The sequence below is a fragment of the Bombina bombina genome, chromosome 6, assembly GCF_027579735.1.
Source record: "Bombina bombina isolate aBomBom1 chromosome 6, aBomBom1.pri, whole genome shotgun sequence".
Taxonomy (NCBI): domain Eukaryota; kingdom Metazoa; phylum Chordata; class Amphibia; order Anura; family Bombinatoridae; genus Bombina; species Bombina bombina.
In genome coordinates, this window is record NC_069504.1 from 618,577,739 (window position 1) to 618,866,096 (window position 288,358).

A 288,358-nucleotide genomic window follows, 5' to 3' on the forward strand; every position below is an offset into this window, starting at 1 on the left:
CACTAAAGCACCTATCACTGCATCCACCTATGGCCTCGCTTCCATTGAGTTGTTAAAAATGGAGCCGTAAGCTACCGAAGCGGACGACAGCTAAAGGTAATTTACGGCTCCATTTTAGTACCAGGTTTCCATTGAAAAGATTAGCGTGTTGCGCGCAGTCGCTCTTTTCGGCCGTACGTAAGTTTGCGTTGCCAACCGATGTCGTATTTGTCGAAAAGCGCGCCATAACAAGTGCATTGCCATGGTAACCCGACCTCTGTCTATAAGAATACCGGTTTGCGCCTGCGCTCTTTACCTGTGATCGCCTCTAGAGAGAAAGACACGGGAGCTAGTTGCGTTGGTAGGAGTTTTGGGTTTTTGAGAGTTGTTTGAGAGTTAGTGGAGAGTTTGATATTTGATTTTCATATATTCTTATTGTAGGCCTCATATAATATTAGGAACACACACACACATCCATACATTAGTTAATTAACACACATTAGTTTATACACACAAATACACACACACACACATACACACTTTTATTTGATACAAACACATTCACATATTTTTTTTCATTAACCCCCATATCCCCATCTTCCTTTATTACTCCTTTCATTAATCCCCTTATTCCACTTCCCATCCCCCCTTTGACTACCTTTCCCTTCCTCACTATATAACTTTTTTTTTTATATATACATTTTTCCCATCCTATTTATTTTTTACATCCCATATTTTTTGTTTCATTTGACTATATAGCTCACCCCTTTCTTCATTTGCATCCCTTATTATTTGTCTATAATTTTGTTCTAATCCTCCTTAGTTTTTCCTTTTTCATTTACATCCCTTTGTTTATTTTCACCCCCACATTTTATTTTTATTTTGAGGGATATAGAATAGAGATAGTTAGGGTCTAGATAGGTTAGTTAGTTAGTTTTGGGGCTATTTAATATAGGGTTTAGTTAGGTGACTTAGTGTAGTTAGGTAAGCTAGGGACTTTAGTGTTAGGTTAGAGTTAGGGAGGAAGGAGAAAGGGAGGGATAGGCCTAGTGGAGTTGGGAAGGGGGTGGCTAGGGGGAGGGCAGTGGTGAGGGTGGATAGAGGGAGGGGGAGGGGGGAAGTAGGGAGTAGTATGGGCAGGAATAGGGGCCGAGGTTTGGGTGGAGGATTTGTCCTTCCTCAAACCCTGGCAGAGGAGGGAAGGAGAGAGGGTGGAAGAGGAATGGAGGTGGGAGGAGTGAGGAGGAGTCAGCCTCAGCTAGGCACAAAAAGAAAAGGGAAAGTGGGGCAGACTGTGGCAACTGGGGGTGGGGCTGGTGGTAGCCTGTCAAAGCCTGCAGGGACAGAGGAGGTAGAGAGGGCTGGTCCCCAGTCACAGGAGGGAGAGTCTGTGTCTGCTGGCCCTTCAGGTGTGAAGGGCAGGCTTAGAGAGGAGAGGTACTCTGAGGAGGAGAAGGAGGCTCTTGTTGAGGCATACTTGGAGAGGGCAGCTCAGCTGGAGAACCCTAACCTGAGGCCGGCTGTCCGGAATAAGCTGTGGGAGGAGATTCGAGTGGCAGTCAGCTGCTTAGGACGTAATCGTTCTATTGCCAGCATTAAACACCGCTATCATGACTGCAGGAGGGAAACCAAAGCTAAGCTGGCACAGCAGGCCAAATATGCACGTGGGACAGGTGGTGGTCCTAGCAAGAGGATACACCTAAGGTCATGGGAGGAGATGATGGCCAATGTCATCTCAGATGAATCTGTTTACGGATGTAAGGGGACAATGGACACATCAGTGCCAGCTGAAGAGGTCCATGAAGGTGAATATTAAATATCATATGTAATAAATGTTTTATTTCTAACAAATATATGTTAACATCAGAAATATATATCGGCTTTGTTTTTTAAAATATAAATGTAATCATACACATGTGTAATACAGAATATAGAATGTTCATATATTATATATGTTTAGTAATCAATTGTGTTCAAGCATCAGTGGAAAACATACCTAGGTAGGATTAGTACAAGTAATGTTTTACATGGTTCAAAGTCTAATTTGCACAGTAACTTAAAGTGATAGTAAACCCAATTTTTTTATTTCATGATTCAGATAGAGCAGCAATTTTAAGCAACTCTCTAATGTACTACTATTATAAATATTTCTTTGTTCTCTTGGTATCTTTTTCTGAAAAAGTAGGAATGTAAGCTATGGAGACTTTGCATTTTTTGTTCAGAACCCTGGCTAGCGCTCGTGATTGGTGGCTACATTTAGCCACCCAATAAGCAACAGCAACCCAGGTTCTGAAACAAATATTGTCTGGCTCTTAAGCTTTACATTCTTGCTTCTCAAATAAAGATACCAAGAGAAGGAAGAAAATATGATAATAGGAGTAAAATATTAAATGTTGACTAAATTTGCATGCTCTGTCTGAATCATGAAAGTTTAATTTGTACTTCATTGCCCCTTTAATGGCATCTTAACATAGTTGTAGTGGATATATTCATCCTGATTTCTGGAGTGGCTATCTGCTCAAACAAGCAAGGGTATAGATTTAAATTCTTTCTATCTATATCATATATATGGACTATGTGTAATACAAAGAGTCGCTTAGAGGCACAATCTTTAAATATACACCTCTGGTTAAATATGTTTAAGTTCATACAGAAATTATATATATATATATATATATATATATATATATATATATATAAAACTATATCTATAAAATTGATTTTCAAATGTTAGATGTTTCATCAGATTAATTTATAATTACAATTTATTTTTCAGAATTGGAACATGAGTATGAGTCCTCAACAAGACCGGAGGCCAGTGATGTTCCGGAATTCAGTGAGGAGGAGGAGGGGGATGTTATTGAAGCTGGATACTCCTACCTCAGCATACTTGAAGGAGATGAGCAACAGCCACTGGCCTATGAGGTTGAAAATGTTCCTGGCCCATCCCCATATTCATCTGGGAGGACATATCATCAGATGCAGCCTCCACCACCACAGCATTATCAGATGCATCCTCCACCACAGCATTATCAGATGCATCCTCCAACGCAGCATTATCAGATGCATCCTCCAACGCAGCATTATCAGATGCATCCTCCAACGCAGCATTATCAGATGCATCCTCCAACGCAGCATTATCAGATGCATCCTCCAACGCAGCATTATCAGATGCATCCTCCACCACCACAGCATCGGCAGATGCCTCCTTCATCACCACAGCATCAGCAGATGCATCCTCCACCACCACAGCATCAGCAGATGCCTCCTTCATCACCACAGCATCAGCAGATGCATCCTCCATCACCACAGCATCAGCAGATGCATCCTCCGTCACCACAGCATCAGCAGATGCATCCTCCATCACCACAGCATCAGCAGATGCATCCTCCACCGCAGCATATGTACTATATGCCACCTCAACAACACATTCAGCACCCTCCCATGGCACAACAAATGCCGCCACCACTACCACCACCACAACAATCACCACCACCCCCCACCAATGTCTGTCCTCAATTGGATATTGAGCCACCCACACAGTCCCCAAGACTGAGTGACGACAACCTCACACAGAGCCAGGAATATGTGCCGGAGACACCTATACAGCCACAAGTGCCCCCCATGGAATCCAATATCCCAGCGCAGTCCCAGCAGGATGCTCTACTGAGGCTCATTCACAGGGAGCTTAGACTTACTAGGCTCCAGCAGCAGCAGGATTTCAGGAGGCTACAGAGCCAGATGGACATACATAATGCTGCACTCGTCCGCCTGGCAGAGGCAGTGGAGAGGGTTGCAGATAGGCCGCAAACTCCCTCCTCACTCGCATCCTCCGTTATCTCCCTGCAGGACCCTGAATCACATCTTTTAGCCTCCCAGCCAGCTGGTGTGCGTCGCCCAAGATGCCACACTTCCATCCCAAGTACCTCTCCTCCAAAGGCCAAATCCCGCCGCAAGCATTAAGAAGTATTTTTCTTTTTAAATTCTTTCAAGATATATAATATCTAATTTTTTTATGAAGCACTTTCTTAAGTGTGATTTCCATCTCATAAATATGCATATATTTTTCTAATCAAAATTAGAAAATATATTTCAAAATTGTTTTAATAGCTGTTTATTTTCAAAAACATTAACAGCTTTATTCATTTTTATTTCACATGATGTCAATTAATATGCAGGTGTAAATTGTTGATAAATGTATGTGTCCTTTTATTGAGGATATTATGCCGTTTAAGAATACTTGGGGATACGTGTCTGAAATTTATACAGTATATGCTATCTAACATTGGTCAACGTGACATGTGTAAATGTTATGATTTATATTCCACAAGCATATGTTGTTTGCTCCTTCAGATGAAGCTAATAAGGCTTATACAGTTATAGAAGAGTTGAAAAGTAAATATTCCTTCCTGTTGATATGGCCAAATACCTTGCATTCATTATAGTCCTATGTGGAATGTAATATCTGAAATATATACCTATCATGACTAACGCACTCCTTTTTGTCAAGATTATTATTCAATATTTAGAATAATTAGATAAATGTATCTTTATGATATTTAAGCACTGGTGTATACACAACATATATGTGATTGCCATGATATAGAGGTGATTAATACATTTTAATTGACATCATATGAACAGACACAGACTCTCCCTGGGACCAATGCACAATGCACTTTTAAATTGTTTCAATAACTCCATGTTAAAGACAATACTTCATATCTCTTGAAGTATGTCATATTAAGCACTTATGTATTTTGGTTAATAGTCTAAATATTGCAAATGTATTATCTGCTTTAGCAGACATGACATTACATATATTTTATAAATATTAGTACTATGACACATTATAACTTTAATGTGTCATCGTTTTGTATTGAATAAATATGATTTTCACATTGAAAATTACATTTGAATGAGGGTAAATCTGTAATAATAAAACTCATCTTCATGATAAAAAGATTTTTTCCTTTGACTTATTTTTCTATATTATTTTCTATGAGGTAACCATGCCATTCAAGTGTGCAATCTCAGGGGATTGTATGTATTGATAATGTATCTTTATTTTAAGGATTATATTATATCTGGATTTGTCTCTTTGAAATGAGCATCTGATATATTTCTTAAAGGGATAGCCTATTAAAAATAAAACTCAGGAATTAGAGCATGCAGTATTTATATACTTAAATATGTAATCCTATAATCTATTTAACTTAATTATCATCTGTAATTTAATAAAACAGGAATGTTATCTTAGGAATCTACCCATTTTGAATCTGCACATGGGGAGCGCTTGATGATTGTTGTCTAAATGTAGGCAACAATCAGCAAGTGCACCACAGGTGATGAGCATTAAATGGAATGGCTCCTAAACTTAAATACATGATTGAAATAAGAAACATAAAAGGATTAAATTGATTATGAGTACATATGTAAGTTGATTGGAATTGAATGATTTATCTGGTTCATTAATGTTTTATTGTGAACACACTCTTCCTTTTTTTTTTAAAGTGACATAAATTCCATTATTTTGCTAAAACATATATATTTAAAAGCAAATCTAATATATTTATATTCTTTATATTTCTTAATATTCTTAGTATCCTTTGATTATAGTTTTATTTAGGTAAGATCAGGAGCAGCATAGAACCTATGTTGGAGCTGTTTATTGTTGCCAACATACAGTATATATCCTGTCTGTCATTGGTTCACCCATGTACTCAATTTTATTAACCAGGAGTGCATAGCTGCTCTTTAAATAATTATACCAAGAGAACAAAGTCATATTTGGAATATAATTAAAATGATATTTTAGATAATTATGTTATACATAAATCATAAGATGAATGCATTGATTAGTACATAGCTGGAAATAAAGAAACATTCACCATGACTATATTTGAGTAAAGTATACATTTATTTAGGGAAAATGTGGTAAATATAGGGATGAGGAGAGAGGGAGGGGAGTGGTATTCCATTTCTGAGAATCTTCAATCTGTAAAACATTAAAAGAAACAAATGTGTATTATTAAAAAACATAATCATAAATAACTAAAAGGTCTCATTACAATACTATAAAAATACCTGAAAAGAATTCTTGAATAGTTGCAGATCTCTCCAAATGGGCATTGAGGGGTTGGGGATGATTAATTACATCAGGCTCAAAGATTTCACCTGGGGGCTGTGGTGTTGGAAGTAAGTCGTTCAACATCCCATGCTCCTGTGCCATGTTGTGTAGACAGCAACATGCCACTATGATTTTAATAGCTTTTTCCGGACTGAATTGGAGATCCCCCCCTGATCTGTCCAGGCAGCGAAAGCGCATTTTTAGAACACCAAACAGTCGTTCTATTATAGCACGTGTTCGGATATGTGCTTCATTATATCTGTATTAAAAGAACAAGAAATATGATTATAATATATAATGTGAAGACAAATCAAATACTAATGAGCTAACTACATTCCTGGTTTGATCTTATAAATCTTTAAACCATTTTATATATATATAAATATATTTATATTGAAGCAGAGAGATTTATAAATGCTTCACTGATAATAGATGATTTGTATTTTGACTGTCCCTTTAAAGGCACTCAGTACAACATTGTTATGTCTGTGATAGTGATATATACACACACACACAAGATAATCAAGCAACAAATGTATGTGCACAAACACAGATATATAGCTTAATAAAGGGGCAGGAGCCCCGAAACGTTGCTCAATAAAGGTGCTGTTGCTCCACATAGAGTGCTACCTGTGTGTTCTATTTCATTACATTTACTGGGACTTTGGAAAAGGAGGTCCTCCAGGTTTGCACCTACATTCACCCAAGAGTGATTTAAAGGGACATTCCTATGAAGTGTGTACTGGTCCTACTTTTCTACAGATTATAGTGAGCATTTTGCAAGGCACAATCAATATTTCTGACACACATGAGCAGAAAATAAATATATATTTTACCTTAATTCAGCAGGCCCAACAACCTGGTTCTCTTTCAATGGTGTCCAAATCCATTTTTTAAGAGGATATGCAGAATCTGCTAAAATATGAATGCATAGATATACAGTATATATATATATAGATATAGATATAGATAGATAGATAAACACACATCTTTCCATAAAGCAATGTATGACATAAAATAATGTTATGCATATGTCTTACTATGACATAGTTAATATATATCTTTTAAATGATTAACAATTTATTTATTTAATCAATTTCACCCCCTTAGACACATACATAAAGGATTATAAAGCAATGAAACAATAAAATGTCAAAATATTGAACACATGAAGGCATCATAATATATACATAAACACTTACCGAGGAGATGTCCTTCAGGCATTTGATTTGTCTCAAACAATCTCCACACACCAGAATTCCTGAGGATGTAGGCATCATGGCTACTTCCTGGGAACCCTGCCACAACATTTAATATGCGCATGTTTGCATCACATATAATCTGCACATTTAAGGAGTGGAAGTGTTTCCTATTTCTAAATATTATCTCCCTGCGCACAGGGGGTCTTAGGGCAATATGAGTGCAGTCAATGGCCCCAAGGACATTGGGTATGCCACCTAAAAGAAAAAAGTCCCTCTTAACATCACGCCAACCTCTGGGTGATGTGGGGAAAAAAATAAATTTTCTGCAATTATCATAAAGTCCATCAATAACTTTTGAAAGATGCTTAGAAAGAGTGGACTTATGCACCCCAGTTACAATGCCCCCTGTCACCTGAAAGGATCCAGAAGCCAAAAAATGAAGTGCCCCTAGTAGTTTGGTCATTCCAGGGACAGCCCTGCTTGAATAGCCCTGGCTTTCCAGCCTATCTTGCAACAGGGCATATAACTGATATATTTTCTCCCTGTTGAGCCTGAAACTTTCAAACACCTGCTGCTCATTCAGGGTTTCTATTTCCAGCCTCACTCTGGGGATGTCAGGCCTACGCTGTCTAACTTCAGCATTGTCAGCTTCTCTCTCACCCTGCATTTTGAAATATCTGTTCTGAGGTTAGGCTAGGTGTGGTCTTTTTTTTATAGCTGTGTGTTGCTTGTTAACATATGTGAAACTGGTGATTGCAATGAATAACATGGGGGGGAGGGCTTATCTTCATCTCATCTAATCCTTAATTTAATGAACAGTTTGAAAGTATATACTTACTCATGACTTTTATTTTTGATATGAACTATAATTTCAACATATATGTAGTTACATATCGGAAATTCAAAGACACTGAATGTAATTATTATATTTTTCAATTTAAATATATCAGCCTTTATCATAACAGTTAAAAGTAATTATTAAAATTATATGATTTATGTAGGTCAAATATATATATACAATTATCATACATATATACATGTAGGAGAAGATTATTATTAGATAAAATTATATTTCTATATGTAATTTTTTTTTGATTTTCAATTTCAATGAGAAACAGGCCTCAAAAAGCTCTTTTTTCCTCCTTTACACCTAGTTGAGCTGGGGGTAATATGTCTCAATGTATCGACAGCCTCCGACAGTGTATTAACGGTTAGCGCTTTCAATGGAAACCTGGTATAATTTATCGATTAACGGCTTATATTACTTTCTATGGGACGCGAAAATCTTTTCGGCAGCCGAAGTCCGGAAGCCGATATTAAGGTATAACGCGCCATTGGAAACAGTCGTTAAACGCTATTGCTTTCGACAGCATATTTAACGGTTTGCGAGTGCTCGCAAACTGAATTACGACTCAATGGAAGCGAGGCCTATGTGAGGTGTGGACTTTTTAGTGAAGCATTTTTTTTTCATTAAATCATTCAAGTGACATCACAGTCCCAGAGGCTCACAGTAGCAACAGAGCATATTTAAAATATTTTTTTTTGTTTTCCATTTATGCTTCTTGTTTCGATATCTCAGATCACTCACCTTTCCTTCCTTTCTACATAAAATGGCACTTCATGGAGATGGGGGGTGCTGCAATCAGGGATCTACTGTCTTTCAGTGCCGACAAAACTACTCTCACACTGTCCACTTATGGAGGGAAACTTCTTTATTGTTTTAGACTATCTGCAGGTTCACATTACTATGATTTTATGGACTTACCTTATAAACAGATTTGTTTATGCATTGCCTGAAAGCCAAAATGCATTGTTGATATAAATTTAGATTGCAATGAGACAAGTCTTTCTCACAAATATCAGTTTGTTGCATGAAACTTAAATGTTATTTATTGCTTTTTGTTATGCTATACTTTTTAAAGAGGATTTTAGAGGTTGTTTTGGTATATTCTGGTATATTTTTTGTTTTTTGAACTGTCCATTTGTTACTGCCCAGTTTTTGCTGTTTGTTCCCTCCCTTTCACAACATATTAAAGGGCCATAATACCCAAATGTTTAAACACTTGAAAGTGATGCAGCATAGCTGTAAAAAGCTGATTAGAAAATATCACCTGAACATCTCTATGTAAAAAAGAAAGATATTTTACCTCAAAAGTTCCTCAGTAGCCACCTCCCATTGTAAAGGATTTCTAAGCAGCATTTTAGTTTGTCCTGGGACATCTGAAGGGACTAGCATCGTGCACTCTCATATTATTTCACCAATCAGGTAAAGGAAGCTTACTATGAAATCTCATGAGAGTTAAGTCAAATCTCATGAGATCACAGGAAGAGTTCATGGCCTCAGCACTGCTGATGCTGATTGGCTGCTGTTCATTTCTTCATTTTTTTTTAATTTTTTTACCTGCAGCTGGGAGCAGCTGAGTATAACTTTTTACACAGAACTTACTCTGCTGAGCTGAGGAAGTTGTGAGGTAAAATATCTTCCTTTTTTACATAGAGATGCTCAGGTGATATTTTCCTGTCAGCTTTTTACAGTTATACTGCATCAGTTTCAAGTGATTTAGCATATCAGTATTATGTCCCTTTAAGTCTGTTCTCTTCATGATAAAATGCAGTCACACTTTTGAACATCTTCCTACCACAAGTCATAACAGCCCGGAGTACAGCATTAGAGTTTACATAACAGTCAGGAGTACGGCATTAGAGTTTATTAATTCACCTAAACATACATTTAATTACATTTACATAAAATGTTATATGTATAAATATATAATACATTGACAATCTTAAAAAGCTAGCAGGCAAATGTGAAAACCTGTGTATTTCCCCATATTACATACCAAAATAATAATGATCCTTACAATAACAATATGTTGTCTGTAAAGCAATTCATGATTTATTTTCTGTGCTACATAGGCTTCTACCTTATCACATGTAATAGGGTGTAGATTTGGCTCATAGAATGATTAGTTTTAGCCTTTTATTCTTACACACTTTCTAGTTAGAAGAATAAGGGTTAGATTATTAGTGTAGCATAAAAATATTAGCGCTATTTTTTTCGCTAACAATGCTCAAGTTAAATTAAAAATGTTCTTATCCATGCACTGAAAGTAAATTGATTTTGCTGGAGCAAAAACCTCAGGTGCACTAACATCTAGAGGTTTGATAGAGCAGCCATGCTCTGTTTTTGTTTTGTAATAAAAATGACATTTGCTTTTGAGTGAAAAACAAATGTTATTTCAAGTATTTCTATTCTAAAAACAAAAATGGTGTTATCATTGTTTTAAAGTGATATGCTATGTGACAAGGTGTCGAACTGGGAAGGGCTCATATATGTGCATATATGTGTGTATGTATATAGGGTGCGCACACATACAAATATACCTATATATATATATATATATATATATATATATATATATATATATATATATATATATAGTGAATATTGGATTAGCCGTGTTACTCCAGTAGATAAGATGCTCAAATAACAAAGTATTGCAGTATGCAGTGATACCTTTTTATTGGACTAACATAATATTTCAAAGACAAGCTTTCAAAAGTTTTCCTCCCTTCCTCAGGTCTGAAGCAATACTGATCAATCTGATATAGATACACATCACATACAACAAATGGAAGGGAGGGAGGGGATGAGAGGGGTATCATAAAAAGCAGAGGTTTCCATTTGTTGTATGTGATTTGTATCTATATCAGATTGATCAGTATTGCTTCAGACCTGAGGAAGGGAGGAAAACTCTCGAAAGCTTGTTTTTGAAATATCACGTTAGTCCAATAAAAAAGGTATCACTGCATACTGCAATACTTTGTTATTTGAGCATCTTATATGGACTGGAAAGAGCTCAAATATATATGTCCATATATGTGTGTATGTATATAAGTGCGCACACATACAAATATATATATATATATATATATAGTTTTAAAGAGATATGGTATGTGACAAGATGAAAGAGCTCAAAGCTGTGTATATATGGTATATGTGTGTATTTTTATATTTGTGTATGTATATAGGTGTGCGCACATACAAATATACATACATACATAAATAGTAATGGTTAGAGAGAGTCTCAGCACCCCCCCCCCGTTATTTTATTTTTAAAATATATATAATAAACAATAACAATGTCATTAAAAAGCCTCATGTATTCTAGAAAGTGTATATTTTCGATATATATGTATGTAGGTATGAGCTTTGTTTCGATTAACGAGGGCCTAAGTTCTAATCAGAGATTGCCACAACAAAACTTCAGACTCATGACAACTATTTTTTGTCTTTTTTACCAATGGCATTCAATTTTTTTTTAAACGTGTTTGTTCAAATCAGTTATGTATAAAGCAAGTAAATATCTTTACTACACTTATTCTGAATAAACATGAAAAACCTAAAAGTAATGGGAGCACATAAGGTTTTTCTCACACACCAGTAATGATAATGAAGACATAAGCAGTCAAGGGCAAAAGAAAATATAATGCATAAATTAATTATTAGTCTTGACTGTGAAGTGAATTTCATATTCTTTGAGATCTTTAACAAGCTAGATACAGGATATGTGAGCCATTAACCCTTTCATAACATTTCTGTTAATTTTTTATTAACATTTTATAATGTCAAGACGCTTAATTGAAATCATGTGTGATATCGGCAGACAAAATAAAAGTCTAAGAATGCTATATAAAAATAAAATTTTAAAAGGTAAAAGGTTTTTAAATATAAATTTGAAACACTTATGTAAAACTCATGCAAATGCTGTCTCATGGGTTTGAACTTCACTGCTGAGGATCCTCAATTCAAAGTAACTGATAAGTTTACAAAGACCAAAACCTTTTGAAAACGTTTCTGAAAATAGGTAATCACGCTATAAAAATCCATTTAGAAAAACAATTTAAATAAAAATCAAACACATCAAATAGCAAGATAATAGCTGTAACCAAAAGGTTAAAAAACAACAACATTGGGACACTGACACAGCTGCATCCAGACAATTAAAATTAATTGCACGTATATCTTTTTTGTTTATACATAGACACCAACATGTTGATTTTTCAAAATCTAATTGCAACATTATACTCACTAAATCCTATCTATTCCCAAAACATATCTTTCCTAAAGACTTTGGAAGTCATTATGACATTCCACATGTTTTCAAGCTCATTGTTTTCCAGAAGGCAAAATGCCATGTTTTCATCATTAAACTTATACACGGGGGAAATTGTACACTGATCAGACAGGTGTCCCAGGGAAATATTTCTCCAGAGCAGCAGTGAAGTCAGATAGATTTAGGGGAAATTGGCAAGAGTTCCCAATTCCTCTCAGCATATACAGCTGTAGGAGTTCTGTTTTCAGGTACATCAGATTTTTCTCTGTTGAAGCACAAAGAACACAGTTGTAATTATCAGACAATGAAGCTCTTGTTTTGAAGTAAAACCTGAAGGTTCAGAGAACAATTTCTGGCTTCCAAGAAACATTATGTTTTGCTTCCAGATCCTTTCTGTATGCGGTTATATGGGGGAAAAAATAACTGCAAGAGCAAAACAATATGACATGACGTTCTATAGTACAAAGTAGTAAGAGTTCCAGTACATCTCAATCACAGCAAGTCATGTATTACGTATATTTAGATTTCATACAGTGAGATATGGATTCAGTTGTTTAAGAGAATGTTATTTAAATGGATTTTTTTATATTTTACCATTTTGTGTCTGTGTTAAAAAACATGTATAATTATTCACACTTTTAGTGGCAATACTCATTGCAGTTGAAATTCACTATATTATCAAAAAAACCTCAGCCAGTTGTTAATTTTAGCCTCACCACACCCCAATATCATATTTAGGCTAAAATATTTTTTTCAGCAATGGTAATTAAAATCTACTGTTCTATTCCCTATTTTATTACAACTAATTTAGGGTTAGAATACAAGTGGAGCACTATTTTAAAGTGCACTCATAAAGGGACAAATTTGCCCGTTTATGGGGGCAAGTTAAAGAAACATTGCTTAGCGCAATAAACCAGAGGTCAAGCCTCTGGTTAATTAAAACAATTTGCCCTAATTGCCCGCAAAATAAAATGGACAGTGGTTTTATATAAATTTAAATGATGGGCATCTTTATTTTTTTTAATAAAAACTGCATAAAGCAGTTGCAAGAGGTTAAAGTGAGGGGATGTGGGGTGTTAGAAAAGTGCCTTTACATTGCGGTCTATAGTGACTGTGTTTTAACCGTAAATATATATGTATGTGCTTATATACATATATATTTATGTGTTAATATATGTATATACACATATAAACACATACATATATATGTATATATTCATATACATATATATTTTTAATTGGCTGCGTGACTTTCCCCCTTCACTGCGCTAGGGACAGCATGAGAACAAGGCTCCCATTGGAGCCTATGAGGCAACATGAAGTTGAGGTCGCGTTCGCATTGCGCTTAACTTGTAATACCAGCACATATTTGTGTGCTCTGGTATTACTAAGTGGAGTGCAAATATCACTCTCGCAAAAGTGCAATTTTGCCCTCCACTCGTAATCTAGGCCTTAATGGGTAATTAGTATTTACATGCTGGATAATGCATATTTTCAAACAGGATAATTCAGGCAGACCAGTCCATGTTTCCAGAGTCTCAACTGCAACCCTTAACCCACCTGCAATATGTATAAGTTGTGGACTGCACTATAAATTAAATATACATTACCTACATGCTAATACCCCAAGTAAAGGATAGCTTCTTACAACAAAAAAGTAAGAGTACAATTCCCATTATCAATATTTTAGGGAAGAGATTTTGCTTAAATCAGCAACTTAATTAAAGCACTATTTTCTTCAAATGCCTATAACAAGTGTCTGTGATTTAACATTACTTTTGAAATTCAATATCTCAGAAGTAAAAGGCAATTACTGAAGCCACTGAAAGCATGAAACAAAAAAAGCTGCAGTTCTTTAAACGTACGGTAATGTTTGTTTATGAGACTATTTTGGCAATGCCTTTAAAATTAGCAGGTGACTGAGGGTAATGGCTTCTATTATTATTTTCCCCAGAAAGTATGTTCTTAAGTTTCCAAAATATAAGCATTTCTGGGAAAATTACCACTTTTGCAATTAAGAATTTCTCAGTACTTTGTGTTATTATTCCAAAACATCAAGATACTGTAGATGTTAGTTGTATTTGTTTTGCGTGTGTGCAGTAGACACTATGAACTAGATTCTATGCTTGCTTCTATTGATAGCATGAGAACTGTAGCCACCAATCAGCAAGCTCTACCCAGGGTGCTGAACCAAAAATATGCCAGCTCCTATGGTTACATTACTGCTTTTCAAAAAAAGATACCAAGTGAATGAAGAAAAGTTTATAGTAGGAGTAAATTAGAAAGTTGCTTAAAATTGCATGCTCTATGTGAATCATGAAAGAAAAAAAATTGGGTTTTATATCCCTTTAATTTCAATAGCCAATGGCCCACCATCACGCTCAACTTGCAACAAAGTTCTGCAACTATAACATTGTAGCAGCTATTACTTTCTATGGGAGAATCAATTTAAACCATCTTACATTAAGCAAACTAAAATGCTACCACAAATTATTGCTTTCAGCTGTCATGCAACAGCTTTTAGACAACCCAAAACTCTGCACGTGGGAGGATAAAAATTAACCTTAACTACCACCCACCAGCTGCGCTAAACCTGAAGTGAGTTCTTAATGTGGTAATGCCTCAAACATACCATTTATAATCCAGGTATATAATAAACAATAACAATGGCATTTACATAATTTATAATTTGCACAATATAAAATGTAAAGAGTAGACTTAAATAATGGTATCTTTTCAATATGGGTGTGTGTGTGTTTTGTTTTCGATTAACAAGGGCGTAAATTCTAGTCAGAAATTTCCATAACAAAACTTCAAACTTGTGTCAACAATTTTTTTACTCTTTTATTTTTTATTACAAGTATATATATATATATATATATATATATATATATATACATACAGTATATAGGCATTAGTGGTTATTGTCACATGACCATGCCCAGTGCATCGGAACTAACTTACTCTACACGTCACATACTTTTGGCTGTCTTTATGGAAAACAGGATACTTATGCACCGTAAAAGCTGTCATATTGCAAGGCACTGAGTACAGATCAAACTGAACCTGGATATCCGGCAGATAAGTTTTGAGCTCTCACTTATGTGGGGATGTATATGGATTCTATATGTAAAATATGTATCACTGAACTGTGAACTGTTTAATGTCTCTCGTATAACGCACTGTAGATGGTTGCAGAAGCATTAACTTTTATTATAGCAACTAGCGGCTCAACTGCTTGCTCCACTCCTATGCATGTTACGTTTTCTAACTTATACTTATGTGCCTACTCTGCCTTACTTCTGCTTATGATAATAGTATATTGCAGTCCACTTAGATCTAGAGGCGTAACTAGAAACCACAGGGCCCAGGTTCAGGAATCTAAGAAGGGACCCCCACCCAAAAAAAAAGTCAATTTGATACGTCTTTTTTTTTTTTTTTTTTTTTTTTACATTTAACACAGAAAAAAAATTTGAATCAGATTACATGTCTGCAAAAGGAGGTACCCTGTGCCCACAGTCTGTGAGATGGTATGACCCCCTATTACTGAATATAGTGACACTGTTTAACCCACCAGTACTGTATATAGTGAGTCAGTGACACAGTCTGTAATCTGCCGGTGAGATGGCTGGCCTGACCCTACCTGCCCCAGTACTTTATAAAGTGACCACAGTAGTCTGTGACATAGTCCAGCCCTCCCGTACTGTATATAGTGGTACTGTATAGTGACACTGTTTACCCCCTCCCCCCATGCTGTAGTAACAAGGTCTGTAATTTGCTGGTTCCCCAAACATACACACACACACACATACATGCATAAATACACACACAGTCACATACATACATGCACACATACATGCATAAATACACACACAGTCACATACATACATACATACATACATACATAAATACACACACAGTCACATACATACATACACACATAGATGCATAAATACACACACAGTCACATACATACATACACACATACATGCATAAATACACACACAGTCACATACATACATACACACATACATGCATAAATACACACACAGTCACATACATACATACATACATACACACATACATGCATAAATACACACACAGTCACATACATATACTGCTGCCCTAACACTGCGCTAACAAAAACAAAACCGCTGGGACTCTAAATCAATCTAAATCTATAAGAGTCCTCAGCACCGCTGACGTAACTCAATGATCTATATAAGTATCCTATAATAACACTGTCAGGTCGAGCTGTTGGCTAAGCACACCATGAGTATTACAACTGTAAACCCATATACTTTGTGCGATTGTCAGCAATAATAAAAATAATAATGTTATAAATACATAAATCAACAACTAAAATTATAATTAATTAAGTAATACACTTAAAGTCCAAAAAATGATACTTCTAATCTTAATGATCTCACCTCAATGTCCCTAGGAGTATGATAAAAAACTGTATATTTGATTCAATCAAGAATTCCTTGTATATGAAATCCTCCTGTCTCCGTGATTGAGAGCGGTGCAGCTTCACTGATCACAGGACGCTGAAGAGCGCCCAGCCGTATGGATACTGAAAGCACAAGAAAAGAACAGAGCACAACCGCGACTCAAGGTAAAAGTTTTTAATCACTTCTTTTGCGCTATACAAACAGTTGCACTTACAAGATAATAAAAAATTCAAGCCTTTGTTTTATATTAATTGGACCGCAATCCGACAGGCAGCACTCCCGGCTGGATTCCGTAGTTGCGTCTATACAAAGTCCAAAGGCACAGGTACTAGTGACCCCAAATTGCAACCGTACTTGCAACCACAACGGAAAAAGTGTCTGTACTGATGTCCCTCTTTGGTCGGTCTACGCGTTTCGTCCGTTTCATCAGGACTTTTTCGTTTACTGCGTTTTACTACGATTTTAAGTTTAATGTCCGTTTAATCTTGTTATCTACATTTTTAATAAGGCTGAATCCTAAACAGGAGCCCTATTTCTGAATTTACACTTATTCATTTTGTAATGGACATAATAAATCCAGAGGTTTGTCCCTATTAAACACATTCGCCTAGATTAGAGTTTTGCGGCCAAAGAGGTGCGTTAGCTACGCATGCTTTTTTCTGGCCGCACCTTTTAAATACTGCTGGTATTTAGAGTTCACAGAATGGCTGGGTTTTCAGTGCGTTAGGCTCCAAATAGGGAGCGTAGAGCATAATTTAACGCCACTGCAACTCTCGATACCAGCGGTGCTTACGGACGCGGCCAGCTTCAAAAACGTGCTCGTGCACAATTCCCCCATAGGAAACAATGGGGCTGTTTGAGCTGAAAAAAAACCTAACACCTGCAAAAAAGCCGCGTTCAGCTCCTAACGCAGCCCCATTGTTTTCTATGGGGAAACACTTCCTACATCTGCACCTAACACCCTAACATGTACCCTGAGTCTACACACCCCTAGCCTTACACTTATTAACCTCTAATCTGCCGCCCCCGCTATCGCTGACACCTGCATATTTTTTTTAACCCCTAATCTGCCGCTCCGTAAACCGCCGCTACTTACATTATCCCTATGTACCCCTAATCTGCTGCCCCTAACACCGCCGACCCCTATATTATATTAATTAACCCCTAATCTGCCCCCCACAACGTCACCTCCACCTGCCTACACTTATTAACCCCTAATCTGCCGACCGGACCGCGCCGCTTTTATAATAAAGTTATTAACCCCTAATCCGCCTCACTCCTGCCTCAATAACCCTAAAATAAATAGTATTAACCCCTAATCTGCCCTCCCAAACATCGCCGACACCTAACTTCAAACATTAACCCCTAATCTGCCGACTGGAGCTCACCGCTATTCTAATAAATGTATTAACCCCTAAAGCTAATTCTAACCCTAACCCTAACACCCCCCTAAGTTAAATATAATTTTTATCTAACGAAATAAATTAACTATTATTAAATAACTTTTTCCTATTTAAAGCTAAATACTTACCTGTAAAATAAACCCTAATATAGCTACAATATAAATTATAATTATATTGTAGCTATTTTAGGATTAATATTTATTTTACAGGCAACTTTGTAATTATATTAACCAGGTACAATAGCTATTAAATAGTTAATAACTATTTAATAGTTACCTAGTTAAAATAATTGCAAAATTTCCTGTAAAATAAATCCTAACGTAAGTTACAATTAAACCTAACACTACACTAGCAATAAATTATTTAAATACAATACCTACAAATAACTACAATTAAATAAACTAACTAAAGTACAAAAAATAAAAAAGAACTAAGTTACAAAAAATAAAAAAATATTTACAAACATTTACAAATATTACAACAATTTTAAACTAATTACACCTACTCTAAGCCCCCTAATAAAATAACAAAGCCCCCCAAAATAAAAAAATGCCCTACACTATTCTAAATTAAAAAAGTTCAAAGCTCTTTTACCTTACCAGCCCTGAACAGGGCCCTTTGCGGGGCATGCCCCAAAGAATTCAGCTCTTTTGCCTGTAAAAAAAACACATACAATACCCCCCCCCAACATTACAACCCACCACCCACATACCCCTAATCTAACCCAAACCCCCCTTAAATAAACCTAACACTAAGCCCCTGAAGATCTTCCTACCTTATCTTCACCATACCAGGTTCACCGATCCGTCCTCGGAAGTCTTGATCCAAGCCTCGGAAGTGTTGATCCAAGCCCAAGCGGGGGGCTGAAGAGTGACGTCCATCCTCGGGCTGAAGTTTGGATACAAGCGGCGGCTGAAGAACTCCATCATCGGGCTGAAGTCGGAAGTCCATCATCGGGATGAAGTCTTCTATCAAGCTGCATCTTCAATCTTCTTTCTTCTGGAGCGTAGCGGAGCCATCTTCTTTCCAACCAATGCGGATCCAACCTCTTCAACCGACGCCTACTCGCCGAATGACGGTTCCTTTAAATGACGTCATCCAAGATGGCGTCCCTCGAATTCCGATTGGCTGATAGGATTCTATCAGCCAATCGGAATTAAGGTAGGAAAATTCTGATTGGCTGATGGAATCAGCCAATCAGAATCAAGTTCAATCCGATTGGCTGATCCAATCAGCCAATCAGATTGAGCTTGCATTCTATTGGCTGATCGGAACAGATAAGGGGTTAATTATTGTAGGTAGCTGGCGGCGACGTTGTGGGAGGCAGGTTAGGGGTTAATAAATATAATATAGGGGTCGGCGGTGTTAGGGGCAGCAGATTAGGGGTACATAAGTATAACGTAGGTGGCGGTCGGCAGATTAGGGGTTAAAAAAATGTAATCGAGTGGCGGCGATATGGGGGGACCTCGGTTTAGGGGTACATAGGTAGTTTATGGGTGTTAGTGTACTTTAGAGCACAGTAGTTAAGAGCTTTATGAACCGGCGTTAGCCCAGAAAGCTCTTAACTACTGACTTTTTTCTGCAGCTGGAGTTTTGTCGTTAGATTTCTAACACTCACTTCAGCCACAACTCTAAATACCGGCGTTAGAAAGATCCCATTGAAAAGATAGGATACGCAAATGATGTAAGGGGATCTGCGGTATGGAAAAGTCGCGGCTGGAAAGTAAGCGTTAGACCCTTTAATGACTGACTCTAAATACCAGCGGTAGCCCACAACCAGCGTTAGGAGCCTCTAACGCTGGTTTTGACGGCTGCCGCCCAACTTGTTTTTTTTGCAATAGTTATGTAGCACTGAGACACAGTAGCCCGTCTCTTTAGTTGAAATAATTTTTATTTTCTCCACTTCATTTCCACATTTCTTGGAACAATCATAATCATTTCACCATTAAAACATATCAGGTAAGATAACATAACATTCACTTAACAAGATTATTCCCGACTTTAGGGTTTTCTCTTTATTGAAAGTTCGTATACTTCATTCTTTATTTACTCTCATGAAGAGTTTGGCAAATGGGCCTATCTTTCTTCTTTTTTCCAAGATGAGATTTTCAAATCAGAGGTCATCGTATTGAACTGTGGAGTTATTTTCGGTGGTAAGTCCTCCCCCCTTTATTTCACCTTTGTAGACTCATATAGAATAGCTTTCCTAATGAGGGATCGGGTAATATGGGGGGTCTTTTCCTTTACATTTTCAACATAAACTATCAACAACTTTTAATACAAACATTTTAAACCAGCAAATTAAAAATATAAAAGTATTTTTTCATAGAGTTATGTTCAGGCACTACACACTTCATCCTTACAATATCTAAAGACTATTTGCTCATCTGGGGAAGCCTCCACCCGATTCCCCTTCATCGTCCACCATACGTGTCATTTTTTATTATTTTCCATTATCCAATAGAACCAGACTTTTTGAAACCAAGGCTCCATATCTAACACCCTTGCTGCTGACTCGTACAATGAGAATGTCATCTGGATTCTGGATAGCACCTCCGCCCATGATGGTATTTCCGTCTTCCAGTATTTTGCTATGGTTATTCTCGTTGTTGTACATAAGATCCTGATAAATATGTTTATGTGTGTATTAAATCTAGCTATGTTCTCATGTAGTAATGCTTGGGCTGGGGTGAGAGATATCTGTTCATTTAATACCTTACTCAGTAACTTGGACAACCTCAGCCATATGTCGTTTACCTTAGTGCATTCCCACCACATGTGGATATAGGAGCCTACCAAATGACATCCTCTGTAGCAATGATTACCGCTCCCCCTAACCATATGAGCGGTTTTCATTGGCGTCAAGTACCATCTGAAGGATGTCTTCAGAATATTCTCCCTAAGGTCCGCACCAATAAGTCCCTTACTAGCTTGAGAGAACAGTTCGACCCAATCGTCTTTTTCAATTTCTTTGCCTAAATCTCTTTCCCATTGTATCATTACTGAAGATTTGGTCTGGCTCTTGGCCTGTTGTATAGAGATGTATAATTTAGAAATTGCTTTTTTGGGTCTGTTAGGAGAAGTACATAAAAGCTCCAGGGTGGACTGTCGTCTTTGTGTCGTGTCTGTCTCTAAATACTTCTGTATGGCTGACATCGTCTGGAGGTACAGAAACCACTGCAAGTGGATGGGTTCCACTTTTTCTTTAAGTTGGGTATATGTCAATAACTTGCCCTGGGACTGCATGTCTGCCACCCTGTATAGGCCCTTGTTTTCCCATTTCTTAATTCTATATTTGGAGTCTTCATTTACTATATATTTCAATGGCATCGCCTGTGTGTGTGTAGGAACTATCCCTCCCACCCTGTTAGCAGCTATCCACTGTTTTCTAGTAAGTAGCGTGATTTTATTTTGGTAGAGGGCATCTAAGTCTTTCAGATTCTTGTTCCAGAGAATACCATCCGGCGTCTCTTGCCTCAGCATTTCTGCCTCCAAGGCAGGCCAAAGTATATCAGTCTGTCGTCTTCCCAGTATTGAGGTCTGAGCTAACCGGGCCGCTGTATAATAGTCATGCAAGTCAGGGACGCCCACTCCTCCCAGCTGTCTATGTCTTTGTAAGATATGTCGGGATATCCTCGATTTCTTATTATCTCTCAAAAACCTATTTATATCTCTCTGAAGGTCGTCTATGTCTGGAGTATTAATTTTGATAGGGAGCACTCGAAACAAATATAGAATTCTGGGTAAGATTGTCATCTTCACCGCAGACATTCTACCATACCAGGAAAAGCCCATCTTTCTCCATTTCCCTAACTCAGATCGGATTGTCTTAAACAAGGGAGTGTAGTTTGCCGTATATAGCTTCGAGGAGTGTGTAGTTAACTTGATTCCCAGGTACTTCAACCCCTCTGGCACCCATTGAAAATCAAAATTAGCTTCAATCAGTTTAATCGTGTGTTTTGGGATAGATAGAGATAATGCTTCACATTTATCAGCATTGATTTTATAGCCCGATATTTGTGAAAACAGATCTAAAGCTTGGTATAGGGAGGGTAGGGATACTAACGGTTTTGTAATCGTAAGCAGCACATCTTCCGCAAACAAAGCTATTTTATGATTTATCTTCCCTATCTCCACTCCTGATATGTCAGGACAATTCCGTATATATGCTGCCAGCGGCTCGATGCATAATGCAAAAATTAAAGGTGAAAGCGGGCATCCCTGCCGTGTACCGTTAAGTATACGTATTTCTCTAGACTGGTGTCCTATTGCCCTGACTTGTGCTGTAGGTGTTGAGTATAATCCCTTAATAGCTTGCAAAAATCTCCCCTTAAATCCCATTTCTGTGAGAATCGCTAACATATATTTCCAATCCACCCTATCGAATGCCTTCTCCGCGTCCAGTGAAAGGACTAGAGAAGGCACTCCTTTGTCTCGTAGGTAATCGATTACCGAGACCATTTTGCGAATATTGTCTGGGGCTTCCCTATCTTTAATGAATCCGACCTGATCTGCATGTATGATAGAGGGTAAGATATGTTTTAATCTATTGGCCATAATTTTTGTTATAATTTTGAGGTCCTGATTGATAAGAGAGATCGGCCTATAGCTAGAACATACCTTGGGGTCTTTCCCTTGTTTTGGTATGACCACTATCCTAGCCCTCAGAAGATCCTTAGGTATTGTCCCTCCCTCCATAATATGATTTGCCAGCACCACCAAATGGGGCACCAATAGTTCTTTGAACGCTTTATAATATTCCCCTGGGAACCCATCAGGTCCTGGGGCTTTACCTGGCTTAAGTTCTTTGATGGCTGTCAACACCTCCATATGTGTTATTTTGGTATTTAGGGCCTCCCTATCTCCCTCAGTTAACTGTGGTAGACTAGCTTTTAATAAGAAGGAGTCTAATATCTTTTGTGTTGAGGGGCTGTGTTGTGCCTTTGTACCGTCATACAGTTCACTATAAAACTGAGCAAATGTATCAACAATCTCCTGAGGGTGAGAGGTCATCTGTCTATTGGACTTTTGTATCTGTGCTATAGCAAGGGCTTGATAGTTGTCCCTAATTTTCTTCGCAAGGTATCTATCAGGTTTGTTGGAAAAGATAAAGTAGTTTGTTTTGAGCTTGTGTGCCGCTCTTAGAGAGTGTTCATTTAGGAGCGAGTGCAGACCCTGCCTTTTATTAGTGAGCAACCTCAAAGTAGTTTTTGATTGATTTTGTCTATGTAGTGCTTCTAAAGATTTAATTTCTGTCTCGATCTGTTTTATGTCGGAGTCCCTTTGTTTTTTATATTGGGTTTTATCCTTAATAAGGATCCCTCTCAAAACTGTCTTATGCGCTGCCCATGGCATGACTGGATTCGCTGTGGAGTCTATGTTAAGCTGCCAGTACTCTTTTAAGTGCCTAAGTATATTATTCTTCACTAAGGGGTTCTTCGTACAGTTAGGATCATATGTCCAGGTCTTTATTCTCTTGGGGTCTGAAAGGTTACCTAGGCTCATTTGTGTGATGGAGTGGTCAGACCATACGCACGGATGTATATCTATTGATTGAATTGTTGGCTGTAGGATCTGGCTAGTGAACACATAATCTATTTTACTATAGCTATCATGGGCTGCCGAGTAAAAGGTCGCGTCTCCCGACCCCCCATTTAGCACCCTCCAGGTGTCATGTAGAGAGTGTTGGTCTAGAAGGTCCAGAATGTTCTTAGCAATTGTCTTTTGACGTTGCTTTTTCTTTGATGACAGGGTGAGATTCTGTTTTGTTAATGTTTGAAGATCAATATTAAAATCGCCTGCCAACAGTATTCGCATCCTGGACCAGCTAGTTAGTAAGCCCGTCTCTTTAAAAGGCACCTAGCATTTAATTAAAAAAACTGGTTACAAGAAAATGTTGTTTGGTGTTCTATCTAATCCTTGAAAATCTGCATACTGAAAACTCATTTTTTATTATCTTATTACACTTTAATGATCGTCATGAGATTTATTGACTGAAGAAAATCAAATTACAGTTAGGAATATTTAATCTGCAGTAGATAAAGACAGATATGATGTGAAATTGTAGGTGTCTCAAAAAAAAATCTATTGATGGGGCAAAAAATAAAATGCCCTGAACAAAATTATTAGTGGTGATATACACTGCAGGAGTAAATGAGCTGCACATTGTTTTAAAAATGGTGGCTTATTGGCATCAAAAAGTGATTTGAGTGATTGCTTATGTCTGGGTATAAAAAGCAACATTCTAAGAGAGAAATATTTACCTTTTCTTCTGGATGCCCATGGGTTGATAAAAATTCTCATGCAAAATATAGCTGTGAGATCAAATCCATAGCAGTCTGATAAAAGAGGATGCAGAAGGGGAAGTTTCACATCTACTTGTTTGAGTCTTTTAATTTAGCACACTATAAATAAAATAATTGTATGCATTAGCATGAGCTTGTAGTCATCAATGCCTTTAAAAAATTATATACTGGATTATATAGTAAAATGTATGTTGCTTGATATGTTTTTTTTTTAAAAGGGTCACTTGTTTCCCACTTTACAGCACAGATTCAGTAGCCCACAGAGACTATGCCATGTCTGCTAAACTGTGAGCCAAAACGTGCGGGGTACATTGACATTTTCTGTTTTCCCATCATTTTAACACTTTGGAGTAGACTCAGCTAACATTATTATTAGGGACAGCACCCTATTTCACTCAGTTAAAAAGTTGAGAGTTTATAAGAAACAACTTGACATAAAGAAGAGATCTGGTCATTGCTTGCATTCTACAGATGTGTGATTGTTTTTCAGCAGAAAGTCATAGGGGCCTATTTATTATGGTGCGAGCGGACATGATACGATATAACGGATCATGTCTACTGCACATCGATAAATGCCTACAGCATACGCTATCGGCATTTAGCATTGCACCAGCAGTTCTTGTGAATGCCGCCCCTGCAGATTCGCTAGCAGGGGGGGGGGGGTGTCAATCAACCCGATCATATTTTATCGGGTGGATTTTTGTCCGCCGCCTCAGAGCAGGCGGGCAGGTTATAGAGCAGCGGTCTGAAGGCTCGCAGAAAACACGGGGCATCAAGCACCATAAGGAGCTTGATAAATATGCCCCATTGCTAGTAACATACTAATATGCAGACAGCATTCCAGACTATACATCTCATTTGCACTGCAATCAATATCATTCTAAAGTGTTAAACTTAAAACCACAGCTACTGCAGCTGAAATGTGGGCATACTGTCCCCTAAGATTATGTTTTGTTCTGCCAGACAGCCTTGATGTATCTCTGTTTTCTTTGCTAACCTATAACTAAAGCAGTATTTCCCATATGGCTGTTGCAAGATCTACCTCAGGTGCTCACCATGTGCTATGTTGCTTCACTGTCAATTAAATTATTGGTTGCACCAGTTACTTGAAAAATTAAAAATGTGCATATGTTTTTGTGTGCTAACTTCTGTCTTGCAGTTCACATTCTGAACACAGTAATTTTTTTTATTTTGCCTGTAGCTTTAATTTTAAATTTACATGAATCCTGCATTTTTATACTTTACTATAATACCTAACAGAAAACAAATTCTCTCTTTTTTTATTTTTATAGAAATGTTATATAAACTGCATCAACATTAAGTAAGAATTCAAAGATGTTTGGATTGAACCATACCAAAGCAACAGTACTCCTTCTCAGGTGTGTTCCTGTTTTTACAAACATTCCTTCTAGAAGAGAAATAACACATTTGTAAACTAGACAGAGGTCATAGACTGAGTGATTAATGTTGTCAAGCTGCTGTCCAAATTAGCTATACCCCAGAGGCAACTGCAGTGAACAGGCCAAATGTGTTTAACATATTAGCACACATCTAGCAAATTTAGCAGAGAAAGAGGGTGGACTACAAAAAAGGACAATTTTTAATGTCAATGCAGTAGCCCTGCAATGCAGCTTTTTAATTCATACGGATCTAAGTCTCTGCAGTGACTATTCATTTATTATGTTCTGTTTGTTTCTTGCTTCAACTACTGTCCTGTACAGCTGAAAAATATACAGTTTACATCTCAGGGCTCAAAAACAGATAGAACACCAGCATGAGTTACAAATAACTAGGGATTTCTGCTACATCTCATAAAATCTTTAATATTATTGTTTATACACATTTAATACTTTTTAATTTAATACTGTAAATTAATTTTTAGAGAAATTCAGATTCAGAAACAAAAAATAAATTGAACTAAAATGTAATATTCAATGTAAAAAAAAATAATCACTTAAACACTAGAAAATTATTTGGGGTCTCGTAACATAAGATAAATAATTATTGTTCTTATTTAATAAAGTTTGATATAAAAGCTTTTTTTTTAGAGCTTTAAAACTTAAATTACAGCAGAAATTATTTTTAAATTAGATGCTTATCAAGCTCCAATTATTGACAATTCCAAATGACAAAAAAAGACCAAAACACAAAAGTAACATATAACTATAAAGTATGTTTCCCATTGATTTATATTGGAAACCTTATACAAATTCTTGAGGCCTTTTCACAAAAAACCCTTCCTTACAACAACTTCATTGAATGGGCAGCATAAAGTAATTGCAGAGAGAGCATATAGAAATTATATTATATCATATAGGTACCAGTGTTTTAGTATATCAGGAAAGTTCACTGATCCCCCACTAATAAACCAACCAAACACAATCTTCCTAACTATTAACTGTATACACACTGGCATCTATTAGCTACATATCACTCAATCCCCCAAACACTGTTACTGTTACTATCCAGCAAAGTCCTACTGCTTTTTTACTTCAACCCCTATAGTAGTAACTCATAGCAACACCCATTAGGCCCCAACCTAACCCTCCCTACCCACTGTACAATCCACAACAACCTCCTACCCAACCATAATTATTATTGCATGCCTGAAATTCCCCAAATAAACCACTTTCCCGTGGAATCCCTACCTACCTTTCTTCATTTCTCTTTAGTAAATTATTAATGTCACATGTCAATATTTATTATTGGGAAATAATTCACAGTACCATTCTTCTTTCAAATCATCAAAACCTATTTTTATGCAACACAGCTCAGTACATAGTTAGCAATGTTTCGTCATAGTCATAGTAAGCCTGAAACATTGCCTACTATGTACTGAGCTGTGTTGCTTTAAAATAAAGGTTTTGAGAATTTAAAGAAGAACTATAAACTATTAAATGTTATACATTGGTATGGTAGAAAATACTTTACCATTTAAAGTCATCAAAGCCAGATTAACCAAAAGGAAAATTAGACATCTACCTAAAGGCCTATTAACATAAGGGACCCATTGAAAAGAAAATAAATTATCAATAAAATAATCTGATTAGTAACTTATTGATTAAACATTGGTCTGAGTTTAGAGCAGTTTGATCCATTTGTTCCACTGGTACAGTTTCTAAAATGTAAGATTTTTTGGGGTTAACTTATAATTGTTCAAGGTTAGGGGCTTCTACAGACATGTATTAGACACACACACATTTAGGAATTAGTTTCTTAGACTACTTTGTTTGCTATGTAGTAACATATATTTTTAAATGTGACAATTTAAATATATTGTTGAACAAATATTTTTTTGAAATACAAGTAATCTGTTTCTTTAAATTTATGAAATCCTTAAGTGTATCAACATTCTAATGTTAATAGGCTTACTGACCAAACTTTTCTATAAATAATGAGATTACACAACCTTTTATCGACTCATAAACATAACTTTATTGGATATTTAAAGATGAGCAATCAAGAGGAGTCTCCTGTAATAAACACATTCTGAGAGGGATTTTGGTTTAGAATAAGGAGCCAACACCTTTCTATATAGGTACTACTGAATGCTTAAACCACTTATGCTCTTATCCTGCAACAAAAGTAATAATCAGATGCACCCATTCTGCCACCAAAAAATAGACTCAAAACTTTTACCATCTGAGAAACAGCTGCCACATTCCCAGCTAACAATCAAACCCAGAAAAATAGAGAAAAAAATTCTTTATTATACAGAACAGATCAACATCATTGTTTCAAAATGCACTCCAACTGCATTCAACAGGTGTGATAGATCAGCCCATATAATGTTATGGACAATAATAAGGCCTATTCTCCTGACTTTCTTGCAGACTTTCTTTTCATCCAGTAAAAAGCTTTATGTGTGAACACACTACCTGCTACATGGAATGATATAGAACCAGACTATCGACAAATAACACATTGGCATCCCCTAACATCATTACCCCTGCAATGAAATACAATTAAATCAGATTAACCCCAGCACTTTCTAAATTTGTAAACTACTCCTGGGATATTTATCCACAGCATGTCTAGCATGTGTTGCTTAGCCATGGTACAGTCGGCAAAAAACTGTAAAGCTCTTTGATACATGGTCACCATTCAATAAATTAATATGAAATTATCCATATTCATCTCACTTTAGAGGGCTCCACTTCAAAATACAGAAGAAATAGAAAATAAATCATTGTAAAATGAATTTGGGATTTATTCAACTCTCAGTTATCCAGTGAACTTATTTTTTATATACTGATTATCTAAACCACACTATTGACTAGCCCTTGGTCCTTCTGATTTTTATAACAATAGCAGACTTACTTGGATTTTTGCAGTTTGGTTTTGTACAAGAAAAACACCATTACTCACAACGTCTGACAGCTTCTGTGAACTCCCAACAACCTCGTCTCCCACTCAAACATACACAATGCTTTTATCTGGCACCACTGTTGGGGTCTATTTCATATTTAAGAGGACCTGCTCACCCTCTTGCAAGCTTCTTCATCATGATAGCAGCACAAGAAATGTCCACAGTTTGTGCTACTGAAGCCATAGTTAATGGGAGTAGATAAATATAGAAGAAATGTAATCTGCCTTCTCCACTCTGGAAGCACCACATAAAGAAGAAGCCATTAGGCTAGTAGGTGTGGTTGCCTTTGCAGTGTGTCCAGCATTCTTCAGCACAGATGCTTGCTATAATGCTGAAATAATAGAGCTCACGGCCTGCTATTGAAAACATAAATACAAGGTCTATAGTGACTTTGCAAGGACAGGAGAGCAGCTAATTAGAAGCAGCATGAGTGAGAGATATAGCTATAGGGGCCAGAACAGAAAGGCAACACAAATAATGGGAAAAGTAAAAGCAGTAGCGAAGCTAACAGCAGAAACAGAGAAGGTTAATGAAACAGTGGGAAAGGAAACAACAGATTCCTCCATCTAGGTATGTATGTCCTTATTCTTGCTTCCCTGTTAATTCTTTCTTCTTGTCTTTACAGGGCTGTTTAACTCTGCACTGAAGAGTCCAGAAGGTACTGTACACAGATAAGTCAAGTATTATTGCTCACTTCGACAAAGAGCTGTTTTTCACTAATAAAATTACAACAAGATTTTTTGGAGTGCTGGGAACTTCCTTCTATTCCAGCTTATTGCTCACTTTGAGCTCACTTCCACTGAGCCGTAATTCGGTTTGCGTGCGCTCGCAAACCGATAAATATGTTGTTGGAAGCAATATTGTTTATCGACTCCTTCCAATGGCGCGTTATACCTCAATTTCGGCAGCCAGACTCTGGCTGCCAAAAAAACTTCACGTCCCATAGAAAGTAATAGAACACCTAATCAATAAATTATACCAGGTTTCCAATTAAAGCGCTAGCCGTTAATACACTGTCGGAGGCTGTCGATACATTGAGAAATATTACACCCAGCTCAACTAGGTGTAAAGGAGGAAAAAGGAGTTTTTTGAGGCCTGTTTCTCATTGAAATTGCAAATCCTAAAAATTTATGAGTGTTTCAATGTTGAAATAAGATTATATATGCTACATTTATTGGTCCTATATATAGGAATATTTGCACCTATGTCTTAATTGAAATATCAATATGTATGTACATAGAAAAATAGATGCAAGCATATATCACCTATTCCAAATGCAACCTTTGCCCAGGGATGCTATAAATATTCTCAATACATATATAAATATAATTATATTTAATAATAATCTTTGCCTACATGTATATATGTATGATAATGGTATAAACATCTTTCACCTATATAAACCATATAATTATATTAGATTTGTTTGTAAATATATATGTTCTAGCAAAATAATGGAATCAAATATTTGTGTTATGTCACTTTAAATTAATGGGAAAGTCTATTCACAATTAAACATTCAGGAATCAGATAAAACATTTAATTCCAATCAACTTACATATGTACTCATAATCAATGTGTTGCACTTGCTGATTGTTGGCTACATTTAGACAACAATCATCAAGCGCTCCCCATGTGCAGAATAAAAGAAATTAAATAGATAATAGTACATATTTAAGCATATAAATACTGCATGCTCTGATTCATGAATATAATTTTGAATATACCTTTAAGAAATATGTAAAATCCTCATTTTAAAGAGACAAATACAGAAATAATATAATCCTTAAAATAAACATACATTATCAATACATACAATCCCCTGAAATTGCAAACTTGAATGGCATGATTACCTGATAGAAAATAATATAGAAAAATAAGTCAAAGGAAATAATCATGAAGGTGAGTTTTATTATTACAGATTTACCCTCATCCATATGTAATTTTCAATGTAAAAACCATTGAATATATTTATTCACTACAAAAACTATGACACATTAAAAATATAATGTGGCATAGTACTAATATTTATAAAATATATGTAATATCATGTCTGCTAAAGCAGAGAATACATTTGCAATATTTAGAATATTAACCAACATTGCTAAATATTTCATACTTCAAGAGATTTGAAGTATTGTTTTAAACATGGAGTTATTAAAACAATTTAAAAGTGCATTGTGCATTGGTCCCAGGGAGAGTCTGTGTCTGTTCATATGATGTCAATTAACCCTTTGAGTGCTAATGACGGCTCTGAGCCGTCACAGAGTTTCCCACTCTGGTGCTAATGACGGCTCAGAGCCGTCACTAGCACTCTCCCACCTTGAGGGAGATCTGGGGGCTCCCACCCTCTCCTACCCCAGCGATTGTGCCTGTAGAGGGACAGGCATCGCCGGGACTTCATGTTTTGCGTGGTGACGTCACGCGCAATAACGTGATGACGTCACCGCGCAACTTTATTTATACTTAACAATGTTAAGTATAGGAGCAGGGGACATGCTGCTTAGAAGCCTGTATCTCAGGCATCTAAGCAGCTACAGACCCCCAAGACCCACTATTGGAAAGGTAATCGCCTAACCTTTCCAACAGTGTAAGTCTTGGGAGTCTGAAAAAAAAAAAGTAAAAAAAAAAATTGTTCAAAAAATAAAAAAATATTAAAGTATCTTAGCACCCAGGTGGGAAAGGGCTTAGCACTCAAAGGGTTAAAATGTATTAATCACCTCTATAGCATGGGAATCCCATATATGTTGTTCATATATCACTGCTTAAATATCAGTGATGCATTTCTCTAATTAGTCTAAATATTTAATAATATTCTTGACAAAAAGGAGTGCATTAGTCATGATAGGTATAGGTTTCAAATATTACATTCCACACATGACTATAAGCATTAATGCAAGGTATTTGGCCATATCAACAGGAAGGAGTATTTGCTTTTCAAGTATACAAAAGGTGGATAGCGCTAACAAAATCCCATAAGATGTTAAATCTTATACTATTATTTAATACTGTTATTTGATCAAATCACATGTGGATCAAATAAACATAGAAAACATAAAATGGACACCGGTGTCTTTAGAACAATATAAAATGCAATAAAATAAAATATCTTAAATCAGTTATTTGATATATATGAGAGAGCATAAATGGCAATCGATAAGATTAAATAATGTCTAATACCCAAAAAAGATTTCTAATGGATAGTATACAATTTATACTAACAAACAATTATTTTCTATTTAATGGCCAATTCTTCTTACAGATAAAAGGAACTGCAATGGGCATAAGATTCACACTCAGTTATGCTAATTTATTTATGGGCTACTTCGAAGAAAAATTTCTGGGAAAATCACCATGGGGTGCGAATCTCGTGCTCTACAAAGGATTTATAGATGATGTATTCATAGTTTGGAAAGGAGACTTTGAATTACTTGACATGTTGGCAATTTTTAAGAATAAAAAGAAATTGTTCAAATATAGAAGAATATAACAGTCTGAAATACTATCAACCAAATTTAATGAGAGAGGATATAATGAAACAGCAATAGACAAATCAAAATTACTACTAAGAAAACTATATAGAAAAGAACTACTAACCCAAAATAGAACACGTAAATAAATACAGAGATAATTAAATAAAAATCCCTTTTATCACAAACAGTTAACATCAATATATTACACAAATTATTTCTAAACATTGGCATCTAATAAAACAAGACCATATCTTAGGAAAAAGAGTTAGTAAGAAACCAGAAATAATTTATAGAAAGGCAAAAATGTTAAAAAAAAACATTTTATTTTAGTGCCCAGTGAATTTAAAGATAAGACAAAAAGGGAAACACAAAACCATGATCTTAGTGGCAATACAATCATGGGCTTCTATTCATGCATTATTTGCAAGGCCTGAAAATGTAGTTAAAAAAAAAAAGAAAAAAAAATAACGTCCACCAACACAGGCATATTCCTAAATATTAAGAATATCATAAGGTGCTCTGACAAAAATGTTATCTAACTAATACAATGTAAATGCAATTTACAGTACTTTGGACAAACAAGTAGGTTATTAAGAACAAGAATCAGAGAACATCTATTGTGTATTGAACACAGGGTAGATAACACCACCTCTAAAATATTGGGGAGTTAAGAAAATTCAAAATAACCTAAGAGGAGGCAATATAGAAAAGAACCTAAGATCTGAAGCAGAATTAATTAATTCCTTCAAAACATTACATCCATATGGTTTCAATTCATAATTAGATCTGAATCATATCTTATAAAGTATATAAATTACATACAGGTATCTCTATACATGGTAGATGCTTTTTATTATATCACCAGTGTAAGAGATTCTTTATATACTTTTTGTTTTTTAGATTTACTTTAATTTTAATACTTTTCATATATATATATTCTTATAAAAGAAAAATTTAGGATTATTTTATCTTCACGTATCAAAAAGTTGCACGAATATTTTTTCTTATGTTTCTAATTAATAAACTCCCTTTGAGTAGATTCACTTGTAAATCTGTACATCACACATATTTGCATAAATCTTTCTAAGAAAGAACTATATACAGTATATTAGTTAGGTCACACAGACACATCGCCATATATTTACTAACACAACCAACACATGATTTTTTACACTTGCAGAAAATTAAAAGAATGATAGTCAAACTAATCTGCACCAGCCAGCACTTTATCTATGCACTTATATATTTTTTTAATAATCATTTTATACTATTATGAAATTATTATAATAAAGTGTAAAAAATACAATTTGCAAATAATGCTTTCTGCAAAAATATTTTAGAACTCAATATTACTTTTTGGAGTTGTTCACCATTTCCAATTTCTAACAAAATGTTTCTACTTTTTAAATAGAAATATTTAAGATTATGTGTATAAACTGTTCTTTATACAAATTAACACATAATTTCAAGGCTGATTATAGTTCAACAAAAGGAATGATCACTAATAGAACAAAAGAAGAAGAAATTGTTTATGTTGATATAAGCCAAATTTGTATAACAACCAAAAAAGATCACCAAAGGGTTAATTCAAAAGAGCTTAAAAGGAAGAATTTTAATGAGTGTCAGGCATCTTGAGAAAGGCAACCTAGCCGAAACGCGTAGATCACCTGATTGAACTAAACAAGGAGTGAATGTGTGCACACACTATCTCATCTTCAAACTGAACAGACCAGCTGAGGAAGCTACACGGCTACTGAGGATTACGGCAGGCACACCCCCTACCTACCAGTGTAAATCTCAGAAACATTTGACTCACACATGAGCAGTAACGAATACATCACATGTATTACATCACATTACGGAATATCACCTAAATACAAACAATTACGGACAGATAGACAATAAGGGAGCTATAAGCCCCTACTTTATCCAGCAAGTTGGGCCGACACTGTGAGTATCAGATCGGTAAAACTGTTGGGGAGCTGGATACCATTATTTACAGCCCCGTGGAAAACATATAATTGATTTGAAAAAAGACGTACTGGCTTAAAAAAACATTGTAACATTTCCTTTCACAAAAAACTAATACCAGCATAATAACTGTATAACCTACTACTGCTACAAACCACAGGTTATTAGCAACAATTGTCTATAGTAAACGTTTTGATACAATTATTCATATCAGCCTTTGATACTAACAGATTAAGTGCATATATATGCATATAAGGCTCAACAACTTATCGATTGCCATTTATGCTCTCTCATATATATCAAATAACTGATTTAAGATATTTTATTTTATTGCATTTTATATTGTTCTAAAGACACCGGTTTCCATTTTATGTTTTCTATGTTTATTTGATCCACATGTGATTTGATCAAATAACAGTATTAAATAACAGTATAAGATTAAACATCTTATGTGATTTTGTTAGCGCTATCCACCATTTGTATGCTTTATCTTATGTCACTATTTTGCGGAGTATAGTGTTTTATATTTTTGGATTAGCAGCTTTATCTCTATTTGGTATTTATTAGACTTCATGTTTTTTTATTATTGTATTTACTTTTCAACTCTTCTACAACTGGATAACCCTTATTAGCTTAATCTGAAGGCGCAAACAACATATGCTCGTGGAAAATTAATCATAACATTTACACATGCCACGTTGACTAATGTTAGATAGATAGCATATACTGTATTGATTTCAGACACGTATCCTCAAGTATTCTTAAATGGCATAATATTCTCGATAGAAGTACACATAAATTTATTAACAATATACACCTGCATATTAATTGACATCATGTGAAATAAAAATGAATAAAGCTGTTAATGTTTAGCAAATAAACAGCTAGTAAAACAATATTGAACTATATTTTCTAATTTGGATTAGAAAAGTATATGCATATTTATGAGATGGAAATCACACTTAAAAAAGTGCTTCATACAATAAATTAGATATTATATATCTGGAATTTTTTTAAAAAGAAAATTATTGCTTAATGCCAGCAGTAGGATTTGGCCTTTGGAGGAGAGGTACTTGGGGTGGATGTGTGGCATCTTGTGCGACGCACACCAGCTGACTGGGAGTCTCTCCACTGCCTCTGCCAGGCAGACGAGTGAGGCATTATGGATGTCCATCTGGCTCTGTTGTCTCCTGAAGTCATGCTGCTGCTGGAGCCTGGTCAGTATAAGTTCCCTGTGAATGAGCCTCTGTAGAGCATCCTGCTGGGACTGTGCGGGAATATTTTATTCCATAGGGGGGGCTTGTGGCTCCATAGGTGTCTCTGGCGCATATTCCTGGCTCTTTGTGGGGTTGTCGTCACTCAGTCTTGGGGACTGTGAGGGTTGCTTAATATGCAATTGATGACAGACATTGGTGGGTGGTCGTGGTGATTGTGGTAGTGGTGGTGGCAGCATTTGTTGTGCCATGGGAGGGTGCTGGATCTGATGTTGAGGTGGCATATAGTACAGATGCTGCGGGGAGGCTGCATCTGGTACTGTGGTGGTGGAGGCTGTATTTGATACTATGGTGGTTGAGGATGCATCTGATGCTGTGGTGGTTGATGATGCATCTGATGCTGGGATGGTTGAGGATGCATCTGATGCTGTGGTGGTTAAGGATGCATCTGATGCTGTAGTGGTGGAGGATGCATCTAATGATATGTCCTCACAGATGAATATGGGGATGTGGCAGGAACATTTTCAACCTCATAGGCCAGTGGCTGTTGCTCATCCCCTTCCAGCATGCTGAGATAAGAGTACCCAGATTCAATCACATCCCCTCCTCCTCACTGAATTCTGGAATATCACTGTCCTCCAGTCTTGTTGAGGACTCTGAAACATATTACATTTGAAAATCAAATATATATATATATATATATATATATATATATATTGCATATATAGTTTAATATATATATATATATATATATTTATTTAAATAGATATAGATATATAGATATAGTTATATATATATAATCTGAATAGGAATAAGCACTCACTGGATTTCAAAACAACAAATATTTATTCGGCAGTGACGTTTCGGGGCATTCACCCCTTCCTCAGACAACCCAAAATGTGAAACAAGCAGTGTTAAATAATGACTCAAACCCCTCCCCCATCAAATTTCAGCCAATCAAAATACATCCAAAGCAATCAATAGGGGATGTATGTTAAACAAAAACAATTACATTTCTGTATAATGTCAACAAAGTGTATACTCTTAAAAAGCATATGTGTAGTATATCAATATATAGTGTAATGTAATAGTGTGTCAGTGACAGTGAAATGGGTGGCTATGGAATATGCCAACAGATAATAAATAATAAATCTGCCTTCTTATAATACACACTGTAATCAAAACATGAGGTGTTCACTGGACTTATTGTTACAATGAGAAGTGGCTTATTTGTACCGCATATAAAGTACTCAGAGACATTTAATCACTTAACTGCAAAGCGACTTACTGTTCATAAAAAGCATCTAATTTAGACAATCCTCAAAGGGTATGGATACTCCGCCATTAGCTATCACGCTAACCACCGCATGGTCTGAGGGGGCGTGTCAGCATCCGGGTTAGCATCTTGAACCGCTCCCGGAGATCAATGCCCTAAGCGTTGTTATGCGTTGCCATAGCAACCTACTGCGGCGTCACCAAACACACCAGAACGAGGCCATCAAGTCTCTGTTATATATATATATATATATATATATACAGGGAGTGCAGAATTATTAGGCAAATGAGTATTTTGACCACATCATCCTCTTTATGCATGTTGTCTTACTCCAAGCTGTATATGCTCGAAAGCCTACTACCAATTAAGCATATTAGGTGATGTGCATCTCTGTAATGAGAAGGGGTGTGGTCTAATGACATCAACACCCTATATCAGGTGTGCATAATTATTAGGCAACTTCCTTTCCTTTGGCAAAATGGGTCAAAAGAAGGACTTGACAGGCTCAGAAAAGTCAAAAATAGTGAGATATCTTGCAGAGGGATGCAGCACTCTTAAAATTGCAAAGCTTCTGAAGCGTGATCATCGAACAATCAAGCGTTTCATTCAAAATAGTCAACAGGGTCGCAGAAAGCGTGTGGAAAAACCAAGGCGCAAAATAACTGCCCATGAACTGAGAAAAGTCAAGCGTGCAGCTGCCAAGATGCCACTTGCCACCAGTTTGGCCATATTTCAGAGCCACAACATCACTGGAGTGCCCAAAAGCACAAGGTGTGCAATACTCAGAGACATGGCCAAGGTAAGAAAGCTGAAAGACGACCACCACTGAACAAGATACACAAGCTGAAACGTCAAGACTGGGCCAAGAAATATCTCAAGACTGATTTTTCTAAGGTTTTATGGACTGATGAAATGAGAGTGAGTCTTGATGGGCCAGATGGATGGGCCCGTGGCTGGATTGGTAAAGGGCAGAGAGCTCCAGTCCGACTCAGACGCCAGCAAGGTGGAGGTGGAGTACTGGTTTGGGCTGGTATCATCAAAGATGAGCTTGTGGGGCCTTTTCGGGTTGAGGATGGAGTCAAGCTCAACTCCCAGTCCTACTGCCAGTTTATGGAAGACACCTTCTTCAAGCAGTGGTACAGGAAGAAGTCTGCATCCTTCAAGAAAAACATGATTTTCATGCAGGACAATGCTCCATCACACGCGTCCAAGTACTCCACAGCGTGGCTGGCAAAAAAAGGGTATAAAAGAAGAAAATCTAATGACATGGCCTCCTTGTTCACCTGATCTGAACCCCACTGAGAACCTGTGGTCCATCATCAAATGTGAGATTTACAAGGAGGGAAAACAGTACACCTCTCTGAACAGTGTCTGGGAGGCTGTGGTTGCTGCTGCACGCAATGTTGATGGTGAACAGATCAAAACACTGACAGAATCCATGGATGGCAGGCTTTTGAGTGTCCTTGCAAAGAAAGGTGGCTATATTGGTCACTGATTTGTTTTTGTTTTGTTTTTGAATGTCAGAAATGTATATTTGTGAATGTTGAGATGTTATATTGGTTTCACTGGTAAAAATAAATAATTGAAATGGGTATATATTTGTTTTTTGTTAAGTTGCCTAATAATTATGCACAGTAATAGTCACCTGCACACACAGATATCCACCTAAAATAGCTATAACTAAAAACAAACTAAAAACTACTTCCAAAACTATTCAGCTTTGATATTAATGAGTTTTTTGGGTTCATTGAGAACATGGTTGTTGTTCAATAATAAAATTAATCCTCAAAAATACAACTTGCCTAATAATTCTGCACTCCCTGTATTTAAATATTGATATAGATATATCTATATATATCTATCTATATAACTATATATATATATATATATATATATATAAATATAGATAGATAGATAGATAGATAGATATTATTTCTGTATAAACTTAAACATATTTAACCAGAGGTGTATATTTAAAGATTGTACCTCCAAGAAACTCTTTGTATTACACATAGTCCATATATATGATATAGATAGAAATAATTAAAATCTATACCCTTGCTTGTTTGAGCAGATAGCCACTCCAGAAATCATGATGAATATCTCCACTACAACTATGTTAACATGCACTTAAAGGGGCAGTAAAGTCAAAATTAAACTTTCATTATTCAGACAGAGCATGCAATTTTAGGCTTCTTTCTAATTTACATTAGTATGATATAATGCGGGAGCAAAGTATAATCAGAACAATAGTATCAATTAGACCCCCTAAGCAAAATTTAATAAAGTTAATTCATTACAATGATACGTCAGCAAATGCCAACAATATTGAAGAATGGGTTAAAAACCCTGCAATACTAATATGGAATGGGGGGGGGGGGTGCTCACTGTCCAATGAAACTAGAGAAAAAGGAGAAGGGATAAGGGACAGATACTGAGCACTCAACGAGTAATATGGGAAAAAACTTACAGTAGAGACTGTCCGAAAAATGAGTGGAGTGTTAAAACTTCAATTTATTAGTATATCATTAAAAAGCTACTGATGTGGGTAAAGTAAAATTTAAATAAAAAATTAGAAAAAGGGGGCTAGCATATCCACTAGAGTGATTTACTATTCCACTATAGTAATGTAAATCGAATATTAGCATATACGTTAGGCAGGTGTGTACCACAAAACGCTCCCAGATTGCACTACAAGACTAACTATTAAGGAGGATAAACCTCACCACATATTATCCTATCTAAGTGCAATACTGGAGCGGTATACGCCTGTCAAACAATGCTGGTAAAGCAATACATAATTAAATCATATATAGTGTAATATATAGTGTAATAGAGAGAAGTGTATTCACAGAGGGATAGCTGAGCCCAACGAGCGCCTGATGCGCATTTCGCCAAACAAGGTTTTCTCAAAGGCTAACCCGATTGATGGGAGCCTCACTGCCTAAATACAAATTAGCTACCAATCTGGTGATGAGAATTTACTCACGCCCCTGTGGGAACCAATCAATAGCGACCTCCTATCATTGGATAGGCGTGAGTCACAAGACTATAGTGTAAAATGACAAGGGGAAGGGGGTGTGTCACTGCCAAAAAATCGTGAGCCAATTAGCATAGATTGACATTATACTATGATTCCCCTACACGTAACCAAATTTGATTAATAACATATGTACACATCAAATATCCTAGTGTGTTGTGATCAGTGAGTATTTCAAAATAATATGTAAATTATAGTGAGTAATGGCACATTCTTCAATTATTAGGTGACAGTACCAATAGTATTCAGCTCCGATCATTGACATATTTCATGGTGAGAAATCGCCATATGAATTAAATAGCGTATCATATTATGTAGAACATTTGTATGCCTATAAGCTATTGTTTGTCTCATTATTATCCTGTGAATACATTGAAAAAACGATACCTATACAAAGCATAAGACAGAACATTTGTGTATAGTAGAACATTCTGATCTATACTGTAATCAATTTTTTCGGATAGCCTCTACTGTCAGTTTTTTCCAATATTACTCCTTGAGTATCTGTATCTGTCCCTTAACCCTTCTCCTTTTTCTCCTCTTACTAATTTACTCCTATTATCATATTTTCTTCCTTCTCTTGGTATCTTTATTTGAAAAGCAAGAATGTACAGCTTAAGAGCCAGCCCATTTTGGTTCAGAACCTGGGTTGCTCTTGCTTATTGGGTGGCTAAATGGGTGGCTAAATGTAGCCACCAATCACAAGCGCTAGCCAGGGTTCTGAACCAAAAATGTGCAGGCTCCTTAGCTTACATTCCTACTTTTTCAAATAAAGATACAAAGAGAACAAAGAAATATTGATAATAGGAGTAAATTATAAAGTTGCTTAAAATTGCTGCTCTATCTGAATCATGAAATAAAAAAATGGGTTTACTTTCCTTTTAAGTTAATGTGAAATCAGACTTTGCACCATGTAAAACATTACTTGTCCTCAACCTACCTAGGTATGTTTTCCACTGATGTTTGAAAACAATTGATTACAAACCATATGTAAAATAGGAACATTCTATATTCTGTATTTCACATGTGTATGATTACATTGATATTTCAAGCACAAAGCCTATGTATATTTCTGATGTTAACATATATTTGTTATAAATAAAACATGTATTACATATAATAATAATAATAATAATAATAATAATTTGCGATTTATATAGCACTTTTCTCCCTGTGAGACTCAAAGCACCTTACAAATATACTGTACCAACATAAAGACATAAAAGTCAGGAGTTTCTGAAGGTCAGATAATCGGACTGAATGCCTGATGGAAGAGGTGGGTCTTTAGCTTTTTTTTAAAAGTCTGTAAGGACGGTGCCTCTCTGATTGCGCACAGTAACGAGTTCCAGAAAGTAGGGGCAGCGTGGCCGAATGCTCTGGAGCCTGAGTTTGTCCTTATTCTTGGCACTGAGAGGAGGGATGTGTTGGCTGACCTAAGTGAACGGGATGGGATGTAGGGTGTCAGGAGCTCTTTCAGGTACTGTGGGCCTCGGTTGTTTAAGGCTTTGAGGGTCATCAGGCCAATTTTAAAATATGTTTGCCATTTAATTGGAAGCCAATGCAGGGAGTGGAGAACAGGTGTTACGTGGCAAGAGCAAGTTTAATTGGTCAGTAGTCTGGCTACTGCGTTTTGTACCATCTGAAGGTGATGGAGTTCTTTTTTGGGGAGACCCAAGTAAAGTGCATTGCAGTAATCTAGCCTAGAGGATACAAATGCATGGATTAATGTTGGCATATCAGCCGGTGGAATTAAGTTTTGTATCTTGGCTATGTTTTTCAGATGAAATTAGGCAGATTTTATTATGGAGGAAATCTGCTGTTTAAAAGATAGTCCAGCATCAATCAGCACTCTGAGGTTTCGTAACTTTGCTGAACTCCAAGCTCCAGGCCAGTTGGGTCATCGTGGGATATTTTTGATGCCTGGGTCCCCTCACCAAGAGTAACTCTGTTTTGTCCGGGTTCACTTTGAGACAGCAAGCATTCATCCATTCTATGAGGTCTGTTAAGCAACTGTTCTTATCTTATTCCGGACACTCACCCTCAGGTTAGGGCTCTCCAGCTGAGGTGCCCTCTACAAGTAGGCCTCAACCAGAGCCCCTTCTTCTCCTCAGAGTACCTCTCCTCTCTTAGTCTGCCCTTCACACCTGAAGGGTCAGCAGACACAGACTCTCCCTCCTGTGACTGAGGACCAGTCCTCTCTCCCTCCTCTGTCCCTGCAGGCTGTGACAGGCTACCACCAGCACCACCCCCACTTGCCACAGTCTGCCCCACTCTCCCTCTTCTTTTTGTGCCTAGTTGAGGCTGACTACTCCTCTCTCCTCCCACCTCCACTTTTCCACCCTCTCTCCTTCCCTCCTCTGCCAGGTTTTGAGGAAGGAAAAATCCTCCACCCAAACCTTGGCCCCTAGACCTGCCCATACTACTCCCTATTTCCCCCCTCCCCCTCCCTCTATCCCCCCTCTCCACTGCCCTCCCTCTAGGTACCCCCTTCCCAACTCCACTAGGCCTATCCATCCCTTTCTCCTTCCTCCCTAACTCTAACCTAACATTAAAGACACTAGCTTACCTACCTACACTAATTCACCTAACTAAATCCTAAATTAAATATCCCCAAAACTAACTACCTAACCTATCTAGACCCTAACTATCTCTATTCTAAATCCCTGCAAATAAAAATAAAAATCTGAGGGTGAAATTAAACAAAGGGCTGTAAATGAAAAAAGAGATGGGCTAAATAGTAAAAAAAAATAGGATTAGAACAAAATGAAAGCAAAATACTAAGTGATGTAAATTAAAAAAGGATGGGCTAATAATAGTCAAATAAAAAAATATATGAGATTAGAAAAAAAAGAACAAAAAAAAAATATGGGATGTAAATCAAAAAGGGATGGGAAAAATGTATAAATGAAAACAAGGAAAATAAAGTTATGTAGTGGTTAAGGGAAGAGTAGTTAAAGGGGAGATGGGAAGTGGGATAGGGTGTTAATGAAAGGGGTAATAAAGGAAGATGGGGATATGGGGGGGTTAATGAAATAAAAGAAAAATGTGAATCTGTTTGTATCAAATTAAAGGGTGTTTGTGTGTGCGTGTGTGTATAAACTAATGTGTGTTAATTAACTAATGTATGGATGTGTGGGTGTGTGTGTGTTCCTAATATTATATGAGGCCTACAATAAGAATATATGAAAACAAAATATCAAACTCTCCACTAACTCTGAAACAACTCTCAAAACCACCAAACTCCTACCAGCGCAACTAGCTCCCTTGTCTTTCTCTCTAGAGGTGATCACAGGTAAAGAGAGCAGACGCAAACCTTTATTTTTATAGACAGAGGTCGAGTTACCATGGCAATGCACTTGTTATGGCGCACTTTTCATTGTATCTGACATCGGTTGGCAGGACAAACTTACGTACGGTCAAAAAGAGTGACTGCGCCCAACACGCTATCGTTTTGAATATAAACCTGGTAATAAAATGGAGTCATAAATTACTTTTAGCTGCCGGCCGCTTCGGTAGCTTACGGCTCCATTTTTAACGGCTCAGTGGAAGCAAGCCCTTTATTGGCCTGTGTTGGCAGCTGATCATATATAAGCCTAAACAGATCATAAGATTTAGCTTCCTAGTCCACATAATTAACCTTTAATGTGTTCAAATCCCCTACTGTCACTGCACTAACATTTTCCTGCCATATTTAAAAGGACAGTAAACACCTTGAAATTTTTATTTAAAATGTTTAGTTTTGCATAATAAAACAACTTTGCGACATTCTCTTATTTTTTTCATTTGCTCACTTTTCATTACTGCTACATTTATTTTTTTTCTATTATGGGCTTTAACTGTTAATAACTGCAAAACAATAAACTATATACTCTATATATTATGACTGTGACTAGCCTTGTTGTCTACAGACTGAAACCCAGATTAGCTTTGCCAAATAAGGCAAGTAGTCGGTTGAGTTTGGCTTTTGAAAACCAATTGCAGAAAAAAGGATGCTAATTTGTTCTAAAAACATTAAGACTTGGCTCATATGTTATTCAATAGCAACACAACAGAAATGTCTTGTAATTACAAGTTGTTTACTGTTGCTTTAAGGTTATGGATGTGGAAATTAGGCTGTGTAATAAAGTTTAGTTTAGAAACCATGTCAAAGGAATTTGTTTGTATGTTTGTTTGTATGTTTTAAGAATGTTAAAGGGACATGGAATGTGAACTGGCATGATTCAGATATACAGTTAAAAAATTACTTTATTTATTTGTATCCTTTAGTGAAGCTTAGCTCCAGGGCAGCATACTATATGACCGCAATATTTTTTTAAATGTTTGTAACAAACTTATTAATATAAAGGTCAAGACATATGCACTCTTCTGAGCCTACCTCGTTGTGTTCTTATGGGACAAAACTATGACCTCAATCACAATCTATCAGTGATTTGCTCCTGAAAACTATTTTTTTACTCTCCATCCAGATTGGTCACCGAGTTTCTCAAGTGATAACAATGCTAAATCATTTGGTTTGTTAAAAGCCTAACACTCAATTTCTTGTTACAGCACCGTTTCTCTTTGGCATGAACTGAAAAAAAAATAGTTACTACGCTTTTCTATTCAAAAGAGCCTATAATGGGTCAGATTACGAGTGGAGTGCTATGGTTTTCGCACAAGCAATATTGGGTTTTCTCGTTCATTTGTGTGCAAGCTAAATTGTGCTCGTATTACAAGTTGAAAGTAAATGCAAACATATGAGCGCAATTGCGATTTACGCTAGAATAATTACCGCAACCTCAAATCTCTTGTTGCGGAACAAAAAACCTGGGATGCTTCTTTTTAAAATCTTTGATACTTTCAGGAGCATACACTTCAGATGCTGGTACCCAACTTCTCTCATAAGGACCATATCCCTTCCAGTGGATGAGATATTCCAGTCTTGCTCCAGGTCTAAATGTGATAAGGAAGTGAAAGCGGCTGAAAAAGAGTGCCCACCGGGCCTTCCTGGCTTTTAGTCTAAAAGCTGAGGGAGTGATGTATCAAGCCCTTTCTGACAAGAGAACACTGCCCACCGTATTTAACAAGCAGCGGTCATAAGACCTCTGCTTCCCTACTTTGATAGCTTCTGCCAGTGCGCAATTGGCTGTGCGTGGGCAGGGGGCGGGATTGCACACGAGTGATATTTTGCGCTCGTGTGCAATGCTGAATTCCGCCAGGGGAATTCAGCCCACCAGAGGCGAGCTGCGGTGGACAGGGGTGCGTATGTGTGCCCCTGTCTGCCTCAGCTTGATAAATTGCCCCTTAGTGTAGGTATTCTAGGTTCCTGTGGTCAGTGAAAACAGTAATGTGATGATTGGCATCTTCAAGCAAATGTCTCCACTTCTCAAAGGCTGTTTTTATGACAAGTAGTTTTCTGTCCCCCACATCATAGTTTCTTTCTGCTGGGGGGAGGACTCAAGACAAAAAGGCTGCAGGGTGGGGGCAATCCTTATCACCTGCTCTTTGGGATAATACTGCTCCAATGGCAGTCTCTGAAGCATCAACTTCAACACTGAAAGCATTCCTTGGTTCAGGTAAATTCTGGATAAGTAAGGAGGTGAAAAGCTGCTTTAAGTTATAAAAGGCTTGTTGTGCTTTTTTAGACCAGATGAATTTGGTTGTCTTCTTGGTAAGGGCTCTAATAGGTTGGATAATACAAGAAAAGTCTCTTATAAATTTTTTGTAAAAATTTGCAAAACCCAAAAATCCTTGAATAGCCTTCTTACTGTCAGTAGAGGGACAATTTTCTTGGAATCCATATAAATTTCTAGGTGCTAGGATGAAGCATAGGAATTCTTAGTCAGTGTTGAAAATACATTTCTCCAGTTTAGCATATAAACGATTAGCTCATAAGCAAGATAGCATAGTCCTCACATGATCATAGTGATGTTGGACAGAAGAGGAGTAAATGAGTATGTCATCGAAGAAGGCTAATATATAAATGTCCAGGATTTCCCAAAAAAAGTAATTTACAAATCTATGAAAGGAAGCAGGGGCGTTGCATAGACCAAAGGGCATCACAGTGTTCCACTCATCTCCTTTGCATACCTTCACAAGATTGAAGGCATTTCTTAAATCAATTTTACTGAAGATGACTGTTCATCTGAGTCAATCCATCAGTTCTGGAATATGTGGTAGTGGGTATTTAGTCTTTACAGTGATAGCATTAAGGTCCCTGTAATCTATGCATAGACAAAGTCCTCCATCTTTTTTGCTGATAAAGAATATACCAGCCCCGGCAATTAACTTGGATGGTTTAATGAACCATTTTTGTAAATTTCTTCAATATATTCTTTTAAAACTTTTACTCTGATTCTGATAGTGGATAGATGCGGCTGAAGGAATTTGGAGCAGATCAATTGAGGAATTGTATTCCCTATGAGGAAGGAGAGTATCAGGTCCTTTCTTTTCAAAGAACTCTTGAAAATCTCAATACAACTCTGGTATTTGTACAAGAGGTTTAGCTGGAGTCTCAGGTTGGAGGGTAGCATTAAAGTGGGATTTTAAGCAGTGATGAAAACATAACTGGGACTTAAAGTGTACAGTTCCAGTTTCCTAGTCAATAAGCGGATTATGCCTACATAACTTTGGGAAGCCAAGCACTAAAGGAAACACCAGTGAAATTACTAAATCAGTCTCTTGATGCCCAGGCCTGATTGTAACCAATAATGAAATAGTCTCTTTTGTGATTGGTCCAGTTACTAACGGTGATCCATCTATGAGCTGTATTTGAATTTGATTTTCTTTATTGAGACTAGGGGCCTATTTATGATTGTACGAGCGGACAGTATACGCTCTCGGCATTTATCATTGCACCAGCTGTTCTTGCTAAGTACGGCATCCAACAGAGGAGATTTTGGGAATTTTGTCCTTGGATCGTGAGACACCGAGAGACCAGCACCTTATCGCTTTGGTCAGCGTGCTGACTGCTGAGAATGTCAGCCTGCTCGTATGCACTTTTTTAACGAAAAGTGCCACTCCACTTGTGAGTACCTGTCTTTTGGTTAATACTAAATTTTTCCACTTGTTTAGAGATATCTGCACTATGAGGCGCTCTCTTTTTCTCTTCACCATTTAGATTTCTGACTCACCGACAGCACCAAGAGAAGCAGCCCCGCCGCACGGATTTCGCTTGTTTGATTGAACTTTTACAAGACTTTTATTTTTGGTATCACTGATGGACTTTTTTGGGTTTGCATTAGTTTTTAACCATTAATCACTGTATTGTTCACTTGATTATCTATTTTCATGTTTTAAATTGTATCACATCACCAAGTTATATAAGCACTACCATTATTATCATTAATTCTACCAGATTCTACCTCAAAATCACTCATCAGTCTGAGATATAACACAAATATCACTTTAGCATCAAAATATTTTTGTTTATTTATAACAAACATTCTGTCACACAGATACACACTTTTTCCATAGATTTTTTAAAGATTTTATTCTTAGTACTCAGCAACGTATCCTTTCTTTTAAGAAATTTTCTATATGGCGCCCCCTATCTATATTCAATAATATATATTTCCTTTTGCTCTTGTGAACTGCTGGTGCAATACCGCCCAATGCAGATTTGCGGTTAATCGGCCGCTAGCAGGGAGTGTCAATCAACCCGATCATATTCGATCGGGTTGATTTCTGTTGATTTCTGTCCCTTGCCTCAGAGCAGGTGGACAGGTTATGGAGCAGCGATCTTTAGACACGGGGCATCAAGCTCCGTATGGAGCTTGATAAATATGCCGCTAGGGATCTAATGGAGTGTCAAGGAAATACGCTGGCCCCAGAATCAATCATGGCAGGTATACTAACAGTTCTTATACCACTGCAATGACAGAGGTAGGAACAAATTAGGTTTTGAATATCTAGGCATTTGATCAATGGAAAGGAGGGGAAGAGGCTGCTTACCCCTAGGAGTCGTAGGCTTGGCAGTGAACATTTGAGCTATATTTCCAGGTTTTCCACAGTACAAGCAGAGATTTAACGACCTTCTTCTTTTGCTTATCAGCTTCAGAGAGGGCACCCCAGACAAATCCTAATTGCATGGGTTCTTTAGTAGAGCCAGCAGGTGATGGTAGAGGCAGAGGAAGAACAAACCGCTTGTAAGGAGGACTTTAAGCAGTAGTCTTTCCCTAAGGCGGCAATCATTCTGAGTTAATAGAGAGATAAGATTTTTTAGTGTTTTAGGGACCCCTACTCGTGCTAATTCATCTTCAGGAGTATCAGACAGAACCAACCTGAATTTATCCAGGAGGGCAGTTTCATTCCAGGTGGCTAATGTGGCATGTTGACAAAACTCTATTATATATTCTTCCACATATATTCTTCCCTGTTAAAAGGCACTTATCTTAGCTTTTGAAGTGGAGGTCTTCTAGGGGTTCTTCATATTGTGACTCAAGACTTTGCAAGAATTGATACCAATACTCAAGGATAGGGTTGTGGGTGAGAAGGAGTTGGTGAGCTCATAACTGTGGTTCGCCAGTAAGAATTGAAATAACAGTTTAAACTCATATAAAGTCTGAGTATTAAGTTCTGGATTGCAGTTAAAACAGAATCTGACAAGAGGAGATAGAAGTCTGGAGTTGGGAACAATCCTCATAACATTTTTCAGGTTCAGGAGGAATATTATCAGCAGATTCTGATACAGGTAAACTGGATACCGGTGCAGAGGGGTAGGACCCTTCAGGGGTCTTTAGATTTGCTGTTCCAGACTGTTCTGATTCTCTTGTAAAGCATGCACAGATTGAGTTACTGCATTCCTTGCTATGTTAAAGCTTTGACTATTCCTGTAAGTTCTATCTTGAGGCTAAGTTATTCTGTGACGAGGTTAGGGTGAGTGTAGGAACAAATACATTTATTGCTTTATTGAATGATAAGTAAAAGAACAATTGGTAGTTGAAATTGAAGATCCCAAGAACAGCAAGTTTGAACATAGGCCCAATGCAGAAAACTCCAAGAACGCTGAGTAGTAAGTTTTGGGTTGCAGAGAAAACAGAATCTGATAAAGAGGTGATAAAAATCCAGCATTGGTAATGATCCCCACTGATTTTCAGGTAAGGCCACTCCAGATTCAGGGGGAATATTAACAGCAGATTCTGATACATGTGAACTACATACGGGTGCAAAGAGGTAGGACCCTGAAGGGATCTTTGGAGTTGTTGTTCCAGTCTGTTCTGATTCTCTTGTAAAGCATATACAGGTTGAGTTACAGTATTTACTTGCTGTGTTAAAGCTTCTACTATACCTGCGAGTTCCATCTTAAGGCTGAGTTATTCTGTGAGGAGGTTAGGGTGTGTGGGACTAAGAATGCAGGAACAGATACACTGAACAACAAAAGTCTATTCAAAGCTTTAGTGAATGATAAGTAAATAAACAGTTGGTAGTTCAAATTGAAGATCACAGAAAGAGCAAGCTTAAACATAGGCCCAATGCAGAACACTAAAGTCCTATACAAAGTTCAGAATATTTAAGTAGGTTGCAGTAACAAAGTCCAAAGGGCAGTGATACTTAAATTATGCAGTAGAGGGTAAAACTGTCATGAACACCAGGTAGGTACAGCGGGCACAGCTGGTTTGGAGAAAGCTTTCACTGGTATAGCAGACACAGGATACTCAGCAGGCACAGGATACCCAGCGGGTACTGTTAGTAAAACTGTCATGGGATACCAGGTAGGAACAGAAGGCACAGCTGGTTTGAGGAAAGCTGTCATTAGTATAGCAGACACATGATACTCAGCAGGCACGGGACACCCAGCGGGTATTGTTGGTGACACTGTCACAGGATACCAGGTATGTACAGCTTCAGGAACAAGGTGAGCATACAGAGGTGCAAGGTAAGTATCCTTGGTTTCTGGAACAAGGTGAGCATACACAGGTACGGTATCAGGTATGTATGCTTGGTCTCTGGAAAAAGTTGAGCATATGCAGGTATCAGGTAAGTATGCTTGGTCATTGGCATACCAGGTAACAGGTAAGTATGTTTCAAATTCAGGAACCAGGATAGCATATGCAGGTGCAAGTTAAGTATACCAAACTCCAAGAACAAGGCAGGTAGGCAATAAAGTTGTGGTCTGAGTGACCATTTATAGGAAGTGCCATTCCAATAGCCGCAAGGTGGGATTTCCAGTAATTAGGACATGGCCCCTTTAAATATAAGCAGTGCACAGAGAGCTGCAGCTGTTGGAGTTGAATCTCAGCGTCCCTCCACATGGGGTGCCGAGACTCAAGAAATCACTCTTGCCATTCACCCAGACTGGTAGCCGGACTGGGAGCCAGTCAAGCCCTGACATATAATATCTTCTTTTACTGGATTTCAACATTACTTACACTGTAAAGTGTGAACTCACTGCCTTGCCACATTGTATCTGCATAAGAATCCCTTAAATGAGAACAAGTTTTTATAGGTGACATGCCTCTGTGCATGCTAAGTCCAAACTCGTTCATAAGATTGCCTTTCAAAGTACTTACGCCTACATAAGTGAATCCATGAGCACAAATGCTCGTTCTAGTTTACAAGTTCACTAATGTAGGCACATGCGTGAATGAATCTGGATAGACCTAACAACTTGATTTGGATTGGGTTTTATTTTCATTACAGAAGAAGCATAAAAAAGTGAGTTGAAAAGAACCAGAATTCGTATCTAGATTTCCCATTCTTGTTATATATTGCATATGCCAAATAATCTAACGTTGACATCAAAAAAATTGTTTCTTATATTAACATCTGGATCTACTATATTTATCCTTCACACGGCATATTTTCAGATAAAATAAATTATTTTAATTAATCTCTTTATTCTAAATCACTGGCCATAGAAAACCAGAATACTAATTTTGGAGTTGATCCCAATTTATCACTTGATAATTTCCTGCATGTTACTAGCTGCAGATTAGCTCTTTTCAATGCTGACACAATCAAAATCAGCCATTTTCATTATTTATTGCTAGCATATTTTTCTTTATTGTTTCGTTGAAAAATGGTCCTATACTTGTGCCAGCCCTGTTTTTCTGATCATAATCTAATTTCTTAATACTTAATTTCACATTAATTAATTCATTTTCCCGTATTGAATTCCACAAATAAAAAGACTTGATAAACTCCAAACAACACTTTTTGACTTATTACAGAGTACCCTGAAATGTTTTTTCAAATGTAACATGAGATTTGCATATGAGAAAAACGTATCTAAATTAGGACATTAGGAAGTAATATCACCAAAGAGATTCAAATGCTACCTGCTCAATCAATTAACCCTACAAACACACATGCCCACTATACCTGTATTGCCCGTATTTAAATACCATAGCCAGACATACACACATATCTCTTTAATTTTGGAGCACATCAGGTTAATTGTACACATCTTCCCTATTAGTATCACTACACAGTATTAAAAGGGGTGAATTAACATACAGGCCTTTCCACCTGTGATGTAATCACTAAACCCCCAATATCATTTTTTTTTGTCGTTATTCCTGCAAATAATTTTTTGGGATTATATAATCATTAATAATACAGATAATGATTTTTTGTTGTTGTTTTTACATCTCCATGTTTTAAAATCTATTGACAATGTGAGCCCAAGATTGGAGAAAAAATTGTCAGACAACTTTTATCTTAACCGAAAGGCTGATATCTTGACATATAATGCACACATGTAAGTTATTATCATCAATGCACACTATCAAATGGGGTCAATTAACATGCAGGTTCTTTAAATTGGTTCTTTAAATTGGTAACCCACAAAAATGTACATTTTTTTTGTTGTTGGATAACGAAAACAGGAGATTAGCAACACAGATAGTGCTTTTGTGCTTCAGGGGTATTAACAGCAGAAGTATTTTTGGATTGTGATCAGTGGATAAAAGAAAACACTGACAATATCGGCCAAAGCTCAGAAACCTACCAAAAACAAGTGCAAGATTGTGATTAACCTCTAAGTTGTATCTGCAGCACAATTTTTCTTTAAACCATGGTACCAGGCCTTACTTGTACTTCTTGTTTTTTTATTGGAAAATGTAGTTGTTTATTTTTTAGCTGTTTATTTTTTTAGAAAAAGTAAAAAATATTTATTTATATAAATGAATGAAGGGCCTTAGCCTCCTACATCATATTTAAGCCACTATAAAAGACACAACAAGTCAACGAGTTACAAGACATTTTATTGTATTGAGTTGAAATGTAATACCTACCTGTAACTCAATTATATTCATATATGCAAATAGATTCATGTCACTTTTCAAGAGACAGAATTGAAAGGCTGAGAATGATACAATTTTAATCAAACATAATTTGAAAACTGAACTTCAAGAGACACTAAAATGAACCCATAGTGTGTTAAGAGGATGCTATGCTACTATGTGAGAAGATTTCATAATTTATTATTAAAGCGAAACTGCCACCTTAAAATTGCACAATTTTACAATTTTATTTTGAAACAGACAGAGCCTGTGGTATATATTAGTCTGTATCTCACCATCTTGTTTACTGTGAACTAATCTCTTCCCTGTTAGAAGCACAATTCTTATAGCTAATATCTACTGAATAAAATATTTTGAAATTAAATGTAGTAATAGGGTAAAAGGCTATATCGTCAAACATCCTTACATTTTCTAAATTTAAATAAATTTAGAAAACCAAGTGTAGAACGAATATATGACAAATTGCAACATATTATGTAAATGTTATTTCTATGATTGAAGTGGGTGATTTTCATCATTTGAGCTGTTAAAGAAATCCTGACCTTTCATTTCCTTAAAAACATCAAATAACAGGTTGGGGTTTTTGTGCGATCATTTGGTAGACATTAGTTTTTTTTCTGTCATGTTCGTAGTTATTATTGTACAGTTTTCAAAAGTAAGAAAAAAATCTATTTCTAAATGTTTATTTTGGAATCCAACTTTAGTCGTGCATGGATTGCTTCAAAATATAACCCTCTAGTGACTTTTTTTTTTTTTCCTAACCACAAAAGCCAGATGTTCGCAGAAAACTTGGCCAAACTGTGAGGTGTGGGAGGAATAGAAGTGGGGGAATTTATCAAGTTACCATCTTGTTTTCATTTTTACCACCTGTTTACTGACCAGTTGGAAGATTTTGAAAATACTTCAGTTCTTTGTCAACTGGATAACATGATGGTTGTGTAGATTGCTTGAGTTCTAATTGACAGGTGACTGAGTGAACAAGTCGGCACTTTAAGGTTTGTTGACAATAAAACTAATCTTTCACTAATGTTCTAAATTGCAGAGAAAGTAATCAATTTCCCTGTGCATAATCTCTGTGGTGTTCAGAAGGATTACATATATCTCAGAAGTTTGTAAACTTTGATGTTGGAATTATTTAAGATATGAATTGATTAAAAGGAAGAAAGTAAAAAAAATGCAGAGCAAGGCAGCTGGTAATAAAACATTCGCCAGATGTGCATAATTTCTGAAAAAAATATTTTTAATGTAAACATCCTACATGTGCTGATTAATTGTATATTTTAAAAGTGGATTAAAATTAAAATTGATCAAAACAGCTAAACTGGACTAGGGAAAACAGTACTTTCTCATATCACTCTAATAATGTCTGATTTATTTGCACCTATAAATGTCTGCAAAAAAAAAGAAAGAGGCAGTGAGAAGAATGTTTTTTTTCTTGCATTTTTTTTTTAAATTTAATCAGATCAATTTATTACTACAGAAAGAGCATTGGTAGCTTAAAGAAACATTCCAGCCAAAATTGGAATCCACATGGATGCATTTCAGTTTTGAATAGAAGCATTTTTGTAATATAAATATATTAGCAAAAATGTGTCTAATAAAAGCTATAACTGTTGCAAAAGCATATTTAAGTATGCACCAGGTGCCAGCATTTTGAACACAGCACTTGCTCAGAGAGCCTAAGTTGCTTGTACCATCTGGTAATGACTCAATTGTTAATTGCTGACATGATACAAGCCCCAGCAGCTGCAGTATTTAAAATGCTGGTGAACTGAAAATATATAGCTATGCTTCACATGCACGTGCAGAGAAAAATGTTAGCACTAAAACAGTGATTACTTTAACTAGAAGCATTTTTGCCAACACATGTATATTGCAAATAGGTTTCTATTTAAAGATATAATTAATTGGTGTGCATTTAAATTTTGACCCGAATATCCCTTTAATTCCACCCACCAGGTTAGCTGCAGAGCTGGTCTGCAACATATAACCGTCAGGCATTGTCAGCTTTGTGGGTATGACACCGCTAATTGTTTTTACTGCATTTAACTATGTGTGTGACCTATCAGTTGCTAAGTATACAGATGACATATAACCTAGCTCAGGGGTGCACAAACTAGTAGAACGGGGTGTAGTTTTGTTAAGTTTATCAGTGTGATCATCTTTATATGCTCTATACATAATGACATCTCAGTCTGCACATATTGCATAAGGAATTTTATAATATCCTTGTGCTGAACCATGACCGACTCTTGTAAAATGCCTTTTTTTTTACTTGAAGCAACAGTTAGGTTAGAATAGAGAGACTTGTGCAAAATATAGTGAATCTTCGAGCGTTAGTGTTAGGATTTTTTAAGGGTGTATTGGGTGGGTTTTATTTTTAGGTTAGGGCTTTGGGCCGCAATAGAGCTAAGGGCAATGCCCATCCAAATGCCCTTTTCAGGGAAATGGGGAGATTAGGTTTTTTTAGTTAGGCTTTTATTTGGGGGTTTGGTTGTGTGGGTGGTGGGTTTTACTGTTGTGGGGGTTGTTTGTATTTTTTTTTACAGGTAAAAGAGCTGATTTCTTTGGGGCAATGCCCCGCAAAAGGCCAGATGTCTGGAAGATGGAGCCACTCCGTGTCAGGAAGATAGAAGATGCCGTCAGGGTGAAGACTTCTGCCTGTCTGGAGGACCACTTCTGCTGGCTTTGTTGAGGACTTCTTGCCGATTGGATGAAGACTTCTCCCGGCTTCGTTGAGGATGGATGTCGGCTCTTCAAAACTGTAAGTGGATCTTCGGGGGTTAGTGTTAGGATTTTTTAAGGGTGTATTGGGTGGGTTTTATTTTTAGATTAGGGGTTTGGGCTGCAATAGAGCTAAATGCCCTTTTAAGGGCAATGCCCATCCAAATGCCCTTTTCATGGCAATGGGGAGATTAGGTTTTTTTAGTTAGGATTTTATTTGAGGGGGTTGGTTGTGTGGGTGGTGGGTTTTACTGTTGGGGCGTTGTTTGTATTTTTTTTACAGGTAAAAGAGTGGATTTCTTTGGGGCAATGCCCCACAAAAGGCCGTTTTAAGGGCTATTGGTAGTTTAGTTTAGTCTAGGGGTTTTTTTATTTTGGGTGGGCTTTTTTTTATTTTGATAGGGCTATTAGATTAGGCGTAATTAGTTTAAAGATCTTGTAATTTGTTTTTTATTTTCTGTAATTTAGGTAATTTATTTAATTGTAGTGTAGTGTTAGGTGTTAGTGCAACTTAGGTTAGGTTTTATTTTAAAGGTCAATTTCTATTTATTTTAGCTAGGTAGTTATTAAATAGTTAATAACTATTTAGTAACTATTCTACCTAGTTAAAATAAATACAAACTTGCCTGTAAAATAACAATAAAACATAAGATAGCTACAATGTAACTATTAGTTATATTGTAGCTAGCTTAGGTTTTATTTTATAGGTAAGTATTTAGTTTTAAATAGGAATTATTTAGTTAATGCTAGTAATTTTTATGTAGATTTATTTTAATTATATTAAAATTAGGGGTGGTAGGGTTAGATTTAGGGTTAGATTTAGGGGTTAATAACTTTAGTATAGTGTCAGCGATGTTAGGGACAGCAGATTAGGGGTTGATAACAGTAATGTAGGTTGTGGCGATGTTAGGGACAGCAGATTTTATAGTTATTATAGTGGGGGCGATGTCCGGAGCGGCAGATTAGTGGTTAATAATTTTATTTTAGTGTTTGCAATGTAATTTAGTTTTAAATAGGAATAATTTAGGTAATGATAGTAAGTTTTATTTAGATTAATTTTAATTATATTTAAGTTAGGGGGTGTTAGGGTTAGACTTAGGTTTAGGGGTTAATAAATTTAATATAGTGGCGGCGACTTTGGGGCGGAAGATTAGGGGTTAATAATATTTAACTAATGTTTGCAAGGCGGGAGTGCAGCGGTTTAGGGGTTAATATTTTTATTCTAGTGGCGGCGATGTCCGGAGTGGCAGATTAGGGGTTAAAAATTGTATTATAGTGTTTGCAATGCGGGAGGGCCTCGGTTTAGGGGTTAATAGGTAGTTTATGGGTTTTAGTGTACTTTTTAGCACTTTAGTTATGAGTTTTATGCGAATCTTGCGGTATAGGCTGTACCGCTCACTTTTTGGCCTCCCAGGACAAGTTTGTAATACCGGCGCTATGGAAGTCAAATAGAAAAAAGACTATACGCAATTCGCGTAAGCTGATTTGCGGTAAGGCCAAAAAAGTGTGCGGTGCCCCATAACCTGCAAGACTCGTAATACTAGCGGGCGTAAAAAAGCAGCATTATGAGGCTTAACGCTGCTTTGTTACTTATAACGCAAGACTCGTAATCTAGCTGTATATTTTGTACAAGAAGGAAGCTTCTTTTTTAACATCCAGTAAGTAAAATTAGATTGCAATGACATTACTTAACTGATTTGAACAGCCAATAGGATTTCAATAGCTCTCATCCTATTGGCTGATTTGAAAATTTCAGCCAATAGGAATGCAAGGTACCCCATATTTAAACAGGTACCTTGTATTCAAGTTTCAGTGTACGGCGGTGACCATATGAAGAGGATCCTCCACGCTGGATCCTACATGCCTCCACAGCTCCGTGACACCGGGATGAATAAAGAAGATGCCCCCGCGATGGATCAAGATGTCGCTGCCTGGATGAAGACTTTTCACCACCTGGATGAAGATGGATGTCCGGACTTCAGGAACCGTGAGTATTTTTTTTGTGTTTTTCTTGGGGTGGGTTTTTTTTTTTAAGGATGGTTTACTGGAAAAGAGGGCACTGGGTAGCTAATACCGAATGGTAGAGAGAGGTATATGCAAAATCTATAGATATTAATAGTGTGGTGTAATCTGATGTATAGAAAATATATGTCTATAGTATGTATGCTTTTTTTAAATTACAAAGTTTTCTGGACATATATATAAGATAAACTAACTCTTACGTAAAGAATAGATAATTTATTTGTAACTTTAAAATATAATTCAAATTAATAAAAATGAATCAGGAAAATATTTAAATAAAATGCAGTAGTTCAAAAATGAACAATTTAAAAAAAACAATTCAAATAAAACAATTCAAGCAATGGTATATTAATATTAATATTCTTTAACATTTCAAAACTATGTGTATAGTACTGATAATTTCGGAAAGGTTGGCCATCCTAAAAAATGTGTACATAAAAAATATGTCTGAATAAAAAGTGAACAAATACACTTTTCAGTTTAGGCTCTTATAAGCCGTGGGCTCAGCTGATATATCTTGAATAAGTCCTGAGAATATATATTCTAATATCTCCTGATTTATATGCCTTTATTTGTCGTGACAATCCTTATTGTAGTATACATTTTCTTACTAGAGTCTAGCGTGAGTGGTATTCCAATGAATATCTGTATCTGGTGCTTGTTATAAAATGCTTTCTAACCTTAATTTCATTTAAGTGATGGTGAGGTGAGTAGGTGGTTCCTGTTATCCGTTATTTAGCTGGAGGTCTGTAGGGCTTCTAATCCACCCACTGCCCTATCGGTTTCCGTTGTATTTCTCCTCAACGTTATCGAGTTATCATTGCTACGTCTGCTGTAGAAAAGTGACAGTGTTTCAGAATGTTGGTTGGACACTCAAAGATGGATGGAAGTATTGATGAGTCAGTCTATCTTGAGATTCTTTGGTGGCCCAGGGGGGTCTTTAGGGCTTCTAATCCGCCTGCAGCGCTGGTTATTTCTTCTGGTGATTTTTTAGAAGCTGTGTCGGTCTTTTAACAAAGAGATCACGAGCGCTTCGGCGTTCCAGCGTGTGTGGACCCACTTCCTGTGGGTGTGTTCTCTTTTGACTGCTCTGCGGCAACAGCTGTGCTGTGATATGTAGTATCTCTTGCTCAGATCCTGGATATTGCTACTTGTTTCAGCTGTTAACCAGCCTTTCTCAAGTATATCCTTCTGAGCCTTCTGGTGTGATTTAAGTAGATTGCATTTAATTGTAGCAGGTATCTTTAATCGTTACATCATTGATTAGAGGAAACCTGTTAAAATGTTTCTTTGCTGTGTATTTAGTATAATTTGGCTTTGATATATGAAGCTTAGATGTCCAGCGATATTCTTTGTTTTTAATTATTCATTTTCACTAGATAAGATCATATGAAGTCCATTTTTCACATGAAGTTTGTTTTTCACATACATAGATTATGAGTTTTGAGCCCTATAGGGAAATGAAAGAACACCACAAAAGTGGCGTTATTTAACCCCCTATAGCGCTGCCATTACAAGTTTTTTAAAAAAAAAAGCTTGCATGGGCAATATGGAGATTTTGAGCTCCATACCGCACCCAAAAACAAGCGCTGCTTTGACGTGCTCATGCACGCTTTCCCCATAGACATCAATGGGGAGAGCTGGCAAAAAAAAGCCTAACACCTGCGATCGCGGAAACAAAAGCTCAGTAAAACAGCCCCATTGATGTCTATGGGGAAAAAGAAAATACAGTTTGTGATGAGAGTGGGAAGTGACGTCACCGGATGGGGGCGTGGTTTAGGTCCGATATTGTCTATGTCCAGTTACTAAGTTAGATGTGTTGTGTAAGCTGTATATTTCTATGCTCTGCAATAAAATAGCATTGTACCTTCTATGCTGTGTCCTGCATCTCATGACATGGTGTCAGAAGTACTTGCCTGCGCTTCTCCTGATTAATGACGATGTTGAAGTTTACCCCACCTGAGTCTTTTGATTTCTCTCAGCCTGCAGCTTGGCCCACATGGCGTTAACGGTTTCAACGCTTTAGGATTGCTTCCAAGCTGGACAAGGAGAGTGGTGAAGTACAAGTTAATTCTCTTTTATACTCTATGGGGAAGGATGTAGAGCCAGTGTTCAATGCCTTTACTTTCCAAGAAGGGGAAAAATTTGACTTTGAAATAGTTATAGATAAACTCAGTGCCCACTTTGTGCCCAAAAGAAATGTGATTCATGAGAGGGCTTGTTTTCACAAATGTGCCCAGCGTGTGGGAGAATCTGTGGAGTCATTTGTTCGCAGCCTGTATGAACTAGCTGAATTCTGTGAGTTTGGTGTTGCTAGAGAGGAGCAAATCAGAGACAGAATAGTCATAGGAATTGCAGATGCTGAAGTCTCACTGAAGCTACAGTTGGAGGCTGAATTAACGTTAGATGGGGCTATTAGGATGGCCCGACAGAGTGAACTGGTGAAAAAGCAAAGTGCTGATCTGAGGTCTGAAAGTATTATGGATGAAGTGCATAAGTTCAGGAGAGCTTCTAGTGAAAGGCACAGTGTGAGCAGTAGACCAAGGGCAACAGATAGGCCCAGAAGTGGATGGGCACAGCATGCTCGCTGCACGCGGTGTAACTGTACCCATGATCAGAGTGTTGTATGCCCTGCTAAAGACAAAAGATGTAGAAAATGTAACCGAATGGGCCATATTGAAGTGGTGTGTAAAACTGAATACATTAAGGAGATGCAGGTGGATAGTGACCAGTAGGGTCAAGAAATGTCCTTTGTGGGATCCGTTGTCGAACTGCCTGGTTTAGATGAAGATTGGCGGGTTACCCTTACTGTAATGGGAGCCAAAGTTGCCTTTAAGATTTACACAGGAGCTGATATCACTGTTATGCCCCTTGCAGCGTTCATAAAACTGCCTCGACAGCCTCAGCTGGCGAAAGTTACAACTAAATTTCATAGTCCTGCGGGGAAATTTCTTGCCAACTGCGAGTACAAGCAGAGGAAATTCACCATGTGGGTACATGTGATTAGAGGTCAGTGTGTTCACAACCTATTGAGCAGAAAAGCGGCCTGTGGTTTGGGCCTGGTCGCCAGAGTGAATGAGATTTCAGAAGACATGTTTGGTGAATTGGGCCTACTGAATTGCAACCCAGTCCGAATATCACTGAAAGGTGACGCAGTCCCATCATTTCCACTCCTCATAGAATTCCGTTCCCACTCATGCCTCAAGTGGAGAAGGAACTTCTGCACATGAAGAATATGGGAGTCATTGAAGAGGTTGTTGAAGCAACTAACTGGTGTGCCCCCATTGTGCCTGTTGCAAAGAAAAACGGGAAGGTACATTTCATAGTCCTGCGGGGAAATTTCTTGCCAACTGCGAGTACAAGCAGAGGAAATTCACCATGTGGGTACATGTGATTAGAGGTCAGTGTGTTAACAACCTATTGAGCAGAAAAGCGGCCTGTGGTTTGGGCCTGGTCGCCAGAGTGAATGAGATTTCAGAAGACATGTTTGGTGAATTGGGCCTACTGAATTGCAACCCAGTCCGAATATCACTGAAAGGTGACTCAGTCCCATCATTTCCACTCTTCATAGAATTCCGTTCCCACTCATGCCTCAAGTGGAGAAGGAACTTCTGCACATGAAGAATATGGGAGTCATTGAAGAGGTTGTTGAAGCAACTAACTGGTGTGCCCCCATTGTGCCTGTTGCAAAGAAAAACGGGAAGGTACGCATCTGCGTAGACTTGAAAAGGCTGAATGAGGCGGTGAAGAAAGAGAGATATGTGCTTCCGACACTTGAAGACATAGCCACGAAATTGGCTGGGGCGATGTTCTTTTCAAAAATCCACAGGAGAGTGACAGCAGAATAAAACTTTTATTTAGGTATCACACAGAAACAAATAGCGTTTCGGAAGTAGAACTCCCTTAATCATGCTCTTCTTTTCCACACTTGATGCTTCCAGCAGCTTCTGGCAGATACCTCTAGATCCAAAGTGCCGCAAACTGACTACCTTCATTACACCGGTAGGTCGGTTTTGCTTCTGCAGACTCCCCTTTGGGATATCCTCTGCTCCTTAAATCTTTCAAAGAGAGATGAATTCTCTTCTAAGGGACCACAAGGGCACGGCAGTCATCATGGATGACATCTTGGTGTATGGGTCTACATTGGAAGAACATGATCAATGATTGAGCTGTGTGCTGCAGACCATTAGAGAGTCCGGGCTGAAATTAAATAAGGAGAAATGCCATTTTAGGAAGGCTGAGTTATGTTACTTTGGGCATATCATCAATGGGGATGGCATCAAGCCGGACCCTGATAAAATCTGTGCTATTGAACAGATGAAAATTCCTTCTGTACATGAGCTGAAACAAATATTGGGCCTTGTAAATTATGTGGGTAGGTTCCTTCCAAATTTATCCACAATACTACACCCTATCACAGAGTTGCTAAAGAAAGATGTTGCCTGGGTCTGGGGACCTTCACAAGAAGAATCATTCATGCAGGTAAAGTCCCTGCTGGGGTCTATGACCCTTCCAAAAAGACTGTGGTTAGTGCTGATGCGAGCAGTTATGGGTTAGGGGCTTCCCTCCTGCAGTTGAACGAGAACAAACTACAGCCCATTGCCTACTGTTCCCGTACACTGACGGCTGCTGAGTCGAAGTACACCCAAATTGAGAAAGAGTGCCTGGCTGCAGTTTGGGCCTGTGAGCGCTTCCAGCGTTACCTAGTGGGTTTAGAGAAATTTAGTCTGGAGACTGACCATAAACCGCTAGTCCCTCTAATCAACTCCTATGATATTGACAAAACACCCCTAAGATGCCAGAGACTTCTGATGAGGCTGCTCAGGTTCAACTTTCAGGCAGTGCATGTGCAGGGGATACAACTGGTAGTGGTGGATACACTTTCCAGGCTTCCGCTGGCTGCTGCTGAAGAATCTTCAATGGAATCAGATGTGAAAGTGTATGTAGATTCAGTTCTGGCCTCCAAATTCATTTCTTCAGGGAAGCTAGAAAAAATAAGAAAGGAGACATATTTAGATACAGACCTTCAAGAAGTTATTAAGTATATAAAAGAAGGTTGGCCCGAGAGCCGAGCAGCCTGGATGTCTCTAAGTTCTTACCAGTCAGAAAAGGTTGCAGCTCACGGAGCTGGATGGGTTGGATGGGCTGGTGCTGTTCCAGGACTGCATTGTTATTCCTGTTAGCATGCGGAAAGAGATGTTAAGCAGGATTCATGATGGCCACTTGGGCATTACAAAGTGCAGAGAAAGGGCAGCTACGGCAGTATGGTAGCCTGGGATCAGTTCCAACATTGAAAGCCATGTGTCAAAATGTGCCTTTTGCCGGGAACGCCGGCCTACTCAGAGAAGGGAGCCCTTGATTTCTACTCCGTTGCCTACAGGCTTGTGGCAGAAAATAGCTGCTGATTTGTGCGAACTGCACAGGAAAAGTACCTAGTCGTGATTGACTACTATTCCAGGTATTTGGAGATTGCACCCTTGAATGAGATCACAAGTCAAGCCGTTATCACTCGTCTCAAGAGCTTGTTCGCCCAGTGGGGCATACCAATGGAGTTAGTGAGTGATAATGGAATGCAGTTTGCTTCTACGGAGTTCAGTTCTTTCAGCAGTGAATATGATTTTGTCCATTCTATGTCAAGTCCACATAACCCGCAGGCCAATGGAATGGCTGAAAGGGCAGTTCAAACAACAAAGTTCATTTTGAAGCAATCTGAGCCATACCTAGCCCTCTTGTCCTATAGGGCGACTCCCATTCAAGCCACAGGTTTTAGCCCGGCACAGCTGATACTAGGACGTCAGATTCGCACCACCTTACCCTCTGTGGGTGTCTTCCAGCCAACTAGCTCTATTCCTCTGGACGAGGTCCTTAGGAGGGATGAAGAGGCAAAAAGGGGTTATTGATTCTTCTATAACAGGAGACACTCTGTGAGGCCCTTGCAGTAGCTCCGCGCCTCCGGGATCAAGATAGATGTTGCCTAGATGAAGATTGAAGAGGCCGCCTGGATGAAGACTTCTCGCCTCTTGGATCAGGACGTCGCCGCCGGGATGAAGATTGAAGAGGCCGCCTGGATGAAGATTTCTCGCCGCTTGGATCAGGATGTCACTGCCGGGATGAAGATTGAAGAGGCTGCCTGGATGAAGACTTATTGCCGCCTGGATTAGGACTTCAACTCCGGGATGAAAATCGTTCAAGCGGGACTTCGAAAACTGTAAGTAGATCATCAGGAGGTTAGTGTTAGGCTGTTTTAAGGGATTTTTGGGTGGGTTTTTATTTTAGTCTAGGGTTTGGGCAATATAAAAGAGCTAAATGCCCTTTTAAGGGCAATGCCCATACAAATTCCCTTTTCAGGGCAATGGGTAGCTTAGGTTTTTTTAGAAATAGTTTTTTATTTTGGGGGTTGGTTGGGTGGTGGGATTTACTGTTGGGGGGTCTTTGTGGTTTTTTTACAGGTAAAAGAGCTGATATCTTTGGGGCAATGCCCCACAAAAGGCCCTTTAAAGGGCCATTGGTAGTTTATTGTAGGCTAGGTTTTTTTTTTATTTTGGGTGGGCTTTTTATTTTGATAGGGCTATTAGATTAGTTTTAATTCTTTTTTTATTTTTGATAATTTCGTTTGTTATTTTCCGTAATTTAGTGTTTGTTATTTTTTGTAATTAGATACTTTGTAATTTTTAGAGTAGTGTTAGGATTTTTTTAATGTGTAGTTTAGTTTTATTTAATTGGTAGTTGGTTTAATTTTAGTTTAATAATTATATTAGTTTAATTGCTAGTTTAAACTTAGTTTTTTTTAATTTGACAGGTAAGTTTTAATTTAATTTAAGATAGGGAAATTGTAATTTTAATCTAAAGTTAGGGAGGCATTAGGTTTAGGGGTTACTAGTTTAAATGAGTTTATTGCGATGTGGGAGCTTTCAATTTAGGGGATAATAGTTTTAGTTTATAGTATATTTTGTTGTGGGGGGCTTGCGGTTTAGGAGTTAATAGGTTTATTATAGTGGTGGCGGTGTAGGTGCTTAATAACTTTAGTATAGTGGGGGCGATGTGGGCGGGCGGCAGATTAGGGGTTAATAATATTTAAAACGTTTTTGCGATATGGGAGGGCGGCGGTTTAGGGGTTAATAAGTTTATTATAGTGGTGACGATGTCGGGGACCAGCGGAATAGGGGTTAATCATTTTTTAAGTGGCGGCGATGTCAGGAGCGGCAGATTAGGAGTTAATAAATTTATTATAGTGTTTGTGATGAGGGAGGGCCTCGGTTTAGGGGTTAATAGGTAGTTTATGGGTGTTAGTGTACTTTGGAACACTTTAGTTATGAGTTTTATGCTACAGTTTTGTAGTGTAAAACTCATAACTACTGACTTTAGATGGCGGCATGGATCTTGTCATTTTAGGCTGTAGTGCTCGCTTTTTAGCCTCACCGCAAAACTCGTAATACCGGCGCTATGGGAATCCCATTGAAAAACGTCATTTTTAGGAGTGCGGGACTTACGTTGCAGTACAGGCTAAAAGGCTTGTGGTACAGCTATACCGACAAGACTTGTAATGGCGGCGGTGTTGTTTTAACGCTGAAAATACCATATTTTCAGCATTAAAAGACGAACACACAAACTTGTAATCTTGGTGTTTGTGTGTTATTATGTTTATACATTTAGTGCAAATTTAAATTTTTGGGCAATGTAAATATATTTGCAAAAGATACAGTGATGATTGATATATGACACAAAGGTTACATTTAAATATCCTTCAACTGTTTGGTACTATACAGTGCAAATGTATTAGGTTGCATATAAAAAGTTATTTGAGTATTTTGTTTGTTTTGTTTATTCATGCTGAAAATCTTAGTTTGTCTGATTATCATTAGGGAATGTGTAAGCAAAATTTTTGATTTTCGAAATGCATATCTTTTCTATTATTTGCACATAATAGTTCTCAGCAATTTGGTATGTGATGGTTGTGTCGTTTAGGTTTAGGGTGTAGACATGCATGATAGGGTTTTTTTTAGATTAGGTTTTTGATGGGCAGTAAAAGAGCTGAATACCCTTTTAAGGGCAATGCCCATACAAATACCTTTTTGGGGCAATGGGTAGTTTAGGATTTTTTTAGACAGGTTTTTTTATTTTGGCAGGTTGGTTGGGTGGGGGTTTTGCTTTTAGGGGGGACTTTGTAATTGTTTTAGGTAAAAGAGCTATTTAACTTAGGACAATGCCCTACAAAATGCCCTTTTAAGGACTTTTGGTAATATATTGTTAGGTTAGGGGCTGTTTTATTTTGGAGGGGTGTGAATTTGGGGAGTGTAAATTTTAATATTTTGGATAATTTTGTTTATTATTTTTTGTAATCTTAGAGTTTTTTTTATTTTTCTTAATTTTAGTGTTTATTATTTTTTATAATGTTATTTTGTTTTGTTTTATTTTATTCGTAGTGTTATTATTTAATAATGTAATGTTAGTTTTTTTATTTTTTGTTTATTTTATTTATTTAAAATAGTAATGTTAGTTTAATTCATAGGTTAAACTTAGGTTTTTTTTATTTAACAGGTAAGTTTTTATTTATTTAAAGATAGTTATATTGTAACTTTAATTTAAAGTTAAGGGGTGTTAGGTTTAGGGGTTAATATTTTAATTTAGTGTGTAGCAAAATGGGGCAGCGGATTAGGGGTTAATACGTTTAGTTTAGCCTTTGAGATGTGGGGGGCGGCAGTTTAGGGGTTAATAGATTTAGTTTATTAGTACTGATGTGGGGGCTGGCGGTTTAGGGGTTAATATATTTAGTTTATTGGTACCGGTGGGGGGGGGGGCGACGGTTAGTGTCAGTGATTTGGGGGGTGGCGGTTTAGGGGTTAATAGCTTTAATTAGTGTCAGCGATGTCTGAGACGGTGGATTAGAGGTTAATCATATTATTTAGTGTTGGCGATGTCAGGGGCGGCAGATTAGGGGTGTTTAGACTAGGGTTTTATGCTAGGGTGTTAGGTTTGAACGTAACTTTCTTTTACCCATATACATCAATCTATCTCTATCTATTGGGTACTTATAAAGTGCAAACTAATCACCCGTGAAGGTCTCAAGGCGCTAAGGACAAGCAAATAGGGGAAGAGGGGGAGGAGATGGGCGTTCAGTCGAAGAGCCAGGTTTTGAGGTCCTTTCTGAACTTTCTAATGGAGGTTGATTGTCTGAGGTGCCGCTGTGGATTTGCTGATGCAGGAGATGACTGCGAGTGCTTGGTCGGCCAACTAGAGTTGTCTGGCGGGGGTGTAGAAATTTACGCAGTTGTTGATGTATCCGGGTCCGATGTTGTGTAGGGCCTTGAATGCGTGGGTAATGAGCTTGAAGGTGATTCTCTTGTCGATGAGGAGCCAGTGAAGGATCCTTAGGTGTTTGGTGATGTGGCATTGGAGAGGGATGTCGAGGATGAGTCCGGCTGAGGCGTTCTGGATATGTTGGAGTCTCTTTTGGAGTTTGATGGTGGAGCCTGCGTAGAGTGCATTGCCTTAGTCCAACCAGCTGCTGACGAGGTCGTGGGTGACTGTTTTCTTGGTTTCGATAGGGATCCACTTGAAGACTTGTAATCTAGGTGTATGTTCTTAAATAATAATATATATATTGTTACAAAAACACTCCCAGATGGGCTATATAAATGGATAATCTACAAAAATATAGGCAAAGAAAAATCTAGTGCACAACGTCCCTTTAATTTTAACAACCAGAAGAAGCTTTCATTTATAGAATAATATCTTTTTTGCAAATAAGTTTTACAGATATAAAAAAAAATAATGATTTGGTTTTATACCATTAGAAATACATAAATAGATAATTATGAAAGCATTGTGAGGAGAACTATCTCCAGTTTAACCCCAAATAGACCGGCGCCATACAGGGTACGGAGTGGGTCTATTAGCCCTTAAGAACCAGCGCCGTACCCTGGTACTGCGCCTGTGTCCTGGGCTGTTAACATGTCTGCCTCTTCTCTGTCTGTGCGACCATGCTATTTCTGAATGCCTCACGGGTGAGGCAGTGCAGAAATAGCATAATGGATGACACCCCAGGTTAGCGATCACATGGACTGGGTATCACTCTGATTCCATGCCTGTCAGTGGTGTGCCTCCATTCAAGAGATACTATATGCTGAGATCAGCGTGTATCTCATGCTGTTGCTGGAAGTCTGCATGTGAGGCTAGCAAGCAGCAGTACAGTAACTGTCAAATATGACAATTACTGTGTTTTTTACAGCCAGTCACAGCGATTGAATACTTAAAATGGAGCCTAGATACTAGAATGCCGCAATGCATGCTGGTATTAAACTCAGTAGCCAATCACTGGATGCCTCAAGAGTGAGGCAGTCCAGTGATGTACAAAAAAGTGACCCATGGTCATGTGATCACAGTGGCCGCCAGTCACAGTGGTCACATGTCAAAAATGACAAGCCATTGTTTTTATAATTTTATTATAATAAAGTGTTTTCTTTTACTCCTGAATTTTATTTTCTTCCCTTGGTGATAAAAGGGTTAAACATAGTGTGCCAGATTACGAGTGAATCGCTATCTAGCGCTTTTGCTAGAGCGCTAATTTCGCTAGAAGTAAACTTTTTGCGTGCATCAGGTTGCGCTGGTATTACAAGTTGAAAGTAAAAAGTTATCTCTCTCGTACTAATCGGACGTGCGTAAAAAGCCTAACTTACAATATAACACGCGTGATAACCTATTCCCCCATAGAAATTAATGGAGAAAAAAAACTTGTACACAAGTTTACACAAGGATACATTGAGATTTCTCTTGTTTTCAAGTATGTCCTGGGTCCACAAAACATTGTATTGATACAATAGGGTACAATTAAATACAAAAACAATATTAATACAAAATATATGCAAAATTTAACATAGAACAAGTAGGAAATATATAATCAACGATGATAGGTGCATTCTGTTTTGAGATATGTAGAGAGGGATCTCTAGAAGGATATTAGGCTTGGGGAAGGTTTGTGCGGGAGGTCGTTCCATAATTGTGGTGCTCTGTAGGAAACAGAGGATCGAGCTGCTTTCTGTTTGTATTGAGGCAAGCTAAATAATGTGCTGGTACTGGATCAGAGGTTATAGGAGTTAGGAACAGCTGGGGAGAGCATTCTGCTCAGGTAGGGTGGGAGCTTCCCAAAAAAGCTCTTAAATACAAGGCTGGAAAGATGGAGGATGCGTCTGGATTCCAGCGACGGCCAGTTTAGTTCTTTTAGCATGTCACAATGGTGGGTCCTGTAGTTACATTGTAGCACAAAGCGGCAGAACAAGTTATACAATGTATTATGTTTATTAAGGTGAGTTTGCGGTGCAGGTGCATATACTACATCCTCATAATCCATGATTGGTATCAGCATTTGCTGTACAATCTTTTCCTTTACTGTAGTGCTTAGGCAGGATTTGTTTCTGTACAGGGCACCTAGTTTTGGATAGAGTTTAGATGCAAGTTTTTCTATGTGGAGGCCAAAAGATAGATTAGGGTCTAACAACATACCTAAGTATTTGAAAGAGTTGACTGCGGTCAGTGTGCAATTGGATTTTGTTTTGATGCGTAGATGGGAATTTTGTAGTTTGTGTAATTTAGGTACCGTTCCAAAGATCATTGTGACAGTTTTATCAGTGTTTAGGAAGAGTTTGTTTTTTGAGATACAATTTTCTACCTCTGTGAACTGGTCTTGGAGCACTGCCTCAAGCTGCGGCAAATCAGATTTGTTTGCATAGATTACCTTGTCATCTGCATACATGTGTACAGTTGAGGATTTTCAGAAATTTGGCAGATATTTATAAATAATGTTAATAGTATGGGGTTGAGAATGGAACCTTGGGGAACACCACACATAAATGGGAGAGGGAGGGAGTTGCTGTTAGAAATGGAGACATACTGTGATCGATCTGATACATATGATCGAAACCAGGTTAGCGGATGATCACCAATACCTGAGTTTTTTTGTTTAAGCAGTAGTATGTCATGGTCTACTGTGTCAAAGGCATTTGCAAAATCAAGGAAAATAGCTCCAGTTAGGTCTAATTGTTCCATGCCAGTTTGGATGTCATTGCAAACTTTTAGGAGGGCAGTTGTAGTGGAGTGATTCGGGCAAAAACCTGATTGAACAGGGGTAAGATAGTTAGATTGTTGGTAATACTCACATAGTTGCGTATGGATGAATTTTTCTATGATTTTTGACAATACTGGGAGCAATTATATTGGGCGATAGTTAGTAACCAAGGTTAACTCACCACTTTTATGGAAAGGCTTACTTTTGTAGTCTTCCAAAGTTTGGGTATGTATCCAGATACCAAGGATTCGTTAATTAGGGTTGTGACAGGTTTAGCAATTGCCAGCGCACTGAGCTTCAATAGCATTGCTGGGATTTGATCAGGTCAAGACTGTTTTTTCATTTTTAGATTATCAAGGTGTTTCTTAATGACGTTGATGGGTACAGGTCTAAAATCAAACTTCTCTATATTGGGTCTTTGCAGATTTAGTGGGGCCTTATCCACATTTGCAGTTTCAGGATGTGTGTCATTTATTAGTTTGTCAATCAGTGTGGTGGAGCATCTGACAAAATAATTGTTAAAGGCATTTGCTACTATTAAGGGAATATGCAGGGTTTGGTTGTCCACTTTGACAGTGGAGGGTTGGGAGTGGATTGGGGGAGTGTGTAAGTTATTTATGACTTTCCAAAACTTTCTAGGGTTTGATAAGTTATTGTTCAGATTTTCACAGAAATATTGGACCTTGGCCAATTTTGTTTGTTTAGTGCATATATTTCGCCATTGTCTATATAAACAGTGTTCGTTTATAGAGCCAGTATGCTTGTACTTTGACCACAAAGAATCCCAAAACTGGTACATTTGAATGAGGTCAGCTGTGATCCAATTCATATGTGCTCCTTTTACTCTCACCTTACGCAGCGCATGTAAATTCTGAACTTGTAGGAGTTCAGACTGAAAGAATTCAACTGCAGAGTCTAAATCTGGAATTAGATTTAATCTGTGCCAGGGGAGGTTCTTGATGTCATTTAGACATCTATATATATAGATATGTATACATAAGTATTTATATTTTTATATGTGTATATATGTCTGTAAATACATATATACACATATAAATACACAAATACATCTGTACACATATATAGGCACGTATATATACATACATATACATCTTTAGAAATGTATATGTATGTATCCAATGTTACCTGCCTTTTTTTTTCCCTAACACCCGAGACCTCATATCTTTAAACCCTTATATCTGTTTTTTGCAATTATTTGGATGTGTTTGGTGAGACTTTTTTGTTTCGAGAAACAGTTAACCACAGCTTTGCGGATGTCCTAGCGCGACGAGTGTTAACTTGATTTGCGCTCAAGGGATGCCGTTAACTTTCAACTTGTAATACCAGCGCACTTTAACCTGCACGCAAACGAACGTGAAACCCAGATGTGGCTTGCACATAAACTTTTGCGCTTCACTCGTAATCTGGCCCAATGTGTCAAGACACCTCTAAAATATATATACGTCTGTAGCAGTTTTGAATTGGGTGACCACCATTTTGTGATTTTATATACAGATATGATCACTAGAAAGGCATGTTTGTCTGTTGAAAACTGTCATATAATATGTATGGGTGCACTTAATAGGAAAGCAGACAATTAAAGGGACAGTCTACACTATAACTTTTATTGTTTTAAAAGATAGATAATCCCTTTATTACCCATTCCCCAGTTTTGCATAATCAACACAGTTATATTAATATACTTTTTATCTCTGTCATAACCTTGTATCTAAGCATCTTGTGACAGCCCCCTCCCTGATCACATGACTGTGACTATTTAAAATCTATTGAGTTGCATTTAGTACTGTGTTGTGCTAATGCTTAAGTAACTTCTTGGGCGTGAACACATTGTTATCTATATGGTCCACATGAACTAGCAGTCTCCTGTTGTGAAAAGCAAATACAAAAGCACGTGATTAAGAGGCTGTCAATAGAGCCTTTGAAACAGGCAGAAATTTAGAGGTTTAAATGTTATAAAGTAAATTAATCTAACAATGTTTGTTGTGCAAATCTGGGGAATGGGTAGTAAAGGCATTATCTATCTTTTTAAACAATTACAATTTTTGTGTAGACTGTCCCTTTAAGGTAAAACCAATAGTGAGCAAAAATGCCATAATTGCTTGTGTTGTTTAAAGGGACAGTCTACACCTTAGTCATCTTAAAGTTTTACTTTAAATTAAGCTGCAAATATCTTTCTGAACCCTTTCTATATCATGCAGCAGTAACAGTAAAAAAGTTATTTTAATATGACTATTGTTTCTGGTCACTTTGAAATGGCTGCCAAGCTCCGCCCACTGACGACATCACGATCTGGGCTGCATTAAAGGCTTTGCTAGTTACAAAAGACTCACTAATTGGACTCAACAGACTGTCAGTGCTATTCAGCAGAGTGCCTAGATGCAGCTTAGATTGTGATGTCATCAGTGGGCGGAGCTTGACAGCCATTTCAAAGTGACCAGAAACAATAGTCATTTTAAATATTTTTTTTTACTGTTATTGCTGCATGATATAGAAAGGGTGCAGGATGCTATTTGCAGCTTAATCTAAAGTAAGACTTTAAGATGACTAAGTTGTAGACTGTCCCTTTATGCATTGAAACTAGGAAAAAACCTAAGTCTTGAACCGCTGTACGTTGCTAGTCTTTCTATGGGGATTGTTTTCTCAATAGCACGGTCTCTCCGCTATTTTAGGAAGCCTGCTGGATTGAGGGACCCATGCTATTACTAGCAGACAAGCCCTTAACGACCAGTGACATACATGGTACACCGCGGTTATTAAAGGGTTAATAGGTTAATCGTTCATATTTGGGCAACTTTCCTGCTTTACTTTTTTGGAAGGAGAAAAAAAAACATTACCTTAATAATATAAACTGAAATAGTTTTATTTAACCAAAACAATAACATTATACTGTATATTATATGTTATTAATTCTTGTATTTGCTGAAATATCCATCACCTAGATTACGAGTTTTGCGTTAACAGGGGTGTGGTGCTAACGAGCAGTTTATGCTCACTGCTCGCTTGCAGACAATGCTGGTATTACGGGTTTTTACAAACCCCGCGTTAACCGCAAACAAGTGAGCGAAGAGCAAAATTTAGCTCCACATCTCACCTCAATCCGCGTTCAGCTCCTAACGCAGCCCCATTGATTCCTATGGGGAAATAAAAGTTATGTCTACACCTAACACCCTAACATGAACCCTGAGTCTAAACACCCCTAATCTTACACTTATTAACCCCTAATCTGCTGCCCCCGACATCGCCGACACCTGCATTATATTATTAACCCCTAATCTGCTGCTCCGGACACATCCGCCCCTACATTCTACTTATGAACCCCTAATCTGATGCCCCCAACATCGCCAAACCCTACATTATATTTATTATCCCCTAATCTGCCGCCCCCAATGTCACCGCCACTATATTAAAGTTATTAACCCCTAAATCTAAAAGTCTAACCCTAACCCCCCCTAACTGAAATATAATTTTAATAAATCTAAATAAAATTACTATCATTAACTAAATTATTCCTACTTAAAACTAAATACTTACCTGTAAAATAAACCCTAAGATAGCTACAATATAACTAATAGTTACATTGTATCAATCTTAGGGTTTATTTTTAATTTACAGGCAAGTTTGTATTTATTTTAACTATGTACAATAGTTATTAAATAGTTATTAACTATTTAATAACTACCTAGTTAAAAAAAGACAAATTTACCTGTAATATAAAACCTAAACTAAGTTACAATTGCACCTAACACTACACAATAATTAAATTAATTACCTAAACTAAATACAATTAATTACAATTTAAATAAATGATCTAAAGTACGGAAAAAAAAACCCCACTAAATTACAGAAAATAATAAAATAATTACAAGAATTTTAAACTAATTACACCTACTCTAATCCCCCTAACAAAATAAAAAAAGCCCCCCAAAATAGAAAAAAAAGCCCTACCCTACACTAAATTACAAATAGCCCTTAAAAGGGCCTTTTGCTGTGTATTGCCCCAAAGTAATCAGCTCTTTTACCTGTAAAAAAAAATGACAAATAGCCCCCCAACATTAAAACCCACCACCCACACAACCAACCCTATAACCCACCCAATCCCCCCTTAAAAAAACCTAACACTAACCCCTTGAAGATCACCCTACCTTGAGAAGTCTTCACCCAAGTGGGCCGAAGTCCTCCAAGAAGCCAAAAGAAGTGGTCCTCCAGACGGGCAGAAGTACAATTAATTGTATTTAGTTTAGGTAATTAATTTAATTATTGTGTAGTGTTAGGTGTAATTGTAACTTAGGTTAGGTTTTATTTTACAGGTAAATTTGTCTTTTTTTAATTAGGTAGTTATTAAATAGTTAATAACTATTTAATAACTATTGTACATAGTTAAAATAAATACAAACTTGCCTGTAAAATAAAAATAAACCCTAAGATAGATACAATGTAACTATTAGTTATATTGTAGCTATCTTAGGGTTTATTTTACAGGTAAGTATTTAGTTTTAAATAGGAATAATTTAGTTAATGATAGTAATTTTATTTAGATTTATTAAAATTATATTTCAGTTAGGGGGTGTTAGGGATAGGATTAGACTTAGGTTTAGGGGTTAATAACTTTATTATAGTGGCGGCAACATTGGAGGAGGCAGATTAGGGGTTAATAAATGTTGGTAGGTGGCGGCGATGTTAGGGCAGGCAGATTATGGGTTAATAATATTTAACTAGTATTTGCGATGCGGGAGTGTGGCGGTTTAGGGGTTAATATATTTATTATAGTGGCGGCGATGTCCGGTTCGCCATATTAGAGGTTAAAATATTTATTTTAGTGTTTGCGATGTGGGGGGGCCTCGGTTTAGGGGTTAATAGGTAGTTTATGGGTGTTAGTGTACTTTTTAGCACTTTAGTTAAGAGTTTTGTGCTACGGCGTTGCAGTGTAAAACTCTTAACTACTGAGTTTTAAATGCGGTACCAGGCTTGACAGGAGAGGGTCTACCATTCACTTTTGGTTAGACTCGTAATACCAGCGTTATGCAAGTCCCATTGAAAATATAGGATACGCAATTTACGTAAGTGGATTTGCGGTATTTCCGAGTCTGGCCAAAAAAGTGAGAGGTGAGCCTGTCATTTCAAGACTCGTAATACCAGCGGGCGTTAAAAAGCAGCGCTGGGACCTCTCAACGCTGCTTTTTAACCCTAATGCACAACTTGTAATCTAGCTGCATGTTTGTTAACTGATGTGGTTAATCAAAATATTGTAATAAAAAAATTTGACTACATCAGACAGGTCCATATAAAAAAACTTAAAATGTCTTCTGAAACTCACTTATCTTCATTTTATTGTTGGTTTATAATGTTTGGATAATCAAAATTTCTGTAGATATAAATTAACAGATTTGAGAAATAGAGAAACCAAGTATCTGTAAAAATATCTTCCAGACACAAAATAATCTTACAGAAACCTCTAGGAGAGCATAACATTGTGAATGGATTAATGAAATTAATTTTCCAAAATAAACATTGCAGCCATGAATATGCAGCCTCATGCTACAGAATTAAAAAAATAATCCTTATTTTATGGTGAATAACCTTTGGACTATAATGTATCTTAAATTGAAAACTATCTTTAGATAGATTTTTCCTCAAAAAGCATTTTATTAAAATATATCTAGTTTAAATTAAAGAAAAAAAAAATATGATTAAAAAAATAAATAGATTTTTATCCACCCTTGGAGAAAAGTATTCCATTAAATAAAGGTTCGATTTTTGTTCTAATAAAGATACTCCTCAACCCAGGAAATACCAAAACCTCAATAAATATAAAGCAAAATAGATTATTAAAATCACAAAATTGCAAAGAAAAATAAATACATAAATAATAATTATAATAATACTGTCTACAGAGAGTTCATTTAAATGTTATCAAAAGATAATCTAACAATTCTTTAAATAAGGATATGAACTCCACCACATTTAGGCAACTTCCCTGCAAATCATGCTGCACAATGAATGAAAAGAGAATACAGTTCTGAAAACCAAAACAAAGTGTGTATCCTAATAATGTATTATCTTTTAATAATATACAAAAATAATATAAATAAATGCAGAGAACACACTAACAAGATGGATGTACATGCAGGGGTTACTCAAGCAGTTTGAGAGATTTTGCAGCTTACCAACTAACTGATCCATTGTTCAGAATTGTCCAAAACAGTCAACCACAGTTGTAAAGAATCCATAGATAAATAGAAGCATTAAAGGATTACTATCTGTTATAATTTTTAAGCTAAACAACTAACATATTAAAGTTAATAAACATTAATTAAAACCTACTGACCTATATTTTCTCCAAAACAAAGTTTCATAACGTTCTAAAAGTTATATCTTTTATTCGCCGATGATGTCACGTTATCCTGCCCACTATTTTCAGCACTGCATGTTCAAAATACTTAAACCAATAACTTTGTGTTTAAAGTGCCATTTTGAAACCTAGGTATTGTAAACGGATTGGTACAGAGCAAAGGATACCCACTGAGTGGGTTTGGAAATCAATTAAATTTGCAGACAAGATTTCTGATATACGGTAGAGATATGTTAATGAAATGCTATTGATAAAAAGCGTATTTGGGGTAGTTAGTTAGTAACAGGCATAGAAAATATTTACTTACAGTGGCCCTTTAAATACTGACTGTGCATCAGGTAAACCATTGTACCTAGAGCAGATTTGTCATGTGAAAACAATTTAACATTCTATAATATTTTTTTAATAAAATAATAATAATATAAAATAATATTTTAGTGTGTGTGCTTGTGAGTCCTAACCTGTGTATGTCTGAACAACCTCTGCCTGTTGTCCTAAGAACTAAGTGCTAGATTACAAGTGGAGTGCTATTTAGCGCTTTTTCTATATCGCCAATTCCACTAGAAGAAAGCTTTTTGCATGCGTCGGGTTGCGCTGGTATTATAAGTTGAAAGTAAAAACTTATTGCGATTGCGCTAACTCGATGCACGCAAAAAGTAGAATTTAAAACATATCACCCATGCGATAACCCCATAGAAGTAATGAGAAAAAAAAGTGGAAAAATAAAACCACTCTCATGCAAAGCTGATCGCATATTCTCAAGCTTTAAACCTAAATTGATCCTTCACTACCTTTCCTCCCCCACAAGTGAAGTGGGGTTCAAAATGTCCTTCCTTCCATTCAATCTTTAAGGGTTCCACTTCTCCTCTCTGCTCTATTAGTTTTATGCTGATCATTCTCCTTCCTCCCTTGTTCTCTCATTCGCTGATCATTTTTCATCCCTTACATTTATTACTCACCTTCCTGTTGAGTTTTCTACCTTTTTCACACAACTGAAGACATTTGCAAAGAAGATCTGATGGTATTTTATAAATTTTTAGAAATGAGCTATTTATTGGAGTGAAAAATTGAAGCTTCAGTCATGATTGCAGAGCCTCTTTTCATTGGTGGATGATGATCAAAAGCTTTATTCAAGATTTTCTTAGGAACAGGGATTAGTATTAAATATGTTTTCCTTTTTTTAAAATCTTATAAACTTATACCCTCACTCATAGGGCCTTATGACCAATAGCTCGCCGGCACGGAGAAAAATCACAAAAAATTGGGAGAGATTTTTGAGCCATAAATGGTAGGTGTCTCTCCTTCACATTGCATAGCCAGGCAGACATTATCAAGCTAAATAGTTGCCTTTATAAAATAATTTGAGGCATCTTGCAGTACTGGTGATAATCTTGCCAGTATGGAGTGATTTTTGATAATTTGGTCCAAAGGGCAATATAACAAGCCTAGCATAGTTTGTTTGCTGCAGAGCAACTGAATGTTGGAACCCTTATCATTGTCAGCAATGGCTCATGTGTGATGAAAATCCTGTTGCTAAAAAATACTGACAGTCACATTCCGACAGAAAGCAATTATTGCAGCTGCCATTGCTTTTGATGAGAGTCAGGAAAAAAAATGTACAAGCTGTATCTTAATCCTGTCACAAATAATTTAGACCTGTCTGTTAGCAGCTGGTAAGCTCTTTCAGTCTAGAAGGGAAAGAAAAACAATGGCAGAGCTTTTTCCACTCTGACAAGCAGCACCTGACTGCATCCTCACCTTAGCAAACAAACTCACTTTCAAACTCTAGTAGCTCAAAGCTGTTATAAAGCCTTCAAAAGTAGCCACTGCCATTAAAGGGACAGTAAAGTCAAAATTAAACTTTCATGATTCAGATAGGGCATGCAATTTTAAACAACTTTCCAACTGACTTTTATCATTAAATTTGCTTTGTTCCCTTGGTGGTATTTTTGAAAAGCTTAACTTAGCTAGGCTCAAACTGATTTCTAAACCGTTGAAAACCGGCTCTTAGCTCAGAGCATTTTTAATTTTTTTCACAGTTAGACAGTACTAGTTCATGTGTGTCATATAGATAACATTGTGCTCACTCCCGTGGAGTTATTTAGGAGTCTGCACTGATTAGCTAAACTGCATGTCTGTCAAAAGCACTAAGATAAGGGCACAGTCTGCAGAGGCTTATATACAAACTAATCAAAGAGGTAAAGCATACATTAATATAATAGTGCTGGTTATGCAAAACTGGGGGATGGGTAATAAAGGAATTATCTATATATTTAAACAATAAAAATTCTGGTGTAGACTGTCCCTTTAAGGCAACGAGGTAAAATATATACAGTGAATGTTATCTGGAGGCAAAATAAAATATTGTAAAATATTATCTTTTTTTTTTTTAAATACATAGTTATAATTTCAGTGATACTGCAAAGTATACAACAATCTATAGGCATCATGATGATAGTTAATTGTAAGTGAAAAAAACACCAAATCGCATTTTATATAATATATATATATATATATATATATATATAAATACAAAAGAGCAACAGGATGGCGCTTAACACAACAGAGGATAAAACAAACTAATGTTTATCTTAAACACAAAGTGTCATGGAGGATGACAATCCTTAAAACGTAGCTAGATGCAGTCTGTTTAAATTTATAAGTACACAGAGTCCATAATAATAAAAAACAAAAAACATTATAAAGAATCTCTTCATATGCCGCTCCCACTTGGATGTACACTTACTTCAGGCAACCTCAATCATATGAGGTAAGGATGTATCAGTATCGCTGAGAAGCTTGGTACCCCCTGGAGTATAGATCTGCCGGTATATCTAGGCCCCCTTATATACAAGCTCCAAAGGTATGATGTTTGTCAGTGTTGAAAATTCGTTGTGCCACTTGTACTTTCAGGTAGATGGGAACTTTCAATCTCAATCTCCGTTATGCAAAAAAAAGCAGATAGAAGCACATAGTGTAATACCATTTTAACGAACACAAACAATCAATAAAAGCTGAAAATTTTTACTCACATTTAAAACCCTCAATACATGAGGTATACAATCAGCGCATAAACAGATGGAGCAGAGAAGGTGCTATACATAAAGCAAGAATGTCCCAGATTCTCTCATCCACAAACTATACATGGAGGATTCTGGTGTCTGATGAAGAAGGGACGTATATATTCTTGATTTAACCCTTCGAAACGCGTAAGGTCTTATTGTTTGGTGAGAAGCGTCACCCCCATTATAGACACTGGAATCCTCCGTGTATAGTTTGTGGATGAGAGAATTTGGGACATTTTTGCTTTATGTATAGCACCTTCTCTGCTCCATCTGTTTATGCGCTGATTGTATACCTCATGTATTGAGGGTTTTAAATGTGAGTGAAAATTTACAGCTTTTATTGATTGTTTGTGCTCATTAAAATGGTATTACACTATGTGCTTCTATCTGCCTTTTTTTACATAACGGAGATTGAGATTGAAAGTTCTCATCTACCTGAAAGTACAAGTGGCACAACGAATTCTGAACACTGACAAACATCATACTTTTGGAACTCATATATAAGGGGGCCTAGATATTCCGGCAGATCTATACTCCAGGGGGTACCAAACTTCTCAGCGATACTGATACATTCTTACCTCATATGATTGAGGTTGCCTGAAGTAAGTGTACATCCAAGTGGGAGCGGCATAACCCTAGCTAAGTTTATAAGCTGTGTGAACAGCGATACTTTGGCGTAAACGGAACCTGCTGAAAAGCAGACTGAAGTAAAAAAGTGTGTCATTGTGTACTTAATTTGCATATCTTACCCAGAATCCTTTGCTGCATTGGAAACAATGTAATTCAGAGGTTTTCTGTGGGAAAACAAGCCTCTGGGCCTGTCTAGATTTGTTAATGAACTACACAATGAGTTATTTTTTCTATATTTTGTGCGTAGTGGAGGATTTTAAACTCGCCTTTTATCTCCCCCTAATTTAAAATGTTGTTGTATGTATATATATATATATATATATATATATATATATATATATATATATATATATATATATATATATTCAATAGGTCATAGCCTAGTTCAGTGCAGGGTTAGATTCTAAATCATAAAATGAAAATGTTCAAATAGTTGACTGAAATGCTAAATATCAACAAGAGTGCAGGGGGTATAGGTGTTGGACCAAATCTTCTGCTACCTATTCCTACCATTATTATTTATTTATTGTTAAATGTATCCACCTTTACCCTTCCCTCAAAGCCTACTTACAAGCAGACTGTGACAAGTGCTCTGAATTTAAACAATTTATGCCAGGGAAGGAATAGGATAAACTCAACAGGTGATATTATATATACTGTATTCATTCTAATGTCTAGGCTTTTTTTCTCTAACCCAAGATCCTGACAGATGTACTTCATTAGATATGGCACAGCCAATACAACTTCATTAAACTAATAAATGAAAAAATTACCAGGACACATCACTATCTGCAAAATGATGGAAGTTTTATATGCTTGTAATTTTTGAGTGAATACTTTAATTTGGCACTTTGTTTGGGACTTGAGGTTACTAAAAAAGCACCAAGTAACCCTGAAGTAAATCTGTATTTTTTTTTTTTTAAAAAAGACCATTATAGTGAAACAATACACGCTCTAATTTGTTAGAGCAGACACATTTAGCACTGCCAATACTTTAGGGAGTTAAGTACATAGTTAAAATACTGACTGTGTCAGTTTGGTTGTGTGACTACTGATACTGATTAGCACACCAGCAGTGTCTTCTTATGAAAATTGATGTCTGCAGCTCCCAGGCATTACTTTAACTATGTGTTTATCTTCTTTGCTTTTTTTTTCTTTTTTTTTCAGTATGGGTATTTGAGTATTTGTAGACAAAGATACAGAGAAGCCACTGTAACTTTCTTCATAAAATTTGGCATGGTAGGCTTTCCTAGCTATTTTAGATTACAAACAGATCATGTCTGCCACACATCAATAAATGCCGACAGCATATACTGTTGGCATTTATCATTGCACAAGCAGTTCTGGTGAAATGCTTGTGCAATGCCATCACTTGCAGATTTGCGGCCAATCAGCCGCTAGCAGGAGTTGTTAATCAACCCAATCGTATGCGATCGGGTGGATTGCTGTCCGCCGCCTCAGAGTCGGCGGATAAGTTAAGGAGCAGCGGTCTTAAGACCGCTGCTTCTTAACTCCTGTTTCCAGCGAGCCGAAACAGCTTTTAAAACATAAATGCAAAATATATAAAAATATATAACTTTAATTTCCCTTTAACCTCAAACAAGCATGCATGTAGGAATGAGTTAAATAGATTATAGCACTTAAGAAGGATCTAATGTGCCACAGTTCATTTGAAATTCGGTGCGCATAATCTACATGTCTGAAAAACTTGGCTGTTGAAAAAGGTCTGGCCCTGTTGGACTGAATGTCTCATTTCAATGTGAATTAATGATGTCTGGGTCATTAATTCTTATCCTTTTCAGCTGCTCATCAGAGTTTTAGTTTTAAACCTTTGCTATTCCCAAATTAACTGTTTGCCATTGGACAGGCCAGAAATATGTTCAATGAGCAGTAAACTAACCATTATGGATATATTATTTATACCTCAACCTACTAGACTATGTGACTTTTTTATTTTTTACACTTTATCTTCTAATTATATTAAATAGTATTTTTTCTTCCCAGGTCTCTCAACTTTCTATTAGTTACAAAAAAACTGGCAGAAAATAATTTGCAGCAGTTTTTACCCACTGCTTATTTTTCAAATGTTGTATTTGAATGTAATGCTAGAGAACAAATGCTTTTCTGCATTTTTAATAGATGGCACACTTCCAAAATGGCTGCCAGGAAACTTCCTGCTGATAAGCATATCAGTTAATGAAATGTAAGGGAAATTAGCACTGGTAATTGTTTTAGTGTTAATGTTATAGTGTTGCCTAATGAAAAAAGGCCTCATATACCCATAAGGACAACAAGCAGGTTAATTCTGTTTGTGGGCAATCAATAAAAACGGAAATGTTATTAAATGAATAATGGCAATCAAATATCTGCTGCCCCATCAGTATATATGAATTATACCATTTTTAACTAGTAGAGCGTGAGAGGTTAACTCAGCTTAGTTTTTTTTTCAGAATATTCCAGCTGTTTGACCTATAACCAGCTGATATGTATAAAGAACATCAATACTACACACATATTACATAATATTATAGATAGTTTAGCAAGTACAGAGGTTACATAGTTCTTGTCAGTTTTAAAAACGGAAGAGTGATAAACATTCTAATTTATCTCTGATGAAGTTGGCTTAAAAGGATATAAACCAGTTTGTTGCAATAAAAAAACACTACACAATAGGCTATACTTATCAGAAAGCATTGTAATAGGTAATATTCATTATTTAAAAATGATTTTACCTTTAACTTCTTTTTTTAACTTACGCGCAGTAGAGGACTTTTTAAGTAAAAAACATGTGACAGTAGAACTTAAGTTCTGTAATGTCTGCTCGCATATCTCACTAAAGGCAGTGGCTACACTGAGAATTTCTAAGTGCTTATTTTGCAAGAATAGAAGTGTGTTGTTTGCTTTTTTTTTTCTATTTTTTTTTTAAATAATCTGTTTCCTTTTGTTTACTTTGATCTAACATATATTTTTTTACTAAAGAAGTAGTTTTATACCCCTTTAAATATTTTGAAAGTTTTTGCATTGCCATAGCTGTTACAGTCCACTAAAGTCTATTTTAGGAAAAAAGTATTGCTGTATATTAAGCAAGGAAGGGTCATTTCAATAGATTTATGTTGCAATTTGTTCATAAGAGGACAGGATTTAAATAAGATGTAAAGCAATTAGTTTTTTATGTCACAAATATGCTCATTCCTCAGTAAGTGAAATACGACAATATGTTAGTGCTTAGAGGCATATTAACCAGTTAAGGAATGTCCTAGGCTTTAAGGACCCTGTTTATGTGTTATACAGATGTTTTTTGGGGCTCTGTTTAACAGCAATGGACACACTGAATGTGTACAGAGCAAGTTGGCTCCCTGCGATAGGGCCAGATAACGAGTGGAGCCCTATTTAGCAAGTATAGCAAGTTAAAAGTTAAAAAAAAATTTGCTCACGTGCTAACCCAACACCCAAAAAGCTGAAGTAAGATTACCACATTAACGTACTCCGCCATAGACTTCAATGGACCACGAAAAACAGAAAAAAACACCCATACTCATGTGCTAACCCCAATCGCCATAAGCCATGTACTCTAATAACCCCAAAACTGCCACATCCCTACCGCAAAGTACCCCACTACACTATTAACTCCTAAACTGCCACACCCCCACATCGCAAAGCACCCGCTACACTATTGATTCCTAAACCGCCTCAACCCTACATCGCAAAGTACACCTCTACATTATTAACTTCAAAACCGCTACAATCCCCATTGCAAAGTACCCACTAATATCTAACGCCCTAACAAGCAACCCCCCCCTAACATTCCTAACCAGCTCACCTCCCCTAACACCCCTAACCTAACACTCCCTAAGTTACCGGAAAAAATTGAACATTACATAAAAAATGAACATTACATTAAAAACCTACCATTACAGAAAAAAAAAAAACTACACCAAAATAAAAAATCCTACACTAAAACTAAAATAAACTATAGCAATAGCCATTAGATGCTTGTTTCAAGGGCATTGCCTGAAGTGATTTAGCTCTTTTTCACCCCAAACAATAATACCACATTCTACAATACAAGTAAACCCCCACCTCCAAAAAAAATCTTTAAAAAAAACTACCTTCTAAAAATTGTCCTGAAAAGGGCATTTGGTTGGGCATTGCCGTTAGAAGGGCATTTCGTAGGGCAGTAATTTAGGAGTGTTAGGTTAGGGGAATTATCTGGTTAGGGGGTTAGCTGATTAGGGGTGTTAACTGGTTAGGGAGTTAGTGGCTACTTTGCGATGGGGGTTGTGGCAGTTTAGGGGTTAATAGTTTAGAGGGGTACTTTGTGATGTGGGGAGTGGCAGTTTAGGGATTAATAGTGTAGCAGGTACTTTGTAATGTGGGGGTGTGGCAGTTTAGGGGTTAATAGTGAAGCGTTACTTTGTGAAGTGGGGGTGTGGTGGATTAGGGGTTAATAGTGTAGCAGGTACTTTGTGATGTGAGGGTGTGGCAATTTAGGGATTAATAGTGTAGCAGGTACTTTGCAATGTGGTTGTGTGGTGATATAGGAGTTAATAGTGTAGTGAGGTACTTTGTGGTGAGCTATGTGGCAGTTTAGAGGTAGGGTGTAGTTTAGTGCAACTTTTTCCTCCGGGCTGAATTCTTTACGCAAACTTCAGGTTACATAAATATTTGAGGGTTAAATGCGATCACAATTTACTTTCAACTTGTTATACAAGCGCACATTGCTGCTCAATGCTGCCTAAAGAAAATATGGGGAGCGTAAATTTAAAGAGTGCGCCACTATGGATTTGAGTGTAAAAAAAATTGAGATCGCGTTTACACTCCTCGCTCTAACGTATTACCTAAGTGCGCACTGCACTCTCAGTCTTTCTGAATTAAACTTTTTTTTTGTATTATTATTAATGTATTAGCCCCAGATCTTGCCATTACTTTCATGTTATCACTTACATCACATTCATTTCTAATATATTCTGCAATTCCTAGTGATTATTGAGCAAATGAAATAATTATCCACATGACTTCCATTTCTGCATGGAATATTTTTTTTGACATTGGTGTAATTTATTTTATTATTGTTATTATTATTGGTTATTTGTAGAGTGCCAACAGATTCTGCAGCGCTATGAACCTAGGTGGCTTGTCCCTTTGCTTAACTGATAGTGTGGACTGATCAGCTTTTTTTTCTTTTGCCTCTGTCCTCTGACCTTACATTGGACTCTCCCTTTGGCACCTTGTTTTGCTTTTAATTGCTACTCTGCTTTAGTATCCTTATCTTCATCTGTATTTACTATCGGCTAGATTACGAGTTTTGCGGTAAGAGGGGTGCGTTGCTAACTTGCACTTTATTGTCACCGCTCACTTTCCAACAGCGCTGGTATTACAGGTTTTCAGAAACCCGGCGTTATTAGGCAAGAAGTGAGCGTAGAGCAAAATTGAGCTCCATACCGCACTCCAATACCAGCGCTGCTTAAGTCAGCGGTGAGCTGGTCGTACGTGCTCATGCACGATTTCCCCATAGACATCAATGGGGAGAGCCGGCTGAAAAAAAGTCTAACACCTGCAATAAAGCAGCATAAAGCTCAGTAACACAGCCCCATTGATTCCTATGGGGAAACACATTTTATGTTTACACCTAACACCCTAACATGAATCCTGAGTCTAAACACTCCTAATCTTACACTTATTAACCCCTAATCTGCCGCCCCTGACATCGCAGGCACCTACATTATATCTATTAACCCCTAGTCTGCCGCTCCGGACATCGCTGACACCTACATTATACTTATTAACCCCTAATCTGCTGCCCCCAACATCGACAACACCTACATTATATTTATTAGCCCATAATCTCCTGCCCCCAATGTCGCAGCAACCTACCTACACTTATTAACCCTTAATCTGCCGCTCCGGACATCGCCGCCACTAGAGTAAACATATTAACCCTAAACCACCGCACTCCTGCATCACAAACACTTGTTAAATATTATTAACCCCTAATCTGCCGCCCCTAACATCGCTGCTACCTACATACATTTATTAACCCCTAATATGCCGCCCCCAACGTCACCGCCACTATACTAAATGTATTAACCCCTAACACCCACTAACTTGAATATAATTAAAATAAATCTAAAGAAAACGTACTATTAACTAAATAATTCCTATTTAAAACCAAATACTTACCTGTAAAATAAACCCTAAGATAGCTACAATATAACTAATAGTTACATTGTATCTAGCTTAGGGTTTATTTTTATTTTTCAGGCAAGTTTGTATTTATTTTAACTAGGTAGAATAGTTACTAAATAGTTATTAACTATTTAATAACTACCTAGCTAAAATAAATACATATTTACCTGTAAAATAAAACCTAACCTGTCTTACACTAACACCTAACCTAACCCTACAATTAAATAAATTCCCTAAATCAAATACAATTAACTAAATTGAATACAATTAGCTAAATTAAAAAACAAACACTAAATTACAGAAAATAAAAAACAAATTACAAGACCTTTAAACTAATTACACCTAATCTAATAGCCCTATCAAAATAAAAAAAGCCCACCCAAAATAAAAAAAAACTAGCCTAAACTAAACTACCAATAGCCCTTAAAAGGGCCTTTTGCGGGGCATTGCCCCAAAGAAATCCACTCTTTTACCTGTAAAAAAAAAAATACAAACAACCTCCCCAACAGTAACACCCACCACCCACACAACCAACCCCCCAAATAAAATCCTAACTAAAAATACCTAATCTCCCCATTGCCCTGAAAAGGGCATTTGGATGGGCATTGCCCTTAAAATGGCATTTAGCTCTATTGCATCCAAAACCCCTAATCTAAAAATAAAACCCACCCAATACACCCTTAAAAAATTCTAACACTAACCCCCGAAGATCCACTTACAGTTTTGAAGAGCCGACATCCATCCTCAACGAAGCCGGGAGAAGTCTTCATCCAAGTGGCAAGATTTCCTCAACGAAGCCAGCAGAAGTGGTCCTCCAGGCGGGCAGAAGTCTTCACCCAGACGGCATCTTCTATCTTCATCCTTCCAACGCGGAGCGCCTCCATCTTCAAGACATCCGGCGCGGAGCATCCTCTTCAATTGATGGCTTCTTCTACAATGATGGTTCCTTTAAATGACGTCATCCAAGATGGAGTCCCTTAGATTCCGATTGGCTGATAGAATTCTATCAGCCAATCGGAATGAAGGTTGAAAAAATCCTATTGGCTGATGCAATCATCCAATAGGTTTGAGCTTGCATTCTATTGGCTGATTGGAACAGCCAATAGAATGTGAGCTCAATCCTATTGGCTAATTGCATCAGCCAATAGGATTGAAGTTCAATCCTTTTGGCTGATTGCATCAGCCAATAGGATTTTTTCTACCTTAATTCTGATTGGCTGATAGAATTCTATCAGCCAATCGGAATCTAAGGGATGCCATCTTGGATGACGTCATTTAAAGGAACCTTCATTGTAGAAGAAGCCGTCGATTGAAGAGGATGCTCCGTGCCAGATGTCTTGAAGATGGAGCCGCTCCTCGTTGGAAGGAAGAAGATAGAAGATGGATGTAGGCTCTTCAAAACTGTAAGTGGATCTTCGGGGGTTAGTGTTAGGATTTTTTAAGGGTGTATTGGGTGGGTTTTATTTTTAGATTAGGGGTTTGGGCTGCAATAGAGCTAAATGCCCTTTTAAGGGCAATGCCCATCCAAATGCCCTTTTCATGACAATGGGGAGATTAGGTTTTTTTAGTTAGGATTTTATTTGGGGGGGTTGGTTGTGTGGGTGGTGGGTTTTACTGTTGGGGGGTTGTTTGCATTTTTTTTACAGGTAAAAGAGTGGATTTCTTTGGGGCAATGCCCCGCAAAAGGCCGTTTTAAGGGCTATTGGTGTTTCAGTTTAGTCTAGGGTTTTTTTTTATTTTGGGTGGGCTTTTTTTTTATTATGATAGGGCTATTAGATTAGGTGTAATTAGTTTAAATATCTTGTAATTTGTTTTTTATTTTCTGTAATTTAGTGTTTTTTTTTTGTAATTTAGCTAATTGTATTGAATTTAGTTAATTGTATTTAATTTAGGGAATTTAATTGTAGGGTTAGGTTAGGTGTTAGTGTAAGACAGGTTAGGTTTTATTTTACAAGTAAATTTTTATTTATTTTAGCTAGGTAGTTATTAAATAGTTAATAACTATTTAGTAACAATTCTACCTAGTTAAAATAAATACAAACTTGCCTGTAAAATAAAAATAAAACCTAAGCTAGCTACAATGTAACTATTAGTTATATTGTAGCTAGCTTAGGGTTTATTTTACAGGTAAGTATTTAGTCTTAAATAGGAATTACTTAGTTATTAATAGTAGGTTTTATTTAGATTTATTTTAATTATATTTAAGTTTTGGGGTGTTAGGGTTAGACTTAGATTTAGAGGTTAATAAATTTAGAATAGTGGCGACGACATTGGGGGCGGCAGATTAGGGGTTAATAAATGTAGGTAGGTGGCGGTGATGTTAGGGGTTAATGATATTTAACTAGTGTTTGAGAGGAGGGAGTGTGGCGGTTTAGGGGTTAATATGTTTATTCTAGTGGTGGCGATGTCCGGAGTGGCAGATAATATAATTTATAATAATAATTTGCGATTTATATAGCGCTTTTCTCCCTGTGAGACTCAAAGCACTTTACAAATATACCAACATAAGACATAAAAGTTAGGAGTTTCTGAAGGTCAGATAAGCGGACTGAATGCCTGATGGAAGAGGTGGTTCTTCAGCTTTTTTTTAAAAGTCTGTAAGGATGGTGCCTCTCTGATTGCGCATGGTAAAGAGTTCCAGAAAGGAGGGGCAGCGTGGCAGAATGCTCTGGAGCCTGAGTTTGTCTTGGCACTGAGAGGAGGGATGTGTTGGCTGACCTTAGTGAACGGGATGGGATGTAGGGTGTCAGGAGCTCTTTCAGGTACTGTGGGCCTTGGTTGTTTAAGGCTTTGAAAGTCAGCAGGCCAATTTTAAAATATGTTCACCATTTAATTGGAAGCCAATGCAGGGAGTGGAGAACAGGTGTTATGTGGCAGGAGCGAGTTTGATTGGTCAATAGTCTGGCTGCTGCATTTTGTACTGTCTGAAGGCAATGGAGTTCTTTTTTTGGGAGGCCCAAGTAAAGTGCATTGCAGTAATCTAGCCTAGAGGATACAAATGCATGGATTAATGATGGCATATCATGCGGGAGAATTAAGTGTTGTATCCTGGCTACGTTTTTCAGATGAAAGTAGGCAGATTTTATTACAGAGGAAATCTGCTGTTTAAAAGATAGTCCAGCGTCAATCAGCACTCCGAGGTTTCGTACCTTTGCTGAACTAACGAGTTCAGAGCCTCCAAGCTCCAGGCCAGTTGGGTGATCGTGGGATATTTTTGATGCTCGGGGTCCCCTCACCAAGAGTAACTCTGTTTTGTCCGGGTTCACTTTGAGACAGCTAGCATTCATCCATTCAATGAGGTCTGTTAAGTAACTGTTTATGCGGCATGCTAGGTCTGTAGTATCTGGAGCAAAGGAGAAGTAGAGTTGTGTGTCATGAGCGTAACAATGATACCTTAGGCCATGTCGGTTAATGATGTCCCTCAGTGGTAGTAAGTAAATTGCGAATAGCATGGGAGACAGGATAGATCCTTGTGGAACTCCGCAGGCCAGTTCTGTTGGTGCTGATGAGCTTGATCCTGATATTACTCTCTGTGATCTACCAGCGAGGAAAGATTTAAACCAGTTAAGGACTGTGCCTCCTAGACCACAGATGTACTGCAAGCGCTCTATTAGAATCCTATGGTCAATGGTGTCAAATGCCGCTGAGAGATCCAGGAGGATTAGAATGGAGTAATCACCTTTGTCTCTTGCCATGAGGAGATCATTTAGCACTCGGACAAGCGCTGTTTCAGTGCTGTGGCAGCATCTGAAGCCTGACTGGAAAGGATCGAATATGTTTAGGCGTGATAGATGGGCTTCCAGTTGAGTTGCCACTACTTTTTCAATTATTTTTCCCAGAAATGGGAGGTTGGATACTGGTCTGTAATTAGTCATGCAGTCTGGGTCTAATAAAGGTTTCTTTAGGAGTGGTTTTACCATAACTTCTTTTAGAGGATCTGGGAAGTCTCCTGTTTTTAGTGAACACTGCACTATTTTTGTGAGGACTGGGGCGAGTTAAAGCAGGGTCTAAGTCACACGTAGTAGGGTGCAACTTTTGTATGGTGTTTTTAACTTCTTTTATATCCACATTTGTAAAAGTGGACCATAAACTGGGGCAATCTGGCATTCCATTGAAGTGGTTCTGGTGTGTAACTGTTTGGCCTGCTGTGATAACGGTTTGGATTGAGGAAATCTTGTCTCTGAAGAAGTTTGCAAATGCTTCACATTTATCCTGAGAAAAGTTGGTGGGGCTAAGCATGCATGCTGGTTTGCAGAGCCTTTCTACTGTGCAAAACAGTTGCCTGGGTCTATTGTGGGAGAGTGCAATTTCGCGTGATAAAAATGAAGATTTTTTCTGAGTTATATTGGATTGATATTTTTTTAGATGTTTGGTAAAAGCGGCTTTATCCTCTGGATTAGGGGTTAATAATTTTCTTTTAGTGTTTGCGATGCTGGAGGGCCTTGGTTTAGGGGTTAATAGGTAGTTTATGGGTGTTAGTGTACTTTTTAGCACTTTAGTTATGAGTTTTATGCTACAGCTTTGTAGTGTAAAACTCATAACTACTGACTTTAGAATGCGGTATGAATCTTGACGATATAGGGTGTACCGCTCACTTTTTGGCCTCCCAGGACTAGCTTGTAATACCGGTGCTATGGAAGTCCCATTGAAAAAAGACTATATGCAATTTGCGTAAGTTGATTTGCGGTAAAGCCAAAAAAGTGTGCCGTGCCCCTAAATCTGCAATACTCTTAATACCAGTGGTAGTGAAAAAGCTGCGTTATAACCTGATAACACTGCTTTTATCGAGAGTACTAGTAGTTTTACTGCTCTCCTACCACAGCCTCTGGGTCCTTTTCAGTGTGATAAGTGTGATAGTGTACACAGGCCATACTATGGATCCTGAAGTGGTAGCAAAAGCAGTGACCTATCTAGAACAGATGCTTGGGGCTCATGAAGCTCAGTTACAGACCCTGGATAGCAAGTTAGAACCTAGAACATATATGATAACTTTGTAATTGCAGAAACAGCTCTCAAACCGTAGCCTCTTCCTCTATCTCTTCTATGGAGGAGTCAGCACCTACTTCATCTGCCTCCCTATGACCTTTTCCCAAGATTCATCTGCCTGATAAATAAGCCAAGGTGGATTTTACTTTCATAATAACCAAATATGTTCCATACTTCTCTAGACACAGTCACCTTTATTATATATCTTTTATCTCTTTTAAAAGGAAAATATTTAACCTGGCTCTCTCCACTACTGGTGGGTAATTCTGATTTATTAAATGATGCAGACTCTTTCATTGCAGCACTGTCCTCCATATTTGATCTCCTAGGCAGCTGAAGCCTCCATACTTGATATTCATCAGAACAACCACTCTGAGGCTCATTACATTATTGATTTTCATACTCTACCTTATGAAACCAACTGAAAAATGCAGCATTAAAAGCAGAATTTCTTAAATCTTAAAGTAGAGAATCAAGGATGATCTTATTTATTGTGATAAACCAGACGCCCTTGAAGATTTTTCTGTCTAGATACATTCCAAGAATTTGCTGAAGTGAGAGACAGAGGCCGTAGGGCTGTTGCTCGTCTTGGCCCTCGCTGTACTTCTCCTTTAATAACCTCAAGCCCATCATCTACTGAGGAAGAGCCTATGGATCTTGCTGCAGTATATCTCTCTGACATGCAAAAACAATGCTGTAGGCAATTAGGACTTTGCTTTTAATGGGACTCTAACACACATCAATTAAAACACTGACCTCTGTGCCCAGGAAAAAGTCAAAGCTTAGTGGAAGTTGGAGGAGTCCCACAAAGCTATATCAATTCAAAATCTCCTCAGAACACTCATATTATTCTTTTACCTGTTGCCTTTTACCTGAATAAGAAATGTATCCAAACTGAAGCCTTTCTCTGGGGCTGTAGAGAATTTAATAAATTAATCTTTTGCTAAATCCTGTGAAACAGATCCTGAAATAATTACTTTGGAAGGAACACCTCTTGGCCCATGAATAATTCACTTTGAAACTCCTGAGCTACACTTGACTGTAGGCTTATTACATTCTGAATGAATACACTATGCCTTCACAATCCCTAATTCCACTAGTCTTCTGAAAAATGGTCTTGCTGGGGAGAAGAATGCCTTGGCACTTGTCTACAAAATTCTTACTTAGTAATGCCTTGTTCAGCCACAACAGTCTCTACTCCTCCAATGCTTCCTACACTATACAAGTATGCTGGTGAGCTCAAAAGAAGAGTGCTGATGAAGTACCAACAAATCACCACTATCATTGTAAAATCAATTGACATCCAGAAGTTCCCATCCCTAAGAGGTGCACTTATCTATTATCAAGACACATGGTTAAAGATAAAGCTATAAACAATTAATTTAAAAAACCTTTAAAAACTAGGTTACCTTTGATTCCAGAACTTTTTTATTATCTACAATGGGCTACATTTTTCACCACATTAGACTTACACATAGCATAGAGAATACATGAGAGAGATGAATTTAAGACTGCTTTCAATAGTAGAGCAGGACATTATGAATATCTTGTAATACCGTTTGGCCTTTGTAACACCTCAGAAGTTTTTCATGCCTTGGTCAATGACATCTTTTGAGATCTACTAAACTAATCCTATAACATAAAAGGCCAAGTGTGTTTGTCTGCACAGTAGAGACAGGACAAACACACCTGGCCTTAGAGTCTACCTGATCTGCTGTCCACATCGTGACAACAGTGGGCGGGAGTGGGTGTGGCCGGACGTGAGTGGGTGTGGTTGGGGCTTGGCATGGGCGGGACTGGACGGGGTCGCGTTCCTTCCGAGAGAGACAGATCAAAAGAGAGAGGGGAGAGAGAGAGAAAGAGAGGGGGAGAGAGCAAAAGAGAGGGGGAAGAGCAAAAGAGAGGGGAAAGAGCAAAAGAGAGGGGAGAGAGAGCAAAAGAGAGGGGAAAGAGCAAATGAGAGGGGAAAGAGAAAAAGAGAGGGGGAGAGAGCAAAAGAGAGGGGGAGAGAGAGAGCAAAAGAGAGGGGGAGAGAGCAAAAGAGAGGGCGAGAGAGAAAAATAGAGGCAGAAAGATAGAGAAAAATAGAGGGGGGAGTGAGAGCAAAAGAGGGGGAGAGAGAGAGTGCAAATGAGAGGGGGAGAGAGAGCAAAAGAGAGGGGAAAGCGTAAAAGAGAGGGGCAGAGAGCAAAATAGAGGGGGGAGAGAGAGCAAAAAAAGAGGGGGGAGGAGAGAAAACAAAAGAGAGGGGGGAGAGATAGAGCAAAAGAGAGGGGGGAGAGAGCAAAAGAGGGGGAGAGAGAGAGCGCAAAAGAGAGGGGGGGGAGAGAGAGCAAAAGAGGGGGAGGAAAGAAAGCAAAAGAGAGGGGGGAGAAAGAGAGAGCAAAAGAGAGGGGGGAGAGAGAGGGGGAGAGAGAGAAGCAAAAGAGAGAGTGGAGAGAGAGCAAAAGAGATGAGGAGAGAGAGCGAGCAAAAGAGAGGGGGGGAAGAGAGGGGGAGAGAGAGAGCACAAAAGAGAGGGGGTGAGAGAGGGCGCAAAAGAGAGGGGGAGAGAGCGAAAAGAGAGGGGGGAGAGTGAGCGCAAAAGAGAGGGGGGAGAGAGAGGGCACAAAAGAGAGGGGAGAGAGAGAGAGCAAAAGAGAGTGGGGAGAGAAAGCAAAAGAGAGGGGGGAGAGAGGGAGCAAAAAAAGGGGAAAGAGCAAAAGAGAGGAGGAGAGAGCAAAAGAGAGGGGGGGAGAGAGAGCAAAAGAGAAGGGGAGAAAGAGAGCAAAAGAGAGGGGGGAGAGAGAGCAAAAGAGAAGGATGAGAGAGAGCAAAAGAGAGGTGAAGAGAGGGGGGAGAGTGAGCGCAAAAGAGAGGGGGGAGAGAGAGGGCGCAAAAGAGGGGGAGAGAGAGCGGGCAAAAGAGAGGGGGGAGAGAGAGAGCAAAAGAGAGTGGGGAGAGAAAGCAAAAGAGAGGGGGGAGAGAGGGAGCAAAAAAAAGGGGAAAGAGCAAAAGAGAGGAGGAGAGAGCAAAAGAGAGGGAGAGAGAGGGAAGCAAAAGAGAGGGGGAGAAAGAAAAAGAGAGGGGAGAGAGAGAAAAAATGAGGGGGGGAGAGAGAGCAAAAGAGAGGGGGAGAGAGAGAGCAAAAGAGAGGGGGAGAGAGAGCAAAAGAGGGAGAGAGCGCACAAAAGAGAGGGGGGGACAGAGCAAAAGAGAGGGGGAAAGAGTGCAAAAGAAAGGAGGGAGAGAGAGCAAAAGAGAGGGGGAGAGAGAGAGAGAGCAAAAGAGAGGGGGAGAGAGAAAGAGCAAAAGAGAGGGGGAGAGAGAGAGCCAAAGAGGGGGAGAGAGAGCAAAAGAGAGGGGGTAGAGAGAGAGGGGAGAGAGAGAGAGAGAGAGAGAGAGAGGGGGAGAGAGAAATAGGGGAGAGAGAGCAAAAGAGAGGGGGGAGGAAGAGAGCAAAAGAGAGGGTGGAGAGAGAGCAAAATAGAGGGGAGAGAGAGCAAAAGAGATGGGGGAGAGAGAGCAAAAGAGAAGGGGGATAGAGAGAGCGCAAAAGAGAGGGGGGAAAGTAAGAGCTCCAAAGAGAGGGGGTGAGAGAGAGCGCAAAAGAGAGCGGGGAGAGAGAGTGCAAAAGAGAGGGGGGAGAGAGAGAGCGCAAAAGAGGCGAGAGAGAGAGAGAACGCAAAAGAGAGGGGGAGAGAGAGCACGCAAAAGAGAGGGGGAGAGAGAGAGCAAAAGAAAGGGGGGAAAGAAAGCAAGAGAGAAGGGGGAGAGAGGGAGAAAAAGAGAGGCAAAAGAGCAAAAGAGAGGGGGAGAGAGCAAAAGAGAGGGAGGATATAAAGAGCAAAAGAAAGGGGGGAGAGAGAGAGCAAAAGAGAGGGGGAGAAAGAGAGCAAAATAGAGGGGGGAGAGAGAGCAAAAGAGAGGGTGAGAGAGAGCAAAAGAGAGGCGGAGCGAGAGAGAGCGCAAAAGAGAGGGGGAGAGAGAAAGCAAAAGAAGGGGGGGAGTGAGAGCAAGGGGTGGGACCGCTGTACTGCAAAAAATGGCCCGTGTGAACGGGCTTTAGGACTAGTCAGTAATAATTTACCTGGATAATATACTTGTACTTTGTACATCCCTGAATAAAAAATGCTCACATGTAAACAAGTTCTAGAATGCTTATGAGAAAATTCCTTATATGCTAAATTAGAAAAGTGTGAATTTGAACAAGAACAAATTTATTTTTTACGATATGTGATATCCTCTTCTGGATTTTCCATGGATCCTAAAATTATCTTCTGTTCTAGACTGGCCACAGCCATCCACGTTAAGAGGAGTACAACAGAACATGTTTTCCTTACTACAGTATTACTGAGTGGAACATCGCAGTCTGGACTGTATCTAGAGTCCTAGTTCTGGTTTAATGCTATCCTACCTTAGCTTCCAGAGTGTGACAATAGGTGTCTCAGTAAGGACCTGAGTTTTCAAGCTCTAGCATAAATACTAGTATGTATATATACTGTCATTAGATTGGCATATGGAGGTTACATTTGGAAACTTATAGATTTAACTTTTCAGTTTAATTATTATTTGTTTACAAGTTTCATGTGAACACTCTGTCTGGCTTACGATATATGTTTTTCACGCTTCTTTTTGAGTATTTATTTTGATAACTAGCTCACCAATGGTGAAAGGAGCTCATTGTAACCTCTTCATTTTTCTGTGCTTTGCGTATATGTATGTGCGCACTCATGTGTGTGTATAAAAAGCACAAAACAGGTGTGAGATATCATTAGTTTAACATTTCAAATTACAGAGTGACTAGAAACAAAACAGTAAACTTAAAGTGTGTCTGGCAATGAATGTACCTTTTTATATATGGCAATACAGCACTTGTGTATATAAAAATTAGCATAAACACATTTGACTGAACGTTGTCAGTTTTCTTATGATTTACAAGTTGCAAACTACAAATTGAATATTATATGTAATTAATATGTAATTAACATATTAAAAAATCCCAATGTTACATTAAATTGTGTGTGGATGAGTATATGCGTAGAAGCAAATGCATCAATGGTGATTATTATAGGAATCTCAGAAAAAGCCATTTGAGATACATTTATTTTCCTAAAGAGACACTCAAGTCACAATTAAACTTTCATGATTCATAAAGAGTACACAGTTTTAAGAAACTTTCCAGTTTACTTCCATTATCAAATGTTGTACAATCTTTTTATATACACACTTTTTGAGGCATCTGCTCCTACTGAGCATGTGCACAAGCTCACAGAGTATACATATACTAGTCTGTGATTGGCTGTTGTCAGTCAAATGGTACAGGGGGCTGGCAAATGGGAGAAAAAATACAATTGCCATAAAAAAAATCTACTGCTTTTATGAAATTCAGAACTAGAGGCCTATTTATCAAGTCGTCAACTGCAAATACGCTGGAATTCCGCAGCGTAATTGTGGTGAGCCTGATTCCCCTTATTTATCAAAGCCTACAGACACACGACGGTCTCAGTCCGACACAGATCGATGCTTACGTCATTGCAAATGTTCCAAATGCAAATTCGGCAATATCTGACTATTTTCGCCATTTATCAAATATCTACCAGGTACGTTCGCCACTATTTCGGCCCAGTGTACCTGCTTTTCAATCCGCCGCCCTGGAGGCGGTGGATGCCATAGAAATCAATGGGAGTCTGAAAGCAGCGAAAGCTCATATTCGCTGCTGCCCGATATCCCATTGATTCCTATGGGAGAATAAAAGTTACGTTTACACCTAACACCCTAACATAAGCCCTTAATCTAAACACCCCTAATCTGCCACCCCGAAACCGCCGCCACCTACATTATACTTATTAACCCTAATCTGCCGCCCCTACACCGCCGCCACCTACATTATACTTATTAACCCCTAATCTGCCTCCCCTACACCGCCGCCACTTACATTATAATTATTAACCCCTAATCTGCCTCCCCGACACCGCCGACACTTAGATTATACTTTATAACCCCTAATCTGTTGCCCCAACACCGCTGCCACCTACATAATGTTATTTACCCCTATTCCACCACTCCCCGCCACCGCCGCCACCTACATTATACTTATTAATCCCTAATCTGCCGCCCCGACACCGCCGCCACATACATAAAAGTATTAAACCCTATCCCGCCGCTCCCGGAGCCCACTGAAACTAAATAAAGTTATTAACCCCCAACCCCTGGCCTCCCACATCAGTACCGCTTATTAAACCTATTAACCCCTAAACTGCCAGCCCCCACATCGCCTTAAATTAAATTAAACTATTAACCCCTAAACCTAACAACCCACTAACTTTATATTAAATATTAACTCATCCCTATTTTATAATAAATTAAAACTTACCTATAGATTTAAATTAAACTATATTAAACTATTAATTAATCTACCCTAACTATTATACAAAAATTACATTAAACTATATTAAACTAATAATTAATCTATCCTAACTATTATACTAAAATTACATTAAACTTTATTAAACTAATAATGAATCTTCCCTAACTGTTATACTAAAATTACAATAAACTACAAATTAAATTAAATATATTATATATTTAAAAACCTAACCCTACTCAAATTATTTAAATCTACTAGTAAAAATTACAAAGTTACAAAACTAACAACTATGTTACAAAAAATAACAAACACTGTTACAAAAAATAAATAAACACTAAGTTACAAAAAATAAAAAATAAATTATCAAATATTTAAACTAATTACACCTAATCTAAGAGCACTATGAAAATAAAAAATCCCCCCCAAAATAAAATAAACCCTAGCCTACAATAAACAACCAATGGCCCTTAAAATGCGAGCTCAATCCTATTGGCTGATTGGATCAGCCAATAGGATGAAAGCTCAATCCTATTGGCTGATTGAAACAGACAATATGATTTTTTCAACCTTAATTCCGATTGGCTGATAGAAATCTATCAGGCAATCGGAATCTAAGGGACGTCATCTTGGATGACGTCATTTAAAGGAACCTTCATTGTAGAAGACGGATGTCTTGAAGATGGAGCCGCTCCGCGCCGGATGGATGAAGATAGAAGATGCCGTCTGGATGAAGACTTCTGCCCAGTTGGATGAAGAAGTTGGCCCGCTTGGATGAAGACTTCTGCCGGCTTCGATGAGGACTTCTGCCGCTTTGTGGAGGATGGCTATCGGATCTTCAGAAACTGTAAGTGGATCTTCGGGGCTTAGTGATAGGCTTTTTTAAGGGTTTATTGGGTGGGTTTTAATGCTAGATTAGGGTTTGGGCTTTTGAAAAAGAGCTAAATGCCATTTTAAGGGCAATGCCCATACAAATGCCCTTTTCAGGGCAATGTGGAGCTTAGGTTTTTTAGATTAGGTTTTTATTTGAGGGGTTTGGTTGTGTGGGTGGTGGGTTTTACTTTTGAGGGGGTATATGTATTTTTTATTTACAGGTAAAATAGCTGATTTCTTTGGTGCAATACCCCGCAAAAGGCCCTATTAAGGGCTATTTGTAGTTTATTGTAGGCTAGGATTTTTTTTTATTTTGGGGGGGGGATTTTTTATTTTCATAGGGCTCTTAGATTAGGTGTAATTAGTTTAAATATTTGATAATTTATTTTTTATTTTTTGTAACTTAGTGTTTATTTTTTTTGTAACTTACGGCTAGATTTAGAGTTTTGTCGGTAAGAACCCGCGTAGCTAACGCCGGCTTTTTTCTGGCCGCACCATAAAAATAACTCTGGTATTGAGAGTCCACATAAAGGCTGCGTTAGGCTCCAAAAAAGGAGCGTAGAGCATTTTTAACGCAACTTCAACTCTCGATATCAGAGTTGCTTACGGACGCGGCCAGCCTCAAAAACGTGCTTGTGCACGATTCCCCCATAGCAAACAATGGGGCTGTTTGAGCTGAAAAAAAACCTAACACCTGCAAAAAAGCTGCGTTCAGCTCCTAACGCAGCCCCATTGTTTGCTATGCATAAACAATTCCTAAGTCTGCACCTAACACCCTAACATGTACCCCGAGTCTAAACACCCCTAACCTTACACTTATTAACCCCTAATCTGCCGACCCCGCTATCGCTGACCCCTGCATATTTTTTTAACCCCTAATCTGCCGCTCCGTAAACCGCCGCTACTTACATTATCCTTATGTACCCCTAATCTGCTGCCCCTAACACCGCCGACCCCTATATTATATTTATTAACCCCTAATCTGCCTCCCACAACGTCGCCTCCACGTGCCTACACTTATTAACCCCTAATCTGCCGACCGGACCGCACCGCTACTATAATAAAGTTATTAACCCCTAATCCGCCTCACTAACCCTATAATAAATAGTATTAACCCCTAATCTGCCCTCCCTAACATCGCCGACACCTAACTTCAATTATTAACCCCTAATCTGCCGACCAGAGCTCACCGCTATTCTAATAAATGGATTAACCCCTAAAGCTAAGTCTAACCCTAACACTAACACCCCCCTAAATTAAATATAATTTAAATCTAACGAAAATTAATTAACTCTTATTAAATAAATTATTCCTATTTAAAGCTAAATACTTACCTGTAAAATAAATCCTAATATAGCTACAATATAAATTATAATTACATTGTAGCTATTTTAGGATTAATATTTATTTTACAGGCAACTTTGTAATTATTTTAACCAGGTACAATAGCTATTAAATAGTTAAGAACTATTTAATAGTTACCTAGTTAAAATAATTACAAAATTACCTGTAAAATAAATCCTAACCTAAGTTACAATTAAACCTAACACTATACTATCATTAAATTAATTAAATAAAATACCTACAATTACCTACAATTAAACCTAACACTACACTATCAATAAATTAATTAAATACAATACCTACAAATAACTACAATTTTAAACTAACTAAAGTACAAAAAATAAAAAAGAACTAAGTTACAAAAAATAAAAAAATATTTACAAACATAAGAAAAATATTATAACAATTTTAAACTAATTACACCTACTCTAAGCCCCCTAATAAAATAACAAAGCCCCCAAAATGAAAAAATGCCCTACCCTATTCTAAATTACTAAAGTTCAAAGCTCTTTTACCTTACCAGCCCTGAACAGGGCCCTTTGCGGGGCATGCCCCAAGAAGTTCAGCTCTTTTTGCCTGTAAAAAAAACATACAATACCCCCCCCCAACATTACAACCCACCACCCACATACCCCTAATCTAACCCAAACCCAACTTAAATAAACCTAACACTAAGCCCCTGAAGATCTTCCTACCTTATCCTCACCATACCAGGTTCACCGATCCGTCCTGAAGAGCTCCTCCGATGTCCTGATCCAAGCCCAAGCGGGGGGCTGAAGAGGTCCATGATCCGGCTGAAGTCATCATCCAAGCGGGAGCTGAAGAGGTCCATGATCCGGCTGAAGTCTTCATCCAAGCGGGAGCTGAAGAGGTCCATGATCCGGATGAAGTCTTCTATCAATGGCATCTTCAATCTTCTTTCTTCGGGAGCCATCATCTTCCATCCGACGCTGAACATCCTCTTCTCCCGACGCCTACTAGCCGAATGAAGGTTCCTTTAAGGGACGTCATCCAAGATGGCGTCCCTCGAATTCATCATCCAAGATGGCGTCCCTCGAATTCCGATTGGCTGATAGGATTCGGATCAGCCAATCGGATTGAACTTGATTCTGATTGGCTGATTCCATCAGCCAATCAGAATATTCCTACCTTAATTCTGATTGGCTGATAGAATCCTATCAGCCAATCGGAATTCGAGGGACGCCATCTTGGATGACGTCCCTTAAAGGAACCGTCATTCTTCAGTTGGACGTCGCCGGATGAAGATGGGTTCCCGTCGGAGGTCTTCAGGATGGAGCCGGTCCTCATCGGATGAAGATAGAAGATGCCGCTTGGAAGATGATGGTTGCCGGTCCGGATCTACTTTTCTTCCCGGATAGGATGAAGACTTTGGAGCCTCTTCTGGACCTCTTCAGCCACCGGATGATGGATCGCCAGCCCCCGCTTGGGTTGGATGAAGATTTTGGAGCCAGGACGGATCGGTGATACCTGGTGAGGTGAAGACAAGGTAGGATGATCTTCAGGGGCTTAGTGTTAGGTTTATTTAAAGGGGGTTTGGGTTAGATTAGGGGTATGTGGGTGGTGGGTTGTAATGTTGGGGGGTATTGTATGTTTTTTTTTACAGGCAAAAGAGCTGAACTTCTTGGGGCATGCCCCGCAAAGGGCCCTGTTCAGGGCTGGTAAGGTAAAAGAGCTTTGAACTTTAGTAATTTAGAATAGGGTAGGGAATTTTTTATTTTGGGGGTCTTTGTTATTTTATTAGGGGGCTTAGAGTAGGTGTAATTAGTTTAAAATTGTTGTAATATTTTTCTTATGTTTGTAAATATTTTTTTATTTTTTGTAACTTAGTTCTTTTTTATTTTTTGCACTTTAGTTAGTTTATTTCATTGTAGTTATTTGTACATATTGTATTTAATTAATTTATTGATAGTGTAGTGTTAGGTTTAATTGTAGGTAATTGTAGGTATTTTATTTAATTCATTTAATGATAGTATAGTGTTAGGTTTAATTGTAACTTAGGTTAGGATTTATTTTACAGGTAATTTTGTAATTATTTTAACTAGGTAGCTATTAAATAGTTCTTAACTATTTAATAGCTATTGTACCTGGTTAAAATAATTACAAAGTTGCCTGTAAAATAAATATTAATCCTAAAATAGCTACAATGTAATTATAATTTATATTGTAGCTATATTAGGATTTATTTTACAGGTAAGTATTTAGCTTTAAATAGGAATAATTTATTTAATAAGAGTTAATTAATTTCGTTAGATTTAAATTATATTTAATTTAGGGGGGTGTTAGTGTTAGGGTTAGACTTAGCTTTAGGGGTTAATAAATTTATTAGAATAGCGGTGAGCTCCGGTCGGCAGATTAGGGGTTAATGTTTGAAGTTAGGTGTCGGTGATGTTAGGGAGGGCAGATTATGGGTTAATACTATTTATTATAGGGTTAGTGAGGCGGATTAGGGGTTAATAACTTTATTATAATAGTGGTGCGGTCCGCTTGGCAGATTAGGGGTTAATAAGTGTAGGCAGGTGGAGGCGACGTTGTGGGGGGCAGATTAGGGGTTAATAAATATAATATAGGGGTCGGCGGTGTTAGGGGCAGCAGATTAGGGGTACATAGCTATAATGTAGGTGGCGGCGCTTTGCGGTCGGCAGATTAGGGGTTAATTATTGTAGGTAGCTGGCGGCGACGTTGTGGGGGCAGATTAGGGGTTAATAAATATAATACAGGGGTCGGCGGTGTTAGGGGCAGCAGATTAGGGGTACATAAGTATAACGTAGGTGGCGGTCGGCAGATTAGGGGTTAAAAAAAAATAATCGAGTGGCGGCGATGTGGGGGGACCTCGGTTTAGGGGTACATAGGTAGTTTATGGGTGTTAGTGTACTTTAGAGTACAGTAGTTAAGAGCTTTATGAACCGGCGTTAGCCCAGAAAGCTCTTAACTACTGACTTTTTTCTGTGGCTGGAGTTTTGTCATTAGATTTCTAACGCTCACTTCAGCCACGACTCTAAATACCGGAGTTAGAAAGATCCCATTGAAAAGATAGGATACGCAAATGACGTAAGGGGATCTGCGGTATGGAAAAGTCGTGGCTGAAAAGTGAGTGTTAGACCCTTTTTTGAGTGACTCCAAATACCGGAGTTAGCCTAAAACCGCGTTAGGAGCCTCTAACGCTGGTTTTCACAGCTAACGCCAAACTCCAAATCTAGGCCATAGTGTTTGCTATTTTTTGTAACTTAGCTGTTAGTTTTTTGTAACTTTGTAATTTGTAATAGTATATTTAAATAATTTGAGTAGGGTTAGGTTTTTAAATATATAATATAGTTAATTTAATTGGTAGTTTAATGTAATTTTAGTATAACAGGATATATTCATTATTAGTTTAATATAGTTTAATGTAATTTTAGTATAATAGTTAGAGTAGGTTAATTATTAGTTTAATATAGTTTAATTTAAATCTAAAGGTAAGTTTAAATTTATTATAAGATAGGGATGATGTAATATTTAATGTAAAGTTAAGGGGTTGTTAGGTTTAGGGGTAAATAGTTTAATTTAGTTTATGGCGAAGTAGGGGGCTGGTAGTTTAGGGGTTAATAGGTTTAGTAAGTGGTACTGATGTGGGAGGCCAGGGGTTTAGGGGTTAATAACTTTATTTAGTTGCGGTGGGCTCCGGGAGTGGCGGGATAGGGGTTAATACTTTTATGTAGGTGGCGGCAGTGGCGGGGCAGCAGATTAGGGGTTAATAACATAATGTAGGTGGCGGCAGTGTTGGGGCGGCAGATTAGGAGTTAATAACATAATGTAGGTGGCGGCAGTGTAGGGGGAGGAAGATTAGGGGTTATTAACATAATGTAGGTGGCGGTGGTGTCGGGGGCGGAAGATTAGGGGGTAATAACATAATGTAGGTGGCAGTGGGCTCCGGGAGCGGCGGGATAGGGATTAATAACTTTATTAAAGTTTCGGTGGGCTCCGGGAGTGGCAGTTTAGGGGTTAATAACTTTATTTAGTTGCGGCGGGGTCCGGGAGCGGCGGGATAGGGGTTAAACAGTTTAGTATAGTGGCAGTGTTTAGTGACAGTATACAAATAAAGCTGTGAAAAAGCCGAATAGTAGCGGGATCGATGACTGTTAGTTAACAACAGTCCGCTGCTCATCGCCCCGTACTTGGTGCGCAGCTTTTTGACTGCTTTTTTGTTAAATATGGAGAGCGTATTCAGGTCCGCGGCCACGATGTTAGGCGATGTCAGGCGAGCGTTTTGGTGCCGGCGAATGCAAGTAAGTAAGTTGATAAGTAGGCCTCTAAATGTTATTGCATTATCTCTTTATAATCTACGTGTTAATTATGCAATTTTACTGTATTTAGTGGTCCTTTAAAACGTTTACCCTTAAAGTGAAAGTAAAGTTATGTGGTCCCCTCTCCTCAGTTACATAGTTCATTTAAAATAAATAGGAGTTTCATTCATGAGTTTGTACAAATTTGCATGCAAATGCCATTTTCGCCGCAAATAAACTCAATATTTTACTACTTACAATTCAACCCGTTTTTCTCCTCTCATTTTACTTCCTGATCACGTTCATCGGTCGACCAATTGACTTTCTGGCCGATAGGCGGCCATGAGCCGACGTCATCCGCCTATGTGTTCAATTGCGCATGCGGCAAATCTTATTTGTGCTCGTTATGTAGGACGCACGTTCATGATTCGCGCATGCGCACACCTTTTTGCTTTATAACAGCCAAGGACGAATTCATGCATGCGCGTTGTAAAGAGGCTCATCACAGAATCGCATGCGCATTAATGGTAAGATCTACGATTCGCCCATGCGCAATGCGTTCTTTGCTTGTGAACGCGCATTTGACATACGTATAGAGCGGGTGGGACCGCTCTATACATCTAAACACAGAAACATAGGAAGTCTAAGATGGGCGGAGCATGACGGATAAGGTTAGAAGAAATAAAATTTTAATTAAAAGTCAAAATTCACATAATGAAGAAAAAAAAAATAGCGATCCTACTATTTGGAATGTATGCAATACTTGGATGTGTTGTAAAGGGCTAAAATTTACTTTCACTTTAAACTGTCCCAAAGATTTGTTATATAAGATGTATAATATAAAATGTATGATACATTGTTTTGTTTTGTTTTGCAAATGAAATCGCTGGCTTTGCTCTTTGAAACCATAGACAAATCATAACCTATAAAAATAGCATAAGCTTGTAGAAAGATCAGACATCCTTATATTATCACTCAAATGCATCCATGTCTTATCTCTGTCTGTGTACAATAATTAGAAAAAAAACAATTAAAAATTAACATTTTAGAACACTATCTCTCCTACTCCCCACAGGGAATGTAATTTATATTGCTGGCTGTGTTTAGACAGCTTGTCTATAGTCAATACTTAAGTATTGAAATATTCAGTATAGGTGGGGATGTAATAGGCAAAGTTTGCTATTTCAAATGACAACATAAAGGTAAAGTAGGTATTTGTAAGCAATTTAATACACTCCAGTGGGTAAAATTATTGTACACTGTGCCTTTAATAGCTCTAGTCACCAAGCAATGGTCTTTAAAGGGATATTAAACACTTAACAAATGGTAGATAGAATTATGCATTTAAAGAAAATATTAGTATGAGAATAACATGTATATGAATTTTTTAAAGTTTCATAAACTGTTAAAATAGTGACAAAATAAGTGTAAAGTTTTAGGCCTAGATTTGGAGTTCGGCGGTAAAAGGGCTGTTAACGCTCCGCGGGCTTTATTCTGGCCGCACCATAAATTTAACTCTGGTATCGAGAGTTAAAACAAATGCTGCGTTAGGCTCCAAAAAAGGAGCGTAGAGCATTTTTACCGCAAATGCAACTCTCGATACCAGAGTTGCTTACGGACGCGGCCGGCCTCAAAAACGTGCTCGTGCACGATTCTCCCATAGGAAACAATGGGACTGTTTGAGCTGAAAAAAAACCTAACACCTGCAAAAAAGCAGCGTTCAGCTCCTAACGCAGCCCCATTGTTTCCTATGGGGAAACACTTCCTACGTCTGCACCTAACACTCTAACATGTACCCCGAGTCTAAACACCCCTACCCTTACACTTATTAACCCCTAATCTGCCGCCCCCGCTATCGCTGACCCCTGCATTACACTTTTAACCCCTAATCTGCCGCTCCGTAAAACGCCGCCACCTACGTTATCCCTATGTACCCCTAATCTGCTGCCCTAACACCGCCGACCCCTATATTATATTTATTAACCCCTAATCTGCCCCCCTCAACGTCGCCGACACCTGCCTACACTTATTAACCCCTAATCTGCCGAGCGGACCTGAGCGCTACTATAATAAAGATATTAACCCCTAACCCGCCTCACTAACCCTATCATAAATAGTATTAACCCCTAATCTGCCCTCCCTAACATCGCCGACACCTACCTTCAATTATTAACCCCTAAACTTCCGATCGGAGCTCACCGCTATTCTAATAAATGGATTAACCCCTAAAGCTAAGTCTAACCCTAACACTAACACCCCCCTAAGTTAAATATAATTTACATCTAACGAAATTAATTAACTCTTATTAAATAACTTATTCCTATTTAAAGCTAAATACTTACCTGTAAAATAAATCCTAATATAGCTACAATATAAATTATAATTATATTATAGCTATTTTAGGATTAATATTTATTTTACAGGTAACTTTGTATTTATTTTAACCAGGTACAATAGCTATTAAATAGTTAAGAACTATTTAATAGTTACCTAGTTAAAATAATAACAAATTTACCTGTAAAATAAATCCTAACCTAAGTTATAATTAAACCTAACACTACCCTATCAATAAAATAATTAAATAAACTACCTACAATTACCTACAATTAACCTAACACTACACTATCAATAAATTAATTAAACACAATTGCTACAAATAAATACAATTAAATAAACTAGCTAAAGTACAAAAAATAAAAAAAGAACTAAGTTACAGAAAATAAAAAAATATTTACAAACATAATAAAAATATTACAACAATTTTAAACTAATTACACCTACTCTAAGCCCCCTAATAAAATAACAAAGCCCCCCAAAATAAAAAATTCCCTACCCTATTCTAAATTTAAAAAGTTACAAGCTCTTTTACCTTACCAGCCCTGAACAGGGCCCTTTGCGGGGCATGCCCCAAGAATTTCAGCTCTTTTGCCTGTAAAAAAAAACATACAATACCCCCCCCCCCAACATTACAACCCACCACCCACATACCCCTAATCTAACCCAAACCCCCCTTAAATAAACCTAACACTAATCCCCTGAAGATCTTCCTACCTTGTCTTCACCATCCAGGTATCACCGATCCGTCCTGGCTCCAAGATCTTCATCCAACCCAAGCGGGGGTTGGCGATCCATAATCCGGTGCTCCAAAGTCTTCCTCCTATCCGGCAAGAAGAGGACATCCGGACCGGCAAACATCTTCTCCAAGCGGCATCTTCGATCTTCTTCCATCCGGTGCGGAGCGGGTCCATCTTGAAGCAGGCGACGCGGATCCATCCTCTTCTTCCGATGTCTCCCGACTAATGACGGTTCCTTTAAGGGACGTCATCCAAGATGGCGTCCCTCGAATTCCGATTGGCTGATAGGATTCTATCAGCCAATCGGAATTAAGGTAGGAATTTTCTGATTGGCTGATGGAATCAGCCAATCAGAATCAAGTTCAATCCGATTGGCCGATCCCATCAGCCAATCAGATTGAGCTCGCATTCTATTGGCTGATCGGAACAGCCAATAGAATGCGAGCTCAATCTGATTGGCTGATTGGATCAGCCAATCGGATTGAACTTGATTCTGATTGGCTGATTCCATCAGCCAATCAGAAAATTCCTACCTTAATTCCGATTGGCTGATAGAATCCTATCAGCCAATCGGAATTCGAGGGACGCCATCTTGGATGACGTCCCTTAAAGGAACCGTCATTAGTCGGGAGACATCGGAAGAAGAGGATGGATCCGCGTCGCCTGCTTCAAGATGGACCCGCTCCGCACCGGATGGAAGAAGATCGAAGATGCCGCTTGGAGAAGATGTTTGCCGGTCCGGATGTCCTCTTCTTGCCGGATAGGAGGAAGACTTTGGAGCACCGGATTATGGATCGCCAACCCCCGCTTGGGTTGGATGAAGATCTTGGAACCAGGACGGATCGGTGATACCTGGATGGTGAAGACAAGGTAGGAAGATCTTCAGGGGATTAGTGTTAGGTTTATTTAAGGGGGGTTTGGGTTAGATTAGGGGTATGTGGGTTGTAATGTTGGGGGGGAGTATTGTATGGTTTTTTTTACAGGCAAAAGAGCTGAAATTCTTGGGGCATGCCCCGCAAAGGGCCCTGTTCAGGGCTGGTAAGGTAAAAGAGCTTGTAACTTTTTTAATTTAGAATAGGGTAGGGAATTTTTTATTTTGGGGGGCTTTGTTATTTTATTAGGGGGCTTAGAGTAGGTGTAATTAGTTTAAAATTGTTGTAATATTTTTATTATGTTTGTAAATATTTTTTTATTTTCTGTAACTTAGTTCTTTTTTTATTTTTTGTACTTTAGCTAGTTTATTTAATTGTATTTATTTGTAGCAATTGTGTTTAATTAATTTATTGATAGTGTAGTGTTAGGTTAATTGTAGGTAATTGTAGGTAGTTTATTTAATTATTTTATTGATAGGGTAGTGTTAGGTTTAATTATAACTTAGGTTAGGATTTATTTTACAGGTAAATTTGTTATTATTTTAACTAGGTAACTATTAAATAGTTCTTAACTATTTAATAGCTATTGTACCTGGTTAAAATAAATACAAAGTTACCTGTAAAATAAATATTAATCCTAAAATAGCTATAATATAATTATAATTTATATTGTAGCTATATTAGGATTTATTTTACAGGTAAGTATTTAGCTTTAAATAGGAATAAGTTATTTAATAAGAGTTAATTAATTTCGTTAGATGTAAATTATATTTAACTTAGGGGGGTGTTAGTGTTAGGGTTAGACTTAGCTTTAGGGGTTAATCCATTTATTAGAATAGCGGTGAGCTCCGATCGGAAGTTTAGGGGTTAATAATTGAAGGTAGGTGTCGGCGATGTTAGGGAGGGCAGATTAGGGGTTAATACTATTTATGATAGGGTTAGTGAGGCGGGTTAGGGGTTAATATCTTTATTATAGTAGCGCTCAGGTCCGCTCGGCAGATTAGGGGTTAATAAGTGTAGGCAGGTGTCGGCGACGTTGAGGGGGGCAGATTAGGGGTTAATAAATATAATATAGGGGTCGGCGATGTTAGGGGCAGCAGATTAGGGGTACATAGGGATAACGTAGGTGGCGGCGATTTGCGGTCGGAAGATTAGGGGTTAATTATTGTAAGTAGCTGGCGGCGACGTTGTGGGGGGCAGGTTAGGGGTGAATAAATATAATACAGGGGTCGGCGGGGTTAGGGGCAGCAGATTAGGGGTACATAAATATAACGTAGGTGGCGGTCGGCAGATTAGGGGTTAAAAATTTTAATCGAGTGGCGGCGGTGTGGGGGGACCTCGGTTTAGGGGTACATAGGTAGTTTATGGGTGTTAGTGTACTTTAGGGTACAGTAGCTAAGAGCTTTATAAACCGGCGTTAGCCAGAAAGCTCTTAACTCCTGCTTTTTTCAGGCGGCTGGAATTTTGTCGTTAGAGCTCTAACGCTCACTTCAGAAACGACTCTAAATACCAGCGTTAGAAAGATCCCATTGAAAATATAGGCTACGCAAATGGCGTAGGGGGATCTGCGGTATGGAAAAGTCGCGGCTGTAAAGTGAGCGTTAGACCCTTTAATCACTGACTCCAAATACCAGCGGGCGGCCAAAACCAGCGTTAGGAGCCTCTAACGCTGGTTTTGACGGCTACCGCCGAACTCCAAATCTAGGCCTCAGTGTCTATAAAACAATGGGAGCTGCAATGTTGTAACTTAGGTTACTTTCTCTGCTGTGGCCAATTAGGGACAGTTATAAATAAGTCACTAGAGTGTGCAGCCAATAGCTGTGTGAAATATAACAGTGTTCTGCACTTCCAATTCGAACAAGAACTGAAAAGCCCACAATTTCAGAATGGAATAACAGGAAAAGGGAACAAAATAAACAATGAAAATATATTGTAACAATGTTTTCATATATATGATTTATCATTTTATATTGCCATCTCAAACGGCGAGATTACGAGTTTGGCGTTAACAGGGGTGCGTTGCTAACGAGGCTTTTTTTCTAATGCTACATTAAGCCAACACTGGTATTACAGGTTTTTTAAACCTGCCGTTAGCCGCAAAAAGGTGAGCGTAGAGCAGAATTTAGCTCCACATCTCACCTCAATACCAGCGTTGCTTACGGTAGCTGGCTAAACGTGCTCGTGCACGATTTCCCCATAGTAAACAATGGGGCTGAGCTGGCTGAAAAAAAACCTAACACCTGCAAAAAAGCAGTGTCCAGCTCCTAACGCAGCCCCATTGTTTCCTATGGGGAAATAAAAAATATGTCTGCACCTAACACCCTAACATGAACCCTGAGTCTAAACACCCCTAATCTTACACTTATTAACCCCTAATCTGCCGCCCCAACATCGTCGCCACCTGCATTATACTATTAACCCCTAATCTGCCACTCCGGACACTGCCGCCACTTACATTATAGTTATTAACCCCTAATCTGCCCCCCAACGTTGCCGCAACTATATTAAATTAATTAACCCCTAATCTGCCGCCATCAACGTCGCCGCCACTATAATAAAGTTATTAACCCCTAAACCTAAGTCTAACCCTAACCCTAACACCCCCCTAAGTTAAATATAATTTAAATAAATCTAAATAAAATAACTACAATTAAATAAATTATTCCTATTGAAACCGAAATACTTACCTATAAAATAAACCATAAGATAGCTACAATATAACTAATAGTTACATTGTAGTTAGCTTATGATTTATTTTTATTTTACAGGCAACTTTGTATTTATTTTAACTAGGTACAATAGTTATTAAATACTGTAGTTATTAACTATTTAATAACTTCCTAGCTAAAATAAGTACAAAATTACCTGTAAAATAAATCCTAACCTAAGTTACAATTACACCTAACGCTACACTATCATTAAATAAATTAACTAAAATACCTACAATTAATTACAATTAAATTCAATAAACTAAATTACAGAAAAAAAAACACAAAATTACAGAAAATAAAAAAAGATTTACAAGAATTTTAAACTAATTACACCTAATCTAATCCCCCTAATAAAATAAAAAAGCCCCCCAAAATAATAAAATTTCCCTACCCTATACTAAATTACAAATAGCCCTTAAAAGGGCCTTTTGTGGGGCATTGCCCCAAAGTAATCAGCTCTTTTACCTGTAAAAGAAAAATACAATACCCCCCAACATTAAAACCCACCAAATCCCCCCCATTGAAGATCTCCCTACCTTGAGCCGTCTTTACCCAGCCAGGCACAAGTGGTCATCCAATCCGGGCAGAAGTCTTCATCCGATGGGGCAGAAGAGGACATCCAGACCGGCAAAAGTCTTCATCCTATCAGGGCAGAAGAGGACATCCGGACCGGCAGAAGGCTTCATCCAAGCGGCATCTTCTATCTTCTTCCATCCGACGAGGAGCGACTCCATCTTGAAGACATCCGGCGCGGAGCATCCTTCCAGCACGACGGACTAACAACGAATGACGGATCCTTTAAATTACGTCATCCAAGATGGCGTCCCTCGAATTCCGATTGGCTGATAGGATTCTATCAGACAATCGGAGTTAAGGTAGGAAAAATCCGATTAGTTGATTTAATCAGCCAATCGGATTGAAGTTCAATCCGATTGGCTGATTGGATCAGCCAATAGAATTGACCTTGCATTCTATTGGCTGATCCAATCAGCCAATTGGATTGAACTTCAATCCGATTGGCTGATTAAATCAACCAATCAGATTTTTCCTACCTTAATTCCGATTGGCTGATAGAATCCTGTCAGCCAATCGGAATTCGAGGGACACCATCTTGGATGACGTCATTTAAAGGAACCGCCATTTGTCGTTAGTCCGTCGTGCTGGAAGGATGCTCCGCGCCGGATGTCTTCAAGATGGAGTCGCTCCTCGTCGGATGGAAGAAGATAGAAGAAGCTGCTTGGATGAAGCCTTCTGCCAGTCCGGATGTCCTCTTCTGCCCAGATAGGATGAAGACTTTGGCCGGTCTGGATGTCCTCTTCTGCCCCATCGGATGAAGACTTCTGCCCGGACCGGATGACCACTTGTGCCCGGCTGGGTGAAGACGGCTCAAGGTAGGGAGATCTTCAATGGGGTAGTGTTAGGTTTTTTTAAGGGGGGATTGGGTGGGTTTTAGAGTAGGGGTGTGTGGGTGGTGGGTTTTAATGTTGGAGGGGGTATTGTATTTTTCTTTTACAAGTAAAAGAGCTGATTACTTTGTGGCAATGACCGCAAAAGGCCCTTTTAAGGGCTATTTGTAATTTAGTATAGGGTAGGGAAATTTTATTATTTGGGGGGGCTTTTTTATTTGATTAGGTGGATTAGATTAGGTGTAATTAGTTTAAAATTCTTGTAATTCTTTTTTTATTTTCTGTAATTTAGTGTTTTTTTTCGTAATTTAGTTTATTGAATTTAATTGTAATAAATTGTAGGTAGTTTAGGTAATTAGTTTAATGATAGTGTAGTGTTAGGTGTAATTGTAACTTAGGTTAGGATTTATTTTACAGGTAATTTTGTACTTATTTTAGCTAGGAAGTTATTAAATAGTTAATAACTATTTAATAACTATTGTACCTAGTTAAAATAAATACAAAGTTGCCTGTAAAATAAATATAAATCCTAAATTAGCTACAATGTAATTATTAGTTATATTGTGGCTAGCTTAGGGTTTATTTTATAGTAAAGTATTTAGTTTTAAATAGGATTAATTTATTTAATTATGTTAAATGTATTTCGTTTAATTTAAATTATATTTAAGTTAGGGGGGGTTAGGGTTAGGTTTAGACTTAGGTTTAGGGGTTAATAACTTTAATATAGTAGCGGCGACGTTGGGGGTGGCAGATTAGGGGTTAATAAATATAAGTAGGTGTCGGCGATGTTAGGGATGGCAGATTAGGGGTTAATAAAATTTAACTAGTGTTTGCGAGGCGGGAGTGCGGCGGTTCAGGGGTTAATACGTTTATTAAAGTGGCGGCGATGTCCGGTCGGCAGATTAGGGGTTAAAACATTTTATTTTAGTGCTTGCGATGTGGGGGGCCTCGGTTTAGGGGTTAATAGGTAGTTTATGGGTGTTAGTGTACTTTGTAGCAGTTTAGTTAAGAGTTTTATGTTCCGGCGTTAGCCCATAAAACTCTTAACTAATGACTTTTAAATGCGGTAGGAGTCTTGACAGGAGAGGGTCTACCGATCGCTTCTTCCAAGACTCGTAATACCAGAGTTAGGCAAATCCCATTAAAAAGATAGGATACGCAATTGACGTAAGGGGATTTGCTGTACCCTCGAGTCGCGGAAGAAAAGTGAGCGGTGAGCCTGTACCTGTCAGACTCGTAATACCAGCGTTAGAAAAAAAGCAACGTTGGGACCTCTCAACGCTGCTTTTTAAGGCTAACGCAAAACTCATAATCTCAGTGAAAGTGTTTAATGTCCCTTTAAAGATATTAAATCCTAATAAAAAAATATGCTGCTAGAATAAAACATTTTTCAGAATAAGCCTAGGGAGGAAATGTAGATAGACTTTTTTTGTATAAAAGTTAAAAAGAATATCGATTAATTGAAGGTATAATTAGTTAACTAGAAATGAAAATTCATTAAAAAAAATAGAAAAGAGAAGAAAAGAGAGTTGGGAGGAAGCAAGAGGATGAGAGTGGAGAGGGAATACAATGAGAAAATATGTGACTAAAAGAAGGTTGCATCATTTATTTTTTTTCTTGAATATTGGTATGACTGCAGCAAAGGACATCTTATGCAAAAGAAAAATTGTTGCAGATTTTGAAACAAGGCTTTTTGGAATGATATGATTCATATTTATATTACTATTTCATGTATATCTCTGTACATTTGTGTGAAAAGCAAAAGGCTATCCAGATAATCTCTTGACTAAATATTTCCTATCTCGTCTCCGCCAGATCTTCCCTCCTATAATTTGAAACATATCTTTTATATCTTATCCCTACAGACAAGCAAACACATCAGGAACTCTCAGTTGTTGATAGAATAACCTTTACAAGATATACTGTACGTTCCACACTCTGATGATAAGTTACATGAAATGTTGAACATTGGTAATTGCTGCTTACATTTTTCTGTCATCTATGTTTACAAGCACTGCCATTTATTAGTGGCAGACATTTTTACACATTCTGCTTGTAAAGTAGTATCATATTAACATGGGGAAGGAAAAACTGAAGTATATAATGCAAAGCACATATTCTACTAAATTAACTAGACTCCCTAATTCGTATCTGACCATAAAATACAGAATCATATAACTGATTAAAAAAAAAGCAATAAATAACGCATAATTTAAAAAAAAAAAAAAATTGTATACACAGACAGATCAATTGGATCCTCCCCCAAAATCCCTATGCCACAAAATAATCTTGTGTGATTCCGGCAAACCATTAGTGACAGACACTGCACTAAGGGCTAGATTACAAGTGGAACGGCATTTAGCAATACAACTCGAGCATTAATACTTCTAGAAGTAATCTTTATGTGCATGCTAACTTCAGGACAATAAATAATGCATTATTTGTATACACAGGCAGACCACCTCTAACTGGATCCTCACCTAAAATCCCTATGCCACAAAATAATTTTGTGTGCTTCCAGCAAACCATTACTAAGAGACACTGCACTAAGGGCTAGATTACAAGTGGAGCGGCAATTTTTTGCACGCTAACTTCAGGACTTTGGATATCATGACTGCACTAACTTTCTTCCAATAGACTTCAATGGCGAACGTAGAAGAAAAAAACACTTATCGCTCGCGCATTAACCAAACAGGAGTTATTACTATTTCACATTCCAATGTTCTTCACATACAGGAATGTTATTTTATTTTAAATATATATATATATATATATATATATATATATATATCTGTATATATATATATATATATATATATAATATATAGCTGTATATATATATATATATATATATATATATATATATGTATATAAACAAGAAAATAGAGAGACACACTCAACTAAGACAGAACAAAAGCTAGAAAAATGTCCGTGCTTGTTCACACGGCTAGTGCCAATAAGGGTGCAGTCTCTTTTAGCACACAAAGGGGCCTATTTATCATATGTCTGTCGGACCTGATCCGACACTGCGGATCAGGTCCGACAGACATCGCTGAATGCGGAGAGCAATACGCTCTCCGTATTCAGCATTGCACCAGCAGCTCTGGTGAGCTGCTGGTGCAACGCCGCCCCCTGCAGACTCGCGGCCAATCGGCCGCCAGCAGGGGGTGTCAATCAACCCGATCGGGTTGATTTCCGGCGATTTCTGTCTGCTTCATCAGAGCAGGCGGACAGGGTTATGGAGCAGCGGTCTTTAGACTGCTGCTCCATAACTTGTGTTTCTGGCGAGTCTGAAGACTCGCCAGAAACACAGGCCCACAAGCTTCTTACGGAGCTTGATAAATGGGCCTCTATGTCTTTCACAGAGGAGAAATATCCTGTAGCATATTAGTCTTATCCTGCCCAATGACAGTCAAGTCCCGAAATAGCAGGCAATTCTACTCTGAACAAGAGAAAACAACAAACCTCAGACGAACGCTTTGGCCTCCTTTGGGTCTCGTCAGTGAGGTGCAGTAGCTAACAAATTATTGAGCTGGTTTGTTCGTTACTGTGAGTGCGCTTCTCTCTATGTGCATTATATAAAAACAAATGGGACTTTTTATCTAGTATAATCAATCTGCTGGCCATAAATATACCTATATAACTATATAGTATTTATCCTTAGATTCCTAATTGCAAAACGTCTACCTTTTTTTCAAAGGGAAACATTAGAAAAGATACTGCATCTCATCAACCCTGCCAGCTTTTAAGTTGGTCTTTTTAATTCCATAAGGATCCATTTTATTACAGATCAAGCAGAGCTATCTCTCCATTGATCCAGTTCCATTTTCCCTTTTGTTCTTTGATTCTACTCAGAAAGCAGGAAATTGGGTGAATATGGCCTGAAAGACCTCACCAGAGAAAGGTCATCGGAAAGCTTTGTTTTTTGTTGCTCATTGTGAAGGAGGATTTGCAGGTGTGATGGTTCTTTGTAACTCATTTGCTTTACAAACAAGAGAAGAATGGGATTTTGAATCTTGGCAGGCCCACGATATAAGACTTTCTAAATGTTTTACAAGTTACAGCAAGAGAAATATTGCTATTCATAAGACAGGAAGCTTAGATGTGACACATGCAAAAAAACATTTTCATCACAGAAAATGTATAGAGGAATGTGAAGGAAAAAAAAAAGATTTAAAGGGACACAAAGAAGAATTTGAAATGAAGTATAGGTAATTTATTTAGGCCCTGATAATTTTAGGATTCTGAGATTCAATCCAAACTCTTCTATAAGATAATATGGGGCAGATTTACCATTGTGCGGACGGACTTGATCCATCCGTGCAATGGTGAAATGCTTGTGCGATGCCGCCCCCTGCAGATTCACAACAGGGGATGTCAATCAACCGGATCATATCTGTTTTGGCTGATTGCTGTCTGCCACCTCAGAGGTGGTGGACGAGTTAAGGAACAGCGGTCTTAGAACCACTGCTTCTTAACTCCTGTTTCCGGCGAACCTGTAGGTTTGCGCAGAAACAGATGCATTTAAATGTATACGGGGCTTGATAAATCGTCCCCTTTCACACAAAAGCACAATATGCATTTTAATGCACATGTACTGATGTAGACACACTGTGGTGGTCTAATTATTTTGTATTTAACTGATTTATGGCTGATAGAAGGTCATGTAAATAAAGCATTTTACTAAATAAGATGGTTTTATGCTATAGAGAAATATTTGGATTGCATAGATCTTTGTGTGTTTCACTTTCACACTGACATATTGGGCTCCAAAAAGAGCCGAATGCTGCTGTCTGCTGTCATATTCAGCATTCATTGCAAACAAATCCCAAATATGAATTTTTTCCCATGCTTAAAAGAAACTTTAAACATCCAGTCCAGTTGCTTGTACCTGGAATAAACAGAATGCACACCTGGCATACATAGACACTCACTTTATTTCCTCTCTAAATTGAAGACATTTATTAGGAAAGCTAATAGAAAGCTAATAGAGCAGTTACTCTGGTGAGCTAATCTAGCTTTAAATAAAGCTAAAACATGTATACATCATAAAACATCTTTTATTTTACAGTTGTATCAAAGTTAATTGAGAATTTATGTTGATTAACATGTTTCTTTAACGGGATATTAAACACTTTGAGATGGTGATATAAAATGATAAATCATATATATATATATATATATATATATATATATATATATATATATATATATATATATATATATATATATATGCAGCCAAAAGAAAATGCACTCTCAGGACTTTCATAAACAGGTTACTTTTATTTCTGTAACGTTTTCGGAGGTCTTGCCTCCTTCATCAGCATAAATAAAGTGAAAACAAACAAACTCTTAAATAGTGACATACTCACTCAAAATCATTTCAAACCACTACCTGTGCTGGCGCCAAAATTACCGGTGTTGGACCGCATAATGCGTTCCAAATGTGCTAAGTGGCGGAAGTAGTGCGCCAAACTACTTCCGGTTGTCTAAAATCTATAGCCGTAAATAATCGGCTTTCTCTATATAAATGCCATAATTGTAAAGCCATTGTGGCGTGTTTATCTAATCGCATAAAGCAAATACTTAGCGTGCAAACGATTGTGCTAATATATTAAATAGTGATGGTAAATGTGACAGCCGCTTGTTACCATGACAACATAGACAATGCTGGAGTGTAATCCTGTGCAGGAACAGACAAACAGTAACTATGTTTCTAAATGCACCAAAGTGTGTTAGAACGGGCATGCTATTTGGCTACAATGTATGTGTTTAAAGATGCTGTATGTATTAATAAGAGAGGATAAACAAATCTATTTGTTAGGCACGCCAGCTGACATATTGTGCTATATATATATGTTGTTATGTTACCTTATGTTAAAGATATTGAGTCAGTATATCCAATATACATAGAGGAATCTCATATGGAGATATGTACCTCCGATATATAACCTTCAAATTCTACATAACTAAACTATATAAAGATTATCGTCTATCTGCGATCTTCCCATTAGTATAAGCTATTAACGTGCATACTGTTCCTATCCTCTGTAAAAGAACCTTTTATGTACTCAAAACCTGAAACAAATATTTTTGAAATTTATACCGCTCACCTAGTTCCTATTGAGTGATGAGGTTATATACTCACATCATATTAAATCTCATAGTAAGAGCTACGTGGGTCATATATGTATATTCCACTCCTATCTTGTGGCTAACAATGCCCTCATATGCTCCCTATGTAAACACTCCAAAGCATGAAAAAACTAAACTTAAAAAATAAACTTAAAAAATAAAAACAATTGATGTAACGGTCTTTCCATGAATTTAAACACTGCTTTAAACAGTATCCCATTCGGGATGGATTTAGCTCTAATAGTCCTTGACTTTCGTATATACAGAATAAAGAGCGTTCGGTCATTCACTCCTGAATTTATGTATGCTGTGATCCGCTCTGTGTTTATTTCTGTGCGTTCTTCAGTGTCTTCTATTACACCCTGGACCTCTAGGTTAATGTTGCCTTTAGGATCGAATGCTTAGTATGCATTGTATTCTCCTGGTTATTGTGCCATCAAATTATTCCCCATGTTGTTATTTCTTCTTCCTGGGATGCTTAAGGAACAAGTGTCCAGTTTTGGCTATGTGTACTGCTATGTGTGAAAGAAACTGGTAACTCCAAGGCACCACTATCCGACTTCCACGCAGGTGTTAGAAATACCAAAGATTCCTATCCCTGGTGCTGTGTGCCAACATGGTTTAGGGGCACCCCTAGAGCGAGGCACGCCGACCATATGGCGCACAGAGTCTTTATAGTCTAGGTGCCGTACCCTGCGCTTGTATCACATTATATAGCTATATTACACCAAAGCCTTAAAATCAGGGGTGGTGTTGAGCCCCCCTGGGTAAATGGTACCCAGTCGGTACATCCATTGTGCCTCTCGTTGCAGAAGTATTTTACCTCTGTCCCCCCCTCTATCTAATGGGGGTACATGATCAATGAGTGTGTATCTTATTGATGCCACCGAGTGTCTGTACTCTGCACAGTGTCTCGCTACCGGTTGTTCCGATTCCCCGGATTTATGAGCCGACCTTATGGCATGCCGATGATTGGCCGGGGAATCGTGACAACCGGTAGCGAGACACTGTGCAGAGTACAGACACTAGGTGGCATCAATAAGATACACACTCATTGATCATGTACCCCCATTAGATAGAGGGGGGGACAGAGGTAAAATACTTCTGCAACGAGAGGCACAATGGATGTACCGACTGGGTACCATTTACCCAGGGGGGCTCAACACCACCCCTGATTTTAAGGCTTTGGTGTAATATAGCTATATAATGTGATACAAGCGCAGGGTACGGCACCTAGACTATAAAGACTCTGTGCGCCATATGGTCGGCGTGCCTCGCTCTAGGGGTGCCCCTAAACCATGTTGGCACACAGCACCAGGGATAGGAATCTTTGGTATTTCTAACACCTGCGTGGAAGTCGGATAGTGGTGCCTTGGAGTTACCAGTTTCTTTCACACATAGCAGTACACATAGCCAAAACTGGACACTTGTTCCTTAAGCATCCCAGGAAGAAGAAATAACAACATGGGGAATAATTTGATGGCACAATAACCAGGAGAATACAATGCATACTAAGCATTCGATCCTAAAGGCAACATTAACCTAGAGGTCCAGGGTGTAATAGAAGACACTGAAGAACGCACAGAAATAAACACAGAGCGGATCACAGCATACATAAATTCAGGAGTGAATGACCGAACGCTCTTTATTCTGTATATACGAAAGTCAAGGACTATTAGAGCTAAATCCATCCCGAATGGGATACTGTTTAAAGCAGTGTTTAAATTCATGGAAAGACCGTTACATCAATTGTTTTTATTTTTTAAGTTTATTTTTTAAGTTTAGTTTTTTCATGCTTTGGAGTGTTTACATAGGGAGCATATGAGGGCATTGTTAGCCACAAGATAGGAGTGGAATATACATATATGACCCACGTAGCTCTTACTATGAGATTTAATATGATGTGAGTATATAACCTCATCACTCAATAGGAACTAGGTGAGCGGTATAAATTTCAAAAATATTTGTTTCAGGTTTTGAGTACATAAAAGGTTCTTTTACAGAGGATAGGAACAGTATGCACGTTAATAGCTTATACTAATGGGAAGATCGCAGATAGACGATAATCTTTATATAGTTTAGTTATGTAGAATTTGAAGGTTATATATCGGAGGTACATATCTCCATATGAGATTCCTCTATGTATATTGGATATACTGACTCAATATCTTTAACATAAGGTAACATAACAACATATATATATAGCACAATATGTCAGCTGGCGTGCCTAACAAATAGATTTGTTTATCCTCTCTTATTAATACATACAGCATCTTTAAACACATACATTGTAGCCAAATAGCATGCCCGTTCTAACACACTTTGGTGCATTTAGAAACATAGTTACTGTTTGTCTGTTCCTGCACAGGATTACACTCCAGCATTGTCTATGTTGTCATGGTAACAAGCGGCTGTCACATTTACCATCACTATTTAATATATTAGCACAATCGTTTGCACGCTAAGTATTTGCTTTATGCGATTAGATAAACACGCCACAATGGCTTTACAATTATGGCATTTATATAGAGAAAGCCGATTATTTACGGCTATAGATTTTAGACAACCGGAAGTAGTTTGGCGCACTACTTCCGCCACTTAGCACATTTGGAACGCATTATGCGGTCCAACACCGGTAATTTTGGCGCCAGCACAGGTAGTGGTTTGAAATGATTTTGAGTGAGTATGTCATTATTTAAGAGTTTGTTTGTTTTCACTTTATTTATGCTGATGAAGGAGGCAAGACCTCCGAAAACGTTACAGAAATAAAAGTAACCTGTTTATGAAAGTCCTGAGAGTGCATTTTCTTTTGGCTGCATATCTTCTACAAATTTGCACCCAGGCATTTTTCCTTTGTGGGCGAGTTCTGGTGTTTTGGATACCTATATATATATATATATATATATATATATATATATATATATATATATATATATATATATATATATATATATATATACTAGTCCTAAAGCCCGTGCACACTGGCCATTTCTTGCAGTACAGCGGTCCCACCCATTGCTCTCTCCCCCTCTCTTTTGCTCTCTCTCTCCCCCCTCTCTTTTGCTCTCACTCCCCCCTCTCTTTTTCTCAGTCTCCCCCCTCTCTTTTGCTCTCTCTCCCCCTCTCTTTTGCTCTGTCTCCCCCCCTCTCTTTTGCTCTCTCTCTCCCCCCCTCTCTTTTGCTCTCTATCTCTCTCCCTCCCCCCTCTCGTTTGCTCTCTCTATTTTGCTCTCTCTCCCCCTGTCTTTTGCTCTCTCTCCCCCTCTTTTTTTCTTTCCCCCTCTCTTTTGCTCTATCTCTACCCCTCTCTTTTGCTCTCTCTCTCCCCTCTCTTTTGCTCTTTCTCTCTCCCCCTCTCTTTTGCTCTCTCTCCCCCCTCTCTTTTGCTCTCTCTCTCTCTACCCCTCTCTTTTGCTCTCTCTCCCCCCTCTATTTTGCTCTCTCTCCCCTTTCTCTTTTGCTCTCTTTCCCCCATCTCTTTTGCTCTCTCTCCCCCTCTCTTTTGCTCTCTCTCTCTCTCTCTCTCGCTCGCTCTCTCTCCCCTCTCTCTTTTGCTCTCTCTCCCCCTGTCTTTTGCTTTCTCTCTCTCTCCCCCTCTATTTTGCTCTCCCCCTCTCTTCTGCTCTCTCTCCCCTTTCTTTTTCTCTCTCTCCCCTCTCTTTTGCTCTCTTCCCCCTCTCTTTTGCTCTCTCTCTCCCCCCTCTATTTTGCTCTCTCTCTCTCCCCCTCCCCCCCTCTTGTTTGCTCTCTCTCTCCCCCTCTAATTTGCACACTCTCTCCCCCTCTCTTTTGCTCTCTCTCCCCATGTCTTTTGCTCTCTCTCCCCCTCTTTTTTTTCTCTCCCCCTCTCTTTTGCTCACTCTCTACTCCTCTCTTTTGCTCTCTCTCTCTCTCCCCCTCTCTTTTGCTCTCTCTTTCTCCCTCTCTCTTTTGCTCTCTCTCCCCCCTCTCTTTTGCTCTCTCTCTCCCCCCTCTATTTTGCTCTCTCTCCCCCTCTCTTTTGCTCTCTCTCCCCATGTATTTTGCTCTCCCCCCTCTTTTTTTTCTCTCCCCCTCTCTTTTGCTCACTCTCTACCCCTCTCTTTTGCTCTCTCTCTCTCCCCCTCTCTTTTGCTCTCTCTTTCTCCCTCTCTCTTTTGCTCTCTCCCCCCCCCCTTTCTTTTGCTCTCTCTCCCCCCCCTATATTTTGCTCTCTCTCCCCCCTCTCTTTTGCTCTCTCTCCCCCTGTCTTTTGCTCTCTCTCCCACTCTTTTATGCTTTATCTCTCCCCCCTCTCTTTTGCTCTCTCAACCCTCTGTTTTGCTCTTTCTCTCCCCTCTCTTTTGCTCTCTCTCTCTCCCCCTCTCTTTTGCTCTCTCTCCCCTCTCTTTTGCTCTCTCTCTCCCTCTCTCTTTTGCTCTCTCCCCCCTCTCTTTTGCTCTCTCTCCCCTCTCTTTTGCTCTCTCTCCCCCCCTCTCTTTTGCCCTCTTTGCCCCCTCTCTTTGGCTATCTCTCCCCCTCTCTTTTGCTCTCTCTCGCTCTCTCTCTCCCCTCTCTCTTTTGCTCTTTCTCTCTGTCTTTTGCTCTCTCTCCCACTCTTTTTTGCTTTCTCTCTCTCTCCCCCTCTATTTTGCTCTCTGTCTCTCTCTCTCTCTCTCTCTTCCCCTCTCTTCTGCTCTCTCTCCCCTCTATTTTGCTCTCTCTCTCCCCCCTCTCTTTTGCTCTCTCTCTCCCCCCCTCTCTTTTGCTCTCTTTCTCTCCCCCTCTCGTTTGCTCTCTCTCTCCCCCTCTATTTTGCACTCTCCCCCCTCTCTTTTGCTCTCTCTCCCCCTGTCTTTTTCTCTCTCTCCCCCTCTTTTTTTCTCTACCCCTCTCTTTTGCTCACTCTCTACCCCTCTCTTTTGCTCTCTCTCTCCCCCTCTGTTTTGCTCTCTCTCTCCCTCTCTCTTTTGCTCTCTCTCCCCCCTCTCTTTTTCTCTATCTTCCCCTCTCTTTTGCTCTCTCTCGCTCTCTCTCTCTCCCCTCTCTCTTTTTCTCTCTCTCCCCCTGTCTTTTGCTCTCTCCCACTCTTTTTTGCTTTCTCTCTCTCCCCTCTCTTCTGCTCTCCCCTCTCTTTTGCTCTTTCTCCCCTCTGTTTTGCTCGTTCTCTCCCCTCTCTTTTGCTCTCTCTCTCCCCTCTCTTTTGCTCTCTCTCCCCTCTCTTTTTCTCTCTGTCTTTTGCTCTCTCTCCCCCTCTCTTTTGCTCTCTCTCTCCCTCTCTCTTTTTCTCTCTCCCCCCCTCACTTTTGCTTTCTCTCTCTCCCCCTCTCTTTTGCTCTCTCTCCCCCCTCTCTTTTGCTCTATCTGCCCCCTCTCTCTGGCTATCTCTCCCCCCTCTTTGGCTTTCTCTCTTCCCCCTCTTTGGCTCTCTCTCTGCCCCTCTCTTTTTTTCTCTCTCTCTTTTGCTCTCTCTGCCCCCTCTCTTTGGCTTTCTCTCTTCCCCCTCTTTGGATCTCTCTCTTCCCCCTCTTTGGCTCTCTCTCTCTCCCCCCCTCTTTGGCTTTCTCTCTCCCCTGTCTTTGGCTCTCTCTCCCCCCTCTTGGGCTCTCTCTTTACCTCTTTTGCCTCTCTCTCGCAGCCATGGCCACTCCCGGCCGTCCACGCCCCCATTGCGGTACCACGCCCTATCATGGGACTCCCATAGGCCCTGCCCACCAGACCACACCCTCATTGCGGCGCCCGACCAGCGACGCCCCTCATCACACCCGGCCATACTCCTATCGTGGCGCTGCCGCTAGCCAGTCAGCCACCCACACCACCTCTGCTGGCCAGGTGTGTTTGTCCTCATGCAGTCTCTACTGTGCATGACAGCTTCGGACAAACACACTTGGCCTTTTATATTATAGGATACATATATATATATATATATATATATATAATCCCTCTTGTAGTAAATCCAGCCTCCTGAGACATCTGCCTGGGTGCTAACATGTAACAAATATATCCTATGAAAGAAAGCACTCACAGGACTTCTTAGTAGTGGGTTAACCAAAAGGAAACTTAACTCTTTATTCTGAGGAAGGGGTCAGTGTGAACCCCGAAACGTCAATAAAGAGTTAAGTTGCCTTTTGGTTAACCCACTACTAAGAAGTCCTGTGAGTGCTTTCTTTCATAGGATATATATATATATATATATACATATATAAAGTCTGCAATATACTTTCATTATTTATTTTGTCCCCTTTTCCTGTAATTCCAATCTGAAAATGTGAGCTTTTCAGTTACTGTTAGAAATTGAAGTGCAGAACACTGTTATATTCCCCACGGCCATTGGCTGCATACTTTAATGCCTTTTTATAACTTTCGCTAGAAGGTAACCTAAGCTACAACATTGTTTTAAAGACACTAAGGGGCCAATTTACCAAGCAGTGGATGCTGCTTATCCTGTGCGAGCCTTTCGGCTCACCAGAAACAGAAGTTAAGAAGCAGCGGTCTTAAGACCTCTGCTCCTTAAAGGGACAGTATACTATACAATTTCCCTTTATTTGTTTCCAATTACTTTTTTTACTAGTTGCAGAGTATAAAATGTATGAGATTTGCTTTTTAAGGTTTATTTGTGTATGTGAATTAGCTAATTTTGTGTTTTGAAGCCACAACCTAATAAAATGGGTTGAGCTTGTAGGTATAATCAGATCGTATTACTTTATCACATTGTGTACATATACCTGCTTCTTTATCTTATATCTGTCCATAAACCATTCACCAATACTTGGAGAGAACAATGGAAAATTAACATTTTATTACCTTATCTCTTCTATACCCTACTGTAAGTGTAATCTCTTCTACTGGCTGTGTTTAAGGGCAAAAACTTTCCAAATAGGTGGGGATACCACATTCTAAATCAACTATTTCAAATGCCAAAATATGGTTAATGGAAATACTTGTAAACAATTTAATGCACTCCAGCAGGTGAAGTGGATCATTGGGAACAAATTAAAGGGGAGAAAATGTTTAAGTAAACTGTCCCTTTAACTCATCCGCCACCTCTGAGGTGGCGGACTGCAATCATCCCGATCAGATACGATTGGGATGATTGACAATCCCTGCTAGTAGCCGATTGGCCGTGAATGTGCAGAGGGCGGCATTGCACAAGCATTTCACCAGAAATGTTTGTACAATGATGAATGCCGACAGGGTATGCTTTTGGGACTTGGCGATATCAGGAGGACATGATTCACTACAGGGAATCATGTTGGCCCGTTATTTGTTAAATCAGCCCCTAAATCTTTACTTATTTTGTCAATATTTAAACAACTAATGAAATTTTAAAAAAAATACATCTTCATGTTATCCTCTTTGAATGCATCATTCTATCTAGCATTTATTTAGTGTTTAATGTCCCTTTATGCCTACTAATAGAACATGATCTAGTCCAGGCTAAGTAACTCCTTTTTACTAGTAAATCATGGGCTTAATTCTATAAAAAATACATTTGTAGAGAGTGGTGAGTATCCTAGGTTTCAAATGCCTCCTATTTATTGTTTTGGGGGTATTTTTTTTTATCATTTAAAGGCACATGAAACCCAAAAGTTTTCTTTCATGATTTAGGTAGAACATACAATTTTAAACAACTTTCCAGTTTACTTCTATTATTAAATGTGTTTCATTATCTTGGTATGCTTTGTTGAAGGAGCAGCAATGAACTACCGGTTTATAACTAAACACATGGGTGAGCCAATGACAATCGGTATATATATGCAGCCACCAATCAGCAGCTAGAACCTAGGTTCTTTGCTGCTCCTGAGCTTACCTAGGTAAACCTTTCAGCAAAGGATAACAAGAGAAGGAAGCAAATTAAATAATAGAAGTAAATTGAAAAGTTGTTTAAATTGAATGTTCTGTCTAAATCCTGAATGTCTAATTATGACTTTACTGTCCCTTTAGGCCTCCTATTATTGCGGCCCTGGGCTCTGTTAAGAAGAAGTTGGATTAGTGCGGCTCCCCGAGCATGCTATAGGTAAGTATACGCCTGCAGATGATCTTTATACCTGCAGTAAAAGAACATTTGCATTCATTTGAACAAAAAATGAATGTAAATGTTACTGAATATTTAACTACTCAATAGTGCAGCAGACGAATATTCTGAAAAACAAATTTTTCTGAATATTCGTTTTGAATGATTCATCCGAAAAAAAATATTTAAGGCTTATCAAATAATATAATCTTTAAATATATAGTAAAATTCATAATCATTCTCTGCTGATGCTATAATAACTTTAAATGTTTTTCTTTGGAATTTTAAACATCATCATGGGTACATTAAACAAAATATTTTACCACCCAAAGTTTTAACAAATGTCTGAAATATTCATTATGGTGCTGAGATCATCTTCTCTCACACAGAGAACACAAATCCTATGAGAGTTTGAAAGAAGAACTTCATTTTGTATTCAGTGTGGTTTGAACAAAATCTGATTGGTATCTTCCCTCACCACACAGATTTGTAATTCCCTATATACCCTAAAGGATACATGATGTTCAGTTCTAGATCTAGTGAAATTACCACCCACTCGCCAGTCTTGGCAGAACATTATCTGGCACTGCTACAGCCCATTTCCATAGTTTGGTATGGAGAAGCTGCAAAATTCCTGTTACTAATAAGATAAATTAACATATTCTGCTAGGATGGCTCTAAAACATCTTATTTATATATATAAAAAAAAAAAAAAATCGGTATTGGTTAGCCTAATATTTATCAAAATCTTGGTCATCTACTGATGGGGTGTCTTACAGTGTATGTTGTTTAAATGGACAATAAAGTTGTTATTATTATTAAGCTTCCATAATTCAGATAAAGCTCAACATTTCAAACAACTTTCTAGTTTACTTCTAATTTGCAGAAAGTTTAATTTTGATTTGATTGTCCCTTTAAGGTGTAATAACCATTTGCTCATGGTTATGCATTATATGTTACATAAAACACATCAAGGGCTTTTCAGCACCAAATCTTTCTGAGACATTATGTTCCGGTCTCTATATTTGGCATATGCATACAGAAAGAGAAGTGCTCTACCAGGAATGAACAAACACTCAGTAACTTGTTCTATGGCGAGTTACCACCCAGGATCAGCTTCTTTTAGCCCAGTTGTGCTTTTCACAAAAGAGAACTTTCCTGAAGTATATCAGTCTGATCTTTCCTAGTAAGGTCAGTCCAGCACTGAAATACCAGGCAATTCTCCTCTGAACAAGGAACATGACAACCCTAGGCGATTGTTTCAGCCTTCATTAGGCCTCGTCAGTGAGGGGCAGTCACATTCCTCTAAACACATTGGGCAAGGAGTCCGGTTCCCCCATCACTCTTAGGGAGACTTCTCCAGGGTCATAATACAAATGCATACAGAAAGTGAAACGCTCTACAAGGAATGCTGTTGTTTGTTCCTGGTTGAGCGCTTCTCTCTTTGTATCCATTTGTATTATGACCCTGGGGAGGTCTCCCTAAGGGTGATGGGGGAAACCAGACGTGGACTACATGCCCAGTGTGTTTAGAGGAATATGGCTTACTTGACGGGATCATACTGATATACTTCAGTAAAGTTTTCCTCTGTGAAAAGCACAACTGGGCTAAAAGAGGCTGCTCCTAGGTGGTAACACTATAGAACAAGCTACTGAGCTATTGTTTGTTCCTAGTAGAACGTTTCTCTCTTTGTATGAATTTGTATTATGACCCTGGGGAGGCCTCCCTAAGGGTGATAGGGGAAACCAGACGTGGACTCCTTGCCCAGTGTGCTTAGAGGAATATGGCTGTACCTCACTTACGAGGCCCACAGAAGGCCAAAACGATCATCTGTGGTTCTCATGTTCCTTGTTCAGAGGATAATTGCCTGTTTTTTTTCAGGGCTGGACTGACCTTACTAGGCGGGATCAGACTGATATACTTCAGGAAATTTTCCTATGTGAAAAGCATAACTGGGCTAAAAGAGGCTGCTCCTAGGTGGTAACTCACCATATAACAAGCTACTGAGCTGCTGTTCATTCCTGAAAGAGCGATTTTCTCTTTGTGTGCAATTGCATCTCTATTTGGCATCCTTATGCAAATCTTAAATAATATAACATTTTGATATACTTTACTAGGTTCCTACTCATGTTTTTTTTTTGCTATTGATGGTGGTATTAGTAAGTTTTTTATGTATAAATGTCCTGGGTAATGGTACATTATCTGTGTGTTCTGTTATCTTTCATTTAGAAAGCATTAAAAATGGCAATGGCCAACTAAAGGAACATGAAACCTAAATTTCTTCTTTCATGATTCAGCTAGAAATTACAATATTAAACAACTTTCCAGTGTACTTCTATTATCCAATTTGCTTCCTTCTTTTGGGATCCTGTGTTGAAAAGCATACATAGGCTGATTGGTGGCTGCACATATATGACTGTTGTCATTAACTCCCAGTAGTGCATTGCTGCTCTTTTAATAAAGATAAAAGAAGTACATTGAAAAGTTGTTTAAAATTGTATGCTCTGATCCGGTGGAGGAGGAGCTAAGTGCAAGCACCTGAGCTCTGCTCTCCAGCCCTTCAGCTCGTGGCGGGGAGAATCCCGCGCCTTAACCCACAAAGGAGGCTGTGCAACGGATAGAAAAAGTCAGCATCACTGGATCCAAGGACAGTGGAACTCCATCCCATTGTCTGAGTAATTAGACACCCAAGCAAAGACATCCCTGACCGGGACAGAGTGGCTAAGAGCCACTGGGACTTACCCTCATAAAACCAAGAGCAAGTGTTCCCCCGGCCAGCATTGGTGCGGGGCTGCAAGTATCCTGAGACTCGGGACTTACCCTTCCCTCTCCTCATTTCCGCCGCGCCAACTGACCTTACCCCGCTGAGGACAAAACAACGCACCGGCAAAGGATCCCAGCAGTGCACATCGCAGCATCGGGAACGTCATCGGCCCGCGGCGGTCGCTTCCCCCTCCCCCACCGGTGCTGCGTGGGAGGTGGTGAGAGCGAGCCGGGCTCTGCAGGGTTTGGAGGGGCAATACCCAGAACCGATCTCGCCACTGTGAGAGACCCCTCCGGATTTCTATCCCTCCTCTCCCACTGTTGCTGTGCGAGAGGAGGTGAGGCTATTGGAGGAGTGTGACTCCTGGATAAAGAAAAAGAATCCGTGTTGCTGCACTGCGGGCTAAGGCACACTCGAAAAAAGAACCAGCACACATGCTTCAAGCGGGCGGCGTGAGAGAGGGGGTAAGTTAACAAACTTTTCCTTGCACTGAAACTCTTGGTTAGACTGCTACTATAGAAAGTGTTTATGGTGGAGTACAAGCGAGAGGGTGCTGACACATAAAAAGTGGAGTATGAAAAACGGGGCTTAAAGAAACTGAATGTATGGGTGTATAAATCAGCCACCTTCACAAAAGGACATATAATTTACTCCCCAAAAAGAAGTGTACGGTAGGCTTAGCTGCGCCCCCCAACAGCAGAGGAGGAGGAGAGGGGGAGAGGATAAGGAAAGAAAGGAGGCGCAGTAAGAAAAGAAGAAAATAAGATAAAATCACAGGCTTTGTAGCATTATTATATGCTGATTATCATCCTCAGAGACGTTTGTCTTCTTTTCTCCCCCCGTGGTGTTGTAAGGCATCTATAGTTGTATGGCAAATTGTTTCAAACCTCCTTTGGCTGCCTGAAAACTGATGCATGACTCAATCTCTGCCTGGCTTTATTGCAAACACCAGAAAGTTTACTCATTGGTGTTAAGGATTGAAACCCTAAAACACAGACTCTTGAATGTTATTCTAAGTCGACTAGATGTGATAAGCATATCTGATTGTTATTACTTGTATTTACATCTATGCACAATGTCATAAAACGCACTGAAAGTAGAAAAATTGCTGGTTCTAGGAAACTAGTTAAGCTTGGTGCTTGGTATCCACATAGCACTTTTAATCAAACGAAATAATTTATCTTGTCTGGGTCTAGAGCACAGGGCACTGGAATAGGCTTTACACAATTCATAACCATTACTTATTGTCACTTCTATGAAAAATAACTTGCTGTTCTAAAACTTAAGCTACTAAGAACTTGGTTTGCCATTAGCTTTTTACATGTGGTAATAGCTGCAAGAGGGAAAGTTGTCACTATAGTAACTTGATATACATACTACCCTGATTATTGTGTACAAACTCAAGGGAAAGGAAAAAGAAGGGGAAGGAAGGAGGAAGGGGGGGGAGGAGGAGAAGGAAAAAAGAAAACCTTGGGTAGAGGTAAAGGTACGCAATAGATCTATTGGTTTTTTATGGCTAAGCAGGGGAAGATTCAGATGGAGTAATCTTCAGGAAGATAAAAACTTATTTAACATACTCCCCACGTACCTTTAAAAACTTGAGTAATAAAATAAGTCTTGTATATCAAGACCTAACATTGGTTTTAGTGTGACACACCAAATAATGCTTCCTTGTTTATGGATAAATTTATTACTTCACCATCACTCACGGGCAAATCCAATCCAGGCATGACTGCCAAAAACAAGGACCGCAGAATTAAAAACCCTACAGGAACACAAGTAGAGCCTCTTGTAGAAGTAACTCCCACAAAACTGCAAAACACTTTGACCTCATATGAAACACAAAACCTTGTAGCCAATATATTAGAAGCCATTGCCCCAAAATTTGACTCATTAAAAAATGAAATCAGACAGGATATCTCGCTTCTGACTCTAGAGGTTAGACAATTCTCAAAAAGAATCCAAGAGGCAGAGCAGAGAATTTCAGATATAGAAGACACAACAAATACATATTTTGCAAAAACTGAAGTCAATCAACTTAAGATCTTGAAACTTCAGGCTAAAATTGAAGACTTAGAAAATAGAGCAAGGAGGAACAACCTCAGGATAATAGGCCTCCCAGAGTCATTTAAACAGGACGAGCTTATGCAGGTGATGACACAAGTCCTTCCCCAATTGTTAAAAATGCCCCCAACACAAACACCCATTGTGATCGAAAGGGTTCACAGACTGGGGAGAGCTCCTGACACCTCAACCAATTTAATCAGACCGAGACCAGTTATCGCAAAGTTCCTGAACTTTCAAGACAAAGTGACGTTTCTGCAATTCTATCGCAAAAATCAACCTATTTTTTATAATGAAAATAAAATTCTGCTTTTTCAGGATTTCTCCATAGAAACTTCCCTAAAGAGGAGGGAGCTCTCCTCGGTCTGTGGCAAAATGTTGAAATTGGGATGGCAAGCGACTGTCATATTCCCAGCCAGACTTAAACTCACATTAGAAGATCAAACACTTTTTTTGACTCAGCAGAGGAAGCTGAGAAAAAGATAAATGAACATGGGGCCAATGGATAAACTCATAAAAGATAGATATCTAGTAGGAACCAGTGATTCTATGTTATTATGTTGCCGTTAGGGATATTTTTATTTTCTCCTCTTCTCTTTTTTTTTTTTTTTTTTCTTTTCTTTTCTTTCCCTTCTCTCTCTCTTCTTTCTCTCCCTCTTTTCCCTCCCCCCCCCCTCCGGCGCCCGTTTTCCACTACATAAAATTAACTCTCACACAAAGAGAACAAAATTCAAGCTATGAATAAAGACATTAAAATTACCTCGTGGAACATAGGTGGGATTGTCTCACCAATTAAGCGAAAAACAATACTGGCACACTTACAGAAAATAAATACACATATAGCTCTAATTCAAGAAACACACCTCAACACCGAAGAATCGTCAAAACTAAAATCTTCCTGGGTGGCTGAATGTATCTTTGCTCCCTCAATCAAAAGGAAAAAGGGAGTGGCTATTCTCTTAGGGAAGAAATTAAATTATGAAAAATTAGACACATGGATTGATCCGCTCAGTAGATTTATAATATTAAAATTAAAGATATCAAACTTAGTATACACTTTTTGCAATTTGTATGCACCCAACATAATTGAATATGGGTTTTGGGACTCTCTCCAATCAAAAATCTTGGAAATGGCGGAAGGGCATATAGTCATCGCAGGGGACTTTAATATGTCCCCGCGAGCACCCCTAGACAGATTAAGATTTGGAATAGCACAGAGAATAAATAAGAAAGACAAACTGGAAAGTAAAATACTTAAATCATTTATGCGGAACATAGCAGTCAGAGATGTCTGGAGGGCACAAAACCCTGACAGCAAAAAGTATACATGTTACTCTAAAACAACCAAATCGCTATCTAGAATTGACCTTATGTTAATCAACGATAGTTTATATCAAAAAGGGGTTAAATCACAAATTACAGACATTTTGATCTCCGATCACGCACCAATTACATTAAATATTCCAGATAAAAATATTTCCGCTAAAAAACAAAGCTTCTTTTTTCCCAAGCACTTGATTAAAAATGCAAAGTTTAGAGAGTGGCTTAAAAGAAAATGGGAAGACTATTTTCAGAATAACAAAAATTCAGTCTCCAGCCCAGTAACTCTGTGGGAAGCAGCAAAAGCGGTACTAAGGGGGGACATAATTGCATACACAGCGAATGTCAGAAGGGAAACTCGCCTGAGAGAGACACAAATAATTGCTACGGTAACTAACGCCTACAATAGATATTTGAACTCCCCTTCAGAGGAGAACTGGAAGAGGTACATTAAGGCCAAAGAGGAGAGAGATACTTTTTTAATCTTGAACGCTACACAAGCAAACTTAAGATACCAATCAAATCTTTACAAATTCGGTAATAAATCAGGTAAAATGCTGGCGAAATTAGTAAAAAATTCGAAATCTTCGAAAACAATTGAAGCAATACAAATTAACGGCAAACTACTTACTTCCCCAGAAGAAATAACTGAATCATTTTTTCAATATTACAACTCAATATATACGGCTGACTCAGTCAATATAAATAAAAGGGACAGTTTCTGGGAAGACATTAATATCACAAAAATCTCACCTGACTTTAATTTGATACTAAACGCCCCAATATCAGAACTAGAGGTAATGCAGGCAATTCAAGCTCTGAAAGGCGAAAAAGCACCAGGTCCTGACGCTTTGCCTAACGAGTTCTATAAAAGCCTGGACAAAGTAATCGCTCCGCATTTAACTATTCTTTACAACCACCTCTTTCAACAGAATAATCAAATACCTCCCAGTTTCCTAGTATCACATACGATTCTCATACCCAAAGTAGGGAAGGATCCACAATGCAGAGAATCTTATAGACCCATCGCACTGTTGAACACGGACTATAAGATCTTTGCTTCAATTCTGGCCAAAAGAATGCAAAAAGGTTTATCTGAGGTGATCCATAATGATCAAGTAGGTTTTCTCCTTAAAAGAAGCTCTTCATCTAAAATTAGACAACTGCTCCTATCTATTGATTATTTTAAAAACAGTGAAGGCAAGCCTGATCAGAATCAGGACGCAGCGGTAATAGCAATCGATGCTGAGAAAGCATTTGACCGAGTTAGCCATGACCATATTTTAAATACTCTGAAACAATATGGATTTCAAGAGAAATTCTTAAATTTAGCAAATAATCTTTGCTCCCAAGCATCATCTATAATAGTAATTCATGGACAGGAATCTAAGAGCATTCGACTAGGGCAAGGCACGAGACAGGGATGCCCGCTTTCGCCACTTCTGTTTGATTTGGCGATTGAACCTCTAGCCATAAAAATCAGAAAACATGTTGAAGGAATCAAAATTCACAATAAAGAACTGAAAGTGGCTTTATACGCGGACGATCTGTTAGTATATGTTTCTAACACCGCTAAGAATATTCCTATAGTACTCAACATAATTGAACATTTCGGATGTTTTGCAGGGTACAGAATGAATAAACAAAAAACAGAACTGCTCTGGCTAAGAAAGACCGACACCTCTCAAATAAACAATCCATTTAAAACTGTCGTGGACTCATTCAGATACCTAGGGATTATAGTCTCATCCAATCCCCGAGAGTGGTACACTTTAAATATAACCCCAACGATTACAAATGCAATCTCACTAATGAGAGACTGGCAGAAATTGCCTCTCTCCCTTGCCGGGCGTACCGCTCTATATAAAATGGTAATCCTACCAAAGATAACATACATTTTGCAGAATCTCCCATTGTTCATAAAAGCACAAGATATCAAGAAGTTCAATCAGGCGCTCCGCAAATTTATATGGCAGACAAGGAAACCTAGAATCTCGCTGCAGAGATTATATCTAGCAAAACAATTCGCGGGACTAGCCCTTCCTAACTTATATCTTTACAATTTAGTCTTTCTAGGCCGAATTGCGGCAGACTGGATAGCAGAAGCCGACTACTTTACGGACAATAGATTAGAGAACAGTATAATCTACCCCCTGAAGCCAATATCATTACTTCATACTCCGGCTCATCTTTTCCCCAAACAGGTGAAGACTCATAAAACCATTTATACAATAACACAGGCATGGAAAAAGATTGGAGCATTAATGGGTATAAACACGAATATTCCCAGATACCAAACCTTCCTAGGGAACCCAGAATTTCAAGAGGGCTCCCAAGCTACTCATTTGAAGAGATGGCAGGAACAGGGGCTTAAATGCACCAGAGAGCTCTACCACTTAGACTCAGGAATTATTAAAACCTTCCACGAGCTGAAACTGGAATTCAATCTTGATAACCAAGACTTCTTTGCCTACCTGCAAGCTAGACATTACACTAGCCAGCTACGAGCCCAATTCAATTGGAAATGGACCTGGGGGAAACTCGAAGCATGGCCAACCTTGATCAAGGCGGGTCAATGTTCGGTTTCCCCATGGTATACTTATCTTAACTCAAAGGAAGGTGGTTACAATGTAGAGAAACTAGCTCAGAAATGGTCAGACCAATTATCTATGAACATAGATAAGGAAGTACATATTATGAGATCCTTGACACTCCTCCATAATTCCACTATTTCTGAAACTTGGAGAGAGTCCCATCTAAAGGTCCTATATCAAACATATTATACACCAGATAAAGCCCATAGATGGAACAATAAGGAATTCAATATATGTCCAAAATGTAGTATGCTAGCCGCAGACTTATTACATATGGTATGGTTATGTCCTAGAATCAAACAATTTTGGTACAGATTAGAATTTTGGCTATTAAAGAAGGGGAAAACCGATTTGTTTAAATTCAATCTACTAACTATAATTTTTCTGTCAAAAAATGAGGAAGACTTCAGAGACGCCAAATTAGTGAACCTAGTAATCTTAGCCGCAAGGAACTTGATTTTTAAAAAATGGAAAACTAGATTTACACCAACGACGAATGAAGTAAAGAATTACCTTAAAAAACAATATCGGATCGAACAACTGGCCACAGATCTGAACTCAGAGCAAGAAATTATAGCCTTTTTTAGCAAATGGTCCAAATTCATTAAAAGTTTCTCTCCAGCAGAAGTGGATTACATGATAACTCCATTTCAAAACTCTGAAATAGTACAATTGGGCGCCTGGTAGTGGGGGGTGGGTGCGGGTGGGGGAGAGGGGAGAGAGATGGTTTTTTTTTTTTTTTTTTTTTTTCTCTCTTTTCTTTCCTTCTCTTTTTTCTCTTTTCCCTTTTCTTTCTTTTCTCTTTTTCCTGTTGTCTTATTTTCTTTTTCTCAAATACTAAGTTAAAAAAAAAAATCCAACAGTGTTTCATAAATAATGGAAATGATAAATGATATATGGTGGATAGTCCCATTCTTACGAATTCTGTATTTACAAATAAGGATGATTGGACACACTCAAAAAAAAAAAAAAAAAAATTGCATGCTCTGAATCACACAATAAAAAAAATGGGTTCAGTGTCCCTTTAATAAAGCATATAATTAATTTTTATGTGAATACATAAATTATGTCTCTTTGGCAGTCTCTCTAAATATATTTACGCAAACTTCCCTGTTCATATTTCAACTGGTGAATGCTTCTATAAAAGTGAACACAGAATGCAAAAAAAAAAAAAAAAAAAAATTGTATGCTCTACCTGAATCATGAAAGAAAATGTTGGGGTTTAAGGACATATATTAAGGACATATATAAACTAGTTTTCCTATTGATTTAATTAACAATATCAATAGAATAATGAGATTTTGCACTATTAGGTTTTATTTCAGATAAAAAAAAAAAATTCTCGAAAATACATAAAAGGTTCTAACAAATCCTGCAAGCAGAATCCAGTAACAGAGAATTTATATTCCTATATGTATTTCTGTTTACAATTGGTTTGGTTAATTTCTTAAAACTCTGTATTGAAAAACCCCAGGCAAATAAATATATGAAAACTCATTGACCTTCCAATTTGTTCCATTCTTGTCAAACGCTTTACATACACAGCTAGGATTTCCAAGATAATATTCCCAAAAACAAGGCTAATCAGCAAGTCAAGTAGATAATGTGGTTCTAGAAACTCGAAAAAGTAGCCTCTTTGTCCTGAACTGCTGATTTGGAAATTAATATCTCTAGAACAATTTGATTTTGCACTATTTTGTTTGGATTTTTTGTAACAAATTTATATGAGCAAGAAAATGTTCAAGGTGTGTTTATTGACATAACATGTCCAACATCATTGAGTAATTATTTCTGCTCACTGCATTTAGTGATTAATGTTGTGTGTATCTAATATTTTGCTGTCAATTGCTTGGAGAATCACATGTATTTATATTTAAGTATTTTCTTTTTTTTAAAGTCTACAATATAGACATTTGTATAATAGGAAGCAACAGATGTATTTAAATGTAAACACTAATGCAGATACATTACACTCAGCATCTTTACCAATCTTAGGCTTCTGATAGTGTTTTATGGTGTGTGTATATTCATGTTAAGGTTTGGCTATTTAAAAAAAATAATTATAAGGCAAAATGTAACTATACATTTAAGGGCTCCATAATAAGCTCATACTTATTTTTCAATATGAATGATTTGTATTATTGATATGTTATGGCTGACCTCCTTTGTAACCCAGCAGCTTGTCAAATGATTTCTACATGAAATTACATTTAGACTGAGCTGATATTCGTTCATTTAGAGAACAAGAATTAAATTAAAGGTTCATTGTTTTGATGAGCAGCCGAGAAACCTGCTGTACCTTATTTTCTTACTTAAAGGGACAGTATGCTGTAAAATAGTTTTTCCCTTAATGTGTTTACAATTGCTTTTTTTACCAACTGCAGAGTAAAAAATGTATGAAAATTAGCTTTTTAAGGGTTATTTGTGTATATTAAAGCTCTTATTTTGTGTTTTGAAGCCACAACCTAATAAAATGGGTTGAGCTTGTAGGTATAATCAGATCTCATTACTTTATCACATTGTGTACATATACATGCTTCTTTATCTTATATCTGTCCATAAAACAATCACCAGTACTTGGAGAGAACAATGGAAAATCAAAATTGTATTATCTTATCTCTGCTATATCCCACTAGGAGTGTAATCTCTTCTGCTGGTTGTGTTTACACAGCTTATCTATAGCTTGGACCTGCTGCCACAAACTTTCAGAATAGGTGGGGATACCACATGCTAAATCAATTATTTCAAATGCCAATAAAAGGGTAAAGGAGCTACCTGTAAACAATTTAATACACTCCCGCCGGTTAAGTGGATCATTGGGAACAAATTAAAGGGGAGAAAGAATTTGAGTACACTGTCCCTTTAACCTTGAAAAGAACCAGCATGGATGAAAAAATCCTAGGCTGCTCCTAGGTGGTAACTCACCATATAACAAGCTACTGAGCTGCTGTTCGTTCCTGAAAGAGCGATTTTCTCTTTGTGTGCAATTGCATCTCTATTTGGCATCCTTATGCAAATCTTAAATAATATAACATTTTGATATACTTTACTAGGTTCCTACTCATGTTTTTTGCTATTGATGCTGGTATTAGTAAGTTTTTGATGTATAAATGTCCTGGGTAATGGTACATTATCTGTGTGTTCTGTTATCTTTCATTTAGAAAGCATTAAAAAATGGCAATGGCCAACTAAAGGAACATGAAACCTAAATTTCTTCTTTCATGATTCAGCTAGAAATTACAATATTAAACAACTTTCCAGTGTACTTCAATTATCCAATTTGCTTCCTTCTTTTGGGATCCTGTGTTGAAAAGCATACATAGGCTGATTGGTGGCTGCACATATATGACTGTTGTAATTAACTCCCAGTAGTGCATTGCACTACTTGCATGTTCAAGGTGTGTTTATTGACATAACATGTCCAACATCATTGAGTAATTATTTCTGCTCACTGCATTTAGTGATTAATGTTGTGTGTATCTAATATTTTGCTGTCAATTGCTTGGAGAATCGCATGTATTTATATTTAAGTATTTTCTTTTTTTTTAAAGTCTACAATATAGACATTTGTATAATAGGAAGCAACAGATGTATTTAAATGTAAAAACTAATGCAGGTGCATCACACTCAGCATCTTTACCAATCTTAGGCTTCTGATAGTGTTTTATGGTGTGTGTATATTCATGTTAAGGTTTGGCTATTTAAAAAAAATAATTATAAGGCAAAATGTAACTATACATTTAAGGGCTCCATAATAAGCTCATACTTATTTTTCAATATGAATGATTTGTATTATTGATATGTTATGGCTGACCTCCTTTGTAACCCAGCAGCTTGTCAAATGATTTCTACATGAAATTACATTTAGACTGAGCTGATATTCGTTCATTTAGAGAACAAGAATTAAATTAAAGGTTCATTGTTTTGATGAGCAGCTGAGAAACCTGCTATACCTTATTTTCTTACTTAACCTTGAAAAGAACCAGCATGAATGAAAAAAAACCTCTTAATGAGCCCTGCAATATCACAAATGCCTGATTATGAGAGGCAACTGATTCTAAGAGTGTGAATATTCAATTCAGGACTATGCTGCGCTTTCACACATCTGTAAGAGAGCAGTAATTTAATGATAATGGACAGTGAATTAATGAGATTTATTAAAGTGTTCTTCCTTTATTAGCTGACACTGGCACAATGGTTTTCATTGAAAGCAGGTTGTGTGTTGTATACATGATTTCTATTTAATGATCTGCACAATTAATTAAAATGGTTTGACATCAATGGCATCAAGCAAATATACTGTATATTTGCTAATGCCTAAAGCTATTATAATATACAGCAAGCTTTACTGGCAAAGCATTTGCAGGGAGTATCGGGGGGGGGGGGGGTTAAACCAGCTCTATCTTTCAACAAATAGAATATGGATTATTTTTGGACATTGTTATGTACCTGCACAAAGTGAAAACTTGAGATATCAGGATACAAAGTTGGTCTAAAAACATAATTGTACAAAAATATATAGGGCTAGATTACAAGTGATGCGCTAATGTTAGATTGCCTGCAACATTAAAATATCACACCATGTTAACTTGCGCCTATTACAAGTTGAAAGTAAATATGCCTGGAATAAGCATAAGGCTATCCTATGAACTAGACAAGTTTATACTTTTAAGAGATATTGGGCAGACTTGCTGAGCCTATGTCTCTTATCTGCCGTCAAAATGTATGTTTCTATAGGTATATAGGTATATATATATATATATATATATATATAAATATCTATTTAAAAATAAGTAGAGCATTTTCTTCTATGTGAAGAACATTGGAATATGAAATATTCATAACTATCTGTTAGCGCTTTAGGTTTAACTTCTGTTGGGTTAGTGCAAGAGATAAGTGCTTTTTTCCAGTCTGTGCTCTACTTTTAAGTCTATGGTGATAAGTTGGCGTGATTGCGACATCCAAAGTCCTGAAGTTAGCTTGCAGTCATGGGACTAATATTTGATTTACATGTCCTAATATTCGAAGGATATATTTCTTATTATCTTACTTGGATAGAGAATATGAATTTATATATATATATATATATATATATATATATATATATATATATATATATATATATATATATATATATATATATATATATATATATATATATATATAATATAAATCAATATAAATATTTGCATAGGAAATTAGCACATCTAGGCAAGATTCCCAGCTTGCTTTTTCCAAGAAATACTTCATATACAATGTTACCAATGCACAAGAGAATTCTGGTTAAGATATGCAAATTAGATATGCAAATTCTCATTTTTTTGCTTCAAGTACTGTTTTAACACAGCAATCCTTTTAACAGGATTATTGCAGCAAACCAGAAATCACTCACTAGACAGCCTGTTTCGTTCTATTTGGAACTCATCAGTAGGAGATAGTGATGTCGCGAACTTAAAAATTTCGGTTCGCGAACGGCGGACTCGAACTTCCACTACTGTTCGCGAACCGGGTGAACCGCCATTGACTTCAATAGGCAGGCGAACTTTAAAACCCACAAGGACTCTTTCTGGCCACAATAGTGATGGAAAAGTTGTTTCAAGGGTACTAACACCTGCACTGTGGCATGCTGGAGGGGGATCCATGGCAAAACTCCCATGGAAAATTACATAGGTGAAGCAGAGTCTGCTTTTAACCCATAAAGGGCCTAAATCACCTAACATTCCTAAATTGTTTGGAATAACGTGCTTTAAAACATCAGTTATGATGTTGTATCGATCAGGTAGTGTAAGGGTTCACAGTGACAGACCAAACTCCAAGTGTAACGCACCGCAAACAACCGCAAACAGTCCATTTGCACAACCACGAGATAGATAGATTTGATAGATAGATACATAGATTACATAGCTCAATAGATGCAATATACATACGATCGATACAAATTACATAGATCAATAGATGCAATATACATTTGATAGATACGAATTACATAGATCAATAGATGCAATATCCATTTGATAGGTACGAATTATATAGATCAAAAGATGCAATATACATTTTATAGATACGAATTACATCGATCAATAGATGCAATATACATTTGATAGATACGATTGATAGTTAGATAGATTTGATAGATAAATAGATAGATTTGAAAGATATATAATTTCCCTGAAAAAGAGCTCTTAATCACACTATATGATGTGGGCCTGACACACAGGCCTGATGGAAAATGAAATTAGATTACACTAGCAAAATGATTTAAAAGTTTTTTTTTTAAATTTTAAATAATGTTAAGCAGATATGAGTGGTGGCTGCTGGCACAGCAATTAAACAACGTTGTATGCTGTGTAAGCCTGACACACAGGCCTGATAGAAATTGAAATTAGATTACACTAGCAAAATGATTTAAAAGTTTTTTTAAAAATTTAAAATAATGTTAAGCAGATATGAGTGGTGGCTGCTAGCACAGCAATTAACCACAGTATGCTGTGTAAGCCTGACACACAGGCCTGATAGAAAATGAAATTAGATTACACTAGCAAAATGATTTAAAAGTTTTTTTTTTTAATTTAAAATAATGTTAATAAGATATGAGTGGTGGCTGCTAGCACAGCAATTAACCACAGTATGCTGTGTAATCAGACACACAGGCCTGATAGAAAATGAAATTAGATTACACTAGCAAAATGATTTAAAAGTTTTTTTTTTTAAATTTAAAATAATGTTAAGCAGATATGAGTGGTGGCTGCTAGCACAGCAATTAACCACAGTATGCTGTGTAAGCCAGACACACAGGCCTGATAGAAAATGAAATTAGATTACACTAGCAAAATTATTTAAAAGTTTTTTTTTTAATTTAAAATAATGTTAAGCAGATATGAGTGGTGGCTGCTAGCACAGCAATTAACCACAGTATGCTGTGTAAGCCAGACACACAGGCCTGATAGAAAATGAAATTAGATTACACTAGCAAAATTATTTAAAAGTTTTGTTGGTTAAATTTACACTAATGTTAAGCAGATATCAGTGGTGGCACTAATCACAGTATACGCTGTGAGCCTCACACACAGGCTGAAAGCCAGGCAAATGCAAATAAAAATACAAATAAAAAAATAAAAAAGCGACTGAAGTTATAGCCCTAAAAAGGGCTTTTTGGGGTGCTGTCCTTACAGCACAGATTAGATGTGTCCTTCAGGACTGTAGTGGAGACTAAATACACAAGCCTAGTTATCTATTTCCCTATAATGTCAGCAGCAGCAACACTAAAGCTCCTCTCACTAAGAAAGCAAGATCGTAATGAATCTAAAATGGCTGCTGCCAAGGAGCTGGGAGGGTCTGTGAGGGAGTGTCTGCTGCTGATTGGCTCAAATGTGTCAGAAGGCTGTGAGATACAGGGTCAAAGTTTCCTCAATGATGACACATAGGGGGCAGATCGAACATTGCATATGGGTTAGGGTTAAACCAAAACTCATTAAAATTATGGGGGAGATAAAAAAACTGAAATTAAAATCCTCCATGTCTCAAAATTAAATCAATATAAATATTTGCATAGGAAATTAGCACATCTAGGCAAGATTCCCTGCTTGCTTTTTCGCAGAAATACTTCATATACAATTCTACCAAGGCACAAGAGAATTCTGGGTAAGATATGCAAATTAGATATGCAAATTCTCCGTTTTTTTTTTGCTTCAAGTACTGTTTTAACACAGCGATCCTCATAATTTTATTTTAATAATTTTATCTTCCCCATAATTTTAATGAATTTTGGTTTAACCCTGAAAGTAGCTTTACCAATGCAGCAACCAGAAATCTATCTCCTACTGATGAGTTCCAAATAGAACGAAACAGGCTGTCTAGTGAGTGATTTCTGGTTTGCTGCAATAATCCTGTTAAAAGGATCGCTGTGTTAAAACAGTACTTGAAGCAAAAAACTGAGAATTTGCATCTCTAATTTGCATATCTTACCCAGAATTCTCTTGTGCATTGGTAACATTGTATATGAAGTATTTCTTGGAAAAAGCAAGCAGGGAATCTTGCCTAGATGTGCTAATTTCCTATGCAAATATTTATATTGATTTAATTTTGAGACATGGAGGATTTTAATTTTAGTTTTTTATCTCCCCCATAATTTTAATCAATTTTGGTTTAACCCTGAAAGTAGCTTTACCAATGCAGCAACCAGAAATCTATCTCCTACTGATGAGTTCCAAATAGAACGAAACAGGCTGTCTAGTGAGTGATTTCTGGTTTGCTGCAATAAGCCTGTAAAAAGGATAGCTGTGTTAAAACAGTACTTGAAACAAAAAAAAATGAGAATTTGCATATCTAATTTGCATATCTTACCCAAAATTCTCTTGTGCATTGGTAACATTGTATATGGAGTATTTCTGGAAAAAAGCAAGCGGGGAATCTTGCCTAGATGTGGTAATTTCCTATGCAAATATTTATATTGATTTAATTTTGAGACATGGAGGATTTTAATTTCAGTTTTTTATCTTCCCCCATAATTTTAAAAAATTTTATATAAAAAAAAAAAATATATATATATATATATAGTATTTAAATAAAAAATATATATACGCCTAGATTACGAGTTTGGCGTTAACAGGGGTGCGTTGCTAACGAGGCTTTTTTTTCTAACGCTACCTTAAGCCAACGCTGGTATTACAGGTTTTTTAAAACCTGGCGTTAGCCGCAAAAAGGTGAGCGTAGAGCAGAATTTAGCTCCACATCTCACCTCAATGTTGCTTACGGTAGCGGTAAGCTGGCTAAACGTGCTCGTGCATGATTTCCCCATAGGAAACAATGGGGCTGAGCTGGCTGGAAAAAAACCTAACACCTGCAAAAAAGCAGCGTCCAGCTTCTAACGCAGCCCCATTGTTTCCTATGGGAAAATAAAAAATATGTCTACACCTAACACCCTAACATGAACCCCAAGTCTAAACACCCCTAATCTTACACTTATTAACCCCTAATCTGCCGCCCCCACTATCGCTGACACCTACATTATATTATTAACCCCATATCTGCTGCTCCGGACACCGCCGCCACCTACATTATCCCTATGAACACCTAATCTACTGCCCCCAACATCGCCGCCACCTACATTATATTTATAAACCCCTAATCTGCCGCCCCCAATGTCGCCGCCACCTACCTACAATTATTAACCCCTAATCTGCCGACTGGACATCGCAGCCACTTTAATAAATTAATTAACCCATAAACCACCGCATTCTCGCCTCACAAACACTAGTTAAATTTTATTAACCCCTAATCTACCGTCCCTAATATCGCCGACACCTACTTACATTTATTAACCCCTAATCTGCCACCCCCAACGTCGCCGCTACTATTTTAAAGTTGTTAACCCTAAACCTAAGTCTAAACCTAAGCCTAACCCCCCCTAACTTAAATATAATTTAAATTAAACAAAATACTTACCTATACAATAAATTCTAAGATAGCTACAATATAACTAATAGTTACATTGTAGCTATTTTAGGATTTATATTTATTTTACAGGCAACTTTGTATTTATTTTAACTAGGTAGAATAGTTATTAAATAGTTATTAACTATTTAATAACTACCTAGCTAAAATAAGTACATACTTACCTGTAAAATAAATCCTAACCTAAGTTTCAATTACACCTAACACTACACTATCAATAAATAAATTACCTAAGCTACCTACAATTAATTACAATTAAATTCAATAAACTAAATTACGAAAAATAACAAACACTAAATTACAGAAAATAAAGAAAGAATTACAAGAATTTTAAACTAATTACACCTACTCTAATCCCCCTAATAAAATAAAAAAGCCCCCCAAAATAATAAAATGTCCCTACCCTATACTAAATTACAAATAGCCCTTAAAAGGGCCTTTTGCGGGGCATTGCCCCAAAGTAATCAGCTCTTTTACCTGTAAAAGAAAAATACAATACCACCCCAACATTAAAACCCACCACCCACACACCCCTACTCTAAAACCCACCCAATCCCCCCTTAATAAAACCTAACACTAACCCCCTGAAGATCACCCTACCTTGAGCCGTCTTCAACCAGCCGGGCACAAGTGGTCCTCCATACTGCAGAAGTCTTCATCCGATCGGGGCAGAAGAGGTCCTCCAGATGGCAGAAGGCTTCATCAAGCGGCATCTTCTATCTTCATCCTTCCAGAGCGGAGCAGAGCCATCTTCAATCCAGCCGACGCGGAGCCATCCTCTTCAAACGACGTCCTAACGAAGAATGAAGGTTCCTTTAAATGACGTCATCCAAGATGGCATCCCTTGAATTCCGATTGGCTGATAGGATTCTATCAGCCAATCGGAATTAAGGTAGGAAAAATCCAATCAGTTCCAATCAGTTCCAATCAGCCAATATAATGTGAGCTCAATCCTATTGGCTGATTGGATCAGCCAATAGGATTGAAGTTCAATCCTATTTACTGATTGTGTCAGCCAATAGGATTTTTCCTACCTTAATTCCGATTGGCTGATAGAATCCTATCAGCCAATCGGAATTTAAGGGACGCCATCTTGGATTACGTCATTTAAAGGAACCTTCATTCTTCGTTAGCACGTCGTTTGAAGAGGATGGCTCCGCGTCTGCTGGATTGAAGATGGCTCAGCGCTCTCCAGAAGGATGAAGATAGAAGATGCTGCTTGGATGAAGCCTTCTGCTGTCTAGAGGACCTCTTCTGCCCCGATCGGATGAAGACTTCTGCCGTATGGAGGACTACTTGTGCCCGGCTGGGTGAAGACGGCTCAAGGTAGAGTGATCTTCAGGGGGTTAGTGTTAGTTTTTTTTTAAGGGGGGATTGGGTAGAGTAGGGGTGTGTGGGTGGTGGGTTTTAATGTTGGGGAGTATTGTATTTTTCTTTTACAGGTAAAAGAGCTGATTACTTTGGGGCAATGCCCCACAAAAGGCCCTTTTAAGGGCTATTTGTAATTTAGTATAGGGTAGGGAAATTTTATTATTTTGGGGGGCTTACAAAATAACTATTTAATAACTATTGTACCTAGTTAAAATAAATACAAAGTTGCCTGTAAAATAAATATAAACCCTAAGCTAGCTAAAATGTAACTATTAGTTATATTGTAGCTAGCTTAGGGTTTATTTTATAGGTAAGTATTTAGTTTTAAATAGGATTAATTTATTTTATTATGTTAAATGTATTTCGTTTAATTTAAATAATATTTAAGTTAGGGGGGTTAGGGTTAGGTTTAGACTTAGGTTTAGGGGTTAATAACTTTAATATAGTAGCGGCGACATTGGGGGTGGCAGATTAGGGGTTAATAAATGTAAGTAGGTGTCGGCGATGTTAGGGACGGCAGATTAGGGGTTAATAAAATTTAACTAGTGTTTGCTAGGTGGGAGTGCGGCAGTTTAGGGGTTAATAGGTAGTTTATGGATGTTAGTGTACATTGTAGCACTTAACTACTGACTTTTAAATGCGGTCGAAGTCTTGACAGGAGAAGGTCTACCGCTCACTTCTTCCAAGACTCATAATACCAGCGTTAGGCAAATCCCATTAAAAAGATAGGATACGCAATTTACGTAAGGGGATTTGCGGTAGCCTCGAGTCACGGAAGAAAAGGGAGCGGTGAGCCTGTACCTGTCAGACTTGTAATACCAGCGTTAGGTAAAAAGCAGCGTTGGAACCTATCAACGCTGCTTTTTAAGGCTAACGCCAAACTCGTAATCTCGGTGATAGTATGTAAACATATTTATTAGAAAAAAAAAAATAAAAAAACTAACAATAAATCTATATTCGTTTTGGAATTCATCAAAAATGAAAATCTGTGAGAAAACAAAAACAAAAAGAAGAGATTAGAATATGAAATCAATTATGTTATTTAATGAACACATGAATAAACAAATATTCTGTAAATCTAATAATTTTAAATTCATGTTCTGTCTATGCTCTAATGTTTTGATATTAAAGCCAGGTTCAGAATGGAGATCGAGATCTATATCATCTATATCTATCTACACATAATTTAACATTAATCACACTAAATTGTCTAATCAAGAGTTGACTTACATATTAACATTTAAAATTAGACAAAATAATGCCTAATATCCAATTTTGATCAAATATTCCTAATTATTCATGTGTATGAGGGACATAGATGAATGTAATATTTCCTATCCCTTCAAAAACTAATATACCTAAATGTCAACTATGAAATGTATCCCTTTATCTGTCTGATTGGTTCACAATCTGAGTCCTCTCTAGAACAAAGTAAGCGGAATGTATATTAAATAAATGTCTTCAAAAATAGGACATGTTTAAAATTGTCCCGACACATTCAATATATTATGAATTAGTTGCATATTATTTCTCCTATCATTCTTAATAGCATGCATTGTGCAAACTAACCTGGATGTATGGTCTTTAAAAGTCAATTCTATTGCAAATATCAGTTTATCTTCATTATGTGTCATATTCATCACTTTCCAAATAGAGGATTGTGAAATACCATCTAAAAGAAATGAGGAAACATAAGTGTTTCCCATAGGATGTATCCTGCATCCCTAGTCTTGTTCCATACAATGTGTATACTTACAATGGCCTAGATTTGGAGTTTGGTGTTAGCCGTGAAAACCAGCGTTAGAGGCTCCTAACGCTGGTTTTAGGCTAACTCCGGTATTTGGAGTCACTCAAAAAAGGGTCTAACGCTCACTTTTCAGCCGCGACTTTTCCATACCGCAGATCCCTTACGTCATTTGCGTATTCTATCTTTTCAATGGGATTTTTCTAACTCCGGTATTTAGAGTCGTGTCTGAAGTGAGCGTTAGAAATCTAACGACAAAACTCCAGCCGCAGAAAAAAGTCAGTAGTTAAGAGCTTTCTGGGCTAACGCCGGTTTATAAAGCTCCTAACTACTGTACTCTAAAGTACACTAACACCCATAAACTACCTATGTACCCCTAAACCGAGGTCCCCCCACATCGCCGCCACTCGATTAAATTTTTTTAACCCCTAATCTGCCGACCGCCACCTACGTTATACTTATGTACCCCTAATCTGCTGCTCCTAACACCGCCGACCCCTGTATTATATTTATTAACCCCTAATCTGCCCCCCACAACGTCGCCGCCAGCTACCTACAATTATTAACCACTAATCTGCCGAACGGAGCTCACCGCTATTCTAATAAATGGATTAACCCCTAAAGCTAAGTCTAACCCTAACACTAACACCCCCCTAAATTAAATATAATTTTAATCTAACAAAATAAATTAACTCTTATTAAATAAATTATTCCTATTTAAAGCTAAATACTTACCTGTAAAATAAACCCTAATATAGCTACAATATAAATTATAATTACATTGTAGCTATTTTAGGATTAATATTTATTTTACAGGCAACTTTTTAATTATTTTAACCAGGTACAATAGCTATTAAATAGTTAAGAACTATTTAATAGTTACCTAGTTAAAATAATAACAAAATTACCTGTAAAATAAATCCTAACCTAAGTTACAATTAAACCTAACACTACACTATCAATACATAAGAAATAAACTAACTAAAGTACAAAAAATAAAAAAGAACTAAGTTACAAAAAATAAAAAAATATTTACAAACATAAGAAAAATATTACAACAATTTTAAACTAATTACACCTACTCTAAGCCCCCTAATAAAATAACAAAGCCTCCCAAAATAAAAAATGCCCTACCCTATTCTAAATTACTAAAGTTAAAAGCTCTTTTACCTTACCAGCCCTGAAAAGGGCCCTTTGCGGGGCATGCCCCAAGAAGTTCAGCTCTTTTGCCTGTAAAAAAAACCATACAATACCCCCCCCCAACATTACAACCCACCACCCACATACCCCTAATCTAACCCAAACCCCCCTTAAATAAACCTAACACTAAGCCCCTGAAGATCTTCCTACCTTGTCCTCACCATACCAGGTTCACCGATCGGTCCAGAAGAGCTCCTCCGATGTCCTGATCCAAGCCCAAGCGGGGGGCTGAAGATGTCCATGATCCGGTAGAAGTCTTCATCCAAGCGGGGCAGAAGAGGTCTTCCATCCGATTGAAGTCTTCATCCAGGCGGCATCTTCTATCGACATCCATCTGGAGCGGAGCGGCAGCATCCTGAAGACCTCCGACGCAGAACATCCATCCTGGCCGACGACTGAACGACGAATGACGGTTCCTTTAAATGACGTCATCCAAGATGGCGTCCCTCGAATTCCGATTGGCTGATAGGATTCTATCAGCCAATCGGAATTAAGGTAGGAATATTCTGATTAGCTGATGGAATCAGCCAATCAGAATCAAGTTCAATCCGATTGGCTGATCCGATCAGCCAATCAGATTGAGCTCGCATTCTATTGGCTGATCGGAACAGCCAATAGAATGCGAGCTCAATCTGATTGGCTGATCGGATCAGTCAATCGGATTGAACTTGATTCTGATTGGCTGGTTCCATCAGCTAATCAGAATATTCCTACCTTAATTCTGATTGGCTGATAGAATCCTATCAGCCAATTGGAATTCGAGGGACGCCATCTTGGATGACGTCATTTAAAGGAACCGTCATTCGTCGTTCAGTCGTCGGCCAGGATGGATGTTCCGCGTCGGAGGTCTTCAGGATGCTGCCGCTCTGCTCCAGATGGATGTCGATAGAAGATGCCGCCTGGATGAAGACTTCAATCGGATGGAAGACCTCTTCTGCCCCTCTTTGATGAAGACTTCAATCGGATGGAAGACCTCTTCTGCCCCGCTTGGATGAAGACTTCTACCGGATCATGGACATCTTCAGCCCCCCGCTTGGGCTTGGATCAAGACATCGGAGGAGCTCTTCTGGACCGATCGGTGAACCTGGTATGGTGAAGACAAGGTAGGAAGATTTTCAGGGGCTTAGTGTTAGGTTTATTTAAGGGGGGTTTGGGTTAGATTAGGGGTATGTGGGTGGTGGGTTGTAATGTTGGGGGGGGGTATTGTATGTTTTTTTTTACAGGCAAAAGAGCTGAACTTCTTGGGGCATGCCCCGCAAAGGGCCCTGTTCAGGGCTGGTAAGGTAAAAGAGCTTTTAACTTTAGTAATTTAGAATAGGGTAGGGCATTTTTTATTTTGGGGGGCTTTGTTATTTTATTAGGGGGCTTAGAGTAGGTGTAATTAGTTTAAAATTGTTGTAATATTTTTCTTATGTTTGTAAATATTTTTTTATTTTTTGTAACTTAGTTCTTTTTTATTTTTTGTACTTTAGTTAGTTTATTTCATTGTAGTAATTTGTAGATATTGTATTTAATTAATGTATTGATAGTGTAGTGTTAGGTTTAATTGTAACTTAGGTTAGGATTTATTTTACAGGTAATTTTGTTATTATTTTAACTAGGTAAATATTAAATAGTTCTTAACTATTTAATAGCTATTGTACCTGGTTAAAATAATTACAAAGTTGCCTGTAAAATAAATATTAATCCTAAAATAGCTACAATGTAATTATAATTTATATTGTAGCTATATTAGGGTTTATTTTACAGGTAAGTATTTAGCTTTAAATAGGAATAATTTATTTAATAAGAGTTAATTTATTTCGTTAGATTAAAATTATATTTAATTTAGGGGGGTGTTAGTGTTAGGGTTAGACTTAGCTTTAGGGGTTAATACATTTATTATAATAGCGGTGAGCTCCGGTCGGCAGATTAGGGGTTAATGTTTGAAGTTAGGTGTCGGCGATGTTAGGGAGGGCAGATTAGGGGTTAATACTATTTATTATAGGGTTAGTGAGGCGGATTAGGGGTTAATAACTTTATTATAGTAGCGGTACGGTCCGCTTGGCAGATTAGGGGTTAATAAGTGTAGGCAGGTGGAGGCTAAGTTGTGGGAGGCAGATTAGGGGTTAATAAATATAATATAGGGGTCGGCGGTGTTAGGGGCAGCAGATTAGGGGTACATAAGGATAATGTCAGTAGCGGCGGTTTACGGAGCGGCAGATTAGGGGTTAAAAATAATATGCAGGGGTCAGCGATAGCGGGGTCGGCAGATTAGGGGTTAATAAGTGTAAGGTTAGGGGTGTTTAGACTCGGGGTACATGTTAGGGTGTTAGGTGCAGACTTAGGAAGTGTTTACGCATAGCAAACAATGGGGCTGCGTTAGGAGCTGAACGCTGCTTTTTTGCAGGTGTTAGGTTTTTTTTCAGCTCAAACAGCCCCATTGTTTCCTATGGGGGAATCGTGCACGAGCACGTTTTTGAGGCTGGCCGCGTCCGTAAGCAACTCTGGTATCGAGAGTTGGAGTGGCGTTAAAAATGCTCTACACTCCTTTTTTGGAGCCTAACGCAGCGATTCTGTGGACTCTCAATACCAGAGTTATTTTTATGGTGCGGCCAGAAAAAAGCCGGCGTTAGCTACGCGGGTCCTTACCGACAAAACTCTAAATCTAGCCAAATGTAAACATGTCTTTATATGTTTTTCTAAGTCAGCACAGTTGAAAGACAATGCCACAGACATGATCACATTGGTATTCTTCACTTTCAGTCATCTCCCAAATGGAAAATAAATTGAAAATCAAATTTTTAAACAAATTGTACATAGTTTTTTTATCCCTCCCCCTAACACTACCTATTTCCTAATGTGTTTATAGCAATAGCTTACTAAGCATATGTAGCCTCTTTTGTGTTATGTTCTAACAATCAAGTGTTAAGCTGAGTTACATACATTGTGCAGACTTAACCTCTGATGTATGACTTTGGCAATGCTATCTGCTTCAGAGTATCCCTTTATCTGCTATCTGTGGCATGTATCCCTTTCAGAATATCTAAAATCTAATAATGTCTAAACTAAATGATACATTGAAACTACTTGTATGCCATATGATGGATCATTGTGAACCCCCCCCATTCTCAGTCCATACATTGTGTCTACTTACCATCTGATGTTGTCTTCAAAAATCAGGTGGCGAAGTCATTACAGGAACCAATTCCAGAGTCATCTGATGTATAAATTACCTATGATAATAAAATATAATTTTTATATTGCAATAATCATTTCTTGAACAATCCTAACATGTTTGCACAATTCTACTTTCATTTTACTTAAAGTGTCACATATTCGCAATGCTCATATATAAGATATTATTTACCGTCTGAAGTGGCGGTTGATGATGTTGTATCTGACATTAACCCCCTCATCCCGGAATGGCCCCTCTAGAACTGGGTTGTCCTCCTCATCTTGGAGGAGATCTCAGGCGCCTGGACAACCTGCAACATCCCAGCCAGCTGGATGTTGCAGGCTGGAGCATGCAGCACAATGTGGGTGCAATCTATTGCTCCCAAGACATTGGGCATTTGAGCTATTGCATAGAATTACCTCTTGATGCGCCTCCAATCATCATCATTTTGAGGAAATCCTATGTAAAGATTACAAACTCGTACCATGTGTAACATATCTCAGCCTAATGTCACTATCCCTTTAAGACTGCCTTCCCTGATTCTGACACTCATGCAAGTTTTAGGCATTAATTACTGTTTGTGCATATATTGGAGAATCACATGAAAGCTTTTAACTGACCACATAGATGCAGAGTTCTGAATACATTAACATATTTGTAGAAAGATATTTCAGCTATGACAACTTGTAGCAGAGAATAATTATAAAGTTCTGAGTAAGATGCTGTTGTAATAATTAGAGAGTGATGATAACCAAAAGTATACTTGATTTATAATAAAGTTCAGAGTTTGTTAAGTAGCAGTGTCCAGGTAACAAAATGGAATTATTTGGATACTTGCGATTTGATGATTTTAAGCAGAGGAAATATGGAAAGCTGAAGCTTGAATAAGTTGGTAGAATTCATGCAGGATCAGCCACAGACCTCAGTTTTTACAGGAACACAACTTCAAAGTTAATGCAAAGCACATTAAACATGAGAAGGCTTAAAAAGAGGCTGAGGGAATCAGGTGCATAAATGATTAATCAGGCAGACAAGCTGAATGCAAATACTGCCCAAAACCAGCATGAGTGTCAGAATCAGGGAAGGCAGTCTTAAAGGGATAGTGACATTAGGCTGAGATATGTTATAGATCCCCCTCCTTAAAGACGACCTCCGGGCGCCCAATGCAATCCAAAAGGAGAGAGAACAAAAATGATATGGAGAACCGGTAGTAGGTGTATGGAGGTAATGAGTCCAATCGAAAATCAAGAAAGGAGGGTTGGAGACCTCTTGAAAAAGTTGAATGACGAAGCAAAGGCCATGGAATTCAGGAATCAAAAGATCTTGACAATGATGAGAGCAAAACTTGAAGTCATCTTTCTTGTAGTCATCGTAAGAATGCATGAACATAACATACAATGAGCTTCCTACCACAGAGTCATCCTGAGGGTTGATAGGCGGATGCTCTTCATGATAGATAACCATGTACACAGCCAATGAAAAGGCAGCCAGTCCTAGATTCGAGTATCCTCATAATTAACCTCTTGGCTGAGGATTAGATATACTCCAAAAGAAAAAGCTATAGCCACTTCTAACCCAATAGCAGGGCTTTCTTCAAAGTAGGAGATAGGAGTGCAGAGTGCAAGATTTGTCCAGTTCTTGCCATCTTTTGATTCAATATGAAATGTCTCCTTACTGAATTCAGAATCAAGAGTGTCCTCACTTGGAACAGGTATGTGAATGCCGACACCAGGGCAAGGTTCAGGAATACCCACATCAGGGCAAGGTACAGGAATATCCTCAATAGGATCAAGTGAAGGAATTCCCTCACCAGGGCAAGGTTCAGGAATACCCATGTTGGTGATATTCACCCTGGACTGAATAACTCTTCAGACCACGACAGGTTAAAGAGGGTTCGTTTATTGAAAAACACACTGCAGTGAGGAGAGAATGAATACAAAGTTTTCTCTGGGGGGGTCAGTCCCCTTCCCAAACATTTATACAGGAGGCAGGACATTCATGGACTCCATATCTAGGCTAATACAGTTTATGATTGGCTAGCTAAAATGCAAGGGTTTTTACCAAATATGGTTATAACATAAGTAAAAAAATACAGTTTAGACACAATTCCATTCACTATGTTCTATTCCTCAAAGTAGCTGGTTTAACTGTCTGACCGTATATCAAAAAAGGGCAAAGGTCAGGGATGAACTAATGTCTGCTCTTATGTTAACAAAGAGATCTGTGTAAAAAGCATATCATTCTATAAGCTTACTAATTTATGCTATACATCCATCCATATACTCACATATGTTTGGCCTACCAGGACAACAAGGGAATTGAATGCCCAGATACAAGGATAGGAAAGGATTAGATTTAGGAGGAATAACAGACATACATTCCCCTCAGTTCCTCTTATCTTTTTAAGTTCTCAACACTTCTTATATTTGTTCACTTAAAGGGACATTATACACTCATTTTTTCTTTGCATAAATGTTTTGTAGATGATCTATTTAAAAAGCCCATAAAGTTTTTTAAAAAAAAATGAATTGTTTTCCTTTTTTTTAAATAACATTGCTCTGATTTTCAGACTCCTAACCAAGCCACAAACTTTTATGAGAATACCGTCAACTACCTACTCCAGCTTGCTCCAGTTTGTGTAAAGGGTCTTTTCATATGCAAAAGAAGGTGGGGGGGGGAGTGTCTTATTTCCCACTTGCAGTGGGCTTTCCAGCTACCTTTTCACCAGAGCTAAACTGAGAGCTTCTAAGTAAGTTTTTAAACAGTTTTATACTGAATTTTTATATCAGTGTCTGTGCATCTTATTCTTTATAGTAGTGTCTATTACATGCAGTTATATGAACATGAGTGTATACTGTCCCTTTAATAGACCCAAGAGAGGTCTGCATCGCTAGTGCTGGGAACATGAGAGAAATACACTGATTTATAGAACATGATCTTTTGCATTACAGGTATATTGTATGATTATATATCATGTTTTTCAGAGTTTGTACAATGTATTGTATTGGAGACACTTTATATTGTAACTTATTCTATATATATCTTGTACATTCAATTTATGATGTGTATCTTTAAATAACCTAAATAAAGCTCTTTTGAAAAGTGAAAAAAAAAATAATACAAGTATATTGGAAAAGTATTTAAAATGTCATGCTGTATCTAATCCATTTAAGTTTAATTTCGACTTTACTGTCCTAATAAAATGAAATGCTCTATCTGAATGATGAAAGGTATTTTTGAGTTCCTTTAATATGGTGCAAAGTGAGTTTATTAAAACCACACATATATATATATATATATATATATATATATATATATATATATATATATATATATATATATATATATATATATATATATATATATATATATATGTGTAGGGCAAGGAAAAAATTTGCACTTACAAGATACAAAGTATAAAAAGGCACATAAGATAAAACAGATGAACAGAAACAAAGGCCTAGATTTGGAGTTCGGCGGTAGCCGTCAAAACCAGCGTTAGAGGCTCCTAACGCTGGTTTTGGGCGCCCGCTGGTATTTGGAGTCAGTGATTAAAGGGTCTAACGCTATCTTTTCAGCCGTGACTTTTCCATACCGCAGATCCCCCTACGCCATTTGCGTAGCCTATCTTTTCAATGGGATCTTTCTAACGCTGGTATTTAGAGTCGTTTCTGAAGTGAGCGTTAGAGCTCTAACGACAAGATTCCAGCCGCCTGAAAATAGCAGGAGTTAAGAGCTTTCTGGCTAACGCCGGTTTATAAAGCTCTTAACTACTGTACCCTAAAGTACACTAACACCCATAAACTACCTATGTACCCCTAAACCGAGGTCCCCCCACACCACCGCCACTCGATTAAAATTTTTAACCCCTAATCTGCCGACCGCCACCTACGTTATACTTATGTACCCCTAATCTGCTGCCCCTAACCCCACCGACCCCTGTATTATATTTATTAACCCCTAACCTGCCCCCCACAACATCGCCGCCAGCTACTTAAAATAATTAACCCCTAATCTTCCGACCGCAAAGCGCCGCCACTACGTTATCCCTATGTACCCCTAATCTGCTACCCCTAACACCGCCGACCCCTATATTATATTTATTAACCCCTAATCTGCCCCCCACAACGTCGCCGACACCTGCCTACACTTATTAACCCCTAATCTGCCGAGCGGACCTGAGCGCTACTATAATAAAGTTATTAACCTCTAATCCGCCTCACTAACCCTATCATAAATAGTATTAACCCCTAATCTGCCCTCCCTAACATCGCCGACACCTACCTTCAATTATTAACCCCTAATCTTCCGATCAGAGCTCACCGCTATTCTAATAAATTTATTAACCCCTAAAGCTAAGTCTAACCCTAACACTAACACCCCCCTAAGTTAAATATAATTTTTATCTAACGAAATAAATTAACTCTTATTAAATAAATGATTCCTATTTAAAGCTAAATACTTACCTGTAAAATAAACCCTAATATAGCTACAATATAAATTATAATTATATTATAGCTATTTTAGGATTAATATTTATTTTACAGGCAACTTTGTAATTATTTTAACCAGGTACAATAGCTATTAAATAGTTAAGAACTATTTAATAGTTACCTAGTTAAAATAATAACAAAATTACCTGTAAAATAAATCCTAACCTAAGTTATAATTAAACCTAACACTACCCTATCAATAAATTAATTAAATAAACTACCTACAATTACCTACAATTAACCTAACACTACACTATCAATAAATTAATTAAACACAATTCCTACAAATAAATACAATTAAATAAACTAGCTAAAGTACAAAAAATAAAAAAGAACTAAGTTACAGAAAATAAAAAAATATTTACAAACATAAGAAAAATATTACAACAATTTTAAACTAATTACACCTACTCTAAGCCCCCTAATAAAATAACAAAGCCCCCCAAAATAAAAAATTCCCTACCCTATTCTAAATTAAAAAAGTTACAAGCTCTTTTACCTTACCAGCCCTGAACAGGGCCCTTTGCGGGGCATGCCCCAAGAAGTTCAGCTCTTTTGCCTGTAAAAAAAAACATACAATACCCCCCCCAACATTACAACCCACCACCCACATACCCCTAATCTAACCCAAACCCCCCTTAAATAAACCTAACACTAATCCCCTGAAGATCTTCCTACCTTGTCTTCACCATCCAGGTATCACTGATCCGTCCTGGCTCCAAGATCTTCATCCAACCCAAGCGGGGGTTGGCGATCCATAATCCGGTGCTGAAGAGGTCCAGAAGAGGCTCCAAAGTCTTCCTCCTATCCGGCAAGAAGAGGACATCCGGACCGGCAAACATCTTCTCCAAGCGGCATCTTCGATCTTCTTCCATCCGGAGCGAAGCGGCAGGATCCAGAAGACCTCCAGCGCGGAACATCCATCCGGACCGACGACTGAACGACGAATGACTGTTCCTTTAAGGGACGTCATCCAAGATGGCGTCCCTCGAATTCCGATTGGCTGATAGGATTCTATCAGCCAATCGGAATTAAGGTAGGAATTTTCTGATTGGCTGATGGAATCAGCCAATCAGAATCTAGTTCAATCCGATTGGCCGATCAGATTGAGCTCGCATTCTATTGGCTGATCGGAACAGCCAATAGAATGCAAGCTCAATCTGATTGGCTGATTGGATCAGCCAATCGGATTGAACTTGATTCTGATTGGCTGATTCCATCAGCCAATCAGAAAATTCCTACCTTAATTCCGATTGGCTGATAGAATCCTATCAGCCAATCGGAATTCGAGGGACGCCATCTTGGATGACGTCCCTTAAAAGAACAGTCATTCGTCGTTCAGTCGTCGGTCCGGATGGATGTTCCGCGCTGGAGGTCTTCAGGATCCTGCCGCTTCGCTCCGGATGGAAGAAGATCGAAGATGCCGCTTGGAGAAGATGTTTGCCGGTCCGGATGTCCTCTTCTTGCCGGATAGGAGGAAGACTTTGGAGCCTCTTCTGGACCTCTTCAGCACCGGATTATGGATCGCCAACCCCCGCTTGGGTTGGATGAAGATCTTGGAGCCAGGACGGATCGGTGATACCTGGATGGTGAAGACAAGGTAGGAAGATCTTCAGGGGATTAGTGTTAGGTTTATTTAAGGGGGGTTTGGGTTAGATTAGGGGTATGTGGGTGGTGGGTTGTAATGTTGGGGGGGGGGTATTGTATGTTTTTTTTTACAGGCAAAAGAGCTGAACTTCTTGGGGCATGCCCCGCAAAGGGCCCTGTTCAGGGCTGGTAAGGTAAAAGAGCTTGTAACTTTTTTAATTTAGAATAGGGTAGGGAATTTTTTATTTTGGGGGGCTTTGTTATTTTATTAGGGGGCTTAGAGTAGGTGTAATTAGTTTAAAATTGTTGTAATATTTTTCTTATGTTTGTAAATATTTTTTTATTTTCTGTAACTTAGTTCTTTTTTATTTTTTGTACTTTAGCTAGTTTATTTAATTGTATTTATTTGTAGGAATTGTGTTTAATTAATTTATTGATAGTGTAGTGTTAGGTTAATTGTAGGTAATTGTAGGTAGTTTATTTAATTAATTTATTGATAGGGTAGTGTTAGGTTTAATTATAACTTAGGTTAGGATTTATTTTACAGGTAATTTTGTTATTATTTTAACTAGGTAACTATTAAATAGTTCTTAACTATTTAATAGCTATTGTACCTGGTTAAAATAATTACAAAGTTGCCTGTAAAATAAATATTAATCCTAAAATAGCTATAATATAATTATAATTTATATTGTAGCTATATTAGGGTTTATTTTACAGGTAAGTATTTAGCTTTAAATAGGAATCATTTATTTAATAAGAGTTAATTTATTTCGTTAGATAAAAATTATATTTAACTTAGGGGGGTGTTAGTGTTAGGGTTAGACTTAGCTTTAGGGGTTAATAAATTTATTAGAATAGCGGTGAGCTCCGATCGGAAGATTAGGGGTTAATAATTGAAGGTAGGTGTCGGCGATGTTAGGGAGGGCAGATTAGGGGTTAATACTATTTATGATAGGGTTAGTGAGGCGGATTAGGGGTTAATAACTTTATTATAGTAGCGCTCAGGTCCGCTCGGCAGATTAGGGGTTAATAAGTGTAGGCAGGTGGAGGCGACGTTGAGGGGGGCAGATTAGGGGTTAATAAATATAATATAGGGGTCGGCGATGTTAGGGCAGCAGATTAGGGGTACATAGGGATAACGTAGGTTGCGGCGGTTTACGGAGCGGCAGATTAGGGGTTAAAAAAAATATGCAGGGGTCAGCGATAGCGGGGGCGGCAGATTAGGGGTTAATAAGTGTAAGGTTAGGGGTGTTTAGACTCGGGGTACATGTTAGAGTGTTAGGTGCAGACGTAGGAAGTGTTTCCCCATAGGAAACAATGGGGCTGCGTTAGGAGCTGAACGCTGCTTTTTTGCAGGTGTTAGGTTTTTTTTCAGCTCAAACAGCCCCATTGTTTCCTATGGGAGAATCGTGCACGAGCACGTTTTTGAGGCCGGCCGCGTCCGTAAGCAACTCTGGTATCGAGAGTTGCATTTGCGGTAAAAATGCTCTACGCTCCTTTTTTGGAGCCTAACGCAGCATTTGATTAAACTCTCGATACCAGAGTTAAATTTATGGTGCGGCCAGAAAAAAGCCCGCGGAGCGTTAACAGCCCTTTTACCGCCGAACTCCAAATCTAGGCCAAAATGTGTTATCCGAATACTTTCACCGAGTCAGACCAGGTGACCTCCGGACCTCAACACCTCTGCCCTGTTTCTAATGAGTATGACTGGGTGTCTCAATTACACACAAAGATATATGGAACTTCAACGCATTTTCCCAATTTTGCGAAAGGGCTTTCTCAAGAGGACAGGTTAATTAAGATAATTAACCTGTCCTCTTGAGAAAGCCCATTCGCAAAAAGGCGGAAACGCGTTGAGGTTCCATATAACTGTGTGTGTAATTGAGACATGCAGTCATACTCATTAGAAACAGGGCAGAGGTGTTGGGGTCCAGAGGTCACCTGGTGGGACTTGGTGAAAGTATTCGGTTAGCACATTTTGTTCCTGTTCATCTGTTTTATCTTGTGTGCCTTTTTATACTTTGTATCTTGTAAGTGCATATTTTTTCTTTGAGCTTTATATATATATATATATATATATATATATATATATATATATATATATATATATTGTAACATATCTCAGCCTAATGTCACTATCCCTTTAAGACTTCCTTCTCTGACTGCTGCATTTGGGCAGTATTCACATTCAGCTTGCTTGCCTGCCTGATTAATCATTCATGCACCTGATTACCTCAGCCTCTTTTTAAGCCTTCTCAGGTCTAATGTGCTTTGCATTAACATTGAAGTTGTGATCCTGAACAACAGAGGTCTGTGACTGTTTCCTGTATGAATTTACCAACTATTTCAACCTACAGCATTTTCTATTCCAATGCCTAAAATCATCAAATCGCAAGTATCCAAATAATTCAATTTTCTGTTTCCTGGACACTGCTACTTAACAAACTCAGAACTTTATTATAAATCAAGCATACTTTTGGTTATCATCACTCTCTAATTACAACAGCATCTTACTCAGAACTTTATAACTATTTCTCTGCTACAAGTTGTCATTGCTGAAATATCCTGCGGCAAATATGTTAACACATTCTGAACTCTATGTGTTCAATTAAAAGCTTTCATGTGATTCTCCAATATATGTTCAAACAGTAATTGATGCCTTAAACTTAACTTTCACCTGTGCTGCTCTGCTAATTACTGACATACAGCTCTTTATAATACTATGTACTGTGAACCTGCAACAAACCAAGTTTGCATCTATATGCACAAACAGTAATTAATGCCTAAACTTGCAGCTTGTCTAAATACCTGTGCAGCTGTGCTTAGCTCTGACATACAGCTTTATATAATATTATGTACTGTGAACCTGCAGCAAACCTTAGTTTGCATCTAAGTGTCAATCTTTTACCAGATTACTCTGAAGCCTGAACATTCCACATTGCTATATTTTTCTCTCATTGAATCCTGCAGTTACTTCTATTAACTAACTATAAGTCACAGTGAAGTCAGAATATATTGTATACAAATGTTGCACTCTCCATTTATTCTACAATAACTTCTAGCAACTATGAATCACAGAATATCATCTATCCACGTCCAGGATACTCCTCCCCGGGTCTGGGGTCGGTGTCTTCAAATCCCTACCACTGCCCCGAGGGTCTGTGTCCTGAGCGCATGTACACCGGATCATGACATATATATATATATATGGTTTTAATAAACTCACTTGAATCGAGTTTGCGCTCTTGTTCCCTTCCTTTTTTTCTGTATCTACTCAGGCTGAGAGGAGAAGAACTCAGCATCAGTGGAGCTGCACTTCGGATTCATCACCCGAGAGTCCTGGAGGTTCACGCAGTGAACGGATTCACCTTTGGGATTCTATATTCATTTGCAGGTTGGGACAATTCTCTAGCCGATTTAGGCTTTATCTTATGGTGAGAGACGCTGTTTTATTCTGTTCACCTGCCGCACTCCACTATTGGACTTATGTGGTGAATAATACACCGGACTTCACTAGCAGCTCCTTGTTATTTTTAGGAGCTACCATTCACTGGTTTATTTGTTTATAATATTTGTACTTTTACACAATTTTTTACATTGTTATTTAGATTAGTATCTATAGGATACTTTCGGCTAGATTACGAGTTTTTGTCGGTAAGGCTTGCGGTGCTAATGCTCAGTTTATGCTCACCGCTCACCTACAAACAACGTTGGTATTACATGTTTTCTTAAATCCGGCGTTAGCCGCAAAAAAGTGAGGGAAGAGCAAAATTTAGCTCCACATCTCACCTCAATACCAGCGCTGCTTACGGTAGCGGTGAGCTGGCTGAACGTGCTCGTGCACGATTTCCCCATAGGAATCAATGGGGCATAATCGGCTGAAAAAAAAACAAAAAAGAAGCGTTCAGCTCCTAACACAGCCCCATTGATTCCTATAGGGAAATACATTTTATGTCTACACCTAACACCCTAACATGAACCCAGAGTCTAAACACCCCTAATCTTATACTTATTAACCCCTAATCTGTGGCCCCCGACATCGACGACACCTACATTATATTATTAACCCCTAATCTGCCGCTCCGGACACCGCCGCCACCTACATTATACCTATGAATCCCTAATCTGCTGCCCCCAACATCGCCGACACCTACATTATATTTATTAACCCCTAATCTGCCGCCCACAATGTCGCTGCCACCTCACTACACTTATTAACCCCTAATCTGCCGCAGCCAACATCGCCGCCACTATAATAAATATATTAACCCCTAAACCTAAGTCTAACCCTAACATCCCCCTAACTTAAATATAATATAAAATAATCTAAATAAAATTAATTAAATTATTCCTATTTAAAGCTAAATACTTACCTGTAAAATAAACCCTAAGATAGCTACAATATAACTAATAGTTACATTGTATCTAGCTTAGGGTTTATTTTTATTTTACAGACAATTTTGTATTTATTTTAACTAGGTACAATTATTAAATAGTTATTAACTATTTAATAACTACCTAGCTAAAATAAGGACAAATTTACCTGTAAAATAAACCCTAACCTAAGTTATATTACACCTAACACTACACTATAATTAAATTAATTCACTAAACTAACTACAATTAAATACAATTAAATACAATTATCTAAATTATGAAAAAAACACTAAATTACAGAAAATAATAAAATAATTACAATTTTTTTAAACTAATTACACCTAATCTAATCCCCCTAATAAAATAAAAAAGCCCCCCAAAATAATAAAAAAAGCCCTACCCTATACTAAATTACAAATAGCCCTTAAAAGGGCTTTTTGTGGGGCATTGCCCCAAAGTAATCAGCTCTTTTACCTGTAAAAAAAAATACAATACCCCCTAACATTAAAACCCACCACCCACACACCCAACCCTACTCTAAAACCCACCCAATACCCCCTTAATAAAACCTAACACTAACCCCTTGAAGATCACCCTACCTTGAGACGTCTTCACCCAACCAGGCAGCAGTGGTCCTCCAGATGGGCAGAAGTCTTCATCCTATCCGGGCAGAAGAGGACCTCCAGACGGGCAGAAGACTTCATCCAGGCGGCATCTTCTATCTTCATCCATCCGGAGCAGAGCGGGTCCATCTTTAAGACATCTGACATGGAGCATCCTCTTCATCCAATGGCTGACGACTAAATGACGGTACCTTTAAGTGACGTCATCCAAGATGGCGTCCCTTCAATTCCGATTGGTTCGTAATCTAGGTGATTCTGTTTATTACGTTTGTCAGGGGATCTTAGCGCAGAATGTTCCTTTTTAGTTTTAGCTGTAAAACAACTACAATCTGAATGCAATCATCATACTGTTTAATAGATTGACCACTGGGAGCAAATTTATTGGGCTTTTCCATCTAAAAAGAGTATTTTAAATTATCTATACTATAATCGCGTTTGTAATGCGTCCTTCGCTGTCGCCAGTTGCGCACGCATCCTTAAAGGAATGCTGGCCGCGCGAGGCAGCCAAAAGAATGTTGGCTGTGCGCACAGCCAAAAGAATCCACTTGAATGCAACATAGGCAAAACACGCAACCGTCGCACGAAATAACGAAAAAACACGTAACTGCCCTCACGAAGTATAACAAAAAAAACCTAACCTCCTGCACAAAGTATTAACAAACACCTAAACCGCAAACCCCCACATCGCAAAATAATAAAGTAATTAACCCCTAATACGCAAATAAGATAATTAAAATATTAACCCCTAAACCACCAACCCCCCACATTGCAATAAACCTTATTAACCTATTAACCCCTGAACCGCCAAACCCCCACATTGCAATAAACCTAATTAACCTATTAACCCCTAAACCGACAAACCCCCACTTAGCAATAAACCTAATTAACCTATTAACAACTAAACCGCCAAAACCCCACATCGCAATAAACCTAATTAACCTATTAATTTCTAAACTGCCAACCCCCCACAATGCAAATAATTTAATTACTAAGCCCCCTAACCTAACACCCCCTAAATTAACCCTAATACTAAGTTTCACTTTAATAAAACCAAACATTAAATTACAAAAAAAATCTAAAATTACGAAAAATAAAAAACTGTAAAATTACATAAAAAAATTACATAAAATAAAAAAACCACCAAAAATAAAAAAATTCCTAAAAACTAAGCCATTCCTGAAGCCCGGCGGAAAAGGACTTCTACCTTCATCCGGAGCGAAGGCAGCAAGGAGTAGAGGTGCGGAGCTGGCTTCCCCGATGCACAGATCCTCAGCTGAGGTCCTCAGCGGCGGTTCTCAGCGGCGGCGGTCCTCAGTGGCGTGGAGAATCCTCTTCATGCGATCGTCCAATGCACACTGAAGATTGAATGCAAGGTATCCCCTATTTATTGGATGAAGAGGAGCCTCCACGCCACCGAGGATCGCCGCGGCTGAAGACCGATGCTTAGGGACCGTCGCTGAGGACCACCGCTCCGGATCCACACCTCCGCACCGCGTCACCTTCACACAGGATGAACATAGAAGATGACGGAGCTGCCTGGAAGAAGACCTTCTCCGCCGGACTTCAGGAATGGTGAGTACCTATTTGGGGCTTAGTCTTATGATTTTTTTATTTTTTTTATTTTTTTAAGATTAGGGATTTAATGGGCTGCAAAAGAGCTGATTGCCTTTTTAAGGGCAGTAAAAGAGCTGAATGAAATTTTAAGGGCAATGCCCTTACAAATGCCCCTTTAGGGCAATGGGTTGTTTAGGTTTTTTTTGTGTTTTTTATTTTGGGGGGGTTGGTTGGGTGGGGGTGTTTACTGTTAGGGGGTAATTGGCAATTTTTGTAAGTAAAATAGCTGTTTAACTTAGGGCAATGCCCTACAAAAGACCCTTTTAAAGGCTATTGGTAGTTTAGTATTAGTTTAGGGGGTGTTTTTATTTTGGGGGGATTTTTTATAGGGGTATTAGTTTAGGTTTACATTTTTTATTTTGGATAGCTTTGTTAATTTTTTTCTGGAATTTTACTTTTTTATTTTTTGTAACTTTAGCTTGGGGGTTTGTATGTTTTAAACATAGACTGCCCTCTAGGCAGGCTTATCGTCTAGTATTATTATATTTTAAAAAATACTGAAACTACTTCTCCAAATCATTAACAGAGTTGTATAGCTGACTAAGGGCAAGATGGAGTGCTATTTAACGCTCCCACTTGAGCATTAACTTTACAAGAAGTAAGCTTTTTGCTCACATCGGGTCGCGCTCGTAATATGAGTTAAAAGAAAACTGTTTTTGCTCTCGCGATAACCCGAGGCGCTAAAAAGCCAAACTTAGAATATTTCCCAGGATAACCTATTCCCCATGGAAATCAATTGAGCAAAAAAAACTGAAAAAAAACTACTCACACGCAAACCCGATTACATATTCTCAAGTGTGCTAACCCGACATGAAAATATGAATAATTCACATTCCATTGTTCTTGAAATAGATATATAGGTATAGATATATACAGATATATGTATAGGAATATCTATTTAGAAATACTTAGAACATATTCTGCATAACATAGGAATGTGAAATATTTACAGTAAATACACAGTTAAACCCTTTATGAAATATAAATATTGCATAAAAATTATTTTTCATGTTTTCAGTTACTTAACTGCAAAGGCGTCCAATGCACTATGTATATATATATATATACACATATGTATTAATGTGTTTATATGTGTATATATGCCTGCAAATATATATACACACATATAAATACATAAATACATATGTACACGCACATATATATATATATATATATATATATATATATATATATATATATATATATATATATATATATATATATATATATATATAAAACACAGAGAAAGTCCAGCACTCTCTTACAAACTCTCAGCTAAGATTTAAAAGCAAAAATGGAAAGGTTAGTTACCGCATTTGGCCAAATGGGACAAGCCCAGGTACCACATCAAGGTCCTTTCCAATACCTGGGACCCTAAAACAGCCACACAATGCAAGCTCTCAAATCCAAACAAACTGGGAACAAGGAAAGGGTGCACAGGCTTATGTAATCACCCTAGACATATACAAAACATGGAAGGGGACTGCACTGTCATACCGGACCGGGTACACATCCCATGACGCTGCAACATGCTCAGCGCTGGGTGCTCACGGGCACTCACAGGAAGCTGTGCTGTCCCCAGAGTCACAAACAGCTAACCCCAGACAGGTCTGGGTGCAAGAACCATAGGGAATATTACAAAACAAATTAATACAACACACAGAGAAAGTCCAGTACTCACTTACAAGCTCTCAGCTAAGATTTAAAAGCAAAAATGGAAAGGTTAGTTACCGCATTTGGCCAAATGGGACAAGCCCAGGTACTACATCAAGGTCCTTTCCAATACCTGGGACCCTAAAACAGCCACACAATGCAAGCTCTCAAATCCAAACAAACTGGGAACAAGGAAAGGGTGCACAGGCTTATGTAATCACCCTAGACATATACAAAACACGGAAGGGGACTGCACTCTCATACCAGACCGGGTACACATCCCATGACCCTGTAACATGCTCAGCCCTGGGTTCTCACGGGCACTCACAGGAAGCTGTGCTGTCCCCAGAGTCACAGGGAGCTAACCCCAGACAGGTCTGGGTGCAAGAACCATAGGGAAAATTACAAAACAAATTAACACACAGAGAAAGTCCAGCACTCACAAGCTCTCAGCTAAGATTCAAAAGCAAAAATGGGGAGGTTAGTTACCGCATTTGGCCAAATGGGACAAGCCCAGGTACCACATCAAGGTCCTTTCCAATACCTGAGATCTTAAAACAGCCACACAATTTTAAATCTTAGCTGTGAGCTTGTAAGTGAGTGCTGAACTTTCTCTGTGTGTTGTATTAATTTGTTTTGTAATTTTTCCCTATGGTTCTTGCACCCAGACCTGTCTGGGGTTAGCTGCTTGTGACTCTGGGGACAGCACAGCTTCCTGTGAGTGCCCATGAGCACCTAGGGCTGAGCATGTTGCAGGGTCATAGGATGTGTACCCGGTCCGGTATGAGAGTGAAGTCCCCTTCCGTGTTTTGTATATGTCTAGGGTAATTACATAAGCCTGTGCACCCTTTCCTTGTTCCCAGTTTGTTTGGATTTGAGAGCTTGCATTGTGTGGCTGTTTTAGGGTCCAGGTATTGGAAAGGACCTTGATGTGGAACCTGGGCTTGTCCCATTTGGCCAAATGCGGTAACTAACTTTACCATTTTTGCTTTTAAATCTTAGCTGAGAGCTTGTAAGTGAGTGCTGGACTTTCTCTGTGTGTTGTATTAATTTGTTTTGTAATTTTCCCTATGGTTCTTGCACCCAGACCTGTCTGGGGTTAGCTGCCTGTGACTCTGGGGACAGCACAGCTTCCTGTGAGTGCCCGTGAGCACCCAGGGCTGAGCATGTTGCAGGGTCATAGGATGTGTACCCGGTCCGGTATGAGAGTGCAATCCCCTTCCGTGTTTTGTATGTATATATATATATATATATATATATATATATATATATATATATATATAAAATGTGTGCACAATTATTAGGCAAGTTGTATTTTTGATGATTAATTTTACAAATTCAACTCAAAATTTACAAATAAACATTTCTGACATTTCCACAAAAAAAAATCAGTGATCAATAGATCCACCCTTCTTTTCAATAACACTTATAAGCCTTACATCCATAGAGTCTGTCAGTTTCTTGAACTGTTGACGACCAACTTTTTGTGCAGCAGCAACCACAGCCTTCCAGACACTGTTCAGAGAGGTGTACTATTTTCTTTCACCGTAAATCTCCCATTTACGAAAGGCCCACAAGTTCTCAATAGGGTTTAGGTCAGGTAAGGAAGGAGGCCATGTCATTATTCTTTAATCTTTAAGGCCTTTACTGGCTAGCCATGAAGTGGAGTACTTTGATGCATGTGATGGAGCATTGTCCTGCATAAGTATAATGGTCTTCTTGAAAGATGCAGACTTTTTCCTGTACCACTGCTTGAAGAAAGTGTCTTCTAAAAACTGACAGTAGGTTTGGGAGTTGATTTTGAGTTCATCTTCAACCCGAAAAGGTCCAACTAGCTCATCTTTAATAATACCAGCCCATTCCAGTACCCCACCTCCACCTTGCTCGCATTTGGGTAGAAGTGGAGCTCTGTGCCCGTTACTGATCCAGTCATGGGCCCATCCATCTTGTCCATCAAGAGTCATTTTCATCTCATCAGTCCATAAAACCTTTGAAAAATAGATATTTCTTGGCCCAGTCTTGACATTTCAACTTATGTGTGCACTGAACACCTTGTACTTCTGGGCACTTCAGGTAGGTTGCAGTTCTGGAAAATGACAGCACTGGAGGATAATGGGTTTCTGGTAGCTTCACGTTAGATTCTTCTCAAATCTTTGACAGTTAATTTGCGTCTTTTTTTCTCATCACGTTTCTTGCAACCCTATTGACTATTTGCAACAAAACGTTTGATGGTTCTGTGATCACGCCCCAATATCATAGCAATTACAAGAGTGCTGCATCTTTCTGAAATACTTTTTAAAATTTTTGACTTTTCAGAGTCAGTTAAATCTCTTTTCTTGGCCCATTTTGCCTGAGAAAAAGAAGCCCATTAATTATGCACACCTTGATATAGGGTGTTGATCTCCTAAGCCCACACCCTCCCTCATTACACAAATACACATCACCTGATATGCTTAAATCCAATAAGCATAGATCCATCAAGTTTATACAGCTTGGAGTTGAACAATATGCATACAAATTATGATTTGGTCAAAATACTTGCCTAATAATTGTGCACATAGTGCGTATATATATATATATATATATATATATATATATATATACACACTGTACATATAAATCTTTAGACATGTATATATATATGTGTGTATGTAGCTCTATGTTAGAGCCCTTTGCCTGCCTTTTTTTTCTTTTTCCTGAGACCTCATATCTTTGAGCCCTTATAACTTTTGTGCACAATTTTTTTTAAAAATAATTTTTATTAGATGTTGTTATTATAAGTGTAACTAGTTTGTAATGTATTTTTGATGTGTTGTGTGCAACTTTTTTGTTTTGCGAAACAGTTTACCAGAGCTCTGAGGACGCAGTAATAATTCTAGTGTAAATTGCGATCTCGTTCAAGCAATCATGTTTACTTTCAACTTGTAATACGAGCGCAAACACCTGCAAAAACCTTATTGGCTCGCACATAACTGTTAACGCGCCACTCGTAATCTGGCCCTTTATCAGCCAGTGAGCAAATGATACCTGAGGATTATTTGTCCAAAACACATGCATTGCCTGTTTTCAGTTTACACAGCTCTGACAATGTTCATGTTCACACACACAGACACACATATATCATCTATCTATCTATCTATCTATCTATCTATATTACTCATACATACAAACATATGTATAAAATTGCTGTTCTCTAATTTAGATGATATATAATTTTGAAGTTTAGTACATGGCAGACATCATTACTGGTTGTTTCAGATCCTGTAACAAATCTAAGACGGTTGCTGAGAATAGAAACAGTGAATCACAAAGATAACATATGATATAATTTAAACCACTCAACAAACATCACTGACTATCCATTAAAAGGGACGAAGAACAAGATCATTTCAGAGGGAAAGGGAATTATTTATAGACAGGAAGATCTTGTTCCTTTGAAATCTGCTCGATAGCTCAGGTCTGGTTAAACTGATTAATTTCCGCTTGCTTGACTTTGCTGCAACACAAGCGGACAGCTCCACCTACTGGCTATTTTAATAAATGCACTGCTTCTCAATGCTTTTCAATTGCAGTCACATGACTGGGAAAAAAAAGGTTGTTATTCTGAAACGGTGTAAATTGAACCGTTGTAAAACGAGGGCCACCTGTATATATATATATATATATTAGTATAGCTATATATTACAAAAAATACATTAGATATATATAGAAATATCTATTTAAAAATAAAAAATAAATAGAACATTTTCTTATATGTGAAAAACATTGGAATGTAAAACATTCATAAATACCTTTGGGTTAGCGCAGTAGGTTAAACTCCTGTCACGTTAGAGCACAAGAGCGATTATTGTTAGATTTTTTTCCAATTTGCACTTTACATTGAAATCTATGGGGAGAAGAAGATAGCCCGGTTGCCATATACAAAGCCCTGAAGTTAGAGTGTTTCGGCTTTCGCTTGCATGCAAACATTTTGCTTTCAACTTGTAATGAGCATTAAATCACACACATTAAAAGCTTACTTTTGGCGGTGTTTACACACAAGTGAAAGCACTAAATAGTGCACCACTTGTAATATAGCCCTTTAGTGTTTAACCCCTTCCCTACCAGGAATTTCAGAGAAAATCTTGCCCAAAGTACTGCAGAGAAAACCATTGAGATCAATTTTAAATTGAAATGGGCCAAACACTACCTTAGATATCTGGGGATCCATTTAACCACAAAAATTAAACAACTCTATAAATACAATTATGTACCAATTTTTAGAGACATCAGAAGAGATATTCACGAATGGAAATGTTATAGATTTTCCTGGATAGGTCGAATTTCGGCAATAAAGATAAATATGCTACCCCGACTTCTCTATTTATTCAGAGCCCTGCCACTCAAAATACCGACCTCAGACCTAAACTCGCTACAATCGGAACTTCAGGGTTTTTTCCCTGATCTGTTTGCCATGTGCTGCTGGCAGCCATTTTACTCACCTCTCTTCCTGACTCTGGTGCATACTGTGTGATGCTGCTCTTTTCCTGCACTTCCTTTTATGGCCAGACTGGTGTACATCATCTGTGTGAGACAGGATGCAGTCTCAGAATTGTGATGTCATCACTTACTATTTAAAGGGCCTCTGTTCAATATGCTTGGCCCTTGCGTAATGTCAGGGTGCCAGGAATCAGACTGAGACAAGAAGTGCAAAAATAATCACACCTTTATTAATAGCAAAAAATAATAAAAAGTCCATAAGTCAAATAACAAGCCAGGAATCAAAACCAGAACTGGTAGTCAGACGAGCCGAGTCAGGAGCAAAAGCAAATAGTCAGACGGCCAGAATCAGGAACAAGGAGAACAGCAGAGTCAGGAACAAGCCAGGGATCAGGAACCAGGAGGGACGTCAGACAGCCAGGTAATACACAGGAGCTCTCACAAACAGGTCTGAGACAATGCAAGGGCAAAGCATACTGAACAGATGCCCTTTAAGTGATGACATCACAATTCTGAGACTGACAATAGATCAGTGTGCACTATCTTGCACTTAATCTCACCCAAATTCTGGTGTTACAAATTAGAATATATACAAACAGTAAGGTTATCAATAAATTGTATAATCATACAATATGGGGCGCTCTAAATTTCTTTGCAGTAAAAGCAAAAAGAAGGTCAACCACAAAAATGTGTAAAAAGTTTATAAATGTGTAAAAAAAACACATACACGCACATATCTATATATATATATATATATATATATATATATATATATATATATATATATATATATATATATATATATATATATATATATATATATATATATATATTTATATATAAATATATTTTATAAACATATTTATAGATATACAGGGCTTTGTTTGTGGGGGTACTCACTGGTTCTGAGTACCCCCTCCTCTGCCAACAGGTAATATTTGTAATCATCATGTAAATACTCTAGTTTTCACAAGTGGGGCTGAAAAATACATCAGACATTGTAAATAATGTTGTCCATTTGCTTTCTCAAAGTTACTGAGCAGAATAGATCAATCAAAATTAAATGATGACCGGCACATTTTTTTTGGAGTACATGCACCTTCTTTTCTTTTACAAAAAAGCACTGGATATATATATATATATATATATATATACACACACACACACACAAATTAAAATAAAAACAAATGGTATTTCTGTGAAAAAGTCTCTGCACACCCAGGGAACGATTTATCAAGGGCCAAATGGCCAACGATGCCCGTTTCCATGCGAGCCTTCAGGCTCGCCGTAAACAGCAGTTATGAAGTAGTGGTCTAAAGACTGCTGCTCCTTAACTGGTCCACCTGCTCTGAGGCTGCGGACATCAATCTGCCCAATCTCATACGATCAGGCTGATTTACACCCCTGCTAGTGGTCGATTGGCCGTTAATCTGCAGGAGGCGGCATTGCACAAGCAGTTCAGAAAAACTGCTTGTGCAATGATAAATATGCTGTCGCCATTCATCAATGTCTGTCGGACATGATCCGCTGAGCGTATCCTAACGGAGAGACCAATGATAAATTGGCCCCTCAGGCTGCTCCTCCTCACAGAACCAGTGTATGTTTCCAAAAATATTAAATCTAGAAAAACAAACTTCATAGCTTACCATACAACTTCAATAACAAAGCAGTACATTGTTATATCCAAAAAAATGTACTCACAAACTGATGACACCTATTCCATTGTGTGTTTCCAGCAGGCTGAGACCTCCAAATAGCATGGCTGCTCACACAGGAATAGTTAAAATATAATAAACGTTTGCTAAAAAGTGTGCATAGGTCACATTAAACACTGTGACTAATACTACAGATAAACACTATTCTGAAACTATTGCAACACATTACTTAGTGTTAGTTTGGTCTGGAGCTTTTATCAGGCAGCAAAAAAGATTACATAAACAAATGTATGTTTTTTTGCCTATTGAAACAGCCAGATCAAATGGCCAGAAAAACATGTTGCAATAGTAACTTTGAATTTGGTAACATGAGCGCAAAAATAGAAGCTTTAGTGGCTGTGCTTGAGATGTTAAAACTTAATAGCGCTAATATTTTTTGCACAAGACTTGTAATCTGGCCAATACCTGGGTATTGATTATCTAAAATATGGTAAAAATCTGATTCTATGAAAATCTTAATTTATGTACATTCTTTTTTCATTTTACACACATTTTTAGTAAATAATTCAGTAATAATTTTAAGAAGATGTAAATGTTGTGATAGGAGACACTTCTGAACATATTTGGACTACATATGTAGAGAAATATTGAATATATTATATTTTTTTACATATTCTGCAAACAGCTTTGTGTGACAGTGTGTAAAAGGGGTCTTCAGGCTTATTAAGCTTGGTTAATATTAACCTCTCCAGAGATGTCACTAAAGATGGGTTTTAAAAGTATAGTCCATGAATGACAAAAAGCCTATTATTTTATAATTGAAATCCTAACACTGTATCAACCAAGGCACAATTTAATTTACACGCTGCTTTTGTTCATCCTACAGTTAATCTCCCTGGAGAAGATGGAAATTGACCCCCTAGCAACAAGAAGTAATATTGTAATTATGTATATTGGTTTTTAGAAAATCGCTTTCTGTATCCTTGAGCCTGTGAGGACGGTTGTGGACTGAGAAACTCACAAGCAATCCAAGATTATTAAATTTCAGAGAACATAATCCCAACCCACACACTGTAATCTTTTATTTAAAATGCCTTTTACAAATAACAGGAAAAAATCAATGCAAATAGTTGTTTGCTTCTGAAACATTTACAATTTGTTTCATAAATGTCTGTACTGAAGAAAATGAATTTTAAAAGATTATTCTTTGATAAATACTTGAACATTATGAATTGAAATTCAAGCAAGATACTTCGAAACACACAAAGGAAAAACACATCTGCAACAGATATGATTATCTTTTAATCAACAGGAAACATCCCAACAAAGTCATGATTATATGTTTTCTTCTCTTGTTTAATAATCTAATAATGTGAAAAAGCCTCCTGTTTTTTAAAGTAGATGTATAAAGTAAAAGCAGCTTTGATTGTGTATTGTAAATTTGAGGTTAATCATATATTTATTTAATGCTGAATGTCTTTAACTACATATAATATATAATATATCCTGTTGCAGGTGCATCATGTGATTTACACATCAATCCGTCCTATAAGCATTTAAGGCAAGTCATTTTATTTTAAAAAAGTCATATATTAATAAGATCTGTCATTGTATAATGCATAAATATAAATGCTATTTAATAAATACGTAAAAATTGTTAAAGCCTACATTGCAAGTGGAGTGCAAAAATATTTGCGGTTCTGAACACTAATACCACTCAAGTTAAATTAACAGCACTCATATTCTTGATCTCATATTGCAAGTTGAAAGAAAAAAGTCTTTGCTTGAGGGAAAGCTTCTGGTGCATTACCTAGTAATCTTGCATTTTCTTTTCTTAGCATCAAGCATTCTTGTAAAGAGACCAATCACGATTGACCTTCAGATCATTCAGGAAATCTGCTTGTGAGTTTAAATATCATAAAATATGACTTGAAAAATAACAATAAAGCTGAAATAGCTTTCTATCCATACAAGAATACCTAAAGCTTCTCGAATTAGATGCCTGTTGTGAACACCTCCTGTTTATACATACACGTTTCTCTTCTTTAATTTGATACAAACATGATACTACTAGGTCCTAGGGATGGGCTAATGTGTAAATTTCCGAATTCGAATGTTAGAACGAATGTTATTACCGAAATTCGAATTTTCTTAAAAATTCTATAACCAAATGCTATTTACAGTTTTGGATTGTCACTTTCAAATTCGAATGTTTATAATAAAATCGAATGTTCACATTTGAAATTTCGAATTTAACATTCAATTTAACAAATACTATTCAGAAGTTCAATAGTTCATGTGGTAGGGAATCTAGTAAATTGATACATAATAGATACAAATATATCAATTTGAATGTTTCTATTTCGATCGAACATTGCATAATTTGAATATTACATTTAAAGAAAGCATTAGAAATACTATTACAAACATATAAATTCAAATTTTTATAATTTCAAATATTGCATAATTCAATTATTACATTTAAATAAAGCATTATAGAAATACTATTTCAAATATATAAATTCGAATTTTTCAAAATGAATATTTTCGAATGTAATCGTAAAATTCAAAACCAAACATTCGAAAATCGAATGTTAGAATGTTATGTAAACATTCGAAATTTGATTTGAACGAACGAATGTGTTAAAATTTGTTTAATTTTTTGAATGTTGCAAAACATTCACCCTTCCCTACTAGGTCCTCAGATCTTTACAGCTGTATTCACTGCTCTTTAATAAAAAACATTAATGGGACTCTTAAGGAAATTTACCTTGAGAGTTGATTCCGATCTGTGTCCCAGCTTAAAAGACGGGTATCTGTGAAATTCCAGTATGGCTCTAAAAAAAACTTCTACTTGTGAAGTACCTACATATCAAAACTAGAGCAAAGTTTTTGGAGCTTTCTTGGAAAAAACGTTACTCTTAGACTTCCAAGACAATTTTCCAGAATGGATACCATGGGGCCAATTTATCAAAGGTCTTGCGGACCTGATCCGACAGTGCGGATCAGGTCCGCAAGACCTCGCTGAATGCGGAAAGCAATACGCTCTCCGTATTCAGCATTGCACCAGCAGCTCACAAGAGCTGCTGGTGCAACGCCGCCCCCTGCAGACTCGCAGCCAATGGGCCGCCAGAAGGGAGGTGTCAACCAACCCGATCGTACTTGATCGGGTTGAATTCCGGCGATTCCTGTCCGCCTGATCAGAGCAGACGAACAGGGTTATGGAGCAACGGTCTTTAGACTGCTGCTTCATAACTGCTGTTTCTGGCGAGTCTGAAGACTCGCCAGAAACACGGGCCCACAAGCTCTGTTCGGAGCTTGATAAATGAGCCCCCATGTATTATGGGAAGTTTTTCCACATATGGTTTTCCTGTCATCCAGTAATATATGAAAATGAGACTATGGGGAACAAATACAAATCTTAGTAATATTGCATTTAGAATCATTGTCACCAGCGGCAGTGCTTCAATCTTAAAGACCCATGATTATGGGCAGCAAGTGCTGCAGGTTTAGCAGTCAATACTAGAATATTCAAAAGGAATTGCAAAAGAACAAATGAGTAGACTTAAAGTGAATGTAAACTTTAATGAATTAGTGCATCAGTGAAAGTTTACATTGCACCATATTTTTAAAAATACCTTTCTCTTGTGCAAAGCCAGATCACCGATCCCCCGTCCATAGTTCCTCTATACATACATCACCAATGATGAAACCAGCTTTCTCCAATCATGGCTCCCCCCCCAGAGCGTCCATCTCGTGAGGCCACGCCGTGATTGGTGGAAGCCAGTTTCATCATTGCTGTGTAAGTACAACAGGAGAAGCATGCGGGGGTAGGTGATCCGGCTTTGCTTCTATATATAATTGTATATTTTTATATATATATATATAGACATGTATACATACACACATACACATACTTAGACATATAGGGGTAGATTTATCATACCCCAGGCAAACATGATTCGCACATCGATAAATGCAGACAGCATATACTGTCAGCATTTATAATTGCGCAAGCATTTCTAGTGAAATGCTTGTGCAATGCCACCCCCTGCAGAGTCGCGGCCAATCCGCTGCTTGCAGGGGGTGTCAATCAACCAGATCGTATGCGATCAGGCTGATTGCTGTCTGCCGCTTCAGAGGTAGCGGACAAGTTAAGGAGCAGCGATCTTAGGACCGCTGCTTCTTAACTCCTGTTTCCGGCGAGCCCAAAGGCTCACGCGGAAACAGCTGTATACGGACCGTGATAAATCAGCCCCTTAGTAATAATATTTAAATTATATTTTTTAAATAAAAGGTGTATATATGAGTGTAATACTTTATTTTAATATGTTTTTAATGTGTTTTGTGGGTGGAAAAATGTAACCCTTATACTTTACTTCAGGTCTCAAGTCACGCTAAATATGTTATCAAAGTTTCAGCTTTCATTCAAATACAGACTATAACTTTCAACTTGCAACAGAAATAAATAGCTCGGTCACGATATCCATTGAATGTACAGGTTGCTCTAGAGTGATGTCGACCATGCTAACCCATCTCTGGGAAATGGGATTTACCATGGACCAATATCAACTTGTTGTCCAGCAATACTGCTTATAACGACCCACGCTATCATTGGCGCACCACTTGTGATCAGGCCCATGATTGGCCATTCCCCAATAATAGTCTTCAGATCATTAATTTATCTATAACTTATTATAATTTCAAGGGAATCGTTATTTCTGCCTTTCAGATGTCAAAATTCTGGTGCCAATTCTCCATCCCTCTGTCAAAAGTTCTCAAACAAATAAAAAAGACATGCAAACTTTACACATATCATTCCTATAATCTAAGTCCATATTTTGACATAACTATTTATCAGTGTGATGATTTCTGCTGAGGAAAGAATTCTCTGGATTACTCACGCAAGGTTGATAAATACAGAGACTATCTGTGACATTAAACTGCTTTAGAGTCAGGAAAAATTAACTTCTCTGGTCAATTACTCTGTAATATTGACCTTTATGTTTCACTCTTTCAAGATTCACCCACACTAGTTCTTGTGCGTAAATAAAAGATTGATGCTTTCCATTTCTGTTTGCTACTAAGGAAACACATTTTATGCCTTTAAAGAACAGTAAAGTTAAAATTCATGATTCAGATAGGGTATTCAATTTTAAACAACTTACCATTAAATTTGCTTTGTTCACTTGGTATTCTTTGTAGAAGGCTAAACCTAGGTAGGCACATAAGCTGATTTTTAAGCCCTTGAAAGCCACCTCTTATCTGAGGCATTTTATTAGCTTTTCACAGTGCTAGTTAATGTGTGTCATATAGATAACATTGGGCTCACTCCCGTGGAGTTATGCATGAGCAAGCACTAATTGGCTGAAATGCAAGTTTGTAAAAAGCACTGAAGTTAAACACTGTTTTTAAAATACACATACATTTTTAATTCATAGATTTGCCTTAAGCTTTTATGCACGTTCTGTTTGCAAGAGCAAAATATATTAGTTCAAGAAATTACCAGTGCAAAAAATACTATTTGCCCACTTATGTAGTTTAGAAATGTGTTTTTATCACTGAAATATTGAAATAAATTGTGCGTGTTACCAAGAGTTGGGATGCTTGTTTAATTTTACTAGTTGAGCTCAAATAAAAAATGATAATACTACAAAATATTTGAATTAATATTAGGGTAAGGACAACTTTGACTGGCCCAATGAAAGGGTCACTGTTATTTTGATCTAATCATCTGAAGTAGCAGTGTACATAATTTACAATTGGGTCATCACCACTATTTAGGCCAACATACATAATAATGAATAACCACACACCACATCCAATACAGAAAGTGACAATTGTTATTTTTTTTTCTTTGTTACTTCTAAAAGATGACATTTTATAATGTATTGCAGTTTTTTAAAACAGATGTTCAGATACTAAGATACAAAGGCCTCTATTTATCAAGGTCTGTCGGACCTGATCCGACAGTGCGGATCAGGTCCGACAGACCTCGCTGAATACGGCGAGCAATACGCTCGCCGTATTCAGCATTGCACCAGCCGCCCCCTGCAAACTCGCTGCCAATGGGCCGCCAGCAGGGGGGTGTCAATGAACCCGATCAAACTTGATCGGGTTGATTTCCGGCGATGTCTGTCCGCCTGCTCAGAGCAGGCGGACAGGTTATGGAGCAGCGGTCTTTGTGTTGTTTTTATGAATGTGGTGCTTGTTCACCAATAAAGCAGTGAGAGCTCTGCTTATCAACCATTGAGTAATCACTCCATACTATAGGTTCCAGACCAGTGGTAAAAGGATATGTACTTCATGATAGATTCAAATTCAAGACTTGTGATTAATTGGAAGTACATAGTCCAAGTCATTGATGGTACAAGGGTGTGTAACAACACTGGCCTAAATAAATCAAAGCAAATATTTGAAATCCTCATCAAATATTCGAGTCAGAAAAGGAGCAGATATTCCCCAGAGCAAAACATTCAGGAAGTTATATATAGTAGCATCACTTTATAGTATATCTGCCTAACATAATATGCCATGGGAGTTTCTTCACGCTTGGTAATGCTGCTAACCAGACCACAAAACTAATCTAATATATTGAACTCAGAGAAAAATATTCTTGTATGTATAAACTTTAAATGGAACAGAAAACAGTAAAATTACAACTTGAATTATCACTGAATCAAACTGTTGATTTCTCTGAAAATAATATTTCACATGGTGCTCCTTCCTTGGGGCCTATTTAACAAATGTCTGACCAACATGATCTGATCAGCGGATCATGTCCGACAGACATCGCTGAATGCAGAGAGCAATACGCTCTCCGCATTCAGCATTGCACCAGCAGCTCTTGTGCACTGCTGGTGCAACGCTGCCCCCTGCAGATCTGCGGCCAATCGGCCGCTAGCAGGGTGGGTGTCAATCAACCCGATCGTATTGGATCGGGTTGATTTCACATGATCTCTGTCCACAGCCTCAGAGTAGGCGGACAGGTTATGGAGCAGCGGTCTTTAGACCGCTGCTTCATAACTGGTGTTTCTGGCGAGTCTGAAGGCTCGCCAGAAACATGGCCCTTAAAGCTCCATACAGAGCTTGATAAATGGGCCCCCTTGACTTAACTTGACAGTGGAATCACTAATGTGATCACACAAGGCTTCTTAAGTAGCATAATCAATTACAGCAATGACCATATGACATATGATCTCTGCAACAATCCCCTGTAACACAGAGATAATTTGTATTGGGAACTTGCAGATTTGGCAGTTGTTTGCGTATTTTAAAGATATATCAAGACATTGTGGACAGGATGTGTTCAGCTGTTAAAGTGACTTATTAGATAATCATTTTTTCTTATGTAAAATGCCTGCCTTCCTTGATGTAATACTTTTTTAGGGGTTGATGTTGTTTGTGCTCACCCAATCACTAACATTGCCACACAGCTTGCTTATATTGGCGTGACATGCACGCTATCATCCTACTGCAGTGCAGTGCGAGGGTTTAATCACCCATGCACAAAAGGGGATTATGTGCTTGTAATTAGTCAATTCAAACTGATGTTCTGATTTAAGGCTATATTACAAGTGGCGTACTAACGTTTGAGTGCAATATTGAAATATCCCGTCCATGCTAACTTGGACTCATATTATAAACTGAAGATAAATGCAACCAGACAAGTGCAAACTAAATTTGTGCTTGTCGGGTTAGCGTGTCTGAAGACCTTGCAAAAAAGGTTAGGGCTAAATAGAAAGTTATACCAAACACAACATAAATACATCAAAATAAAGTGTTACACTCATGTATACACCATGGGGCCGATTTATCATTGCATCAATCTCGACATATTCACTGGAATCAATACGCTCGCCAGACATCGCTGTCGCGAATCTACATACGAAGGCATTATTTATTAAAAAGTCTGTCAAAAACACGCGCATCAAGTACGGCGCGATGAGCATCGAACTGTTGATAAATAAATTGATGTTGCAGATATTCTATTTTTTCCAACTTTATTTATACCATTTCATTACTGTCCATGAACAAGCACATTTCTCTAAAGCTAATCTTTAATTTTTCATCTGTTAATGTCCAAGAAATAGCTAGATTTATACCTGAACAAACAATAATAGAAAGTTATTTTTTTATTTATTTGTTATACAAAAAATCTGATATATGATATTTTCACATAAATTAATGTGTATTTGTATTTCTAGAAATTATGATATGCCTATCTAATGATTTTTCTTTTTTAAAATGATTATTAATGCTAGAATTTGTACATATACTGTATCTTTGCATATACTTGTACATATTTACATGTCCCTACATGTCCCTAAATTCCTTTATTTGTTCTAAACAATGTTGTCTTTCATATCTCTATGTTTATTTATATCACTATATGTATATAGTCTAAATTTATCATTATTCTGAGCAAGAATAATTGTGAATATAACATGTAATCAGTGTATCATGTATTTATTTGCAATCAATGGATATTTTAAGAGCTGGGCCATTTTTCTATCTGCACCTGTGTAACCCTTCCTGATTGTCTAGTTTAAAACATCATCCCTACACAGGTGTTAAAAAATGGGCTTACATTTAAGATGGCATTTCCTAATGAAAATGAAATTCAAGAGAAGGAAGAAAAACAACGAAAATAGCATGACAGTAAAGAGGTGATTTTAATTTCTGCTGTATCTGATTCATGACAGTTTAATGTTAGGTAGACTATCCCTTTGAGCTATCAGTTTAAGATTATATTGAATCAAACATCATTTGATTATTAAAACCATTTTCAGAAATATTACACTGTGTGGCCTAATGTCATCATCAATGTTTATCTTTAATACTAATTTCACGTATACATACTTTCAAAATATAATACACAATGTAACAAATGGCACTTACAAGTTCTGATGAGTGATCAGTGACTCAAATATAGAGCAATTTGATTAGTTAGTGATAGTAGAAAATGTATATTTCAATCAGATTGGCTAATTTCATTAGTCACGTGATTATGCATTTACCAATAAGAAGTTGTGGAAAACTTTCCCGGTATGTGGGTTGTTTAGGAGTTTGAGTATTGTGTCAAATTTGGTGTGAAAAATAAAAATGATTATTCAGATAACCAAGGGAAAACCTGAAGGTTGCGCATTCACATAAAAAATTATGTGAAGAACATTGGAATGTGAAATATTCATAACTACCTTCCGGTAGTTAGTACGCAAGCGATAAGTGTAAGGTTTTCAGTTTGCGCGCTCCGTTGAAGTCTATGGGGAGAAGTTAACAAGGTCACAATATCCGAACTCCTGAAGTTAGCATGCATCAGATTTTGCTCAAGCACAAACAATTTACCTTCAACTTGTAATATGTGTGGTAAACACGCACGTTCAAAGTTTACTTATGGCTGTGTCTGCACATGAGAGAAAGCACTAAATAGCGTTCCACTTGTAATCTGGCCCTCACTGCAAGGTATAATCATCAATGGGAGAGCTATATTTATAAACTACATGTTTAGCTCATGGACAGTATTCTGATTTATGTTACAACAACAACATTTCAATTTCCATTTGTGCAGTAGTAAAAGGAAAGTATTTTAATGCAGAATATGTGCACACAAATGAGCATTTACATGAACATAGAAAGAAACAAACTAGTGCTTTTGTACACACACAAAGAAATATGCATAAAATATGCATAGCAAAATGCGTACACCAGGGTATTAAATGTACCCACAAACTATTACCCCTGCCTTTCTTTCTCTGTCCTAGTTATATTGTAACTACAAAAATAGCGTTTTAAAGGGATATGAAACCCTAAAAATGTATCTTGTGATTCAGACAGAGCATATCATTTTTAAAAAGTTCCTAATTTACTTCTATTTTCAAATTTGCTTAGTTCCCATGGTATTTTTTGTTGAAGAGATAGCTAGGTAGGCATCTGGCGCACTACATGGCAGGAAATAGTGCTGCCATTTAGTGCTCTTGAAAATGGATAACATTCTAGCCAAACTGCTGCCATATATTGGCCCAGACATTTACACGCTCCTGAGCTTACTTCCCTGCTCTTCAGCAATAGATACCAAGAGATACCAAGAGAATGAAGGAAAATTGATAATAGAAATAAATTAGAAAGTTGTTTAAAATCACAGCTCTATCTGAATTGTAAAAGTCACATTCTGAGTGTTATGTCCTTCAAGAAGTAAATACAAAAAGCCAGAAGAGGATATGGATGTACACAAAACAAATCAGATGCTGATTAAACATATAACCAGATGTGCAAAGCTAGAGGCAATGAAAATAGTAACAAAATAGGGAGGAGTCAGCATCTGATACAAGAAATGTTTTCATAACCTGCATTGTTTGTTTAGGACTTGAAGAGACATGAAACCTACATTTTTTTTTATTCCTGAACCACACAGAGCATACAATTTATACAACTTTTTGATTAACTTCTATGATATTTGCTTAATTCTGTTTATATCCTTTGTTGAAGGAGCAGCAATGCAATGGTAGCTAGCTGAACACATCAGGTGAGTCAATGACAAAAAGCATATATGTGCTGCCATCAATAAGCAGCTAGCTCACAGTAGTGACATTTTGCTCCTGAGTCTACCTAGGTATGCTTTTCAACAAAGGATGTTAAAAGAACAAAGCAAATTATTTCATTAAAAAGTAAATTGGAAAGTTTTGTTTTTCTTATTCCCTTATCAAGGAGAGGGGGGCAGGGGGAGGGAAGGTGGGAAGTGGAGGAGAAAAGAGGGGAAAACCACAAAAGTGGGCGGAATAATTATTTAAAGGGACAGTAAAGTAAAAATTTAGCTTAAATTGATTGGATAAAGCATGACAGTTTTCCAATTTACTTCTAGTATAAATATTGCATAGTTTTCTTGGTACCCTTTCTTAAAGATTAATCCGAGGTTTGTTAAGGATGTGCACGTCTCCCCATCTGGCAGCAATCTTTGCAACAATGTTTATAGCAATGGTATACAGAACTGTCATAGAATGCTAAAGACACATACATGCTCCCAAGCTCCTACTAGCCTACCTAGCTTTACTTTTCAAAAAAGGATATCAAGAGAACAAAGCAAATTTGATTGCAGAAGTAAATTTTTTTAAAAAATTGTTTAAAACTGCATGCTCTTTCTGAATCATGAACATTTAATTTTGACTTTACCTTACCTTTAAAGTATAACTTTGCAACATTTGTTGTTTACTTTGTCCCCTTTTCATGTAATTAAGTTCTGAAATTTGATGACTTCATAATTCTCAGAGTTGAAAATGCGCCCTGCTGGATTCTCAAGGCTAACCCTACTACAAAAACAACTTTGACTATGGCTAACCTTGTCATCTGCAGAATCAAGCCCAGATTGGCTCCTCCAAATAAGGCAAAAAGAGGGTGGAGGTTGGCTACTGAAAAAACCTATTGAAGCAAAAAGGATGTTTATTTGTTTTAAAATGGCATATAGCAACACAACAGAAATGTCTTGTAATTACATGTTGTTTACTGTCCCTTTAAATTTGAATATATATGTTACTTTGTCTCTATAGTTGCTCGGTATAAATTTATGTATTATAACATGAGTTTTATTTTGAGTTAGGTAAAATGTTACATCAATGCAGTAATGTCAAAAAGTTTGAAAATACTTAAAGGGACAGTCTATATCAAAATGTTTATTGTTTAAAAACATACATGTAGATTACGAGTTATGCACGCTATAGGGAATTTAACGAACGCAACAAAAGTTGCGTTATTTCACCCTCCATAGCACAGCCATTACAAGTTTTGACACAGCCGGCTTGTGCGTGCGATATGGTTGCTTTGAGCTCCATACCACACAAAATACAAGCGCTGTTTTGACGTGATTGTGCACGCTTTCCCCATAGACATCAATGGGGAGAGAGGGTTAGAAAAAAACCTAACACCTGTGATCTCGGAATGCACAGCTCCGTAACACAGCCCCATTGATGTCTATGGGGGAAAAAACTAATGTTTAAACCTAACATCTCTATCATAAACCCCACTTCTAAACACCCCTAATCTGTCCCCCAACCGACATTGCCAACACCTACATAATGTTATTAACCCCTAATCTGCCGCTCCCGATATCGCCGCCACCTAAATAAATCTATTAACCCCTAACCTGCCACTCCCGATATCGCCGCCACAATACTAAAGTTATTAACCCCTATTCCCCCACACCCCAACATCGCCCACACTATAATAAATCTATTAACCCATATTCCGGCCCTCCCTGATGCCGCCACCACTATAATAAACCTATTAACCCCTAAACCTCTGGCCTCCCACATCACTACCACTAAATAAACCTATTAACCCCTAAACCGCCAGCACCCCACATCGCAACAACCTAAATTTAACTATTAACCCCTAAACCTAACCCTAACGTAACCCTAACCCTAAACCTAACACCCCCTAACTTTAACATAATTAAAATAGAGCTAAATTAATGTTACAATTATTAACTAAATAATACCTATTTAAAACTAAATACATACTTACCTGTAAAATAAAACCTAAGCTAGCTACAATATAACAAATAGCTATATTGTAGCTAGCTTAGGTTTTATTTTTATTTCACAGGTAAGTTTATATTTATTTTAACTAGGTAGACTAGTTAGTAAATAGTTATTAACTTTATACTAACTACCTAGTTAAAATAAATACAAACTTACCTGTGAAATAAAACCTAAGCTGCCTTACACTAAAACCTAACATTACATAAAATAACAAACGAAATTAGCCAAAATAATAAAAATTATTCCTATTCTAATACCTTTTTAAAAAAATAAAAACCCACCCCAAAATAAAAAAAACCTAATCTATAATAAACTACCAAGTGCCCTTAAAAGGGCATTTTGTAGGGCATTGCCCAAAAGAAATCAGCTCTTTTCCTACAAAAAACAAAACAAACACCCCCTAACAGTATACAAAACCCCACCCCCCAAACACACAAAATAAAAATAAAGTAAAACCTAATCTACCCACTGCCCTGAAAAGGGCATTTGTATGGGCATTGCCCTAAAAAGGGCATTCAGCTCTTTTATGAGATGCCCAACTCCAATATAAAAATAAAAAAACACCCCAAAACGGAAAAAAAATACACAATATAACAAATGAATTATCCAAAATAATAAAAATGATTCATATTCTAATACCCATTTTCAAAAAACCCACCCCAAAATAAAAGAAAACTAATCTGGAATAAACTACCAATAGCCCTTAAAAGGGCCTTTTTGTAGGGCATTGTCCTAAGTTAAACAGCTCTTTTACCTGAAAAAATACAAAGACCCACTAACATTACAAACCCCCCCAAACCTGCAAAATAAAAAACTATCTAAAAAACCTAATCTACCCATTGCCCTGAAAGGGGCATTTCTATGGGCATTGCCCTGAAAAAGGCATACAGCTCTTTTGTTGCCCTTAAAAGGGCATTCAGTTCTTTTAAGAGTGCCCACCCTAATCTAAAAAAACAGCCAATAGGATTTTAGCAGCCCTAATTGCTATTGGCTAATTTCATTTTTTCAACCAATAGGAATGCAATGGTACCCCCAGTATAAAAGGGGTACCTTGCATTTCAATCCTCAGTGTGCGGCAGACGATCACATGAAGAGGACCTCCACGTCTGATCAGTGGACCTCTGTCTGGACCTCCGCCTTGGACCTTCGTCTGGACCTCCGCGCATCGCCTCTCCGCCTCCGCAGGGATGAAGAAGATGCCGGTCCTGCGATGGATGAAGATGGAGCCGCCGGAATGAAGATCGTTCAAGCGGGACTTCAACAACTGTGAGTACCTAAAGAGGGGTTAGTGTTAGGTTTTTTTAAGGTTTTTTGGGGTGGTTTTTTTTTTAGATTAGGGTGGGCACTCTTAATAGAGCTGAATGCACTTTTAAGGGCAGCAAAAGTGCTGTATGCCCTTTTCGATTAGGTTTTTTAGATAGATTTTTTTTATTTTGTGGGTTTGGGGGGGGTGAAGGTTTGTAATGTTAGTGGGTCTTTGTATTTTTTTTCAGGTAAAAGAGCTGCTGTTTAACTTAGGGCAATGCCCTACCAAAGACCCTTTTAAGGGCTATTGGTAGTTTATTCTAGATAAGGTTTCTTTTATTTTGGGGTGTTTTTTTTTAAATGGGTATTAGAATAGGAATCATTTTTATTATTTTGGATAATTAATTTGTTATTTTGTGTAATGTTTTTTTTTTCGTTTTGGGATGGGTTTTTATTTTTAGATTAGGGGTTGGGCATTTCATAAAAGAGCTGAATGGCCTTTTAAGGGCAGGAAAAAGAGCTATGCCTATACAAATGCCCTTTTCATGGCAATGGGTAGATTAGGTTTTACTTTTTTTTTATTTTGTGTGTTTGGGGGGTGGGGTTTTGTATACTGTTAGGGGGTGTTTGTTTTGTTTTTTGTAGGAAAAGAGCTGATTTCTTTAGGGCAATGCTCTACAAAAGGCCCTTTTAAGGGCCCACAGAAAGGCTCTTTTAAGGGCCCTTGGTAGTTTATTATAGATTAGGTTTTTTTTATTTTGGGATGGGTTTTTTAAAAGGGTATTAGAATAGGAATAATTTTTATTATTTTGGATAATTTCGTTTGTTATTTTTTGTAATGGTAGTTTTTTTTATTTTTTGTAATTTTAGTGTTTGTTATTTTTTGTAATGGTAGATTTTTTTATTTTATGTAATGTTAGGTTTTAGTGTAAGGTAGCTTAGGTTTTATTTCACAGGTAAGTTTGTATTTATTTTAACTAGGTAGTTAGTAAATAGTTAATAACTATTTACTAACTAGTCTACCTAGTTAAAATAAATACAAACTTACCTGTGAAATAAAAATAAAACCTAAGCTTGCTACAATATAACTATTAGTTATATTGTAGCTAGCCTACGGCTAGATTACGAGTTGTGCGTTAGCCTTAAAAAGCAGCGTTGAGAGGTCCCAACGCTGCTTTTTAACTCCCCCTGGTATTAAGAGTCTTGAAATGACAGGCTCACCGCTCACTTTTTTGGTCAGACTCGAAAATACCGCAAATCCACTTACGTCAATTGCGTATCCTATATTTTCAATGGGACTTGCATAACGCCGGTATTATGAGTCTTCCAAAAACTGAGCGGTACAGCCTCTCGGTACACTAACACCCATATACTACCTATTAACCCCTAAAACGAGGTCCTCCCCACATCGCAAACACTAAAAAATATTTTTTAACCCCTAATCTGCCGAACCGGACATCGCCGCCACTATAAAAAATATATTAACCCCTAAACTGCCGCCCTCCCACATCGCAAACACCAGTTACATTTTATTAACCCCTAATCTGCCGTCCCTAACATCGCTGACACCTACCTACATTTATTAACCCCTAATCTGCCGCCCCCAACGTCGCCGCAACTATATTAAATGTATTAACCCCTAAATCTAAGTCTAACCCTAACCCTAACACCCCCTAACTTAAATATAATTTAAATATATCTAAATAAAATTACTAGAATTCACTAAATTATTCCTATTTAAAATGAAATACAGGTAGCCCTCGGTTTACGCCGGGGTTAGGTTCCAGAAGGAATGGTTGTAAATCGAAACCGTTGTAAATTGAAACCCAGTTTATAATGTAAGTCAATGGGAAGTGAGGGAGTCAGGTTCCAGGCCCCTCTCAAAATTGTCATAAGTAACACCTAATACATTATTTTTAAAGCTTTGAAATGAAGACTTTAAATGCTAAACAGCATTATAAACCTAATAAAATAATCACACAACACAGAATATATAATTAAACTAAGTTAAATGAACAAAAACATTTGCTAAACAGCATTTTAAACCTAATAAAATAATCACAACACAGACTTCACTTGCATTTTTCTGCAAACAGTTCTTTCTATGCATTCCAATCTGGACTGATTTATAGACAGGAAGATCTTGTTCCTTTGAAATCTGCTCGATAGCTCAGGGCTGGTTAAACTGACTAATTTCAGCTTGCTTGGCTTTGCTGCAACACAAGCAGACAGCTCCACCTACTGGCTATTTTAATAAATGCACTGCTTCTCAATGCTTTTCAATAGCAGTCACATGACTGGAAAAAAGGTTGTTATTCTGAAACGGTGTAAATTAAACCGTTGTAAAATGAGGACCACCTGTACTTACCTTTAAAATAAACCATAAGCTAGCTACAATATAACTAATAGTTACATTGTATCTAGCTTAGGTTTTATTTTTATTTTACAGGCAAGTTTGTATTTATTTTAACTAGGTAGAATAGTTATTAAATAGTTATTAACTATTTAATAGCTACCTAGTTAAAATAAATTAAAATTTACCTGTAAAATAAATCCTAACCTAAGTTACAATTACACCTAACACTACACTATAATTAAATTAATTACCTAAACTAAATACAATTAAATACAATTTAAAAAAATTATCTAAAGTACGAAAAAAAAACCCACTAAATTACAGAAAATAATAAAATAATTACAAGTTTTTTAAACTAATTACACCTAATCTAATCTCCCTAATAAAATTAAAAAGCCCCCCAAAATAATAAAAAGCCCTACCCTATACTAAATTACAAATAGCCCTTAAAAGGGCCTTTTGCTGGGCATTGCCCCAAAGTAATCAGCTCTTCTACCTGTAAAAAAAAGTACAATACACCCCCAACATTAAAACCCACCACCCACACACCCAACCCTACTCTAAAACCCACCCAATACCCCCTTAATAAAACCTAACACTAATCCCTTGAAGATCACCCTACCTTGAGAAGTCTTCACCCAACCGGGCCGAAGTGGGTTCAATGCCCCGCAAAGGCCCTTTTAGTATAGGGTATGGATTTTTTTTATTTTGGGGGGCTTTTTTATTTTATTAGGGGGATTAGATTAGGTGTAATTAGTTTAAAAAAACTTGTAATTATTTTATTATTTTCTGTAATTTAGTGTTTGTTTTTTTCGTACTTTAGATAATTTTTTTAAATTGTATTTAATTGTATTTAGTTTAGGTAATTAATTAAATTATAGTATATTGTTATGTAATTGTAACTTAGGTTAGGATTTATTTTACAGGTAAATTTGAATTTATTTTAACTAGGTAGCTATTAAATAGTTAATAACTATTTAATAACTATTCTACCTAGTTAAAATAAATACAAACTTGCCTGTAAAATAAAAATAAACCCTAAGCTAGCTACAATGTAACTATTAGTTATATTGTAGCTAGCTTAGGGTTTATTTTATAGGTAAGTATTTAGTTTTAAATAGGAATTATTTAGTTAATGATAGTAATATTTATTTAGATATATTTAAATTATATTTAAGCTAGGGGGGGGTTAGGTTTAGGGTTAGACATAGGTTTAGGGGTTAATACATTTAATATAGTGGCGGCAACGTTGGGGGCGGCAGATTAGGGGTTAATAAATGTAGTTAGGTTGTGGCGACATTGGGGGCGGCAGATTAGGGTTAATAAATATAATGTAGGGTTCGGCGATGTTGGGGGCAGCAGATTAGGGGTTAATAAGTATAATGTAGGTGGCGGCAGTGGCGGGGGTGGCGGATTAGGGGTTTATAAGTGTAAGATTAGGGGTGTTTAGACTCGGGGTTCATGTTAGGGTGTAGACTTAAAAAGTATTTCCCCATAGGAATCAATGGGGCTGTGTTAAGAGCTGAACGCTGCTTTTTTGCAGGTGTTAGGTTTTTTTCAGCCGGCTCTCCCCCATTGATTCCTATGGGGAAATCGTGCACAAGCACGCTTTGCCAGCTCACCGCTACCGTAAGCAGCGCTGGTATTGAGGTGACATGTGGAGCAAAATTTTGCTCTCCGCTCACTTTTCTGCAGCTAACGCCGGGTTTCTAAAAATCCGTAATACCAGCGTTGTCTGTAGATGAGCGGTGAGGGAAAACTGCTTGTTAGCACCGCACCCCTGTTACCACAAAACTCGTAATCTAGGTTTTAGGTTTTATTTCCAGGTAAGTATGTATTTAGTTTTAAATAGGTATTATTTAGTTAATAATTGTAACTTTAATTTAGCTCTATTTTAATTGTGTTAAAGTTAGAGGGTGTTAGGGTTATGTTAGGGTTAGGTTTAGTGGTTAATAGTTTAATTTAGGTTGTTGTGATGTGGGGGGCTGGCAGTTTAGGGGTAAATAGGTTTATTTAGTAGTAGTGATGTGGGAGGCCAGAGGTTTAGGGGTTAATAGGTTTATTATAGTGACGGCAGTGTCAGGAAGTGGCGGAATAGGGGTTAATATATTTATTCTAGTGTGGGCGATGTTGGGGTGCGGGGGAATAGGGGTTAATAAATTTTATTAGTGGCGACGATGTCTAGAGCGGAAGATTAGGGGTTAATAACTTTAAATAATGTTTGTAATGCGGGAGGGCCTCGGTTTAGGGGTTAATAGGTAGTTTAGTTATGAGTTTTATGTAACAGTTTTGTAGCGTAAAACTCATAACTACTGCTCTCAGATTGCGAAACGAATCTTGTTGATATAGGCTGGAATGCAAGCTTTTTAGCCTCACCGCAAAACTTGTAATACCGACGCTATGGAAGTCCCATGAAAAAACGTAATTTTTACGTGTGCGGGACTGACGTTGCGTTACAGGCTAAATGGCTTGCGGTACAGCTATACCGACAAGACTTTTAATGGCTGCGGTGCTATTTTAATGCTGAAATTACCATTTTTTCAGCATTAAAACCCGAACGCAAAACTTGTAATCTTGGTGATAGATAATCCCTTTATTACCTATTTCCCAGTTTTGCATAACGAACACGGTTAAATTAATATACTTTTTATCTCTGTGATTACCTTGTGTTTAAGCCTCTGCAGACTGCCCCCTTATTTCAGTTATTTTTACAGACTTGCATTTTAGCCAATCAGTGCTGACTAAATAACTCTAGGGAGGAATCACAATCTTATCTATATGACACATATGAACTAACACTGTCTAACTGTGAAAAAATGTCAAAATGCACTGAGATAATAGGCAGCCTTAAAGGGCTTAGAAATTAGCATATGAGCCTGCCCAGGTTTAGTAAAGTCGATGATAAAAGTAACTTGGAAAGCTAATTAAAATTGCATGCTCTAACTGAATCATTAAAGGTTTATTTTGACTTGACTGTCCCTTTAAAGGGACATTGTACTCTAGATTTTTTCTTTATGTAAATGTTTTTTAGATGTTTCATTTAAATAGCCCATCTGGAGAGTGTTTTTGTAAAAATTATATAGTTTTGCTTATTTTTTATTATTGTGATGATTTTCTCCTAACCAAGCCTCAGTGTCAGATGTATACACATGTTTAAAGACAGAAGTTTTTAAAGGGTTTTATACTGGATTGTAAGATCAGTATCTTTGTATATTCTTCTTTATAGTAGTGTCTATTACATGCAGTTATATGAAATTTGGTGTGCACTGTCCCCATGGGGCCTATTTATCAAGCCGTCAACTGTGCTGCATTCGCCGGAACCAATACGCTCGCCTGACATCGCCTAACATTATTATTAACAAAAAAGCTGTCAAAAAGCCACACACCAAGTAAGGGGTGATGAGCAGTGGACTGTTGTTAACTAACAGTCATCGATCTTGCTGCTCTTCGGCTTTTTCCCAGCTTTATTTGTATACTGTCACTAAGACCACCGCCACCCTAATAAAGTTATTAACCCCTATCCCGCTGCTCCCGGAGCCCACCGCCACCCTAATAAAGTTATTAACCACTATCCCGCCGTTCCCGGAGCCCACTGCCACTCTAATAAAGATATTAACCCCTATCCCGCCGCTCCCGGAGCCCACCGACACTCTAATAAAGTTATTAGCCCCTATCCCGCCGCTCCCGGAGCCCACCGCCACTCTAATAAAGTTATTAACCCCTATCCCACCACTCCCGGAGCCCACCGCCACTAAATAAATGTATTAACCCCTATTCCACCACTCCTGGACCCTGCTGCAACTAAATAAAGTTATAAACCCTTAAACCGCCGCTCCCAGAGCCCACCGCCACTAAATAAAGTTATTAACCCCTAAATCGCCAGCCCCCCACATCGCCATAAACTAAATTAACCTATTAACCCCTAAACCTAACAACCCGCTAACTTTATATTAAATATTACCTCATCCCTATCTTATAATATATTTAAACTTACCTTTAAAATTACATTAAACTATATTAAAATAATAATTAATCTACCCTAACTTTTATACTAAAATTACAATAAACTATATTAAATTAATAATTAATCTACCCTAACTTTTATACTAAAATTACAATAAACTATATTAAATTAATAATTATTGACCCTAACTTTTATAATAAAATTACATTAAACTATATTAAATTAATAATTAATCTACCCTAACTTTTATAATAAAATTACATTAAACTAACAATTAAATTAACTATATTATATATTTAAACACCTAACCCTACTCAAATAATTAAAATCTACACTAAAAAGTTACTAAGTTACAAAAAACTAACAACTAAGTTACAAAAAATAAAAAAGAAATAATCAAAGATTTAAACTAATTACACCTAATCTAAGGGCCCTATGAAAATAAAAAAGCCCCCCCAAAATAAAAAACCCTAACCTACAATAAACTACAAATAGCCTTTAAAAGGGCCTTTTGCGGGGCATTGCCCCAAAGAAATCAGCTCTTTTACCTGTAAATAAAAAATACAAATACCCCCCCAACAGTAAAACCCACCACCCACACAATCAACTCTCCAAATAAAATTGTAATCTAAAAAAATCCAAGGTCCCCATTGCCCTGAAAAGGGCATTTGGATGGGCATTGCCTTTAAAAGGGCATTTAGCTCTATTGCAGCCCAAACCCTAACCTAAAAATAAAACCCACCCAATACACCATTAAAAAAACCTAACACTAACCCCAGAAGATTCACTTACAGTTTTGAAGATCCGACATCCATCCTCCAAGTATTATTTTGGGGGGGCTTTTTTGTTTTCATAGGGCCCTTAGATTAAGTGTAATTAGTTTAAATCTTTGATCATTTCTTTTTTATTTTTTGTAACTTAGTGTTTATTTTTTTGTGTAACTTAGTGTTTGTTATTTTTTGTAACTTAGTTGTTAGTTTTTTGTAACTTAGTAATTTTTTAGTGTAGATTTTAATTATTTGAGTAGGGTTAGGTGTTTAAATATATAATATAGTTAATTTAATAATTAGTTTAATGTAATTTTACTATAAAAGTTAGGGTAGATTAATTATTAATTTAATATAGTTTATTGTAATTTTAGTATAAAAGCTAGGGTAGGTTAATTATTAATTTAATATAGTTTAATGTAATTTAGTATAATAGTTAGGGTAGGTTAATTAGTAATTTAATATAGTTTCATTTAAATCTAAAAATAAGTTAAAATTTTTAAATGTTAGGTTTAGGGGTTAACAGTTTCATTTAGTTTATGGAGATGTGGGGGGCTGGCGGTTTAGGGGTTAATAGGTTTAGTAAGTGGTAGTGATGTGGGAGGCCAGGGGTTTAGGGGTTAATACATTTATTTAGTTGCGGTGGGGTCCGGGAGCGGTGGGATAGGGGTTAATAACTTTATGTAGGTGGCGGTGGTGTCGGGCGCCAGATTAGGGGTTAATAAGTATAATGTAGGTGGCGGCGGTGTAGGAGGCGGCAGATTAGGGGTGTTTAGACTTGGGGAACATGTCAGGGTGTTAGGTGTAAACTTAAATTTTATTCTCCCATAGGAATCAATGGGATATCGGGCAGCAGCGAACATAAGCTTTTGCTGTTTTCAGACTCCCATTGATTCCTATGGCATCCGCCGCCTCCAGGGCGGCGGATTGAAAACCAGGTACGCTGGGCCAGAATAGTGGGGAGCATACCTGGTAGTTATTTGATAACTAGCAAAAGTAGTCAGATAGTGCCGAATTTGCATTCGGAACATCTGTAGTGACGTAAGCATCGATCTGCGTCGTACTGAAACCAGCGGATCGTATGTTACGTCACAAAATTCTACTTTTGCCAGTCTGTAGGTTTTGATAAATAAGGAGAATCAAGCTCACCACAATAACGCTGCGGAATTCCAGCGTATTTGCAGTTGATGGCTTGATAAATAGGCCCCTTTAACTTAATTGTAAAATCTCATTTTGTGTAAAATAAAGTTATAAAAGGTAAATTGGAAAGTTTTTTTTATAAAATTGTATGTTCTATCTGAACCATGGAAGTTGAATTTTGCTCTGTTGGTTGAGTGCACAATGTATTTACAACCATGGTATCAACCACATAAATAATGTATGTTCAGTGGGGTGCCTCAGGGATCAATGCTGGAGCTTGCATAGATTATATTTAGCAATGATCAGTGTAAGAGCTCATTTTATCTGTACTTTGTTACAGCAAAGCAGACAGGATACACATAATCAAGACGCATTCCAAATGGGTTTCTCCCTGGTCTGGATCGGGATCTTTTATAATACAGCGTAAAATTGTTCTTTTATACTATGTATTTAGCTTTGTGTACTATATTTGTGCAAGATATTGAAGTTTAATCGTAGAGGAGCATTTTCTTTACTCAGTTCATGAATAAGATAAAGACCACATACAGGTTGGTGGACAAAACATTCACCAGTGCTGCAAAATTAATTTCACAATATAAAATAAAACGAACTATTTGAATGTTGGCATCTTGTTTACAATTTCAACTCTTTTTTGTAAATTCCTGTTTACCTTAACGTGACATGAAACCCAAATATTTTCTTTCATGATTTAGAAAGAGCATGCACTTTTAAACAACTTTCCAATGTACTTATATTACCTAATTTCCTTCTCTTGATATCATTTGCTGAAAAGCATATCTAAATATGCTCTGTATCTGCTGATTAGTGGCTGCACATAGATGTCTCATGTGATTGGTTAACCCATGTGCATTGTTATTTCTTCATCAAATTATGGGGCATATTTATCAATGTGCGAGTGGACATGATACGAAGTAGCGTATCATGTCCGCCACACATCGATAAATGCCGACAGCATACGCTGTCGGCATTTATCATTACACCAGCAGTTCTTGTGAACTGCTGGTGCAATGCCGCCCCCTGCAGATTCGCGGCCAATCGGCCAGTAACAGGGGGTGTCAATCAACCTGATTGTATTCGATCGGGTTGATTTCTGTCCGCAGCCTCAGAGCAGGCGGACAAGTTATGGAGCAGCGGTCTTTAGACCACTGCTTTATAAATTCTGTTTCCGGTGAGCCTGAAGGCTCGCCGGAAACAAGGGGCATCAAGCACCATACGGAGCTTAATAAATATTCCCCTATGTCTTTAGAATGAAGCAAATTAAATAACAGACGGAAATTGGAACGTTGTTTAAATTTGTATTTTCTTTCTGACTCATGAAAGAAAAAATGTTGGTTTCATGTCCCTTTAAAGGGACATTATACACTCATTTTTTCTTTGCATAAATGTTTTGTAGATAATCTATTTATATAGCCCATAAATTTTTTTTTTTTAAATTAATGTATAGTTTTGCTTATTTTTAAATAACATTGCTCTGATTTTCAGACTCCTAACCAAGCCCCAAAGTTTTATGTGAATACGCTCGACTACCTACTCCAGCTTGCTCCTGTTTGTGTAAAGGGTCTTTTCATATGCAAAAGAAGGGGGGGGGGGTGTCTTATTTGCCACTTGCAGTGGGCTTTCCAGCTACCATTTCAACAGAGCCAAACTGACAGCTTCTAAGTAAGTTTTTAAACAGTTTTATACTGGATTTTTATATCAGTATCTGTGCATATTATTCTTTATAGTAGTGTCTATTACATGCAGTTATATGAAAATGAGTGTATACTGTCCCTTTAAGTATAAGTTTAATCGTCTACAATGAATAAGTTTTTTAGATTTTGTAATTTAAAGAAGATTTTATGGAAACATGTAAATTTGCAGCAGGGTTTTAACATCTATTTGGATGGATACTGTTTATACAGTTTTTAATGTGTAATATGAATCCAGTTTTTACAGCATACATTAAAGGGACAGTCTAGTCAAAATTAAACTTTCATGATTCAGATAGGGCATGCAATTTTAAACAACTTTCCAATTTACTTCTATTATCTAATTTGCTCAATTCTTTAGATATCCTTTGTTGAAGAAATAGCAATGTACATGTGTGAGCCAATCACACAAGGCCTTTATGTGCAGCAACCAATCAGCAGCTACTGAGCATATCTAGATATGTTTTTAGCAAGTGATATTAAGAGAATGAAGCAAATTAGATAATAGAAGTAAATTAGAAAGTTGTTTAAAATGACATGCTCTTTCTAAATCATGAAAGAAAAAAATTGGGTTTCATGTCCCTTTAAGGGCTAGATTACAAGTGGAGTGCTAAATTATCGCTCACCCACAAACGGGCAAATTTACAAGTGGCTGGATATTGCTATCGCAAGCTCGGGTCAGATCTCTGGGTAATTTTCTAAAAGTACCCCAAATGCCCTCAAAATAGAGGGCATTATAGTTTTTATTTTAAAAAATTTAGCTTTTTTAAATTAAAAATAACTGCACTAGGCAGTTTTTTGGGTCTAAAGTTGGTGGGAGTGATGTGTTAGAAAAAACCAGCACTGAAAAGTGCCTTTACATTGAGGTTTATGGGAACGGTGTGTTCCCTGTAAATATATATGCTTGTATACATATATATTTATGTGTTAATATGTGTATGTACCCATATTAACACATAAAGATATATGTATATAGTCATATGTACATATACATTTAAAAATGCTGCCCATCGCTGTACTACTTACCCCCTTTGATGTGCGCTGTTCTGATGCCGTCTGTGAAGGCATCAGAACAAGGCTCCCATTGGAGCCTATGGAAGCACACTCTCGTAAGCGCAATGCATCCCAGCAATGCGAACGAGAGCTTGCGTTCGCATTGCTGTTAACTTGTAATACTAGCGCACATTAGCGTGCGCTGGTATTACACAGTGGAACGCAAATATCGCTTTCATGAAAATATACTTTTAAAAATGCTTAGTTGAGCACTTTCCTATATGCATGTATCTCGCCGTTGCATACAGAGATGTAGGTTATACCGCTTAGCGAGATACACAGCTCACAGTGTTAAATGTAGCTTCAGATCATCTTGTCATGGACTTTATAGCACTGACTGAGCATCTCGCCTGAGTAAAGAGATTTAGATCATGGGATCCATAGGGAGATGCCTTTAAGTCAAACTTGTATGTTAGTTCTGTAGATCACAATGTGTTCATTTCACTGCAAAGTGGTTTCATGGCATTAGTCAATTTTGAAAAAAGGGAACTATACATTTATTTTCTTCAGCTAAATCTATATGCCATATGCTGTTATGCTCTACTATGCTATTTGCACAGCGTAAAATAATAATATTTTTTTCTCCCATTTTATATATATATATAATATACCTTAAAACATTTTTAATGTATTTCTGCTTTTGCCATAAGGGAAATGGTTAATTAGGCCTTGTAACAGCACAGGCTGTATAGACGTATCAATAATTTATCATAAAATAGCAGGAGACAGGAACGGTAGGCTTTGAAGAGGTGCAGTTTACAGATGGGTGTACATTATGCCGCTCGCCCTTCACCCCCACCCTGTTCAGCTTTGGAAGGGTTGCAAAGAGTTGCAGGTATTGATTAGCATTTTCTCAGCTCGAGCTATGCATCCCCAGCAGGGTCTCTCTTTTTGTCTGGGGACTTTTCTGAAAAGAAAATGCACATTTCATTTTTCTGCTAAAGTAAGCATTTTCCACAATGTACTTTTAATATATCAGGTCATTTTTAGATGTGTGTTTTGGATTGTAAATTTAAGAGATGGTCACAAAAAGCATTGCCTTTTCCTGACTTTTACTGTAATGAGATGTGCCGTAATATACATGTGGATCAGCCACTTCCATTACTGATTCTTCATTTTCCATAGTCAAAGATGGCAAAATGTCTTTGTCCATGTCAAATGCAAGTTCCTTGCATCCGAAAGCTAAAGGAAAAAGTATATACATACTGAGCCACAATAAAATGTGTAGTCGTTTGGCAAACTTGTTAAATACATAATGTTATATCCAGAATATTAAAAAAACAGACATTTAAGACATGGCTGAAATCATTAAAAAAATAAGCTTTCTAACGTCTGTTAATAACATTACATAATTTCATGAATGTTTAGGGACCCAGTTGTAATTAAAGTAGTTGACCACATTGCATTGCTAAAGCTAATGGCATTTAAAGAGTTACTAAGCAATTTCTAAGATTCTGCATTCTTGCTCTAAGTCCATAATAGAAGCTCACCAGACTGCATATGTTCTGTGGTCATTTGAAAATCTATTATAAGTTTTTTAATTAATAAATTATGAAACAAGCTTCAAAATATCCATAGATCCCTGAGTCAAGTTACTACCTGGCTCATCATTCAAAGGACATTTCCACTCAAAGCTATGTGGTAGCACAGAGATCAGTGGTTGCACATCAAAGACCAGCACAAGGAGAATTAACACAGTGCTGTCAAATTCATGTGTGCCCTTCTTCTGTTTAGTAAACTACTTCTCATACGGAAGGGAAAGAGCAAAGCTTCACTTAAAGCTGCAAGTTAAAATGTTAATATTTCATGCAGAAATGTTTAATATTTTTCATTTCTGCTATTTCATATACATGATAAGAAATGTATTGATTAATTAAAAAAAATAATAATAGTAATATAATATATTATGTCTCTCTCTCTTTTCTTATATATAAACAGATTATTTTAGGAGTGGAGTCTAAATATTATAAATGTTTAAATGTAACATTTTCTAATTTGGCCATGGTCAAAATAAAACATATTCACACATTAAAACTGGTGACTATTAATGCTACCTTCTGACAACTTGTGATATATTTCTATATACAGTATGTACTGTATATGGTGAATGGAGATAAAGGATTCCTTACAGTCACGAGAACTTCTAAAATAGATCCAATGCTGTGAGATATTTGTTATTTGTATGAGACATTTGTTAAATATAGCAGGATTGCTGCTTTCAGATAAGGAGCCTCCTGTCTCTCTATGTATTGTTGAGGACAACAGAAGAGATATCCCATCCCACAAATGTGTGTCCTTTATGCCTATGGATCAACAATACTGTTATCACAGTAATCATTTGATAACCACCTGAGCATGTGAACCCTTATTCGAAAAGAACCCCTCCTTAGTCATAAAAGGATTAAAGGGGGTCACCTTTTATTTCACTGCATATAGAGCAGAGCATCCTTAAAGTCTCCTGCTACCTGCTCTCCTGCTCTTTCATATGAGGTTTATTGTGTGAATTTTGTACTGTCTTTAGAGGAAAGGGAATTCTTTGTAGCCAAAACTCCCATACTGTAAAATATTATAAAGTAATAGCTGTTTCTATGGTAATCACCTACTAATGAGAGGGGTATGGGATCCTATCTTGCCAACATTGAGGTAGTTTCCATTGAGGTGCTAAAGTTTGGAAACTGGTGGTAAAAACATTTTTCTCCATTAAAGTCTATAGAGATTTTTTATGTTACAACCAGTTTCCAAACTTTACCACCTCAATGGAAATGGGCCCATTGAGTTTTTTTGCAACTCTGTGTTTTAAGGGGGGTGATACAAGCACTAAATCACCAATTTCACCTCATCTTGCAGTCCCCTGGTTCCCAGTGGAGGCAGGTCATCACCATTACTATAGTTATTACCTCCAGATTAAAAAGGTATGTGATCTCTCATTCACAAGAAGTAAATCAAAGGGTTAATATTGGCTGCATAATACTCGAGCTATATCATTGGTTCTATGGAGGTGCTATCCACCTCCAAACGCATGTGTAGCACCCCCGCTGAGCTGTGTGGCTGTGGTGTGTCTTTCAACATTTTCACCACCTTTATTAGCCCCGCAAATATTAAGTTTTAGAACTGCCACTGACTTACCTCACTAACAAATATCCCTTGCTTTCAGACCATTGTTTTTGATGTTTGGTGATGTGATACACTTCACTGACTACAGCTGATGAAGCCCATATTATACAAATGCACACAGAAAGAGAAACGCTCTACCAGGAATGAACAACAGCTCAGTAGTTTATTCTATGACACATTACGACCCATTAGCAGCCTCTTTTAGCCAAATTGTGCTTTTTACAGAGGAGATTCCACCTACTAAGGTCAGTCCAGTGCTGAAATACCAGACAATCCTCCTTTGGACTAGGTACATGACAACCCCAGATGATCGTTTCGGCCTTCATTGGGCCTCGTCAGTGAGGTGCAGCCATATTCCATTATAAGTAGAAGTCAAAACGGAGATTTGCGCTCAATGAGCTTGAGGGATAATCCAGGTAGAATGAGCCCAGGCAGGTGGTTAGATAAAAACCAAAACTTTATTGAAACAAATGTTAAAAATAGAAATAAGGACCAAGTACAAAAAAGGTCACTAGCAGTGAACAAGTGCGCATGCGCACGAAACATGTCTGCAGGAGGATCCGTTCACTAACCTGACTGTTCTGAGTCACTGCTGGCTTTTTATTAGGACCTTTTTTGTACTTGGTCCTTATTTCTATTTTTAACGTTTGTTTCAATAAAGTTTTGGTTTTTATCTAACCACCTGCCTGGGCTCATTCAACCTGGATTATCCCTCAAGCTCATTGAGCGCAAATCTCCGTTTTGACTTCTACATTTGTTGTTTGCGTGTATGGCAGACACGCTTGGAGCTGCAGCCAATCAGAGGATCCGCTAAGGGGGTGTGTCCCCCGCCCACTCTCCATTGTGCTGGGTACGTGTTACAGAGAGGACGCTCAGGGAGAGCGCAACTCCCAGCGAAACTTCCTTGAATCAGTATATTCCATTATAAGGCTGCACCTCACTGACAAGGCCCACAGAAGGATGAAACGATTGTCTTGGGTTGTCATTTTCCTTGTCGAAAGGAGAATTGCCTGATATTTCAGGGCTGGACTGACCTTACTCAGCAGGACCAGACTGATATACTTCAGGAAAATGTTCCTCTGTGAAAATCACAACTGGGCTAAAAGAGACTGCTCCTAGGTGGTAATTCGCCATAGAACAAGCAACTAAGCTGTTGTTCATTCCTGGTAGAGTGCTTCTCTCTTTGTGTGCATTTACCACCCAGGAGCAGCCACTTTTAGCCCAAATGTGCTTTTCATAGAGGATAACTTTCCTGAAATATACCAGTCTGATCCTACCTAGTAAGGTCAGTCCAGAGAAAAAGTACCAGGCAATTTTCCTTTGAGTAAGGAACATGACAACCTCTTGTACCTTCCAATATCCAAAGAGAAAAACAAAGACTGGCTCAATTCATATAAAAGAATCAATCACTTTATTATAATACATCTGATTAAAAAAAATAGATTCACAGCGTGGTTAAAAGCAAGGGCTACCTAGATAGCATCTGCCGAGTTTTGGATTAACACCCATAATAATAGATATAGCTATACTCTCAGGGCATGCCATATATATAATCTACATTACAGATATTGGATACTAATCCAATCTTTTTTTCTGCCAAAAGAAACAAACACTACTCTATACTATCTTACTTGACCTCTCTGATGCCTTCGACAGAGTTGACCTCCTACAAATCCTCAGCTCTCTTGGTCGTCTATGTGACACCGCTCTCTCTTGGATTCACTCTTATCTTTCTCACAGGTCCTTTTCTGTGTCATTTGCTGGTGACTCCTCCTCTTCAATGCCTCTGTCTGTTGGATTACCTCAAGGCTCTGTTCTGGGTCCTCTAATCTTGTCCATTTATACTTCATCACTGGGTAAATGTATCAAACTATGGCTTCAAATATCACCTCTATTCTGCTGAAACCCACATCTACCTCTCCACCCCTGCTCTCTCTCCCTCTGTCTTTTCTCATGTCAGCGACTGCTTATCTGGCATTTCTTCTTGGATGGCCTCTCACCATCTTTATATTAACATGTCCAGGACTAAGCGCCTTCTAATACCCCCTCTAGCTCCACTCCGAATATTGACTTTCTATCACTTTCTCCCCATTGCCACCAGTCCGCTGCCTCATAGTTACACTTGACTACAACCTGTCCTTCATCCCCCATATCCAATTGCTCTCTTCAATATTTCCAAAATTAGCCCCTTTTCTGATCACTGACACCACAAAGCAAATAATCCACTACTTTATAATTTCCGGACTTGACTATTGCAATAACCAACTCCTTCGCCTTCCTCTCTCTCCCACCTCTCCCCCATTCAATACATCCTAAATGCCTCTGCCAGGCTTCAACAAATATACTTCAACCCACCTACTACAATCCAACAATAACCTGCACCTTGGATCTTCGATTATCATCTCTTCCCATGCTAGACTGCAGGACTACTTTTGTGCGGCACCTACCCTCTGGAACGTTCTCCCTCACACTGTCAGACTTTCCCCTAATCTGCCTTCTTTTAAACACTCCTTTAAGATATTTTTGTTCAGGGAAGCTTACCACCTAACTCAGTAACATATTAATTCCACTTACCTAATTATTACCCTCATCTAACTGTGTATTAGCATCATTCTCACTCCTTGCAGTCCTCACCTACTGTTTCTCACCCTCCTACCCTTCTAGATTGTAAATTCCAATGGGAATAAGGCCCTTAACTCCTCCTGTATGTGTTTGTTAATTTTTTCTTAAAGAAAGAGATTCAGGAGTCCCAAATTTAAAAATAATCCAACAAACTTTATTATGATATAGTAAAAATCAATAGAGACACCAGCAGAGAAACAGAGAAACAGTTGGTCCTACTAGTTTCGGCTAGTTGCCGTAATCTAAGACCTGCTGTGTACTACAACAAGGGTGTTTAAAAGTAATGCTCTGCACAGTTATTGGCTACTGTGGGATATAACAAATACCTCCCACTTAACCCATGATTGGACATATAGTATTTGGGGTATTACAAGCAAAAGCAACATTTAGTGACAAATAATATTTGGCAGACATGTTATAATTACATCAATGCATATATGTACAAATTACAGAATACAGAAATATGCAGGTTGCAATTGTAAAGGACAGCAAACAATAATAAATGAAAGAACACATATCGGAGTGACCAATACATAAACACAAACACAAACACATAAACACAAGAAAGTATACTCATATGGCTTATACTTAGATAAACAAAAGTAGATATAAAATATATAAGCAAATAGATGACAGACATCAAAGTCCCCAAATGAAACAATCAAAACATTTTACGGGCTACAAGGAGTCCGTTATCCTCATCAGGAGCCCTTAGAGCCTCATCGTTCTCTATGGCAAGTTGCTGTTTTACCTTTTCCCCCTAGGAGAGCTGAAGAATAGGCACTAAGTTGATTGGAGACACACACGCTGCAAGCCCCTGTACAGGCACGCCCCCGGTGTGACGTCAGACGCCGGACTTGCAAATCAAAGGCAACGCTGCAAAAGGAGGCTCGTCTAGTGAGTAATTCCGCACCGGAGCTGCGGTTCACCGTGACGACGGAGCCTGAATCCTGCAGGCGATGGGATCCTTTGATGCAAGCTAAAGGAAAAGAAAAAGAATAAAAGAAAAAAATGCCTAGTAGCATTTGTGGGGTGAGTCTGTAAGCTGTCTTCCTATTCATTTGTCCTTGTTGGGAATTTGGAACTGTTGCTGTATTTTGACTGGATTCATAAGTTTATTTGGTGCACGTATAGTGTGCTCTCCTGGGGGTGACACAGCTATTTGGTCGTATGACTTTTTTGCCACGAATGTGTATATATATCTTCATTTGATATGGAGCAAATTTACCTATGGGAAGTCTGCTGTTTTCTATCTTAATTTTTTCTTGTCTCTTTCAAGTTTTGTATCATTGTTTTATTGAAACTCATGGACAGCACTGCTGAATATGTTGGCACTTTATAACTAAAGTATAATAATAATAAACCTGGAAAAATGTTTACAAGTTACTTAGTATGACCTCTTACCAAAATGGCATCTTATCAATTGTTCAATGTATCGTATTCTGTCAAAAGTGCAGTATGCAGTTTTCTTCATTGCCAATATGGTTAACTAATCATAATTCAGTATATAACTCACCTCCTATTTTGAACCCTTCTACCCTTCTAGATTGTAAGTTCCAACAAAAATAGGGCCCTCAACTCCTCCTTTATGTGTTTATCAAATGTTGTCTTGTCTCTTTCAAGTTTTGTATCATTGTTTTATTTAAACCCATAGACAGCGCTGCAGGCCTTTTGTAGGGTATTACCCTAAAGTGATCAGCTCTTTTTGTGAAAAAAAAACACTAACCCCCTAACATTACAACCCCCCCAAACCCTGCCCAAATTAAAAAACAAAAACACACCTAATCTATAAAAAAAACACCCCAAAAATAAAAAAAATTAAACTAACAATAACCGCATAAAGGTACTCACTGATGATAATGATGGCAGCGCTTTATCTTCTTCATCCAGGAGGACGTCCATCTTCATCTAGGCAGCGGTCCATCTTCTTCCAGGCTTCAGTCCATCTTTTTCTATGCGGCGGTCCATCTTCTTTTTCCCCGTGATGGCGGCTACGTCGGTCCTCTTGCAATCTTCAACATGGAGGTTCTCTTTATACGGTCTGCAGCCACACACTAAATAGTGAATGTGAGGTATCCCGTTTATATAGGGGGACCCTTGCATTCCTATTGGCTGATTTGAATCTTCAAATTCAAATCAGCCAATAGAATGAAAGCTTTTTCCTTTTGTTCTATTTTCTGATTTGAATTTTCCATAATTTGATAATGGAAGTAAATTCTGATTGGAACAACCAATAGAATGCAAACTCAATCCTATTGGCTGATTGGATCAGCCAATAGGATTTTTTTTACCTTAATTCCGATTGGCTGATAGAATTCTAAATTAGTGCAATTAGTGAAAATATCACTGTGGAAAACTCCTCCCCGACCGAGATGAAGTAGGTTTACACGAACCAATACTGTCTGAACACCTATACCGGAATCTTGTAAAGCAGCTGTATTTAAGCTAGCACATTAGGACGAGATATAATACAACCTCTTGAAAAAGTCTGGTGGAGACCAGAGGAAACGCGTTGAGGCATCATTGTTCTCCCCCCGTTCAAGCTTTGAAACAGCTGACCAGCTGCAAAATGAACGGATCATACGCTGAAAAGTTCCGCTACAGCTGACAGGCTAAAGGACTAATCCAGCATATACTGCAAGATCCCAGTGTTTCCGGTAGCACCTACTTCATATCGGTCGGAGAGGAGTTTTCCACGGTGATATTTTCACTAATTGCACTAATTGTTTTTTATCTTGTATGTCTATTTTCATTTTGCGATTTTAATCATTTAAGTAAAAACTTTTACTCTTAGAGAGTGCGCTCTTGTCTCTTCTTTCTCTCTCATAGTTATATTGTAGCTAGCTTAGGGTTTATTTTACAGGTAAGTATTTAGTTTTAAATAGGAATTATTTAGGTAATAATATTAATATTTATTTAGATTTATTGTAATTCTATTTAAGTTAGGGGGTGTTAGGTTTAGGGGTTAATACATTTAGTATAGTGGCGGCGACGTTGGGGGCGGCAGATTAGGGGTTAATAAGTGTAGGTAGGTGGCGGTGACATTGGGGGAGGGATATTAGGAGTTAATAAATATAATGTAGGTGCCGGCGATGTTGGGGGCAGCAGATTAGGGGTTAATAAGTATAATGTAGGTGGCGGCGGTGTCCGGAGTGGCAGATTAGGGGTTAATAAGAATAATGTAGGTGGTGGCGATGTTAGGGGTGGCAGATTAGGGGTTAATATTATTTAACTAGTGTTTGCGAGGCAGGAGTGCGGCGGTTTAGGGGTTAATATGTTTATTCTAGTGGTGGCTATGTCCGGAGCGGCAGATTAGGGGTTAAAATGTTATTATAGTGTTTGCGATGAGGGAGGGCCTCGGTTTAGGGGTTAATGGGTAGTTTATGGGTGTTAGTGTACTTTTTAGCACTTTAGTTATGAGTTTTATGCTACGGCGTTGTACCAACTGACTTTAAAATGCGTTAGGGATCTTGGAGGTAGAGGGTGTACCGCTCACTTTTTGGCCTCCCAGGACAGACTCGTAGTACCGGCGCTATGGAAGGCCCATAGAAAAAAGACTTTATGAAGTTTACGTAAGTTGTTTTGCGTTAAGGCCAAAGAAGTGTGCGGTGCCCCTAAACCTGCAAGACTCGTAATAGCAGCAGTAGTGAAAAAGCATCATTAGGACCTGTTAACGCTGCTTTTTAAGCCTAACGCACAACTCGTACTCTAGCCGTGTATTCGTATATAGAAATGTCTCCCTCCCTTTATCAAAGCAAATTCAAATTGCTTTAACAACGTCACATTTTTTTGTGGGGAGGTTAAATCAGCCTCAGGTATAGTCATTTTGCACATTTTCATGAATTATAACATGCAGGTTTAGGTTCCAATACAGATAATCTTCAACATAAAGTGGAGTGGTTTTGAGTTGTCAGCCTCCCTTTAGAAAGCATTTTGTAAAGTAAAAAAGCAGCCTTGTTGGGAATGCCATTTCATTTTGAATGTGGGTGGCAGCAGTAGGTGTTGAGTGAGTGAGTGCCACTGTTTTATCCAAATTCTTTAAACTGAATTAATTCATTTCACACCTAAACTCCGGAGGTTTTTAAAGTGGTTTATTGCTTGAATGGATTCTATTTGCAGTTATACACATCTAATTTGCAAGCAAATGACAGCACTGATCCTCTATTCACATGTAAATATGAACAGACAATGAAAGAAGACAATTTGTATTTAGGATATAATAGAAGTTCTTACTTTCCTTAATTGTCAAAACAAAAAAAGAGAGCAAAGTCCTATTACACATGCAGTTTCATTTATGATCTTTAGCATTTCAAGAAGCTTTCATTTTTATATAAATTACAAAAACTAATATAAACTTTAAGCAACATAAATTACTTTTGAAGAATTGCCTTCCCTAGTATATCTGAGCTGAATGAGATGCAGAGTCCCCAATGTTATCATCATTTAAAAGTATTTCAAGAAAATGCAACATCTCTAAAGTTGGACAAGTTTGTCAATTGTGTGTTTTCTTTTTTCATTCACTGTGTGCATATTTGAGAGCTAATTAAGATAATTGAAGAGCAATATAAAGCGGTATTGTCTGTGCAAACCTTTGCTAAACACACATACAGTACATATGAAAGTGTTTATAATGGGAATACGGTCTGATAATGATAAATGCTTTTATATATATACATACAGTGGGGCAAAAAAGTATTTAGTCAGTGCAAGTTCTCCCACTTAAGAAGATGAGAGAGGCCTGTAATTTTCATCATAGGTATACCTCAACTATGAGAGACAAAAATGTGGAAACAAATCCAGACAATCACATTGTCTGATTTGGAAAGAATTTATTTGCCTATTATGGTGGAAAATAAGTATTTGGTCACCTACAAACAAGCAAGATTTCTGGCTCTCACAGACCTGTATCTTCTTCTTTAAGAGTCTCTTCTGTCCTCCACTCATTACCTGTATTAATGGTAGTGATGTCGCGAATAGTTAGCCGGCGAATAGTTCCCGGCGAACATAGCATGTTCGTGTTCATCGCGGCGGGCGAACATATGCGATGTTCGATACGCCCACTATTCGTCATCATTGAGTAATACTTTGACCCTCTACCTCACTGTCAGAAGACACATTCCAGCCAATCAGCAGCAGACACTCCCTCCCAGACCCTCCTACCTCCTGGACAGCATCCATTTTAGATTCATTTGGAAGCTGCATTCTTAGTGAGAGGAGGGACAGTGTAGCTGCTGCTGATTTAATAGGGAAATTGATAGCTAGGCTAGTGTATTCAGTGTCCACTACAGTCCTGAAGGGCTCATCTGATCTCTGCTGTAAGGACAGCACCCCAAAAAGCCCTTTTTAGGGCTAGAACATCAGTCTGTTTTTTGTTTTGTTTTTTCCCTGTGTAATCTAATTGCAGTTGCCTGCCTGCCAAGCCACTTGCCCAGTGCCACCACTCATATCTGGTGTAACAGTAGTGTAAATTATAAAAAAGACATGAAAACATCAGTCAAAATGATCAAAAAATAAGGGTGAGCAAACATCTCAGAACCACACGGGGGGACCTAGTGAATGACCTGCAGAGAGCTGGGACCAATGTAATAAAAGCTACCATCAGTAACACACTACACCACCAGGGACTCAGATCCTGCAGTGCCAGACGTGTCCCCCTGCTTAAGCCAGTACATGTCCGGGCCCGTCTGAAGTATGCTAGAGAGCATTTGGATTATCCAGAAGCGGATTGGGAGAATGTCATATGGTCAGATGAAACCAAAGTAGAACTGTTTGGTAGAAACACAACTCGTCGTGTTTGGAGGAGAGAGAATGCTGAGTTGCAACCAAAGAACACCATACCTACTGTGAAGCATGGGGGTGGCAACATCATGCTTTGGGGCTGTTTCTCTGCAAAGGGAACAGGACGACTGATACGTGTACATGAAAGAATGAATGGGGTCAAGTATCGTGAGATTTTGAGTGCAAACCTCCTTCCATCAGCAAGGGCATTGAAGATGAAACGTGGCTGGGTCTTTCAGCATGACAATGATCCCAAACACACCGCCCGGGCAACAAAGGAGTGGCTTTGTAAGAAGCATTTCAAGGTCCTGGAGTGGCCTAGCCAGCCTCCAGATCTCAACCCCATAGAAAACCTTTGGAGGGAGTTGAAAGTCCGTGTTGCCCAGCGACAGCCCCAAAACATCACTGCTCTAGAGGAGATCTGCATGCATGAATGGCCCAACATGCCAGCAACAGTGTGTGACAACCTTGTGAAGACTTACAGAAAACGTTTGACCTCTGTCATTGCCAACAAAGGATATATAACAAAGTATTGAGATGAACTTTTGATATTGACCAAATGCTTATTTTCCACCATAATTTGCAAATAAATTCTTTCCAAATTAGACAATGTGATTGTCTGGATTTGTTTCCACATTTTGTCTCTCATAGTTGAGGTATGTATACCTATGATGAAAATGACAGGCCTCTCTCATCTTCTTAAGTGGGAGAACTTGAACAATTGGTGGCTGACAAAATACTTTTTTTGCCCCACTGTATATATATATATATATATATATATATATATATATATATATATATATATATATATATATATATAGTATCCCACAAAAGTGAGTACATCCCTTACATTTTTGTAAATATTTTATTATATCTTTTCATGTGACAACACTGAAGAAATGACACTTTGATACAATGTAAAGTAGTGAATGTACAGCCTGTATAACAGTGTAAATTTGCTGTCCTCTCAAAATAACTCAACAAACAGCCATTAATGTCTAAACCATTAGCAACAAAATTGAGTAAACCCCTAAGTGGACATGTCCATATTGGGCTCAGTTAGACATTTTCCCTCCCCAGTGTCATGTGACTCGTTTGTGTTACAAGGTCTCAGGTGTGAATGGGGAGAAGGTGTGTTAAATTTGGTGTTATCGCTCTCACACTCTCTTTTTATACTGGTCACTGGAAGTTCAACATGGCACCTCATGGCAAAGAACTCTCTGAGGATCTGAAAAAAAGAATTGTTGCTCTACATAAAGATGGCCTAGACTATAAGAAGATTGCCAAGACCCTGAAACTGAGCTGTAGCACGGTGGGTAAGACGATACAGCGGTTTCACAGGACAGGTTCCACTCAAAATAGGCCTCGCCATGGTCAACCAAAGAGGTTGAGTACCTGTGCTCAGCGTCATATCCAGAGGTTGTCTTTGGGAAATAGATGTATGAGTGCTGCCAGCAATCCTGCAGAGGTTGAAAGGGTGGAGGGTCAGCCTTTCAGTGCTCAGACATACGCCGCACACTGCATCAAATTCTGGTCTGCATGGCTGTTGTCCCAAAAGGAAGCCTCTTCTAAAGATGATGCACAAGAAACAGTTTGCTGAAGACAAGCAGACTAAGGACATGAATTACTGGAACCATGTTCTGTGGTCCGATGAGACCAAGATAAACTTATTTGGTTCAGATGGTGTCAAGAGTGTGTGGTCGACAACCAGGTGAGGAGTACAAAGACAAGTGTTTCTTGCCTACAGTCAAGCATGGTGGTGGGAGTGTCATGGTCTGGGCCCGCATGAATGTGCTGCTGGCACTGGGGAGCTACAGTTCATTGAGGGAACCATGAATGCTAACATGTACTGTGACTTACTGAAACAGAGCATGATCCCCTCCCTTCGGATACTGTGACACAGGGCAGTATTCCAACATGATAACAACCCCAACACACCTCCAAGACTACCACTACCTTGCTAAAGAAGCTGAGCATAAAGATGATGGACTGGCCAAGCAGGTCTCCAGACCTAAACCCTATTGAGCATCTGTGAGGCATTCTCAAATGGAAGGTGGGGGAGCGCTAGGTCTCTAAACATCCACCAGCTCTGTGATGTTGTCATGGAGGAGTGGAAGAGGACTCCAGTGGCAACCTGTGAAACTCTGGTGAACTCCATACCCAAGAGGGTTAAGACAGTGCTGGAAAATAATGGTGGCCACACAAAATATTGACACTTTGGGCCCAATTTGGACATTTCCACTTAGGGGTGTATTCACTTTTGCTGCCAACGGTTTAGACATTAATAGCTGTGTGTTGAGTTATTTTGAGGGTACAGCAAATTTACACTGTTATACAGGCTGTACACTCACTAGCAAAGTGTCATTTCTTCAGTGTTGTCACATGAAAAGATATAATAAGATATCTACAAAAATGTGAGGGGTGTACTCATTTTTGTGGGATACTTTATAATATATATATATATATATATATATATATATATATATATATATATATATATATATAAACAAAGAGGATGATACTTGCGCTGCAACACTATATATATACTGTATATAAAAAAACATATATTAAAAGTGCAACCCCAGGGTATTAATCAATAAAAGGCACAAAGGAGTATATTGATAGTAGTGATACAATGATACAAAATGTACACTAAATTAGAATCAGTGTATATAGAGCACAAATAAAAAGAGAGAAGCGCTCAACCTGGGAACGAACAATAACATAATAGCTTGTTCCATGGCTAGTTACCACCCAAGAAGCAGCCTCTTTTTGCCCAACATGCGCTTTTCACAGAGAAGAACTCTCCTGAAGCATATCAGTCTGATCCTGACTTCACAGTACAGTCCAGTCCCGAAATACCAGGTAATCCATCTCTGAACGAGAGAAACAGCAAAACCCCAGACGTACGTTTTGGCCTATTGTGGGCCTCGTCACTGAGGTGCAGCCATATCCCTCTAGGCACACTGAGCAACGAGTCCACGTCTGGATTCCCGCATCACACTTAGGGAGACTTCCCTAAGTGTCATAATTTGCATAAATAAAAAGAGAGAAGCACTCAACCTGGAAACAAACAATAGCATAATAGCTTGTTCCATGGCTAGTTACCACCCAAGAAGCAGCCTCTTTTTGCCCAACATGTGCCTTTCACAGAGAAGAAATTTCCTGAAGCCTATCAGTCTGATCCTGACTTCACAGTACAGTCCAACCCCCGAAATACCAGGCAATCCATATCTGAACGAGAGAAATAGCAAAACCCCAGACCTACGTTTCAGCCTATTGTGGGCCTCGTCAGTGAGGTGCAGCCATATCCCTCTAGGCACACTGAGCAACGGGTCCATGTCTGGATTCCCGCATCACACTTAGGGAGATTTCCCTAAGTGTCATAATTTGCATAAATAAAAAGAGAGAAGCGCTCAACCTGGGAACGAACAATAGCATAATAGCTTGTTCCATGGCTAGTTTACCACCCAAGAAACAGTCTCTTTTTGCCCAACATGTGCCTTTCACAGAGAAGAACTTTCCTGAAGCATATCAGTCTGATCCTGACTTCACAGTACAGTCCAGCCTCGAAATACCAGGCAATCCATCTCTGAACGAGAGAAACAGCAAAACCCCAGATGTATGTTTCTACCTATTGTGGGCCTTGTTAGTGAGGTGCAGCCATATCCCTCTAGGCACACTGAGCAATGGGTCCACATCTGGATTCCCACATCACACTTAGGGAGACTTCCCTAAGTGTCATAATTTGCATAAATAAAAAGAGAGAAGCGCTCAAACTGGGAACGAACAATAGCATAATAGCTTGTTCCATGGCTAGTTACCACCCAAGAATCAGCCTCTTTTTGCCCAACATGTGCCTTTCACAGAGAAAACCTTTCCTGAAGAATATCAGTCTGATCCTGACTGCACAGTACAGTCCAGCCCCGAAAAACCAGGCAATCCATCTCTTAACGAAAGAAACAGCAAAACCCCAGACATACCTTTTGGCCTATTGTGGACCTCATCAGTGAGGTGCATCCATATCCCTTTAGGCACACTGAGCAACGGGTCCATGTCTGGATTCCCACATCACACTTAGGGAGACTTCCCTAAGTGTCATAATTTGCATAAATAAAAAAGAGAAGCGCTCAACCTGGGAACGAACAATAGCATAATAGCTTGTTCCATGGCTAGTTACCACCCAAGAAGCAGCCTTTTTTTGCCCAACATGTGCCTTTCACAGAGAAGAACTTTCCTAAAGCATATCAGTCTGATCCTGACTTCACAGTACAGTCCAGCCCCGAAATACCAGGCAATCTGAACGAGAGAAACAGCAAAACCCCAGTTGTATGTTTCAGCGTATTGTGGGCCTCGTCAGTGAGGTGCCGCCATATCCCTCTAGGCACACTGAGCAATAGGTCCACGTCTGGATTCCTGGGTCTGGACAGTACTGTGAAGTCAGGATCAGACTGATATGCTTTAGGAAAGTTCTTCTCTGTGAAATGCACATGTTGAGCAAAAAGAGGCTGCTTAATGGGTGGTAACTAGCTTTGCTTTTCCTATGAAGGTACTCAGCCTTGCTTAAGCACCATTAGAGCATCATCGATCCTCCACTAAATTTCACAGTGTGTGCGAAACACTATGGCTTGTAGGCCTTTCTATAGATCTCTATCAAACCATTCGAAAACCAGGTGTTGGGCAAAGCTGAAATTGGATTTATCAGAGAAGGTGAACTGGAATTGGTCAGATTTATCTTTGTGAAGAACGCATGAAGCCACGTACAAGGATTTCCTGGAAGAAATCTTGCTTCCTTCTGCTCTGACAATGTTCCCAACTTCAAGTATTGTTTTTTTTCCTGCAGGACAATGCTTCATGCCCCACAGCCAGGTCAATCAAGGTGTGTATGGAAGACCACCAGATCAAGACCCTGCAAAGGCCAGCCCAATCTCCAGACCTGAACCCCATTGAAAACCTCTGGAATGTGATCAAAGGAAGCCACTAAACAAAGCTGAGCAGCTTTAAGTTTTGTGCCAGGAGTGGCATAAAGTCACCCAATAGCATGAAAGCTGTTATTGAAAACACGGTTAGTCAACCAAATATTAATTTCTGAACTTCAGTTTCAGTTTTTAAAACAATCTTTTTTGTTATTTTGACCAGTTGTAATTTTCTGTAGATAAAGGCTCTAAATGAAAATTTGGAAACTGGAAAAAATGTTGTCAGTAGTTTATAGAATAAAACAAAAATGTTCATTTTACTCAAATACTTATAAATAGTAAAAATAGCGAAACTGATAATTTTGCAGGATTATGATTGACTCACAGATATATATTGAGGAATTCTTTATATGGAGGTGAGGAACTAATTAAAAAAAGTACTATCGTCTGTAATGTGGCCCCCAGGATTTAGGAATAAACACCTCTTTGATACACATACAAACCAAAGGTTTCCTCATGCAATATATCTATCAATAAAAAACAAAAAAAAATCCAGCAGTATCCAGCTGAACCATTCTGTTTATACATATTGTCCATCTGTTTTTAAACAGTTTCACTTTACAAAATGTCTCTAACATTTCTTTAGCTGCTGAGTAGGTTGTGGCCTGGTCTATACTAACCAGCAAAACAAACACAAATTGACCTCCTGCTGTGTGTCAGGTGGCTAAAAACTCATCAGGGTATTGTACTTTGATGTGCATTATGGGGCTGCTGATGCTAGGTGATTTAAAACAACACCTCCTCTTGAGAATCAATGCCCTGTACCTCCCTTATGGCTAATTACTGGAACCCCCTTCCCCCCAGGCCCAGATTTGATGCTAGTTATGGCCAGCTGTGTTTGAGGAGCCTTCGACAGAACATCCACTGCAGCTGTGACTGTCAGTTCTAGAAATTCCATGTTTCAAGAATAGTTTAACTAATTCAGTGCAGAGAACTGTTACTGCAATATAATTATGTTAGGCTCTACCTTGAAACATAAAGAATTACCTTTATCCTGATATACAGTAGATAAAAATGACTTCTCTTATTTCTGACAATTATGACCTAGATTACAAGTGAAATGTAAAAAATGGTAGCACTATGGTGGGCTAACATCGCTAGAGCGCAATCCATACCATGACCATTTTTTCTTCCATATTACAAGTGGAATGTAAAATTTTAGTGCTGGCAGTGTTATTAGTGCACTCCCTATACTTGTATTACAAGTGGTAAGTTAAAGGGAAACTGAACCCAAATTTTTTCTTTCATGATTCAGATAGAGCATGCAATTTTAAGCAACTTTTTAATTAACTCCTATTATCACTTTTTCTTCTTTCTTTTGCTATCTTTATTTGAAAAGCAAGAATGTAAGTTTAGAAGCCAGCTCCTTTTTGGTTCACAATCTGGGTTGTTCTTGCTGATTGGTTGCTAAATGTCAACCACCATTAAACAATTGCTGTCCAGTGTTCTGAACCTAAAATTGCCTGGCTCCTTAGCTTAGATTCCTTCTTTTTCAAATAAAGATAGCAAGAGAACGAAGAAAAATTGATAATAGGAGTCAATTAGAAAGTTGCTTGAAATTGCCTGCTTTATCTGAATCATGAAATAAAGAAAATTGGGTTTAGTGTCCCTTTAAGTGTTGCACTTGAGTGCAATTCAAAATATCAAAGTAAGTTTTAGTCTCAAGTAAATAATTATTGTTTGCTATTTTGCATAATAAAACACATCAAAATGCTGTGGAACTAAAGGATTTAAGATATAACAAAGTTTTTTTAATGCATAATGTGTGTGTGTGTATATATATATATATATATTTATATATATATATATAAATATATGTATGTTTGTGTGTGTATATATTTCTATATTTATAAAAATATATGCGTGTATGTGTTTGTGTGTGAATGCGTGTATGAGTGTGTATGTATATACTGTATGTATATTAATATATGTGTGTGTTAATTTTTATTATTATTATTATATTATTCCATAGCCCTGATTAACCATTAATATCTAAATATATAGATACATGGAGATTCATACATTTATTTTTGTGGACATTTCATATAGACAGGTTCTTGTCTTATGTATTAATCAGCATAATTATTTTTATTAAATCTATTATCTAACTAATAAAACTGTAAGTTAAAAGATTGTAGTTAAAAACGTTAATATAATTCTCGCATTAAAAATGTTACAGTGAAGCTGTTTTAATTTCTATTAAAATAACGAAGAAACACATTTTTGTATTTTATTGCTTGAGTCACAGTTACTAGTTGATAAGGAAAACAGAAATTCTATTGACAAACAGAAACTCACATCCAAAAGAATAAAAGCATAAGGAAGTTATTTTACTAAATTTAGGACAATCAGCTTTACCAAGAACTAAAGAAGAAAAAAAAAGGTGTAATACATTTTAGAATACCATCTTGCGTTTTTTAAAGAGCCACAATAGCTCTAATAATTAATTAATATTCCAATGGATTTTGGAATCAAACTTTCTTTTATGCATTTAACAGTAACTTGAGTGGAGTTTGTATCTCACTAATTTGCAGCATAAATGGGCTAATTACATGTAAATTGTATGCATAAATCTGCATGGGTGATATAATAACACCTGCCTGTTTACAGTGTCTTTTTTCCTGTTTATTATGATAAAAAGATCATCAAAAAGATAGCTGAAATGAAAGAAGGATTTTTGAAAATCAGAGATATTCTACGTGTAGCTACTAAGCTCTGCAATCAATTTACAGCATTCATATTTTCGCTAATGTAATTTGTACACACCAGTAATAATTAATGAAAAAACCCAGGCAAACAAATTATTTTGTATATTTTATGACACTCGGTAAGTGATGGGTTGCTGCATATTTGGTCTAACTGTTTGGAAACACTCCAAGGGCCCCATCCGATATGCAGCGTCGTACGCAAAAGCCGGCGACGCCGTTTTTGCGCGGGTTTGGTATCCTATATACAGCGCCGCATATAAATGCGGCATGTATATTTCACCCGTCGAACGTAGTTTTTTCACCCATAGACTAACATAAAACAGCCGCGCAATTTGGTATCCAATATCCAGCGCAAGGCCTTACGTGGCGAAAATGGAGAAATCTTACTCTATTTTCACCTCCCCATAAAATGCAGCCGTAGCAGGCCTTGCGCTGAGTATGGGAGCACCGTAATTCCCTAAAATGCCTGCAAAAAAAACCCTAACGCATGCGCAATGTCTATCTACCTGTCAACCGCAATCCCCCACCGCAATACCTAATAAAGTGTATTAACCCCTAAACCGCCGCTCCTGGAGCCCACAGCCACCTACATTATATGTATTAACCCCTAAACCGCCGCTCCCGGTGCCCACCGCCACCTACATCATATGTATTAACCCCTAAACCGCCGCTCCCGGACCCCGCTGCACCTAAATAAAGTGTTAACCCCTAAACCGCCGCTTCTGGACCCCGCCGCCACCTACATTCAATTTATTAACCCCTAATCTGACCCCCCTACACCGCCGCCACCTACATTAAATTTATTACCCTCTAATCTGACCCCCCTACACTGCCGCCACCTACATTAAATGTATTACCCTCCAATATGACCCCCTACACCGCCGCCACCTACATTAAATGTATTACCCTCTAATATGACCCCCCTACACCGCTGCCACCTACATTAAATGTATTACCCTCTAATCTGACCCCCTACACCACCGCCACCTACATTAAATGTATTACCCTCTAATCAGACCCCCCTACACCGCCGCCACCTACATTAAATTTATTACCCTCTAATCTGACCCCCCTACACCGCCGCCACCTACATTAAATGTATTACCCCCTAAACCTAAGTCTAACCCTAACACCACCCTAACTTAATTATTATTTAAATAAATATAAATAATATTACTATTATTAACTAAATTATTCCTATTTAAAACTAAATACTTACCTATAAAATAAACCCTAAAATAGCTACATTATAATTAATAATTACATTGTAGCTATTTTAGGGTTTATATTTATTTTACAGGCTACTTTGTATTTATTTTAACTAGGTACAATAGCTATTAAATAGTTAATAACTATTTAATAGCTACCTAGTTAAAATAATTACAAAATTACCTGTAAAATAAATCCTAACCTAAGTTACAAATACACCTAACACTACACTATCAATAAATTAATTAAATAAATTAAAGGGACAGTCTACACCAAAAATGTTCTTATTTAAAAAGATAGATAATCCCTTTATTATCCATTCCCCGTTTTTGCATAACCAACACAGTTATATTAATATATGTTTTACCTCTGTGATTACCTTGTATCTAAGCCTTTGCAGACAGCCTCCTTATCTAAGTGCCTTTGACAGACATGCAGTGTAGTCAATCAGTGAAGACTCCTAAATAACTTCACGGGAGTGAGCACAATGTTATCTATATGACACATGTGAACTAGCACAGTCTAACTGTAAAAACTTTCAAAATGCTCTGAGCTAGGAGGCGGTTTTCAACTGTTTAGAAATCAGTTTGAGCCTAGCTAGGTTTAGCTTTTCAAAAATACCACCAAGGGAGCAAAACAAATTTGATGATAAAAGTAAATTGGAAAGTTGTTTAAAATTGCATGCCCTATCTGAATCATGAAAGTTTAGTTTTGACTTTACTGTCCCTTTAACTACAATTAGCTAAAATAAAATACAATTAAATAAACTAAACTATATTACAAAAACAAACAAACACTAAATTACAAAAAATAAAAAAATATTACAAGAAGTTCAAACTAATTGCACCTAATCTAAGCCCCCTAATAAAATAAAAAAGCCCCCCAAAATAATTAAATGCCCTACCCTTTACTAAATTACAAATAGCCCTTAAAAGGGCCTTTTGCGGGGCATTGCCCCAAAGTAATCAGCTATTTTACCTGTAAAAAAAAGAACAATCCCCCCCCCCAACATTACAACCCACCACCCACACACCCCTACTCTAAAACCCACCCGATCCCCCCTTAAAAAAGCCTAACACTACCCCATTGAAGATCACCCTACCTTGAGCCGTCTTCACACAGCCGGGCCGAAGTCTTCATCCTATCCGGGCAGAAGAGGACATCCGGACCGGCAGAAGTCTTCATCCTATCCGGGCAGAAGAGGACATCCGGACCGGCAGACATCTTCATCCAAACGCCTCTTCTATCTTCATCCATCCGACGAGGAACGGCTCCATCTTGAAGACCTCCGGCGCGGAACATCCTTCTAGGACGACGACTACCCGACGAATGGCTTGTCCTTTAAATGACATCATCCAAGATGGCGTCCCTCGAATTCTGATTGGCTGATAGGATTCTATCAGCCAATCGGAATTAAGGTAGGAAAAATCTGATTGGTTGATTTAATCAGCCAATCGGATTGAAATTCAATTCGATTGGCTGATTGGATCAGCCAATAAAATGCGAGGTCAATTCTATTGGCTGATCCAATCAGCCAATCGGATTGAACTTCAATCCGATTGGCTGATTAAATCAACCAATCGTATTTTTCCTACCTTAATTCCGTTTGGCTGATAGAATCCTATCAGCCAATCAGAATTCGAGGGACGCCATCTTGGATGACGTCATTTAAAGGACCAGCCATTCGTCGGGTAGTCATCGGCCTAGGAGGATGTTCCGCGCCGGAGGTCTTCAAGATGGAGCCGTTCCTCGTCGGATGGATGAAGATAGAAGATGCCACTTGGATGACGATGTCTGCCGGTCCGGATATCCTCTTCTGCCCAGATAGGATGAAGACTTCTGCCGGTCTGGATGTCCTCTTCTGCCCGGATAGGATGAAGACTTCTGCCGGTCTGGATGTCCTCTTCTGCCCCATCGGATGAAGACTTCGGCCCGGCTGGGTGAAGACGGCTCAAGGTAGGGTGATCTTCAATGGGGTAGTGTTAGTTTTTTTTAAGGGGGGATAGGGTGGGTTTTAGAGTAGGGGTGTGTGGGTGGTGGGTTGTAATGTTGGGGTGGATTTTTCTTTTTTTTACAGGTAAAAGAGCTGATTACTTTGGGGCAATGCCCCGCAAAAAGCCCTTTTAAGGGCTATTTGTAATTTAGTATAGGGTAGGGCATTTTATTATTTTGTTGGTTTTTTTTATTTTATTAGGGGGCTTAGATTAGATGTAATTAGATTAAACTTCTTGTAATATTTTTTATTTTTTGTAATTTAGTGTTTGTTTGTTTTTGTACTATAGTTTAGTTTATTTAATTGTATTTTATTTTAGCTAATTGTAGTTAATTTATTTAATTAATTTATTGATAGTGTAGTGTTAGGTGTATTTGTAACTTAGGTTAGGATTTATTTTACAGGTACATTTGTAATTATTTTAACTAGGTAGCTATTAAATAGTTATGGGGGGTTGTCGGTCTAGGGGTTAATACATTTATTATTAGGAGTGAGAGGGGGGGATTGCGAATATAGGGGTATATGTGTCGGGCTTATTTTTGGGAGGCAGGTTAGACAGTTATGGGAGATTTTATATTTTAGTTACTTTTTTTAGGCTCAGGCAGTTTCTAAAGTGCCGTAAGTCACTGGCGACTCCAGAAATTTGTAGTTACGCTTATTTCTAGACATCGCTAGTTTGTCCGACTTACGGCACTTTAGGAACTGCCGGCGGGGTATATGTAATACCCCGTTGTGCGAGGTGAAACTATGGGCAGCGCGGGTTCCCTCGCTTGCTCTGAAAACTATGCCGTATATCGGATCGTGCCCCAAGATCGGATCGTGCCGGCGCCTAAGAAAAGTAAAAAATATATATAAAATCTCCCGTAAAAGTCTAACACGCCTCCCAAAAATAAGCCCGACACGTAAAACCCCTATATCCGCCCCACATCGTAACTAATAAAAGTATTAACCCCTAAACAGACAACCCCCCCACAATGCAATACGACTATTTAAACTATTGACCCCTATATCCGCCATCAAACCCACACCGCAAGTACTAACTAAAGTATTAACCCCTAAATCCGCCATCAAACCCACACCGCAATAAACCTTTTAAAGTATTAACCCCTAATCCGCTGATAACCCACAACGCAAACTACCTATTAAAGTATTAACCCCTAAACCGCCAAAGCCAACAACGCAAGCTGCCTTTTAAAGTATTAACCCCTAAACCGCCAAATCCAACAAAGCAAACTACCTATTAAAGTATTAACCCCTAAACCGCCAAAGCTCACAGCGCAATAAACCTATCAAAGTATTAACCCCTAAACCACCAAAGTCCACAACGCAAATAATTAAATTGCTAAGCCCCCTAACCTAACACCCCCTAACCTAATACCCCCTAAATGAACCCAAATTACAAAATACTAAAGTTACTAACTATTAAAGGGACAGTAAACCTCAAAAATAATGTTATATAATTCTGCACATAGTGCAGAATTATATAACATTATATTAGCGCAAACTTTATAAAACATAATATTCCCTTTGAATTTTTTAAAACAACGGCTGTTTTTCAGACCCGCTCTATGTGCTCTTCTGAGCGGATCTGTTTTTTTCACACAGCGCATCGGGCCAGCTGTATAGTCACAGCCCGGCCCAACCGCGCCATAACACTAAGTGCAGCTCGCTCCTGCTGTTAGACAGAGCAGGAGCGAGCTGCACTTAGTGTTATGGCTTAGTGTTATGAAAAGTTTGCGCTAATATAATGTTATATAATTCTGCACTATGTGCAGAACTATATAACATTATTTTTGAGGTGTACTGACACTTTAAAATAAAAAAATCTAACACTAATTTAAGTATAAATTAAAGGGACCGTCTAGTCAAAATTTAAATTCTGATGTAGACTGTCCCTTTAAACTACAATTACATAAAATAAAAAAATCGAAGATTACAGAAAATAAAAAATCAGCCAATAGGATGAGAGCTACTGAAATTCTATTGGCTATTCAAATCAGCCAATATAATTTCAATAGCTCTCAATCTATTGGCTGATTTGAACAGCCAATAGGATTTGAGTAGCTCTCATCCTATTGGCTGATTTGAATTTGAAGAATCAAATCAGCCAATAGGAATTCACGGGACGCCATTTTTAAAAGCGTCCCTTGAATTCACTATCCAGTGTACAGCAGCAATCGTACGAAGAGGATCCTCCATGGCTCCGCAATAGCCGGTCTTCAGTTCCAGGGTCGCCGGTCTTCAGCTCCGCAGTCATCGGTCTTCAACTCCGCCCTTCGCACCAGATTGGTCCTGGAAGAAGAAAGAAGAGGTCGCCGCTTGGAAGAAGACTTCACCACATGGGACAGGACCTTTTCCGTCGGACTTCAGGAATGGTGAATACCAACCTGGGGGTTAGACTTAGTTTTGTTTTTTTTAATTTGGGGGGGGGTTATTTATTTAGATTAGGGTGGGCATTTTGTAAAAGAGCTAAATACCCTTTTTAAGGGCAATGCCCAACAAATGCCCTTTTCAGGGCAATGGGTTGTTTAGGTTTTTTAGTGTTTTGTTTTTTATTTTGGGGTTTGGTGGGGGGGGGTTACTGTTAGGGGGGACTTTGTGTATTTTAAATGTAAAAGAGCTGATTATCTTGGGGCAATGACATTCAAAAAGCCCTTTTAAGGGTACTGGTAGTCTATTCTTAGAGTAGGGGGTGTTTTTATTTTGGGTGGGCTTTTTTATTTTCATAGGGATTAGGTATAATTTATTAAAATTTGATAATTTTGTTTTTTATTTTCTGTAATCTTAGATTTTTTTTATTTTATGTAATTGTAGTTTAAAGGGACAGTCTACACCAGAAATGATTTTTTGACTAGACTGTCCCTTTAATTTATACTTAGTTTTTTTGTTTTTTTTTAAATTAGTGTTAGTTTTTTCATTTTAATAGTAACTTTAGTATTTTGTAATTTAGGTAATTGGGGTTCAGTTAGGGGGTGTTAGGTTAGGGGGCTTAGTAATTTAATTATTTATTTGCGTTGTGGGCTTTGGCGGTTTAGGGGTTAATACTTTGATAGGTAGTTTGCGTTGTGGACTTTTGCGTTTAGGGGTTAATACTTTATTAGGTAGTTTGCGTTGTGGGTTAATGGCGGATTAGGGGTTAATAGTTGTATTAGGTTGTTTGCAATGTTGGGGTTGGCGGATATAGGGGTTAATACTTTCTTTGTAGTTGCGATGTGGGTTTGATTGCGGATCTAAACACCCCTAATCTGCTGCCCCCAACATCGCCGCCACCTACATTACTGTTATTAACCCCTAATCTGCCGCCCCCAATCTCGTCGCCACCTACATACACTTATTAACACCTAATCTGCTCCCCCCCAACATCGACGCAACCTACATTACTGTTATTAACCGCCACCTAACTACACTTATTAACCCCCTAATCTGCTGCCCCTAATGTCGCCGCCACTATACTAAAGTTATTAACCCCTAAATCTAACCCTAACACCCACTAACTTTAACCTAATTAAAATAATTCCAAATAAAAATTACAACTAATACCTAAATTATTCCTATTTAAAACTAAATACATACATTACCTGTAAAATAAAACCTAAGATAGCTACAATATAACTAATAGTTACAGGTAAGTTTGTATTTATTTTAGCTAGTTGATTAGTTAGTAAATAGTTATTAACTATTTACTAACTACCTAGTAAAAATAAATACAAATTTACCTGTGAAATAAAACTTAACCTGTCTTACAGTTAAACCCTTAAAATATCCCTTAAAAGGGCCATTTGCGGGGCATTGCCCCAAACATAACAGCTCTTTTACCTGGCAAATAAAAATACAAACAACCCCCCAACAGTAAAACCCACTACCCACACAACCAACCCCCACAAATAAAAACCTACCTAAAAAACCTAAGCTACCCATTGCCCTGAAATGGGCATTTGGCTGGGCATTGCCCTTAAAAGGGCATTCAGCTCTTTTACATTGCCCAAACCCTAAGCTAAAAATAAAACCCACCCAATAAACCCTTAATAAAACCTAACACTAACCCCCGAAGAGCCACTTACAGTTTTGGAAGACCGGACATCCATCCTCATCCAGCCGGGAGAAGTCTTCATCCAAGCGGCAAGAAGTCCTCAACAAAGCCGAGAGAAGTCTTCATCCAAGCGGCAAGAAGTCTTCATCCAGACGGCATCTTCTATCTTCATCCTTCCGGCGCGGAGTGGATCCATCTTCAAGACATCCGGCGCGGAGCATCCTCTTCATACGGTCCCAGCCGTACACTGAAGATTCCCTTTAAGGGACGTCATCCAAGATGGCGTCCCTTAAATTCCGATTGGCTGATAGAATTCTATACTCGTAATACTGGCGCTATGGAAGGCCCATTGAAAAAGGACTTTTTGAAAGGTGCGGTAGTTACGTTGTGTGACGGCCAAAAAGGTGTGCGGTACAGCTGTACCTACAAGACTCGTAATAGCAGCGGCAGTGCAAAAGCATCATTATGAGCCATAACAATGCTTTTTCACTCATAACGCACAACTCGTAATCTAGCTGTTTATTAGTTATTGCGGTGGGGGATTGTGGTTGACATGCAGATAGATATTGCACATGCATTAGGTGTTTATTTTTGCAGGCAGTTTCAGGAGCTACGGTGCTCCCATACTCAGCACAAGGCCTGCTGCGGCTGCCTTAGTATGGTGAGGTGAAAATGAAGTAAGATTTCTCCATTTTCGCCACGTAAGTCCTTGCGCTGAATATTGGATACCGATTTGCGATGCAGTCCCATGTTAGCTTATGGGAGTAATGTATGAAATATACGCGCATAACTTGTATGCTACGCCGTATATGTAATACCAAAATCGCGTAAAAACCGCCGTTGCCGGCTTTTGCGGGCGACGCCGCATATGTAATGGGGCCCGATATGTTTAGTTGAGAGTAACACTGGGAGGATTTTTTGTGTCATAACTAAGGTTGTACCAAATTACACTATGGTTTAATTTGTTCAATACAGAAATGTTTATGACAAACATACAAGCTCCTCTTTTGTAGATACTATAATAACAAGTTAGATATTTATTACGTTGGTGCAACATTGTATTAATTTGTAGGATAAGGATGATATTCTGGTCAGAGAATGGTCGTGTGATCCTATTATTACCCATTTGTAGTATCCCCGGGTGTTAAAGTTTACATCCAACAAAAATACAGAGCCAATTGCCTTATTACGATTGAAGCCCAATTGTATTTAGAGTATTAGAACTTTAGACAGTTAGAGGTTAGAATTTTTGCATTTGAGACTCTTACAGTAGGTGTATTAATTCCAACTGTTACGATAGTTGTAAGGATATGTTTAGTTATTTTAGAGAACACTACAATTACAGCTTACTGCTTTATGCAGGACCACTCAGTCTCACACCTTACCTCGGATTCCCACAGATTTAACTTAAGGGAACCCTGATATGCTCATTGATCTGAGGGTCACTACAGCAGGGTAGCTGAGTAAAAACGGAACCTTCACGCAACAATAACTGCTTGTAGCAGAAAAGAGAGTAAGTCTTATAGGATTGACTTCAGCAGTAGTGAAAGAGTTAATTAGTGCAGGTGCCTTAATTCAAACAGTCTAGCAGTGAAAATAGTTTATGCAACAGGCTTTAGCAAACACACTGAAATTCACACAGTACTTTGATAATTGAATAAATCAACCTCTGGTCATTTTGTAAACCATACTTTGATAATGAATATTAGTAATTTCCAGAGTTGTTCAATCAGAGTAATATAAGCTGTGTTTAACTGATGAAACAGATAAAGTTTAAGTTAAAGCAAACAGTTCATTTCAAGCACAATAGAGGTTAATTGTTGTAAAGTTTGAAATATGCTTAGGCAGTCCGATAATGAATAATGGTAGTTGTAATAATCTTTGTCACAGTTATTTGTTTGCAATTTTGGTAAGTAGCAGTAAGAGGTTTAGTGCATATTTGATATCTGAAGCGAATATGAATATCCAGCAAGTGAGAGTTTCACAATTAATATATAGCAAGCGTAAGTGTAATGGGGTTGCAGCAATACACACAGTTCATACAATGAAATATATACAGACCAGTAATATTGGAGATGATATTAGCACAGAGCGATACAGTTACCAGACAGCAACAAGTCCCAGCGGTATCACAGAGAGCCTGGCTGAGAACCGCGGCGGGAGAATGTCGGGCGTGACGTCACACGCTGCAGGGAACAACCTCAATACAGGAGAGAGACTGAGAAATCTCTTAGTGAACAAACGGAGCAAAACTTCAGGCACAAAAGAGAATCTGCAGGTTGATTCGAGTAGGCAGAAACTCAGGGTGAGCAATAAGTTGAGAATACAAAGTTATATAAACGGCTAGGTCTCTTCTGAAGCAGCTTGACACTGAGCAACAAATTACCAAGCAATGAGTTCTGTTGGGAGGAGCCTTAAATAGGGGTAGTGAGTTCACATTCTTAAAGGCACAGTGTGAGAAGAGATAAATCCCTGACAGGACACCCCCCCCAAGGAGCCGCTCCGCGGATCAAGGACCAGGACGATCAGGATTTCTACGATGAAACAAGGAGACAAGACGTGGTGCAGAGACATTATTGGAAGGCTCCCAAGAGTCCTCCTCAGGACCAAACCCTTTCCAACTGACAAGATATTGAAGTTGATTACGATGGTAACGAGAGTCTAGGATAGACTCAATCTCATATTCCATGCCATCAATGACTGAAGGATCCACCGTGTCATTCTGAGTCGTGTCTCTGATTGTACTGTACGGTTTCAAAAGAGAAACGTGGAATGTGGAATGTATCTTTAGAGAGTCTGGTAGTTTAAGTGTTACAGCATTAACATTGATGACCTTTTGTATTGGATAAGGCCCTAAATATAGAGAAGCGAGTTTTTTAGATGGAACTTGTAAGCGTAAATATTTAGTGCTTAACCAGACTTTGTCACCAATCTTGTAAGCTGGAGGCTTGGATCTACGTAGATCGTAATGGTGTTTCTGAACAGCCTGAGCTTCTAGTAAAACTTGTTTCAATGTTGTGAAATTGGTGGCAATGGTGTTAACAAGATCATTAACTATAGGCATGTCGGAATTGTTGATCCGATTTGGGTAGTATGAGGGATGAAATCCGTAGTTGATGTAAAATGGTGTCATTTTAGTTGATGAATTTACGGCATTATTATGGGCAAATTCCGCAGTAGCAAGTAGAGAATGCCAGTTATCTTGTTGTTGAGTGCAGTAGCAACGAAGGTACTGCTCAAATGTTTGATTTGTTCTTTCTGTTTGACCATTCGTTTGTGGATGATAAGCGGTACTCAAACGTTTAGTAATGTTAAGAGAGGAGCACAGTTGATTCCAAAACCTTGAGGTGAATTGCGTACCTCTATCTGTGGTAATTGTTTCAGGTAGACCATGTAGTTTTACAATGTGATTTAAAAATAGTGAAGCAGTTTCTGAAGATGTAGGCAATCCTCTATGTGGTAGGAAATGTGCCATTTTAGAGAATAAGTCCACTACTACTAATATGGTGTTATAATTAGCTGATGAAGGTAGATCAACAATAAAATCCATAGCAATCGCTGCCCAAGGTCTGTCTGGTACTGGTAAAGAGAGAAGGTAACCATAGGGACTCTTATGCTGATGTTTCTTAGTTGTACATACCATACAGGAATCAATATACTGTTTAATAGTATCATTCATCTTTGGCCACCAGTAATTCCTTTTAATCAAATGAGCAGTTCTATGAACTCCAGGATGACCAGCCAATAAAGAGTCGTGAGCAGAGGTAAGTATCTCATTCCTGAGAGAAGGAGGTATATATAATAGAGTGCCATGGTAGTATAAGTTGTCTGAATGTTTTAATACATCCAAATGACCCAAAGATGAATCATCCTTCAGATGTTCTTGTAAGATGGTTTTAAACTCAGTTGTTAAACAAATAATTCTATCCGGAGGTATGATAGATGAAGGAGAAACCACATCAGTAGGACGAGGGTCTTTTCTAGAAAGAGCATCAGCTTTCATATTTTTGGATCCTGGTCTATAAGTAATGACGTAATCAAAACGAGAAAAGAACAAACTCCATCGAACCTGGCGAGCAGTAAGGGTCTTGTTTGATTTTAAATATTCTAAATTACGGTGATCAGTATAGATGGTAATTGGATATGTTGCACCCTCTAGGAGGTGTCGCCAAAACTCCAAAGCTGATTTGATTGCAAGAAGTTCCTTATCACCGATTCCATAATTAATCTCTGCTGAACTCATAGTTCTAGAATAGTAGGAGACAGGATGTAAAGGTTCTTTTTCAGAACGTCTTTGAGATAAAACAGCCCCCACAGCAAACTCAGAAGCATCGACTTCTAGCGTAAATTGACATGTGGGATCTGGAAATTGTAAAATAGGGGCTGAAACAAATTTAGTTTTTAGAGTATTAAAGGAATGATCAGCATCTTGATTCCATACAAACTTAACTTGCTTACGTGTTAGCGTAGTGAGAGGTCTGACAATAAGAGAAAAATCTTTAATGAACTTTCTATAAAAGTTCGCAAAGCCAAGGAATCTTTGAACATCTTTTTTATTGCGTGGAATAGGCCAATTAGTGATAGCTTCTACTTTGCTTGACTCCATTGAAATTCCAGCTGGTGAGATGCAATAACCAAGGAATGATATGGTGTTTGTATTAAAAATACACTTTTCAAGCTTTGCATATAGATGGTGTGCCCTTAAACGTGTCAATACTTGTTTGACATGTACAATGTGATCCTGTAGAGAATTTGAGTAAACCAAGATGTCATCCAAGTATACGACAATACAAATATCTAACAAATCATGAAAGACATCATTTATAAAACATTGAAAAGTCGCTGGGGCATTGCACAACCCAAAGGGCATTACAGTGTATTCATACAAACCGTATCTAGTACGAAATGCAGTTAACCATTCATCCCCTGCCCTCATCCTAATCAGATTGTAAGCACCTCTGAGGTCAAGTTTAGTAAAAACTGTGGCACCTTGTAAACGTTCAATAAGTTCAGGTATGAGGGGCAGGGGGTATCTGTTCTTTTTTGTGCATTTGTTCAACTGCCTATAATCGATGATGGGTCTAAGACTGCCATCCTTGTTTTTTACAAAGAACATTGCTGCAGCTGCAGAGGATGTGGAAGGTCTAATAAAGCCTTTTTTCAGGTTATCATCTAAATATTCTTTTAAATGATTTAATTCTGGCTGTGACAATGGATATATATGTCCATATGGTATGGAGCTTCCAGGTATAAGATCAATAGGACAGTCATAGTCTCTGTGTGGAGGTAAAGACTCAGCCTCCTTTTTGTCAAAAACATCAGCAAATTCACTATAACATTCTGGTAACTTATGTTCAGTGATATGACAAAGTGTGTGTACCCCAAAACAGGATTGTTTACAGTGGTTTGAATCAAAAACTACTGATGCTGTGGACCACGATATAGTGGGATTATGCTTTATTAACCAATTCAGTCCAAGGATTAGTGGATAAACAGAAGATGGAAGAACATCAAAACAAATAAGCTCTGTGTGTCCTGAAGGGGTAACCACTTTGAGTGGGATAGTGTGGTGAGTTATGGGACCAGAGCTAAAGAATGAACCGTCAACCAGACGAATAGCTAATGCAACACTCTTCTTTATTAGTGGGATGTGATTATTAACAACAAAAGTGTTATCAGCAAAATTTCCAGAAGCCCCAGAGTCAATTATGGCCTGAACGTTTATCTTCTGATGGGACCACTGTAAGGAGACATAAATAGATAGATGAGATTTTATGCTGTCAACCAAATTAACTGTATGGTTATTGAATGGAGTCTTACCCTTCTTTTGTCGAATCAGAGAGGGACAGTCCCTAACAGCATGGTTCTTTTCAGCACAGTATAGACATAAGTTTAGTAGCTTACGCCTAGCTTTCTCCTCAGGTCTCAAGGGTCCCCTAATAACTGCAACATCCATGGGTTCTTCTATGGGTCTAGTGAATGCTGTGGAAGGAGTTGAGTGATGATAATTGGGGGTTCTTCTGGGGGTAGTCTCTGAATAAGATCTCTCTGGCTTCCTTTCCCTAAGTCGACAATTTATGCCAATAGAGAGAGTCATCAATTCATCCAAGTCCTCTGGAATCACACCCCTTGCCAACTCATCCTTAACTGCATCATTGAGTCCCAGACGGAACTGATTGCGTAGAGCAGGAATATTCCACAGGGTGTCAGGAGCCCATCTTTTAAATTCAGTAATGTAGTCTTCTACCATTCTTTTGCCCTGCCTTAGAGACCTAATGGCAGTTTCAGCAGTATTTTTTCTATTGTGATCTTCATATAAAAGAGACATAGCAGAAAAAAAATCTTCTAGGGAATTTAGGATAGGATCATTTTTTTCATAAAAAGCATTGGCCCAAGACCTGGCCTCACCTCTGAGAAATTAAATTACAGTTAGAACTCTAATCCTGTCAGTTGGGTATGAGTTAGGTTTCAAAGTAAAAAGCAGAGTGCAGGAATTCCTGAAATCCCTAAACATAGCTCTGTCCCCAAATAACTTTTCAGGTGGACTAACAATAGGTTCTGGAGTTGACTGAACATTAGGAGTTTTGTTAGCAAGATGATCATTAATAAAAAAAAATGTATACTCTGATTCTCTAGTTGTATATCCCTTAAGCCTTGAATCATGTGATCCATACTCTGAGCTAAAGATCCAACTCTCCTGGACAGTTCACTTACATCCATGATTTTAGCTGTTAGTAGTATTCCTTTTTTAAGGCTTGGTAATATGTAAGGATATGTTTAGTTATTTTAGAGAACACTACAATTACAGCTTACTGCTTTATGCAGGACCACTCAGTCTCACACCTTACCTCGGATTCCCACAGATTTAACTTAAGGGAACCCTGCTATGCTCATTGATCTGAGGGTCACTACAGCAGGGTAGCTGAGTAAAAACGGAACCTTCACGCAACAATAACTGCTTGTAGCAGAAAAGAGAGTAAGTCTTATAGGATTGACTTCAGCAGTAGTGAAAGAGTTAATTAGTGCAGGTGCCTTAATTCAAATAGTCTAGCAGTGAAAATAGTTTATGCAACAGGCTTTAGCAAACACACTGAAATTCACACAGTACTTTGATAAGTGAATAAATCAACCTCTGGTCATTTTGTAAACCATACTTTGATAATGAATATTAGTAATTTCCAGAGTTGTTCAATCAGAGTAATATAAGCTGTGTTTAACTGATGAAACAGATAAAGTTTAAGTTAAAGCAAACAGTTCATTTCAAGCACAATAGAGGTTAATTGTTGTAAAGTTTGAAATATGCTTAGGCAGTCCGATAATGAATAATGGTAGTTGTAATAATCTTTGTCACAGTTATTTGTTTGCAATTTTGGTAAGTAGCAGTAAGAGGTTTAGTGCATATTTGATATCTGAAGCGAATATGAATATCCAGCAAGTGAGAGTTTCACAATTAATATATAGCAAGCGTAAGTGTAATGGGGTTGCAGCAATACACACAGTTCATACAATGAAATATATACAGACCAGTAATATTGGAGATGATATTAGCACAGAGCGATACAGTTACCAGACAGCAACAAGTCCCAGCGGTATCACAGAGAGCCTGGCTGAGAACCGCGGCGGGAGAATGTCGGGCGTGACGTCACACGCTGCAGGGAACAACCTCAATACAGGAGAGAGACTGAGAAATCTCTTAGGCCTAGATTTGGAGTTCGGCGGTAAAAGGGCTGTTAACGCTCCGCGGGCTTTTTTCTGGCCGCACCATAAATTTAACTCTGGTATCGAGAGTTCAAACAAATGCTGCGTTAGGCTCCAAAAAAGGAGCGTAGAGCATTTTTACCGCAAATGCAACTCTCGATACCAGAGCTGCTTACGGACGCGGCCGGCATCAAAAACGTGCTCGTGCACGATTCTCCCATAGGAAACAATGGGGCTGTTTGAGCTGAAAAAAAACCTAACACCTGCAAAAAAGCAGCGTTCAGCTCCTAACGCAGCCCCATTGTTTCCTATGGGGAAACACTTCCTACGTCTGCACCTAACACCCTAACATGTACCCCGAGTCTAAACACCCCTAGCCTTACACTTATTAACCCCTAATCTGCCGCCCACGCTATCGCTGACCCCTGCATTACACTTTTAACCCCTAATCTGCCGCTCCGTAAAACGCCGCCACCTACGTTATCCCTATGTACCCCTAATCTGCTGCCCTAACATCGCCGACCCCTATGTTATATTTATTAACCCCTAATCTGCCCCCCACAACGTCGCCGACACCTACCTACACTTATTAACCCCTAATCTGCCGAGCGGACCTGAGCGCTACTATAATAAAGTTATTAACCCCTAATCCGCCTCACTAACCCTATCATAAATAGTATTAACCCCTAATCTGCCCTCCCTAACATCGCCGACACCTACCTTCAATTATTAACCCCTAAACTTCCGATCGGAGCTCACCGCTATTCTAATAAATGGATTAACCCCTAAAGCTAAGTCTAACCCTAACACTAACACCCCCCTAAGTTAAATATAATTTACATCTAACGAAATAAATTAACTCTTATTAAATAACTTCTTCCTATTTAAAGCTAAATACTTACCTGTAAAATAAATCCTAATATAGCTACAATATAAATTATAATTATATTGTAGCTATTTTAAGATTAATATTTATTTTACAGGCAACTTTGTAATTATTTTAACCAGGTACAATAGCTATTAAATAGTTAAGAACTATTTAATAGTTACCTAGTTAAAATAATAACAAATTTACCTGTAAAATAAATCCTAACCTAAGTTATAATTAAACCTAACACTACCCTATCAATAAAATAATTAAATAAACTACCTACAATTACCTACAATTAACCTAACACTACACTATCAATAAATTAATTAAACACAATTGCTACAAATAACTACAATTAAATAAACTAGCTAAAGTACAAAAAATAAAAAAGAACTAAGTTACAGAAAATAAAAAAATATTTACAAACATAATAAAAATATTACAACAATTTTAAACTAATTACACCTACTCTAAGCCCCCTAATAAAATAACAAAGCCCCCCAAAATAAAAAATTCCCTACCCTATTCTAAATTAAAAAAGTTACAAGCTCTTTTACCTTACCAGCCCTGAACAGGGCCCTTTGCGGGGCATGCCCCAAGAATTTCAGCTCTTTTGCCTGTAAAAAAAAACATACAATACCCCCCCCCCAACATTACAACCCACCACCCACATACCCCTAATCTAACCCAAACCCCCCTTAAATAAACCTAACACTAATCCCCTGAAGATCTTCCTACCTTGTCTTCACCATCCAGGTATCACCGATCCGTCCTGGCTCCAAGATCTTCATCCAACCCAAGCGGGGGTTGGCGATCCATAATCCGGTGCTCCAAAGTCTTCCTCCTATCCGGCAAGAAGAGGACATCCGGACCGGCAAACATCTTCTCCAAGCAGCATCTTCGATCTTCTTCCATCCGGTGCGGAGCGGGTCCATCTTGAAGCAGGCGACGCGGATCCATCCTCTTCTTCCGATGTCTCCCGACTAATGACGGTTCCTTTAAGGGACGTCATCCAAGATGGCGTCCCTCGAATTCCGATTGGCTGATAGGATTCTATCAGCCAATCGGAATTAAGGTAGGAATTTTCTGATTGGCTGATGGAATCAGCCAATCAGAATCAAGTTCAATCCGATTGGCCGATCCCATCAGCCAATCAGATTGAGCTCGCATTCTATTGGCTGATCGGAACAGCCAATAGAATGCGAGCTCAATCTGATTGGCTGATTGGATCAGCCAATCGGATTGAACTTGATTCTGATTGGCTGATTCCATCAGCCAATCAGAAAATTCCTACCTTAATTCCGATTGGCTGATAGAATCCTATCACGCAATCGGAATTCGAGGGACGCCATCTTGGATGACGTCCCTTAAAGGAACCGTCATTAGTCGGGAGACATCGGAAGAAGAGGATGGATCCGCGTCGCCTGCTTCAAGATGGACCCGCTCCGCACCGGATGGAAGAAGATCGAAGATGCCGCTTGGAGAAGATGTTTGCCGGTCTGGATGTCCTCTTCTTGCCGGATAGGAGGAAGACTTTGGAGCACCGGATTATGGATCGCCAACCCCCGCTTGGGTTGGATGAAGATCTTGGAGCCAGGACGGATCGGTGATACCTGGATGGTGAAGACAAGGTAGGAAGATCTTCAGGGGATTAGTGTTAGGTTTATTTAAGGGGGGTTTGGGTTAGATTAGGGGTATGTGGGTGGTGGGTTGTAATGTTGGGGGGGGGGTATTGTATGTTTTTTTTTACAGGCAAAAGAGCTGAAATTCTTGGGGCATGCCCCGCAAAGGGCCCTGTTCAGGGCTGGTAAGGTAAAAGAGCTTGTAACTTTTTTAATTTAGAATAGGGTAGGGAATTTTTTATTTTGGGGGGCTTTGTTATTTTATTAGGGGGCTTAGAGTAGGTGTAATTAGTTTAAAATTGTTGTAATATTTTTATTATGTTTGTAAATATTTTTTTATTTTCTGTAACTTAGTTCTTTTTTATTTTTTGTACTTTAGCTAGTTTATTTAATTGTAGTTATTTGTAGCAATTGTGTTTAATTAATTTATTGATAGTGTAGTGTTAGGTTAATTGTAGGTAATTGTAGGTAGTTTATTTAATTATTTTATTGATAGGGTAGTGTTAGGTTTAATTATAACTTAGGTTAGGATTTATTTTACAGGTAAATTTGTTATTATTTTAACTAGGTAACTATTAAATAGTTCTTAACTATTTAATAGCTATTGTACCTGGTTAAAATAATTACAAAGTTGCCTGTAAAATAAATATTAATCTTAAAATAGCTACAATATAATTATAATTTATATTGTAGCTATATTAGGATTTATTTTACAGGTAAGTATTTAGCTTTAAATAGGAAGAAGTTATTTAATAAGAGTTAATTTATTTCGTTAGATGTAAATTATATTTAACTTAGGGGGGTGTTAGTGTTAGGGTTAGACTTAGCTTTAGGGGTTAATCCATTTATTAGAATAGCGGTGAGCTCCGATCGGAAGTTTAGGGGTTAATAATTGAAGGTAGGTGTCGGCGATGTTAGGGAGGGCAGATTAGGGGTTAATACTATTTATGATAGGGTTAGTGAGGCGGATTAGGGGTTAATAACTTTATTATAGTAGCGCTCAGGTCCGCTCGGCAGATTAGGGGTTAATAAGTGTAGGCAGGTGTCGGCGACGTTGAGGGGGGCAGATTAGGGGTTAATAAATATAATATAGGGGTCGGCGATGTTAGGGGCAGCAGATTAGGGGTACATAAATATAACGTAGGTGGCGGTCGGCAGATTAGGGGTTAAAAATTTTAATCGAGTGGCGGCGGTGTGGGGGGACCTCGGTTTAGGGGTACATAGGTAGTTTATGGGTGTTAGTGTACTTTAGGGTACAGTAGTTAAGAGCTTTATAAACCGGCGTTAGCCAGAAAGCTCTTAACTCCTGCTATTTTCAGGCGGCTGAAATCTTGTCGTTAGAGCTCTAACGCTCACTTCAGAAACGACTCTAAATACCGGCGTTAGAAAGATCCCATTGAAAAGATAGGCTACGCAAATGGCGTAGGGGGATCTGCGGTATGGAAAAGTCGCGGCTGAAAAGTGAGCGTTAGACCCTTTAATCACTGACTCCAAATACCAGCGGGCGCCCAAAACCAGCGTTAGGAGCCTCTAACGCTGGTTTTGACGGCTACCGCCGAACTCTAAATCTAGGCCTTAGTGAACAAACGGAGCAAAACTTCAGGCACAAAAGAGAATCTGCAGGTTGATTCGAGTAGGCAGAAACTCAGGGTGAGCAATAAGTTGAGAATACAAAGTTGTATAAACGGCTAGGTCTCTTCTGAAGCAGCTTGACACTGAGTAACAAATTACCAAGCAATGAGTTCTGTTGGGAGGAGCCTTAAATAGGGGTAGTGAGTTCACATTCTTAAAGGCACAGTGTGAGAAGAGATAAATCCCTGACAATAGTAGAAGGCTAATTGCTATAACCGTCAGTCATTTTCAGGGCTCAAGCCGAGTTTATAATAAATTTTGTTGAGATAGCATCCTTTATCTGAGTATGGTCAGTGTTAACGCTTATTAAGCTCCAGAATTTCTAGATAGTTCAAGGGCTGAGCTTTATCTAATTAACCCCTAGGTAGAACTACTATAAGGGGGATATAATTCAGTGGTTATTACATTAACAGCGGGCAATTATCCGAGGTTTTTTCCCCTCCTTTTCCTTATTTTGATTCGTTTTTCCTTTTTACATCAGATCACTTTCACCCTTTTTTTTTTTTTTCTTCACTTTGTATGTGTTAGGGACACACTCCTATAAACCCAGAGATTGATTTTCACATAGGAGGGGCGGAGTCTCCTCCCCAATTTTTTTTTTCCTTTGTGTTTTTTGCCACTTTGTATGCGCTAGGGGCATACTCCTATAAAACCAAGAGACCTGAATTTCACATAGGAAGGGAAGGGTTTCCTTCCCCATAAAATAAAAAAAAAGCTTCTTTTTTTCCCTCACTTTGTATGCGCTAGGGGCATACTCTTATAAAACCAAGAGATCTGTTTTTCACATAGGAAGGTAAGGGTTTCCTTCCCCCAAAAAAAAAAAAAAATAGAGAGAAAAAAGTTTTTTTGTTTTTGTTTTTTTTCTCTCTCACGTGTGTTTTTTGTGCATTCACTTATCACGTAAAAATTTATGGATACATTTTTATTGCAGGGGAAATCCTCTTCACCCAAAATGCCGAGTAAAATTAAAGATAAAAGAACTAAAGTGCCTGAGTCTAGCCTAGATACTTCGGCAGAGTCGGTGGCCAACATGGTTGACACTCACTCATTAATTACACAGTTGTCTGATTTATTCTCACCTCAATTAATGTAATCAAAAAGGAGTTGGGTTCTATTTCATCGGAAATTTCTGCTTTGTATGTAGAATTAAGACAGTTTTCACATATAATGCAAGAGGCGGAAAATAGGATTTCCGACTTGGAAGATCAAGTCAGTACTCAAGAAAGTATAATTTCTCAACAGGATTCTATAATTATTAACCTACAGGGGCGTCTAGATGATCTTGAAGATCGGGCAAGATGAAATAATATCAGAATTGTGGGTCTCCCGGAGTCTGCAGAATTTGATGATCTATTAAAATTCACTTCTGTATTACTACCGCAGAGGCTGGGAGTCCCACAATCAAGGTTGCCCATTATGATCAAGAGAGCCCATAGAATTGGCCCTAAAAAAAAAGCAGATACAGGACAAGGCAGGAGTAGAATGTGTATATGTAAGGTTTTAAATTTCCAGGACAAAATTGAAATAATGAATTTGTTTAAAAAAATAAGTGAACCATTAATGTTTGGTAATAGTAAAATGTTACTGTTTCAGGACTTTTCAGTTGAAACCACGCTGAGAAGGAGGACGATGGCTCCCTTCTGTACCCAAATTATTAACAAAGGAATTAAGGCTCGGATGATTTATCCTGCCAAAATAATAGTTGAGTACAGTGGGTCTCATCAGGTCTTTTCGGAGGTGGGGGAAGTGAAAGATTTCCTCAAAGATAAATAAGAATTATGTTATTATGTTCTACCCTATGATGTAAATGGTTGGACTGTATCATAAATTGTTGGTTCAGGGGTTATTCTGAACTTTAGTAGGTAAACTAGCTAGATTGCTCGCTAAAAGTCAAGTTGTGATTATGGTTTCTCGATTGCTACATTGTAAGACAAGATTGTCCTCATATGTGTTCGCTACCCTTTCCCCTCCTTGGCCTCCCTCGTTGTCTTCCCTTTTTTTTTTTTTTTGTTCTTGCCCCCCCCCCCACAGGATCTTTAGGATAATCACTATATTTTAGGTCATGGAGCTTAAAATAACTTCATGGAACGTGGGAGGGATTTCCTCCCCCTAGAAACGCAAATTGGTCATCAAATTCCTAGCTAGAAGCAAACATGATATTTCTTTTCTCCAGGAAACCCATCTTTCAGAACAGGAAGCTAAAAAACTTAAGAGCAAATGGGTAGGCGAGGTAGTCGCAACTCCAGCTAGAAGCAGAAAATGTGGGGTAGCAATCCTTATAAATAAGGCCTTAGATTACAAGATTATCCAGGTAGAGACAGATCCGGAAGCTAGATTTATTATCTTGCATATTTACATAAATAATATAAAATTCATCATTTGTAATATTTACGGCCCCAACAAATTCAATCGGGAATTCTGGGAGAAAATCAAGTTCAAATTGTTCCCATTGGTAAAAGAGAACCTAGTAATAGGGGGCGATTTTAATATGACATTAGATCCGGAATTAGATAGATTCTCAGGTAAGAATATCCCAGAAAATAGGAGAAGTTCAAAGTACTTTTTGAGATTCTGCCAGAAACTCCAGGTCCATGACATGTGGCGCAGGTTAAATCCCGATATACAGAACTTTACTTGTGAATCTAAAGCGCACAGAACATTTTCGCGTATAGATTTATTCTTAGTTGCAGAGTCGCTGTCGTCTGGTAAAATGGAAGTGGGGATTGATGAGATCTTGATTTCTGACCACGCGATTATCTCTATAGTGTTTTTCTGCCAGGATAGATGCGATGCTAAAATGCCTAGATTTTTCTATCCAAGATTTCTTTATAATGATCCTAGGTTTTTGTTCTGGATAAAACATAGATGGGAGAAGTATTGTATGTTTAATTCCGTATACCTCCATAAAATTGAAGTCTTTTGGGAGGCGGCCAAAGCAGTTCTTAGGGGAGACATTAAGGGATATCTGGTTGTACGAAATAGAAAGATCCGGGCTAGGGATGTACAATTATCCAATCAAGTCCGTAATGCTTTTAAAGAATACTGCAGGGTTCGATCAAGGGCCAATTGGATTATATATTTAGATTCTAGGAAGGAAAGAGATGCCTTCTTACTACAAAAACACCAGGAAGAGGAATCCAAAATTAATTTTCGGTTTAGGGGTATTCATGGTAGCTCGCTAAACATCTGGCCAGACTGGTCAAAGTCAGGAAGAAGAAGAATCTTATCTTGGTGATTGAGACAGAAGGTGGTCGTACCTCTGATGTGGATGAGATATCCGGAACCTTTCTTAAATTTTATCAGCAATTATATACGGAAGGGGAGTTTAATCAAGACAATCAGACGAAGTTCTGGTTGTCGATTTCGGTCCCCAAGATCCAAAAGGAAGAACTGGATATGTTAAATGCGCCTGTCTCAGCGGAAGAAATAAGTAAGGCTATAGCACGGGCCAAACTTAATAAAGCAGCAGGCCCGGATGGGTTACCAGCAGAATTTTATAAAAGTTCAGCCGATCAAGTTATACCGACATTGGAAAAATGATATAATAGTTACTATTTACTGGGTAATTCAATTTCTTCCCTCTTTTTAGTGGCTAATATTTCTTTGATCTTAAAAAAAAGGTAAAAATCCGGAGGACCCGGCCTCCTATAGGCCTATTTCAGTCCTTAATACGGACTATAAAATTCTAGCTGCTATCATAGCTCAGAGATTAGTTTCTTGCCTGGATAAGTTGATTCACCCTGACCATGTGGGGTTTATGTCGTTACAGAGTTCCTCCAAAAATATAAGGAAGCTAACAACTCTAGTTGACTTTATTTGGAATTCAGAGCAGGTGATTGAGAGGAAGGTTCTTAAGCATATAGCGGTCCTTACTTTAGACGCGGTCAAAGCGTTCGACTGCATTTCATGGAGACATCTTTTTTTAACACTAATTAAATTTGGCTTTTCGGGCAGTTTTTTTAATTTTGTCCAAAGAATATACCAGAACCCGGTGTCATATCTCCTGGTAAACGGAAGGGCATCTCCCAGGATATTATTGCAAAGAGGTACAAGGCAGGGTTGCCCCCTCTCTCCTCTTCTTTTTAACATTGTGTTGGAACCCGTGGCAATCAAACTGCGAGAGGTCCTGCCTGGGATTCCCTTGGGTGGTCAAAACCTGAAAATATTGCTCTATGCTGATGATATTTTACTATTTCTGAATAAAACGTCAGTAACGATTCCGAAAGTGGTTGATACGATAAACTTATTCAGCACATTTGCGGGCTACAAAATTAATATGGAGAAGAGCGATCTGATGTGGCTCGGGCAGCAGGATGTAGATCACCCCAATACAATATTCCACAAAGTTAATGCGATTAAATATCTCGGGCTTGAGATCAATAGAAATCCGAAATTGTGGTATCAGGCAAAATTTTCTGGGAGAAAATCAAGTTCAAATTGTTCCCATTGGTAAAAGAGAACCTAGTAATAGGGGGCGATTTTAATATGACATTAGATCCGGAATTAGATAGATTCTCAGGTAAGAATATCCCAGAAAATAGGAGAAGTTCAAAGTACTTTTTGAGATTCTGCCAGAAACTCCAGGTCCATGACATGTGGCGCAGGTTAAATCCCGATATACAGAACTTTACTTGTGAATCTAAAGCGCACAGAACATTTTCGCGTATAGATTTATTCTTAGTTGCAGAGTCGCTGTCGTCTGGTAAAATGGAAGTGGGGATTGATGAGATCTTGATTTCTGACCACGCGATTATCTCTATAGTGTTTTTCTGCCAGGATAGATGCGATGCTAAAATGCCTAGATTTTTCTATCCAAGATTTCTTTATAATGATCCTAGGTTTTTGTTCTGGATAAAACATAGATGGGAGAAGTATTGTATGTTTAATTCCGTATACCTCCATAAAATTGAAGTCTTTTGGGAGGCGGCCAAAGCAGTTCTTAGGGGAGACATTAAGGGATATCTGGTTGTACGAAATAGAAAGATCCGGGCTAGGGATGTACAATTATCCAATCAAGTCCGTAATGCTTTTAAAGAATACTGCAGGGTTCGATCAAGGGCCAATTGGATTATATATTTAGATTCTAGGAAGGAAAGAGATGCCTTCTTACTACAAAAACACCAGGAAGAGGAATCCAAAATTAATTTTCGGTTTAGGGGTATTCATGGTAGCTCGCTAAACATCTGGCCAGACTGGTCAAAGTCAGGAAGAAGAAGAATCTTATCTTGGTGATTGAGACAGAAGGTGGTCGTACCTCTGATGTGGATGAGATATCTGGAACCTTTCTTAAATTTTATCAGCAATTATATACGGAAGGGGAGTTTAATCAAGACAATCAGACGAAGTTCTGGTCGTCGATTTCGGTCCCCAAGATCCAAAAGGAAGAACTGGATATGTTAAATGCGCCTGTCTCAGCGGAAGAAATAAGTAAGGCTATAGCACGGGCCAAACTTAATAAAGCAGCAGGCCCGGATGGGTTACCAGCAGAATTTTATAAAAGTTCAGCCGATCAAGTTATACCGACATTGGAAAAATGATATAATAGTTACTATTTACTGGGTAATTCAATTTCTTCCCTCTTTTTAGTGGCTAATATTTCTTTGATCTTAAAAAAAGGTAAAAATCCGGAGGACCCGGCCTCCTATAGGCCTATTTCAGTCCTTAATACGGACTATAAAATTCTAGCTGCTATCATAGCTCAGAGATTAGTTTCTTGCCTGGATAAGTTGATTCACCCTGACCATGTGGGGTTTATGTCGTTACAGAGTTCCTCCAAAAATATAAGGAAGCTAACAACTCTAGTTGACTTTATTTGGAATTCAGAGCAGGTGATTGAGAGGAAGGTTCTTAAGCATATAGCGGTCCTTACTTTAGACGCGGTCAAAGCGTTCGACTGCATTTCATGGAGACATCTTTTTTTAACACTAATTAAATTTGGCTTTTCGGGCAGTTTTTTTAATTTTGTCCAAAGAATATACCAGAACCCGGTGTCATATCTCCTGGTAAACGGAAGGGCATCTCCCAGGATATTATTGCAAAGAGGTACAAGGCAGGGTTGCCCCCTCTCTCCTCTTCTTTTTAACATTGTGTTGGAACCCGTGGCAATCAAACTGCGAGAGGTCCTGCCTGGGATTCCCTTGGGTGGTCAAAACCTGAAAATATTGCTCTATGCTGATGATATTTTACTATTTCTGAATAAAACGTCAGTAACGATTCCGAAAGTGGTTGATACGATAAACTTATTCAGCACATTTGCGGGCTACAAAATTAATATGGAGAAGAGCGATCTGATGTGGCTCGGGCAGCAGGATGTAGATCACCCCAATACAATATTCCACAAAGTTAATGCGATTAAATATCTCGGGCTTGAGATCAATAGAAATCCGAAATTGTGGTATCAGGCAAATTTTGGATTACTCTTCCAGAAAATTCAAGAGGATCTTAAGCTTTGGACTGCATTTCCTCTTTCACTTACAGCCTCTGTTAATTTAATTAAAACTATAATTTTCCCTAAAATTCTTTATTATCTTCAAAATTTACCCCTTATAATTTTAAATAAGGATCTGAAGAATTTGTCTTCATGGTTTTCAAAATTTTTATGGAAAGCCAAAAAGCCGAGAATATCGATAAATAGGCTGTCTCAGAAATATTCGGATGCAGGTTTGGCCCTACCAAGTATCAGATTATACAACTGCACTTCATTGATTAAAATTGCTATTGACTGGATTGCACAGTCTAATCTGGTCTCTACATATGAGCTTGAATCTTATATGGTCAAACCGTGGTCTTTAAAAGCCCTTTTACACTGTCCTCTGCATTCGTTGCCTTTTAGGATATCCTCTCTTATCTCAGTTAGGAATATAGTTGTGATTTGGCACAAGTTTTGTAAGCTTCTTAAAATTGATCCTTCCTTTTCTGACTATTTACCCTTTAGGGGGAACCCGTTGTTTTCTCCAGGATTGGATCAAAAATGCTTTCAGGATTGGTAGGTTGGGGGACTGGAATATGTGTATCAATTAGTCAATAATGATTTACAGATACTCCCATGGGAAACTATTAGGGAACAGTTTTCTCTTTCCAGGTCAAACCGGTTTGCTTATTTTCAAATCCGACACTTTGTTTGTACTCAAAACTGGTATGCGACTAGGAGAGGCGAGTGGTCCGAGGTCAAGATCTGTATCAGAAAATTCAATGGCGGGGATGCTTCAATCTCTCTAATTTATGATATTATGTTGACCAAACAAGGTATACTGGAGGAGGTTAAACTAATCAAATTCTGGTTGTCTTATATTCCCTCTATAGATCGCGAGAAAATATCCAATAGTCTGGCGACAGTGGCAAGATATTCTGTTCCAGTGAGTTGGAAAGAATCCCATTTAAAATTATTAAATAATTATTATTTTTCTCCAGCACTACTGGCTAAATATTTTCCTGATAAAATTTTCATGTGTGAACATTGTTCGTATGCTCGGGCTGATCTCCCCCACATGTTATGGGCCTGTCCTAAAATCTCTCAATTATGGCAGAAGGTTCAATTCTGGTACAATAGAGTCTTTCAAAGTGTTATCTCCTTCTCTCTGGAAGATATAGTGTTACTCTTTCCAGATGCGAGAGGTGGTGTGAGTGTGCGTACGTTAAATTCAATTATTTTAGCGGTGAGATATAATATCCTTAAAAAGTTTATAACCAAGACTCCCCCTAGTCTGTCTCTAGTTTTGAGGGGCATCCAAGCACAGATTAGAAAGTTTTTGGAAGGATGGGCCCCAGTCATTAAGTTATATCCTTTGTGCTTGCAGAGACAGATTTTATTACCCTTTGTAGCCTTGGTAAGTTTTGCTGAGCTGGTTATACTACAGGTATTTTCGGATACCTGGATAAGTAATAGCAGAGATAAAGACTAAAATAAGGTGAAGATTAGGTAGGTTTTGACGATATAGAGTTTCATATATAAGCCGGGGAGGGGGGGTTCCCCCAATTCAATACATTTTGTTTTTTTTATTCATCCTTGTTGTTGTGGTTTGTTTTGTTGTTCTTTTAGGTTTATTTTGGTTAATGTATATACTTGAAAATTAGCCACTATAATTGTGACCTTTTCCGGAAAACGGGATAATGACAATTTACCTTTGGGAAAATTATTTTATATTTTATCTTTTTTTCAATTTGTTTAGGTATCAATCTTGATATACTTTTGTCCTGCGTGACATTGACTATGTTGAGATTATGTTATTTTCAACAAACTCAACACTGCTAAATTCCACACAGTTATTGGCTGCAAACTCTAGTCACCCATTTATAGCTGTCCCTAACTTGCCTCAGTAGAGAAGGTAATGTACGCTTTTAAATGCAGCGCCTATGGACTCTAAGGGCCAGTGTTAACTGCGCTCAAAGTAAAAAATTAGCTCAGCCGAATTAGCTCGCATATTACAAGTTGAAAGTTAGAATGCGATCTTAAAACTATTGGATATTGTGACAACGCTAACTTATCCACCTTGGACTTCTATAAGGCACGCTACAAAAAGCACTGGGCAAAATTACAAATTTTGTGGTACGGCTATACCGGTAAAAAAATTGGCCTTTGCGCACAGAATGGCAGGTCTCCCATATTACAAGTCGCTTTTGAGTGTGGAATTTTCATTGCGCCTGTATTACAGGTTGTGCGGTCGGCTATAACACTAGAGTTATAGCTTATACTGCCATGTTCCATTCCGTGATCAGAGAACAGTAGTTATGGATTTTGCAAAACAAAATTTTTTCACAAAACTCATAATGCTACAAAGTACACTAACGCCCATAAACTACATTATTATCCCCTAAACCACCATCCACTGCATCGCAAATACTTTCTTAAACTTATTAATCCCTAATCCGCCGCACACCCACATAGCCAACACTAAAATAAAGTATTAACCCCTAAACCGCCAACCCCCCACTTTGCCAACACTAAATAAACCGCCGACCCCACACATCGCAACTACTATAATAAACCTATTAACCCCTAAACCGCCCACCCCACATCGCGACACACTAAATTAAACTATAAGCCCCTAAACTTAACACCCCCTAACTTAAAATTAAAGTTACAATATATTAACTACCTTAAAATAAATAAAAACTTACCTGTGAAATAAAAAAATCCTAAGATTAAACTATAAATTAACCTATTATTACTATTTTAAAAAACAAAAATAAATGAAAAAAAAAAAAAAAAATCCTAACACTACGAAAAAAATAAATAATCTAAGATTACAAAAAAATCAAACACTAAAATTACGAAAAATAAAAAAAAATCTAAGATTACAAAAAATAACCAACAAAATTATCAAATATAATAAAAAAAAGTGTATTTTAATATGTTTTTGTGTGTTTTGGTAATTTTTTATAACCATTATTCTTTACTTCAGGTCTCAAGCCATGCTAAATATTCTAGTGTATTTTTGGCTTACGCTCGAGCACAACCTATAACTTTCAACTTGTAATATGAGCACTATTATGGTTGTTATCTCAATTGAAAGTATAGGTAATGCTAGAGCGAGGTTGGCCGCTCTAACCCTTCTCTGGTAATTGTGATTTACAGCGGACTTGTAATATCAGCAATATTGCTTATCGCGACCTGCGCTATGATTGGTGCGTCACTTGTTATCTGGCCCTAAAAGTTTACAATCGTTAATTTAAACGACTAATAGAATTTTTAAAAAAAACAATTACTACACAAGAAGAAAAAAACAACATAAAATGTAATAAACAGGAAATTAAACAAATATGTGTGGGGAAAAAGTAATGAATATTGAACTGATTTTACACTATATTAAGAAGATGAAAATCAGTTTGCAAATCCCTGTGTATTCCACTTTTCTATTATTCTGTAATATATGTTTTTTTAAACACTAGGCCCCAAGTCATTGCTTACTGGAACACCCCTCCTCCATTTCCTGCTGTCTTCCTTTGTTCCCTGAAATAATGGACACAGAATAGATGTGGAGAGAGAAAGGCTAGGAGCACTGACACAGGGTCAGACCTGCAGTAATTCACAGTATGAGGCTTTAATCATATGTTACCCCCTCTCTTTTTTAAAAATCTGACAATACATAACTTTATCTATCTATCTATCTATCTATCTATCTATCTATCTATCTATCTATCTATCTATGTACACAATATTTGTATTAGAAAGAAACAATATGTACAAATAGTACAATTGCTGTGCCACAGAACCATGATACATTTTAAAATATGCATCTGTCTTCTAAGATTTACCATTTATTCATGGTTATGTGCATCCCGGATCACTTTAATGCCTAGTTAGACTTTGTGTTTTCAGTACAGACTAATTTATTTTCATTATTAAAAATGAATTCTAGTATGAAAATAATAAAAAAAAATGCTCTTCTCTGCAACAAATAAAAGTACAGTCGGTAAGCTCAAAAAGAGACATACTGTATATACTAATGTCTGCAGAGGCTTAGACACAAGGTAATCACAGAGGTAAAAAGTATATTAAAATAACAGTGTTGGTCATGCAAAACTGGGGAATAGGTAACAAAGGGATTATTTAACAATAAAAAAAATCTGGAGAAGACTGTCTCTTTAAAGGGACAGTAAACATATTTATAAATGTTACATAATTCTGCACATAGAGCAGAATTATGTAACATTAACCTAGCAGTAACTGTAACAAAAAAAAATAACAAGTTAACCCCCATAAGTTTACTTACCTTACTTTTAATACCTAAAATAAGACAACAAAAATAGATAAAGGCCTTGTTTAAGGCCGAAGCGTGTCAAGTTTATCGCAGCTCAAGTTTCCTACCATATGCAAACAAAAAAGCAAAAAAAGTAATTTGAAACTTCATTTCACCCTGTACAATATTAAAAACAGATTATTAACACATTATTTGATGTTTTAATTAGTGAATTTTATGTATTTTTAAAAATATACACTAATTTCAAATCTGATGACTTCAACACGTTCCAAAAAAGTTGGGACAGGGGCAATTTAGGACTAATAGTCATATGACAAGTTGAAATTAGAAGGGGTTGTGAAACAGGGGAGGCAATCGTCTAATCATAGTATATAAGGAGCCTCCAAAAAGGTCAATTCCTTAAAGAGTAAGGATGGGTTGAGGCTTGCCAATCTGCAAACAGATGTGTAATTTCACCTTCTACAGTTCACAATCAGGGCCGCCATCAGGGGTGAAAGGGGTGACTCCTATCAGGGGCCCACTGGGCAAAGGGGGGCCATGAGGCAAGCACAACTATTATTATTTTATTATTTTTAAAAAAAATGTTGGCAGCCACCAGAGGGCACTACAGCAGAGTGCTATTGAGCGCAGGAAATGTAATTACAAGGAGTAAAGGCTTAGCATTTGAGAGGATTTCTGAGTGTGCACTAAACCACTATGCATAGTGTGAGACAGACTTGGCACTTCAGTTTGTACAGTGTGTCAGTCAGATGGCAGATCACTTTCATTGGCAGATATTATTTATTTTTTTATTTATATATATATATTTATTACATTCCAGTTTATTGCCCCTTTATGCAAGAACTTTCAAGATGCTAGGAGGCATTTTATGTAAGATTTTTAGATCTGCATACAATGTTATACTCACAGGCTAAGATTGTTCAGTGTTTGAAATGAGACAGGTTAACGTAATACTGTTCAGTTTACACTACAGATGACTTCATTTTGAAATGCATACAAACATGCCTAAATCCTACATTTAACCAGATCTAATGATATGAGACTGAGTACCACAGCTTATGGTTCCATCAAAATCCATAAATACAGCTGACAGATGGGAACATTTGTACACCCGATTTGAAGTGATGCTCATGGTTGGGGAAAATAGGGGGGAAAAAACCCTAAACATATGTCAACCATTCAAAAGTGGTTTTCTTCATCTACCCATTCTGACAGATCATCAATGTACAATTTTGAATTCACAGAAGTATTTTTGTTTGCACCTTTACAAATATGATTCTTTAAAAAGTGTCTGTTATCAGCGTCAGGTCCAAAAGCCAACGTTTGTCATGGTATGGGGGTGTGTCACTGCCCATGGAATGGGTATCTTGCACATCTGTGAGGGCACTATTAAAGGACCAGTCAACACAGTAGATTTGCATAATCAACAAATGCAAGATAACAAGACAATGCTCTAGAACTTCAAATGAGTTCAAGAATCTTAGTAGGCAAATAATATTGAAAAGTATGGAAAGGGTAGAGGAAGCATCATTAGCAATACCAATGCGAGAGCAACATATTAAGATAATGTGGATGGTATATATTACGCCTGAAAAAATTGACAAATGGGGGGGGACAGGAGAGAGAATAATATGTATGAAATGTAGACAACAGAGTACAAACTTGATACATAGCTTCTGGCTCTGTCCCAAAATAAAACTTTTTTGGGACAAAGTAAATTATTGGTTAGGCGAGATATATGAGACTCAAATTTCATTACAAGCAGACCAGATTATTTTTTTTCACTATAAGAAAGAACATGTATTGATAAGAAAATTTTTAACGCTAGTAATTTTAATAGGCCGGAATCTCATATTAAAAGGATGGAAAAGTATTAAACCTCCAGTGCTAGCGGTTGTAAGAGAAAGTATTCATCATCAATTTCTGATAGAATTACATGATACTCTGTTCAATGTCGAAACTAATATTGCTCGTTTCTTTGATAAATGGGGGAAGTGGATTAAAAAGCAAGATGTAGAGGAACAAAAACGAATAATTAAAAAGTTTGAAAATACAGGATATATAGAAAATTGTAGACTCAGAGGAGAGTGGCTTTTTGAATAGGATGGCTCCCCGCTGCGAGGGGAGGGAGGAAGGGCACATCCCCTTCCCCTCCTTTTTTTTTTTTTTTTTTTTTTCCTTTTTGGGTTTGTCGGCAAGCCGGGTTGATTGTATATCACTTGGTATTAAAGATGCATTATGTATTCAGTTCACTCCATATGGAAGTTTTGAGCAGCATTATTAAGTGCTCCTGCGGATATATATAGAGTATGTTAAAGGTTAAAATTGGAAAAGAGGGATGGGATTATTATTGTATTCTGGATGGTTATTCAGGAAAGATAACATATTTAAAGAAGTATATTTTATGTTAGATCCAGAATTGATGGGATTAAAGCAGCAGATATGATTTGTATGTACGCAATCTTGTTGAATTTCTTGTTTTGGTCTTATTTTGTAAATGCTTTTGAGATGTTCTTCTTTTACTTTTTATTATGTATGTATCTGTCAAGGAATATTAATAAACCTCTTTTATTAAAAAAAAAAAAAAAAAAAAAAAAAGAACTTCAAATGAGTAGTAGATTTTTTTTCTGATAATTTTAAAAGTTATGTCTTTTTCCACTCCCACTGTACCATGTGACAGCCATCAGCCAATTACAAATGCATACACGTACCATGTGACAGCCATCAGCCATTCACAAATGCATACACACTTATTCTTGAACATGCTCAGTAGGAGCTGGTGACTCAAAAAGTTTAAATATAAAAAGACGGTGCACATTTTGTTAATGGAAGTAAATTGGAAAGTTGTTTAAAATGGCATGCTCTATCTGAATAATGAAAGTTTCATTTTGATTGAGTGTCCCTTTAATGCAGAAAGATATGTATACATTTTGGTGCAACATATGCTGCCATCCAGACTTCGTCTTTTCCAAGGACGTCCCTGCTTCATTTGGGATTAAGTTTCATTAAAATATTACACTCTTTATTATAACCTACAATTGACTTTACCCATGTAAATACACTGTTTTGGATCCTCATGTTTTTTTGTTTATATATACTATATATTTATAATCATCATAAAGGGTATTCTTTATAATATATAATGTTTTTAATATATTGAGTTTATTAAAATTGTTATTTTATCTGTTGATCTTTACCACTTTTGACCTGCTTGTATTTATTATAATATCTACCAGGGCAAACCATATGTCAGCCATTTTGGGCACCCTCCTTTCAGTTTCCACCATGGCCAAGATTTATCAAGGGGTCTTAGCCCCATCAGTTTATATTTGAGATTAGGTTGGGTAATCTCTTTTAGGGTAGCTTGTGTGGTTATACACTTTAGCGCTGTAATACTCTATTCGTTATTGTTGTTTCATCGCCTTCCTCTTCTGCTGTGCTACTTTTTTTTTTTAAAGCACATCACAGGCCTGCTGGCTAATCACAGAGTGCCCGATCATCCCACTCAACTAAATGTCGCGTGATCCTGCTCTAGGAAAACCTGTTGGTTGCTTTATCCAGGACAAAAGCCAGTGATGCACTTTTGATAAAAACAGCAGAGAGTTAAATCTTTTTTTTTACAGGTACTGCTAGATTAATGTTATATACTTCTCTGCACATAGAGTAGAATTATGTAACATTAAAGGGACATAATGGTCAAAATTTAAATGCACATAGATTAATTACATCTTTGAATAGAAACATATTTGCACTATACATGTTTTGGCAAAAATGCTTCTAGTAAAAATTATTACTGTTTTAGTGTTAACATTTTTCTCTGCATGTGCATGTGAAGCAAAGCTAGATATTCTCTGTGTACCAGCATTTTAAATACTGCAGCTGCTCAGAGCACCAGTGGGGCTTGTGTCATGTCAGCAATTAACAAATTGAGTCATTATCAGATGGTACAAGCACCTTAGGCTCTCTGAGCAAGTGCTGTGTTTAAAATGCTGCTGCACAATGCATACTTAAATTTGCCTTTGAAGCAGCTATAGCTTTTATTAAAAACATTATTGCTAATACATGTATATTAAAAAAACTCTTCTATTCAAAACTGAAATGCATCCATGGTGATTACAATTTTGGCTAGAATGTCCCTTTAACCCCTCTGTGGCCCTCTCTGCATCGAGCAGCGGTGGTGCAGATCGTTGGTGGGAAGGTTAGTAGCGAAGCGGGTGGGCAGCCCATTGCTGCAGGGGGGCAGGAGGGGGGTGAGAGCAGGCTGGACCACTACCCTACAGAAACTATCTCTGGAGAGTGGCAGGGAGGGGGAAGGAGGGAGGAAGGAGGGGGGCTCCTATAGTGGAGGGTTATATCGATCTGGGAGGGGGGATATCGATCTCGGAGGGGGTAGGGTAATGAGGGGGGGCAGCTACACTACAGAAAAAAAATGAAATACAAATAAAAAAATTTTTTTAAAAATTATAGAAAATTGGGTTTATTGGTACTGGCAGACAGCTGCCAGTAACTAAGATTGCGGCAATAGTTCGAAGGGGGAGGTTTAGAGAACTATTTGGGGGGATCAGGGAGGTTGGAGGGTTAGAAAAATAAAAAATAAATTAAATTTTTTTTTTATAAAAAAAGTTTCTTTTTTTTTTTATTGGCAGACTGTCTGCCAGTACTTAAGATGGGGGTGACGAGTGGGGGAGGGAAGAGAGCTATTTGACAGGGGTCAGGTAGGGATCAGGGAGGTGGGAAGTGTCAGGTGGGAGGCTAATCTCTAAACTAAAGCTAAAATTTACCTTCTAAGATACCCGATTAACCCCTTCACTGACAGGAATAATAGAAGTGTGGCGGGCAGCTGCAATTAGCGGCCTTCTAATTACCAAAAAGCAATGGCAAAGCCATATATGTCTGTTAATTCTGAACAAAGAAGATCCCATAGAAACTTTTATAACCATTTGTGCCATGATTGCACAAGTGGTATATAAATAATTTCAGTGAGAAACCCAAAGTTTTTGAAAAAGTTAGACAATTTCTTTTATTTTATCACATTTGGCGGTGAAATGGTGGCATAAAATATACCAAAATGGGCCTAGATCAATACTTTTGGTTGTCTACTAAAAAAATATATAGTTTTGATAGGTAAATAATAAAAACAAGACTCTATTTCTGTTTAAATATAGTGATGGCAAAAATGCTCTGGTCTTTTGGGGAAGTCTTAGTCAGAAATGCCCGGTCCTTAAGGGGTTTATAGCTATGTTTACCGTCCCTTTAACTACATAGTAACTAAAGAATTTTGCTTAAAAATAAAATTAAACAAAGCATTCTATATTTGTACTAGATTATCCCTTTATTATAAGGCAACCTATCACAGAGCTTTAGAAATCATAAACTAAAGAATATATGTTTGTAAAATATTAAATTATTTTCCTTGCAACTGTTTCTTTCTTTCCTCTTATGGTAAAGAGTCACTGTTTTAGTTATGTAAGTCACAAATCTTGTGGTGCATAAAATAGGGTGTTTTATTCCATTAATAAACATGGTAATAGCAGACACTTTCTAAAGAAGAGGGTTTTTGTAATCATTCACAAACAATTTGTAGAGGAATCTCAGCTTTTGAAAAGAGGATCTAACAGTGACTGGCTTTTTAGAATGATAAGATGAATAGTCACCCCAGATTGTTATTGGACACATATGCTTCATTGCTCTCCCATTGAAATTGTAATCATGAGAGCGTATTCAATTGAAGAAGCAAGAAACAAAAGGGGAAAAGGGGTCTCTTAGGCTGACATAGACTTGTATGAATTTCACAGGCTGGGAAACAGAAGTTGTGGTGTGTTTAACCCTATCCTGCTAATAAAAGGCTTCATTACATATGTATGGTTCACTGGTATAGATAATGATCTTAAAATATTGTATTAACCTCCACAAGTAAACAGAAGAGGCTGCAGGTCTCAAGAGAACTGAAATATATTTGCTGCATATACAGAAGTATGTATGTTAAAATATCCATCTCTTATCACTGACGATTCACACCTACACTATCTGCATTAGCCATAATAATGCCCTGATAGGTTCATTTTCTGCTTTAAGGACCTCATTAATGTTATTTATTCTACAAAGCACTTTTTCTTTCTAATATTCCAGGACCATTTAAAGGAACATTTGTAATTACAAAACATTTCTGTTGTCTTGCTATAGGATAACAATCATCCAAGACTAAACATTTTTAAAACACATTAACATGATATTTGCTGCTATATTTAATAGCTAAACTCCACCAACCACTTGCTTTATTTGGAGGAGACAAACAGGGCTTGAGTCTGCAGACAACAAAGCGAGACACAGTAATTTTGTTAGTATGTAGTGCATTTTGCAGTTGTCATCTGCTGAAGGCAGTAAGATACCGATATGTAGCAGGGTTAGCATAGAAAAGTCTGTAGGGTAGATTTCCATAGTTGAGAAAATCTACAATTTTTCAGAATTCAATTTAATGAAAAGGGGGCAAAACAAATAGTTATAGTATATAGAAAAGTTATACAGAAAGAGATACACTAAACCAGGAATGACTTTACTTTGCATAACTAAACATTTACATGTTTACTGACCCTTTCAAGAATGACCAATCTTTCATTCTATCTTTTCCAATTTGTTAAAATTTGGGTAATTTCCACTGTTTCAGAGCAGCCTAGGCATACACCCCTTGAAAAGACACGAGTAAAGTACAAATATATAAGTAATGCAATGGGAATTTTTAATTCAAAGAATAGCAATTCTTTAACTAAGACAATTTAAACCTTAGTAAGGATTTAACGGTTAGTGATGTTGATTGATTATTAGGTGGATTTGTCATGGGATCATATGTATGATCGGCCCAATTTGCTATTAACATATATACACATATGTGACATTTTTTAAATTGTTATCAATTCAGCCTAAAGAAATCGCTGTTGTTTTAAGGCTGAGAAATGTGTTGCTGATTGTTTTTATTGTTACGTGTTTTAATAAATCACATTTTATACTTTTGAAAATCATCTTATGGTTCCAGTTGTTTCAGAGAAGAGTTAGCTGAGGAACATATATATCTCAGCAGGCTTATATATACCAATGGTTTACGTCTATGGAATTGTGAGTATCCTTTGGCTATTGGTAAATCTTTTCAATTGATACTCTATGTACGGCCCCTGTATGTGTGTTGTCACTTAAATATATTTACGTTGTTTCCTTTGCTGCAGCCAGTCAGAGACCAGATTTTAATAAGGTATTGCACTGCTCTAAGTAATCTCTGTCTAGCCTGTAGCATTCCAAGTTAAATGCTGTATACTGGCAAAAGGGCTATGCGCCTAGCTAAATCTGCACACGTGGCATTAGTCCACTCCAATCAAGGGTATGGCTTTTGAGTCAGACAGGAGCCAAAAGAGAAGCAATATTGCCCCTTCAGGGAGTGAATGGGTTAATGTGACTGAGCTTTATTTAACCATCAGCCCACATTAGAAAGATGTGACCAGTTTAATTATGCAATAGCTTTTCTGTCAGTTCTATCAACATTACATCTGCCATCCTGCTAATTTTCTAATGTGAGATCTGGCTGCAATTGCATGCACCCTCTGTTTGGGTATTTATTTCATTTGGTGTTAAATGGCCTGGTAAAAATAGCAGATGCTTATTTAATGTAGCGTTTGGATTCAGCTGTAAAAAAAATGTGGTTGGACTGCTCAGCTGTGGGCATATAACAATATACACTTTATTCCAGCAAGAGCTTATTTCTGCTAAACTACTGCCTAATTCATAGTCTCCTATAACAGGTTCGGTCTGGGAATGTACTTTTTTTTTTCCAATCAGTCATGTAATGAGAAGAATAATAACAGTGTAAAAAAACTAACATTTTTCAAAGTCACTAAATTATGTATATGTGTTTACATATATATATATATATATATATATATATATATATATATATATATATATATATATATATATATATATATATACAGTATATATATATACAGTATATATATATACAGTATATATATATATATATATATATATATATATATATATATATATATATATATATATATTAGATAGATTGATAGATTGATATAGATAGATAGATAGATAGATAGATAGATAGATAGATAGATAGATATAGATAGATAGATAGATAGATATAAATATATAGATAGATAGAGCTAGATAGATAGATAGATAGATAGATAGATAGATGCATTGCATATATTAACAATTCATCATACAAAAGGTCTGCATTCCATATAAATGTTTTTAAGACATTTAGAAATGTTAGCAAAACGCATAATTTGCCCAGCACCAACTAAGCAATTAATATGTATAATGCTGCAGACTTTTAATTCTACTGGATGCACACAAACAGAATAAATAATGAAATTACAGTACAATTTTTATTTTTCCATGCATGTTGAGCTTAACGGCAAAGTAGACACTTTTGAGATTGTATGATAAAATGCTTAGTTATGGATAGTAAAACAACTTTGCAATATGCTTTCATTATTTATTTTGTACCCCTTTCCTGTAATTTAACTGACAATTGTGGATTTTCCAGTCTTGAGAACTGAAAGAGCACAGTTCACAAGGCTGACCCTGTTACAAGCCCTGTCATCTTCAAACTCAGATCCAGATTGACTCCTCGAAATAATGAGCATGGTGGGTAGAGTTTGACTGTTCAAAAATAACTGAGCAAAGTGTTAATCTGTTCTAACAATGTCCAGATTCTGCTGATATGTTTATCTATTGTAATACTGTGTATTGTCCATTTAATGCACATTTTATTATCCCTTGTTCTTGTCTGCTCACTTGAACTCATCCATGAATGTTTAATTCAGTAAATTCTATTTATCATTTATCACTGTGATATATAAAAACATTATGCTTTATTTTTACTGTGAATTCAATACATATAAGGAACTAAAGTAATGTTCTCTTACATGCAAATCTTATAGTCCAATGATGCTGTGGCCATAGTTTATATTCAATCAGTTTACGTTCAATCACATCTTCAGTTGTAAACGTCATTTTTTGTATCTAACTCTGGATTTTAATATCACATTTAATTAATATTTGACATGACTGCTTATAGCAAAAATAGAATTTGCCAGAAAGTATTGATGCTACTTAAAGTGATAGAAAGGTAAAAATTGAAATGTACATGGGTGCATTTAAATGTGAAATAGAAGCATTTTTGCAATAGACTTTAGTTAGCAAAAATGCTTCTAGTAAAAGTTATTACTGTTTTTCTGCAGCATATGCACATATCCTGTGAGGGCCGGTGCACCAGAATTCAAACACCACACCGTCTCAGAGAGCTGGCAGTGGTGTGATTTGCTTCTGAAGACGTAATTTGTTTCATACAAGCCACTGCTGACTCTCTAAGCAGGCATGGTGTTTGAATAATGGTTCACAGGCCCTCACAGGATATGTGCGTATGCCAGGGCACTGGTATTTATATGGGCAATAAGTCTAGTAATGACCGGTGCTTAAAGGGACATAATACTCATATGCTAAATCACTTGAAACTGATGCAGTATAACTGTAAAAAGCTGACAGGAAAATATCACCTGAGTATCTCTATGTAAAAAGGAAGATATTTTACCTCACAATTTCCTCAGCTCAGCAGAGTAAGTTCTGTGTAAAAAGTTATACTCAGCTGCTGCTCAGCTGCAGGTAAAAAAAATATATATGAAGAAATGAACAGCAGCCAATCAGCATCAACAGTGCTGAGGTCATGAACTCTTTTACTGTGATCTCATGAGATTTCACTTAACTCTCATGAGATTTCATAGTCAACTTCCTTTAAACTGAATAGGGAAATAAGTTGAGAGTGCACGAGGCTCAACCCCTTAGCTGTTCCGGGACAGACATACTTTTTTACATAGAGATGTTCAGGTGATATTTTCTAGTCAGCTTTTTACAGCTATACTGCATCACTTTCAAGTGTTTAAACATTTGGGTATTATGGCCCTTTAAGTAAAATTTCAATAGACAAATAAAAACAAAAGAATTAAGTACTTAGCACTCTTGCCTCAAAAAGAGAAACAAATCATGATGATGTGGTGGCTATAAATAAATATACACCCCTACACTGATGAAGACACAACAAAAAGTCATGTATTATTTAGTGAGGATCAAATCTGTGCGCATGCTGCAGAAAAACAGTAATAACTCTTACTAGACTCATTTTTGCTAAAAGAAGTATTTTTAAAAAAAATTCTTATATTTCTAATTGAAGTGCACCCATGCACATTTAGGGCCAGATTATAAGTGGAGCGCAAAATATTGCTTTAGCTAAAGCGATATATTTGTGCTCCACTTTGTAAATTGTAATACCAGAGAACGCTAATGTGCACTGCTATCACAAGTTGACAGCACTGCAAACGGGAGCTCAAGTTCACATTGCTGGGAAGCATTGCACTCATGAGAGCGCATTCCATAGGCTCCAATGGGAACCTTGTTCTGATGCCGTGACAGACGGCACAGAACCTAAGCGCAGTGAAGGTGGTAAGTAGCACAGCAATTGCCAGCAATTGTAATTATATATGTATATGATTATATTCAGATATATTATGCATTTGTATGTATATATACACATATTAACACATAAATATATATGTATATCAGCATATACATATATATTTACTGAGAACACATAGTTCCCATAGACCACAATGTAAAAGCACTTTTCATTTTATTTATTTTTTTGCCGTTTTTTTTCTAACAACCCACACCCGCCAACTATACGCCCAAAATACTGCCTGGTACAGTTATTTTATTAAAAAATAAAGATGCTACAATATTTTTTTTTTTTATAAAATACAATACACTGTATTTTGGGGGCATTTGGGGCACATTTATAAGATTAATCAGAGATCTGATCTCTGGTTAATTTTATAAGCGCTAATTGTTACCGCAAGCTTGCAGTAGCAATAACCAGCCACTTGTAATGTCTAGTTATTTATCGCGTACCTGCAATGGGGCAAATTATCCCGTTTGCGGACGTGCAATAAATTAGCATTCCACTTGTAATCAGGCACTAAATGTTTGACCTTTCTAACCCTTTATATAGCAAAATAAATAGCAAAATAAATTGTATTATTATTATTATTTGTAGAGATTGTGATAAAATTTGGCAGTTAGATATAAATAAATATTTCAAACAGTAGATTAAGATATAAATGTTGAAAGCAGAAGGATTGCTGCACTTTCATTTTACATGTGCATGTTAAAAAAAAAAAGTCTGCGAGACCGGAAGGGGAGGAGCTACGTAACTGGTGGCGTGTAGCGGTGCTTTGAGAAGGGAGAGAGCAAGACAAAAATCACCCCAAGAACTGAAGGAGCCTAAAGACAAGCTAGCCTTGGCAGTAATCCTGCCTGCGACACCCCGTCACACGGGAGGCTTGCCAAGCCGTCACTGATGCAGAATTCTGGGTCTCAGAACGGACGTTACCGGTGGCCTATAGTCCGGGTCAACGGTAGAAGCACAGTGACTCATCGAACTTACTAGACGAAAGACAAGGATAATCACAGCAGGGAACGCTATCTAAACCAGTCAGAATAAGTGCTGGAGAGGAGAAAAGCTTTGCCGTGGGTAAGTGGGGACACACAGGGTTAGCACAGGCCACAGTTACAGAGATGCACACAGACCCACAGGCTGCGGACACCTGGCTGACGGAGAAGCAAGGCAGTTATACAGCGTGAACACACACCGACGAGCCCAGAAGGGGGGGGTGAAAAGTTGTGAGAACAGTGTTTGAGTATTCACAAAGGAAAACTGTTTAAAATTGCTGCCTATTTTAAGAACTGTTTATATGTGGTTAGTGTATGTGGTAACTAATGGTCACTGATATACTGATATGCCCTGTTGTGGACCTCACCCCGAAGCCTAAACTATATTATCTGTTGCACTGAGAGCAGCAATATTAAGGGCGAACTCAAAGAAGTTTAAATCGGCTAAGTGGCCGAAGACAGTACAGCATTTAAAATATCAATAGATTGGCACTGATCCAGAAAAAAAAAATCTGTGGAGGTGTAATATGGATTTTACAGGGCTTAAATGGAAGTTATAAACGCTTCCACAAACTGGGTGTGAACCTACCAGTAAAAACTTTGTGTGTTTGGTTGGCCTACTGCTGGGTTCGTAGGCAAAACCCAAAATAGGGAGCACATAGTTGTATTGGGTGGGGGATAAAGATCTTCATGGAGAGTCTATTCTAGACGTGGTCCTGGTCCCCCAATGCATACTACACAGAAGTGGGGGTGGTTTTGCCTACCCCACTTGGTGTAAAATCAGCATTGATCTGGAACATAAAGGATATCAGCCAAGTTACTGAGGGTTATATACCCCAAACTGGACTCTAACTGGACTCTAAGAGGCCAATTTATGAAATGTCTGTTGGACCTGATCCGACAGTGCGGATCAGGTCCGACAGACATCGATGAATGCGGAGAGCAATACGCTCTCCGTATTCAGCATTGCACCAGCAGCTCTTGTGAGCTGCTGGTGCAACACTTCCGCCTGCAGACTCGTGGCCAATTGGCTGCTAGAAGGAGGGGTCAATCAACGCGATCGTACTTGATCGGATTGAATTTCGGCAATGTCTGTCCGCCTGCTCAGAGCTTTACATGGGGCCTCAAGCTCCAATCGGAGATTGATAGATAGGCCCCTAAGTCTATTTGGACTGAGTGGTTGATAGAAGCCCATTTTTTAGCCAATTAAACTGCCTAGTATCATTTATATCTAGTATATCATATACTATGTTAACAGTCTGGTGTTAACACATGTTTTTGTAATTGTTGGAGGGGTGCTGATATATTTGTATCTTCATAAGGTTTGTTATTTCTGGAGTTCCATACCTGGACTTGAATTTTTGACTGTTTAAACTGTTTTGCTGAATAAGAAATGGAAGGGGAAGAGAGGTTGAAACCAAAGCAAGGGGGGTAATTATTAAGCTTTGGGGAAGTATTGAAATGTAGTATTAGGCTCTATACAAGCTGGACAACAACCATTTTGTGGCCTGATTGTTTGAAGAAAAGTAGTTTAAGTCCTGGTTTAGCTTTCTCCCATCAGAGAATACATGCATTAAGAAATTAATTATTTATGTGGCTAACACACTAGCTTTTTTTTTTTCCTCACGGTTGTTGTTCATGTAGAAGGTGGGTACCTTCCTTTTAATTGCTTTCTTATTTTAAGCTTAGATTGAGTTTCACTCATGTCAATTAGACTCTGAATATTAAACTTATCTTTTTGTTATCACATATGGAGAGATATATCACTGGTTCTAAAAATAAGTCCCCTGCAATGCCATCTAAAGCTAAGGGGGAGAGAAAAACCAAACCAGGTAGTGAAACGATAAATGAAACAATATCAGAGTCATCAAATACAAGCATGTACTCTTTAGATTCACTAGAGCTGGTCAGACAAATTTCCAACTTAATGTTACCTCAATTTGTAAAGGTTAAAAACGAGATATCATTATTGTTGCAGGAAGTCAAACCATTTTCAAGTAGATTAGTCGAAGCTGAGAACAGAATATCTGACCTGAAAGATGCCAATGTTAGATATGAGGAAACAATTAAAAAACAAACCAGCCAATTGATAGGGATTCACAATAAGTTGGAAGAGCTAGAAGACCGCTCAAGATGCAACAAAGTAAGAATTATTGGCATCCCAGAGTCCAGTGAATTTCAGGATTTGGTGAAGTTTACTTCTTTCCAGCTTCCCCAACTCCTGGGTTTACAAATGCAACAACAAGGTATACAGGTGGAAAGAGCTCACAGACTAAGTAGTATAAGAAAATACCCAGATGGCAAAACAAGAGATAGACCAATAATTGTTAAATATCTTAACTATCAGGATAAACTAGTATAATGAGACACTATAAACAGAAAATACCAGTCACATTAAGAGGTAAAAATATGCAGTACTTCTTTTTCAAGACTTCTCTGTTGAGACCTCAGAGAGAGAAATGGCTCCATTGTGCACAAACCTAACCAAAATGGGCTCAAAGCAGCAATAATATAACCAGCTAAAAACATAATTTATGTAAGAACTTACCTGATAAATTAATTTCTTTCATATTGGCAAGAGTCCATGAGCTAGTAACGTATGGGATATACAATCCTACAAGGAGGGGCAAAGTTTCCCAAACCTCAAAATGCCTATAAATACACCCCTCACCACACCCACAATTTTGTTTAACAAATAGCAAGTAGTGGGATGAAAAAGAAAGGAGTAAAAAGCATCAACAAAGGAATTTGGAAATAATTGTGCTTTATACAAAAAAATCATAACCACCATAAAAAGGGTGGGCCTCATGGACTCTTGCCAATATGAAAGAAATTAATTTATCAGGTAAGTTCTTACATAAATTATGTTTTCTTTCATGTAATTGGCAAGAGTCCATGAGCTAGTGACGTATAGGATAGCAATACCCAAGAAGTGGAACTCCACGCAAGAGTCCCTAGAGGGGGAGGGAAAAAATAAAACAGCCATTTTGCTGAAAAAAATTAATCCACAACCCAAATAAAAGTTATTCTCATAAATGAAAGGAAAACTTAAATCATAAGCAGAAGAATCAAACTGAAACAGCTGCCTGAAGAACTTTTCTACCAAAAACTGCTTTCGAAGAAGCAAATACATCAAAATGGTAGAATTTAGTAAATGTATGCAAAAAAGACCAAGTTGCTGCTTTGCAAATCTGATCAACTGAAGCTTCATTCTTAAAAGCCCACAAAGTGGAGACTGACATAGTAGAATGAGCTGTAATTCTCTGAGGCGGGGCCTGACCCAACTCCAAATAAGCGTGATGAGTCAAAAGCTTTAACCACGATGCCAAAGTAATGGGAGAAGCCTTCTGACCTTTCCTGGAACCAGAAAGGATAACAAATAGACTAGAAGTCTTCCTGAAATCTTCAGTAGCTTCAACATAATATTTCAGAGCTCTCACCACATCCAAAGAATGTAAGGATCTCTCCAAAGAATTCTTAGGATTAGGACACAAGGAAAGGACAACAACTTCTCTATTAATGTTGTTAGAATTCACAACCATAGATAAGAATTTAAATGAAGTCTGCAAAACTGCCTTATCCTGATGAAAAATCAGAAAGGAGATTCACAAGAGAGAGCAAATAATTCAGAAACTCTTCTAGCAGAAGAGATGTCCAAAAGAAACAACACTTTCCAAGAAAATATTTTAATGTCCAAAGAATGCATAAGCTCAAATGGAGGAGCCTGTAAAGCCTTTAACACCAAATTAAAACTCCAAGAAGGAGACATTGATTTAATGACAGGCTTGATATGAGCCAAAGCCTGAACAAAACAGTGAATATCAGGAAGCTTAGCAATCTTCCTGTGAAATAAAACAGAAAGAGCAGAGATTTGTCCCTTCAAGGAACTTGCAGACAAACCCTTATCCAAACTATCCTGAAGAAACTGTAAAATTCTAGGAATTCTAAAAGAATGCCAAGAGAATTTATGAGAGAAACACCATGAAATGTAAGTCTTCCAAACTCGATAATAAGTTTCTCTAGAAACAGATTTACGAGCCTGCAACATAGTATTAATCACAAAGTCAGAGAAACCTCTATGACTAAGCACTAAGCATTCAATTTCCATACCTTCAGATTTAAAGATTTGAAATCCTGATGGAAAAAAACAGACCATGAAACACAAGGTCCGGCCTTAATGGAAGTGGCCAAGGTTGGCAACTGGATATCCGAACAAGATCAGCATACCAAAACCTGTGAGGCCATGCTGGAGAAACCAGCAGCACAAACTATTGCTCCATGATGATTTTGAAGATCAATCTTGGAAGAAAAACTAAAGGCGGGAAAAATATAAGCAGGTTGATAACACCAAGGAAGTGTCCACGCATCCACTGCTTCCACCTGAGGATCCCTGGACAGGTACCTGGGAAGTTTCTTGTTTAGATGAGAAGCCATCAGATCTATTTCTGAAAGACCCCACATCTGAACAACCTGAGAAAACACATCTGGATGGAGGGACTACTCCCCCGGATGTAAAGTCTGACGTCTGAAATAATCCGCTTCCCAATTGTCTATACCTGGGATATGAACCACAGAAATTAGACAGGAGCTGGAATTCACCCAAGCAAGTATCCGGGATACTTCTTTCATAGCTTAAGGACTATGAGTCCCATCCTGATGATTGACAAATGCCACAGTTGTGATATTGTCTGTCTGAAAACAAATGAACGGTTCTCTCTTCAACAGAGGCCAAATCTGAAGAGCCCTGAAAATCACACAGAGTTCCAAAATATTGATTGGTAATCTCGCCTCTTGAGATTTCCAAACCCCTTGCACTGTCAGAGATCCCCAAACAACTTCCCAACCTGAAAGACTCGCATCTGTTGAGATCACAGTCCAGGTTGGACAAACAAAAGAGGCCCCTAGAACTATAAGATGGTGATTTAACCACCAAGTCAGAGATAGTCAAATATTGGGATTTAAGGATATAAATTGTAATATCCTTGAAAAAACCCTGCACCATTGGTTCAGCACACAAAGCTGGAGAGGTCTCATATGAAAATGAGCAAAAGGGCATTGCGTCCGATGCTGCAGTCATGAGAACTAAAACTTCCATGCACATAGCTACTGAAGGTTCCGACAGGTTCCAACAGGCTGCAACCAATTCAAAACGTCATGGACACTGAATCTATCTGGAAACCTAAAAAGGTGACCCTTGTCTGAGGAATCAAAGAACGTTTTAGTAAATTGATCCTCCAACCATGTTTTCGAAGAAACAACACTAGTTGATTTGTGTAAGATTCTGCAGAATATAAAGACTAAACTAATACCAATAAATCGTCCAAATAGGCACCGTAATATCCCACTCTCTGAATACAGAGAGTAGGGCACCAGGAATCTTAGAAAAGACTCTTAGAGCTGTCACTAGGCCAAAAGGAAGAGAGACAAATTGGTAAAGTTTGTCTAGAAAAGAGAATCTCAGAAACTGAAAATGAACTGGATGAATCAGATATGAAGATATGCACCCTGTAAGTCTATGGTGGACATATAATGCCCTTACTGAACAAAAGGCAGAATAGTCCTTAGAATCACCATTTTGAAAGTTGGTATTCTTACATAATGATTCAAAACATTTTCAGATCCAGAACTGGCCTGAATTAATTTTCTTTCTTTGGGACAATGAATAGATTTTAATAAAAAACCCAAACCCTGTTCCTGAAACGGAACTGGCATGATTACTCATGGAACTCCAGATCTGAAACACACTTCAGGAAAGCCTGAGCCTTTACTGGATTTGCTGGAATGCGTGAGGGAAAATATCTTCTCACAGGAGGTCTTACTCTGAATCCTATTCAGTACCCCTGAGAAATCTTAATCTGCCCCCTACCAGCTGAGCTGGAATGAGGGCCGCACCTACATGCGGACTTAAGGGCTGTCTTTGGCTCCTTAAAAGGCTTGGATTTAATCCAATTTGAAGAAAATTTCCAATTGGAAACAGATTCCTTGGGGGAAGGAATATGTTTCTGTTCCTTATTTAGTCTTATCCTAAGGCAAAAAACTCCCTTCCCCCAGTGACAGTTGAGATAATTAAATTCAACTGAAAACCAAATAACTTATTACCTTGGAAAGAAAGAGATAGCAATCTGGACTTAGAAGTCATGTCAGTATTTCAAGATTTAAGCCACAAAGCTCTTCTAGCTAAAATAGCTAAAGACATAGATTTAACATCAATTTTGATGAAAAAAATGGCTTCACAAATAAACTGATTAGAATGTTGAAGCAAGCGAACAATGCTAGACAAATCATAATCCAATTCTTGTTGCGCTAATTTTCCAACCAAAAAGTTGATGCAGCTGCAACATTAATCAAAGAAAATGCAGGCCTGAGTAGATGACCCAAATATAAATAGGCTTTCTTTAGATAAGATTCAAGTTTCCTATCTAAAGGATCTTAAAAAAGAAGTACTATCTTCCATAGGAATAGTAGTACGCGAAGCAAGAGTAGAGATAGCCCCATCAACTTTGGGGATCTTTTCCCAAAACTCCAATGTAACTACTGGCAAAGGATACAATTCTTTTTTTAAAAAACCTTTAAAGAAGGAATAAAAGAAATACCAGGCCTATTCCATTCCTTAGAAATCATATCAGAAATAGCATCAGGAACTGGAAAAACCTCTGGAATAACCACAGGAGGTTTATAAACAGAATTTAAACGTTTACTAGTTTTAATATCAAGAGGACTAGTCTCCTCAATATCCAATATAATCAACACTTCTTTAACAAAGAACGAATGTACTCCATTTTAAATAAATAAGTAGATTTGTCAGTGTCAATATCTGAGGAAGGATCTTCTGAATCAGATAGATCCTCATCAAAGGAGGATAATTCAGTATGTTGTCGGTCATTTGAAATTTCATCAACTTTATGAGAAGTTTTAAAAGACCTTTACATTTATTAGAAGACGGAATGGCAGACAAAGCCTTCTGAATAGAATCAGCAATAAATTCTTATAAATTCACAGGTATATCTTGTACATTAGATGTTAAAGGAACAGCAACAGGCAATGTACCATTACTGATGGACACATTCTCTGCATGTAAAAGTTTATCATGACAACTTATTACAAACCACAGCTGGAGATATAATCTCCACAAGATTACAACAAATGTACTTAGCTTTGGAAGAACTGTTATCAGTCAGCAGGGTTCCAACAATGATTTCTGAGACAGGATCAGATTGAGACATCTTGCAAATGTAAGACAACATATAAAGCAAAATGATCAATTTCCTTATATGGCAGTTTCAGGAAGAGGCATATAGGAATGGGGTTTAAAATAATGAAAATATTTGGCGCCAAGTATGACGCACAAACAATATTTGGCGCTATCAACATCCGGAAATGACATACTCGCGTCATTGAAGACACAACCTTGTCAAAGGACATGGCATCGACAAAGATGCCGGAAATGACAAATTTGCGTAATCGAACGTAACTTCGCGCCAAAAAAATCTTGCACCAAGAATGACGCAATATACTTTGGTATTTCATGCCCACGCGAGCCTAATTCTGCCCGCGAATTTAAAATGGCTGTCAATTGAAAAAAGACTATACCCCAGGTAAGAAATACATTTTCCTAAAAAAAGCATTTCCCAGATATGAAACTGACAGTCTGCAAAAGGAAATATACTGAAACCTGAATCATGGCAAATATAAGTACAATACATATATTTAGAAATTTATATAAATACATAAAGTGCCAAATCATAGCTGAGAGTGTCTTAAGTAATAAAAACATACTTACCAAAAGACGCCCATCCACATATAGCAGATAGCCAAACCAGTACTGAAACGGTTATCAGTAGAAGTAATGGAATATGAGTATATCATCGATCTGAAAAGGGAGGTAGGAGATGAATCTCTATGACCGATAACAGAGAACCTATGAAATAGATCTCCCGTGAGGAAAACCATTGCATTCAATAGGTGATACTCCCTTACATCCCTCTGACATTCACTGTACTCTGTGAGGAATCAGGCTTCAAAATGATGAATTAGTACAAACTTACTTCACCACCTCCATAGGAGGCAAAGTTTGTAAAACTGAATTGTGGGTGTGGTGAAGGGTGTATTTATAGGCATTTTGAGGTTTGTGAAACATTGCCCCTCCTGGTAGGATTGTATATCCCATACGTCACTAGCTCATGGACTCTTGCCAATTACATGAAAGAAATTAAAAATTTTAATGAACAGGGAAATATATTATTAAGTAACATAAAGGAAGTTAAAAAATTATCTGAAAAAGTCCAACGTGAACAAACTCAAAGCAAATACTGGTAAGGGTAGAGATCTATATATTTCCTCCTTGCTATTTTGTCTAGGATAATGAGAAAGATATATTCTATTAATGATTTAAAATGTGGTAATCCCCGAGTGGGGTAAGATTATTATTTTATGGTGGGGGTTTTTTGTTTTATTTTGTTTTTACATTGGGATATTTTTAAATGTATCCTATTCATGCTGTTGAATGAGAGAACAAATTAAACTTTTTTCATGGAATGTTGGGGGTATCTCTCCCCCCTATTAAAAGTAAAATTATATTAAAACAACTTAAAAAATGTGGGTCAGACATTGCTATGCTGCAAGAAACACATCTTAAACAATAAGAAATAATTAAACTCCAAGGGGGCAGGGTGGGGCAAGTTATAGCAACGCCACGCGTGACTAGGAAAAAAGGGGTGGCAATTCTTTTTAATAAAACATTAAAATATAAGATTCTATCAAAGGATTTAGATATAGAAGAGAGGTACATAATTCTACAGATCGAGATATAAGCCACTCTGCTGATTTTATGTAATGTATATGGCCCTAATGGACAAGATAGAGATTTTTGGGAAAGATTACAAGCTAAACTAATTAATTATAGATAAAAAAATATTATACTAGCAGGTGATCTAAATATGGTTACGCATCCTACCCTTGATATATTAAAACCATTCTTAAACAAGAATAGTAAACAAGAAGCTAAACTCCTTAAGAATTTTTGTAAGACACTAAGGCCCCTAGTTATCAAGCCGTCAACCTCAAATACGCTGGAATTCCGCAGCGTATTTGTGGCGAGGCTGATTCGCCTTAGTTATCAAGCCCTTTACGCCAGCAAAAGTAGAATTTTGGGACGTAAACTTCGATCCGCCGGACTCAGTCCGACACAGATCGATTCTTACGTCACTCCAGATGTTCCGCACACAAGTTTGGCACAATCTGACTACTTTTGCTAGTTATCAAAAAACTAGCAGGTACGCTCAGCACTTTTCCGGCCCAGCGTACCTGGTTTTCAAACTGCCGTCCTGGAGGCGGCGGATCCCATAGGAATCAATGGGAGTCTGACCATAGCGAAAGTTCATGTTCGCTGCTGCCCGACATTCCATTGATTCCTATGGGAGATGTCTGCACCTAACACCCTAACATGTACCCCGAGTCTAAATACCACTAATCTGTCCCCCCCAACACCGCCGCAACTAAATAAATGTATTACCCCCTAAACCGCCGCTCCCGGAGCCCACCGCAAGCTGCATTATACATATTAACCCCTACTCTGTCCCCCCCTACACCGCCGCAACTAAATAAATGTATTACCCCCTAAAACGCCACTCCCGGAGCCCACCGCAAGCTACATTATACATATTAACGCCTAATCTGTCCTCCCCTACACCGCCGCAAATAAATAAAGTTATTAACCCCTAAACCGCCGCTCCCGGACACCGCCGCAACTATAATAAATGTATTAACCCCTAAACCGCCACTCCCAGACCCCGCTGCAACCTATATTAAACGTATTAACCCCTAATCTGCCCCCCCCTACATTAACCTCTATCCTGCCGATCCCGGACCCCGCCGCAACTAAATAAATTGTTTAACCCCTAAACCGCCGCTCCCGGACCCCGCCGCCACCTATATTAAACGTATTAACCCCTAATCTGCCCCCCCTACACCATCGCCACCTGTAATACATTTATTAACCCCTATCCTGCCCCCCCTACACCGCCGCAACTATAATAAAATTATCAACCCCTAAACCTAAGTCTAACCTTAACCCTAACACCCCCCTAACTTAAATATTAATTAAATACATCTAAATAAATTTAACTCTTATTAAATTAATTATTCCTATTTAAAACTAAATACCTTTAAAATAAACCCTAATATAGCTACAATATAAATAATAATTTTATTGTAGCTAACTTAGGATTTATTTTTATTTTACAGGCAAATTTCTATTTATTTTAACTAGGTACAATAGCTATTAAATAGTTATTAACTATTTAATAGCTACCTAGTTAAAATAAAGAGAAATTAACCTGTAAAATAAAAACTAACCTAAGTTACAATTACACCTAACACTACACTATCATTAAATAAATTATTCCTATTTAAAATAAATACTTACCTGTAAAATAAACCATAAGATAGCTACAATGTAATTAATAATTACATTGTAGCTATTTTAGGATTTATATTTATTTTACAGGTAACTTTGTATTTATTTTAGCTAGTTAGAATAGTTATTAAATAGTTATTAACTATTTAATAACTACCTAGCTAAAAGAAATACAAAATTACCTGTAAAATAAATCCAAACCTAAGTTACAATTAAACATAACACTACACTATCATTAAATTAATTAAATAAATTACCTACAAATAACTATAATTAAATACAATTAAATAAACTAACTAAAGTACAAAAAATAAAAAAAGCTAAGTTACAGCCAATAGAATGCGAGCTCAATCTGATTGGCTGATCCAATCAGCCAATCGGATTGAACTTCAATCTGATTGGCTGATTGGATCAGCCAATCAGATTTTTCCTACCTTAATCAGCCAATCGGAATTCGAGGGATGCCATCTTGGATGACGTCACTTAAAGGAACCGTAATTCGTCGTTCAGTCGTCGGTGGAAGAAGATGGCTCCGCGTAGGCTCGGCTGAAGATGGCTCCGCTCCGGATGGATGAAGATTGAAGACGCCACCTGGATGATGACTTCAATCAGATGGAAGACTTCTTCAGCGCCCCTTGGATGATGACTTCTGCCGCTCCGGATCTCCTCTTCGGTTCCATCGTTGGTCGGCTGGCTGAAGATGGCTAAAGGTAGGATGATCTTCAGGGGGGTAGTCTTAGGTTTATTTAAGGGGGGTTTGGGTTAGAGTAGGGGTATGTGGGTGGTGGGTTTTAATGATGGGGGGGTTGTATTTTTCTTTTACAGGCAAAAGAGCTGTTTTCTTTGGGGCATGCCCCGCAAAAGGCCCTTTTAAGGGCTGGTAAGGTAATAGAGCTGGTAACTTTTTAATGTAGAATAGGGTAGGGCATTTTTTTTATTTTGGGGGGCTTTGTTATTTTATTAGGGGGCTTAGATTAGGTGTAAGTAGCTTAAAATTGTTGTAATATTTTTGAAATGTTTGTAACTTATTTTTTTTTCTTTTTTGTACTTTAGTTAGTTTATTTAATTGTAGTTATTTGTAGGTAATTTATTTAATTAATTTAATGATAGTGTAGTGTTAGGTTTAATTGTAACTTAGGTTTGGATTTATTTTACAGGTAATTTTGTATTTCTTTAAGCTAGGTAGTTATTAAATAGTTAATAACTATTTAATAACTATTCTAACTAGCTAAAATAAATACAAAGTTACCTGTAAAATAAATATAAATCCTAAAATAGCTGCAATGTAATTATTAATTACATTGTAGCTATCTTAGGGTTTATTTTACAGGTAAGTATTTAGTTTTAAATAGGAATAATTTATTTAAGTATAGTGTAGTGTTAGGTGTAATTGTAACTTAGGTTAGTTTTTATTTTACAGGTTAATTTCTCTCTATTTTAACTAGGTAGCTATTAAATACTTAATAACTATTTAATAGCTATTGTACCTAGTTAAAATAAATTGAAATTTGCCTGTAAAATAAAAACAAATCCTAAGATAGCTACAATAAAATTATTATTTATATTGTAGCTATATTAGGGTTTATTGTAAAGGTAAGTATTTAGTTTTAAATAGGAATAATTAATTTAATAAGAGTTACATTTATTTAGATGTATTTAATTAATATTTAAGTTAGGGGGGTGTTAGGGTTAAGGTTAGACTTAGGTTTAGGGGTTAATAATTTTATTATAGTTGCGGCGGTGTAGGGGGGGCAGGATAGGGGTTAATAAATGTATTACAGGTGGCGATGGTGTAGGGGGGGCAGATTAGGGGTTAATACGTTTAATATAGGTGGCGGCGGGGTCCGGGAGCGGCGGTTTAGGGGTTAAACAATTTATTTAGTTGTGGCGGGGTCCGGGATCGGCAGGATAGAGGTTAATAAATTTATTATAGGTGGCGGCGGTATAGGGGGGGCAGGATAGGGGTTACTAGGTATAATGTAGGTGGCAGTGGGCTCCGGGAGCGGCGGTTTATGGGTTAATACATTTATTATAGTTGCGGCGGGGTCTAGGAGCAGCGGTTTAGGGGTTAATAACTTTTTTTAGTTGCGGGGGGCTCCGGGGGCGCCGGTATAGGGGGTAGAACAGTATAGTTAGTGTGGGTGCTTAGTGACAGCTTGTCAATAATGCTGTCAAAAAGCCGAAGAGCAGCGAGATCGGATGAGTGATAACTATCACAGTCCGCTGCTCATCGCCCGGTACTTGGTGCGTGGCTTTTTGACAGATTTATTGATAACTTTGGCGAGATTTTTCAGGTCTGCGGCGGCGATGGTAGGCGAGCTTAGGCGGGCGTATTAGGCCGGCGAAGGCAGGTAAAGTAGACACGTTGATAACTAGAGGCCTAAGGCTCAAGGATATTTGGGGAATCCAGAACCCTGATTTAAAGGTTTTGTCGTGTGAATCACAAAGGCACAAGACTATGTCAATGATTGATGCATTCTTGGTGTCGGATAATTTACTGGGCACTTAATTATCAGCAGATATTAAAGAAATTATTTTATCAGATCATGCAATCCTAGGCCTCAAGGTTCAAATCAAAACTCTTAAATTCCATAACTTTACTAAATTTTCAAGTAGATTACAAGTTTTGCGTTAAGGTAAAAAAGTAGCGTTAACAGGTCCTAACGCTGCTTTTTTACGCCCGCTAGTATTACGAGTCTTGCAGGTATAGGTGTACCGCACACTTTTTTGGCCTTACCGCAAATCAACTTACGTAAATTTCGTAAAGGCTTTTTTCAATGGGACTTGCATAGCACCGGTATTACGAGTTTGCCTGGGAGACCAAAAAGTGAGTGGTACACCCTCTACAGCCAAGATTCCTAACGCATTTTAAAGTCAGTAGTTATGAGTTTTACGCTACAAAGCTGTAGCATAAAACTCATAACTAAAGTGCTAAAAAGTACACTAACACCCATAAACGACCTATTAACCCCTAAACCGAGGCCTTCCTGCATCGCAAACACTAAAAGAATCTGTCGCTCCGGATATTGCTGCCACTAGAATAAACATATTAACCCCTGAACCACCGCACTCCTGCCTAGCAAACACTAGTTAAATATTATTAACCCCTAATCTGCCGCCCCTAACATCGCCGCCACCTACATTATACTTATTAACCCCTAATCTGCTGCTCCAGGCATCGCCGTCACCTACATTATACCTATTAACCCCTAATCTGCTGCCCCAACATAGCCGCCACCTACCTACATTTATTAACCCCTAATCTGCCGTCCCCAACATCGCCGCCACTATTCTAAATGTATTAACCCTTTAAACCTAAGTCTAACCCTAACACCCCCTAACTTAAATATAATTTAAATAAATCTAAATACAAATTACTATCATTACCTAAATTTTTCCTATTTAAAACTAAATACTTACCTATAAAATAAACCCTAAACTAGCTACAATATAACTAATAGTTACATTGTAGCTAGCTTAGGGTTTATTTTTATTTTACAGGCAAGTTTGTATTTATTTTAACTAGGTTATTAACTATTTACTAACTACCTAGCTAAAATAAATACAAATTTACCTGTAAAATAAAACCTAACCTAAGTTACACTAACACCTAACACTACACTACAAATAAATAACTTACCTAAATTAAATACAATTAAATACAATTAACTAAATTACAAAAAAAAACCCACTAAATTACAGAAAATAAAAAACAAATTACAAGATATTTAAACTAATTACACCTAATCTAAGATCCCTATCAAAATAAATAAAGCCCCCCAAAATAAAAAAAAAAACCTAGCCTAAACTAAACTATCAATAGCCCTTAAAAGGGCCTTTTGCGGGGCATTGCCCCAAAGAAAACAGCTCTTTTACCTGAAAAAGAAATGCAAACAACCCCCCAACAGTAAAACCCACCACCCACACAACCAACCCCCCAAATAAAACCCTAATTAAAAAAACCTAAGCTCCCCATTGCCCTGAAAATGGCATTTGGATAGGCATTGCCCTTAAAAGGGTTAATACATTTATTATAGTTGCGGCGGGGTCTAGGAGCAGCGGTTTAGGGGTTAATAACTTTTTTTAGTTGCGGGGGGCTCCGGGGGCGCCGGTATAGGGGGTAGAACAGTATAGTTAGTGTGGGTGCTTAGTGACAGCTTGTCAATAATGCTGTCAAAAAGCCGAAGAGCAGCGAGATCGGATGAGTGATAACTATCACAGTCCGCTGCTCATCGCCCGGTACTTGGTGCGTGGCTTTTTGACAGATTTATTGATAACTTTGGCGAGATTTTTCAGGTCTGCGGCGGCGATGCGAGGCGAGCTTAGGTGGGCGTATTAGGCCGGCGAAGGCAGGTAAAGTAGACACGTTGATAACTAGAGGCCTAAGGCTCAAGGATATTTGGGGAATCCAGAACCCTGATTTAAAGGTTTTGTCGTGTGAATCACAAAGGCACAAGACTATGTCAATGATTGATGCATTCTTGGTGTCGGATAATTTACTGGGCACTTAATTATCAGCAGATATTAAAGAAATTATTTTATCAGATCATGCAATCCTAGGCCTCAAGGTTCAAATCAAAACTCTTAAATTCCATAACTTTACTAAATTTTCAAGTAGATTACAAGTTTTGCGTTAAGGTAAAAAAGTAGCGTTAACAGGTCCTAACGCTGCTTTTTTACGCCCGCTAGTATTACGAGTCTTGCAGGTATAGGTGTACCGCACACTTTTTTGGCCTTACCGCAAATCAACTTACGTAAATTTCGTAAAGGCTTTTTTCAATGGGACTTGCATAGCACCGGTATTACGAGTTTGCCTGGGAGACCAAAAAGTGAGTGGTACACCCTCTACAGCCAAGATTCCTAACGCATTTTAAAGTCAGTAGTTATGAGTTTTACGCTACAAAGCTGTAGCATAAAACTCATAACTAAAGTGCTAAAAAGTACACTAACACCCATAAACGACCTATTAACCCCTAAACCGAGGCCTTCCTGCATCGCAAACACTAAAAGAATCTGTCGCTCCGGATATTGCTGCCACTAGAATAAACATATTAACCCCTGAACCACCGCACTCCTGCCTAGCAAACACTAGTTAAATATTATTAACCCCTAATCTGCCGCCCCTAACATCGCCGCCACCTACATTATACTTATTAACCCCTAATCTGCTGCTCCAGGCATCGCCGTCACCTACATTATACCTATTAACCCCTAATCTGCTGCCCCAACATAGCCGCCACCTACCTACATTTATTAACCCCTAATCTGCCGTCCCCAACATCGCCGCCACTATTCTAAATGTATTAACCCTTTAAACCTAAGTCTAACCCTAACACCCCCTAACTTAAATATAATTTAAATAAATCTAAATACAAATTACTATCATTACCTAAATTTTTCCTATTTAAAACTAAATACTTACCTATAAAATAAACCCTAAACTAGCTACAATATAACTAATAGTTACATTGTAGCTAGCTTAGGGTTTATTTTTATTTTACAGGCAAGTTTGTATTTATTTTAACTAGGTTATTAACTATTTACTAACTACCTAGCTAAAATAAATACAAATTTACCTGTAAAATAAAACCTAACCTAAGTTACACTAACACCTAACACTACACTACAAATAAATAACTTACCTAAATTAAATACAATTAAATACAATTAACTAAATTACAAAAAAAAACCACTAAATTACAGAAAATAAAAAACAAATTACAAGATATTTAAACTAATTACACCTAATCTAAGATCCCTATCAAAATAAATAAAGCCCCCCAAAATAAAAAAAAAAAACCTAGCCTAAACTAAACTATCAATAGCCCTTAAAAGGGCCTTTTGCGGGGCATTGCCCCAAAGAAAACAGCTCTTTTACCTGAAAAAGAAATGCAAACAACCCCCCAACAGTAAAACCCACCACCCACACAACCAACCCCCCAAATAAAACCCTAATTAAAAAAACCTAAGCTCCCCATTGCCCTGAAAATGGCATTTGGATAGGCATTGCCCTTAAAAGGGCATTTAGCTCTATTGCTGCCTAAAGCCCTAACCTAAAAATAAAACCCACCCAATACACCCTTAAAAAATCCTAACACTAACCCCCGAAGATTCACTTACTGGGAGAAGTCGTCATCCAAGCGGCAAGATGTCCTCAACAAAGACGGCAGAAGTCGTCCTCCAGACGGGCAGAAGTGGTCCTTCAGACGGGCAGAAGTCTTCACCCAGACGGCATCTTCTATCTTTATCCTTCCGACGCGGAGCGGCTCCATCTTCAAGACATACGGCGCGGAGCATCCTCTTCAATCAACGTCTTCTTGCTGAATGAAGGTACTTTTAAATGACCTCATCCAAGATGGCATTCCTTAGATTCCAATTGGCTGAATTCTATCAGCCAATCGGAATTATGGTTGAAAAAAATCCTATTGGCTGATCCAATCAGCCAATAGGATTGAGCTCACATTCTATTGGCTGATTAGAACAGCCAATAGAAAGCGAGCTCAATCCTATTGGCTGATTGGATCAGCCAATAGGATTGAAGTTCAATCCTATTGGCTGATTGCATCAGCCAATAGGATTTTTTCAACCTTAATTCTGATTGGCTGATAGAATTCTATCAGCCAATCGGTATCTAAGTAACACCATCTTGGATGATGTCATTAGAAGGTACCTTCATTCAGCGAGAAGACGACGAATGAAGAGGATGCTCTGCGCCGGATGTCTTGAAGATGGAGCCGCTCCGCGTCGGAAGGATGAAGATAGAAGATGCCGTCTGGGTGAAGAGTAGACTTCTGCCCGTCTGGAGGACCACTTCTGCCTGTCTGGAGGACCACTTATGCCGGCTTCATTGAGGACATCTTGCCGCTTGGATGAAGACTTCTCCCGGTAAGTGAATCTTCAGGGATTAGTGTTAGGATTTTTTTTAAGGGTGTATTGGGTGGGTTTTATTTTAAGGGCTATTGATAGTTTAGTTTAGGCTAGGGTTTTTTTTTCTATTTGGGGGGGGTTATTTTGATAAGACTATTAGATTAGGTGTAATTAGTTTAAATATCTTGTAATTTGTTTTTTATTTTTTGTAATTTAGTGGGTTTTTTTGTAATTTAGCTAATTGTATTTAATTTATTTAATTGTATTTAATTTAGGTAAGTTATTTAATTGTAGTGTTAGGTGTTAGTGTAACTTAGGTTAGGTTTTATTTTACAGGTCAATTTGTATTTATTTTAGCTAGGTAGTTAGTAAATAGTTAACTATTTAGTAACTATTCGACCTAGTTAAAATAAATACAAACTTGCCTGTAAAATAAAAATAAACCCTAAGCTAGCTACAATGTAACTATTAGTTATATTGTAGCTAGTTTAGGGTTTATTTTATAGGTAAGTATTTAGTTTTAAATAGGAATAATTTAGGAAATGATAGGAATTTTATTTAGATTTATTTAAATTATATTTAAGTTAGGGGGTGTTAGGGTTAGGGTTAGATTTAGGGGTTAATACATTTAATATAGTGACGGCGACGTTGAGGGAGGCAGATTAGGGGTTAATAAGTGTAGGTAGGTTGCGGCGACATTGGTGGCGGGAGATTTGGGGTTAATAAATATAATGTAGGTGTCAGCGATGTTGGGGGCAGCAGATTAGGGGTTAATAAGTATAATGTAAGTGGCGGTGATGTAGGGGCGGCAGATTAGGGGTTAATAAGTATAATGTAGGTGTCGGCGATGTAGCGGGCAGCAGATTAGGGGTTAGTAAGTGTACGATTAGGGGTGTTTAGACTCAGGGTTCATGTTAGGGTGTTAGGTGTAAACATAAATTTGTTTCCCCATAAGCATCAATGGGGCTGCGTTACTGAGCTTTACGCTGCTTTTTGGCAGGTGTTAGACTTTTTTTCAGCCGGCTCTCCCCATTGATGTCTATGGGAAAATCGTGCACGAGCACGTAAAACCAGCTCACCGCTCACTTAAAGGGACACTGTACTCAAATTTTTTCTTTCGTGATTCAGATAGAGCATGACATTTTAAGAAACTTTCTAATTTACTCCTGTTATCAAATTTCCTTCATTCTCTTGGTATCTTTATTTGAAATGCAAGAAAGTAAGTTTAGATGCCGGCCCATTTTTGGTGATCAACCTGGGTTGTTCTTGCTGATTGGTGGATAAACTCATCCACTAATAAAAAAGTGCTGTCCAGAGTTCTGAATTCAAAAAATAGCTTAGATGTCGCCTTTTTAAAATAAAGATAGCAAGAGAACGAAGAAAATTTGATAATAGGAATACATTAGAAAGTGGCTTAAAATTGCATGCTCTATCTGAATCATGAAAGAAAAAATTTGGGTTCAGTGTCCCTTTAAGCAGCGCTGGTATTGGAGTGCAGAATGGAGAACAATTTTGCTCTACGCTCACTTCTTGCCTGTTAACGCCGGGTTGATAAAAACCCGTAATACCAGCGCTGCAGGGAAGTGAGCGGTGAGAATAAACTGAATTTTAGCAACGCACAGCTCATAACGCAAAACTCGTAATCTAGCCGTTTATTTCCCCAAATATCTAGTGGCAAACTCACAATTCAAAGCTTGGTCCCCAAATATCTAGTGGCAAACTCACAATTCAAAGCTTGGTTAAGACAGAAATGGTATGAGTTTGCCTCATTTAATGAGGAATATAAGAATAAAAGGGTAATATTTTGGGAAACATTTCAATCAGTAATAAGAGGAGAAATAAAATCTTATTTAGTTGGTAAAAAACGTGAGATGCAGGACAAAGATTTACAATCTTCTAGTCATCTGCGTAATTGCTTTAATGCATATGTAAGTGATCCATCTAAATTTTTGTGGGACAAATATATTAAGGCTAAAAAAGAAAGGGAGACCTTTCTCAGTCAAAAAAATGAGACAGGAAGAATTGAGAACAAGAGCCTTCTATTATAGACAAAGTGGTAAGACGGGGAGATTTTTGGCCAACCTAGTAAATCGTAAACATAAAAAACAATGCATTGAAGCAATCAGAATAGGTGGTAAAAGAGTTTCAAATATTAATGAAATAAGTACACATATATTTGAATATTTCCAAAAAGTGTATGAGGAAGGAGCGATATGTCAAAACTCGAAAGCACAATTTTGGGATAAAATTAGGTAACCTAGGTCAGGACTTATAATTTCCACTCTTTACTAGCAATTGGCGAGTGGAAATGTAATGATGGTGAGTGAAAGTTACTGAGTGAATGTTGAATCAACATTCACTCACGGTCCGAAGGTCCTGGTGGCGTGTTGTAAGTAGCAAAGTTAGCACATTTGCAAAATGTACACACCTATTGCAGTATTGACAAACACACATGTTGGGCTATGTGCTTAAAATATTATCTGAAGGGATATTATATAATTTGTTAAAGTATAAAATAAAAAAGTTTAAACATTAGTGCACAATAATGTTTTTCATAATGGCTAAACATCTGCAAAGAGGGTGTGGAGTAGTGGGTGTGGTGTAGGTAGGATCAGAAGTGGCGAGTAAGATTTTGGCCTGGCTAGTAGCTTGCAACCTGAAATTTTGAGCCCTGACCTAGGTTAGCGGAAGAAAAATTGGAACTTTTAAATAGCCCGATATCCCAGGAAGAGTAAGACAGACAATTAAAGCAACAGCTGCTAATAAAGCACTTGGTATCGACCAAATACCTATAGAATTGTATAAAATAATGGGAGAGGATATAGTACCAACATTAGAATCCTTATTTAATACAATTTTTACCCAAGGAAGCATGCAATCTAAATACTTTACCGCATCATCAATCTCATTAATTTTGAAAAAGGATAAGGATCCTGAAGACCTTAATGCATATAGGCCAATTTCGCTGTTAAACAACGATTACAAAATACTTACTAGCATTATTGCACAAAGATTAAAGAAAGTGATGGATTCGCTCATACATAAAGACCAGGTGACCAGAAATTACAGTTAACCATTGATTATTACTGGCAGCAACTCAATAAAAATAGGCTGTACCTAAATCAGATAATGCTATTATAGCAATTGATGCCGAAAAGGCATTTGACACGATCTCTTGGGACCATCGTTTTACAGTGATACAAAAGTTTTAAATTACTGGACATTTCCTCAGATTTGTTCAGCATATTTACAAAAATTTGCTAGCTAATATATTAGTTAACGGAAATATTACTTCTAATTTTTCCCTGCAGAAAGGCACTAGACAGGGGTGACCTCTATCACTGTATCTATTCAATCCAGCTATTGAACCGCTCGCCGTTTATCTCAGATAATAAATTGAGGGTATTTGGCTAGGGAGAAGAAGAACAACTTTGTTGCTTTATGCAGATGATTTACTAGTTTTTTTAAAAGATTCTAAAATGAATATCCCCTTATTAACCCAAATTCTTGAAAAGTTTAGTGCCTTTGCGAGTTATAAAGTAAATGTAGCTAAAGCTGAGATTTTTTGGATCCATAAAAATAGGAATAGTTATAAAGAATGCCCTTTTAAAGAAGCTAAGAATGAACTTAAATATCTGGGCATAAAATTTAAAAAAAACTCCAATGAGTGGTATGATTTAAACTATCCAAGTATTTTTATAAAGTTCTTTAAAGATCTTTCATTTTGGTCTAGATTCCTGATGTCCTTATTGGGCAAAATTAGTTTGATCAAAATGGTGACTTTTCCTAAGCTACTCTATCTAATACAAAATGTATCTTTATTTATTAAATGCAAAGATTTAGCATTATTTAAATGAAATTGTGTGAGATTTTTGTGGGGGAAGAAGCGGAGGGTGATAGGCCTCCAAAAAATTACCTATTTTATGAGAGAGGGAGGTTTTGCCCAACCAGATATTGAATTATATAGTCTAACAGGAATGGGGAAAATAGCTATGGACTGGCTAATGAAAACAGAATATTATTCTATCATAGAATTGGAGGAGCAAATAGCTAACCCATATACATTAAAGGCACTGCTACACTGTAAAGGAAAATTACCAACGGGGGTTAGATCTATGATTACCATTCAAAATGTGATAATTGCATGGCAAAAAATTGTGAAAATTGCACAAGCTAATCCCGGGGTGGTCTAAATATGTTACAATATGTGGAAAGCCTAATTTTGAACCTGCATTAATCTCCAAAGTATTCCAGAGCTGGAAGCAGAAAGGGCTAGTTTACTTGGAAAAGTTAAAAGAAAAAGACTCTAGAAACTGTAAAACATTCCAAGAATTTAAAGGAGAGTTTAATTTACATGACAAAGAATTTTTTTGCATATTTGCAGGTACAACATTTTTTTAATGAACGGGTTAAAGGTTTCTTAGATGATAATTCTTGGGCAGTTTTACAGTCTATCCTAAATTTATATAAACAAGGGAACCACTCTATCTCTGTTTCATATAAAGTACTTAAAGTGAATGTAAATTTTGATGCTAAAGTGCCCGGTTTTTAAAAGTTCAACTAAAAACAGGGGCACTTTAATTCATCAAAATTTACATTTCACTCCTGTTGTGAAAAAAACTTACCTTTTAAACTTGACAGCAGCTCCAGCTTTTTCCGGGTTGTCGCAAGACATTTCTGATGTCAGAAATGATGGATAGGTCATCCTCCAATCACGGCTTCCCCCCCGGGGGAATCAGTGTCTGATTTAATGCCGTGATTGGAGGAAGCCAAATTCCTCATTTTAGACCCAGGAAGAGGCTTTGCAACGGGTGGAGGAAGCTGGAGCTGCTGTCAAGTTTAAAAGGTAAGTTTTTTTCACAACAGGAGTGAAATGTAAATTTTGATGAATTAAAGTGCCCCTGTTTTTAATCAAATTTTTAAAAACCGGGCACTTTAGCATCAAAATTTACAGTCACTTTAAATCTCTACAAGGTACAAAGAACTTAGAAAGGATAGCCAGTTGTTGGTGCCAGTCTCGTGATATAATCCAGTTTCCAACTAGTAGATAACTAGTAGACAAAGCTACCCTATCAACCTCTTGGAGGGAATAACATACTATAATAATTAATAGATCATATATAACGCCTGCAGTAAAAGCAAAATGGGATACATTTTCTGACAATAAATGCTGTAAATAAAGCTTACCAGTAACCTGACCTGCATCATTATTTATGGAATTGTCCCAAAATTCAAAAATTTTGGAACATGTCATCATTGGATAAACAAAATAATTAAAGGACCAGTCAACACATTAGATTTGCATAATCAACAAATGCAAGATAACAAGACAATGCAATAGCTCTTAGTCTGAACTTCAAATGAGTAGTAGATTTTTTTATAACAAATTTCAAAGTTATGTATATTTCCACTCCCCTTGTACCATGTGATGGCAATTAGCCAATCACAAATGCATATACGTATAGTCTGTGAATTCTTGCACATGCTCAGTAGAATCTGGTGACTCAAAAATGGTAAATATAAAAGACTGTGCACATTTTTTTAATGGAAGTAAATTGGAAAGTTGTTTAAAATTTCATGCTGTATCTGAATCATGAAAATTGAATTTAACCTGAGTGTCCCTTTAAAAAGAACATAAAATTACGGGATGAGCATATTTTGTTTCTCCATGGAGATATTATACTGCAAGTAAATAATAAGTTTGTTAATACAGTAATTTTGATAGGCAGATCTTTAATTTTAAAACACTGGAAGTCGAAGAAGAGCCCTAGTATGGCAGATTGTATTAATAGAACTTACGCACAATTAATAGTGGAGCAATTTGAATTGATACCTCCATAAACTCTGAAAATAAAATCAAATTTTTTTTTGGTAAATGGAAAAGATTTATACAATCATATCCAAGAGAAACACAAATTGTATTAATTTTTCCATTTAGGGGTCTGAGTTTTTGTTAAACACAATAAAAAGAAATGAATATCCCAATGTTACAGTATAATGTTACAGCATGATGTTACAATTTTTTTTTCTTTAAGGTAGAGTTCAATTTTTGCAAAGACTCGGAATATACGTTCATGCACATTACAATTTACCACAGCTTTAAATGAATATAAAAGTCTGTACCAAGCTTAAAGGGATAGGAAAGTAAAAAATAAACTTACATGATTCAGATAGAGCATGGAATTTTAAGACACTTTAAATTAACTTCTATTTTCACATTTTCTTCGTTCTCTTGGTATCCCTTGATGAAAAAGAATACACACATAGCCTACACTAGTGGGAGCTAGCTAAATATATTCACAATAACACACCTTTTTACTTCAAGTCTGCTTTTCAGCAGATTCCCTTTACGCCAAAGTATCGCTGTTCACACAGCTTATAAACTTAGCTAGGGTTAGTGCAGTGATTCATAACCATCCCAGGACAGACTGTTTCGTAGTTATTGCTACTCATCAGCTGGGAGAAGGTTTGAATCACTGCTGGGTGAAGTTGATTCCGGGCAAAATACAACATTTAAAATTAGGGGGAGGTAAAATGTGAGTTTAAAATCCTCCACTACGCACAAAATATAGAGAAAATAACTCATTGTGCAGTTCATTAACAAATCTAGACAGGCCAGAAGGCTTGTTTTGCCCACAGAAAACCTCTGAATTACATTGTTTCCAATGCAGGAAAGGATTCTGTGTAAGACATGCAAATTAGGTTCACAATGACAAACCTTTTTACTTCAAGTCTGCTTTTCAGCAGATTCCCTTTACGCCAAAGCATCACTGTTCACACAGCTTATAAACTTAGCTTGGGTTAGTGCAGTGATTCATAACCATCCCAGGATAGACTGTGTCGTAGTTATTGCTACTCATCAGCTGGGAGAAGGTTTGAATCACTGCTGGGTGAAGTTTAAAATTATTATTTAAACTTCCGGGCAATGCCCTACAAAATGCTCTTATCAGGGCAACCTCTTTTTTTTGGATAGGGATTTTTTTAGAGTAGTTTTTTTTTTAGAAAATTGATTTTTTTTAAATGTAAAAGAGCTATGATAGATTTAGGGCAATGCCCTACCAAATGTCCTTATCAGGGCAATTTTAGAGTAGGTATTTTTAGATAGGCTTTTTTTGGGGAGGTGGGGGTTACTTTTATTGTAGAACAGGGTTGTATTTTATCAAGCAAAAGAGTTAAATCGCTTTAGGGCAATGCCCTATAAAAATCCCTTCTAGGGGCTATTGCTATAGTAACTTTTATTATTAGTATAGGGTTTCTTATTTTGTGGTGTTTTTTTTAATGTAGGCTTTAGATTTAGAATAGGCATAACTGTGGGGGGGTTTGGTAAAGTGTTTTTTTTTTTAATTTTTGTAATTTTAGCGGGGGGGTTTCTGTAACTTAGGGGGCATTAGGTTAGTGGTAGGGTGGATTAGATGTTAGGTAGTCAAGTAGAGTAGGGACATAATTCATTGGGCTATTGGAGGTTTAAGGGTTATAATAGTAGAAGGTTTGTTGCAGCGGGCTATTGCCAGTTTAGGGGTTAATATGGAAGAAGGTTGTTTGCGGGGGCTATTGACGGTTTAGGGGTTAATAGGGTAGAATGTTTCTTGCGGTGGGCTACTGGCGTTTAGGGGTTAAGTAGTGTAGGGTTAGTTTGCGGTGGTATGTCCTGTTGGTTTAGGGTTACATAGATATAGTTTTTAGGCTTGGTGTAATATATTCACAAGGGATCCTTTCCTATACATTGTGAATGTCTGCGGCAATGTTGGCTAAAATCTATCGCAAGCATCGCTGCCCATTGGGATGTATAGTAAAAGGCCATCTCTGTGTTGCTGCCTGTTAACAATGGTGTTGGCAGCTTTGAATATATAACTGGCTTACCAGATATTTAGGCGGATCCCTTTGGAATATATCTACACATCATTGTGTAAATCTCCTTCGCTCCTGTCACCCTGGCATGCTGCATTGAAGGTGAGAGTGCAAATCCTACAGCATTTTGAGATAGATATATATATAAAATATATACATATAATAATTAATTTTAAAATTATTTACATATGTTCTGTTATTATTATTATTATCAGTTATTTGTAGAGCGCCAACAGATTCCACAGCCCTAAAAACATGGGTCTATTATGCAAGGTAACAATTATGGGAGACAAAGCGATAGAGGGCCCTGCCAAGAGTTGCACTGCTTTAAATCAGCTCTCATGAAGGTGTACTACAAAGCAGCTGGGCTCGTAGGCTTAAATGCTAAGGGGGTTCAAGGGGATAACTTAGGAGGAGAGGAACTAAGATAAGAAAAGTTAAGTGTATATTATATGCATCTCTGAACAGTAGAGTTTTAAAGGAGCACTTGAAAGTTTGAAAACTAGGGGAGAGTCTTGTGGAGCAAGAATAAGAGTCAGTCTGGAGAAGTCATGTAGACGGGAATGTGAGAATGTAACAAGAGAGGAGGAGAAAAGGAGGTCATGAGCAGAGCGAATGGGATGGGAGGGAGAGTAGCTGGAGATAAGGTGAGAGATATAGGGTGGAGCAGTGTTATTGAGAGCTTTGAAAGTTAAGTCAGGATTTTGGTTTTTAGTCTGGAGGCTAGAGGAAGTCAGTGAAGGGACTGGCAGAGAGGTGCAGCAGATGAGGAGTGATGTGTACGGAAGATCAGCTTGGCAGAGGCATTTGTTATGAATTGTAAAGGAGATAGACAGCAGCTAGGGTGGCCAGAGGGGATGGAATTGCAATAGTCAAGGTGGGAAATGATGAGAGAGTGGATTAATGTCTTAGTTGTGCCTTGTGTGAGAAAGTGGAGAATTTTGGAAATGTTTTTAAGGTGGAGGTGGCAGGAATTTGCCAAAGACTGTATGTAGGGGTAAAAGAGTGATCTGAGTCAAGTGTGACCCCAAGACACTGGGCATGCAGGTTTGGGTTAATGATGTTATTATCAACAGTTAGAGGAAGTTGGGGGTAGGGATTTTGGAAGAAGAGGGAAAAATAAGGAGCTGAGTTTTGGAAAGAATTAAGTTAAGGTAGTGAGAGGACATATAGGACAAAATATTAGAAAGACATTTAGTGACATGAGTTAGTAAGGAAGGAGATAGGTCTGGTGCAGAGAGGTATATTTGGGAATAATCAGAATACAAATGATATTGAAACCCATGATACTTTATTAAGGAACCTAAGGGTGATATATAAATTGAGAAGAGAAGGGGAGCAAGGACAGAGCCTTGTGGTACACCAACAGAAAGCGGTAAAGGGCCAGGTTCAGGTCTTGCACTCAACACATAACTCACAACTTGTAATATAAACAATATTTAGCGTGAGTAAATTCATTGAAAAGTATAGGGCACACAAAAGAGATGTCTGCTGTGCCAATCATTCTCTGGCAATTCTGTTTTACCATCCACTTGCTATATATAAGATTGTGTGCTATTCTGAGCGCAGGCCTGCACCCTGCGCTATCAGTAGTGATCCACATTTTACTTTCAACACAAACTGAAGCTCAGATTGTCACTTCCACTCAGCTGTTGGGAATCTAATGCAACAGCCAGGCCCAGTGCTCAGGTAATCCAGTCCTAGGACCCAGAAAAGTAATGAAACAATCAAGGGGTTAAATTACTGCTGCAAGGGAAATAAAATCAAGCATGTCAAAAATGCAAAACAAAACCATTTTGATTTAACCCTTTTATCACAATGTGTGTTAACTATGAGTAAAGACATTTCCACTATGTCGCTTTGAACTCCTTACTGAAGCTACCCAACTTACTAAATAATTTAGATCCATTTTTCATGACATGATGTATAAGTTTCAAAACTTTATGCAATCTCCTTTAAAATATTTCAGTGATCATTAAGGGGACCCTTAATGTTTCTTATGATAATAGGGTGACTTAGTGTTAACTTTACAGAAACCATAATTTTACAAAGGAATATCAATGGGGATTTTTTTTCATTTATTTTTTTTGTATTTTGAGATTTCATATAACTACTTTGACAACAACCATTACATGCCAGGTTAAACAATATTTTCAATATATTGCTTTGTACATTGTGATTCAGTAGGGGGGGTTTGGACCCTTTGCTACTCATTATCTGATGGTAAGCTTTATCGATCTATTATTGTTGGGACCATGTTGGGAGAGTATCCATAAGACACATATTTCTGTGTATCTACAGTATATATATATGGCTGCTTCCTTCAATTGTTGCATGCCCCACGGGCTGGACACCAATGGGGGCACGCAACGATTGGAGGAAGCCAGAGGAGGAACGGCTGTATGTTTACCGTAACAAAATTGCATTTTTTTTAAAAAAAAAAAAAAAAGCTTGTTTGTAAAGTTTAAATGGACACTGAACCCAAATTTTTTCTTTCGTGATTCAGATAGAGCATGACATTTTAAGAAACTTTCTAATTTACTCTACAAGAATGTAAGTTTAGATGCCGGCCCATTTTTTGTGAACAACCCGAGTTGATCTTGCCGATTGGTTGATAAATTCATCCACCAATAAAATAGTGCTGCCCAGAGGTCTGAACCAAAAAAAGCCTAGATGCCTTCTTTTTCAAATAAAAATAGCAAGAGAACAAAGAAAAAATTATAATAGGAGTAAATTAGAAAGTTGCTTAAAATTGCTCTATCTGAATCACGAAAGAAAAAAATGTGGGATCAATTAAAGTAAAGTACCACTGTTTTTAAGAGTATTTTTAAGATACTGGGCACTAATTCCTTAAATTTTAAACTCACTTTACCCTCTTCAGTTCCATATATACTCTCACTGAGATGTCAATGTTAAATAGTGCCATTTTGCTTATTATTACTGTATATGTCATGTGGACATGTTGATGTTGACACAGTGGGATTCCCTGTTAGATGCTGCTTTCTAGAGTCCCATTACTTTTTATGCAATGTAGTTTGCGGGGACCTTTAAAGTGATGGAAAATCCTAGCGTTGTTGAAACACTAAGATTTACCAGTGCTAAAGAAAAAAAAAATATTGGAATTTTGCTTTAACTGACTCTGTAGGGTTTATAACGTTTAATAATATATCAAATGTATTACTCTGTAAGTCTCATTATCTTCAGAATATTCTTTCCATTATGCTCTTAATACGTAAGTCTCTTTTGCTCTCTAAACATGCATACACATGAGATTATAGAAAGCTAATATATGTTGGACATGACCTGTGTTTTTGTTATCATGGAATTATAAAGTATCACTGCACTCTGTACCACTGAACATGAGCAAGGTTTTACCCACAACCTAACCCATATAAATGGGAGTAAAATAAAGAAACAGTAAAATATTAACACAACATTTACAACTTTATACTATATCCGTGCATGGCTAACTTTAGGTGGTGCAGTGCACCTATGTTTTCTCTCCCTAGAAGGACAGTGTACTGTAATATTGTTTTTCCCTTGTGTTTCCAATGATTTCTTATACCAGCTGCAAAATATAGAATGTTTAAGAAATTGCCTCTTTAGGTTTACTTTTGTGTATGAAATTGTTATTTAATATTACAACCCATTACAAGGGGTTGAGCTTGCAGGGAAACTAGATCTCCTTATTTTACCACTATCTGTGCACACACATTTCATTATATTATCTCTGCCTCTATACCAAAGCCCAAAACTTTGAGAGAATAATTGAAAATTAACATTTATTATGTATCTTTCCTAACCCCCACTATGAGTGTAATTTCTTCTACTGGCTATGTTTACATACATGAAACCCAATTATTTTCTTTCATGATTTAGATAGAGAATATGGTTTTAAACAACTATCCAATTTGTTTCTATTAACTTCCTTCTCTTAGTATCTTTTGTTGAAGGAATAGCAATGCACATGGGTGAGCCAATAACATGAGGGATACATGTGCAGCCACCAATCAGCAGCTACTGAGTCTATCTATATATGTTTTCTAATAAAGGATACCAAGAGAACAAACAAATTAGATGATAGAAATAAATGGAAAGTTGTTTAAAATTGCTTGCTTTCTCTGAATCATGAAATAAAAAATTGAGTTTGACAGTCTAATCAAAAATAAACTTTCATGATTCAGATAGGTCATGGCATTTTTAACAGCTTTCCAATTTACTTTTATCATTAAATTTGCTTTGTTCCCTTGGTGGTATTTTTCAAAAGCTAAACCTAGGTATGCTCAAACTGATTTCTACACCTTTGAAAACTGCCTCTAAGCTTTAGAGCATTTTGAAAGTTTTTCACAGTTAGACAGTACTAGTTCATATGTGTCATATAAATAACATTGTGCTCACACTCGTGGAGTTATTTAGGAGTCTGCATTGATTGGGTAAACTGCATGTCTGTCAAAAGCACTGAGATAAGGGGGCAGTCTGCAGACGCTTAGATACAAGGTAATCACAGAGGTAAAACATATATTAATATAACTGTGTTGGTTATGCAAAACTGGGAAATAATAATAATATATAATAATTTGCAATTTATATAGCGCTTTTCTCCCTGTGAGACTCAAAGCACTTTACAAATATACTGTACCAACATAAGACATAAAAGTTAGGAGTTTCTGAAGGTCAGATAAGCGGACTGAATGCCTGATGGAAGAGGTGGGTCTTTAACTTTTTTTTAAAAGTCTGTAAGGACGGTGCCTCTCTGATTGCGCACGGTAAAGAGTTCCAGAAAGTAGGGGCAGCGTGGCAGAATGCCCTGGAGCCTGAGTTTGTCCTTATTCTTGGCACTGAGAGGAGGGATGTGTTGGCTGACCTAAGTGAACGGGGTGGGATGTAGGGTGTCAGGAGCTCTTTCAGGTACTGTGAGCCTTGGTTGTTTAAGGCTTTGAAGGTCAGCAGGCCAATTTTAAAATATGTTCGCCATTTAATTGGAAGCCAGTGCAGGGAGTGGAGAATAGGTATTATGTGGCAGGAGCGAGTTTGATTGGTCAATAGTCTGGCTGCTGCGTTTTGTAGTGTCTGAAGGCGATGGAGTTCTTTTTTTGGGAGGCCCAAGTAAAGTGCATTGCAGTAATCTAGCCTAGAGGATACAAATGCATGGATTAATGTTGGCATATCATCCGGTGGAATTAAGTGCTGTATCCTGGCTATGTTTTTCAGATGAAAGTAGGCAGATTTTATTACGGAGAAAATCTGCTGTTTAAAAGATAGTCCAGCATCAATCAGCACTCCAAGGTTTCGTACCTTTGCTGAACTAACAAGTTCAGAGCCTCCAAGCTCCAGGCCAGTTGGGTGATCGTGGGATATTTTTGATGCCCGGGGTCCCCTCAACAAGAGTAACTCTGTTTTGTCCGGGTTCACTTTGAGACAGCTAGCATTCATCCATTCTATGAGGTCTGTTAAGCAACTGTTTATGCGGCATGCTGGGTCTGTAGTATCTGGAGCAAAGGAGAAGTAGAGTTGTGTGTCATCATCGTAACAATGATACCTTAGGCCATGTCGGTTAATGATGTCCCTCAGTGGTAGTGTAATAAAGGGAGTATCTATCTTTTTAAACACTAAAAATTCTGGTGTAGACTGTCCCTTTAAGTACAGAAAAGTTTAGCAAAGTTAGGCAACAAATCAACTACTTCAAAATGTCAAAATAAAGATAAATGGGCCAATTGTAAACAATTTGATACAATCCAGCAGGGAAAACAAATCATTGGAAACAAATTAAAGGGGAGAGAAAAAAATAGGGCACACTGTCCATTTAAAAGTCTTCCTAATGGCACTAACTTTTTATCATCTCACTTTCAAATGTGTAAATCTGCCTCACTCCATTTTCAGAACTGTCAATATTCAAATACCTCTGGAGTGAAACAAACCTAAATTTTTTGTTTATCCTATAGTACTGATTCACTTAAAGGGACAGTCTATTCCAAAATAAACTTTCATGATTCAGATAGAGAATGTAATTTTAAACAATGTTCCAATTTACTTTTATCACCAATTTTGCTTTCTTCTCTTGGTATTCTTAGTTGAAAGCTAAACCTAGGAGGTTCATATGCAAATTTGTAAGCCCTTGAAGGCCGCCTCTTCACTCAGAGCATTTTAACAGTTTTTCACCACTAGAGGGTGTTAGTTCATGTGTGACATATAGATAACACTGTGCTCATGCACGTGGAGATCCAGTGAGCCAGCTCTGATTGGCTAAAATGGATGTCTGTCAAAAGAACTGAAATAAGGGGGCAGTTTGCAGAGGCTTAGATACAAGATAATCACAGAGGTAAAAAGTATATTTATATAACTTTGTTGGTTATGCAAAACTAGGGAATGGGTAATAAAGGGATTATCTATCTTTTTAAACAATTCTGGTGTAGACTGTCCCTTTAATGGAATCTATGATAGTGAATTTCTTATCATTATAAAGAATTGTAGCAGATTTGCATCACTAGTAGTAAGTGATCTGAATAATTAACAATTGTTATCCCAATATAACCCAGATTACAAGTGGTGCCTGATGCTAGCTCGGAGCACAATTGCGGGGATTACAAGTAGCGCACTGAATGCAGCGTGCGTGCGATAATTTTT

At 37.7% G+C, this 288,358-nt stretch overlaps 1 protein-coding gene across 1 annotated transcript; it reads right to left on the bottom strand.

The window, feature by feature from the left end:
• Window positions 1–5,880: 5,880 nt before the first annotated feature.
• On the bottom strand, window positions 5,881–7,718 carry LOC128665196 (putative nuclease HARBI1). The gene is made up of 4 exons (XM_053719915.1): window positions 7,312–7,718; window positions 6,946–7,024; window positions 6,067–6,368; window positions 5,881–5,977 (listed from the first exon to the last, which is right to left on the bottom strand). Exons 1-4 carry the CDS (start codon window positions 7,430–7,432, stop codon window positions 5,973–5,975), a joined length of 507 nt encoding a protein of 168 aa, XP_053575890.1. The 5' UTR covers window positions 7,433–7,718; the 3' UTR covers window positions 5,881–5,972.
• Between the last annotated feature and the right edge of the window lie 280,640 nt (window positions 7,719–288,358).

Bases quoted from the DNA above. Each gene is read 5' to 3' on its own strand.
- LOC128665196 (XM_053719915.1), bottom strand. From the start codon at position 7,432: ATGCGCATATTAAATGTTGTGGCAGGGTTCCCAGGAAGTAGCCATGAT. The intron at 7,025-7,311 runs GTAAGTGTTTAT...TTCATATTTTAG, and splicing joins GCCTGAAGGACATCTCCTCG to CAGATTCTGCATATCCTCTT. The intron at 6,369-6,945 runs GTAAAATATATA...CTTTTAATACAG, and splicing joins GTTGGGCCTGCTGAATTAAG to ATATAATGAAGCACATATCC.